Below are 288358 nucleotides of genomic sequence, written 5' to 3' on the forward strand. Positions count from 1 at the left end.
TTTGTCCGTGCTGACAGGCGACATGAGAGGGCCACTCCTGTTTTATTAATTAGTCCCTTTGAAAGTGAAGCCACGCTGCTTAATACATTAACGCTTTTGTGTTGCTGCTCTTTGCATATGCTCCCTCTCTCTCTTCCTCTCTCCCTGCCTGTCTTTCTTTTATAGCGTGACCTTTGTCTGACTGCTTACACGAAGCATCGCTGCTCCTTGCACAACCGTCTACAGAGGATTTTTGGCCTTAATTAAACACAAATGAAAACAACTGTTTTGAAAAGAAGAGAAAAGAAAAGAAAACACACCATCACATTCAGAACATTTTGTCCTCGGCTTCGGCAAACTAATCGCGCTTTTTTTCCACACATGGAGGAAGATCCTGGGGTTTTTTTTGTTTGTTTGTTTGTTTTTTTCCACGACGTCTGTCTGTAGACGTGACTCCCAAATGATCGATGTAGCGCGCATATGAAAGCATATGAAAAGGACATTAGATTTGATGCATAAGATTAAAGTCCGCTTTAATCTATTTCCAAATACAATCTGATAGCGATTATTTTTATACTTGATGTGATGCTATAATAAAGACGTTCGCTTTGAACGAAGAACGACAAGATGTTCCAGTGGATCTCGCTCAAAATACACTAGCGGAATATTTAACTAAAATACTTTCCCCAGACTTTCTGAACATTTATTACTACCACCATGTCTCGACTAGTTAATAGTTTAAATGAAGTATCCCCTATAAAACACAAGGTACAAGCCATGATGTGACTGTGGATGGGCGTGGCTTAAAAAATGCATCTTTTGAAAAAGAAAAAAAAAGATCGACACTTTTTAATAAGAGAACAAAATGTGTATGTGTGTATATAAATATATATATTCAGTCACGAGATTCAGTCACGAGGACGGAGTAAAGACAGGTACTGGTGTAGATGAGGTGAGGAAAACTGGGGGTGCAGTCAGCATTCACATTCATCATGGTCAATAGGATTGAGGTCAGAGCTCTTATAGCAGAAGATCTTTCACTCCAAACCATGGAAAGCAGATGTTCATGGAGTTGACTTTGTGCACAGGAGCATTGTCATTTGGGTCTTCTAGTTCAAAATGTATTGCTGCCACATCCAAAGACATTCTGTTCATTTGTGTGCTTTCAACTTTGTAGTAAAGATTTTGGGGAGAAAAAAAACATGAACAGAAAAATCAGATGACTTTTGTCTCTGTAGTGTGTGTAGAACATTTAGTTGTCTCAGTGTCCAGATGTAGAGAACATCATGCAGAGGGATTTTCTTTAGGAGAAAAGGACACTAATGTTTATACCCATGATGCCACGCTGTTTGCTGTGCGTTCTTTAGGTACCCTGGCCGACTGTTTGCCTGAGCTCTGTCACATCGTTACAATTAAGGATGTCTCATTTTCAAGGGGAAAAACTGTAATGGAAGTCAACTCTGTTAGCATCGCTAGTTGCTATGGCAGCATGTGGCAAGTAAAGACACCTATGAAGCTGGAACTCGTTTACGCTGTCACAATCTCTGAACTCTGCACAGCAGGGAGAAAAAAAAGGATATGCTTTGTATATAACATCGACTAACAAAATGTTGACTGGATTTCAATCGTACGGTTTTAACGAATATGTTTTATTTGAGATGATGTCTTGATTATCGGTCGACATCGGTACTAATCTTCACATTTACATTCATAGCATTTGATAGATCCCCTTACATTTATCTCAAGTAAAAGGCCTTGTTCAGGGGCCCGGGAGTGGCAGCTTTGATGTCGGAAACAAGGTCCAATGCCTACAACCTACTGCAAATATACCACATACTGTATAATACAAATCAACCAGAATAAAAATGGTTCTAATACCGATCCTGCGGACCGCATCACGGCCATCTACTTGTTTAATTTTGATAAATCGGTTCCTGATGAACTTTTTTTTTTTATTTACACACCTTGCATAATAATTTATATGAATGTTTACATATGCTCTTAAACAAAAAAAAATATATCTACAAAATGTCAAAATGTTAATTATAAATTTTGTTATGTAAATATTGTTATGCTATTTTATGTTTCATACTGACACAAATAATATCTAATTACTGCAAAAAAGGATCACAAAAGGTTGCAAAAACATCTCAATGAGTCAATAATTAGCTGAATCGTGACAATGCTGTACAATGAAGAACTCATGCATCGGCTCCTTATACTGCGGCAGAACAACTTGCGCTCGCTCAGCATCTTATGCACATGTTAAAACTACAGCCTCCAAAGTCACATCATTCCGGTCATGAAGTAGATTTGATCTGGAAAAAAAAAAAAAAAAAAAAAAAAAAAGAACAGCTGCCATGATAAGATTACACTTAAACACCTAACGGAATTAGAAGTGGTTTGCATGGAACTGGCCACCCGTCGTAAAAAAAAACATTAAGAGAAACCCAAAAAGCAACAGTCTTGCGCTGGGAATATGGTGAAAGGTGTGGAAAACAAAACAGTGCACCGAGTGCCGTGTCCCTGAAGATTCGTCCCCTCCTCTTTCCGAACGCTGGAAAGCAGATGCATGGCGTGACCTCGAAAGAGGCTGGAATATCAGTGCTGGATATTGCAGAGGTGAGAAATCAAGGCAGAGAGAACGAGCCACCGTAGGTAGGAAATTGACTCGGAGGGGAAGCACACCTGCTGTTCATGTGAAGCCCAAAACCTCTTTGTTCGAGCTCTTACCGGCCCGCGATCACATCAGCAACAGCAGGACGCGAGCCATGCTGAGAGAAAAAAAAAAAAAAAAAAAAAAAAACTTGCATCACTGGCTGTTAGCAGGAAATATACAAATCTTTATGAAAATAGAACAGGCCGAGATCAACTAAAATCTACCTGTGCTGGATGTCATAGCTTTTACAAAAAGCGAGCTGAAGAACTCGTTCTCAGGGAGGTTTGGCTCCGTCACTAAAGGTCCATTTCAGAGCCAGCAGCAACAGCAAGGCCTTCATTATTCCGAGCAACTGTGGAAACTGAAATCCTGTCATATACCACACTCTGATTGATCACTGGCCAAGAGAAAACACCGCCTGCAATATACAGGGTGTATAATCATACAGGGGGAAAAAGAAACATGATTTTTTTTTTAATTCTTGGATATAAATTTTAAATATATATGCTGAAATGTAAAAAAAAAATTGATTGAGAATTCCATGAGGTATCGAAGGTTTACAATTACGAGTCGTTTTGTTGAAAAAGTTAATACCCTGCGCACAATAAAGGTAATTCGGAATAACAACCAAAAAGCTGGTTCATGTTCGTAATTTTCCAGGCGGTGGAAAAACGGTGTTTAAATCCAAGCCCCATGACAAACCAGTGGTTCGGTAAGTTTTGATTCATTGCTTCTGGAGTTGCGTTTGAATAATACATTAATACTTTCAGAATCATGGGAACCGAACAGGAAACTGATGACTATTTTAGAGCGCAAGATCTACAAACTGCTCATATCGTATAGCGGTTGATATATTAACCCCTTCACACCCTGGTTTACGATGATGTTATAGATACTTATCGTATGAGAATATCGTTACTAGTGTTATTAAATATGTTCATGAAACAATAAAATAGAGGCGGAGCCAGTGTATATTATAATATACAACGTAATGTAAATACACATAACGATAAACTTGTGCAATAAGTGAGATTTTTACTGCATAAAAATTACGGCTGCTCAATGAAGGCCAAATTTCTTCTGATCAAAGATGCTGTAATTAAGCACAGGTTTGTGTGAGCGGCTCAGATCGGATGACACGCACACAAGTCTAATCAGATCTGATCAATCTGCCTGGCAGGAGAAAGGTTTACTCAGCCTGTACGCCGCTGCGATAGTCTGCGGCTCGACTACAGCGAAGTAGAGAAACAAACAATGAACAACCATAATCTGGGGCTTGAATCGCAGGTCACTCGGGGCCGCTTGCGCTGCCTCCCAGTAAGTGCTGTGGTGTCAACTCCTTTACACACTCACCATTCATCTTAGCCAGGCAACCGGATTCTGCAGCAAAAACAGAAAGAAAGAGTGGAGGGAGCGAACAAAAAACAATGGCTTATCGCATGTTTAGGGAAATAAATGAAATCTCTTGACAAAGCGCTCCTCCCTCTGTGCCGAATTTTCTGACACCAAACAGGTAACAAACAAAGCAGGCGGGGCGGCTGGGGAGCGCAACGGTTCCTGATCCGAGGGCCCTGAGGACCTCGGCATCTAAAGCGCAGGTATTACGGTGAGTGTGGCCAGTCACAGGAGAGTGGCCCTAACACAGGACATTTTGCTGTTTTACCTGAGCAGGAAGGGATCGAGGGAGGAGAAAATGCGATTCGTCCTCGGCCCTTGAATCAGATCACGTACCGTTCCTTGCCCGAGGCCTTCTCCTGCTGCTGTCTGGGCTGAAGGTGCGAAGCTCCGCTGTGCCTCTCTCTAAGCCAATGTGTCTACCTCGGGAAAGCCGAGTTGAATTTTCCAAGCAAACGGCAACTGAATTCAAGTCCCACGATACTGGAGAAGTTTTCTTTCTGGTTAATTTCTTCTGTAGTTACATTAATATGAACTGAGAAACGACTGTTTCTCTTGAGAATAGCGAAAAGTTTTGCAAGAACTACTCCACAATATCCTACACACACACACACACAAACACACACACACACACACACACACACAACCCTGTTTCAGCATCAAACGTAAAACACGACGACACCCGTTAATTAACATTATTAACGGATTTTTTGCCTGTACTCGAGCTAAAAGTGATTTGTCAATTTCTAATTTAATCAGTGTGAAAACAACAAAAAACAAAATAAATATATACATATATACAAATATATACAGTACACACACTTTAGATGTGTTTTTTCCTACTTCCTCAGGTGCTAGCATTCTTTCAAGAGTGGTGCGGCTCGCGGTTTTTTCAAGGCAGCTGATTTTTATTGATAATCCCACTCTATCATTTCAAAGGTCCTTGACTCCTCCTGAGCCTCCTGACTTCATTTCTCTCAGCCCTCGTCTCTGGCCTCGTCGTCGCCGTCCTCCAGAATGCGTTCCCTTCTTCCCCCTGCCATCGTAAATTAAAGGCTAGCGCTAGCCGCCATGGCAGCTGGCATAATTAACCGTGTCCTCACACTTCTCTTACACACACTTCTCATTGTTCCACAACACTCTGGCCATGGCGCGTCTCGGCTTACGCTTAGTCACAACATGCATGAATGTTAATGGGAGTGAACCGGAGGTACATATATATGTGTGTGTGTGTGTGTGTGTGTGTGTGTGTGTGTGTGTGTGTGTGTGTGTGTGTGTAGGGTGCTCTGCTCTGGATCTTTAATGTGAAAATACATAGCATAAGAAACTGAATTATGACTTGCTTGTTTTTTTGTTTTTTTTCCTGTGTTATTGTATACAATGTAAATGGAATGAATTAATAAGGATCAGGTTAGTAAGATGTGTGATGCTAATTGTAATAGATGCTTAACATATCAGAAAGCCTTTATACATTATAAATAAAATTTATATAATGTGCTCTATTAGGTATTAGAAAGCCTTGTGGTATTAGAGCAGTGATAATAATAATAATAATAATAATAATAATAATAATAATAATAATAATAATAATAATAATAATAACACTAAGAATGGGAAACATACTGAAGTATTGGAATGTAATTGCTGTTAATTAAAACAGTTATAATAGTGATGCAAATGGCTATTTATCGAAATCTAACACGGCAGCAGGGCTTGAATTGCGTCGTGTTTGCTGTTCTGTGGGAACCAGAAGGTCGTCGTCTTGTTGAATTTCCAGCAGTTCTAATTTCCACGGTCTACCTATGCCTCCTATTGGTCTGTTGCATTCAGTTACCCGACATGTCTTGCTGAGCTCAATCTCACAGGGAAGAATAGAGCAAAAGACAGAGAGGTAGAAAATTGTAGAGAGGGAAAAAAAAAAAACAGTGAAAGAGAGAGAGAGAGAGAGAGAGAAAGAGAGAAAGAGAGAGAAGAGAGAGAGAGAGAGAGAGAGAGAGAGAGAGAGAGAGAGAGAGAGAGAGAGAGAGAGAGAGAGAGAGAGAGGGAGGGAGGGATGTAACCAATGTTGACCACAGTCTCGCTACATGAATCTGCACATTAAGTGGAATAAATGAGGCCATTGTGCTGCACAGAAATGTGACTGATTCTGTCACATTATTTTTTAAAGCATCGCCTCAAATGTAAGAAATCAACAGCGGAGCCTTAATAACACAATGACAATCGCCTTCACATCAACACATTTCATATCATATTTCATATCATAACATTCCCAGCCCTCTGGTGCTTTTAATTTATGTGTGTTTATTACCTTAAAAATATTACACAGCAAGTATAAGAAGACGAAAAAAAAACACCCTGCTGCGTGCTAATCATTAATCCTGAGAAAATATCTGGCTTTGACTATTATTACATTCGATCTCCATCCTAATCTCACGTCTGCGCTCTGCTCGAACGGATACGCGCATGCGTTACACTGACATTTTGTGTTACGGTGGATTAGCAGGCAAGACACAGAGAGGGATATAAACGCACGTGAGGAAGTAGAAAATATCTCATAAATATATGTAAACACGCATCAAGGCTTTGTAGGAAAGAGGAAGTACACACACACACACACACACACACACACACACACACACACACACACACACACAGAGGTAATGCAAACACAGGTGTGACAGGTGTTAATAATCGTGGGAGGGCGAGGGACTGGAGTGCAGCTCAGAGGTGGGTGATTATGCAAATACATCATACCAATGATACGAAGGCATTTTCGCATTATATATAGAGATCTGCATCATAGGATTCTGGTGGCAGAAAAACAGGAGCGATGCAAAATATATCATTTAATATCTACAGGGGAAAAAAAGGGTGGGAATAAACCATTTGGAATGTAAAGAAATGATCCATCTGATGAAATAAAAATGATCATTTATTTAGTGATATTATTAATTAGACGAATAACCATGTAGGATGACGCATTGCGATGAAAATAAAAGAAACAACACGTTTCTATACGGGAATTAAATATATACAAAAAACGCATGTTAAAACGAGACAAAGCTTCTGCTCGACATGCAAATAGAAACATATTGCTGTTTTAAACGTTTCTAATAAACAGCCTGTATAGAATGAATTCGCTCAGATCAACAAAAAAAAAAAACATATCCATCACGGGATGGCTGAGTGTAGCAAAGTAGGTCCGGTGTAATTTCACGAGCAATCTCCCAGATATTCCGTGTAATTTCCACATTAAGTAATACGGGACGTTAGAATCCTACCAGGAAATGAAAAAAGAATGACTGCAGCCTATGAACATAAGTGATAAGGACGTATGTACGTCCTGCGTTCTTGCCTGAACCTGCATGCATTAGCGTAGTTATAAATATTGACGTGTGCTCCGAATGGCACCGTAAATGTATATCTTCAGAGGGATTAGCATGTTTAAAGAAATGAAGAGTGTAATGACAGGTAGTTTCACCTCCATTACTGCACACTCATCACAATTCTTTCATTTCTGCTCGTACGAGGCTCACTGATGTTGTTTTTTTTCCCCCCTATGTATCGGAAAGTGAATAAAGCCCTTCTCTATAAAGCTTGACTCCGAGATCCCCACCAAAGTTCCAAGAGGCAAATGACCCTCCCATTAAGCGTCAGACACCAAAAAAAAAAAAAAAAGGAAAAAAGGGGGTCGGGCACCATTTCACATTTACAACACAAGCAACTTTTAGAAATTCCCCCACAATTCCCTCCTTCCCTCCCTCCTTCCTCCCACGATTTCCATTGGTAATGAGTGAAGTATTTGTCGCTCTCTGACAGGGCGGTAATTAATGTCCATGGTTTCAAAGGCAGTTCATTTTAAACACTCATCCCAGCCAAATCCCTCTTTCTCAGCTGAAGCGCAGCTTCTTTAAAGTGTAATCCCACTATTGTTGAACCTGAACAGAAGGTGAGAGCCACCGAAACAGAAAGAAAGAGAAATGAAGAGGCGAGAAAAGAGAAATTGGAAAGAAGGAGGGGGGGGGGTGCAATGGGATTTGAGTCATCAGAAATGAAGACAGGGATTCTGTGCGACAAATTTGATTCCCTTTTGTCGGTTCGTACCGGCGTCTCTGCATGAGCGTCTCTCTCTGAGCGATGGTCCGGACTGGACAGGAAACAGTGCTTTTAGCACTCAACCTAACTAAACTTACACTTAGCATATGACCAGCTGAAGTGTATTGGATTTGGAAAACAGTTAGTCAATTGTTTCTGGTCCCTGGGTGGCAGTTTATGGTAATGTTTGCATCAATACGAGACAAAAGCCACCGAGCTGTACGGAGCACATCAAGGAAATGAAAGACAAGGCTGCCTTTGTCACTTCAGTGCACTATAAAGGAGGGATTTGGAGGCAAGGGCCACCGATCGCTGGGGAGCAACAAAATGAATGAAGTGTAGAAACGCCTAGTCTTGATCCTCTCTACTGGAGGTTTAGAGACTAGCTAATAGGCCAGGTTGCACTCGGGACAGAAGATATATAACCCAGACACGTTTGGGCACCGCGAAAGGTCAGAAAAGGCCAACGCCGTAGAGGAGGGATGATAGGGAGCCTGTCATAAAAACCCCATCCAAGAGAGAATGACTGACAATCCATGTATGCTATTAGATAAAACATTTCTGATTAGCAGACCTTTCTACTCATCAGGTGAAAAATTTATAAAAAGGTCAAGTCCGAGGGTGAGATCGATAAACGCTGTCTGAATTCTGAGTCAACCGCAATTAAACCGTGTTCAAAATAAAACAGATAATATGGAATATGGAACATAACTGACCTCTTCGCATGCATAATGGGTGCATTTTTAATTAATCGATTGCACTTTGTTAGCATTTAATATGACATTATGTCAAATATTTATAGCATTTAATGCTCGCAGTTTTGACACGTACTGAAATCTATTTAAACATTAACGAGATGCAAAATCAACGTTTTAACGCAGACATAAAGTGATCACAGGAATATGTGTGAAAAAGGCAGCAGGTTGCACAGATCATTTGGAAAGGTTTGGGTTTTAGAGTGATGATGTGCCCTGATAAAGAAACTAAAAACATTTGATCCACATAAGCGATTTTACATGTCAAAGCCTTATCATTCGTGCAATGCATTTTTTTTCCCAGTTAAAAAAAGAAATACAAAATAAGAATAATAATTATACTGATGTTTTAATCTGATGCACAAAAAATAATCCTGCAGTGCTTCGTAAAATCTCATTGTAATAATGCTGCCGAACGTCGCATTACTTCCTCAAAGTGAAATCGACTGAAAAATGGTTCCCCGTGTCTCTGTCTATTTCCCTTCTTTTCTCTCTGTCCATCCGGCAGACGTATTCAGAAAATACTAATTGTGCCTAACAGCAACAAGAGGATCCAGCAATCATTTTTGGGGAAGAGAAAAGGAGAAAAAAGGGAAAGAGAGAGAGAATTGAAATGTGAATTTCAAGGACATCTGAGCACCGGGCTGTCATCATGGTCCAATTCACCGCTTATTTCTCTGATATGCATCTCCTGACCTGTATATAAAATTCATAGTTTCACAAGTGACATGAGCGAGGGTTGGGTGAGTGAAAAAAGGAGGGTAGAGGGAGGAAGGCTTCTTGACCCTGGTCACCATGGCAACCGCATCGCTGATGGGTAGCGAGCCATTTTCGCCACGGGAGGAGCGGCGTGAGGAGGCTGGAGCTTTCTTTCCATGCATAAGATTGATATGTTTACATGGAAACTCCAACGTCTCCTATGGGCCTCTTCTGTGTCCCTCATAATCAAGTTAATGAGAGGAGGAGGGACGGCCGCTAATTGATGGGGGTGGGGGGTGAAAACAAACAAGGTGAGGATGGAGAATTAAATTCAATTAAGGACATTTGTTTCTATAATTACGGGTTAATACTGAAGAACTCTTGCAAATTATAAAGCAGGCGAGAAATCGCAAAATATGACTATCGCGGCTCGTAATCCGGCTGCAACACACAATAGAAGAGCCTTTATTTCTCACATATACATTACAGCACAGTGAAAGTCTCTCTCTTCAGATATCACAGCTTGATCGGAAATAGGGGTCAAAGCGCAGGGTCAGCCATGATACAGTGCCCCTGGAGCACAGAGGGTTAAGGGCCTTGCTCAAGGGCCCGAGAGTGGCAACTTGGTTGCGTGAACCCTTGATATTATTAAATTATAAATAATTTTTAAAAAATACAATAATATTTTATCTGTTTAAAATTTTCCAAATGCACAGAAAACGAAATTTTAAATTAGATCTAAGATAAGGATTTTTTTTCTAAATCAACACAAGAACTAAAAATATGTGAAAATGCAAATCAGTTTACTCAAACCAGCTCACATCTATTAGAAATATACCGTTTAACTATATCTGATATTGTGCACAACCTTCATATGGAAAAAAAAAAAATCAGATTTTTTCAAAACCTATTTTACATAATCAGATCTTTTAGGTTATGACACACATTTGGCTTTAATTTCTTTAGTGTCTAGTGCATTAAACAGCGCACTAAAGTGTCTCTTAGGCAGCAACCCGCCTATGGAGAAGATTAGGACACTGGTGTGGCATTTTATTCACACCGTAATTTAGGCAGGGATTTGCTTAACCACACAGTGCTCATCTCAGAGCGGCCAGCTGCAAATTCCAGGTGGCAGGTCATAGGCAGTAATTTCAGATTTTAATAACAATCCCTCTCCTCCGGTCGCTGCCGGATTGAATGAAAGCATAAATTGCTATATCTGACCACTAGTACTTGTTAAAGCCTGTGGCAGCTCTCTCCTCTCATCTCGCCATCTCGCTCCACTCCTCCTCCTCCTCCTCCTTCCACCCCCCCCAGCTGTATTAATGATACCAGGGAAAGGTCACATGAAAAATGAGTGACAAACAAATCAAACCGTATTAGCTTGTGGCTTTGTTATCAGTAGATGGCAGAGATGACAGAAAAAATTTTGAATCCTGAATAATTCTCTGCTGCAATTTTTGCTGGCTCGGCAGGCTAGAGGGAGACACAGAGAGACAGAGAAGAAGAGAGAGAGAGAGGAAGAAAGAAAGAGTGAGGATGAGGGGAAGATTCACACTGTGACTGTTTGTCTCCTCTACTGACACTGGAGGAATCATAATACGCATTAATGATGGTGTGTGTGCAAGTCTGCAGCCAGGAGCAGTCAGTCACTTCAGCTCCCACGAGGTGCCGCTGATTTGAAACACACACACACACACACACACACACACACACACACACACACACACACACGCACACGCACACACCTCCCAAGGTCAGGCTTTAGCCCCCATGCTAAACCTCTGCCTAACAGCGTTTCATGAAAATAAATTACAAATTTAAGAATTCAGAAACAATCAGAGGGAACTTTTCAACGGATTTGTCCGACACCGACGGGTTTTGGTTCTCGACTTTCCGAGTCGCTGCAGCAGAACAGGCCGGCTCGAAATCACTCACGTCTACTACAAGATGAGAAAGGCAATATTAAAAAGCAAGAGCGATGGCCGCTTCCTGCACCACAGACGGATGTTTTCCTCTAAAATGAATTGCTCTAGATCTTTCCGTTACCCGGAGCCGTTTCCTCATTGTTGTTTACAGTATGCCGCAAAGTCCCGGCCGCTTAAACAGATTCATGAGAATGCAAAAGCGCACACATGTTTTCTCTGATCTCTGCAGCTTCACAGGTGATTGTATGCGACGTGTCCTTCCCAGGGTGCGTGGCGTTTTTCCCTATTCACGTTGGTCCTGATGTTTTTTTGGGGGGTTTTTTGTGGCCTGTTTTAGGTGTTTAGGATGCTCTACGGACATGGCCCGTGTGATTACAGTGAAACAGGAGCGGGAGAGGACGTTTACTGCTCCAGATCTCTGATATGAAACCTTCATTCCATAGGCATCCGTTTATAGAGAGTCATGTTTCATCGTGGGACAGAGGTAACTGCGCGGCAGACGAGTGCATCTCCTCAAACCGCTTCCTGAATCTTTATGAACGATGAGGGAAAAAAGAAGAGAGGGGAAGAGTGGAGATGATTTCACCAGGGTGATATGATTAATCCCTGGTTTTGGACTGCGTACTGTAATACGTGTGAAAAAATAGATACTCCAACTGATGAATATGAAACAACACAATGACAAACATGCCCACATTTTTCTTTATCTCTTACAGGTGTCCTTATAAACATGTTTATTGGTGAAATATAACAAAATTCTTATTGAAATGTGCCAAAACTTGCTTATTATGCAACATAAAGTGTAAGTGACTCATATACCTTATGGTTTATTCCTTTCCCTAATTACGGCTTGAATTAAAAAAACTAAATAAAGGCACTGCAAGGTGCATGGGCACATGAAGTCATCTCTAAATTACTCTCATTGTCCCTGCTCTGACTGTGCATAGTTAAAAAGATTTCTCTTTAACAGAAAATGCTTAATTAACTACACAAAAAAAAAGGTTAGAATATGCAAAGTAGCTCCTGAATTTTAGCCAAATAAGTCAAATCAAAGAAATAATAATCATATGTAAAATCTTACACGTGTATGCATGCATACGAGAGGAGCATATACATGGCAGCATATGCCAGAAAATACTGTATATTTATTCCATTACTACTAAATTATAGTCTGTTTTATTCACACACACGCACCCACACACACACACACACAGGCTACAGATGCAGTAAACAGAGATTAGGTTGTAAAACGCTGGCTCATTCCTTTAAAGCTGGTAATCAGTAGCAGACACTGGTGGGTACTCGGCGTAGACGCTAACGAGGCATGTGAGACCATGCATACTTGATGGATATTACACACAAAAAACCTCTTGTTGCATAATTACAGCATATAAAGCACTGATTGGCCTGAACATGACACTAAAAACAACCCCTGAATAAAGCAAGGCATTATAATATTACAGACTGCTGAAACTTATTCTTCTCAAATAACTCCTTCGTTCGCTCTAGTGCTAAAAATACGAACGTTCTCAGCGGGGGATGAATCATTAACCCTCTTATCAGCATACTGCTAAAGCTACAGAGTGAAAACTAAAGGTCTCTGTCCTTCTTCACAGTCAGATGTAACACCTCGTGGAAAATTAAGATCAGTCAAGGAGGCTCAGCGTGTTTGCTTTTGGACCGATCGCGTTATTAATTATAGCTAATGCACTAATTGGACTCGGTGGACTGAAGGGTAATTATTTGTTATAATTACTGACACGGTTTGTAATTTGTTAAGGTCAGAAATGAAAAGCTTTTTAATTAAACTAACAGCTGTCTTACCTGTGTCCTTAATTATGACAGGGATTGGATGCAAGGCCGTGTATAACGTGCAAAGTAACATAACAATATAACAATATAGCACACAAACACACACACAAACACAGTATACAGTATGATGCTATATATATATATATATATATATATATATATATATATATATATATATATATATATATATATATATATATATATACACACACACACACACATATACACACAAGCACACAAACACACACAGATACATTAGTCATTATTTTTGTGCACTCTAATCTTAGCAAGAGAAAATTAGAAAATATCAGACTGTCATTGTGAGTTGATACCAGGATTTAGAAAAAAAGGGAAAAAAAAAAAAAAAAAAGAAAGCCAAAAGCAGAGATGACAAATCAGTCGAGTGAAGAGAAGTGGCCCTCAGACAGGGGATGTCATTTGTCATGATTGCCATTTGGCTGCACTCCCCTCACCCCGGCTCGGCATCAGATGAATGGTACCTTGATAGCCATTAATTCTAAATTATCCAAATTTGCCAAAACTGCATCTCTGCATGTGAGTTAAAATTAAATTTATCTGTACTTTAGCCCCCTCCCCTACTTCTTTCCTCTCCTTCTGATCTGCACAGGCCGACTCTTTCAGAGAACGGAGGTGGAATTAGATTTGCCCCCTGCACAATACACACGGGCAGAGCATCAAAAGCCCTGAGCCTGGTGACATTTTGAAATGTTCATCTCTCCTCATTCCACTTTCATATTTGGAATGAATAAACTGGACAGTACTGAAAGAGTGGCGGCTCAACGGGTTTCGCTTCAGCCACGGCCTCCTCCTCATCCTCCTCCTCCTCCTTACCCTTATCCCCCTCCCAGGCCCCCCTGAATCCAACCTTTAGGCCATCCAGGGGCTTTGTTGCAGGAGGACGCAGCTGAGTTCACACACACACACACACACACACACACACACACACACACACACACAGACCCCCTGCATAATACTGGAGGTAATTAAGCCACAGCTTCAAGGTTCCATGGACACAAGACAATTCAGCCTAATGAAGTATCGATCGACTGCAGCCGAAGTAAAACAAGTTGACATTCATTTAGAGGATGTATTGAGAATATACCACAATGCCATCCAAGACATAAAGCCTCAATGACACAATTTAAATCATATGAAAACAATGAGGCCTCAATTATGTTACCTCTAGCAATCGACTGAACCGAAAGGACTGTAAAGGAGATGCATGTCATTAACCGAATCAGAGAATATCATATTAGAAATCATTTCCAAAAGGGTGGATCGCAAAAAAAAAAAAATCACCAATGTATATCCCAAAATATTGACTCCGCCCTGGTACCTGAACACATTCACCCTTATGATTTAAATAGAAATGCTCGTTACGCAAGTTCAACGGGAAGTAAACTTGAAGCGGCATAATGGCAAATTTCCTGAAAATATTCTCTGGTAGGCTTTTCTTCTAATTTTACTGCTATTGAGGTAATTTTGGGAGCTGTTTCTCATACTATCTTATGAAAAAAATTAACAATTGAATTTGCAAATTCTATGTGAAAATGTTTTGCAATTTGGAAAAAGTCCATCATTGTAAATGAAATACAGCTCCCTGAGACTATACTGTATTAACGAGTAAGAGTAGGGCTAAAGTGCACCCTAATTGTTGAATGAGCTGCATTCATGACCATATGCCTAAATATTAAAAGCAAACAAAGAACAATTTTTCAACATTAATGTCATTTAAAAAAAAAAAAAAACCAGATACTAAGATAATTATATTATAATAATAAAACAGGACTGAATAATCTACTGAAAGTGAATCCGTGGCTTTTCCTCCTCCGAATGTCCTGACCGATTTACGTGATCGTATCTGTCATGAGACGGTGCGTATAATATTATTGCTCTGATGAACAGTGATCAGGGAGCAATTTCTTTCTCACTCGAACACCTTTCTCGAATCGCACTAATCTCTCCGGTGAAAAAGATCTGTAAAAGTAGTAATTTCCTGCAGTTCACAGGGGACCCCCAGCCAACAAACTGCAAGTTAGAGGTTAGACTCATTAGAGCCGTGTGATTGGCAGATGCTAAGATTCGCATCAATTGCCCTACTTCTGTGATTGAGAGCTACAGATACGGTGTGCGAACGTCAAAGCCGAACTCCGCTCCAAACCCAAATAATGAGTCAATCAGAGCAAATGTTTTGGCCACCATTGTCTGTGAGCTGGATCTGTCAAAGAAGACCTTGATTGGTAAGGAGATAAGTACAGTTCCATTAAAGCAGGAACGGACTGACGTCGCTGTCTGAGACGCAAGTCATCACTGTCTGTCGTCGTCGTCATTAGATCAGTGTTTGCATCGCGGTACATACTCTTTCTGTGGAGTTTATTTCCTGGAAAGTTCAGACAGTGGGATGGTGCATAAGCCATTTGGTTCGAGCTCCAGTTAACAGGATAAAGATCACCTGGGTGTTTAATGCGCTACGATGAATAATCTTTCCAACCCAAAATAACACAAGCACACATTCCTGGGTGAGCACACCCACATTTTTTGAGCTCATTTATACAATCAGATGCAAATCTGCCTTTAAAGTAATCACATGTCTTATAATGGAGCGCACAAATGTCACTTGCAGATATGTTTTAACCCCAAACGAGATGCGAAGGATCCCCAAAATGACGGGCAACGCCGCCGAAACCAATGCATTTTTAAACACCGGCAATTACGCCAAATGGACAGTTCAGAGTAATATTAGCATTTTTGCGGAATACAGGATGAAAGCAGGCATCAAAGTCAATTTGGCTTGATCTCAGTGAGATATCAGACACAGTGGGGAGGAAATAAATAAATAAACTTAAAAAAAAAAAACAAAGGGAAGCAGAAATTTAAATATACTGCTATTAATGATAAAGCCAATAAAAAAAAAAAATTCAGCGAATGTTAAATCACACCTGCAGATATTCGAATAAAAACATTAGGGTGTAATGCGTAATTGTGAAAAGAAATGAAAGCCAGCTTATCGATATTAAGCTTTATGCTTGCTGTATGACAGCTTATAAACATGAGTGAAGATGGAGCAGCGGTAGTGGGAAAGCTGCTGAAGATAAACATCTTGCTAAACTAATCCAGATTGCATTCCTTCCGTGCCTCAGTCAGCAAAAAAAAAAAAAAAAAGCATAAAAAATATAAAAAATAACACAAAAATTCCTTTTTGCTCACATATCCATCAACGAGCAAGAATATTCCACCACAAAGATGGCAGCAGGTAAATCACCAGCCTGAGACATTATTAGCTTATAAAGGATCATGAATTAAAACCATGGCAAGCACAAAGTGCCGGCATGATCGCAACAAAGTTCTATGTAGAGAATTTTTAACCGTTTGTTCTACAATAAATCTTCTCAATTATATATATATATATATATATATATATATATATATATATATATATATATATATATATCACAGATTGCTTTGATGTGCCAGGGAGAAGAAAGGGAAAGGCACTATCTGGTTTATGGAGGAACTCAAGGCCTCAACAAATAAATATGAAAAAACAAATAAATATAAAATAAAATATATTAACAGGATAAAGCCAATGCATTTTTAAACATCAGCAATTAGTAAAAATGTGCATTTGTGTGTGTGTGGGTGTGTGTGGGTGATGGTCAATGTGGAAAAAGTAAGGTGTGTGTCATTATTAGTTAGTCAGTGTAAGGACTTGTTGTGCTGCAGGACGGCGCTGCACTTGTTGAGGTGCGAGTGTGACTGCTGCTTTCTCCTACCTGTCAGCTGTGAGGAGAAGTTCAACCTCGTCTCTGAAGAACTGGAGACCAACGCACTGCCTGCAGAAGCACTGCTTCTACTTAACTGAAAATACAAAAGGGGAAAAACATGAACATCTAAACATCATCAGTGCTTCAAAGCTTTTAATCTGAACAAATATAACGTATATATGAATTAATAAACATATACAGTGAACTGATCTGAAAAAAAAAAAGTTTCTTCACAAATTTCGTAAGGAAAAATCCACACCGTCATTCTGTTATCGGGAAATAATCGAATATTCCTCCTGTAATGAGGTGTTACTGTTACTTCACTGTATTGGATTACTGTTTTATTCTTTTTACACTGCAGCAACAACTAGCAATTACGTTACACAAACATACATTTACTCGATTATTAAAAAACATGTCAATTTTATCCCTTTATAGTTTCATTTAATATTAAGAAACGTCTTAATACAAAATATTTCCACTGTTAATTATACACTCCTTTGCTCACCAGCATTTCAGAGAGTCCTGACACTGGAGACTCCTTCCATGGATGTAAACAAACCGTAAACCTACTCTATTTATTTGTTAGCTTTAGTTCATCTGAAGCGTCTGAAATCTAAGCCATACAACTGGATCGCAACAAGCGAATTACCGTAATTTCCGGACTATAAAGCGCACCCATATATAAGCCGCACCCACTGAATTTTACAAATATTTGTATTTTTAACATAAATAAGCCGCACCTGTCTATAAGCCGCAGGTGTCTACACTAATGTACTTTACACAGGCTTTAACGAAAGACAGGGTGAAATATGTTGCGCTTCCTTTAGGAGCATAGCGGTATTTTGGGAATAGCATGCCAGAAGCGAGCTCTCCCTTCACCCAGACTCAACGCGTTACAACGGCTTGTATCTAAACAGTAGCCGACCAAGAAAGTCATTGTTCACTGTCTTCCTCCTTTCACAACTATTTCTCTCGGGAGTTTATTTTTTGGCATCGTTGTGCGTTTAAAAATCACCCGATGGAAGTTTTTTCTCCCGATGCCGTGCAGCTCAGAACACAGGTGAGGTGCGTTTTTTTATTTCCGTTCGGAAATTTCATTGGTCTAATGTTATGGGGTGCAGGTTTTTGGCTTGAATTTTGTGAAACCGGGAAAAACCCAGGAAAAATTTCATAAATTAGCCGCTTCGTTGTTTAAGCCACGGGGTTCAAAACGTGGGGGAAAAAGTAGCGGCTTATAGCCCGGTAATATAAATTATACGGTCAGAACTACTGTGTTGACCAATCAGACGTCAGAATTCAACAGAATTGTGGTATAACACCTGAAAGCCTTAAATGCAAACTCTATAGACGTTGCAGTAGCAGTGAACTGTATTATGCAAAAAAAATTTTAAAAAAGGACACAATCTTTAATTTACTGAAATCGCTTTCAGAATGTAATAGCATGGGGTTCGCTGAACAAACATACCATAAATCTGTGTGTAATATTAAAAAAGTAGGTCGGAGACTATGTATAATTCTCATCAGAACCAAATCTGATGACTCTTAAAAGTATATGATTAATTCTTTCATATTAATCATGTAATTCTTTCATATAAAACAAAGCCTAAGCCTCATTTGCAAAGATATCTGACCTTGTCGGAGAGTTAAGACGCGCCGGCTTGAAAAGAAAAAAACAAAAACAAAAACGCATCTAAAGATTAAAAATAATGAAAAAACTATTACAGAGGATTATAAACGAAGGAAAATTGCTTTTCGGTTTGATACGATGCTGATTTATAAGCAAATAAGGAGCAGGTGGTAGCCTACATTACAGGCTGCCATAGGAAACAAGAGTTATTCCACAGAAGATGGGTGAGGTTTTCATTTTGTGCCCCTTCCTTTCTCAAACACTGAAATTAAAGCAATACCTTGTAAGAGCAACACAATCTGTTCTCGATTCATGCTCCACAGCTCCAGGATACAAGACTGGAAAAGAAATGCAGAACGCTTTTGATCTTCGCACATTCATGAGAGGGAAGAAAAAAAAAAAAAAAAACTTTACGGCTATCAAGTATGTCTCACTTCGAGAGTGAATCTTGTTTCATCGAGCTGTGGCATGTGTTTATATGCGAGTAAGAATCGTTCCAGAGGGCGACATAACGTTCCTGTCAGGCCAAAGCTGCATACGCCTTACTTACTTTCATCAAAAATAACACGGTTAGTGTCAGGGACCAGAATTTCTTTTTCACATAGAGAGGCTTGTGAGATAAATTTCTTTCTTCAAAATGAGTTACTGTTATAAATCTTATTTATATGCCTTAGATTGTATGTGTAAAGTTTGAAAACCGGCATAAAAAGTAGGAACTTTTTTTAAAAAGTTAAAAGAAAAAAAAATGACAATACTAAGAATTAGCAAACCGAAATGCAAAACCAGCATAAGGTGTTCGTAAAGTCTTTATAAGCTGTCGGTGCAAACTTTATTGCACAAATTAAAATAATTATTTTGTATACATGATTATAAATGAGTCAAAATTATGCATGGAAACTTAAGATTTAAGGAGTTTGGTTATAAATTGTTGACTCTATTATGAAACTAAATAAACTAAGACTAACCGTTTCAAGAATAAATATTTGGCACAAACTTTGCATGTATTAAAGAGTTTATGGATTTGGTCATTTTTGTGCAAAAAGAACAATGGACACAACATTATAAAGGAAAAATAAAAAATTTTTAATGTGTTGAATAAATTTTATTTTTTTTATTTTTATTATTTTAAATGTTTACATTTTTTTAAAGCACTAAATCAAATATAACTGTGTATATATATATATATATATATATATATATATATATATATATATATATATATATATATATATATTAATGATGGGCAAAATTATAGAAAATATTATTAATTAAAAAATTGTGGACACTTGATCACAAAATTGGTGTATGATTTCATACTCAGTCCCCATTTGCTGTTAAAATGAGCTCCACTCTGCTGGGAAGATGTTCTACTAGATTTTGTGGAGATTTGTGTGAGATTCATTCAGCCACAAAGGTGTGAGTAAAGTCAGGTACTGATGTAGGTGAGAAGGTGAGGAGGCTTCTGGGGTGCAGTCAGCGTTCACATTTATCCCAGAGGTGTTCAATAGGGTTGACGCAAAAGCTCTATAGCAGGAGATCTTCCATTCCGACCCCATGCAAGTTATGCTTATTTTCATTTAATAAAATCCAGTTAATTGAATCCATTTTGTCAATCCTTTGGCAACATTCCAGCTAAATAATAGATAAACAAATAAATATTGTGTCCAGCCTGGGCATTGAGTTATACAGAACATTCACCTTTAAAATCCACTCTCAATAAATCTACAGTCGTATTTTACAGCTATATTTATTATGCATTATGAATCGTTAGCGTGATATATTACTAATATCATAGTAACCCAGCTGTGTTTTTGTATGATGTAATATAATTCTTGTTTAATACATTTATTTATAAATCTTGAACAATATCTACATGGAGAAATGACATGTAAATGGATTGACTCATTGTCTGGTGTTATGTTATAAACACTACCGATAATGCTTCTCTTGTCCTTGTAGCGTGTGTAAATGCTGAGAGTTGAAAGGTCACGAGATCAAATCCCAGCACCACCACCAAGAGGCTACTGCTGGGCCCTTGAGCATGGCCCTTGACTCTCAAACTCTGCTCAGTTGTATAAATAAGATAATTGTAAGTTGCGGTAGGTAAGGACATGCGGAAGAACTCATTAGAAGAAGCTGTATATTAAATTAGGCAGGTGAAATATGTGGAATATCTGTATGTACATTTAATAAAATAAAATGTCCTGCTTTAGCTGGTCTTGTTTTTTTCGACATGAGGAACAAACAACACGAGGAAGATTAGTGTTTGATGTGTTTGTCTTTACATGCGCAGAATCAATGATAGACAAATATAAAAAAATCTAATCACAATATGAGAAAAGGAATTTAATCCTACCATAAGTTTATCGAATTTTAACAGAGGACCGCGCATGTGTGTGTGTGTGTGTGTGTGTGTGTGTGTGTGTGTGTGTGTGTTTCTTTAAATCCCTTGATTAATTCTGATCTCTTAATCCACAATGACAGAGAATATCGAGGTTATGAGCTCCATTACTGTTATATCGGTTCAGCAACTAAAGTTATTCGTGCATGCTCAGTATTTCAACATCTTAAAAATTGCAACTCAAGTCAATACAGGAATTTAATATTGTAAGTATATTAGACAGACAAACATTCCAGGGCTGTGATCTGTGTGTGTGTGTGTGTGTGTGTGTGTGTGATTCATTTTCTTTCCTTTGTACAGGAAACTTTTAGATGAAACAATTAGAGAGCTCTTTTCAATCGACCTCCTGAACGAGCTGATGGGCATTATCAAATACGAGTGCAGAGTGGCAAACAGAATGAAATTTAGGGATGCTTTTTTTTATTTTTTTTTTTGGAGTAAACTACTTCTTTGAAGTACTTTGATTAGTTTACTACTTGAAAAGCTTCTAAAGCCATTAATGCTGTAAGGTTACACTCGTCTGATGTTCGGGGTGCATTTTTAATGTCTCTGCTTTTAAAGAAAGGACGTGCAAAAGCACTGGGCTACTTTTCTCCACATCGGTAGAGACCCTTTATAATATATATATACACACACACACACACACACATTTTTTTTCTAGAACAAATGTTGACCTTGCCGTTCAGAGCCAGAGGCCTTCGAGGTATATGCAAACACACCAACATGGACACCTCAAAAGAGAGCCCGCGTTTGATGTTGATGGCGGCCATTTTCAAAGCGAGAAAAAGATACCCATAGGCTTGAATTCCATCAAACACCTTTGATATATGTGTTTCTGCAGTGTTTATAATTACAAACAAGGCACATCATGATTAAAACATTAAGGGAGGAACATCGCCAGGCTTGGGTCTAACCAACAGTCATGAAGAGAGGTATGCATGTGTGTGCGCATGTGTGTGCACGTGTGTGTGTGTGTGTACACGTAGCTAATGCGTAGAAATCTCACACTGACATCACTATCTTACACAACACTAAACACACACAAAGGTGTGAAAAATATCACATCATGGTACTTGAAGGAGTGTGTTTTTTTTTAGAAACTACCAAGGAAAGAAACACATTAGTGTTTTCCAGGGAATTAATTAGATCAAAATATAAATAAACTGAAAAAGAGGAAAGTTTCCACATTCAGCATACAAACATCACATTAAATCTTCTATAAAAGCTTCTATTAATCGATATTATACTTTTAAAAAATACGTCAAAAAAATAATAAAAATATTCGACATACACACACTTCACCTATGGGGTTAATTAGAAACACAATGTGCACATATACATGATATTTTTTGTCACTTCCCGTCTATTACTTTGAATAAAAAAGGCAAATAATAATAATAATTACAATTATAATTTAGTATAAATGGCAGCCATCAAAAACCTGGGATCAGTAATTAACAAAAAAATATATTTATCAGCAAAAAATATGAATTAATTAAGAAAAAATATACATATATATTTTATCTTTTTTTTATTAGGATTAATTTTATTACATGTATATTTGATACTTTATTGTATGTATTCATACTTGTAATTCAGATGATTTTTTGTGTGCATAATTAAAAAATACCTTTTTTTTTTACTTTGGAGTTTTCTTTGTATTTTATAACAAAGAGCTTCTGTTAAAAAAAAAAATCACTTTGAAGCTTTTTTTATAAAAAAGTAAAAAACTATAGAACAGGTATCTATAATGTCGAGTTATTAGGATTCTGCACAGTGTGATGTATGTATGCGTATCAAAATGCATATTTAATTGCATGAAGGAAATTGCGCCATGGGAAGATTTTAATTGGTTTCCTGTCCACATTTGGTCCGTTGTCAGGTAAGTGACACCTTGGAATAGTAATAACGTCAGTCAATTTAACAGAAATCCACTTCAAAGTGTCGCCAATTCAGGTCATCTAAGCCATTTTGGAAACTTGGGAATAGTCTCCATCATCATGTGGCTGGCACAGTGGGTGATTTTGTCCAGAAGCCATGTTCTGCGGAAGTCACACGTACTGTCAAATGGTCAAGGGCTGTCGTGCCGAGATTAATGAGGAAGCTCAAGGCCCTCTAGGGGGTCGAAGGAGGGGGTTAGACGGATAGAAGAACGAACACACACACACACACACACACACACACTCACACACACACACACCACACACACACAAGCTAATTTAGTCTGGATGACTAGAATATGCTTCGTTTGACATTTAGGTAATTAGCAGGAATTATGATCCGATGAGTGTTTACATAATCTCATCTGCTATCAAATGGTCTGTCACAAATACGAACTGATTTAGAAACATGCGCCTTGTTCGGTCATGAATGCGCTTACATTTATGCCATTTGGCAGACTCCCTTATCCAGAGCAACTCAACTGCGAGGCTGCTGAGGGTTAAGAGCCTTGCTCAAGGGCCCCACAGTAGCAGCTTGGTGGTGCTGAAGTTTTAACACATGACCTTCCAATCAAAATCCAACATTTTATCCACTGAGCTGCCACTTCCCATTTTAAGGTAAATTGTTATTTATACAAGCGTGCAGTTGAGGGTTAAAGACTGGGCTTAAGTACGGTGCACGGAATTCAAACGTACAACCTCGTGATCAGAAGTCCAACATCATAACCATTGACTCCTATTACTTTCGGTGCATAATGTTTTAAGTAACAAACAAAACGCTTGATGTGGTGGTGTGATAGAAAAATAAATATTGCAGTATTGTTGCAACCTGTTACAACCTGTAGGTGAATCCTATAAAATACATGACTTCTGGGAAAACCGCAATTTTAATTTGTATTTATTGAAAAAAAAAAAAATCTTTTATCAAATCCTTGCTATATTTGTAGCACATGCATGAGACCAGCCTCCAGGCTCTTTACTGTCTCTGTTTCAGTTAATAAGAAAGTACTGGCACTGGAGACTCCTTAACGTTAAATAAACGCACCCATACTAGATGATTATATGCAATTCTATGGGTTTTTTGTGTCATTTGTGGAAAATGTGAACAGTCTGCCATGCAAGTCCCTGTGATCCAGCGATAACGTATTAGAATGAGATTATTAATAAAACATTAAATGGAAATGAATCAACATTTGAGATGAGAATTCAACAGCACCGTGGTCCGACATCCATTATGAAATGAACATCAGGCATTCTGGGTTGTTTTTACGGTGTAAAATAAAAGTCACACTAATCAGCATAAAGCCTTAAACATGTCATGAAAGAGTCTTTTTTTTTCTCCCAACTCCACAGGCAAATGCATTCGAGCAAAACGCCTTCACTTGTCTCTTTAGCACTCCACTCTTTTGATCCCTATGTGTGGTCTAAATGAAAACCCAAACAGATCCATTCCCCCAAGTTCCCTCACAGACATGAGGATCAATACACGGACATGTGGGTATTGATCAGCGTAATGGTGGCAATACTCACAAATTTGCCAAAACAAGACCTTTTTTTTTTTCTGGAGGTGTTGGCCCTGCAGCTTGAGTGCTCTAAGGGTAATGTTTTTACAATGTCCATAGATTTTATAGACTGCTGGATTATATAGTATTACGCCGTTCACCTTACAATCAAAGCTACTTGAAAACGGCACACGGCTTATCGAGCGTTTCAGGATAGCTGGAGAAGGAGGTCCTGCCTAGCTCAGGGTGTTTTAATATGGGAATAATTACAGTCACACCTAATTTGAATTTTGGCTTAAAAGGGTGTTCACTCGAATTAATATCTGGGCTATTTAAAAAATATGAGCTAATATGGTGTATTAAAGCAGAAAACCCACTTAGGAGCTAAACTACTGGTACTTGCAAAGCAGAATATAAAATCGTTACATGCCCCAAAGATCCGTTTAAAAAGTCCCATCTTATTATTAAAGCATAATAACCAGTACCTACTACAGAATATCTGCTAACTACATCGAAACTAATAAAAAGATTTCCGACAGCACCTCGGAGTTGAATATATATTGTCTGTTATTGCCATTTATTGTCATTTGTTATTTGGTTCGCTTTCATATGACACAAAAATGAATCCGGATTAGTTAAATAATCCAGATTTTCACATAGATCCAGATTTTGAATTTACTTTCTGTGTGTCCAATAAATAAATAAATGCATCAATAAATAGTACGATATTAATATTAATAGCATGTCCGTTGTAATTTGCACTTCCATGTTAATTGCCTTATATTGTACCTCATTCTCTCTAATGCCTCTTCGCATATTACTATAGAATTACTGCATGATCCCTGTATAGTCTGAAGACAGTTTTATCTCAATTCACTGCACATTGCACTTCTATATTTGCACACCATGACATTAGCAATAAGCTGGAATTTACCCACTACCTCAAACCTGCACTTATAGAACATAATACTCCACGTACACGTGTGTAGTAGAGGTCGACCGATAGCGGATTTTACCGATACTGATAACTAGGATGGATCGTATTTGCCGATAACCGATTTATCAACTGACATATAAAAATGATTAAAAAAACAAACATAAGACCAGTACTGAATCATGAAAATGTGCTAATGAAATAAATACGCATTAATAAATATATTAATAAATATTGAATTGATTAAAACCATCTAAAATAAAATAAAATAAACAGTACGTGGTGTCAGAGATTCGCCTCTAGAGGCCGCTCTCGTACAGTATAACTCAACCCAGAAAAACTATCTGTATGAATAGATGATAGTTCCAGCAATCGACTACTGACAAAACCGATTAATCGTTTGACCTGTTGTGTGTATTGCATACATATTAAACATATTGCTATATCCGGTTAGCTGCATTCCAACATCTCTGTACTATGACAAAGTGCAGGTAAATCTGATCATATTCATTGTTTATGTCACTTCCAATTCAGAGTCGTCTCGCAGCGATCGAACCACGCTAGCGTTCGCTTGAAAGCAGACTGAGACCGTAACAACTGCATAAAACCTCAGATTTATGTAAGTATTAAAAACTTGTGCTCTAATAACAAACCAAACAGAGCTGCAGATCATCAAAGCAGACACTCTGGAGATCAAAAAAAGAATTTGTTGTCTGCAGCTGCACAGTGGATCATGTTGTGCCGCCTGTGGAAAAAGACGACACGCTAAACAAAGTGTGCAGTGAAGTGTGCAGTCAGGCAAAGACAGGATTTATAACTCAAAGCGCACCATTGTTCTCGAAGCCTCATTAACATGGAGGTGCGTAATTGCAGTGCTTTAGTAGCATTGTGCGTTTAGCACTTGTCTCCGTGATAATTACTGCAGTTGCTGCAACGTTGCTCTAAACACTTCAAAGTTACGTGGATGATTTACATAATCCGCCAAAACGCCGTCCATTCAGAGGAAACTGGTGGTGCGGTTTACTCTGTAACACGTCTCTGAATGACCGTGTTGGACTTGCACTTAAACCTACACCAGAATATGATAAGTGAGCATTCGGTGCTGTTTATTTCTTCACAAATATTGTGTTGTCTGAAGATTTATACCGAAGTTATAATGCATCTGCTAAAGAAAATTTCGAATCAATATTATATTAATATTTGTAAAGCATACTTTTGAAAATACGCAGAAATTCAACACGTAAGAGGAAGAACCCAGACTAACGCCATATGCAGATAAATCATTAAAAGAAAGTTGGAGCTGAACATCTGTTGACGGTAAAAAAAGAATGAGGCCCACACACACACACACACACACACACACACACACACACACACACACACACACAGTATATTCCTCATATTTTATGCAAGAGTAAACAATTGATTTTTGCGAATCATTTTAATACATTGTGACTCCCTCACCCACTTTTCCCAGCAGACCCCTGGTGTGGAGTGGAACCATAGTACGTCTTTAGCAATAATGCAAAATCAATGAGCAGAAACTGAGCTATCATCGCCTTCAATGCAAGCTGCTACTTTTACTGATTTCTAATTAAATCCACAATATGTCCAAATGCAAAAAAAAAGAAAAAGAAAAAATGGGATCCTTGCTCGATGGGAACTGAAACACTTTTTTTTTTTTTTTGTGGGAAGAAAATAATAAAAAGAAAAAAAAAAAAAAAAAGATTCGAAATGAAAACACATTGATTCTTTTGGCTGCTCTAAATGCTAAACAAACCACTGTGTTTTGAAATAGATATATGTATGGTAATTCTTTCATTTATCTCCGAGATATGGCCAAAGACAGAAAGGGAGAGGGGGGGGAAAAAAAGAGAAAAAGAAAGAGAAAAGCCCTCTTCTATTTGCAGTTCCATTAATCTCCTGAAGCTTTAAATGCATAATCCAAAGGAAGACAAAGCAAAAGTCCAGCACCCGTCATCCGGGATTAAATATTTATGCTGTATGCCCCTCTCCGCTTTTACACCGACAGTGTCGATGCTCGCTACTCTTTGATATGGAGTCGGCTAAGGCGCTTACGTGACCACTGGCCCGTGAACGAGGAGGACAGCGCAATCAGAAAAAGTACCAGAATCAACATGAAATAGCCGGCAATTACTGACATTTTTTTTCTTCTCCCCCACGGTGGGTGGAAACAAGGAGAGCGTATATAAATGCAGTGTGTTCTGGAAGAGCTCACGTCCCTCACGCTGGGTGGAGGGCACAGGAAAGTAACTATGCCCATAAGTGATTATGTACTCATTCCAGTTCTGTCACTTTGTGTTTACACGTCTGTCAATGATGTGGCCATCACGTCCTTTATAATTTAAACAGCATATCATTTAAACTAATGCTTTTAGAGGTCGTTATTCAGACACTCATGCTGAGAAGACAAAAAAAAGAAAGAAAGAAAAGCCAGGCTTGTTTTGATCTGTGTATGTCCTGTCAAATCATTTATCATCCATAACTTCACGGTTGAAATTACCAGAAAAATATATGCAAAGTCTCATTTTAAAGTCTGAAATGACAAGCCTGACGTGAGTGGAAGCGCGATGGTACGTGCAGTATATTTACATTATTTTATAACTAAACATGCTAACATGCTAACATGCTAAGCTACTTATTATTTGTTAAATATGCGCTAATGCTATCCAGCAAGTTGGACTAAAATGCACAAACATTTGGTTCTGTATATGCAACACTGACATACTTCATTTTTCCTTTCGCAATACGTTTACAAAGCTGAGCGGCAAAAAGCGAGTGTTTATCCGCCATCCAAATATTACACGGTTGGTACCTACAGCCCGGGAAGTTATCGTCATCCTAACACGTTCTCAAACCCTGCAATTGTGTTTAACGATTTCAGAATTCCTCCTGTTTTTCCTTTTCTATTTATTTATTTTTTTATAAATGTAGCCGTCTGACTGCAATTTGAACGCTGGGATGAATTTTTGTTTACATCCAATCAATGTCATAATAACTACACCATAATGACTCTTAACAAAATAACTGCAGCCTTTCAGTTCTTGGAGAAATTCAGAAAAGGGAATTTGCTCTAGCTGGAAAACGTGCGAAAAGATTAGTGCGTAAATGCACAGAAACTTCGCAAGAATCGATCTTTACAAAACTAATAATAGGATGTACAATGATAGATTATATCTGATCATTTGAAATTATGTAACCTGATGACGAAGACGGTAAACGTGTTTTATTTCTCGGTAAAAAAAAAAAAAAAAAACGAGCTTGTGATCAAGATCGGATTTCAAAGCCAAGCTTGTGATTTTTTTCTTCTGCTGGCTGATTGCCAAACTGTGAAGATAAACAGCTCTCCAAGATATACATGGACTTTAATAATTGAATCTTATTCTCTCTGGAAAACATGCAGTAGTGATTTGATGACATCATTAATCAATATACAGTGCATTACACGTCTCACAAGTTCATTGTATTTGCACTATTTCGTGTCACGGTGAAAAAAAGGGAAAAAAAAAGGAATATATGCCCCATCAGGTCAGGATAATGTTAATGACTGGAACTCGCAGACTTGATCACCACTCCTTCACTTGAAGGCCTGTCATTCAGGATTTAACCGATTCTCTGAATCTGGCTCTTTTCAGCTGTAAATCCTGATATTACAGTCCTCCAGGCTGTTTTTTTTTTTACTGTTTTACAGAGCCATTTAAATAAGAGACCAGGGTGGAAAAGTGTGTCAAGGGTCTGTAACAGATGTCTAGTGGTCTATCCGCTCTCCCTTTGGCTAATTTAGCACTATATTGAGCCTTCAGGGAGGATTGATGGTCCAAAAGGAGGGGCCTTCTCTCCTCCACATGAACAAGTCCCAGGAGGAAGCGGCCACAACTTCCAACACTTTATTACTGGTCAATTTGGAGTCTTCTTTCACTTGGGTGACATGGCTTAGGAGATGTCACAGGCTGGCCAATCAATACTTGAAGCTTAGCGGGCTGAAGTGTCTGCCACCACGAATGGCAGCAGCTGCGGCCGCGCTCACTCTTGACCTGTTTATCGGACGGTAATTACTTGCGAAGTGCTCAACATTTGGCTCGGGCTGACCGGAGCACATTAATGAAGACAAAAGGAAGGAGAAAAGTCGCTTGATTGATCAATCCGTCCTTGAGCTTGGCCGTTGTACTTTAAATGCAATGATATTTAACAGAATTGAGGCAACGGTAAAAAAATGTTCAGCTTATTATGCTAATAATTGATAAGTAATCCGATTCTAAAATGGTGATCTTGATATCTCGCAAGGATTCGCGCTGTTATCCGTTTTTTAAAAAGGCAGCAATTGGTTCTTAAAAAAAAAAAAAAAAAGTGGAAAGTGCGCTTTCCTCCCACAGAATGTCTAATCGACCGGCGCTATCTCCTGATATTTCTTGCCTTATTTCCTCTGAATGAAGAGGACGAACAGGCAGCGGTTGTGTTAGGCTGCGGTTTGCCCGTGGCTCGATGTTCTTGACTTGTGGTGCAGCAAGCCGCGCAGCATGTAAGCAAGCCAAAGCCCGCTAGCTAGAGAATGTATTGATCTTATAGATTTCCTCCAAAAGATGCGATAATGATACATCATGGGCAGATTTAGCTGAGCAAACTGTTAGGGAAGTGTGAAACCAATTTTGAAACATAAAGACCGACGTGTTCCCTTGTAACTCCTCGACAACAAAGGAGGCGAAGACAAAAAAATCTATAAAAGAGATCTCGAAATGCCTTCAGCATTACTGCGTTTGTAACTAAATGAAGCTTGTGTGTTATTTAAACCTTATCAACACTTGGAGATTGCCATTATTTCTAAGCATATATGCAAATAATAATCATTTAGCAACACTTATTGAGGGAAAAAAATGGGGTGGAAAAAAGCTTATTATTATTATTATTATTATTATTATTATTATTATTAAATTCAGCAACATCATAGCAATTATCTTCAATACTAATCAAGATATATAAGGATGAAACCTTTTAAACGTGACCTTGGTTTTTCCACACTTTAAGACATGTGCTAATAATCCAGCATGAAACACATCAAACCCTTACATTTTTTTTTTAACCTAAATCAACACATCTGTGCTTTAAGCTTCTTACTACACTAAAGTATTGCGTTTATATAAAAAAAAATTCTTTTAATAAAATCCAGACTCTACATTTTCCAGCTGATTAAAATGTAATCACTGATTATTCTAAACCACAATCTTTTTTACATCAAGGGGAACGTTTATTTTAATCTCAATTTTAATTACTTGGCCAATTTCTGCTTTCATGAGAAAAATATTCATCTTTTTTTTCTTTATGCAAATTATAAGATGAAATAAAAAGATGAGTGATCCAAATAAGGGAAAAATATAAAGAAATAAATAAACGGAAACTACTCCGGGGTAAGTTCCTGGTGTCTATCGGAGAAAAACTTTCATTTTAATGACATAGCAGATGATAGGAACCGGGTGTCAGAAAGGGTATATTTCTACATCTGAATGTTTTAAGCTTAATATATAATATTACAGATAGTAAACCAGGAGAAGGGAATAACTATGTAACATAATGAACTTGATTGCAATTAATGTAACGGAAATACATTTTATTTAAACGTACGTCTTAAATCTTGAACTTATGTAGAATACAGTATAATAATAATTTTATATGCAGAGTTATACATTTCAGAACATTCCAATAGCTTGCAATCATTTTTATTTTAATAAAAATAAATAGCTTTTTGCTGTATTCTTTTCCAACCAGTTCAATGGCTGTAATTTTATATATCCCCCCCCTCTGCTTATCTAAATGCTGGAAGAAGCCAGCATGCTGAGTGGTCATTTTGGTGCTGTAATGGCCAAATCAAAATAACAACATGTCTCTCCACACAAAATGACCACAGCATGACGCTGCCAGCTGAAATTAATTCCACCTTTGAGTGAGGCGCAGAAACACTCCGAGTCCCTGCGATCTACTGTAAAAGTCTTGAATATGTAGGAGGCCTTATCTTTCGCTCGCCGTTTTTCTCGCCGCAATTCAATCTCCCAAAGTTCAGGATTACACTGATGGAAATGTACATCAAACAAAAACATTTTCTTTTTTTTTTTTTTTTTTTTCTTCGACCGCTGAAGCGCCTCCCCGAGCAATTTTGGGGGGGGAGAAAATGGATTTGCGGCGGTGTGACGAAAGGTAGACGTCTTTGTGTTGGGAAAGGAAATGAAGGGTCACAGCGAACTCATCGTTTTAGCTCATGATGCCTCATAACCGTTTTTTTTTTTTTGGTTCGGAAAGGAATGAGCAAAATCTTGATGCAAAAGCATGACCTAAATTCACTTTCCCCCCATACAGGATGCCATATTTTATTTAATAATCCTCAGCTAAACCTGCATGTGAAAAAAACAATCATCATCAAATTCAAGATGCAAAGCCGCCTGTAGTTTAATTAACAAAGAGGAACGCTTGAGTATAACCTTCTTAATATCATTCTGACACAAACGCATCCATTAATACTGTACAATCGGGTTGAAGTTTAGCATGTGTTCCCCATAACAGGGAGATCGCAAACACTCCCTTAGCCCTGGAAAGCGAAATCTTCACGCTTGATCGTTTTAGAGTTTAGAAAGTCATGCATGCCAGATTTTATTGCCTTCATGTGTGGAACAAAAGCTCGACCCACAACTACGAGTGCTGTATATGACAAAATTTGAAAAATATTAAATAATAATAAATCATAGCTGGGCATGACGAATTAACAGAATTTAACCAAACTGACAATGACTGATTGGTCTGACTGTACAAACTCAAATAATATCCAATATCTAAATCAGACAGATATAACAAATATTTAATACAAATGAAAGACTTATTGGTGAAATGATTTTTTTGAAAAAACAAAACAACATTAAAAAAAATTTAATAAATACCACAAACCATTAGAAAACAAATCGAATTTTGGCGCGTTCATCCTGAGCGTACGCAGGACCGCGGCGGTGACACGGCCACTTGACGTCTCTATTCAGCGTGTAATGTTGTAAATAATTGCAGACAATTAGCATCTTATTAATGAGGCTGAAACAAAAGGCCAGCTCCCCTGGCGCACTTCTGTTTTTTTTTTCTGCTCGACGGAAAACAAAACCTCGCCGCTGTTGACAATATGCCATCTGTCTCCAAATCCACAGGCAAAGAGCAGCCACGCTCGGCGCTAATATGACATGTTGAAACATTAATCGCCCCCTTGGGCCGACATAATTACTACTCCATGTTAATCACCTAACAATTAGCAGCCATCAGTTCCGAGGGGCAATCAACGAATTAGCTGGAGAGATTCTCGTGCACGCTCGCTGCCACTCCGCTCTTTCAGAAGCAGCCAAGGCCTTTAGACTGACACCTGTGTACGCGAGAACAACTCATTTGCACTTGTACCAATTAGGCGCTCTAATATTCCCCCAGTGAAATGGAAGGCCCTTTTACACATTTTGCAGCTTTTATTCTTTTTTTTTTTAGTGCTGTATTCTGAATCTATGGTTTTATTGTTGAACTATTCAAAGCATTTATATACAGTAAAAATGTAAAAAAGAAAAAAAAAAATACATGGACCAGGTGCTACATTTACAGCGTTGCTCCTTTCTTTCCATTATTCTTGCTATACAAAATAAAAATCACATTTGTACACAACTTTATTTTAAAACCTGTCATTTGTCCCGACACACAGAACAGTAATATGTATATAACGATTTAAAACGGCGTGACGTGGCTGTGTCGTGTCGAACTCGACGCTATTTTATATTTAAAAAACCTCCTGATCCGATCGCGCAGGATCGTCCATTTGCTAATCAAATCCTGTACTTCTTTGTAATTCTGTATATTGTGAGATACAACTGTGTAGACGGCCACGTGCCCGTATCAGTGGAAAATAAAACGCAAGGCGTATTATTATTAGAGTCTGAGGACTGGCGTGAGGTCTGTGATATACTCTGAATGCATGAGTGATGAATTCTCATTCAGGACGCCGACGCATACATATTTATGTCCGTACACCTTTTTTATTTTTTTTTTCCTCCAATCCGTCTGAATAATCAGGGGACGGCTGACAGTCAGGTGCTGGCTGGGGGGGGGGTGCCAGGGTCCGATTTAAATGTCAACCTCGGCATCACCAAAAACTACCTATGGCAATTACTAGGTGGTTAAATGGCTTTGCTGTCTTGTTCTTAATTTGCTAAAATGGCAAAATCAATAGCTGCAGTTGTAGTCACAGCTTCTTGTTTTACTGCTTTAAGATAAAGTCCAAAGAGAAGACAATCTTCACTTCCAATTTGCAATGTTCAGCATCAGGGCAGCTCTTATCAGCAGGGTTTAAAAAAGCAGCTGTCTGGCCTGATCGGCATGTCGCTCAAGCTGAGGTGTCCAACGTTCTGCTGCTGCTGTCACTCCAACACGCCCATAATGAAAAAAAAAAAAAAAACCACACGGAATAAACAGCGAGCGTATAATTATATTTATTATTATTCACCGTTTTAATCTAAAAAAAAAAACCGTTTACGTTGTGATCCGTCTACAAACTGCCTACATGCAAAAGGTTTGTTTTGAAAAATGGATGGCGCACAAACTGGCCAGTAGACACAGAAACCAACCAGAAAACAAAATATAAAGTCACGTATGACACAATAAATCCGTGTGTGTGTGAGTGTGTGTGAGTGTGTGTGTGTGTGTGTGTGTGTGTGTGTGTGTGTCCAACTCTGTCTCAGCTGTTTTCAGTTCGAACACAACCCAAAAGGTTACATATATAAAAAAAAAAAAAGAGCACAGAGACTTCAATTCCTTTAAAAAAAAAACAAGGCTGTGTTCATCCTCCAACTATTTAACACCAGTGTTTTGGGCATTATGCAAATGATGATGTTAAGTGCGTGTTCATTTGGCATGTATTTTTTTTGTTTTGTTTTGTTTTATTCCTTTTAAAAAAGAAACCCTCAGATGTATTGGCTCAGCATGTGGCCTGTTAATCCATCTTAAAGCCTCCATAATCTCCCTCTTTCATTAGCCAAGATGACCAAAGAATGCCACCTTTATTGCTTTTCACATTGTTGAACACACACACACACACACACACACACACACACACACACACACACACACACACACACATACACACATACACACACATACACACACACGAGATATTTAAAGAATCAAGACACTTTGTAATTAAAAAATAAGTGTACATGCTCCAACCATAATTAAAATTTAATGAAATCTAGATATTAAGAATATAAAATGTCAAGGTTTAGGGTCAGAAAGATTTTGCATTGGATTATTTTTTTATTGATTCTGTGACGTCCTGAAATTTCCTAATCATGCAATAAGCAGATTTGGCATTTTATATATATATATATATATATATATATATATATATATATATATATATATATATATATATATATATACAGTATATTTAAACTGAGCCATTTTTTTAATTCTTGCATTTGTGTTTTTATTTTTTTTATTTTTTTTATACACATTTCTGTGCAGCAAAAAAAGTGGGGGGAAAAAAATTACATTTTGCACACGCTTATCACAATGAACATTTACGGCCTTAAATCATGACTGCACTTCATGATAATGCAAATAGTTCAAAGAAGCGCATGAAACTTGTCTGGTACTCTTTAATCTTTTAGAAATGTGTATAAAAGAATGCCCTGTTTACAATTTCCAGATCTTAATATAACTGTTCAACAATAAGTCTCTTCCACGCCTTTTTTTTTTTTTCTACGCATCTTGGAATAATGCTTAGGCAAACACTGCCACCCACTGGCGGAGAAAAAAAACGCAAACTAAACAGAACTGCAAATTCAAAACATACAAGGAAACATGCAAATGGCCTGCGTGTTAAGTAACACATCCCTCCAGGCGCAGGCATTACATGCAGATGAAAAAAAAAAAAAACAGAAACAAGACAGAAAGCGACAGCTTTGGAGAGATTCGTTCTGCGAGGATCAAACGGAGATCGAACGAGACCCGTCCATTCCACATGAAGTGTGTTTATGAGCGGTTCATATTCGTTCTCAAAGACCGTGAAAGCCAAATACAAGTGTAAATGTATACTCCCCTGTCATATGGAAGCAGTCTGGGGATGAATGGGTGTTGTAATATTTTAGGAATAATCAAAGGATTATACCAAAAACTAGCAGACGAGTGCAAATGTGTCGCTCCACCCTGACTCCATGATTACACTTAAGCCCCTGTAGTTAGGTGTTTTGAATTTCCATATTAACACACACACACACACACACACACACACACACACACACACACACACACACACATTTAAAGAGGGAACGGTGGGGGAGACAGACAAAATTTTGGCTGCACCTTTTATTAAGGCGTATGAAAGACGCTAAAGGAAACCCACACCCTGTTTTCATTAGCCACATGTCATCCAGAAAGAGAGAGAGAGAGAGAGAGAGAGAGAGAGAGAGAGAGAGAGAGAGAGAGAGAGAGAGGACACCAGATTTCTTTCCTTTTTACCTTTGCATCTCATATTACCACATGCAGCTGGTCATCAAAGCCTAGTGTTGTTTTTATATATTTCTTTTTCCAAAGTGCATTTGTGCATTTACATCAAAATGTTCAAAAAAGAACGCAGCGCTTTAAAACACTACCATCTTGCATGCCTTGATATCAAAGAAACACTTCCTTTTATTTTACACTTGCATTGATTTCAGACGAACGCCGTTTCCCTATATTTCTATCGCAAATCTAATTAAGAGCCGATATTTTTTCACATTCCTGACTAATAATAAACAGTTATTTTGTATATTTTGGTGCCATCTGTTTTCATTTAGCCGATTTGCAAATGTCCCTCGGTATGGCTAAACAAAGACGCTTCTTGAATTTTTCGGTTCGTGCAAAAACAAATCCAGATGTTTTTTTTTCTTTTACCCTGAGAGTAAAAAAGAAAGAAATTTGTACATACATACATATATATTAAAAATCGTTTGGAACATGTGCATTAATACATGTGTATATTATTGAAATATGTCTTTAAAATCCTTAAAAAAGTCCAAAAAGAATGCATAGGAAAAAATACATAGGCAAAATTGACTTGCAAATATTCCCTTTAGATAAGTGCGTGCCTATATATTTTATATAAATATACGCATTATCATTCATGATCATCCCTGTTCAGTGTAAATCTATAACTCAACATATTACCATCAGTGGTACATTAAATGCAAGCACGGAGCGCAGTATAAAAAAAAGAAAGGGAATACAATCAGCTGCGAGTTTGTTAAAACCGATGTGAGCCGGGTTTATTACTATGCAGAAGCACCAGTTTAAAAGAGAAAAAAAAAAAGCTCTGCTGGAGATTTAAACCCACCACCGCCCTAACATGCGAGTCATCACGCCAATGGCGCCCCCGACTGCAAATTGCATCCCTTAATGATCACCGGACTGCATTTGTCTGGCGCATCACTCTTCCCCCTTATGCAAATACGAGTCCCGTTCCTGCCTGACCAATAGGCGTGCGTGATGAAGCAATCCTGCCCTGCACCTGATTAAAGATGATGGATCTCCTTGGCTGAAAAAAAAAAAAAAAAAAAAAAAAAAGCCCTTCGTAAATTTGCACACCTTAAAACGTCAGCCCGTATGACACGCTCGCACTTATAAAAGAGAGAGAGAGAGAGAGAATTAACGCGGCGGGATTAAGCCGAGGGGAATAACGGGGCGTCTCTTTAAAGCCTGCTCCGACTCCTGTATATTACAACAACCCCGCGTACCCCCCTCGAGAGCCGAATACTGTGCTAGAACAAGACATCCCTCATCAGGAACGGCGCAGAATTACAAGTGCGTGGAATTACCAGCCAGCACTCCCCTGTCATGTCACGCCACTGAGTTTAGGATAACCCGGGATGGAAAGATGAGGCGTGAATAAAAAAAATAAAAAAAAGAATAGCTGGAACTGCAAAAATGACGATGAGATTCGAGACAATGAGACTGATGCGTATGATATGATTCATGCAGCGATGGTCGGAACTCGACTGACAAATCATGACAAGACATTCAGAAATATATTTACCAGTGTTTCGGTCCTCTCAACCGCCCTATTCACTGGGTGTGTTGAGTGTGAGCGAGAGTGTGTGTGTGTGTGTATGTGTGTGTGTGCGAGAGTGAGGTTGAGCTAGCCTCCTCTTGGACCACTAAAGCAGAAGGGGGATAAGATGGTGGGGTGTGTGGAGTGTGTAGAGTGTGTGGGGTGTGTGTGTGTGTGTGTGTGTGTGTGTGTGTGTGTGTGTGTGTGTGTGTGAGTGTGTGTACACAGCCGTGGCCCCCGAGACGCGTGACCCACGGTGATAGTCGGGGGGCCGTTTGGTGACCTCCTGCCAGACGTTCCCTCCCCACACACACACACACACACACCACATGGTGATTAATTCCCCCAACCCTTCACACACTGCGGACTCAGAGACGTGTGCCTCCACACACTGAACCCCCCCCCCCCCACCTTTACAAACGTTTTCCACATACCCCTTCACTACAACACACACAGAATTAAGCACACAATTCCTCTCTACTGAAAAAAAAACTATTATTAAACATGCAACACACACTAACACACACACACACTAACACACACACACACTAACACAAGAGGCATGTAGATGAGAGATGACTATTCTGACTACACCAAACTGACCCTGATTGAAAAAGTGTTAAAGGTTACACAAATTATTCAACATTATTAACAGCACTAGTAAACATTACAATACTGCACGTTTAATGAACCCTTAATCGTGATCAAATATTTTTATTCCATCGCTGACTGAAAGGAAATTCAAGTCTGAACTCGAGTTGAAATTCATTCGCTGTTTTTGTTCTATTTTAAGTTATCGAAAAGTTATAAAAATCTAGTAACGAGCTATGATGCAATTTAGGCTCCTTGTTTACCAATTTTGCTTTTGAATGGAAATCGATGCATTACAAGCAAATTACAAGCAAAATGTAATAGTATTAAATTTAAGACCTAAAGACTGGCTGTTTTCTGGAGCTAAATTATGTTTCCGACGTGTCACAGCATTAAAAACCCCACATATACGTTTCTCATACACTTTCAGCATCAGTAGCAATAAAAATATTTTCTTATCCATTATTAGTTGCACAGAACTGTTTTTTTTTTTCTTTCCAAGACCTGTATTTTCTCCGAGCGAGAATAAAAGTGAAAAGTGAAGATCGTCTGAGCACAACATACTCCATCACTCAGGTGAAAAGGTTCTCCAACGCCATCATCACTGAAATACATTATAATTTTTTTTTTCCCCTCTACACATTTTCATGTATCTTTTCTTCTGATTTCTTTTCTCGCACAATCTCTGCTGTCTTCCTGACCACGAATCTTGCACCAATGTGGAGTTACCATTTCCATTTTCTGACAGAATGAATTACTGCTCGCCCGCTGATTATGTGAAGGACGGGAAAATTTGGAGTGTAAAATGTTTAAAAAAATAAAATAAAAAATCCCCCCCCAACCCTTGTCATCCTGACACTGTGACAGAAAACTGGTCGTCAGGAGGATGGAGTGAAGAGAGCAATCTAGTATCTGGGGATGTGAATTTCTGATCAGGGGTGAGGAGGCTTTACGGTAATCCCATTGGACGGCGTGCTCTGATGAACACTACGACTCAGGGGGGCCCTGTAAAGGTGGAGTCACACAATTGCAGGCGTTCTGACCACAATTTAAAGGCCCACGTGCCGAGGCTCAGCTGAGGACACCAGCCTGAACAGCAAGCAGCAATTTGACTGCCAGAGCGACTATGCAGATTATTGGAACCTGCATTACCCTTTCGACCCCCTTTTCCCTCGTGCTGTTTGTGTTATTTAAATTGCCGTGCTGTCGAACGTGTACGCAGGACAGACCGACGTGCTGTTTAACAAACATTTCTTAACACACTCCCTCTGGGACAGGACTTCTTAATGAAGTTAGATTTGTCATGCAACTCATAGTTGGGGCTGATGTGAGCCCAGAGGACGTGCAGAAAAATAGATTTTACATGCAGCAAAACCTCATTTAAACCCCCACGATTTTGATGTTGCATTGAGGAAAGCAAAAGTTTTCGATTGAATAGAAAAACCAATATTTTTTTATTATACCCAAGATATCTTTTCACGTTTTTTTATTTTATTAATATGGCTAATATTTATAAAAGTTGAACCCAAGAATCTTGTGCTTATATTCCCACTTCTCAATGCAGGTAGTAATGCAAAACAGAGATGGATGGAATGTTAAATATGGAAAAATACAATCACCTTTTTTCAACAACAAAAAATATGAGATATATATATATATACATACACACACACACACACACACACACACACACACACACACACACACACACGAAACCTCGAAACTCGCGACCTCCATAGTTCGCGACTTTTCATTTGGAACTGGACTGAGAGTAACTCAGTCCAGTTCAATAAATTACATACAATAGTTAGTAAATAAATATTTACAATTGTTTAGTAAATAAAATATTTAAAATGTCCTATTAAACATTCGCGTTTTTTGTTACTTGCCAGGGGTCAAAGAACGTAACCCCCGCGAGTATCAAGGTTGCACTGTATATTTTTATTCATACACACACACACACACACACACACACACACACACACACACACACACACACACACACACGTTATATAAATATATCATTTTTGAAAATAATATTTAAATGATAACTTTTTAATGATAATTTCTCAATGTTTAATAAAAATGTAAGCAAATGATTCATTTCAAACCCAAACCAGATTTAACCTGTAAATCTAAAAACACACGAATTACCCAAATTACTTAGCGCTGAGCTCTTCTAATTTATTTTAGCGTTGGAGTCCAGCTCGTGGTGGGAAGAGGCGGCTATAGTCGAGGGATTCGCTGAGTACACAACAGAGCAATGCAGTTGGATGTTAGCCCAAGGCAGACACAGCACATTCTTATAAAGGTCATGAATGTGGGCCATGTGGTCACATGGCCAAACGAACTTTGTAAATGTTATTGTACACGCTGACCTGGGAAAAGTGAGGTGCGCTCCGAGGACCTCGGGTGGTGCTAAGGTGTCTGGGATGGAGGTGGGTCGTAACGTTGACGCTCGCCTCAGAGGATATGTGGGTCAACTTGGCTGAGGTGAAATGCCAAGACCTAAAATCAGTTTAGATCTAATTGCAGTGTGTCAGGGGTTTTTTTTTCCCCCGTAAACTTAATGAAATTTCATTTTGAGAAAGTTTACTACAAGAAAGCAAAGCTCCATTGGCTTCTGTAATAGTGTAGGCTGTTCAGTTTAGAATTATTAATGAAAAGACATGCTCTTGTATCAATCTAGAAGTTCACATCTTTCTTGAAAACGTGTCAAATACAATCCGGAGACTTGCGAGAAATGAACCGTTCCGCAGTGCGCAATTTGTGGACTAACAACCATTTCTAGGAGTGCTACAAGCATCGCTGTGTATTTTAAAAATATAGTAATAAGAATGTGGTAGAACAGCGATAATATGTGAGTTGGGTTTTTGTGTATCTGTGATTGTAAACATACCATAAAATTTTATAAGCAACTCTAATAATCATAATATTAATAACAATAATAATTTATTAGTATTAGAGTTAAGTAAATGAAACATGCACTGCATGGAATCGGGCTAAAAAATGATGAGGTTGCATAATTTCGGGAATGATTATATATAATTTATCGTCAATATACCGTAATTTCCGGACTATAAAGCGCACCCATATATAAGCCGCACCCACTGAATTTGACAAAGATTTTTATTTTAAACATAAATAAGCCGCACCTGTCTATAAGCCGCATGTCTACATTGAAACTAATTAACTTCACACAGGCTTTAATAAAAGAGTGTCTGTTACACGGTGTAACGGGTGAAATATGTTGCGCTTCCTTTAGAAGCATAGCGGTATTTTGGGAATAGCCAGGCGCCGCATTTTTCCGGTATTACTGCATGTGTGGAGACCGAGGAATATGTCCTTATTATTTTCCGATGCTCATTTCTAAATTTCTTTTACAACCCGTAACGCTGTTGCCAAGAAAAATAAAAAAGCACGAGTTTTGGAAACCTGTCTGTGCTTATATGATTTCTGTATGAACTGGAGTTAGCGAGCTTTTCCTTCACCCAGACTCAACGCGCTACAACGGCTTGTATCTAAACAGTAGCCGACCAAGAAAGTCATTGTTCACAGTCTTCCTCCTTCCAACTACCACTATTTCTCTCGGGAGTTTTTCTTTTGCCATCGTCGTGCGTTTAAAAAAAATTTTTTTTCTCCCAATGCCGTGCAGCTCAGAACACAGGTGAGGTGCGTTTTTTACGTTTCTGTTCGGAAATTTAATTGGTCTAATGTTATGGGTTCAGTTTTTTGGCTTGAAGTTTGTGAAACCGGGAAAAACCCAGGAAAAATTCATAAATAAGCCGCTTCGTTGTTTAAGCCGCAGGATTCAAAACGTGGGAAAAACGTAGCGGCTAATAGTCACGTTACAGTCGTTCCCTTACCAGCATCTCTTTTTTCCCTCTGGTTTTTACCCGCAAACGCATAATCTCCCCAGTAGTGAAGATTTCAGAAATCAGACTCTGAAACTGTAGACTCCTTACATAAATGTTACATAAATATTTCTTACAGGATATTTTACTATAGTAATAACTGCACATGTTTTTATATCTGTTTATCTTTAGCTTTAGCTGTAAAAGTCCATGTGTTCAAGCTGTTACTACAGAACTTATTTAAATAAGTGCATTGATAAACTTGTCCTCAGCAGTTGCACCATTCATTCAAAGCATTCAACCTGTTCCGACCAATCAGATTGAAGGAAACTGCAGCTCTGGTCAACATTTGAGGTTAATTTAAAATGCCTCCTGGTCATTCAGCACGTTAAAGTTCATTTCTTTACAGGCAATCTGAATGATGCTATTTTACACACACAAAAAAAAAAAACGAACGTTTTTACATTTCGAAGATGTTTCTTGTGAGTTCATCGACAGCAGCATGTCGAGGCTTAATGAAAAAGGGGGACGGAAGGTGGGCAAATCAATGCAAGTGAATTTAATCACAGGAGTTATTCAGGCTTCTGAATATTAACAGCACTCTCATTGCAACTATGTGAATAAAGTCATCCTGGATTCCTTATGAAATAAAAATTTATGTATTCTTACAGACAGCTTTTAATCCAAACAGGGTGATGTTCGCATATTTATGTGTTTCTTGCAGGCCAGGTAAATAACTTGTCACGTTTCCAGGGGACAGGTATGGTGATGTCATTCATACAGAAGACACCAGGAGGTCCAATCAGACCAATCCCCTTCTGCGGCATCCACTTAAATACAAGTACGGTGATTTACTATATGGAAAAGAATTGCTTTAGATCTTCATGATGCAGAGGAAGCAATATTGAGGAGGTTAAGGAAATGAGATTAAGGAGAAGGCCGCATCAGCGTGAGCTCGGGACAGAACGATGCATTAGACTGATGAAAGTGTGGCTGCTGATCAGAGTTTGGGGATGAACACTTGTTAAAAAAAAAAAAAAAAAAAAAAAAGAAGAAGAAGAAGACTAGAAAGATAAAAATTGAGAAAACGAGAAATGACAGCATCCGTGGTATAATGAAAGCGCATTGTGTTGGGCTAGATTGTATGGAGGCACCTAATCAGATCTGGGAGGGTAGAAGGGTGCCGGTGTCATTTGGCGGGGCTCTTTCTGCTATTGTCATGATGGAGCGGCCTTCAGTCGGAGGCCCACGCTGGATGATGAGTGTCTCGCACGTGAGGGGTGAGGGGAAGTTCATGTGAACGAATGAAGTCCATTTCTGAAGTGTGCGATGAGAGAGGAACACTGCCAGTGTTTTCAATTTACAACTCAGCCTGAGGAACGCGTGTCTGGGAAAAGAAAAAGAGGGAGAGAAGGAAAAAAAAAAATAATAAAAATCATGCAGGCAACAAAGCTTCCTGCAGAGGTGGCCTGAAACACACAAAGAATGTGCTGGGATATCACCAGGAATGTGCCAAGATGAATTGTTGGTTTGGACTCTCTCAAATACATTAGTCAAATATTGTGGCCAAAAAGCTTTCTTTAAAAGTACTTGTGCTGCCTGGAAAAAACATCTCTGTGAAATGCTGGACACTGATTCCCTCCTGAAATCACAAGACTGGTAGCTTCACAGGACATACTATTTGGTTCCTATTTATTTGCTGATTTGAGTCTAGAGCCAAAGCCGGGTCATGCTGCAGCCTCGTCGTCCCGCCACACCACCACCTCAAATTACCACAGGCATCCATGCAGCCAAGTCTAAAATAACCAATATCACCTCATTATCCTGTAGGTGAGCAGAAATATGATTGGTGGCAAATTAAGCTGTTACATCTGCACCACCTTGAAATATGGGTCACAAATAAATGCAGCATTGAGAAAGTTACAGCAGACTTTGACTTTATCAGGGGGCCATGCTGGGCTTCCAATCTCCCACTGCCAGGTGGTTATTTACCTCCTTTGCACACACTGCAGCACTCAAGCAACGAGGGACATCTGTCCCAGAGACATGGCCCATGGTACGGCACGTCGAATACACAAACAGTTAAAAGTCGCCTTGCATTCTCCAAAACTCAGCCTGCATCTGAATGCTAAATTAGCATCACTGCTCATTTAAATAAAGAGAAAGTTACACTTGGTATGAATGCCACTCTCATCCTTCTCTAAATATGCAGAAATTAAAGGTTGTTTCAGGGTTCAGGCTGCACAGATGTTTAGAATGATAAAAAATTTTTAATATGACTTCCTAAATATCATCAGGTTTTTGGACCATAACTAAAAAGATACTAAAATAAATGACTATTTTTGTACTAAATATTGTAATTTTTGTAAAAGTCCAAAAAACCATGAATGTGTATAAATGTAAATCTTACACTATTAAATTTAATAGTTCAATTATATAATTCTTTATATAAGAATCAACCGATTTAATATTCCATATTATATATTTGGACATGGAAAACTCATCGATAAAATCAATGATAATCAATAATGATATCCGTTGTCCATCTTGACGGCAAGATGACACAGAAAAGGGAAAAAAAAAGAAAACACTGCTATCAGGGATGAAGGTGAAACTTCAGCAGGTTGAACGATCGTTTAAACGATTTACACCACGCAAACCCGTTTGCGTTTTTATTATTTTATTTATTTATTTATTTATTTATTTATTTTACTGAAAGAAACAACCCAGCATGAGTGAATTTGTTCAAACTCCTCAACAAGCAGCTACCATAAGTTTTAAATTGTCCAAAATTAAAGACTGTTCAACTCGTTATGTGGCGTTCGCGATTTTTTAAGCACACATTTATACAAAAATACCCTGAATTAAGGTTCTATATAGGTATAATAAGCAAAACAGCAAAACTAGAAAAATGTAAATGTTATTAATCTAAAAAAGGAAAAATGAATCGTCCGATTAATCGAGTATCAAAACAATTGATTTCAGTCTAATATATATATATATATATATATATATATATATATATATATATATATATATATATATATATATATATATATATATATATATATAAATAGACTGAAATCATTTAAAGGCATTGTAGCCTATAGGATGAGTGTATCGGCTCAGAATCGACGTACTGACGTACCTTTAATATCCCGTGCCAGATCTTAATAAACGGTTCACATTAAAGGGACAAACTATAAAAGCTGTTCATATAGAGGCCATAAACATATCCAATCAAAACATCATAAATCTAGTAAATGCTGTAAAGGAGGGTAGGTTTATGATAAAGCATCCCAACTAAGAGGACAGAATCCACACTCGAGTCCTACATGTCCTTTCTCTGGCCTTGTTTACCAGGAAGATAATGAGAGAGGTATTATTCCACATAGGCTACTAATAATTGAGATGTCCTCTGCAAATGTTATTTATTAGTGGCCATAATGAGACATCTATTATTTCAGCATGGCAGAAGCTAATGGGCTTAAATCCATTTACTCTAACTGCATAGGACAAAAAGCATACAGGAGGGCAATTTTTAAGGCATGTGAAACTATCGCCAACAAATGGCTTCCATCACTGAACCGGATGGAATATGACTGTAAGCTAATTATTAGAATAAACTGCCTGGTTTCTTTGGCTCTTTAGCTCCGCTCTTATTAACATGACAAGATTCAGGGGTGCAAATAATTTACCTTTAATTCCAAACACACACCAGATCAAATTTTTTACATGGCAACTTGCACAAGAGCTCCTTTCCTACTCTGACCATATAATTAAATTCATATTATTATTTATGTGTACATCATTTAAATCTCCGAAACGCTTCTTTTAGCAGAGAGTGATTTTCTACACTTGACTTCCTGTTATAATCAAGGTCTTTCTAACCTGATAACTGAAGGTCATGGCTCAGTGAATAATTCAGTAAGGCACTGAAACTGCAGCAGCCCAGAAAGCGCTAATCTTATATTGGGAGTCATAAAGGATATTAGGGAAGAATTTCAAAAAGTGACACATCTAATAGAAAAAGATTACTCCGGGCTACACCAATTTGATTTGAATTGAATACATTTTACAAGTGCTTTCTCCCGCGTCTGTTTCGGACAATGCAAGAACGCGAGGTGTCGACGAAGGCCGGACGCATTCTCTCCGCCGTCTGGCCTGCTTCTTTTTTCAGAGCCTTGCATGTATAAAACAAGTCAAAGGAAACGTGCCAGTCTGGAGCAGGAACATAAGCTTCTAGGCTTTACCTTTAAATGTTTTTTTTGTACCTTTTTTTCAAAAGCTGCAGAGGTTTAATCAAAAAAGACATGCCCCAGGTGAACAAAGGGTAGGAACCATAAAATAAAAAAATATATGGAAGAAAAATAAATAAATGATTCACAGATTGTGAGTGCTGCTCCAGTTTGCAAATAGAAATTTCTGTTAATATAGTAGGGCAATGAGTACATAAATCTGTATGAGAAAAATGATGGGGCATAATCTTTACCCTTAATCTCACACTGAATAGCAAAGTGGACTTCGGCCAGACAGACGCTATTAATTTTATACTCTGCTTTCATTACGAGTATATTGCGTGTGAGTGTCCTGAGAATGAACCTAATCTTCAATCCAAAATATGGGTCCCATTCGAGAATGTTAACCTTAATTCCAAATCTAATATCTTAGTAACCTGCATAAAAAAAAATTTAAAAAAAAGTATTAACATTTTCAAGATCTTTTTTTTTTTTTTTTTTACTTCCTGGAATATTATAAAAGGGAACAAATTTAGAGTAGGACCAAACTCCTACAGAGTCCTACGACACAACTGGTAAGAGATTCACTTTTGCATAACAAAAGATCAAGGCAGACTTATGAAGACCGACGGCTCAAATTCTCAGCCAACAAAGAGAATAATCCAAATCACCAAGTCACTATGGGCCTCTAGTGACACCTACAGGCAGCAGAGAAGCACAGCAAGAGCTAAACACAATGGAGGTAAAAAAAAAATTTTTTTAAAAAGAGCATAATATTTAATATTGCAACAATGGAAAATAAACCAGCTTTAATATGAAGAAAAATCCAAAACGTCATCCTTTGTGCCAAGAAAACTTCATCAAAGTCAAAATCAGCTCGCAATAGTTGCTTGTCAAATTCGGACATGAGAATGCTTTTTTAATAGTCACCCAAATGAACACAATCTGCTCAAGCTTGGCGTTTATGCCCTGTGCAAAAGGAGAAAATAAAAATCGCCCTATTCGCCTTCTAGATCATATAGTTTACAGTCACGGCGATGAAAGGTGAGGCGCAGAGGGTGCCAAGTCGGTACAAAAAGGGGAAGAAGAAGAAGGGATATGCTTATTTTACCCACTCCAGTTTGCTCACAGACAGCTTATCAAGGCTTAACACCACACCGTCACACGAAGCTGCATGCCTGAAATGAGATGTGTGCCTTGAATACTAAGACTACGTTTTGTGTACCAATAAGAGCCACGGTGCACTGGGCGGCTCTTCATTAAAAGAACACTGGATGCTCAGCTCTCTCCCATGTCGACCTTTGCAGTTTAACCCCACGCAAGCCTCTACTCCATTATGGAGTGATTGGTGGGGTTCGCCGTGTTTATTTTGCCCCTGCTATGTCTTCCTAGCGGCTTCGCGACACTGTAATAGCTACACTGTTCCTGAATCACTTTCATATTCGGTGATACAAGATTTGTTTTCCAGACGGGAAAAAAAAAAAAAAGCATCACACGCCAAAGTTAATTACAGATTTCCCGTAAATGCTGAGCTGATGTCAATCCAGATCTGGCCTGTTCATAACACAGCCCTGGTAATTTGACTGGGAGTGAATAAATAAGTCCTGTCAAAACAATAAAATAGAAATAAACTACAGCTTTATATATATATATATATATATATATATATATATATATATATATATATATATATATATATATATATATATATATATATATATATTCACCTATTTTGGGAAACCAATGGTTATTATTAAAGGCACAGGACGTAATTCTTACAGAGTCACTATTACTACTAATAGTGCTAGTAAAAAGTCATTTAAATTAGAAGTGACTGAAACTCTAGTTTAAGCAAGATTATAAGACATGCCATACATAACAACATGATGATGTATCTAATAATGAAAAGATTCTTATATCAAGGGATGCAACTAACGATTTTTTCGGTATTTATGGTAAAACCCTAATTCAGGGTATTTATGTATAAAATTGTACTTTAATTTATTTTGAATTTAAATGCAAAAGCCACAAATTAAACAATACTATATGTAATTTTGACATTTTATAAAGCTAATAGTGGCTGTTTGTTGAGAAATGCACGGGGGATTTCGCCAACAAATTCACTCATGCTGGGTTTTTCTTTCGGTAAAAAGTAAACAAATCAACATACGTATTGTTTTTAATGATAATTCCAGATGGCAAGTTGACAACCATGTAAAAAAAAAAAATCAATATGAAATAAAACAACATTGCTTTGGCGACGTTTGTGAAGATGTGCATCTAGAATATATAATAAATTATTTCTGTATAATAATTTAATGAAATATGCATAAATTAAATAACCAAAGATTGAAAACAAGCATTTGAACGCAGTAAAGTTGCATTAAATTGCGTGTGAAAACATTAGTTAATTGTAGTAGACAAATGCTATAACGGAACGGAGAAACGCAGCAAGATAACACACTTGATTGAAAAAGAAAAAAAATATGCATTGGTGTACAAATGCATAATCATTCTCTGAAAACCACAACAGTGACTAAAAATTTAATGTACTGCTGCTGTAATTTGGTGCCTTTAAATTTAGTTTGTTTGCACCGTTTTAATTTAATCCATCACGATGTCGTGAGCAAACAGACCTGATGCTCGCGAGTCATGACAGAACAGATCCGGTGCGACTGTCCTGAAGTTATAAACAAACAGTTTGAACTTCATTAAACTACCATTTTCACATGATGAGGATTAGAGAGTTTTTGCTCACCGTGCAGATGTTTCACTTTCATCTGTGACACATTTTTTCCTGCTGCCGGTTGACCCCGTACTCTCCGCCATTTCGCAAGCGGCTGTGTATCGTACCGTCACGCTAAGTCATATTTTGAGCAGCCCATCTAATCGATAACGGCATTTATTGATTTGATTATTAGTATTGATTTTATCAAATAATTGTTTATTAATAATTCATTAATGTCATGCAAATTAATACATTTTGCAATAAATTCGTCGCAAAGAACCTTTAAAGAACTTTCAAAGAATCCAGAAAGAGAGAGAGAGATAGAGAGAGAGAGAGAGAGAGAGAGAGAGAGAGAGAGAGAGAGAGAGAGAGAGAGAGAGACAGTTTCATTAGAACTCCTTTTTTGCATTAACCAACTTCTTAATAAAAGTATCATTGACGGGGGAAAAAAATGCAGACTACGGTTTTGCTGGAACTGTAATAAAGTCTGTGTATAGTCTTCCAAATAATTATTTCATTTTGCTGAGGTTTTGCTCTGGATATCACGTTTATCTTTTTATCTTTACGGCTGAAAGGGCATTTTGTGAATCATGTGTACTGTTATATGCTTATTTAATAGAAGAAAAAAAAAGATTTAAACGTGTTACTAGTGGCTAGTACTCCATTCGGTAGAATATAATTAGTGTTCAAACTAAATTATCTCTTTGAACAGAGGATAATCAGTGGGTTACGGTGAATACGATGTACTAGATTCAATTTATTTTCACTTAGCATTCTGCTTGTTCGAAGATCCTTTAAACCAAATCCAAGGCGCTTTAATATAATAACATGGATCCTTTCTAACAATAGCTCTCAATACCTGCTTTAGCGCCTTAAAGCATATTACACAGTTACTATATCGAATTACTCATTAACTACACTAAAACACAAAGTGTGTGCAAGAACAAGGGTGTGGAATCAGCAACCAATGAACTATGCTTAAAAGGTTATTCCTCTATATACACAGTACACATGCAAATCCTTGATAGAAATCAAACCTCCAAAACCTCATCTGCTCTCTTTATCCTTTAGTCTACTTCCCAACCTCACCTCTGAACCCCTCCCCAAAAACTAAATATCTATACCTATTTACGTTTATATCCCTGCTGGAAAATACAAGCTTAGATCAGCAGGAATTTCATGCTCGTCTAAGCTGTTTTTTTCAGCAGGGATATAAACATAAATAAGCAGGTTATTTGGATGTATGTATATACAGACAGGTGACAAATTAAAGGAAAAATGGCTGACTCTGTTATACTTCGAAGGACATTTACGTTCTGCTGTGAAGGTTTGGGTTGAGTTATCCCAGTAGACCTGGGACAGGGAAAGGTTAATGCAAAATAACACAAAAAATATATACTTCTCATCCGACGACAAAATATTTCTATCGCTTTCGGTGTGGTTTCTTTCAGGCTGACTCCACCCTCGTCCACAGGGCAGGAGGGTTTACTGATGAGGATGAAAATTGCCTTCATGGTCAACACATCTCAACCCATTAGAGGACCAAGGGGAGATTTCAGGGAGAAGCGTGTGAGACAGCGCTCAATACCACCACTACAACACGGGTCTTTTTGTATAAAGCCGCTCGTCACGTTCCAGGAAATTCCAGAAATTTGTCAAATCGATGAGAATGCGAACTGACGCTGTTCTGAACTGAACTGAAGCTTGTGGTGCCCCAACATTTTACTAAGACACTATAATCATAGGTTCTTCTTGCACTTTAAATAAAAACCATTTATCTGCATGCAGATTAGACAAGTTTACCTTCCACACCACTTTCTGTAAACTCTAGAGAAATACAAAGATCAGCTTTTTCTGAAACACAAACCCCTCTGACTCCATGGCGAGATGCCTACAGTGTCTGTCAACAGTTTGGAAACACCAAGTCTTTTATGGTTTTTAGGAGACGCATGCATTTCTATTTTTATATGCAATAAACCAAAGCATTTAACAGTATTAATTTTCACCCATCTTCAGTTAATAACAGTAGGTTCTGGATGAAATACATACAGCTGTGTCAAGTTTTTGTTTATATTTGGAGAACTCAATATCTACATGTAGGTTAAATGTTGAAAGGAATCCGAGCAACATGGCAACCAATTTCATCTGGACTGCGACTCATTGGAACTGAATTCACCATACAACAAGACGATGAGCCGAAGCGTACGTCTGAGTTCTGTAAGCGTTATTTTGAGAGAAAACAGAGTGATATCTATCGTAGAATGGCCTGCTTAGTCGCCGCATCTAAATCCTATTGAACTGCTCTGAGATGATCTGGATCACAAGGTCAGAAGGAAATCTCCAACTGGTGAAGAACAAGTTTTAGCGAGTTTTACAAGAGGCAAGGCAAAGTATTGAATGTTTGGAGGAACTAATTGTCCAGATGCAGAGAGTGTTTAAAGCTGTCATTCATGTTAAGAGAGGAATTTTCATTGTAAATAATGTGGAACATCTGGAAATGTATAGATTTATCGTTTCTCGAAAAAAAAACATAAAACTACCGAATATACAATACACACATTATTTTTATATTCTTATGCTTTTATAACATTTTCATTAACAGAAAAGTGTAGCTAATTAATTCACAAATAAATTGTAATCTAATAGCTATAGGTCTAATATATTTTATTAATTATTATTATTAAATTATATTATTTACATAGCAACACAATTGCATTTTATGTTTATGTTATGTTTATATTTAATTTCTATTTAATGTTCTAATGCTAATGCATTGTAGAAAATAAAAATATTTGTATATAATTCCTTATAATGTAGAAAATAATTGAATGCTATATATAATGCATTCCCTTTATTAAGCCCGTGTTTATGTTCTGGGCCACACTGAAAGACGGAACCTTCTGGAAAACGCGTTATAATTGTCATTTAATTTAATTGTCACTTGATTGTCATTACATTTATTTAATTGTCATATAAGACTATATAATACCAATATTCAAATGTATTACTGGAAAAGCTTTCAAGTCAAATTGTGAATATTTTGTTGTGTTATAATTTAATATTGTATACAAACTTACCTGAGAACTTCTGGACCGATCAGGCCGACTGTTAGCATGAAGCTCCTAATGTGGCACCAGGTGGCTTTAGTTAATTATCATTTGACATTTTAAAAAAGTTATACATTCGACAATATTGAAACAAAAAACCAAGCAATAAACATAAACTAAAGCGGTTTCTGTCCGCGTTCATCCAGAAAATAAGCAATTTTAACGCCATTAATCAGTTTCAGGTTTCGCTTCATCAATATCACAAACACGCATGCGCAATGGGCAAGCACAAACCTTATTGGTCAAGGTTGCCAGATTGCGCCAAAGTCAGTTTTTAATTCTGTTTTTAATTCTTTACTTTTTTTTTACTGTAAATCTTGAAATAAAACCTGCAGGAATCAGTTTGTAATATTTGGTATGAAAATCAACTGTTTTATTCCAAGACTACAACAATTTAAAAACCCAAAATGGAAACAAAACCACCCTATTCACTAAATCTAATTACTCTGTACACCCATGTTTATGCCCTTTCTCGAGAATACCATCAAATCAGAATGGTTTATTGTTTGGTTTATTAAAACAGAATCATTAATATAGCAAATTTTTTAAATTATCATGGTTACATAAATAATGTTAAATAATTTGCACACATTGCCTTTAACTGCCCTATTTTTCTTATTTATTTATTTTTACTGTTGTTGATAACCAAATTTACATCATTTCAAGATTTCAGACAGCATTTGTGATCAATAGCGCTAAAACAAATACATATTAAAATATTACAATTTATTATTTTATAATATAGACACATTTGTGTGTCTTCCATCTGCCCCCTCCCCAAGTCTAATGGTCTAAATGATTTTGAATAATACAATAATCTTGTTTTTTTTTTTTACCATATGATGCTATTTACAAACTTACAAACACACCCTGGGATAAAAATCTCCATTGAAGAAAAAAATTAAATTATAAACGATGCAAGGACGCGATGCTCTGCCTCAGAGTGGTGGCTCGGGAGAAGGTCTGTTGGAGATGGACTGTGTCGGCATTAAGAGCGTAGGACTAGACGAGGCCTTATAGATCTCCTGAGTCTGAACCTGAGGAGGCGATGGGATTGGGGTGTCTGGAGAAGCTGTAAAAACAATCCACAAAAAAGCATGAGCTTTAATGGGGTATTTACGTACAGGCATGTGGGTCAAGCATGGCACTACATCAATAATATTCAATGAGTGAAGTGTCTATAAATGATGATCTCACCTATTTGCTGTGCATGCAGAGGGGCAGAAATGGAGCTGATGACTAATGTCTGGCCCGTGATTGGATCCTGGGCGAGCTGGGGGTGGCCATGGTGGTGTAAGTAAGGCTGCTCTGTGGTCAGACCTGTGAGACCATCGACATATAGATTTAGGTATTGATTATGAATGACATCTTAAATTCTAAAGGGGTTATTTCTTTTCCTTTGGGGCCAAAGAATGCTCTGACATCATTAACTCGAAATAATATATCCTCCTCTGGGTCCTGATCATGTCATCTCTAATCTGCTTTTATAGAATTGTAGTTTTGTAGGATGGAGGTTATAAGATATTTTGCAGCCAAGGGCCCAATTAAGTGTAAATACAAACCACATTATAACCACAGAGAAAATTATGTACATTAGAAAAAAAATATATATATATATATGTATTTTTTTGATGCTGGAGCCTGGCATTTTTGATTAATTTTGATTTTAAACCATTTACATTACATAAAGAGATTTTTTTTTTCGATTGACATAAAATACTGATTATGTCAAAATATTTTCCAATGAAATTTGCCAATGCTAACCAGTTTTGATTGATTGATTACAACCATAATTATACACATTTTATCTATATATATTTACATTTAAAGTCATGGAACATGAGCAGATCAAGTTCCTCTTCCTGTTGTCACTTATATTAGTGTGGTTAAATTAGGAGAGCACTCTGACCAGCTGTATTACAGTCTGGAATGGAAATTGCTCAGCGTCAGACCGGAAAGCGATGCTGAGGGTGGTGAAAACCGTTGAACGTATTGTTGGAACTTCAAAAAACTGATGACATTTACAGGAAACACCGTTTCAGAAAAGCATACAATATCACAAAGGACTTCTTTCACCCTGCCCATAGACTGTTTGCCCTCCTGCCCTCTGGGAGGCACTACAGGAGCCTCCGGAACAAGACAAGCAGGTTTAAGAACAGCTTTTCCCCCACAGCTGTTTCCATGCTGAACTGAACCTATCCTCCACCCTTCACTACCACATCCTCCATCTCAGACACACACACACACACACATACACACACAAAACTAAATACTATACACTGCGTCACCTTACACTGTGTTGCTCTGCATATAATACACTTTATACTCACTGTAATCCTAAAGATTGCACAATAATAAATGTAACATATGTTGCACACACTTATATACATATATCATAAACACTGTAGGCAATACCTCCTTCATTGCATATAATTGCTTTTCCATGTACTGTTTATTTATATTCGTATTGTTCATTTCATATTGGTCATTAATCTGTCATCATTTATATCTATAATATATCATAGCCTCACCAATCTGTACATACTGTACGTAAATGTTTTGCTGCCAATGCACTTCTCGTTTAACTGCATTTCGTTGCCTTGTATAAAAACTTGTTGTTCCCTCAAAAGCCTGTCCTTATTTTTTTCTCGATCTAAACCAAACAGCTTTATCTCTGACTGTGACAATAAAGAACTCGAAGGGTGTACGTTTTTTCCTCCTTCTAAATAGATCAAAATGAATTCCCAATTTCTCTCATCTCACCTCCTAACAGCATCTCTTGTAGCAGGTTGTCGATTTTGACCAGACCAAAGAGTTTGATGAACTGAAGTTGCTCGATCATCTGCCAGGTGATGCTCTGCAGGGTGGGGAGAAGCAGCAGCAGCTCTCCAAAGCGTCCACGGGAGTCATACTGACGGTCATTAATGTAGTCTTCAAGACTCATTTGAACCTGGTACCTCATGCTTTTTATCTTCGAAGGATCTCTGAGGCTTTTGGCATCTGAAGGTTGTACACACACAAGCAAGAGTCGTTCAGATTGGTTTTTAAAAGATTTACTTTAAAGTTTTTTAAACTAAAATACTCTATGTTTGCAGTGCATGTGGCAAAAAAGTACAGCATCCATTCATTCTAATCCCACGTATTTAATGTCTAGTTGATAGACGTGAAAACTTTACTGGTGAACTTATGAGCGTTATCTGATCACCCATGATGGTGATTCTCTCATCTGCCTTATCCTCACACACACACACACACACACACAGGTGTAGTGATAGAGACTCATAATGCAATATTGTTCGAATTTGAAGCATATAAGACTGTACCAGGATCAAAAAAGACAATGGCTTTCAGTGCTGCATATTCATTGTCATCAATCTGTATGTCTTGGAAAGGTAAGACCAATTCGTCGAGGATGCGGTGAGCCACTCGGCTGATCTCTGCCTCGGGGCAATTCCGGTGAATAACACAGCCATTACCTAGAATAAGAAGAAAACAACACTTGTACTAATTTATGATTGAGACCTTCCACCATGTACACATGCATTTATAAAGCGCTGATGTAAATTCTGATCGATAGTTACCGAGCAGCAGGACGTTTTTGTATGCCATTGAACGCTTGGCCACTCCGAGCAGAAGATGTTCTCCTGCGTGCGCACGTAATAAACTGACCTGCAAATCCGGAACAGAGTCCTGAACATTTAGCTCATTTAAAAAGCATCAGCAGCCTACTATAAGCATACTCAATCAATACAATAACAAAGGACATGGCAGAGAAGATCAGAAAACCTGCACAAAACAGGAGAAGCAAAGAGCAAGGCTGAATAGAGGGATAAATTGAGTCAGTCATGTGAATAGCAAATATTGAGCTCAAGCGAATGGGCCTGCAATTTAAGCTAAGTGCCATCCCAATTAGCTCAGGCAGTTTGGCTTTCGAATAGCCATTACCTGGTCGTCAAGAGGCAATTCGCCGAAGGCCGGGATGTATTTAGCCCACTCTACCAGAACAAGCAGCTGTTGCTTCATAGACTCGCACACGTCCCCAACGGTGGCTGATTTCTTCTCCAAGATATCAATGGAGCCTGACGGACTGGCGACGCTGATCTACAAGGAGATGGAGTGAAGTTAGTACGTCCTCCAAACCATTTATTATTACACAAGCTGTTGCCTTGCAAAGTAAACTCACATAAGTCTTCATGCAGATGATTGGAAATGTTGATGACATTAACCGATGCTTAAGCGGCGACTAATGCAAATTACAAACGCAGCCTCTCATCATCATCATTAACCAAGCATATCTGAAACGTTCTTCAGAGTAACTCTAATGAGATATTCATATCGCTCTCTCTTCTGTATATTCCATCTTTAATCAGCTTTGTTAAGGACGATTGGAGTCTATGAAGAATGTCACATTGAGCGTCTTTTTGAATAAACTTAAGATATTAAGCCCGTAATTATCACGAGGTTAATTCCATTCGTGTGAAATGCTAGGTTAACGCCGGTGGAATACAAAGCGCGTACGTGTACACAATCAGCAGCCAACCTGTTGTGACAGGGACTCTGCCTGCGCTAGCACAGTGATAGGCGGAAGGTCATGCGAGTCTGGAGTGCTTCTCCTGGAGCTGATACGATCCCGTTCATTCTGCACAGCTGAATAACACACACACACACACACACACACACACACACACACACACAAAAAGAACCCACACAGCTGATTAGAATGCTAATAACAGCTCGCAAAGATTACTGATTAGCACCGATGATGGCGTTTGTCTGACTTCTCGTCAGGCTTGCATACCTTCGAGACTCATAAAGTGTAGTCACGATGAAATAACATGAATCTTTAACGTTTGTTCTAGTCATTTTAATTATTAAAGGCCAAGAGGTTCATCATTAGCATTTACAAATTAGTATGTCGTAATGCAGTCGAGTGCAAAAGTTTGTTTTTCTTTACAAAACGATAAAACCATCAAGATGTTAATTTGCAAATGATACGGGAGCACGGCTGAGACCTGGATTCTGATTGTTTGAAAGGTTTTAATTAATTTAATGCAGTCACTCGCATAGATTTTTTTAACATTATTGAATTATGATGAGGAAGTATAAAGAGGGGCTGATAAGAGAATGGCTTTTTATAGCGGCTATAACGTGAGAGATGATTTACAAATGTTCATAGAATTAATGGGGAAAAAATTACTCTATTATTTAATTAATAAACTAGAAAAACTAAAAAATATCATTATTAATTATAAAATGAAGTAAATTGTTAATACAGTACAGTACCGTATACATAAAGTAGCATTTTGGGGCGGCGTCTGTTTATCACGGTTTTTCGTTTATTGCGGGCGGTTTTGGAACATACCCACAGATAAACGGGGGGCTACTGTATATCAGACATTTGCCCTTGCTGTGACCTTGATCCTGTTGGGATCCTGCGATGGATAGATTCCGAAAATATATTTCTTTGCTGCGTTTAAATTTTTGTCTGTATTGAGGATTGCTGCCTTTTGGAATAATCCGTTATAGGAAAAGAACCAATGTAAGAATGGTAACAGAAACTCTAGTACACAGGTAGGAATCTGAGTTAAAGATTAAACCAGTGACTCCGGAACCATAGAAATACTTCCTGTGCTTCATTTATTAAAATTCACATCAGCAGGGGGTGCAAACCTGTTAATAATGATAAATTCTGACTGCTGTTATATTTCTACAGGATGGCTGAAATCTTTTTTTGTCCTGGTCAGGGTTACGCTCATCTGTGAGCAGCACAAAGAGTATGAAGAGCAAACACTTGCATGAGGAAATTGAGCAGTAGAGAATCCTGTTACTTCATAAACTTAATGTTGCATTTGGGTGCTTTTACTTTTAAAAGCAAAAAAAACCTGTCTGGGCAAGAAACAGATCGAGGTAAAAGTTTAACCCTGAATAACACGCGTACGCGCGGAAAGTGAGGCGGAGAGCACATGATCCGCTGTCATAAAACCCACAGCCAAGGTTATACATCCAATAAACTGCACATTCCTTGTGTATCCAGTGCGGGGTTTTATGGCGTACCTTATTTCAGTGCTAAGCGTTTTCTTATCCCTTTCTGCCTGTAAGTGTTTTTAAGGAATAACATGCAACCGGGCATTCTGTGATCAACAGTGACGTGGTGTTATGAAGTTCCTGCTACCTCTCAAAAAGAATGTAACAACATCTAGTATTTTATTCTGTATATTTCTGTGTAGAAATTATGACACATTAAAGCAAACACCTTCATTCAAGCATGTGATCTGCAGATGCACTACTGTCAGAGCTGCGGTTATAAGAAATTGGTCAAACCAAAAACACTTTCGAGAGAATTCGAGAGCACTGTGTTATAAATCAGTGTGTTTACCTTCTTTCTTCATTCCAGCTCGGAAGCATTTGTGTAGCCTGCAGAAGCGGCACTGATTCCTCTTGTCTTTGTCGATGACACACTGGCGACTGAACCTGATCGAGCGTGGAAGAAAAAAGTGCACATCTTGGTTACATGAATTTCTTCAGGAATAGGATTTGAGGCACTAGATCTACACGATGGGTAGGCGATGATGGGGTGAGGGGCGCCCCCGCTACCTGCAAGAGTAGACATGGTTCTTCCTGATGCTCCTGCGGAAAAAGCCCTTGCAGCCGTCACAGCTGGAGGCGCCGTAGTGCTTGCCAGTGGCCTTGTCCCCGCAGATGGCACAGTTGGAGTTCAGGCCATTATCCCCACTGCTGATGCTGGGATCTGTTGGCATGCTTTCTGTAGATCACACAGCAAACTGACACATCATTACCATTCAAACGGTTTAAGGTCTGGCACAGCTATCGATCTCTCGATTGATCACACTGGGGGTTAAAACGCAGTATGTGCATTTTACAGAAGCTAAAGATCTTATGGAATCACTTGCAAGAACACTTTACCAGGCTAATATTCATACCACGCCAACAAAACCAGACTGTCCGGTGGCAAAAGGTGCGTAGAGCTAGCATGAGGTTAGCATGAGCCACAAAGCAAACGTCTATTGAGATACATCTATGGCAAAACGGCTCGGCCTGCTGTCTCGCAATCAGCGCTGTTAATGAGGAGGCAGAGGATTTCAATAAAGAAGTTCCTGCATAAGTGAACAAAGAGAGCGTGCTCGACCCTCTCGTGAAATAGAGATCAGCATCCCTCTGTTCACCTTCACAGAGGAAGAGAATCAATCATTCTTTTGTGCATCCAAAATCATAACATTTCAACAAAAGAACTGCAGCAAGGGGGACCGGAGTCTTTCGCCCCGAGCTGATTGAAATCTTTAATGCAGAACAGACTTAATTAGGATTTAGCCTTCGTGTTTTATCTCACAGACACGTATTCGATGGAGATTGACATCTCATCATTGAATTTTAATGCGCTGAAAGCCATCTCTTTCGCATCAGGCCGTCTACCTATTCCCATTCTGATCCATCCTCATTTGAGAATTCAAAAAAAATAAAAGAAAGACGTTCACCCATTGTTGTAGAGAAGCAATTTTGCCTTGTCAGCTTCTGAGACACAGGATAATAGACTTCAGCACATGTTTTATGCTCTCAATTTAAAAAAAAAAACAAGTTATGCTTTCACTGCATCTAAAATCAAACAAGCGAAGAAAAAACCCCACAACGGGTAAATTATTTCCCCCAGAAACGGACTCAATTAAAGTGCACACTTCACTTTCAGAAAGGGTTCCTCAGATGTTCCTCAGATGTTCTTTGGATAGTTCAAGATTTCTGAAGGGGCTGAACTCAAAAACTCTTTCTTTTAGGCTTTTATTGTTATATGTTCTGACATAGTGAAAACTCAGAGACCCCATTGTGATGTGGAATAGGACCTTTTGTCCAAGTGTTTGTCCAGTGTTTCCATCTGAAGAGTGTCCCTGACTTGTCCCTCTTATAGGATCTTAAAGTTTCTATGGAGAACCTCTTTAGAACCTCGTTAGAAGGCAAAGACCTTTGGATTAACTTTAAGGAACCTTTTTCTTTAAGAGCGTATATGTCTGAATTTCTAGCAGCGGTCACAGCGCTGGTAAATGCGTCGTACTTACTGTCAGAATGTCTTCATTTAGACAATTAACAGCTCTGACAGTAGTCCAACAAATGCAAATCACAGGATTCTATCAATGCGCACGTTTTCATACTGTAGCGTTTCTATAGCAACAGCTCATTCACAGGGACAGCAAACACTCCACATAATCATAGCGTGGTTATAAACTCATAAACAATTTTATAGACTTTTAAGAGAGGGAAAATCATCAGTGATTTGAAGATGTTTTTTTGACTCTAAAAGAAGGAGTCTCCAGTGTCAGCTGTAAAAACCGGTAGTGTTTCTAAAGCAGGAACATCTTCAGGATGGGGGAGTTTCCATCTACACTGATTTCTCAGCTACGTGAAATTCAGGAATGTCTGTTTATATTCAACAAAGAAGATTCACAAACATATATAACAAGTGTAACTGCAAATTGCTGTTGTATAAGTGAAATAAAACATTAGACAACATGCTGTTGTTGTAAATTGATAAACTTCAGGTTGGCAAAGAAATTGTGTTTCACAACACCACATTTCTTGATGATTTTCCAGTAACAGCATGCGCCCATGTGTATTCAATAATCTTCAATTATTGTAAGCAAAAATATGTTTCATTAAGTAGGGACTATTTTTTTCCTGAGTGAAACGTGATGTGATGATTAGTTCTTGCAAGGCCAGACACCCTTTTACATGAACAACACAATCAGTGTGGAGATAAGAAGACTTGTTTGTGCTTGATAAAATATGCTTATAGCTTTGAATTTGAAGTTTTCCATTCGGGTTATTTTATGGCCTCTATCTCAGCAAGTTGATTCCCAGTACAGAACAGTAAAGATAAACTCACCTATCTTTGTCATCATTTAATCTTAAGCCAGGATCTAGTTAATGAAGAACAAGTCTTACAGATAAACCACTTCTTACAGCATCAGGCTGCAGCCTGCGTCTTTTGAATCTAAGCAATTAATACAGCATTAATTGTTATTATTTATAAAATCTGCACCAAGAATATTATATACTCTTATCAGAGCTCCTTTTTCTGTTCAGAGCTTTGCTTTTGAGACTCAACTTGGTTCAGAAGAAACTTTTGTTGAAATTTAATCCAGGTTGTTAGAAAGTTAGAAATCCATTGTTGCTAGCTAATAATTAGTTGATGAACCACAATCATTACATTTCTTGGTGTCTTCTCAGTCCTGATAGATAACAGATGAACCCTCAGAGGTCTCACAACGAACAAATCCATCGGTTCTGTTTTTTGACAAAACTTCAATAAGTAACTCATCATACTGTGACCTCCAAATGACCTCCAGAAATATCTAATAATTAGGCCTGACACTACTTAGTAGTGAAAATATTTAACAATGAAGAGTTTCAGCAGCTGTGATATCAGTCATGTTACTCACCCACTTGGTACAGCGTATCAGCGTTCTCAAAGCACAGAGTGCTATAGGTGGGGTCCAGACCTTCACAGTAATTAGCTACATCCATGTCCAGGAGAGATTTGGATACTGGAGTCAGAGAAAACTTCATTCCTGCTGAACTATTTCTGCTAAAACTTGAACAGGACAATGTCTATAGCATGGATTTCTCAAGAGTGGCCTTCTCATCAGAATGCTGATTTGTCAGCATTCTCCAGTAAGACAAGGGAGGAGCCTTTTTCCAAATCTCCTCAAGTTCTTGCACGAAACTTATCTCCTCCTTTTCCATGATTTATCATAAGGATGGGGTGATAAACGGAGTTATATTGGGCCTATTGAAAGTTCTTAATCTATAGAAAATGAGCATTAACTGTGTGAGAGATTACACAGAGGGGACGAATGGAACATAAAGATCTGGCAATTGTAGTGTATCTAATTTTGTCAGTCAGAAATCTTCTCAAAGTATTTTTCCAGTGTATCACAACTGTATCGTTTGAATCGTTTGATCTGATGTTCAATCTGAAATATCTGCCGAAACAAATGTACAAAATAACGGCATTCTGTGCATCGTACATCAAATCAGAGAGCAGTTCTTTCATAAAAATAAAAACATGTTGGTATTTAATCTTATAAACAAACATCAATGAAAAATTTTCACAGCAAAACTCAGGCGTCAATAATAATCTGTATTTAGATTCTTAAATACTTTATTTGTATTTAGAAGAGTCAGAGGGGTTCATGTCTGTTTTGTTATTTGGTCATCATAGTGTTACATCTGTGACCTTTATATATTGATAACTCACAACTGATAACTGATTCAGCGGTTGAACAAATATCCCCTGAATGGTAAACACAAAGATATGAAAAACGCATCTCGGACAGAAGTCTGGCTTTCATCCAGAGTCAAAGCGTTTAATATGTCTGTCGAGGACGTAGAAAAGGCAGCTGTTGTGCTCATATACAAGCCCTTAAGATCACTATGGACCACGAGGGAAATCCTAAAATCTTTTTTATGATTTGCTCTGACATTGAACCAGAATTAGGGAAATGTTCGCGTTTCAAATAAATCGCTCAGCTGCCATGTAAAAACGGAAATGACAAAACTAAGCATCTCATATAACAGATATAACACGTGCTTATTAAGCTGAAATGATCAGGACAAGAGAAGAAGCTTTGCATTACATCACCAAGTTTCAGAATAACTCACACATTATATGTTCTGAGTATGAGCTGTTGTAAACTTCTTGGTTGAGGATCTCAGCATCAGAGCAGTATTATCTATCAGCAGTACCATATTATTAATTTGTTTAGAGGTAGCTAAGTGGGTATGATGTTGAACTTTTAATCAGAAGGTTGTGAGTTCAAATCCCAGCACCACCATGATATCAGCAAGGCCCTTAACCACCAAGTCCTTGGACATTTGGTGCAACCCAGATGAGGATGGGTTCCCTCTTGAGTCTGGTTCCTCTCAAGGTTTCTTCCTTATGCCATCTCGGGGAGTTTTTCCTTGCCACAGTTGCTCATCAGAGACAAACATACTTACAAAGAACATATTTACGTTTAATCATCACATTATCTGTGTAAAGCTGCTTTGAGACAATGTTCATTGTTAAAAGCGCAATACAAATAAACATGAATTGATCTGAAAAATGCGGTAAATGAAAATCGATCGATGCATTCCTGCTGAAACGCATTAAAAACAAACGGAACGGATTCTCACTAAACTCATAGGATGTAAACTGACTTCGGATTTCTGAGTTTCATTTTGTGAAGGGAAAATGCTCTCGATTTTCACGACACTGTATTCAAGGTCACAGCCGCTATTTTCACACGAAACCTTTGAAAAATAAAAAATAATCGGTGCAATAGGTGGGATTTTTTTTATTGCCCAAAATTAACAGATGGATAAATGGACACTTTGGTCAAAACGATATAATATTATAACCATTAAATGAATATAAGGAATTTTTTTTCAAGGAATGATTCAGTTCTAATTCACATCAAAGACACATAAAACTCGAGTTTGGAAACCCTTCACTGCTCCCAAACTCCTGAATGGGACCCCAGATGGCCAAAGATGTACAGATACTAGAGGAATCTTCACCTAAATCGTAATAGTATCATGAAGAATCAACCAGTCACTCAGCGTTCTTCTCTCTACTTTACTTTTTTTTTTTAATAATTCACTCTGATCAGAAAACCATTCTGTCGTACTGTAATAGTAACACATTTACTAACCATTATGCAGTAAATCATTACAAATAGCAGTCATGAACAACCGTACAAGATTTTTTTTGTATGCATTGTTTGCAGATAAATTGTATGCAGATAAAAAAAATTTAAACACCCCCCCCCCCCCCAATAAAAGCTTATAAATCCTAAAAATCTAAATTAAACGCAAAGAAAATCAAAGGTCAAGTTTATACATGTAGCCTTTTTTTTTTTTTTTTTTTCACTGTAGAAGTACATTTTTAAAACCATCTCAAACCACGAAACTACATCGTGTTGTCAATATGAATGACAGGAACGAAGATTTATTTCTTTGACTTAACAGATTGCCTCATTATATCTCACAGTATCTCACAATATCTCTGTATTTCAACAAGCTAATTCCTTTCAATGAAAGTCGAGGCTGCTGACGTCATAAAGTCCAATGTACAAAAGGCTAACACAGAGCAGTCGACATACTAGCATACGGGCTAATCAAACCCGGAGTCCACAGGAAGGCATAAAAGCAGGGTACAACTTCTAAACATCATTGTTTCCACCGGCTCCACACGGCCTGGCTGGGGAAGAGGGGGAAACAAAACGTCTCTTACCTTTCGTCTGTCCTCAGATGACTTTTCATTGATAGCACTGAATCTAAAGGAGCTATTTTGTGATGGTACTGGTGTAGGGAAAATGGGGAAGTTTTTTAAAGCAGTTGGACATGTTGAATGTCCACAGGATAAAAAAAAACTCAGGGCAAAGCAGGGACACACTCAGGAGTGTCAGGCCAGTCTCATTACATCGATTTACTAAACAAACTGAAGCTGGGTGGAGATGTTAAACAGTAACCAGGCCCAATAAAAAAAGCACCAAAAGAAATGAATCAGTAGTGTGTGTGTGTGTGTGTGTGTGTGTGTGTGTGTGTGTGTGTGTGTGTGTGTTAACAGACATGTTACACAGCATTCACATGAATTCATAAAACTAAATCCTGCTTGTTCTTGTAGCCATAAACTACTATATACTACAGAAAAACATTATTAGATTACACGTGTTTACAAAATTATAAATCGTATTGTTGTTGTTCTTTCATGTTTATTACATTTACAACAAAAATTTTAATAAACATGAAATGCACTACAGATTTATTTATCATTGTGATTGCAACTGCCTTATAAGAAAGAAAGAAAGAAAGAAAGAAAGAAAGAAAGAAAGAAAGAAAGAAAGAAAGAAAGAAAGAAAGAAACGCTTGTTTTTTTTGTTCAATCTAAAAAACATAATTACATTAATACATATTCAAATACATAATAAAAAAAAAAAAAAAGTTAGGCGTCCCAATACTACATGTCCAAATAGTGAAAATCACAAACCACTATCGATTAAAATTAATTCAAATATGTAATCGCGATTAATCGCATGATATGTGCAGCAATGCACATTTATTCATGACATTATTTCATTATTCAGATAAAAAAAATAAAAAAAAACATCTAAGAAATTATTTTCAATCACTAAACACTTTTTACTGATGCGCCAAATCTCAAAACAAGCTAAATCCACCATGATGCACACATCCGGCGATCAAAACCGTCCGTGTGGAAACATAGCAAAAGTACTTTAAAAGGGCATCATTTAAAAAAAAAACTTGAACAAGAATATTTTTTCACGCTGATTTTATCTGAGCAGTAAATCGCCCAGTACAAAGAAAGAGAAGTGATGCGAACCGTATTTCTATGTTCTTTTGAAACATGTCTAGTTTTCATGCTTTATGTTTATTATTAGTGAAACCAAACTCAACATATATTCGCATAAAGCATCCATATTAAGTATTAAAAACTTGAAATGTATTAGTTTAAGGTACATTATATAAAAATGTGCGATTAATCACAAGCTAACTCATGACAATCATGCGAATAATCGCGATTAAATGTTTTAATGAACTGACAACCATAATATTATTCTATTAAATGTAAAACAATGTATTTATACAGTAAATATATATATAGGATCTTTAGTAAAAAAAAAAAAAAAAAAAAAAAAAATCAAGTGCCTTGGATTTAAAAAACACTTTCATGTTTGACAGAAACCAGTCAGTTTTTTCTTTACGAAGAACAACACATTATTTTTATTGTTTTTTTATTTATTCTGTACTGTTGTCTATTTTTATATTATTATTATTATCATTATTAATTGTTTTCTAATTATTCAAAATTTAAAAAATAACAATCATAATTTATTCACCTATTTGTTTCTCCACCCTACATAAATAAAGAAAAATTTTATTTGGGTTTTCGTTTGCAGTTATTATTTGCATTTCCCTGTGTTCAACAACAGAGGGCAGCAAATCCTAGATTTTAAGCTAGAGCTCCTTAAAATGAAAAACAAAACAAACAAACAAACAAACATCCTTTAAAAATAGTTGAAATTGTAGTTGCTTTATTCAAATGTATAGTTATACTAATACTATACAACTTTTATTTCATAAATATAATTTCTTCAGTAATTGTAGGTTTTGATTTCCACCATGGTAAAAGTAAAAGAAAATAAAAACCCAACAAACTATGCTTCACAGAATACACTTGGAGAACCTTTGCTCTAAAGGCTTTTTAAAAAGCCAATGAGACAAAGAGGAGTTAAGGCAAGTCTATAAAAAAGACCGACAGGATATACATGTAAACACAGACAAGCATTCTGAACCAGACGAGCCGCATTATATCATTGTACAGATGCCACTGATGAAAAATTGAAAATAAAATCTTGTTCTGCATACTTATAGAGCTCATTTGCGCTGGTAGGAAATGTAAAAATATTAAATTGCACATTTTTTTCCAGGCAGTTTCTGACAAATTAAAACAAAAAATGTAAGGGCACAGAATTTGAGATATTGTTTTCGCCTCTTAATACAGCATTTATAAAAAATGTCATGGCTTTAACACTTTATTGTACTTTAGCTTGAGGTCGCTCGGTTTGATCTCGGCAGTAAAGCATGACTGTCGTTCTCTTCCTTTCCTACAACAATTAGTCAGTAGGTTCCATCTGTTTTCTACATTCAACCCCAACACCTATGGCATATTCCCTTCCCTGTGAAAACAAGCATCATGTCGAAGCTGGTAAGGGATGTGATGGCCAAAAACACCTCGTTCTCAAGCTGTAGGTTATCAGCATTGTTTAGATAGTACAGCCGATACAGATGATACGGCGCCAGACAGAAGAGGATGATGAGCACGAGGCTGACGTTCTTCATCTGAGCCCAGAATTCCTGCTGAGCCCATGAAGAAGCACCGTGTTTTTTGATCATCGTGTACAGAATGGCTGCAAGGGTGCAGCTAATGATGCACGACACAATTACCGTGGAAACCGACAAAAACATGTTGCACTGAAACACCAGTCCTGACTTGAGCTCTGAAGCAAAATGGAAGCACTTGGTCTCATTTTTGTTCGCACTCATCCCATAGTGGAATAAGACCACGGGGCAGATGATGATCAAGATGGACCATATGCCGATGCTGAACCCGATGGCATGGAGACTCCGATTGAACTCTATCTGGCCAATTTTTTTAAAGTGCTGCAAAAACTGAATGGTGAGGATGACGACGTAGATGACGAAGACCACGTGCATGTGAATGTGGATCATGCCGCTGACCAATTTACAGAAAGGCATAGACAGACTCCAGTAGTTCGTCACATAGTAGTAGAGGCGGAAAGGGATGGTGAGCAAGAAGATGAAGTGGACCAAGATCAAGTTGAAGAAGGTGATGGTGGTCCAGGAGTGCAGGTTTGATTTTAGCACACTGATCATTAGGGTCACGCCGATGCTTCCCACCACCAGCACCACGGAGTAGATTAAAACCAGGGCAACATTGTATCCCTGCATCCCGCTTTCATCTTTTCCTGTAGTTTGATTGATGCTTTCTGAACAGAGAAAATAAACATCATTAAAACGAACCACAAAGCATCTGGTGTAAATGTACTGCTATGTTGTTTTTATTTATAATGCCAGGCACTCAGATGAGTAAATACACTTTCTATAAATATATGTGTGTTGTGCAGCAGGTTTATAAACAGCTCTGCTGTAAACTACAGTTTGAGGAGGTAGATGTGGGTAGAGAAGCCTCAGAAAAGTGTGAAAGTTTGCAGGCAAGTGAAAAAAAAATAACCTGCAGGAAAACTAAACTTAGTGAGCAAATATAAGATTTGCAGCAAAACACTGTTCATTTCTGAATCATTTTCCGTTTCGGCGGCTCTGACATCAGTGCAGGTGCAGGTCTAATAGGTTATCGTTTCTATAGCAACAGCTCGTTTACAAGGGTTTGTTTAGCGGATACTAAAAGTAAAAAAGAAAATAACGTGTATTTATTGATAAAGCGCAGTTTTTTTAATAAAGATTTTATATCAGATTGATGGAAGGAGTCTCCAGTGTCAACATTTTTGTGTAAAACGTGCACTAATAGAAGAATCATCTTTGGTGTGGGCACAGAAACTCGGCTACACATTCTATAACAGCATTCATCTTATTCTTTCTTATAATGCAAATGATGCAAAGAATTGAAATTTTGTTTAACGTCCACTAAATCTTTTTGCCACATTCGCTGGTCCGTGATGTTCGTGTGAAAAAAATACATGCGGGCAAACCCACATTTGAATATTTAATTATGTACATACTGTGTTTATAAGAAAGGACGTTGATAGTATATACATATATAACAATAATGTACATTATTTGTTATTGCATGTACATATTAGAAATACAAATAAAAATTACAACTATTTATAAAACCTACAATGGGGTGGCAATATAGTGTCGCTCTACACAGAATCTAGAAAACTAATCTCATTGGACACTTTTGTAGAAGACTTTAGCTTTCTGTAAACTTTTTCACTGTTAATGCACAATAAGGGACAACAGAAACCAAGAAGACAACATCTCCATGTATACTGTAGATGTACCCAAACTTCAGCTTGGAGCTGGTTTTGTTTTTAAAACAGTTCGAAAATAAAGCACGTTTGACCTGATCATATTTATGATTCACATTTTATGCAAAGTTTTATGAGTGTCAACACTTTCAACGCTCGTGCTGTGGAACCACCAGGTGAACTCTTACAAACAAGCACATCAAATACTCTTCAGATCTCAGCACTTTTCTTTTATACGAAATTAAAACGTGGTATCGTACGTGACATACCGTTAAAGCAGAAGCCGGAGTGTGCAGACAGCGCTAGAGGAAGTAGAGCAAAGTACCGGTGTCTCAGTTCTTCCATCTTCATTTAGATATGCACTGCAGTTTCTCTAAACTGTGGGCATGCGTCTTTCTGTGTGTGTGTGTGTGTGTGTGTGTGTGTGTGTGTGTGTGTGTGTGTGTGATGACACAGAAAATTTGGGAGGGTCTTACAACACTAGCTGCTTTGTCATTCACAGTTATTGCACATGTAACAGCTCTAGTTTCTCTGCAGCGTCCTCACAGCGTTCGAGCTTTCACTTAGCCCCTTTTTCTGCTTTAATCACTTTGTGTTCAAACTGTTTTTTGAAAACTTTAGAGAATCTGTGTGAAGTCGAAAACGTCTCCAGTCTCAATTGAGTAGCCACAGACAGAGGAAGGAAGTAATGGCATGACCTGAAATAAGACTAAAATTCAAATTAAGTACCAAAAAAAATAAAAAAAAATAAAAAGAAGAAGAAAAGCAAAAATACTATTGCATCATCCCAGAATGGATTCAATAAAAGATTATAACTGTTAGAAGTCGATCCTGTTTGATCTTCAAAAGCCCGAGCTGATGTTTCTGAGAGGTCTGAGAGGCCACCAAGGTCCTACAAATTGTATAGCATTAGTACACATATGGGTATAAATAAAATAAATAATCTAGAGTTATCTAGAAGGTGATCGGTTCAGTAATGCAAGTTAGTTATGTTGCAGAATTTAAGGTCATTTTCAGGACTGGGACTGAGCAAAGCTCAAACAAAATGAAACGAGATCAAAGGTAGACCACAGGAAGTGGTAGCTCAATGGTAAAAGGTTTCTTGGGTTTCTGATCAGACATTTAGGGTTCAAGCCCCTGTGCTGATACTGTTGAACCTTTGCATGAGGCTCTTAAGGGTCTTTGCTTCAAGGGCACTGGATCTTACAAGCTGGGATATGCAAAGAAAGAATTTCACAGTGCTGTAATGCATCTATCTCAGCCCAGGAGATCATTGATTCTTTGGGAAAATATATTGAATTTAGCCAAGTCCAGATAAAGCTCATCACTGGTCATCACTCCAATGACAAGTCTTTATTTACTCTTTTTTTTTTTTTACTCAACAATTCAACTTTCTGAACTAAAAAGGAATCCCAGAGAAAGACGGAAGAACCAGAACATTCTTTATTCAGCCCTGTACAAAGTTAATAAATAGCTAGCAGAAGCCAAAACAGATCAAGTCAAATAAAAGTCAGCAGTACAGCTTAAATCATTACAGTCGCATGTAAACAGTCCACATTTAGCACACTTAAAAAAAAAAAAAAAAAAAAAAAGTGATGAGTCTAGCGTTATAATACCCGTTTTTTTTTACGTTATCAGGTACACAGTATCTCATCAAACACTGCATCATTTTTGTTTTTTTTGTTCGGATCCCAACACCCCCCTTGTTGCCTAATAGTGTGTTTGTCAGCAATGTCTGATTTCCTCAAAAAGAAAATGTACTTGTGGTGTCAAACAGACCTCATTGTCACCACAACACCACCCAAACACAGAGCATTTTCTTTTTCTAACTACATCACTTAAAGTGCACTTTCACTTTTTGCCAAATCTGGAGTTTATTGGAAGTCAGGAAGTGCGTCATCAGGCTCAGCAGCATCAGAAAGATGGTCATGGACATGACAATGACGTAGTGACTAATGCTATAAACAAAGACAAAAACAAAATCATCAGGTGTGTCTATATAATGTTCTCTATTATGGAATAGATACGCAATGCAACTTCCTAAACTCCCAGTTTACTGTTTAGTTATTCACTATTATTATTATTATTTTATTATTATTACACTGCGCTCTTGAACTCTGGATTCTGATTGGTCAGAAGCTTTTTTTAATGTTCTATAAGTGCAGCTCTGGCAGTAGCGTATCTGCGAATCGAAGGATCGTATGAATGAGCTCGCTCGTTATCGAGACGAGTCTACAGTGTCAGCGCTTTGTCACGGCCAGAGGTAAAGCTTGTGAATACATATTCAGTACTGTGGAGTTTCTCTGTAACATCACAAAGAAAAAAAAAGGGGTGCTGGTGAGAAAACGAATGATTATGGGTTCTTGGACGCAAGTGAGAACAGGAACTAACTCGTTTCTTAGACATTTTGCAAAATGAAACGTGCGCTCGGGGGGATGAGGGTAACTGATGAGGGTTTCTGGGAGTTTAAGGGGTTGAAGGAGAAAAAGAATTGTTTAGAAATTACCTTGTGCCAATATCTAGCCAGCTTCCATAGTTTTTTACCAAGAAGAAGAAGTGCTGAGGAAAAGCAGGACACAATGAAAATGTGGGTTAGAGGTTTAAAAACTGAAAGTATAACTTCAAGTTTAAGGTCCTGCCTGAAAAAAAACCTACCAGCGCCATCAAATCAGAGATGACCAGCACGATGAGGAAAAGGCTGGAAAAGAGAAAGAAAAAACATGTAAATAATACAAATGTAAATACGGGCGTTACCAGAAAGCTGTTCAATCAATGTGATGAGGGGGAAAAAAGAACAACCACAAAAAATTGTTGGTCCAGAATGAAAGCTGAAACTTAATGGAATTTTTCACAGAGGAACAGAGCGATTTTGTGACGTGAAAACGTAAAACCCCCGTACCTTCGTGACGAAAGCCTCGTCGACACTTGAACACTTTCGAACGTGCACATTACAATTATGAATGGAACCAGGACCTGAAAAAAAAAAGACGCGAATATTGAAAACAGAGAGAGAGGAAAACATTGTGTTCTTCGGTCAACTTTCAAACAATCGTTATTTATTATTTACACACACATTTTTAAACATTTTCATGCAGAAAGGTTAAAACAAATCAAATTCTATTTGTCACTTATACGGAGTTCGAAATGCTTTTGTCCAATGCTGAAGAAATGTAATCAGAAATGTAATAAAAAAAATTTAAATAGTATAAAGAATTAACTATAATGTATAAAATAAGTATAAAAAAATATATACTATTTTAAAAATAAGACAGAAAGGCATGTGTATGGTTTTGACAGAGATATTAACAGTAGTCCAGATTAGTGTCACTGAGCTGCACCAGTCCAGTGTCAGTTGTGCAATTATGCAAAGAATTCGGTAAAAAGAAGGGAATGTGGTCAGAGAGAAGTCCAGGTATTAGGTTCTAGGTGTTTTCCTGGTTGAGTTTCCTGGTTTAGGTATTAGGATACATGTTTGTGTGCGAGTGCAGTACCTTCCACATCAGAAGGCCACCCATGATGAACGGATTAAAGACCGTGAGAAAGCAATATACAGAAGCTGGATCAAAACTGCGAGCGATAAAAGACAGAAAAGAGGAGTTTTTATTTCGATTTACTATTTCGAGTCACTTTTATAAACCGGACTTCCTGAAAAGGCCCTGATAATATAGAACTTACCTGTTGATGGAGGCGATGTTTCCTGTGCCAAAGAATGCGATTATTATAAAAAATACCTGGTGCACATTATTAAGGGAAATAATTATTATTATTTGAAAATCATGAATTATACTACATATAAACATTGTACAAGAATACAAGTGCAAGTACAAGGATACAAAGAAGTATGACCTTCTGATATCGTCCAAACTCAACTGCCTGATTCTGGATAAGTCGATATTTTCAGAGAAATCAATGCGTGAGAGCTGTGAAGACACGTGACATCTTATCTGAATGCGTCAAGTTTAAAAAAAATTAAGTGTCATGTTCCAGAGCTTACAAATTTAACAAAATTCTAACTGGTTGTGATGGACATGACCAGGAATCGTGGAAAACACAAACACAATGTTGTATGTAAACAATGAAATATCTATGTTTTTTGTAAAAACGTATAAATAAATAAATAGAAATTAATTAATTAATTTCCGTATATATACTAAGACATTTCAGACGTGTTACATGCGGTTAAATTCAGCTCCTGGTTCTGCTTTAGCAATTCGCTGTGCTAGATGTTCTTCCTTCCTGCACCTGATTCTAAGTAAAGAGGTTTTGCACAAACGGTTCTATCCAACGCGAGTCTAGGAGCTCCGAGTTTGCTTTGTGCTTTACTGCTATTTTGTGTAACCTAATAATAGGAACCACAGAATCCACAAAAATAAAAACTTGCAGCAGACGCAACACCTACAGGTCTCATTGCTCATTAATAGCAAAACCGGTGGTCAACTTTCCAGTTGATTGCAGATCTGCTCGGGTTTGCGTTAGATGAATAAAAAATTGCAAACTATTAAGACTGAACATTAATCACTGAATTCATTCACTCTCTCTGTGCAATTTATGGCATCGAGCCAATCTGTTTTTGAGCATCTCATTTACGTGATGGTGTTTAGATTTCCTGTTTCGAAAAGAAAATATTGAACCAGATTTCTAAACTAATCATAGATACATGTATTGAAAACATCATAAGAAATTCCCTCGTTTATTTCAGTACAGATCCAAAACGTTTAATACTCCAATTTGTATCCAGACCAGTCATGTGATGGTGACCTACTTAAAGAGGTTACTGAACCATGTCAACTTTTTATTATTTGTGAATTTATGAGAAATGCTACCAAAACCCACAAACCCAACACTTTTAAGCAGAAGCTACAGAATATGAAAATATAAGAAACTGTCATTCAGCCGAAGAAAGAATGCGAAAGAGAGAGAGTGTTACCTCATTCCTGTTGGACATTCCCTGTGTATCCACAGCTTCTTGCTCCATATGGATCCACACGAACATCAGCCATGACAGTACAGGGGGAAACAAGGCCTCGCACCTATACAAACCAAACACCTCCAAATGTTAGCAAACACAACCTTGCAGATGATGTCATCCATCTAGATATCCTGTAGAACTCGTATTAAAAAAACACTCGGCAGGATTTTGATGCTAGCGATATCCAAATCACATCTTCTAGGTTCGCTTGACCGAAAGTCTGAGAAAGTATACGGGACTTCAAAATCATGAAACATTATTTTTATGGATAAATAACAAAAATCATCTATCAAGTTCATTAAAACTTGATGGGACAGTATATTTCTCTATTGCATGAAAAACTTGGTGCAGCCAATAACCTCAAACTAATGACCTCTGACCTCATACCTTTAGAAGACCAAATAATCAGAACAGAAAATAAAAAATCACTAACTACAAACCAAGAATTAGATGAGATTAAACTCATTAACGCTAAAAATATATACGGATGGAATGAAGGACCGTGTCATTTTGTAGAGTTTGTTGCCATGTTTTAAACACAATGAACATTAGAACATTTGTAAATAAGCAAAATAACACCTACGATTCTTATTTTTGACCTGAATAAAGAGATATGACCTTTGACCCGGTTCCTGATAATGACTACAATGGCTCAGGACCACAGGTGGCATGAATAGTTCTGCATTTATGCACCTATTACTACACACCTCAAAAATAGCACTGTAATGAATGGACATTTGTTGCCACCCACATGAGGATGGGGTCCCTTTCGAGTCTGGTTCTTCTCAAGGTTTCATCCTTATATCATTTCAGTTTTTACTTGCCACAGTCACCATTGGCTCACTCTACTTCTTCTTCTTCTCCTCCTTTTTTCGGCTTCTCCCATTAAGGGTCGCAACAGTGGATCATCTATAACATCCATAAGCCTCCTACTTGGTCTTCACCGCTTCATTCTCAGCATCTTTTATCGTTCTTCTACCGATATACCCCATGTCCATCCTCTGCACATGTCTAAACCATCTCAGTTGCCATTTCACCAAACGTCTTACATGTCGCTCTAATAAACTAGTTTCTAAACCTGTTTATCTTCATCACTTCTAATGAAAATCTTCAGCTCTGCTACCTCCAGCTCCACCTCCTGTCTTTTACTCAATGCCACTGTCTCTAAACCATACAACATGTCCATTGTTAAATGCGCTATACAAATAAAATTCAATTGAATTGAATTCAAGTCAGAGGTGGCAATAGTAAGGAAAACCCCCCTGAGAAGATGAGGAAGGTAGCTTGAGAGGAACCAGACACAACATGGAGGCCAGTCCTCTGTCTTAAGAATTGTGTTGGTAGTTCATCAAAACACTGGTTTCCCTTCCTTATGAATAAACATTTTTACTTTCACATTTAATAATAATTAATTAAGCAGTGAAGGTTTAACCCAGAAATTGTGCACAAGATTTTTTAGACCTCAAAATGAAGATACAGGCTTCACAGAAGCAGGGTGGGGGTGGGGGTGGGGGTGGGTGCCTTTAGCGATTCCTGCCTCTGAACTTGAACTTTCATTTTTGTCTTGTATTTGTTGGTCAAAGAAGGTCCTAATGTGCACAGTGGGTCAATATTCCAGCTCTACTGTATGTATATGGAGGTACCAGCAGGCAACAAAAAGGCTTTGTTGGTGTAAATAAGGCTTTGCATACATTCCACTTCCTCCAAGTTCCACCACAGTGTATCAAAATAAGCTGCTGCAATCTTTGTGGTGAGTTAAACGAGAAAATAATTCAGAGAAGAACAAGACAGTGACTGTAAAAGTACCACAGTGAAGTCACCAGAGTAAAAGTTTTCGCTCCAAAAAAGTCTTCCAAAGTTAAACATGACTTCTTGGCTTTCTGAGTTTTACGATGCACTGCATTTTACACCTGTGCCCAATTAAAGTCATTCAAAAACTGAACTGGACGTATCGTAATCTTAAAATAAATAACGGTCGATTACCTAAAGTGTGACGCAACAATCTTACAGGTTAGAGTTTTTGACTTTTAGAAATCTCATCTTTAAGAATTAAGAGGGCAGACAACCAACCACTGTTAGCAATGCATCCGCAGAAATAGCTAGCTGTGCATTCAGAGCATCTGCTTCTTACCCAGTGCTCAGGAGAAGGTAGACACTGGTGAGAGACAGGAGAATACTCAGCAGCCTGTGGAAGAGTCGCGTCGAACTCAGCAGCGGCACCATAAATGATGAGACTAAACAAGAGAGCAGGATTCGTAAAACTGGAGGCAGAGGATCACAGCGAGACACATTTCCAATAACAGGTTCAATACTATCATAAGTCTGTTAAATTCTTCAATCTTATTGGTCTGTGCATATCACAGGTTTTTATTAATGCACTTGTTGTAACACTTTATATTGATATTAAGACGTTTTGAATACGATGTTTACAACATGAGTCTGGCAAAAAAGAGTTGAAAACCCCAAGTCTTCTGTGGTTTTTGAGGGACACATGCATGTTCCTTTTGTTTCTATGCAACAAACTCGGTCATTTAATGGTATGATGATGATTCACTTTACTTTCATTGAAAAATCCTCCCTTAGCAGGAAGAACAGCACAATCGACACTTCGTTGCTCCGAACATTCCGCTGAAATACTTCGCCGTGCCTCTTGTAAAACTCACCAAAGATGTTCTTCACTAGTTGGAGATTTCTTACTTTCGTGTGATCCAGTTCATCCCAGAGCAGTTCAACGGGATTTAGGTGCGATGACTGGGCAGGTCCATTCAAAAAAGGAATTGCATGGTGATGAGGTCTGGAATGGGAGCCATGTTGGTTCACTTTTACTTTTTGGAACCTTCCCTGCTCCAAAACAACCCCAAACCATTAAGCATCCACCTCCATGCTGGACTGTGAGGGATCACGACTTCTCTCCTGTTCTCCGTCTTGTACAAGTTCTTCTGTCCACAGAATTTTCTTCCACTCATTCACAGTCCAATTTTTGTGCTTTTGTGTAGACACAAAAGGAACATGCGTGTCTCAAGAACCATAAAACACTCTGTGTATCAGAACATCTGACAGGCTCTGAAGGAGCGCTGAGAATATGACAAGGGAGATAAATATAAAGCCGCCGAACCCAGAGTTGTCCAGCTGATGAGCTGATTGAGGAGCGGCAGGCCTCGTTTGAGTTGCAGACTGGAGTGAGTGCTGGAAAGCACATATGTGCACAGCGCCACCTGTAGCATCTACACACATTACAACACCGGTGTTACTACTCGAGCAGATGACGACACATTTGCACGAATTGCGAAATTAAGTGTGAACAAGGTGGAGCATTAATGCTAACGTGTTAGGGTTATTAACGATCATAAAATTACCTGGCAAATAAACAGCCAACGATCTCTTGAATGCAGGCCGGGCTGCCTACATAACAAGATGTAAATCAATGACGTGAGCAACGTTAGAGCTCCAGCACATATCCTGAATTAAAAGAAACACAAACATACAGTATAAGAAAAACGTATTAAATCATTTCCAGTTTGTGATTTTGAGAGTGGAGGATCTTACACGTAATTGGTGTTGGGTTCTCGCCCAACAACGGGCAGCAGAGGAAACACTGAAAGACACAAGCAGCTCAGCACCCATCTGAGTGACCTGGACTATAACACAGGACGGATATGTCAGGCAGTGGAACTATGTTTCAAACACATGATGTGTCATTCTATAATAAATACAAATGTATTTGCTGGCATCCTGATGTGGCATAAGAGAAATAAACACTCTGAAATAATCCACGCTGCTGATTCACACTACTTGCTCATGGATAACGTGACGATGACATGAATTTTTTTTATTCGTCACATAACATATAGAAATAGTTCAAATGCAAAATGTGTATAACTTACACACATCACTTTTGTAAAAAAAAAAATAAAAAATGGAAATGAAACTCCACAGTATAGTCATGTTGTATTTTTATACCACGTTGAACCTCATTTGCATAACGTTGGGAAAACCTCAATTCATATAATTTGCTTATTGTCACCGGAATAACAGCTCTGTGTTGCAAACTTACACAGGAAACAAATGCTCAGCTTTAAATTTGTCATTCGCTAAAGTGAAAACAGTCTACAGAGCATACTCTCATTTCTCACCTTGGTTTTTCTATAAAGCCCCGAAACAACAGGCCACAGCGACAGAGCCATCAGTCCCAAAGTCAACATCGCCCGATAGAAGAAACTCACAACCTGCAAACCAGTGGAGAAGAAACCATTTCACTGCTTATTTCTTATGCATGAAGAAAACCAGTATATTTGAGTGTATGTTCGGTATTAATGCACAATGTTCTCATCACTACTTACCAGTAGCTCGATCCCAAATGTTAAAAGAACTAAATATCCAAAGCATCTGCTCAGCGGAAGGGAAGGAACTGATCTCGCAAACTCGATAAGGATCCTGAATCTATAAATCATAGCATTGACCACACAAAATGTTCACTTTAACAATAGTGTTAGAACACAAAGCTGTAGATTTGGTTCATATAATAATATATATTTGTAAATTTAAGTACACAATAATGATTTAAAAAAATGTTCAATGCGTTAATAACCAAACACATAAACTCTACTCTGTCGTCCTGAAATATTATTCATGTTTTGTACTTTTAAACATGATCACACCGAAAAAACATGCAAACTGGTGTACTAACAGGCTCTGTTATTGTAGTATCTGTGGTGTATATATTAGGGGTGTAAGGGTGCACAAAATGTACGGTTCCCGTTTTTTTGTAAAGTCGCGATTTGGTTCAATTTGGGTACGGTATTGTTGGGGGGGGGGGCATTGGTTACACCTCATTTGCATAATACAGATGTGTATATAAGTGTGTGTGTTTTACATTTAATATCGAATTTTCTAAAGGTATGATCTACTTAACTGTTCTACTTCCTTCAGCAAACATTAACAAATGTCTTCATTCCTTCCATCCTTCATTTATTCACTCCCTCGATATGCAGAACTGTCCGCATTTTCGCAGTTTAAGAGAAATTCTTGAAGCTGGACATAAAAATTTTTGAAGCTGGATGTAAAAAATAAAAAAATAAAATGTACGGAAGATGGCAGAAAGCGGCAGCGATTTTGTGCATGCGCCAAACAAACCTTTTTCTATGCACTACATATCGTATTCCGACGCACTACAAATCGTATTTCCAGTAACGAATGAGTAAAAAGGATTGAATTCGGTGCACCGAAACGGAAACCCTGTACCGAAACTGTTCGGTAAGAATGCGTTTATCGTTACACCCCTAGTAGATATAACAAGCCTGAGGGACATCATCTCAAAAATTTGCATTTGCAGTAGAATCTCACCAAAAGACCAGGATTCAATATGAAGTCATTTAGACCAGTCAAAGACTTTCTCTAGTACAACAGAAAACAGGAAGTTGACACATAGTTGCTGTGGTAAATATTGTGTCATAAGAGGTATTGTCCTAATGTTCACATGACCGATACTAATCTCAGAGCCTTCGAAGCATTTTCACTTACATACATGTTATTAACACAACGCATTAACGAGGGTGGCTCACTCTTTCAGGACGCTGTACCACACAGGTACAGGCAGGAGGCAGTAGATGTAGTAGGTGTAGGAACTGGCCTGCAGAAACAAGAAGAGACACACAAGCAGGCCCACAAACAAAAACAACAGGCCCAGATGTCTTCCTGCGGTCTAACAAAAAAAAAAAAAAAAAAAAAAAAGTGTCAATGACATCACTTCGAGTACACATCATTTAAATAAACTACATGGATGGAAAGTACCAACGCACATTATTTAAAAAACAAAAAGAGCGTTTTTTTCTTTCTAAAAATAGATTTAAAGGTTGGGTTCTTTTGCATACACCCGGTCTATGTGAGGATACAGAAGTTATTACAATAGACACAAATTGTACATGTTAAAGTTTGACGCAGTGCGTTTTTTAAAACAAAGTGGCTCAAGTTTCATTTCATTCAATGTTTTAACTTTGTTTTTCAGTTCCTGTGAGCTATTATTGTATTGCACTTGTAGAATTGTGCCTGCATTTACAGTAATATTGTGAATAACTTTATGTTCAAGGATGAAAAACCAGAAAAGAAAAATGAAAGGAAAGAATTAGTGACACTTCGATTTCTTCATAAAAAAAAAGTAGAAACCACGTTATAATCTAGCATTTACATTTTTTCATTTTTAACTAACAATTAAGGCCAAATCCAACATTAGTTCATATTCACTGTAGAGGACAAAAGTTTTGGACACCTGAGCATAAGATTTGGTACATTATGTGCTTTTTAAAATGTCTTATTTTACATTTAGTTGCCATTAGCTGTTATAATAACCTCCACTCTTCTGGGAAGATGTTCCACTAGATTTTGTGGAGATTTGTGTGAGATTCATTTACACAAGGGTGTTTGTAAAGTCAGGTACTGATGTAGGTGAGGTAAAGAGGCCAGAGGTTTGGGAAAAATTCATCCCAAAGATGTTCAATAGGGGTTTATAGCAGGAGATCTTCCACTCCAACCCTTTTAACAGGAATAAACCTGGAACGGGTTCACGTCTCCTAGTTCAAGTGAAGGGATAATTTCATGCAACTGGATCCAAAGACGTCCTGTACAATCGTGTTCCTCCGACTTTGTGCTGGCAGATTGTGAAAGAACCATGTATGGCTGGAAAAGTCAGGTGTCCCAATACTTTTCATTATATAGTGTGAATAGCAGGGGGGGGGGGGGGGGGGGATACACTTTCTCAAATTGAAAATGTGACATTTATCGAAATAATGTACATGTTTTTAATGATTTTTCCAAAAACAGCAAGTTTTGTGTTTGTAAATCTCGGGGGGCTAAACGTTTTTTTTTTTTTTTTTTTTTTTTTTTTTTTTTTAGATTTGATCATTTTGTAAAGTTTACATAATTGCTGTCTCTCATCTCACCGCGTCTTTGCTTATGGGTGGTTTGCGGAGGCTGGCGTGAGTCTTCAGAATCACCAAAAGCACGTAAGACGTCCACCCGATGAAACCCAAGACGACGCTGCAGCCCAGAAAAAAACAGTCGTAGGTGTGGTAGTAAGATAATCCCTCCATGGCTCGATTAATCAGAACCTCACACTCGTGAATCTGAGACAATAAACGAAAGTTTAGATGCGTCAAATTGAGACAGAGGAAGTGACATTTTTGGTACTTTAAAAGTGTGGTGCTTACAGCTTCATCAAAGTGGCCTTTCTGGATTAGTGATCTTGTGTGACTCATAAACTCTAACATTTGAGAATCAGTCAGAGGTCTAAACAGGAAACAGTACTGAGATATAAATAAAATAAACAAGATTTTGGTGTATTGTTGAATTCCATTAAAAAACAGACCAACACTTACTGGTATGGTGTGAAGAGAAATGACAATGTGGTTTCCTTTTTCTGCATCATTTTTACCTAATAATAATAATAATAATAATAATAATAATAGAAGAAGAACAATAATGGCATGTAAGCATATCAAATAAACAATTATGATTATACTTATTTTTAAAGTGAAACTTGCCTTGAATTGTTCAAGGATTTGAATTGCATTTGCATACATGCTTTCAGCTTTAAAATGCTGGCTGTTATTGAGGTAATCCAGTGGCAGGACCCCCTGCAAATCAACACAACGAGAAACAAAGAAACACTTAAAACATCGCATAGCTATCATATAAAATGAATTTTATATCATTTAATTGTGCTATAACTATCATAAATATATGCATTAATCATCATCATCTTCACATGGATGTAAAACACTATGTCTAGTTCTCAATCTTACCACTGAGTTGAGTGGAATGGGAACCCCGATGAGAGAGGACATGAGCGGTGCAATATCAGCCTGCATCCATTAAAACATAAGGAATTACCTTTTTATTTCTTTTTTTCCTACACCAAACAATGTCAAATTTAGACAAACAGTATGTAAAAAAATCTACCTGGTTAACATCCATCCTCCTGTAGGTCTCCAGCCCCCAGTCTGAGATCATCACAATTCACAAACCATCCTGGTCAGTTCTCTCCAGTCTAATATCCTCTACTGCACATATTAACTAAACAATTGAATGTATGAAAACTCACCTCTGATGTAATCATCATCATAATTCTGAAAAGTGAAGGTTCTCTGAGCTCTCTGAATGCCGGCCCCCCAAGCCACCAAGGGAGTGAGAGTCTCTGATGGATGACTGGCTCCATGAGATCCTAAAACAAGATCCAAACAAGCAATCTTGGTTCTGCGTCCTCAATACTGTTATTAAAAATGCTAAAATAAAAGTACTTACAGAGGGTATTTCTAAGTTAGAGGCATGCAGAGTAGTATGCAGCAGGGACGGTAAGATAAATAAATGTATACATTTTATCAAAGTGTTAACATATTTTCATCGATTTCTTCTCACTAAACTGTTTCTCGAGTTCCCCTGGCACTTGGGGGTGGGAAGGGGGGGGGGGGGTTTGGCTGCACATTAATACAATAATGTGTTTTAAAAATGTTCTGAAATTTGTTAGTGAAAACGTCGCTTCAAATGTTATTCCTAAAGTTCCTGAACATTCAGTCCCACTACGGATTCCCGCACATTTTTCGAGAATCCGGAACTTTCTGTTAGTTAGGTTCCAAATGAGAACCAGCAAATTTTCCAGAGCGCCAAGTTCCGAAACGCAAATTATCGGGAGTTGACTGTATGACATGTCGCAACACTACGGAGGCCGAGGCGTGTCCTGAGAGTCAAATAGAATACAGATTAACATGGCAGAGGTAGAGCTGCATCTTCTTGCACACAGAACAGGAAAAGAATGTCTGGTTTTATTTGTTTTTTTTTCTGCACTACAAATGCCTGTTTTTAAAAGGGCCATGTTTAAAAAGTAAGAAGACACTAAAGTAAATGTATGATTTGCTGTCTATTGCATCGTATTGCAATAAATACTGCATCGTAATTAGGGTAAATTGTATCAGTAGCTGTTTCTTACATATCTTTAATGTATCATAGGCTATGAATTGAGATGCAAGGCCTCAGTTATAGAGATGCACTTTTTTAATATATAGAAGCACATTAACACATTGGGAATTCTAGAAATCTAGAGTTTTTTGTGGAATGGGAACTATTGTTGTAAAGCTTGCCCTACTTAATTTCACTAATTTGGCCATGAGTGGCAAACTGCTCTTATTGAACAATCTTTATACCATTAATAACGTTGGTTTCAAACTAAAATAAAAAATAAAAAAGATTTAAGAATGACTATCAACAATACAGGGTTTCCAAACAGTCAGACACAAACAGGAAAAAAATTATTATCTGAACATGTTGGAATCAATTTACATATATTTTTGCATGGCATATATTAAATTTCCTGATTTTTCACACGTCCTATTCATTTACACAACAAATAAACGTCAGTTTCAGCCTTCAGTATGTTTGTTTCTTACTGCTGATGTAATTATCAGGAACATATTCAGGAACTGTATAGTTCTCCTTCAGAGATGTTCAAGAGTTTTCATATCCGAGCAGGAACTCAGATGTAAACAGGTTAAAAAATAAAAAATTACCCCAGTTTGTCATGCCGTGATCAGCTGTGAAAACGTACGCTGTTCTCCCATCGTTCTCAAAAAACTCCTCGAACACAGAAACAATCTCAGCTACTCCATTGTCAACCAGTTCAATGTTTTCCAGATACTCCCTGGTCAAAGAGAACAATACAAAGAAAATGTTTCAGACAGACAGACCAGCAGATAGACAAACAGACAGGCAGGCAGGCAGGCAGGCAGACAGACGGACGGACGGACGGACGGACGGACAGACAGACAGACAGACAGACAGACAGACAGACAGACAAGCAGGCAGGCAGAAGGACAGACCAGCAGATAGACGAACAGACAGGCAGGCAGACATACAGACAGACAGACAGATAAGCAGGCAGACAGACAGACCAGCAGATAGACAAACAGACAGGCAGACAGACAGATAGACGGACGGACAGACAAACAGACAGACAGACAGACAGACAGACAGACAGACAGACAGACAGACAGACAGACAGATAGGCAGGCAGGCAGGCAGGCAGGCAGGCCAGCAGATAGACAAACAGACAGGTAGACAGGAGGAGAGAACAGGCTAATGCTTCAGGGTTTCATCTTACTTTGACATGGGCCGGTGGGCATGTCCGTTTGTGTCAATTCCCAGAAGATGAAGGAAAAACACGATCTTATCTTCATGCAGATGGGACATAAGGGTTTTATTTTCTTTTGCAGACCTCAGGAAATCCTGCATTAAAAAAAAGAGACAATATGTACCTGTAATACTGAATGGCTTCTTCTGAGACTCAGTACTTGTTTATTAAGTGTGTTATAGCTGAATAAGCACAAGCTCTTTCTATCATTATGGGAAGATACACACGTTTATGTCAGGCTGAGTGAAAATATTGTGTATATTATTTAAAAAACATTGAAGATGTTCAACATTAGCAGTAGAGACACACCTTCACCTGATCGAACACCCAGGTGTCCAGCCTGGAAGCGTCCCTTGAGGCAAAGTCCTCCATCGCAGGGGGATAAGTGTGTGTGTACACATGATCGCCACTTGCTCCTGCAACAAACCCAGAATTACACAAAGCTGCTGTATTTACTGCAACAATGACGTGCATGAGCTCCACTCATGATCTACCTTTAGCAAACATGGGCAGGATGTCAGGACTTCCCCAGCACCATGTGTACCTGCTTTCATTAAACACTGAGTCAAACTCCACTGGATTCTCCTTCCAGCCTGTACACACACACACACACACACACACACACACACACACACACACACACACATATATACAAATACACACACACACACACACACGTATTTCTTCTACATTATACATAAATGATATTGTAGATAATTGATATAATCACCTTTAGCCACAGCACTGACGTCCTCATAAAAGCCTGCTATAAGTGCAACGTGTCCAGGCCGGGATTCTGTCGGTACACGTGTGTGTGACACTCCCCATGAACCGCTCTCCGTAATTACACTCCTGACGGACACAATAATGAGACGATGACTTAGCAAATTTTTTACGATTGTAGAATGTGTGTGAGTCGACCTGCTGAAGGTCATTTAGAAAATATTCCATGTTCAGTTTTGTTCTTTGGAAATCTGTGATCAGGTGCTAATAGATCACATCAAACATCAACACCACAAGAGTACAGACATACAACATGTAGGAGCATTAAACAGACAGGATGGAGCTCAGGGAGGGAGGGAGAGAGAGAGAGAGAGAGAGAGAGAGAGAGAGAGAGAGAGAGAGAGAGAGAGAGAGAGAGAGAGAGAGGAAGGAGGTGGATGGATGGATGGATGGATGGATGGATGGATGGATGGATGGATGAAAAAAGGAAGGGAAAAAGGGTGGACTAATGGATTGGATGAAAGAAAGAAAAAAAGAAACAAACAAACAAACAAACAGAGGAGGAAGGAAGATGGGGCAAAGTGGAAAGGACGGAAAGAAGGAATATAAACAAGAAAGAGATAAGGAAGGAAAAGAAGAAAACGGGTGGGAAAAGTAATGTAAAGAGGTTAGGAATGTAAGTAAGGTAAGACTTCCTTCCCTTAAAGAAAGGTAAACAGAGAGAAAAGTAAGTGATTTAGGGGAGGGATGGAAGGAAGGGCTGAAAATGAGAGGGTATTGCAGAAAAGGAGGAATGAATAAAGGAAGAAAAGAGTGCAGACTGAAAAATAGAAGGTGGAATTATGTGGAAGTGGGAAATGCAGAAATAAGGAAGCATTAGAGGTAAGAAGGAAAGTAAGAGCAGTAACAAAAGTGAAGTAAGGAAAGTAATAAACGAATGGATTGACGGATGGATGAATAGATAGATGGACAGATGGATAGTACACACAGTTCACACCTTATAAAAGGCACCCTGATGGGGTCACTGGGGTCAAACTTAAAGATGCTGTCTGCTCTCAATCCGTCTGCCACAAACAGCACCAGGCGCTTGGCAGGTGACGGTAAAGGAACACGCTGAGGACTCATCCCATGGACCAGAGGTGATGTGAAGTAGATGTCAAATATGGAGATGAAGAAAACCACATGGACCAGGAGACCCACGATAAAGAACGTAATCATGTTCATCCTGTTACTCGACCTGATCCTGAGAAATACAAACAGCTGCTTAACAGAAGATAAAGTTATTTAGTTCACTTTGATCTTTCACCTGTTACTTATCATTCTCTTACTTTTCATTATGACTGCTTTCAAATGGGCTGAATCCATTATAACCCCTTAATCCCTCTATAAACACACTCCAAAGGGCAGATTAGGACGAACACTGCACCCTCAGTAGTGCACTAGATTTAACACAGGAAGTCATTTGGGATTTAACTCGTTAATCTTACCTTATCCAGCAAAATGTTCTTCAATAATAACTTCACTGTAAAGCACCTTGTGTGTTTCAGTGCTTCACTTCCTGGATGACGTCATACAAAACGCGACCGTCTTTCAAAGCATGATGGGTAATGAAGTTTGACTGCTAACTGGTGCTTTTTGTTATTTCTTTTTACGTTTTCCTTTATGTACATATCAGTTGTTATAGTTTATTTACATTGGTTTAATTTTTTATCATCCGTCTGATTGTACTTTATTAAAAAACAACAGGTTTTGTGTTTATTATTTAATAATGTTTTATACAAAACGATGAATTTTTCAAAGAACGAGTTTTACAATTTTAACCACTAGATGTCGCACTTTAACCAAAATAAATAACAACACGTATTAGATTGGCCATGTGAGCCTTCCTTCTTATAATTACAATACTACTACTACTACTAATAATAATAATAATAATAATAATAATAATAATAATAATAATAATAATAATAATATATTAAGAAAACTAAGAATATATAACTCATATACACTTATACACATTTGCTACACCCCTGACTGCATTTTCTGTCATTTTCTTTCTTTAGTTTCACGTTTTATTTTGCTTTTTTTAATCAGTGACAACTTTTTTTTTAATGTGTTACGTTGCAATGATACATGCACATGCTTTATTTTGTGTAGAAAATTTGAAACTTGCAGTATTAATAGATATTAATAGTAGTAATCGTATAGTATTATTATAGAGTTAATAGTGAGAATTTTCCCCAACAATAGTTTATACAACATAAACATCGCGTTTGATGTAGATTTTTAAACATTTGTGCTTTTTAAAGATTTATTTTCTTCTGCAGAACATTTTATTATATGGCCGCTTGGTGGCGCGATATACCCCATCAGGATGCTGAAAAGGTTGCCATTTTGGGTGAAATCACACCACTGGAAGGAACTTGGTTAAAAATTGGATATAATACACCAGGAAAATCAACAAGGTGATTGGTGTCATTAAACAAACTTCTCATCGATCATGATTTTTATTTGTGTATTCTCAGCATCACAGTGATAAATGATACAGAATGCCTGCGCGATCAATTGTTTCTTCTAATCTTGTTTATGTTACAGCAGCTTTCAACCAGGTCTTTACCAGAAAGTTTTAACTTATCTGTCCTAAAAAACGTTTATGAAGCTCGGGCACTTCTGGCATCTTCTCTACATGTTACATAAACAAACATGTTATGTTTCTGTTCTCACTCACATTGTTACTGCTATACAATATTCTCTTTTTACTCTCCCACTTGAAGTTATGGGTTAAAAAAAGGTTATTTGTCATGTTGACACATGAAACCACAAAATGCGTAAACTCTGTCTGGAAGTATCTGAAGCACTCTGATACAAAGTGCTCGGACTGGAGGCTCAGTGGTTAAAGCTCTGGGTTACTGATCAGAAGGTCAGGAGATCAAGCCCCAATATCACCCAGCTGACACTCTTGGGGCCCTTGAGCAAGGCCCTTAAACCTTAGTGCTCCAGGGGCACTGTAACATCCCTGACCTCAGCTCCAAACAGCACTTGAGTATGCAAAACAAGTATAAAGCACCTTTTTATTCATTTCTTTTCTTTACACCTTAAATCTACATTCTGTACCGTATAAAACGATTATTAGATATGGTTAAATCTCAAATCTTTTTTTATTAAAGCAGATGGAACACATATGTCCATCATCTGCCGTATAAGACCATGTGAATGAAATGTTACAGTAGAAACAATTGCTTTAATATACACTTTGTGCTATTGGCTAATATCAGAGGCAATTTTATAGACAATTAATCAACAGAAGTAGTAAAATTGTAAGTAACAGTAGTAGTAGTGGCAGTAATAGCAGTAGTAATAGCAATTGTAATAGCAGTAGTACTAGTAGAAGTGGTAATAGTAATAAAGTAGCAGTAATATTAGTAGTAATAGGAACAGGAGCAGTGGTAGAAATATTATTATTACTAGAAGTAGTATTAATATTGGATGTAGTAAAATTATAGCGTAATTTGTTACCGCACTTAAGTAGCTTTTTCGTGTGTCTGTACTTTAAAGTATTTCTATTTAAAAAGGCTTTTACTTTAACTTCACTGCATTTTAAAGTCAAATGTTTTACTTTTTACTCGACTACATTTTACGAAATTATCTTCGCTTTTTATTTATGAGGATAAAAAAAAACTTAACCGGTCGAACACGTAGCGAGCCACCGATCAGGTTTAAGCATAGGCTCTGTTTTAAACTCGTTCTGATCGTCGCTTGGTGTATCTACTGATCACCATCATACAGTTCAGCATCAGTTCAACATCAAGCAGAACATTGAGAGAGGAATAAATGATGAAGAAACTCCAGACTCGATTTCGACACGACACGACACACACGGCCTCATTTGGCAATTGAAAAAAGAAGGTTCGTGACTGTTCGTAATAGAAATCACTCAGTGTTTGACTCATTAATACCATTCTATTAATAAACTGGTGTGTTAAGGGGAACATTTTCACATAAACTGAGTTGATTGAGCGAAGAGTCTTATGATAATAATAAGAAACCGTTACAGTACATATATAATAAATCATAGTATTTGGATACTTAAGTACATTTGAAGGGAAATACTTTAAGTTTAAAGGGAGCACTTTTTTATTTTTCTGGAGTCATATTTTACAGAGTGAATCTCTGAACTCAACTACATGGTCAATCCGCCATTGGAATAAGAAAAAAAAAAAAAAACAGCAAGTCATCAAACGTGCATGTGTGAGGGATCCATTGGCGGGATCTGGCAACCTCCACCAGACAAGCCATTTTTTCCGTAGTAGAAGAAGAAGAAGAACCAGGTGCTGCTAACTAGCAGCTAGCAAACTCCACGCTTGAATAAATGCTAGAATAATAAATTCATTGCAGTTTATCCGCTTCTTCCTCCTGCTGTGATTTCTCTCAGAGTGTTTTATGTGCGTTGTGTAATTAAATCGAGCTACACAGACGCTGCATTAGACGGGGAGGGTTTTTTTTTTTTTTTAGCTTTAGCGCTTTAGCATTGAGCTAGCAATGGCCGTGGGCAGTATCGCTCAGAAGACCTGGGAGCTGTCGAACAGCATCCAAGAGGTTCAGAGCATCGACGAGATCTACAAATATGACAAGAAGCAGCAGCAGGAAATCCTGGCAGCCAAACCGTGGACGAAAGAGTTGAGTACCAGAGCAGAAGGTGGACTGAGGGTGTTTTGTTTACTGATGAGCAATTAGCATTCAAAACACTGCGTTTTTTAAGCAGAGTCCTGAACAAACACCACGAATTATAGTGCTTTATAAAGCATTGATGGCCTATTAATGTCTACCATGTTGTTAATTATATGGTATCTATTGTGTGTGATTTGTTTTGTGGATGTCCACAAACTTTTGGACGCTATTTGACATTAGTGGTGGATGAAGTACACAAACCATAGAGATTCACTTGAGTAGAAATGTTTTTGCCTTCAAATGTACTAAAGTATATTATGTGAAAAGACTCGAATGTGACTCTCAGCACACTGATCTATTAATACAATTATATTAATGAGTCAAACTCTGATTTCTATTGTAATTATCACGAGCCCAAAACCTTTTCATCCACTTAAAAAACAAAACAAAAACAAATGAGGTCACGAGTGTCGTGGTGTGTTCGAGTCTGGAGTTTCTTCATCATCCCTTTCCAAATGTTCTGCTTGCTTTTAAACGGATGCTAAACTGTTTATTGGTGATCAGTAGATACAAGTTCAAATCTCCTCATACTAAATGTCATGCAAAATAAAAATCTTTTCCTTTCTTAGTCAATTTTTTTGTGTTCGATTCCTGCGGCACACGTTAATAACAAACAATGTTTGTTTGTTTTTGCAGCCATCATTACTTTAAATACTGCAAGGTCTCCGCGCTGGCTTTGCTGAAGATGGTGATGCATGCACGCTCTGGTGGGAACCTGGAAGTGATGGGGCTCATGCTGGGGAAGGTGGACGGAGAAACCATGATGATCATGGACAGCTTTGCCCTGCCTGTGGAAGGCACCGAGACCAGAGTGAACGCCCAGGCTGCTGCGTACGAGTACATGGCTGCTTATATAGAGAATGCCAAACAGGTAGAGCAGCTCATCTCATCATTGAGGTCATCATCATCATCATCATCACACCACACTTGAGTCAAATGAGAGGTCTGTAATCTTATCCAGATAAAAGATCTCTGTTAACCAGCAATGACATTAGCAGGAGCGCTCGGACCTTCGACTGCTTGAAAGCAGAGTTGTGACTCTACAAGCAGTTTTTCCTCATAATTATTCATGAGGAACCCGAGGGAACATTGGGGACGTGTCTATAAATTTAAAAGCGCCCAGCCAACTACTTTGCAATACATGTTTTGACGACGTAAACCATGTTAAAATGTTTAATAAACCATGTACACTATTGTATATAATGTCTTTGGATGTGGTTGCATGGAATTTTCTGGCTCCATAAAGATATACTTGACATGGGATGGAGTGGAAGATCTCCTACTATAGAGCTCTTCAGCATGAATATCAGTGTTAAATGTTAGTAGGAAAGATGATGAAAAGACTGTAAGAATGTGCATGGTAATATTAGATTTTTTTTTTATCATTGTTGATGCCACATTCAGGCTCACCATCATCAGCTGAAATGACATGTTTCTTCAGGTGGGACGGTTGGAGAATGCAATCGGATGGTACCACAGTCACCCCGGATACGGCTGCTGGTTATCAGGGATCGATGTCAGCACTCAGATGCTTAATCAACAGTTCCAGGAGCCCTTTGTGGCAGTGGTGGTAAATATTATTATTCTTTTTAAATATTTCAATATCATGCGCATTTTTCTTCTTCTTTTTTTTTTTTTTTTTTGCTGATCGCATTTTCTCCTCCTGTACGGGAATTCAGGGGGTGGGGGGTGTTCACAAAAAAAAAAAACGAAACACCATTTTGCCGGAGCAGTGGCAATGATCCATGACCATTCCTGGGATACAAATAGCCTGAGTGACGTCCGTAGTAGCGTCTGATTAATGGCTGTTGCTTTTGTAACAGTATACAGTTATTTACACTTCAGGGGGATTGCATTAGGGACAGATCATAATTAGGAATTCGCCTCATAGCTTAGATATTCCGTTATATCAGGTGACTTTGATTGGTATGTTTTATGATTCAAATGCTGTTGACTTACTGAAATAGCTTTTCCCTCTCACTCTGTGCTCCTGTCTTCACTTTTCATCCCAGATCGATCCTACGCGTACCATATCTGCAGGAAAAGTCAATCTTGGAGCTTTTAGAACATATCCAAAGGTATTATAATATAGTATTATAATGATATAATAATAATAATATATTTCATACCAGAAAAGGAGAAACAGCGATAATGGTCATAATAATGCTTATTAATTTATATACACTGTATAAAAGTCTTAGAAAATTTCACGTATTTGTATTTATTTTTCAAAATAAGGGCTATAAACCTCCGGACGAGGGTCCATCAGAGTACCAGACCATACCTCTTAATAAAATTGAAGACTTTGGTGTGCACTGCAAACAGTAAGATTTATTTATTCATTGTAATTTACTATTTGAATTTTGTATAATACTATTATTTCGTCTGCATTGGTTATATTAAATTGTAATTTTTTTTTGCGTATTTCATTTGATTTTATTTGTTTACAACCAGGTACTATGCACTAGAGGTGACTTATTTTAAGTCCTCTCTGGATCGTAAACTTCTTGAGCTCCTGTGGAATAAATACTGGGTAAACACACTGAGTTCATCGAGTCTACTTACTGTAAGTCTCATTCTTATGTTCTTTATATAGATATATATGTACATGTTCTATTTAAATGAAATAGATATCTTTTAAAATAAGCCTGTACTGATAAGAGAACGCAGGAAAATGCTTTTGAGTGATGTATTTAGCTGCGCTTGTTGTTAACATGCTTTCATTTCTTCTGTAATGGAAAGCCTGTGAAATGAAGCCGATTTGTGTTGGGCTTTAGTCAACGACCTTTTTTGTATGGAACGTCGGTTTCTCCGGAAAACTTCCCCGCGAGTACGAAATGGCACGGCTGAGATTCACAACAGGATTGTAACTGTAGGGAGGAAAGTGTAAAGGCGTAACTGTGCAGATTTGCTGACCCGATGCTGTGATGTGTTCAGAACGCAGACTACACAACGGGGCAGGTGTTCGATCTGTCCGAGAAGCTGGAGCAGGCCGAGGCTCAGCTGGGACGAGGAAGCTTTATGCTCGGCTTAGACACCCACGACAGGAAGTCTGAGGACAAATTAGCCAAGGCCACACGAGACAGGTAAGGCGATATGTCTTGAGGGAGAAAGAGGACTGAAATGTATTTGTAGTCATTTAAAAAAAAAAAAATGCATACCAAAAATATAACGAGGGACGAATTATTGTTTTTTGATTATTAAAAAAGAATTAAGCCAAATGATATAAAAGCGGTAACGAGTACAAGATATGCAGCATTCTTCGATCCAAGCGAAGGATTTGATTGATTTGAAAAAGCTGTGTAAGTGTGTAGTATTACGTGCTAGTTTTCTAAAATGTCATCACTACTATGTTTGATACTTTGATGACTGACTCTTCAAAATTTCATCCTCAGCTGCAAAACAACCATTGAAGCAATTCACGGATTGATGTCCCAAGTCATCAAAGACAAGCTCTTCAATCAAGTGAACACATCCGCCAACTGAAAGTGACCCAACCTTAAATATGTGTAATATGGTGTATTCTCAGCAAGGACTTTACAGGCTCTCTGATCTGAATGACTTCACTTGTTAATAGATGAATAAATATTGTTAATGTGCGAGTGTTCTTTTAGTTTATATTCAGGTCTCTGTAGTCAGGAAACAAGTTATAAAAATTTTACGATTTGACCACAATACGTGTCTTTCCACATAATAAATTCACAGCAATGCATTTGTCTATTAGGTTCACTGAAACTGAGCCCTGACTCGTTCCACTCTCCTGCAGTTTTCCGTACAGCCTCAGCGTGTGAGTTTAACACTTTAACAAAGACCATGAATACACTGGCTCGCAACAAATCCAATCGAGCTGTCATTTAAGGTCTCACCAGTCATAGCATTACATAATGGAATAACAAACTCGACGGCAGCTTTGGCCCAAAGGTAAACACGAGCTGGGCTGCAGAAAACGTCTCGGCCAGGACAGATCTGAGCAGGTTGTCTTCACACGCTACACAATCCTTCAGGAGGTCGAGCTGGACGACTGTGGTACGTCAGTGATGCATCACAGAAACAGAAGCTCGACACACTGCGTCCATTCAGCCTCAGAGTCTGCTCTCTGTCTCTGCAGACACTCCCGACATCCTGTCTTTTCTTACAGACAACAGCTCTGGCACCGTTCTTGGCTAATGATTTTTTTTTTTTTCTCCCTCATTCCTAAAATCATAATGTAGGCTACGTACTGACATTTAAACAGTTAGCAAATACTATAAATGGAAGCATATTGTTAAAAACATTATATTCATACAACCTACTATATTTATATATAAGATTATATTTTGTTACAGTAATAAGTTTTAAAAGAGATGTATGGAGAATCATACAATCATATGATATGCTTTGTACAGAAATATAAAAAAACATCTTTTACACGTTTTATTAAAAAAAACTAAATATATTATATTTTACTGGTTGAATTGCACTTTTGGGGGAAAAAAATCCATAAATATTTTTTCATCCCACCAAGTCATAAAAAAACGACTATAATAATATAGAGCTAATTAACAATACATATTTCTTTGAGATTTTTATCAACGCATAAAACAATTTTAGTCGTGTTCAAGTCGAATCACATCATAGATAAGAAAATAACCTCATTATACCTGATCAAGGGTGTATGAAAGTGTCCAGACAGCTTCATGGCTTACAAACTGCTCTGAAACTTTACACCACTGCACATTGTGATTAGGAAAATGTTCTCTCGGTTGAAATTCGTATCTATTATACTTTTAAAAAGATTAATCCACACACTGAAATCCCAAATGAGGCTTGTGATCATCACCACATGAGTATTTATAAGCTTCACTTAAAGAGGAAACCATGTAAATGAAGAGGAATCCAGAACAAAGTGTTTTACATGTTATGTTTAACAAATGGACCTCAGAGTGGCCTGTATCAGACGCAGTGATGGCGTGCTTTGTATGAACGAAGGCCTCCTCAAATTACTGTGGATTTCTACTTCATTTGTGGAATTCAAAGAAAATGTAATAATAAATAGGCGGTGGGGGAAAAATGCCTATTTAAAAAAAAAAAAGCAGCTCATAAAGGACATCAGGGTGATAAGTATAACTAATTAAGAATGCCTATATATCACCAGGTTCCTATTAGACGGGCCCCTTCAGGACAAATGACCCTGTGTAGGTCCTCAGATATTTGTTAGCACCGATGTTTACTTTGGAGCTCAGAATATTCTGAGCCAATGTTGGTTGTAAAGGGGCTAAAACATGCTGGCTGCCCTGGAGGACCGCCTGAAAAGAGAGAGGGGGGAGAACTTCGACCAGCCGAGGAGCTCCATTTCCTCCCAGCCAAGCGTTCTGCATGCATAAATGGTGGCGAGTCACTCAGGCTCAGGAAGCTCATTCCCCACGTTATATAACAACACACGGGTCACTGCATCCACTCCCCCCATCTTACCATTAGGAATGATACGCATTATTACAGAATGCAATTTGAGCTTACTATAACAGAGAGGTGGGAAAGACTTAGAAATAATATCTGGGGTAGAAAGAAATTGAATGCAATTAAAAGTGATAAAGACATAGAAGGTAAGTGAAGGACAAAATACAAGTAAAAGGGATATTGAAAGAATGAATGAAAGTTTCATATATAGAATTAAAAAGGAGAGAGGAGAGGGTGATAGAGGTGACTTATAGAGGAATGAACAGGGTAAACCGAGAAGAAGAAAAATATGAAATAGAAGGGGAGATGAAGACAGAAGGTGCACAAAAATGAGCACAAAAGAGCAAAGAGATGAGTAAGAAAGGAAAAATAGAAATGAGAGAAATGGGAAAAAGGGAGAAGGAAAGTGAATGATACAGAAGACAGACAAGGAGAAATAGAGAGGAAGGAAGTCTTGAAAAGAAAGATGGGATGGGTGAATAAAGACAAAAATGAGAAAGCAAGAAATAATGAAAGAAAAGAGGGAGAAAGTGAGGGAGGGGAGATGAATGAAATGGAAAGACTAAGAAAAAAGTATAGAGTAGAATAAAGAGAAAAAATAAAGAGAAGTGAAATGAAAGGAAAAACTATAAATGAATAAGACATATGATGAATAAAGCCTAGAGAGTGGGAATAAAGAAAAGGGGAAAGTAATAATGGAAGAACAAGACAATGGAGATGGAAGAAAGAGAAACAAACCAGGAGGTAAGAGGAAGAAAGGGGGAAAATTAGCTCGAGATTTATTTATTAAATGATGAGGAAAAAATAAATAAGAGCAAAAGATGCACATGAAGGGAAACAAGACAGAAAGAAAAAGAAAGTAGGAAGCAGATAATGAAGGACAGATGAAGGACAAAGCGCTCATTAAAAAGTTAGAGAAGATGGATGATGAGAGGAAAGTGTGCGAAAGTGTTTAAATCAGTGTGGTGTTTTCTCCTTCATAAAAACATACATTTCTGACAAAATACACACTCTGATTGTTTTTCCACTTTCATGACAGTATTCAGATCCTCCTCCACTCCTGTATCTCATTAGCTTCAGGTATACAGGCTGCACCATGCCTCTGAAACTGAGGTCTCAGTCTGAAATGAAAACTCAGTCATTCTAGAAATATCAATCATGCAAGGACATGTCATGGCCAATCATGCAAGTGCATGTGCTAAAATAATGAGACTTTTTAAATGAACAGGAAATGGTTTGTTTTCATACCTCTAATATTGACTAAAGCAATAATCTAATGCACTGAATCAATTCATTTCTCCCCAAACATGCAATCCATCCACAGTCATGCTTGTTATAGATCCAGTTACCTAAATCTATTTAGTCATAACAACTGTATCAACACTGAAATTCCCAATTGTGTGTTGGTGTTTTTAATAAAACAACTTAAAAATACAACAAGCCAACTTTCATCTAACTGATAATTTAATACAAATGAAACATGCTTTTAGTTTCTCTTATGGAAAGAATACCCCTTATTACACACGAGGGTGTGCTTATAACACCTGATCATGTGGGCAATGCGTGATTATTATGACCTAAAAATTGCACGTGTGAACCTGAGTACACATATGACATCATATGAACGATATGTGACCATGTGGAAATGAATGAATAGGGATCTAAATTCATACAGTGGGGAACTAATGCACGTGAAAACAAATGTCATTTGGGGAAAATCACGTGGAAATGAAGCATGTGAAAATGGTGGGAGGATTAAATGTGCATAAGTGAATCATGTACCTTTAAAGAAATCGTGAAGGGGAGGATCACGTGTGAAAATAAATCATGTGCAACAAAAAGAAAATCATGTTATATTATAAAAAGATAATGCTAATGCATATGTAAATCTAAACGGAGGAAAATTACAGATAAAATGACATAACGTAAAAAAAAATCATGTGGAGGAGCACATGAGAAAATTAGAATTAATTGATCTAATTAATTAAATAATTATAAAAGGTTTGGGAAATAAATGAATTGGGGGAAATGATGATATCACGTGTAAAATCGTGAAAATAAACAACTCGTGAAAAGAATTACATTAATGATTGATTTATACTGATAATCATGACCTTATTATAAATCGCGTGAACGCCGACGCGCTCGTGCACGTGGTGGTGGTGGTGGGAGGGGGGGGGGTATCCATAGCAACAGCAGCTCTCACTTCCGTAAACAATTTGGTTTGGCGTGTAGGACCAACGAGCTCCTGGAGGATCTGGTTTATTTTTATTATTATTATCCGTTCTGCTTAAAGACTGAGGTAATCCTTTTTTCTAACAGTGTGTTGTGCTTTTCTCAAGCTTTCCCATGAGGAACCATTTTTATTGATTTCACATGGCTTCTCTTTGTAACCTCATACTCTAAGATCAAGTGTTGCAGAGACATGCTGTCACACTGTGATGGATATAATATCCACCTCTTTCTCTGGCTTGCCAAATCACATTGTAGAGAATTAGCAGCTCTTGGCCCTGAAGAATCAGTCGAGATTTTTTGCTTTATTTCCACAGACCTAAACTCTGTAAAAAAGACATCACAAGCACATGCCCCAGGGTCACAGGGATAAATAATGCAAAACCTCAAGGGAATTGAGCTAGTTTTTCTTTATATAGAGTACAGAGCTGCATTCAGGTCACATTTAGACCAAGTCTTTCATTCACCTTTAACCTTTAAGCTGTCTTTTTAAGCCTGACACTGATCTCAGGGTCAACATACGGTGTGTGCAATAAGTAATCTTACCACATAAAGCTTGGATTATTATTATGTTTTAATACATGAACCAATAACAGAATCACTTATTCACCCCAGCTGCCATGGTTCACCTGACCGTAGATCTGATTGCCAGATCTAACCATCGCCTGAAGACCAAAAGAAATTTCTCAACCCAACATTATCTCCAGAACTTGACACATCTCAACTTTCCAAATCGGAACATTGACAAAGTTGTAAGTTACAGTGTTTTACTCATTTTCTACAAATGTGATTCCTCCCTCCATCTAATTTCTTGTCTCATGCCGTCTCACAGGATGACCTGTCCGTGTGCAAAAACCTCACCGTTCTGTACTTGTATGACAATCAAATCTCACACATCTGCAACCTGAATTTTGCTTCCAAGCTCACACACTTGTACATGCAGAACAACAAGATCACTCACATAGAGAACTTGGCAGGTTTGCAGATGCTCTCCAAATTGTAAGTGTTTTCCTTAAATCTTTATCATACAATCGAGTGAAAAGTTGAATACTGATGTTTATGAACTAATGTGTGATGATGAATCTTACGATGAGCATTCGTTTATCTGTTTATCTTTGGCAGGTTTCTTGGGGGCAACAGCATTACACTGGTCGAGGGTTTGGAGCAAATGAGAGAACTGAAGGAGCTGCACATCGAAGGCCAGAGACTCCCACCAGGAGAGAAGCTTCTCTTTGACCCTCAGACTGTCCACAGCCTGTCGGTGAGGAGCTCAAAGTTGAACACTGCCCAAACACTGGAGACCTGGACCTCTCTCTCTCTCTCTCTCTCTCTCTCTCTCTCTCTCTCTCTCTCTCTCTCACTCTCTCTCTCTCACATATATATTTTGTATTAAATCTGTGTTGTGTACTGATAGTAAAATTGCTCTCTGTGGCCAGAAACTGTTTACAGTCTTAGCCTTCAGTAAACAAACTGCAAATACACCAATTTTGTTTATTTTGATAATTTTTACAAAATTGCTACCAAGTTGGACACAGAAGATCTTCTTCCAAAAGCCTCCCATGTAGTAGTCCTGCATGTTCATTGATTCATTACCTAACAATTTATTTTCAAATGTTCTATCTAAAGATGCTGATTCTAACTTTATGTTGTTGTTTTTTCCCCCAGAAGTCTTTATGTATTTTAAATATCAGCAACAACAACATTGATGAGGTACAGGATCTGGCCGTCCTTAACAAACTGACACATTTCTATGCTGCAGAAAACCAGCTAGAGGACATACAGGTAACACATTTCACTTTGTGTACAATTTCTTCTTAGTTCACACTTATTTTCAAACTCACAGATGATTTGTTTTTTAAAAGAAATCTTGTATGACACGTGAAAGAAAGAATACGATTACATTGAGTGTGTGCGTCTATCGTTTGTTTCATCATTATATCCACTATTACGTGTGAAATGATACTAAATGGGGTACTAAACACTAATCCTGCAAATCCTCCCAGCAGTTCCCAGTCTACAGACTTACACAGGGTTCAAATTATTCAACAAATCAGGGAACTAGGTCTCCAGAGACCACCTTTGCTGACAACTTAAACAAGCACAAGTTTTCCTCCTCCTCGCTAGACATATTTTATTCCACATCATTTGACACTCTAACTAGAGATTTGTATGAGAGAATAACTTTGCAAATATAGTTTCCTCTTCTAAGAGGCCCTAGTAAGGATGAAATGTAACCTTTTTTTTCCCCAAGGCTGATGGACTTGCTGTTGTAGATGTGTGAAATAAAGTAAAGAGTCTTGCAGTTTAGCTGTGCAGTAACTTCAGGCCAGGCCTCAGAGGCAGCACTTGAGATAATTGTGATACATGTGTCAAAGGAAGCTTTCATCCTTAGCAGATATCTCATTTAATTTATACAACCCCTTGGCCGGTATTGATTCAGAATAGACAGGGCCAAAGGATCGATTGCTGCTTTGCACAGTTCAGTGGGAATTCAGAGGTAACATTATGGATTTTTAAAAGAGATTATGACAAGCAGTCAGCCGAGTGACAAATGGGAATCTGCAGAGGCTGTTAGTGGCGCGTGGCCAGACGGGTGCAGATGGGGAATCGAAGCGCTGGTCAAATACAGGTTCATAACTGGCCATCATTAGTATAGTGTGGATCTGGAGAAGACTCGAGTCAGGGGTGCATTCAGCACTCATACGGCATGGGAGAGCAATTTAGTGCTGGGCAGTTCCCAGCCAAGCCCTCTGAGTGACGGCCCTGACACGATCATTTATCAAAGCCTGAGAGCCGCACCGTTCGCTGGGGTCCCACTAGACTTGATTGCATGCGGACTGAAAAGTGGAAGCACTTTGGTTCAAGCAGGAAGGCAACGAACAATCAAAGTGTGTCCAGAGAGTATTCATATTTCCATGTTGGATTAATGTGTCTTTAGATAAACATACTCCGTGGGCAACATGCTTGAGGGATACTGCCCCAGGGAACTTGTTAATCCGAGTGACAGTATTTATTAAAACAAGCCGGTGTCTTGCTTACACCTTTATTTTCATAAAGTAACTAAAGCGGCTAACTAAAGTTATTTTTTGTTGATAAAAAATCTGATTTTTTTTTAATCGCTGATGTACAGATTTTTCTTGCTGCCTCCCCCTGAAATAGTGAACAATGTCACTGAATTGGAGGCAATAACAAACATATACTTCATATTTTATATTCAGGAATTGGAGACGGTCTTTAGCCAGTGGCCTCAACTGCATCAAATGGATTTGCAGGGAAATCCTGTCTGTCGTAAACCCAAATACCGAGACAGAATAATAACTTCATGCACAAGACTGGGTAAAAGCATAGAACCTCAAACTCACTATTTGTTTGTGCACTGATGGATTATAACGTCTGTGATAATTTTATCATTCTCTAATCTATACAATTGTGCATACAATATTGAAAGTATTGTAATGTTCTGCTTATATATGTGCTATCACCCATAGGTTGTTTTAAAAACAATATTCTGTAATAAACTGTATTTATTTATATAGAGGAACTTGATGGGAAAGAGATTAGTGAGTTGTCTCGGCAATTCTTAATCAAATGGAAAGCCTCAAAAGATGGCAAGAAGAATATAACAGATGGAAGAAATAAAACAGGACAAATCACATATCCATTTTTTGGTATGAAAATTATTCTTCCCTTTTATTTATGACTGTTTTTTTTTTGTGGTTTTATGATAAAAAGTTTTGTTTTGTTTAGTTTTTTTTTAATGCACACATGTATTGACTGCAGAAATACATTTAATTAGTCTGTAGCATTTAAAATATATTTCTCAATTCTCTATTCTGAAACATTCGTATGATTAGTATTAAACATATGCGGTATGATCTGTGTTTTTAGATGTCATCAGCTTGTAACTAAACACATTCAAGTCCCTCTGTGTCGTGTGTATCGGTAACGTGACAAGACGTGACTCATTCTGTGTTCATTCCAGCTAATTTTCACATGGGCCCTCAACATCTCTTCGCCCACAATACTGCTGCCATTCTGGGGAAGAGGAAGCCGCTTCAGTTTAGGAGACCCAACATGAATACGAGGTCAAGCGCAGTGCGGACAGATTGCGGATGCGTGAGGTATGAACAGAATTTTTTCTTAATTTAGACTTAATAAAAAGACTTAATTCATTTATATGTATCTGTTTATGTATGCACTTTAAAACATTGCTAAGATCATAAACAGATTATATCGTCTATATTGTTTTTATTATCTCAGCAGAATATTTAGGCATAGTTAAAAAAAAAAAAAAGTGTATAAACAATATCGAGGTAAACACACTCCATTTATTGGCCGGTTTCCTTCCCTTCTCTTGGGTTGATAAATGACCTGCTATTTGTCATGTTACATTTCATATTTTTAACACTCCATGCAAATAAACAACTTTCCCTCCTGCAGCTAGCCTTAGGATATCGCTTGCTTTGCTTTGTTGCTGTATGTAAGGTCATGAGCTACAGTTTAACTTCAGGAAAAAGTATATGCCCCCCTGAGAGCATATCCATTAAAGTACTACTCCCAGAGGTGCACCAGAGTGCTGATTTGGACCGGCTTGCCCTAAAAACTCAGGTTTAGGACCACGTGCCATTTGTCCTTGCCATCCGCTAATGATTTAGTGACTGCATTCCTACTCTGCGTGAAGGATAGAAGTATCATACCCTAACTACTGCATGTCCAATAGTTTTAGAAAATGTGCTGACAAGATGCATAGAACATAGATAAGGGATGTGATTGGCTTTCACCATGCCTGGTGTGATAGATTTAATGAAAGAATGAATCTATCACTTAGCTGCCAAAGTAATCGAACAAGAATTCATTGTAAAACACATTTAAAGGTAAAATAGATTTAATCATTACCCTGTTTTAATAGAGATATTTTATGAATCCACCCATAAATATTTTAAAGGTACTTAATTCATTTTAATAGAAGAATTTTTGTGTAATAATTGATGTTCTTTGTGTGCAGTAACTAATGCTGAACAAATAATCCTAATAACCAGCAGGTTATGTATTTAATTAAGTGTATATTTTATAAATAATTTTTGTTTGATTTACAATAAATAAATAAAAAATGCACTTTTTCTTCCCCCTGATGTGATGGTTACACCATTTGTACGTTATGTGTGAATTTTTAGATTTAATGTTTTCTACTGTTATAACTGATTTTTATGGTTCAAACTGAACTTTAAGGATCTGATAATCATTTAAAGATTTACTCAAATGTGTTGAATCGATGAAAATATTCCTAAATGTTAGTGTTGACTTTTTTTGATGTATCTTATGTTTTGTGAACACTCCATTTTTTCGAGTATATTTTAATGTATATTAAATATTTGTCTTGGTTGCACAGAGAGCGATTTTACTGTCACATGTATAACCCACATCGAAGTGACTGTCATTTTTGCTTTCCACATGAGGACGAAGAATCATGAAGACCCCCTGAGCGCAGGACTAATTACAGATATTCAAGAGACTGAAGTTCAGACTCACATGGCTCTCTAAGCATCCTCTAGAAGAAACTTTGTGGACCTCTTAGATGTTTCCCATGGCCTGCCGCGGACACGCAGACAGTTCATGACGAGTGCATGTGGAGTGGATCTAAGCTTTCACAAAAGATCAACTCCACAGTAATTGTCTGTCATGATGTCAGAATGTCAGAATTCAGAGCTGTAACACTGACAGCAAGGACTATAAATCACATTTCACTCTATGTGCTCATACCCTGCCTGTCTTCGATCAGATTATTGACATCTACTTGATTAAACAATGGCAGTAAGAATTTCTGGGTTTAATCACAATTCAAGAGCTTTATTTATTTATTTTTTGTTGTTATTAATATAATATTTGTTGAAGATCAGGACTTCTTGAGACAGTGTTTGGAGAAAAATATATTTTTTAATACTCTTTCTCTTTGCTTTGTGTCTTTGTGTTCACTTAAATTCACAGCCAGTTTAGTGTTGTTGTTTTTTTTTTTTTTTTTGTCATAGTATTAAAAAGGATTTCTTACGTAGTTTTTTTTTTGCATTATCAATTGCATCTGAAATATTGTTCTGCTACTTGTAAAATTTTCGAAACACGTAACTGTGTACAAACCTTAAAATGCTCAATTTCTCACATCCCTTTTTTTTTTTTTTATTTCGTTTTAATCGATTTCACGTGTTTTTCCGTTGCACATTGAGCCATTGTGTGTAATGTAGGTTACCATAAATATATTCACTGTGGAGCAATGAAGAACACACTGCGATCAAACCTCTCATTTGATCACTGTAGCCTACAATAAAGCCCATGCTGTAATTGGTCTATTGAAGAAGTTTTCCTCCATAACCACGCTGCGGTTTACTGAGTAAGACGTGGAGTAATTAGGCAGAGGAGCTTACTTAACCTTATTTGCAGTGCTTCATAATTAGTGGCCTGGAGCAAATCTGTTACTTCATCCTTACAAAAACATTGTGTATTAAGAACAGTCTGAGATATAGAAGTTATGAATAATTCCATTCATTAATTCCCGACATCTCCGTGTTTGGACTCTGGAAAGCAGGGTGATTTATTTTAGGAGTCTCACAAGAATTTTCTCATTCTTGCCTGTTGATTGCAGTGTTTATAGTTTATTTATTGGCTGTGAATCAAAGTGCTGACTGCTGGGTAGAATATCAGGCTAAAATCCCACACCATCTAACTTTCTGAGTGACCACCAACATATCCAGCTGATATCATATTCTCCTACCAGCTCCCATAATATATATGAAAAAACACACATATATTTAAATATTATGAGATTATGCTATATATTGGAAATGATTAATAAAGTATATAAGGTGTACAGCTTAAGGTTAAAGTCCTTAATGTTTACGCGTAAAGCTTTCCAAGTGCATCTATAAACTAATGGTGCTTAAAAGTACAATATGAAACACTTATTTCTGTTTGTTATTCTGGGTTATTTATGTTTATATATGTCTCCTGTTCGGTTGTGGTTTGCACAAAAGTAAATGCGTGTGGCCGAAAGAAAAAGTGCTGCCTCTGGGGTTGGAGGTTGGTCTCCTCTCCCCTATAGCTGAAGGTTTGAGGAAAGGGGCGGAAAGGGGAAACAGGGAGAGCACGAGAGCCTCAAGCGCCGCCCGTGTATTTTAAAGCCTTGTGATTAATTGCACCGAAGTGAAGAACTTGTCAGCTCGTTGTTTTCCCAATAAATTAGAGGCTCCTGAGACCTGACGCGCTCAGGTGAAGGCTTGGCACAGACACGGCGACTTAAAAACGCACCATCTTCACTAACTGTGTCCGTTTCACAGCCTGCACCATATTTTTCTTGCCAACTGGAACTGATCATCTGTGCTGGTGTAGGAGATCTCCCCTGCCTTCATGCGTGCTTTTCCAAGAAAGCATTTCTACAGAAAAGTTAAGCAAAGGTATGTGTGCGTGTTGATATTCACTCATATCTACTTTTTTTTTTTATTAAAACATATTTTTTTCTAGTTAAAAAAAATAAAAATATTTAGACTTTACTCTGGTAATGGAGTCAATTATTTGGTGAAGTTTGACATTGTAAAGTTAAACGCTTTATTTGCCTGATGTTTGTGGCTCCTTAAAATTTTTAACTCAATGTATTTTTTTGCACAGAGGTTTTTGTATGGAAAATGAAGATAAAATGTTAAAGTCAATGAGGTCAGTGTTTTATTGTTTCTATGCATAGTGCAATTAACCGAGCAATTGTCTATTTTTGTGACGACTATGAAAGATAGAAGTTTCGTAAATTGAAATGTTTGTGAATTTATTTTGTGTTTTCTGTGTGTGGTTATTGGTATGATTAATATTCCTCTGATTTTGCTAGATAGTGGTTAATTCTAATACCAAGTAAGAGATCTTGAATCGGCTATTATTTCTTTTAAACGATAGAGGAAGCAGTGAGGTTCAGCTTGTGATCAGGCCAAACAGATAATCTTGCGAAGTAGAACAGAAAATCTATAGAAATGTAGAAAAGTATAAACTCACTTATGGCCGTTATTAGGAAAAATTATTATCTTTGTACTTTCTAGGTTCGGAATTGATTTCTGCTGGATGGAACTGGATGTGTGATAATTATGGATGACAGTCCCACATCCAGCCCGAGCTCCAGCCCGAGTCCCGACGCGTTACCTTCAGACAGGAGACGCGGGCGCGTGCTGTCTGGCGGCAGCGGTCTCGGGACCAGGGGGCGACCGGCGGCGGCGAACGCCGCGCGCGAGCGGAGTCGCGTTCAGACCCTCAGGCACGCGTTTCTGGAGCTCCAGAGGACCCTGCCATCAGTACCTCCAGACACCAAACTGTCCAAACTCGACGTGCTCATATTAGCCACTACGTACATCGCTCATCTCACCAAAACCCTGCAGGAAGAAGGCATGGAAGAAGGAGACAACACAAAACGGAGCGAAGCGTTAAATTCCCTCAAAGGCGGCGGTTACCTGCATCCCGTCAAAGTAAGACACGTGGAAATGCATGTTTGCATTCGTGTTATCCCTTCTTTTCCTTCACTCTTTACACAAGAGTTACGGGAAAAAGAGGTATAAAACGTTCACCAGAAATTTTTTTTGCTTGTAATTAATTAATTAATTAATAACAATGTAATTAAGTGTAACAGCTGCTTGTAATTAATCAGCACTCAATTACATTTTCGGCGCGCTAAAACCGCGTCTTTGATCGTGCAATAAAAACAAAAAGTCGAATAAAAATGAATCGCTTAACTATTAAACACTAAGCATGACATCTACAATGTTAGCTGATGTTTATCCGTGTTATAATTCATTTTAAATTTTTATGATTATATTTATTACTATATTTTTTACTATGTTTTTTTTCCAGAAATGGCCCATGCGCTCGAGGTTGTATATTGGTGCCAGTGGCCAGTTCCTGAGTAACTCCAGCCAGAATGAAAATCAAGGAGCATCTTCATCATCATCTCAGACATAATCCCTTTTGCACACAAGACTTTCTTTTGATTCAAATCAAGCTTTCAATGGTCATTTCAGGATGTTTGCAGAGCCAAACATGTGGACCACGTCCAGTTATAAACATTCTGTTATATCTACTATTATTTCCTTTTATTTTTTCCCCCACCAATTTCATATTGAAATGAGTACAAATGTTAACACACGACTGCATGATAATTGTGTCGCTGAATTGTTTAACTTACATGGTATTTGAACTAATTGTTTGTCATTTTGTAAATAATTTGTAGATATTATTTCCCAGTGATTTTTTATGTTTTACTGAACATATAAGCGACTCTACTCAATGTCTCAGAGTCTTTTAGAGGTTTTGTGTAGCTATGTCGGGATAATGAGCTGTCATGCTTGACTTGTCGGCTATGCACTTTCAGTTAAAGCATTTGCACTAAATGCATGTGTGAATGACGTAACATTTGTCAAATGAAGAGGTCTTTCAGGACCACAACAATGGTTTGGATTAAGTCTAGCAGAAACTTTGCTTTTCCTTTCATGGTGTCGGTGTGTTTGTGGATTGACTAATAAAAAATAATTTAAAACTGCTTTCTATTTTATGATATATACAAAAACAATTGTACTGCATTCCAATAGTTTAAAGTAAGACCTGGATGATGTAATGATTACACACCTTTTGTATGGAAATCAAGATACAAAAAAAAAAAAAAAAAAAAAAAGAAACCGCATCCACATTGTCTATTGCATTTTTTGTCTTAGTAATTTATATAGATCATCAAATACAAAAAAATAAAATACAGCATGAATTCACTTCACTTTGTTATATATTGTTTTCTTCATTCTATAAGTGTTGCCCACAACATGGAGATAATTAAATGTAGATCTTGATCATTTTAGGCGTTACATTACTATTGCTCATATGGTCAGAATAAATAACGCTTAGTATTTGTAAGATTTGAGTATAAATGTATACTATGAACTACATTAATCACTTTTCCAGCTATTGATGGTAAATTATCTAAAAGTTACATTGTTTTTACCATATCAATATTTTATATGCTTTATAGACTGAGCTGCTTAAATTAAAGCTGGAAAACATTTTCCCCTCACCTTGTCTAAGGTTTGTTCCCATCAATAAAACCAAAGACCACTTTTTTAAAATTCTCATCCTACTACATGCATGTAATGTATATTCTGCATCATTTAAATGAGCAAGTACAACACACCTTTTTCCAGAACTGACTTAGAACAATTGGGATATTGTGACACATTTATTTCCGCCTTCACGTCCTTGTTATTCTAAACAAAAATCCAAATATTTATATCAATTGCATCCCGACACTTAAATTCCAAAGTACTTTTATTCTAAGTCTGAACTTCGTCTGATGGCGGACATTCATTACAACGCTGCGCTTAGCAGTGCTCTAGTGCGCATGCGCACTTTCGTGTGGCCTGGAATAAAAAAACGCGCATGCGCAAGATTTCTTTCTTTGCAGAATGGGTTCTGCCACGGAGATTTTCAGGAGCTGCGGAATTGCTAAAGCAGTATGTTTTAACATGTTGAATTGCACCTGTTCAGGTAAAATACGAGTTCATTAGTTGCTCTGATATTATTGAAACACGTTGCGTTACAGTGAGAGAATGCGGTTTGTATTACTTTGTATCTCTTGTTCGTGGCCTAGCTTTCACACTGGAGAAATAGACAGACGATTTTTTTTTGTAGATTGCTGAATAATGTTTTATTTTGTTCAATATAACTAATATTTCTTTAACACAAGTATGCGTTCTCCGTGTTAAAGGAAGAACAAACAGAGTCTGACGAACTACTGAGTATTTGGGCTACTCTGTGTCGAGGTCTGACCACGTGGTGTTTTGACCACGTGATGTTCTTTCTTTCTTTTATACACTAATAAACGTTTTATTTGTGATTTATTTATATATATATATATAAGATCTGCAAGAGTGTATATTCGGAGAAAATACTTTCGAGAGGATATCATTAATTGAAACTGCACTCTTACATATTTAATTTCTATTAAAATAATTGCCATCACAAATTTAAGGTGTGCTATTTCTAAACTTTTACCAAGTGATTGTATCTTGAAAGTGTGTTCAACAGGCACCTTTACTCATCACTTACAGTAGTTATAAATCATGTTGGCAGTTGTCTCACTTGGGTTGATAAATTGCCCCTTTTGCTCTTCACATTGCTGTTGGTAGGATTGTCTGCTGGCTATGACTTCGTCTATTGTCCCATGTGACTCCTTATTGGCTTCACATGACCTACTCTGGGAAATTCTGAATTTCTAGTTCTCTCTGAGGACCTTTGGTCTTGGTAAAGGTCCTGACCTTGAGTTATACTAGCTGTGCCAAGACCTTTTGTGCTGGTGTGAGATGATGTGCTCTCAAGCTGTGTTACATGTGCCCTTTCACCTTTGGTTCATCATTCAAGTTTTAGAGTGGAATTGAACAACCTTATTGAATGTTCCCTCAGTACTGCTTATCTGAAGCAGTGTAAAATCAATAGTGCTGACAGAAAGACCTAATTAGGGAGTGGTTATTTGAGGTGTTGTGTGGGTGGTGGTCTTTTTCAAATCCCAGATGGACAGATACAACTCTATTGTAAGTTAAATTTGACTGGTCATTTTAAACAACTTGTGCATTTTTGTGTGTTCCAGGTAACCCAGATGAAAACCAAGGTCATGGGTGATCTAAAAAAGGTAATGCGACTTTTTTTTTTTTTTTCTCTCTTAAGGATATACTTTGATTCACTGCAAAAAAAGTGTTCTTGATTATGTTCTGCGATGATGATTTTTACATTTTTGCCGTTTACCCATCTGACCATTTTGGGTTGCTGATAATGTAACTACCTGAGCATTTGACATCAAAAATTTACTTATGAGTATTACGTGAATGGTATTTGAGCAAGATGTTTTCTCCTCAGATATGAACTACTGGAAAGAAGTAACCTGATCATGGCCGTCTCAAGACATAATCAAGGTATATTGTTGTTAGGCTTTTAAGTAGTTTTGGCTAAAATTGTTCTGGTGAGCTGCTGCATATGATGATTTCACATTTTCGCCGTTTACCCATCAGACCAGACTGGGTTGTTGATAATGTGACTCTCTGAAAAGCCAGCTTGTTTTTTTTTTTTTATATAACTGATCAGGCTACAGCTCTGACTTTACTATAGTTAAGTTAAACAGGGGAGGGCAGGATGAAAAAAAAAAATATCCTCTACATCTTCAACTAGAGCAGGTGATTGCAATTTTATCCCACAATTAAAGGACGGGTCTGAAATAAAATCTCAAAATACTCATAGGCTGTTTCTCTGTTTCGTCCTTAACGATTCATTTTGCATCGTTCTAGATATAAATCTGAGTGCTGCTGAACTTTTTATAATGAATATAATAGAAAATAGATGTAGATAATGGATAGCATGAAGAGTTCAAGATTCTAGAACAGCAGTCCTAACAACCCCCCCCCCCCCCCCCCTTGTTAAGCATTAGATGGAGAGTGAGGAGCATGGATCTGAATTGGCTGCAGTTTGTGTTATTGAGGTAAGAAGAAACATCTTTTCATGGACACAAAATGTGACTATGTACTGACTATGATGAGTTCCACCTTTCATTGCCGTTTACCCATCTGACCATTTTGGGTTGTTGATAATGTGATTATCTGAGAGGTCTTTATTAGGATAATTCACTGTAGAGTATTTTATGAGGGCTGCTGATAATTGAAATGCTTCTTTCTCCAGAAATAGAACATGGACGCTTTAGTATATGGTAAGACATTTATCATTACTACTGTTATTTAATTGTCCCCAAGATGCTGTGAATTCATGATGATTTCACATTTTTGCCGTTTACCCATCAGACCAGATTGGGTTGTTGATGATGTGACTATCTGAAAAGACAGCTATGGGGTAATGTACATGAACTGATAACGTAAGGCATGTGGCTGAATGTAGATTATATTTATTTTGTTCTATGTTCACGCCAGAGCATGTGTGATAATTTGACCACTTATATAATTGCATCAAATTGAGAGGATGCACTTATACCCAATTATCTTTACCGAGACTTCTGTGACCAATGTAGGAGCGAGTTAACATTTGAGTTTTGGAGAAGACTGGCGGCGGGGGGGACCATGAAAATGCATCTTAAAAAAAGGTAAGATTTTATAAATCCATTCATTAAAGATGTCAAATAATATTGCAGCAATGTAAAATAAATATACATAGCCCTAGCCTAAAAATAGATCAATGAGATTAAAGGTCTTATTCTTCCATTATGTAGTTCGCAGCTCCTGGTGCGTAGTTGTATACAAACTGCAAGATCTGCTGGTGGAACTCTTTCAAGGTCAAGTCTCGCCTGTGCAGGGACTCCAGGTCACACATATCAAAGGGAAACACTGCATCAGGTGGAATAACAAGCGTAGAGGCACCTATGTTCCCAAGACAGAGTCTTAAAAGCTTGTTCTTGACTCAGAAATAAATGTATTTAATAATGAGGTGATTAATGTTCAATTAAATCAAAATAAAGTGGTGAATAAAAGTTGTTGTTACAATGTAGTACATTATTCACTACATAATATATTTCAAAATGTACAACTGCAAGTTCTAATAACAGAGAAATTAAAGTGGTTTTAAAGAGCATGTTTTATTCTAGAAATTGACCAATAAATAATAAAATTGCTAATGCTAAACTTACCATGTCTTAGCGTAATGGAGTTCTCACACAGCAACACTGCAATAACCGCATCCTCTTCCAGAACAATAGACCTCAGGTTTAGTTTAGCGTGCGCCTGTGCAAGGGCTATCCTGCCAAAAGCAGCAAGTGAAATGTTTTATTTAAGTGAATTTGATACACAACAAATTGTATTGGTTTTCCTATTAGAGATGGAGATGATTTAGGAATTATAGAGGGCAAACATTTTAACGAGCAAGCCCAACGTTTGGGTAAACTTTATAAGGCTACCCTCTAGTGGTAAGTTATAGTATTGTGTAGCGTATTTTTATACTGATGCATTGCAATTGATCTGATGCAATCTTACTCCAGGCATATGATTTACATGATCAACATCACCATTAAACTACTGCCACTGTGCATTGCATTTTAATACAGAGGAGGAAATGTAGTATACCCCAGAACTGCCCTCTTACAAACTAGGGTTTAACAGCTTGCTTTCTCTTTAAGCCCCCATTTTCTTTATACATAGGTGTTTTGTAAAACATCCTTACAGCACTTTCATGGATGTGACGGAGCCTGAGGAGCGTACTCTCCTACTGGCCATGTAGTAACCATGAATCATCTTCTCAGCCTCAGTGCTCAAGCCTACGTTTAAATTCCGAGCATAGGCCAGGAGCTGTGAATAAAAAAAAAAAAAAAAAAAAGCTTTATTTTCAGTTGTACAATATTTACTAAATATTACCTATTTTAAAGAAATGTCTGTAGTCTTACTTCCTTGTAGTCCTGGGTGGTAAATTGCATGCAGGCAGGGTACATGGGCTCTCCTGGTGAAATGGCCTGCCTCAGCGTGTGTATTGTCATTGGATGGAGCAGGTGGTTATTTACTGGCTCTCGGCACTGGATCACAAGCCCAAATGCATCTACAAGTTGTGGTGGTACTGGACCTATCTCCTAAATACATGCATGTTATATTCTTTTTTCTTTTCAGATGTCAGGGTATCAACAGGTATACAAAATAGCACCAGATTAAGAATATAGCATAACAACCTTGCAAAGACCATGTAAATGATGGTATTATGTCATTTTAATTCAACATCATTAGATATAATTGTATACTATACAGGGAACTGTGGCAACCTAGATGACAGATATTAGTCAGGCTATTTGTAACTTCAAACTTCTCCAAACATGAATATATTGTCTCTCTGCTTCCTGTTACTAAATGTGGATTGAGTGCGTTTGTGCACCATTGTTTCAAGGCCACATCAAAACAAGGAACCTGCAATGAAGCTCAAAGACAGTTTACTGTTCAATGTCATTTCAACCAAGGTTTTTTTTTTAATTTTATTCAGGTACATTTTATTGTACCTGAATAGGCAAAGAATTTTAAATACAAATTTTTTTTTGTGGAAAATTGGATATTGATAAATGTATCATTTGTAAAGTAAATTTCAGTTAGGTAAAATTGATATAAAGGTGTAAGAATTCCAAAAGATACTCTGTAGTTTGAATATAATAAAAAAAACTATGGGGCATTATTTTAAGCAAATGCTCACAAGGAAATACATTTCATATTATAACAGGGTGTGGACTTACCACAGAACCCAGCAGTACACTGTCAGGCCTATTAGCTTTTTTAGAAGGAGTTAAGGCATCAGCCAAGGCCCAAAAGTTGCAGTTGATAGGGAAGGAAAGAAGCTGCTCAGCATCCTCACCATACTTCTTTCCGGGGATAAACACAGAGACTGCTCGGCTATCTAATGCTGCAGGGAATACAAGATAAACCATGGTCAACTGTGAAATAAGGAATTCTTACAATGGCATCTGTTGATAATGCTTCGATACTCAAACTGCACATCAATTACACATGGATGCTTTGCATTCAGCTTGTGCATGTAAAATACCCCTTTCACCCACGTTTTGTCTTCCAGTGATACCTGACTGGAGGGTGTCTATCTTGTCTTTCTTGTAGCATGTTAAGTCCCCTAGCAGACACACCCCTCCAGCAGCCAGGAAAGCAGAGCCTGCATGGATGTTAGCTGTTCCTGCCCCATGCTCATCCCTGGATAGGGAGGCAAATAGTTCTCTAGTAACTGTGTGGCGAATACCCCGTGCTGCCAGCCCCAGACTGTATGTCATTAACCTGGCGATGAATGTGCACAGATAATTATTGCCTAAGAATCTATATGGATTTGTTTTCTTTTATATAGCCAAATCAATATACATCTATTAATGAATACCTTATCACTATATATCTAATCCTGAAAGTGGCATTTCTAAAATCTAAAACATACATATCCGCATATCCATTTATTTTTTTATACCTCTCAACAGTAAGAGTATTGCCAGTGAGTGCGAGCACATCCAAATTATTATGTGCCTCTAAATTCTCCTCTTTAGTCTGCACCAGGCTAAGAAGAAGCACCAGTTTTAGTGTATTATACAGGCCTGGAGGGAGTACTGGAGAACCAAATGAGTTAGCAACAATGGCAGAAAATCTCCAAGGGGAACAGGCTGAGGCAGCATGCAAGGCCTGGAAGTTTTCACTTACACTGGATGGATCTGTAGGAAGCAGTCAAAAATCAGCTGTCATAGCAATCTTAAAACATGGAAATATCTTATCGTTTTAGTAAACTGAAACAAATTACTCACATTCAGGCATGAGATTTTGAATTCTGCAAGCCTCTATAGCCCAAGTAATATTGGCGCTCTGGTGCACATGTGCCGGTATTCCTACTACACGGTAGAGCTGGCCAATGTTCATAGCGTTACATAGTTCATCTAAAATCAGGGCACATTACAAAAATATTGTCGTTATGATTTTTATGTGTGTTATGTATATGGATTAATGTACTTTTTATGTATTAGCAACTGGTGTTTAAGCTTTTGTAAACCATTTGGTAAATAATGTTAAAAAATGAGTATATTGATAAATTTATGCATTAGACATTTATGCATTAGACATATAAATAAAGTTCATATCTCTTTCCAGTGTCTTTACTATGAACAGAAAATTTTAACATCCAGTTGCTCAGTATGAGAAAATTGCACCACGTTTAAACTGCTCTAATACAAGATACACAAATTTGTATGGTCCTTTCAAGCAGACAAAAGCATGAACATGATGAAAAGGATGTGTAGCTGTAGACATTTAGGGTGTATTTACTTTAGTTGCCAGCTATTTAGACAATAATGGCTGTATGTTGAGTTATTTTCAGAGGACCGTAAATCAGTACTTCTATACAATCTGCACATTGTCTACTCTAAAATACATCAGAGTTTCATTTCTATAGTATTGTCCCTTGAGAAGATACTAAAATGGTTGCTGAAATCTATTTATCATACCTCTCAAAAATAGAGTGACAGATTGATATCTCAGGGAGGAAGGCTCGTGAACTCCGAACACATCCAGTGCTTTCACGTGTGTAAGCTCAACCAGCTGCTTATCTAATCATAATTTAAAAGTGTCAATTAAAACACACACACACACACACACACACAAAACATCATATGCACCACATACACTTTCTAATATGAGATCAGATTAATGTTGAATGTTGGGTGCAACAATGAAAGTCTACTGCTTAATTTATTCCAGCTGCATAACATTGCTGAAACATTTCAGGAATGTACCAAGTACTGCTTCACAAAAATTATGCAGTGATATGTTCAGTTTTGTTTACTCTGTAATGTTGCTTGAGATATTGATATGTAGCTGAGGGACCTTTATTATGTTTCCTTTCATGTAATAGCAATATTAAAAAACTTTAGTTATTACGTTTCTGTCTTTTTGACATCAGTTTCCCAATGTTTTGTAATCTGTGCTAGCGGTTCAACCTTAGCATGAAAACCTTATGTGTGTAGAGGGTCAAGATGATTTATGGAAAGATTGTCCAACATTTTTGCAGTGAGTAACAATATTCAGGAAAGTGTCATGACCTCAAAATAGCAATATCACAGTCTTAATTCTTACCCCCTAAAACACGGGATTTCACATCCTCTTTGAGTGGCGAGGAACAAAGAAAGCAGATGAAGTCACTCCGGACAGTAGCTGACTCCGTAGCTCCTGGTGCATGTACTCTTATATGGTGAAAGCCTAGTGGACAACAGCTACAGTTGAAGACAACAAAGGCACTATACTGGTTTATTTTAAAGAGATCGGATTCAGTTACCTCTTGAGCAAGGACATTTTTCTTCTGTACAGATGAATCTGGCTCCTTGGGTGTATTTGGTCACACAAGTCATGGCGATTACAAGACCCTCCAATGCTACAGGCCTCATCAGATAATAGCCACGTGGAAACTCGGATAAGTCCAAAATGTAACTGGGAAACGGTGGCATGTGTGTTGGCAGTAAAACCACATTAACCTTTGGAAAATGAAAAAGAGACAATAAATACAATTTGACGAGACAGGTAAATAAGAGATCATAATATAATGACATACCTGGTTCTCTGTGTGTATGTGCTCAATTAGTGACAGGGTCTTTATTGAGAGAAAACAAACCTGTAAACCATAAATATCAATATACATATATAGTAAACATACTGTATAATCCCACCTGGATGTCTAAAATATACTAAAAAAAAACAAAACGTACAGACTGAAAAAGTGCAGTGGCTTTCAGGGGGTCGTGCAATACACAATCTCCCAGTTTGGCATCCAGTTCAACTATGTCAGAAGGGTTCACGTCAAAACTGAAACGATATACCTGCTGGGAATCTGAAATATAGTTATGAATGACTGAAATGTCAATTTTTTTTTTAAACAAATTACAAAAAAACAACAATATGGTATATGTTGATCTATGACCCATGTAGATAAAATCTCTAGAAAATCTAAAATAATACATATTATGGATAGTGTTTTTAGCAAGAAGGCCTTAAAATAAAAGAACGAAAGAAAACGTACCATTAATTAAGACTTCATTATTAATTTGTGTTTTGATTTAAAGGCACATCTTACATATGCTTTTAAATCTTATACATGGGGTTTGTTCTTGGTCGGTGCATCCAAGCAAGCTACATTTTAATAATTTATAATTGCATAAAAAAAAGGCTTGATGTAGGTTTTTAGATGATACATAATTATAATAATTACATAATTTGTAATAAAAAAAAATCGATGGCATTTAGTTAAAATAAATATGGTTTATAATGGGGCACTGTTAATATATTCACAAGCATAATATGAAACATGATTCATAGATCAGCTAACTAGTAAGTAAATAATATGTGTAAGTAAGTTTTAATATAAATATATATTTTATATATATACATTTAGACAATACATTTGTTTGGCATCAAAGCTAGAGATGTTTGTAGGCTAATTATCCAGGCTAATCACATACAAGCATCAAGCTAATTGTAAATCCAGATCAACTATAAGGTTATTTATTTGGAAATGAAATATACACCTTTAAATGACTGACAGGCTTCAACAAGCTTACGCAGACCTCCACTTCTGTCCAAGTAGGTAACTATGGATTCTTTCAGAGACAGGAGCTCCTCCATGTTGGATTCATCACCTACAACGTAGCAACTTTACCTCAGAACGAACCACGTGATTGCTGTCCGGCGCGCATTTTTTCCCGCCTTTAAAGTCTGACAACAGGACATGCGCACGTGGCATTTATTTTCCCTTCTTCATTATTATGCGTGTGAATATTAACCACATTTTCCCCTAAATGTCAGAGAACCTGCTTTCTGATTAAAGGCCAATATATAATTTCCAAACACATGCTTAAACCTATATCAAGATTTTTTTTAATGCAATTATAACAATGCATATATTATTATTATTATTATTATTATTATTATTATTATTATTATTATATAACCTTTATTACAATAAACAAGAATAAACCCCATGTAGATTTAAAAGCATATCTAAAAAAAAACGAATTTAAAAACTGATTTCAAATTGTGTCATATATATGAATCAGTTAATTTTTTTATATACATCTTTATATAATAAAATATATAATAAACTTGCTGAAAGTACTATTAACTCATAATACATCAGAGGTCTCAAAGAAACACTTCTGATAAAGTATACCTGAGAGAAAACTATTAGAAATTGATTAAAAATTTTATTTGCAATTAAAATGGTCCAAAAGCTTTTTTTTCTATTTAAATTCTTTGCGAGTATATATATATATATATATATATATATATATATATATATATATATATATATATATATATATATATGCATGCACAAAAACCTTTGGAAACAAAGTTGGTCAACACATCCACAATTTACTACATTTCAATCCTGCAGTTACACAATTTACGACATTTACATTTTTATGTTAGTTCAAAACATATCTTTGGTGGTAAAAAAAAAAAAAAAAAAAGATATCTTGCAAATACTCTGGGGAAAAAAAGGCCTTGTAATGTATTCTTCTGAGTCATTTTTCAAAGGAGGACAAACCAATAATCATATTTGCCATGGAAAATAAAGTTCATTATGTGGTATTTAAATGTGGAATGTACATATCTGGATTCAAAATACCTTACACGGTTTTCCCGACAAAAAAAAAACAAAACCTGCCACTGTAGAAAATATTAAAGGGAAGAGAAAACCTAATACCTGAGCTATAACAGTTTCTCGGGTTTATACACAATACAAAATAGAAATCTGTTGTTGAAATATAAAAAAAAATAATAAAAAAAAATGGTGAAAAAAACCCTGCATCATAAGATGTCTGTCCATCTGTCAAGTGCACAATGACTTTGTTTGGCCATTGAATTTTTGTTTTCCATAATGAAGGTGAACACCGAAGTCATTTCTGGTAGCATAAAGTAGCTGTAATACAGTTCTTTACAGGAAGAAGTCATCTGAAGGTGGAGCATATGAAAAACCCAGAAAAGCATCATCAGCCTCCATGACACTTGCATTGACAATGGAGTTGTCCCTGCAGATGCACACGGAGTTGGGTACAGTTTCTTCTGTGAACTCAGGATCAAAATTTGATATGTCATACTGGGACTCCTGTACAGAAAAACAAAGGTGTTGAAGTAATTTGAAGGTAGTTATTAGATGTTTTATTCCAAGTCATTTGTTTTTTTTGTATGCACTATAATACAGCAGACTGTTAAAAAGTAGAGAAATAAATATATATTTGAAGATATTTACCACACTGGGATTAAATGGAGGTGGGATTTTTTTCTGCACAAGGTCATCCCAGTTAATGGAAGAAAAAAATGCATGGCTTTTAACTTCATTCTGAAACAACAATTTGCAGATATTCAAGATTAAGCATGGCTGTTCATTCGACAAAAAATGATTATTTATACATAAATATAACAACATCAAAACTTGTCTGTTGTCTCATTAAGGAAAGTTCTACCCGGGATCTTGTTTAACTTGTGTAACCACGTTCTCTTGGTTAGAGTTGCTGAAGCTGGAATTTCTTCAGTCTTTGACCAGCATGTAGAACGACATACAGTCTACTACTTTTCATAAAACAGATATATTGTTTACCTAATGCTAATCTGGAATATGAACTATTACTGCCCTTCTTAAAAATGAAACAAGGCCATTCACATTGTAATCTATAAAGCCTCATGTACAGGAATTAAATGTAGACATTTACAAAAATATTACAACCTCATCCACCAGGGGGGGTTGTACATAAACAGCATTCACAGCCTGTGTGTGATTTAGCACCTCCTCCAAAAATACTCAATGTCTCGGATACTTTCCCCAGAAATCTTGCATAAATCAAATATTTATTTAAGTAAAAATCTTGCAAAATTTATATCCACCCAACCCAGCACTAATTTCCTTTGAAACGCTTTCCCTTGAAACGTGATTCACAACTCAAACAGTCAACCTGTGTGTTGAAATGATCCGACCTGCTGCTTATTGAGATTCCAAGCTTGTCAGTTCCTAGCGGAAACTAGCAGTCCTGGTAAACAAACAATACAACAATAAAGACTTACAAAGTCGTCTTTGTATCCCAGCCTCCTGGTGTTGTCTTTCTCCAGAAGGGCCTGCAAAATGGACCAGGCGATCATAGATGCCCCGGGGCGCATTGGCAGCTCCTTATGCAAGATGTTATCATACATTTCATGCGTGTCCCTACTGTAGAACGGAGGCTGTTGATAACACATACGTAATCCCAAATTCAGACAGAATACAAGAATTACGAATTTGCTTTTAAACATGAGCATAATGTTTTCTTACCAGGCCATACAACATCTCATATAGTACAGAACCAAGACACCACCAATCCACGGTGTTGTCGTAGGGCTGTTTTCTCAAAACTTCCGGAGCCAGATACTAGGGGGAAAACCAACAAATATATTTTAAGCTGATATAGGACACAAGAGTTTTATATATATATATATATATATATATATATATATATATATATATATATATATATATATATATATATATATATATATATATATATATATATATATATATAAATAATTCACTATTATAGGTTGATAGAACAACATGGATGCTACTCATCACAAAAATATTACCTCTGGTGTCCCACAGAATGTGGTTGTCGTGTCTGCTTGAGAAATTCCCTCTTTGCACAGTCCAAAATCCGTCAAGACCACATGTCCCTTAACAGACAGGAAACAGTTTTTTAAAAAGGGTTTCAAAGGAAGGCTATTTCTCCTCAGAGCTGAACAGAATTTTAATGCTACTGAGCAGAAACTAAGACATGAGTCCATTAGGCCACATTCTCAGCAAGATTAGCCCAAAAGCATAATCCATTTTTAGATGATCATATCAACAGTAATATACATTGATTGATGGATTGATAGACATACTTGGAAGTCCAACAGGATATTTTCCGGTTTCAAATCCCTAAAAAAAATAGAGTCATATTTGTTTAAACATCTAGGAAAGCTGAAATCTAGGTGTGGTACAATGTTATCTAAACAAATAATTCAGATAACGTGGTATTTACATAATTCTCTGGATATAAATGGCTGTGTTTTCAATTCTACATAAAAACATTAGTTTACATCATGTTGTTGGACTTGTTGAACCACTCTTTGTGGTTAGCGAGGAGGAGTCCATAATAAACAAAGCATTTTATTAGCATCATGCTGTTTAATCAATTCTTGCACACAAGATTCATAACATTGCTAAGGTAACTGAAAACCTTATAACATCAACATGTACATCACACTTGTCCGATATTATGCTTTGATGAAGCAAAACATTAGAGGAAAACCTACAATGTGAAATATAATCCGCAGTTGTTCTTTCTGAAAATTTCCGTAAATTAAACTGTTTTCATGGTATCAGATTTCTTTTTTTGTCAGAATGCCTTGAATGGCTGTGGCCAAAAGCTGTAAATAAGAGACTATATCAATAATCAGAGCTATATTGAGAAAGACCAGACTCCAGTTTACAGCAAATAAAAATGACAATTAAATGCAAAAAAACAAAAAAACAAAAAACAGTAATTAATATAAATTAATTATGGAAAAAGAAATTGCCAACATGACTTTTATCTAACATGAATTTTAATCATCTGAATAGAAAAAAAAGTTAATATTATGAATAAAAATATTAAAAAAAATAGACAAAATATTTATTTAATCTTACCACTGAAGGTTTCATAATATTTAAATCATTAAATATGTACTGTAGAGGTGAAATTTCTTTTTTTAAGTGACTTATGTATGTTAACTTTTTTCTTATTAAACAATACATAATATATATTCTAGGGCCACCAATTATTTACAATATTTAAGCGCGATTAATCGCATGATTGAATTTATATTTATATTTTTCAAGTTTTCACTACTCCAATCAACATGGCCATGGACAAATATGAATGCTTCATGCAAATGTTTATTATTAGTTAAACAAACTAAACAGTGAGCATTAAGACAAAATATACTTGTAAATGTTTTAAAGTAATTATGGCATTTTAAATTACGTAAATCATCAGGACACCAAACAGAACTTTTGCTATGTTTCCACACGGACGGTTTTTATTGCCGGATGTGTGCAACATGGTGGATTTTGATACTTGATTTGAGATCAATTTTAACAGCCCAAATATACTTACAGGTAAATATATTTGTCACATTATTTAGCTCAATTTTACTCACTTTAACTCATTTTTGTAATGTACGTATAGTGCATTATATAAGCACCAACCTGTAAACAATGTTAAGAGAGTGTAGATAGCCCAGTGCACTCGCCATCTCAGCTATGTAGAACCTCGCCCTGAACTCAGGAAACGTTCGCTCTTTTTGTAGGTGAAAGAATAGCTAAAACAAACAGAAGTTAAAACATTATTTAGGATTTTATTCAAGGATCATACAAATACAACAAAAACAAATCTTCAATGGCCTTTGATTTCATACTCCCACGTTACTCAGGCCCTACTAAGTGGTCAGGTCAGGATCACGTTATTCTTTCATCTCAAATGTTTACATTTCATAGGCCAGTGCAGTTTTTCAGTTATAGAGGTAACGAGGTAATAAATGTCTGCTAAATTTCTGTACACATACATATAATGAGTAAGTCCTTTATATATATATTTTTATGAAAGCATATAAAAACTACCAGCATTTCATCACTTCCTTGATTTTTTTTTCTCTTTCCTTGTCTATTTTAAAAACTGTGTCTTTATCGCCTAGATAATGGTTTGTGACTATTGGTAGAAGTTCCTAAGAACACTCCATTTGCCCCACTTCCTATGTTGGACTACTCCCACTTTCCATCTATCAAAGGACATTCCACGCATGCCTTTTGCACGAAAGAGAGTACTCACTTCCCCACCGTTGACGAAATCCAAGACAAAGTATAACTTATCCGTTGTCTGGAAGGAATAGTGCAATCCGACTAGGAAAGGGTGCTTCACGTTTTTTAGCAACACATTGCGCTCTGCCATGATGTGCCTTTGCTGTTTATCAGTATATAAAATAAAGAAAGGGGAATAAAATATGGACACTATAAGAAGAATGATATGTGATGCATATTAATTCAAATATTCACAATAATAGCAGTGCAGTTTGAGTTTTGACTTTTCAAAACACTTACCTCCCTTCTTTTTAAAATGACTTTTTTCTGAAGCACTTTGATTGCATAACACTTCCCGTCTCGTTTCCTCTTTGCGAGGAGGACCTTTTGGTGTAAAAAGAATCATGTTTGGTTAAGAGCTCCAACCTAAACAGAAACACGGTATGAATCTTGGAGAACTTGGAAGCTCTCGATTCTCAGAGGGGAAAACACGTTGTTTATTAGCCGTTACCACAAACCTAACGAATAAAACACTTCATGGAAAAAAAGCGGTTTCAGTACCTGGAGAACTGATACCACCACACTTTATGTAGTGGTGACTGCATTAAATCTTTAAATACAATTATACCCTCAATGTCCATTTCATTAGAAGCACCTTCACGCAGTTATCTAAATCAGTCACACATGTGACAGCAGTACAATGCAGATAAAGTACAAGCACTTTATTGGCTGCTTACATCCAAATTTAGAATGAAAAAAATGTGTGTTCTACGTGACTTTAAATGTGGGAACAGATTTACCCAAACTGTACAGTTGAAAATTGGACAAAGAGTAAACTATTTTCTTTTTATAATCTTCAACTGTACAGCATTGATGACCCTGTGCCCATGACAGCCTCAAATACTGAAATGCTTTTCTGCTCACCATGGTTGTAAAGAGTGATAATTTTATTTAATTTATGCTTCCTAGTAGCTCAAACTATTTTTTTTTTTTTATTCTCTTGAACTAATCAATGAAGTCTCTGACCTCTTTAATCAACAAAGTGTCCACACCCATAGAATTCTTGCTAACTGGGTTTTTTTTGCTTTTCACACCACTCTAAAGGCTGCTGTGTGTGAAATTTCCACAAGATAAGCGTTTTTGCACTTCTGCCACATAAATACATAATAGATAAATAGATAACCATGTTCTTTATTAAGTGTATAGAGAGTTTACATACACATTTTCACAACAAATTATTCACACAGATGAACAGAATACATTAGGCACAAACATACCTTTCCAAAGCTCCCTTTACCAATCACTTTTAGGAAGTCAAAGTCGGTGGGTTTTGCTCTGGAAGTAAAAGAAAAAAAAAAAAAAAAGTTTTTTTAGTTTCACTTCATTATATATAGTATAAGAGCAAGATAAACAAGTAGCAGTGCTGGCAATGTACATACTGAGGGTTTGCAGAAGGTCCCAGGTTAATATTTCTGGAGGTAGAGGTATTCTGTAAGAGTAATTCAAAAAGCATTTAAAGTATTTAAAGAACATGGTACATATTAGATAAAATAATTGTACATATCACCTGTTTATGATAAAACCTGAGTGTGTGTAGGTATCTTAAATTCATAAGATAATGACATGCACTCTTTCTTTGTATTCTAAAAACAAGATGAATGTAAACCTTTTTGATTGATTCATCTGCTATTTAATTGGAGGAAAATTTAAGGAAAAGTTCTCTCTTTTTAGGCATATTTTTCCAAAAGATAAATTCTCTTTAATATCTTATATGGCCATCATTTATCTTTATAACTTCAACAACATTAATTCATGTTCTTATGAAATAAAAAGAAGTAATTTCACCTCATAACCCAAAAGGCTTTCGAAATTCAATCGTTAACAAAAAAAAACAAAAACAAAAAAATGAACAGTGTAGATTGTGACAAACCTTCTCATCTTCATCTTCTGAGATATCTGAGACATTTTGGGTTTTGTCCATTTGAAGAAAGTCTCGAACATCAGAGCTGTGACAAATGGTAAACTTTTTTTTACTAAGATCATACAAAGCGAAAAAAAAAAGAAAAGTCACAAAAGTAATGCATATAAAAATATATACAGCTGCAGCTGATAAACTAGAAAGATATTAAAAATATATATATATTTTTTGCTATATTTGCATGGTTAGGACATTTTGATCTCCCAGAAGATCAGAAATTTGCATAAGTCTGGTGGACTTGTCAGGACGACTGTTCATGAATAATAATGTTCATGAAGCACTGAATAAATAATTGATTGATGTACTTACTGACTGCTGAGCTGTGGAAGGGACACGATTTTCTGAATGAACTCATGTAACCCTGTTCTTCTCTGCTTTATAAACTCTGAGGAAAATAATAATAAAAAAAAAATATGCATGTTTGTATTCATTATAGTTAGGATGTAAGCAGGTTGATCAGCTATTCAAGAACCACGCAGGAAATAAAGGTATGCAGTGCTTTTGGAGTAAACAGTCAATCCCCTACTATGCAGATTATGTAATCTCCTATAATATTGCATAGTAGACAGGGTTCAAGCCGTCAATGTTGGATTGAAAACCTTCTCCGAATGCGAGTGACAGTGAGAGGATAGTATGTACTTAATTCAAGCCTTTGTCACATGTTGAAATTGTAAACGCATGCATTCGATTACTTGAGCAGTGAGTGACTTCCGCATTTGTCATTTAACTGGTTGAAAAACACGAGTTACAATTAAAAATGCACGGTTTTATGACACTAATACCTCAAACCATTAAAAGACTAAGATCCACAATTGCACACCTTCTCGATTTAATTTACATTTCAAAGCACATAAAAAAAAGGCACTAAGATAATTAAAGTTCTGTGAAGAAAGTCATTAAATAATTGTTATTTTGTTAAATGGAACTAAGGCTGTAAAATACTTCGTATGTGTACAATATTAACTGCAGTGCATGTTTAATACATACAAATACCTGGGTCAAAGTTGTCACCAAATATTCTCTTAGCAGGGATCTTCAGATTCAGAGCAGGATACTGTTTTCTCAACTGTAGTAAAATACATTGGGTTTTACATCATGCCAGATGCCAGGAAAAATCATCACTGTTTCATTTGTTATTCTGAAACCTCAGTATTTTAACATGTCCGATTGTAAAATATACACATGAATGTCAATACATGTAGCATGTAGCGTCTTCACTTACTGTATTATACAGTTTATCAAATTCTGTATATCTCCTGAAGACAAACCACTCATGCCTTCCAACTCTGACCATCACTTTGTAAACCTAAGACCAGAGCAATGTAGTGTATAAAGAGATCTTGCATCAAGGGCACAACTTTTACTTATTTTTTCCAGGAGCAATCAATGAGGTAAAACGTACTTACAGTATAACGTTTTTTCTTGTCTCTCTGCTCATTGTGGCAGGGGATGCTGACATTAGGGCAGTTTGAACTAGCGTCCATCCTCGTGGTTCTTCCAGACCGGACTCAATGAAGGCAGCTCTGTATAACAGCGGTTCCTTAGTGCCCCGCTTTGGAGCACAGTTCAAAGACTCAACTTGCTGTCCATTCTAGTATTGTATGAATAAAAAGGAAAAACATGATCAGAGTAAGAAAAAAGGGCTGCAACCGTTCACCAATCCTGTTGCCTGACCACAGTGCATTATAGCTCTTTAATACTGCTTGAGAGGGCTGCGTGAATGGAAAAGCTTGGCATGACAGCAGCGGGACTCCATTAGGGTCACTAATTAAGTCACACAGTGCACACAGTGTGAAGCATTGAGCTGCCAGACTGACTCCTCCTCTATTTCCTTCAGCTTGATTTTGCTACTCCCACTGTCTCAGTGCCACAGCAAACAGCCCAACTGTGAATGCAATCTTATTTGTCTCATATATTTACCAAATTTAAGGTTCTAAAAAACTGGTAAAAAAAAATAATAAAAATGCTAAATGTGTTGGGTTTCTGAATATTAAAATATTTTTACTGATTTGACATTGATAGAAAAAAGAAGACGCAATATAAAAAAGAATGTTGAAGGATATAAAAATGATAGAATACAGACTATATGTAGGGAAAAGGCCAAATACTCAAAATATTATATATTGAATTGTATAAATTTGCATGTTAAAAAAACCCAAAATTAGTCAAAACTAATATTCTATCCACTTGCAAACATTTCTTTGTGTCTTCTTCTTCTTCCTCTTCTTTCGGCTTCTTCCATTAGGGTTTGCCACAGCGGATCATCCGTCTCCATAACCCCCTGTCCTCTAAATCTGCCTATTTTAATCCAACAACCTGCATGTCTTCCTCACCACAACCCTCCTCCTTGGCCTTCCTCTTTTCCTCCTTCCTGGTGGCTCCATCCTCAGCATTCTCCTACCGATATACCCCATGTCCCTCCTCTGCACATGTCCAAACCATCTCAATCTCACCTCCTTCGCTTTGTCTCCAAAACGTCTTACATGCGCGGTCCCTCTAATAAAAGAAAACCTTTTAAACCTCAACATCTTCAGCTCTGCTACCTCCAACTCAACCTCCTGTCTTTTACTCAATGCCACTGTCTCTAAACCATACATCACAGGTCTCACCACACGTAAACAGAGTAAATGTGCACTACAGGTAAGTGTAAATTAGGATTCATTTTAATGTTATAGATTAAATCAAGGCTTTACAAATAAATCCTTGCAGCTTTAATTGTAGAAAAACCTTGATCATCCTTTCTTGCCCTCCAAATAGTTAAATACAAAAGCTTCAACGTAATGGTGGTACTCTGGTACTCTTCCAAATGGTATAAAACAAAAAAGAGGAACCACTTGTTAACATTCCGTACATATTTCTGTCTCCCTGAAGGGAAAGTAAAAAAAAAACTCAGCTACCTTTTACACCGAATGCAAATAACTACAGATTACACACCAACTTCACAACACAACCATATGACACTGTAGTACCGCAAAAAAAAAAAAAAGACTAAAGACTAGTAGTAGGAATATTACCAAGAATTATGTCTGATAATCTCTACACACTGCATCTGTAGCATGTCATGGACCATGAAATTGAGCCGATTTTGAGAGCCGATTTTTTTCAACACATAACTTCTTTAGAATGGAAGTCTAAGGACAGTTTGTGAACACAAACCTGTATTTTGCTGGGACAATTTCATGAAGTCAAATCAATGCTTTCAGAAGCAGGATGAACCTATTCTCAGAAGTTAGCATTTGTGGTTATGGCCTCAGCATAATTCTGATGAGACAGGAATACCACAAGAACATCCAGAAAAGTGTAATCAGAACCATATTGCTTATTTGTCAAAAAATCCCCAACAAAATATTCCAAATAGCAACTTTGCTAAAACTTTCTCTAATGTTGTATTTTCATCCCTTTGAAGTTCCAGTGGGATTAATTGAATATTATATTGAGAATGACAGAATTCATCAACTGCCCTTAGATTGCTATTATACATGTGTTTTGACTGAATATTTATAAAAAGTACTTATTAAACCCCCCCCCCCCCAAAAAAAAAAAAAGATGTAAATGTACTTAAGCGTATTTCAGCTCATGACTCGCAGTGCAACTTTCAATTCCACTCTATTTGTTTTGTGTGTCCAACAATAGACATTGTTACAAAGCAGCTTTACAAAAATCCGGAGGCAGATTTAGATCCCTAACGAGCAAACCAGACACTGGGTGACAATGGATAGTGCAATTTTAGTGCATTACAGTATATGGGTCTAAACAGAAGAATGAAGATAGACAATAGTTCATGTGAAAGTATGTTCAGTATGGAGCAGATTGAAGAGTCCTGGTATGCACACAAGGACAGGCTTCATGATTATAGCAGCGGCAGCAGATCTTGAGTACAAATCTATCTTGGTCATTGGTTTCTGCTTAGTAGGTGAAAAAAAAGTTGTTGTCAATTGCGACAATAGATACGAGCAACATCATTTTCAACATACACTTACATTTTAATGCTTCCAATTTATACACATAATGAGGTCTGCACTCAGGCCTGGATCTTGTTTTGAACATATGAGCAGTGTACATTTTCCCACCACTTCAGTGGTCTTTATAACACATTTTAGCTTTAACCAAGAACACATACACCTACATATCTGACCCAATTGCTATCTAAGGTAGAAGGATTCTCAGGTCCTTATTGTCCAGACCTCCCTAGAAGGAAGCAGAGCACACAATTCAAGGTCTGTTTTAAGACTAGCAACTGAAATACAGTCTGACATTTAATTCCGAAAGTAAAAGTAGGAACTGAGAATAGTCCACTACTGGGCAAACACCATGAAAAAGAGGAAAAGTTCCACCCAGGCATTCAAAGATATTAGGCAATATAAAAATAACCTACAGAGGTTAATGTACCAAAATATAACAATTTGGGATTAATCACTCTTAAAGTCACTTGATGTTCTTCCAAATCAACGCACATACGTGAAGTAACATGCTATACAGGATCTCATACACCTGAACAGGAGGCAATGACAAAAGTGTGTTTGGACGGGTTTCATAGTGTCGACTATTGTTGATGTCTGATTTAAAGACATTACAAAACATTCACAGTTTAGTGAATGTTTAACTTCGAAGTTATAGAATGTCAAGTTTGAGCTGCAAAAATGAAAAGTATATGATACTCTATGTTTACCAGGGGTTCTCGAACCTTTTGCACCTTTTTTTACCTGCGACATCTTGGGCTATAATGTTGGACCCCACATTTAAAAACCAGGGACATAGACAACTGAAATATTCATTTATATAACCAATCATCCACCCATGCAAGAAATACCATAGAAAATCAAATCAATCAATCCATTAATCAATCAATAATTATGACAAGTTTTTGAAAATATTTCCGAAGCCTTGCACACACGGAAAATAGCTTCCAAATCTTTTTTATTTCAGATATTTCCGGGAAGTTTTTCAGTCCCATCTTCAAAGTAGCCATGCAAGCAAACATGCAAGCAAAACAAACAAACAAACAAAACTGAAAGCACCAAAAATTGTTACTTAATTTCATGAGATGTCTCAAAGCAAAGAAGAGACAAAATAAGCAAAACAAACCAACTTATTCTGTGATCTTTTTCTCCCACTGTTGCCTCTACAAACAGATTGTTAGAAAGTTTCCATGACTGCTGGGTTTATCACTTGCCTTTTAACCAAGTTTCCCCAAAACGCACAGCACAATCCAGAGGAAGTCCAAACCAGAAATCCCAACCGTAGGTGTGTGGAACCTCTTAAACTTTTCCACAGATAAACGAGCAGAAGCTAAATTTTCCGGTATCCATAATGTTTGCTTGTGAAGGAACTGCCAACTAAAGCTGTCCCGAAAGTTTACTGACGTTTTTCCTGAAGCTATTTGTCACGGGACCGACTTCAAATAATGATATTCTATGTAGACGCAACACAACAGCGCCACCTTTCGGGGAAATGGAGTACATCACTTCCTCCAAGCCACAGGGGGAAAAATGTAAAAAATAAATAGCGTTTCTTTCTTTCTTTCTTTCTTTCTTTCTTTCTTTCTTTCTTTCTTTCTTTCTTTCTTTCTTTCTTTCTTTCTTTCTTTCTTTCTTTCTTTCTTTCTTTCTTTCTTTCTTTTTTTCTCTTATTCCTATTTTCCATTCTTTATTTAAATACATGTGGGATATTTGAAAATTATGAAAATATTTTGTAATAGGGCTCTAGTATTAGGACTGAAACATTGTTTCAAAAACCATAATGTAATTGTTATATGACCTTGAATGTGAATGTGCATAGAGGGTTTGTGTGGTTTTTCAACTTTTATTTCCCAAGAAATGTGAATGTTTATGTTCATACAGTAGAGAATGTATGTGTGTGTGTGTGTGTGTGTGTGTGTGTGTGTGTGTGTGTGTGTGTGTGTGTGTGTGTATGTGGCTCCTGCACATAAACATGTGAACATGTGGGCATACACAACATCTCTACAACTTCTTTAAAATAATATGTTATTATTTTCATTCTTCTTTTTCTTCCTCTTCTTTTTGTTCTTCTTCTTTTATGTACTAAATTTATTAAAACCTAATAAAAAAAAGGCTCTTTAACAGAAGATGATATTCAGGTGTGAATTTTGATGTATTTGTGGCAGCAAAAACACAGCAGCAACCCATTATTTTCCTATTTTTGTCCTATGCTACATAAATCATATAACATGTTAGGAAATAGAGTAATGACCTTAAAGTATTTTCTTTTTCAGATTTTCACTTATACGTGTATGGAAATTGAAAGCGATATATATAGAAGTCTATACACCTGTCAGAATTTACAGACCTTCGAGACTTTGTTTATTTTTAAGATATAAGAGCAATTTAGAAAAAATTCTAAATACGTGAGTGCGTTAAATACACCATTAAACTACATTTAATTAAACATTATTAATCAAGTAAATACTATTTAATAATGCTTTGAAAAGTACTGTCTATTTGATCATTTTATTTTTAATGACGATGATGATGATGATGATGAAGAAGAAAACAGTTCAGCCACTAGAGGGCGATATACTACAATTTAGAAATTAAACCAGTCTCGCATATACTTTAAAGTTTCCTGCCTTCTTTACTATACTAACAAATTAGGGTTATCAGTTGATTAAAGTATTTTATCTCGAGTAATCGCATGATTGTAATGAGTTAACTCAGGATTAATCGCAACATAATCACACATTTTATTTGTTCTAAATGTACCTTAAATGAATACTTTTCAAGTTTTCAATACTTTAATCACCATGGGCATGGACAAATATGGATGCTTTATGCAAATGTTTGTTTATTATAAGCAAAGCCATGCTCAACATGGAGCATAAAGACAAAATATTCTTGTGAACGTTTTAAAGTAATTATGGTGTTTTTAAATTGGGTAAATCATTAGGACACCAAAAATAACTTTTGCTATTTTTCCACACGGACAGTTTTATTTGCCGGATGTGTGCATCATGGCGGATTTTGGTGCTTGATTTGAGACTTAAACTGTAAAACAGATAGTTTAATGATTAAAATCCTTTTTTTTTTGGTGGAGTTTTTTATTTTATATATAAATGTATGAATAAATGTGTTGCTATCTTTTATAAAAATGGTCAAACAGCAACGCTGCGTTAAGCGCGTAATAATAAAATGAGTTCTGCTAAAACGAATTTGCGTTTACGAGTTTATAATTAATTTTGACAGCCCTAATATATATATATATATATATATATATATATATATATATATATATATATATATATATATATATATATATATATATATATATATACTCTGGGTTATAGCTGTCTATAATGGTAAGTCTGTTCAAAAGTATGTGGACACCACATGAAACCAAAACCTAAGAAGAAGAGTGACATTTATTGTGAGGGCAAGGGGAAATCCATAGAGTGAGACGCTCAAATAAAGTAAATATGAGTATGTTAGTGAAGTTCATTTTGTCCAAACAAGTGCATGATCTGCGTGGTGTAATCATGTAGTGTGTGTGTGTGTGTGTGTGTGTGTGTGTGTGAGGTTCTATGTAGAAGTCAGGGCAGTGCGCTACTGTTGTTATTGGTGGTGGATTTGTGAATGGAGCATTGTGTCAGAGCACGCCGCCTATCCTTTTTAGCCAATCACATTCGAGGATTCAAACGCAGCAGGAGTAAGGCTGCGCGCGAGATTCGGCGGGACGGACAAATCAGCCGAAGAAGAAGTAGTAGTAGTAGGAGTAGTAGAAGAAGAAGAAGAAGAAGAAGAAGAAGAAAAAGGGGGAGGAGGAGGAAGAAAAAGAGGAATCGGAGGAATAGGAGGAGGAGGGCGTGAGCTCCGGACACGGCGGGCAAACATACATAGAGAAAACGGCATGTTCCTCTTCTTCTTGACTTGCTTTTAGCTGCGTCTTGAATAGTTTTGTGTTTTGTTGGTGTTGTTGCCTGGAAGAATTTTGACCCTCATCGTTGTACTGGAAGTCGTTCGGACACCTGTCTGACAGGTCATAAACGGAAGTGGGTTTGATTTCTGGTGTGTGTGTGTGTGTTTGTGTGTGTGTGTTTGTGTGTGTGTGTGTTTGTGTGTGTGTGTGTGTGTGTGTTTGTGTGTGTGTTTGTGTGTGTGTTTGTGTGTGTGTGTGTGTGTGTGTGTGTGTGTGTGTGTGTGTGTGTGTGTGTGTGTGTGTGTGTGTGTGTGTGCGCGCGCGGATTTCCAGGCGCATATACAACTGTGGATTTCTCTGACTGTTGCTTTGGAGAAGAATCCTGTCACTGGGGTGACGCTCCACAATCCGCATGGCCAACATGAAGCCACGCAGGTGAGACACCTTCAACAATTAATCATATAAATAGGCAACAAATGTAACTGTTAATCTGCTTCTGATGAATGATCTGTTGTGTATGATCTACTGATGTATGATCTACTGACGCATGATCTGTTGTGTATGATCTACTGACGCATGATCTGTTGTGTATGATCCACTGATGTATGATCCACTGATGCATGATCTGTTGTTTATGATCCACTGATGCATGATCTGTTGTGTATGATCCACTGATGCATGATCTGTTGTGTATGATCCACTGATGCATGATCTGTTGTGTATGATCCACTGATGCATGATCTGTTGTGTATGATCCACTGATGCATGATCTGTTGTGTATGATCCACTGATGCATGATCTGTTGTGTATGGAGTCTGATATTAGCGCGAAGGAAGCACTTTGCATAAACGGATTTTCACTTGTTGACAGCTGCTCCACAGATCAAAGCATATTTTCCGCCAAGTTTCCCTGCTGTATTTATAAAAATGTAAAACACATAACAGATAGACATGGCGTACTGCATGTATATACATTTTAACTGCGTTTCAATATAACAATATGCACTAAAACACCAGGGTTACTATAGTTACTATAGTTGTTAGCGTTACAAAGTAGCTGTGTGTGTGTGTGTGTGTGTGTGTGTGTGTGTGTGTGTGTGTGTGTGTGTGTGTGTATATAAAATTATATTTAAATAAATTATTTTTTAATCAAATTTATTTTCTTGATTAAAACTAGCATGCAATTTGTGTCTTATATACAGATATAATACCGATTTTAGAGGTAATCCATAATCCAATGTACACAAATAAGCAAGCACATATAGCTAAATCACCTGCTACTTGATTAGCCAGATAGTGTTGAGGTAATTTATCTTATCTTTGTTTTACACATGAAACTGTCAGTATAAACTGCTTACACCTTTCAAAGGGATTTTATATATATTTATTTTCATATCCAATTGATAAAGCTTTATAAGCTTGATTAGAGCTACTTTTTCATGCCATATTCCATGGAGTTATTATGTAAGTACATGGTGCCTTATGGCAATTGTGTCTTTATTCACCATTTAATGGATTTATGTAAATATATAGTAAATACAGTGACTTTTTAGTTACAGAAAACGTATGATGCATGCCCATTTATATGCCAAGTGACCTAAACCCTTGAGAAAAAAAAGTGAGCTTTTTCACCGGGTTGCTAATAGAAACTTATTTAACGATTCATAACATGCTGTGCAAAGGATGTGCAAGATTTTAACAGCAAGCAAAAAGTGAGCTCATTTCCAGATTTCGCTGTAATTTCAGACCAAAGATGAAGGGACTTTACCACTTAACTGACATATATACAGCACTGAATAGTGAAGTATATACAGAATTGAGTACAAAATTAATATCTACCTATAAATTCATTATATGTCTATTCAGACATGATTTCACAGGTTAATAAATTTGAAAATGCCCAAAAATGTGCGAAACGGTTGGGATGATCTCAACACTCGCAAAAGCCGGGCTTAGGTATTTCCAGACTATGAAGTCATTATGTAACTACTTAGTCATTATGAGGCTATGTGCAAAGACTTTGCTCTCATTTAGGGAGAGAAAAGAAGGACCTAAATAAAGTACTCAAAAACAACTAGCTGTCTTTATAAAGAAAGAAAGATCCATTTTTTGTAAATGAGAACAGATTGGGTCAAGCAGTCGAATAATGTATAGCTTTATGTTTGCACGTGTGTTTGTGTGTTGTTTTTTTTCGCCCCTTTTTCGGTGCCCCTTAAAAAGGGTGTGGGTGTGTTTTGGGAGTGGGTTGATTTTTTAACCACAGTACTTCACTTGTACGTGTTGTTTTTTTATTTTTAAAGCGACTGCTGATCAGAACTCAGCTCACATTCAATCATGCATCAATTTATTTACAGGATTGTTTATAAGCCATCTAAATGCTGATGCTAACATCTGATTACACTTTGTTTTGGTTGAGACTGTTTATATATATTTTTTTTTTTGTGGAACTTTAGGTTATAGATTTGAAACCTCAAATATACTGGGCTGACAGATTATGTGCTGCCATTGGCTGAAAGTGACTTTGGCCTGCCTCCTGAATAAGTGATGTGAGCAGTTTACCTCAGAAAGTAAAAGAGGCCGTTTATTTAGAGTCCATTAGAGACTTTCTCAGAGGGGGAGCTTCATGCTGAACTCCAGTTGCCATGTTTCTTGGCTGAAATAGCTCTTTCATCACAGTTATAACATTTTACAACCAACAGGAGGCCGCTTTTGGCCCGTAAACATGCCTAGATTTCATGAAGAGACAGAGCTGGACTACAGTTTACCCTTAAACACCATGCAGCTCTGAGGAGTGTGTACAAGTGCACAAAGTCTTGTTATTTTCAGATTATGTCACTGCTATTATGTCTTATACAGTGTTTTCTTCCAGTTATGATTTAGTGATAATGCGACTTACTTTGGTGAGACATTTTTACTTCAGTATCTTAAGACACAGTGTCGTGATTAAACCTTCAGATCCCTGCATGTGGGGAAATGTTACCAAGCAACAAGGAATTCCTGTGAATGGATTTCAACTGGGTTTCTGTGGTCATTTGCAAAAAAAAATTGCACTTGCTTACCTTTTAGGGGTTCATTAGTATCATTTTTTTTCTTTTTGAAACCATGGTTTAAACAAGGTGGTGGTCACTTTAATATCTTTCATTCCTTCCTTCCTTTTTTTTTTTAGTGAGGATGAGGATGATGAGCGTCAGTCTAAAGAGACTGACACCGAACCCAAGAACTCAAAAAAGTTGCTCAGCAAAGTGAAGTGGTCGAGAGAAGAGGTAATGGTTTTTCTCTGTTTTATGGGTCAGCTAAGATTTTAGCACTGACTGATGAAACCCTGTTGATGCAATATTTTAAGAGTGTAAATTTAGGCTGATTGGAAACTCCCTGAGAATCAAAAGATAAATGTAAAAATGCATGAACCATCTCATGCTTTCTGAATCACTAATGAATAGACATTGATTATTTTTTTAAAACTTTGTTTAGGACGAGAGGCTCAAGAAGCTTGTCGAGCAGCACGGTACAGATGCATGGAGATTGATCGCTAATTATTTCCCAGTAAGTAATAAAAATCAATGAGAAAATTATTATTTATAAACCTTAATGCAATTTAAATAGTAAATACATTTGACGGTTAAATGCAATTCTTTTGTATTACCTCAAACCCAGTTTTTATGGAATGATATAAATAAAGAATTTTATATACATATTTACAGAGCAGAGAGTAGGAAAATGGTTAAAGAGTGCTGTGATCGGTCAAATCTTTGAAAAATGAATGAAACCTTTAACTCTATATATTCTTATTAGCTAACTATTTGCTCTTACAGAGAATAACGTTTAACAACTTAAAAAAAAAAAAAAAAAAAGAAAAAAGGCAAATCACAGTGTAAGCAAATTTAAATACATTTAGTTTTAGCAGCTTCAGGTTCTATTGCAGGTGTAGGGTACCTGCAGGTGCTAAACTGGGATTTTGTTGGTTCTCCACAGACAAGGACAGATGGCCAGTGTCAACACCGCTGGCAGAAAGTTCTAAACCCAGAACTGGTGAAAGGGCCCTGGACAAAAGAGGAGGATCATAGGGTAAGACGAGCTGGGTGTTCTGATCCCTGATGGGATGACATGGGAGGTGGGCGCTACGAAATAATGCCATTTCAGGGTAGCAGAAATCCCTTGTGTAAGAGCCCACCCTGAAGTATATGTTGAAGCATTACCATAGTTCTAGAGGTTTTTAGTAAACTGCAAAATAAGAGAAGAGATTGTAATAAGATCTGCATACTTTACCACATTTATTTGTGTAATGTTGAACGTTTTAGGTTAAGACACACTTTCTCTAATAATCATTTTCTGTGAGGACGTTTCAAGCCAGGTCTGCACAAAGCTCAATTGGGAACAAATAGCTAAGAGGTGGAGTAATGCATTCCCTGAATAATAATAGCTTCAGTGACCTCAGCACCAGAGGAATGCAGTAAATGCTGTCTCACTATGCAAATATGATTCCCGCTCTCCCTGTAAATGGGAAAAAAAAAAAAGACAAAGCAACAGCAAGCATTTGTGGAAAACTTCAGCTTGCATACATTAGTCCATTTTTGTGTTCAAATTCAAACAAGCCAGAACAACTTATATTACAGTGAGACATTTGTTTTTAGAAGTATAAATGAGATTAAAAAAGAAAAGAAAAAAGCTATGAATTTTTTACTTCAGTTTTTTTTCTCAAATGAATATACTGTATCATCACAGGTAATAGAACTGGTGCACAAATACGGGCCGAAGCGCTGGTCCGTCATCGCTAAGCACCTACAGGGTCGTATAGGCAAGCAATGTCGAGAGCGCTGGCACAACCATCTCAACCCTGACGTGAAGAAGTCCTCTTGGACTCAGGAAGAGGATCGCATTATCTACGAGGCACACAAACGGCTTGGTAACCGCTGGGCTGAGATCTCAAAGTTGTTGCCTGGAAGGTATAATGTTTTGTGTTTGTAATCTTAAATCAGTAGCCTTGGATTCAAATCGACTCAGTAGACATCTACAGAGAGAAGAAAGCCTTACATTCTATTGACTTTTGTTAAAAAAAAACAAAAAAGAGAAAATGTGCTTTAAAAGTAACTGAATTCTTGCACCTATATACTTTATTACATTCTTTTATTTACCCCTAGATTTAACCAGTAGAACAAAAAATTGGTCTCAGCAGCAGTTTGTTGTTTCACCTGCTTGGTTTACTTACTATTTAAATAACTAATGAGTTCTTCAACCCTGTATTAGCAAAACGTTCGTGTAACTGTATTTTATTTTCAGGACAGACAACTCTATCAAAAACCACTGGAACTCCACCATGCGCAGGAAGGTGGAGCAGGAAGGTTACCTGCAGGACGGCAACAGGAGCTTCAGTGCTGAACAGCCACAGAAGAGACGCCATAAAGGCTGTCAGTCAGTGGAGCAATCGCATGTCGATAGCCATCTGCTAGTCAGCAGTCAGTCACAGGTGACAACCGCTATAGTGCCAAGCATGAGGTGCTATAGCTAAACTTAGAATGTTAAAAATGTTTATATTTATTTAATTATAATGTGCATTTTTAATATTTTCTGACATAATATTACAACGGTGAGTAAGCATTTAGTTATTTAAAAAAAAAAGTATTAATTTGTTTTCTTTTTGGCTGTGTAGGTAGCAGGATATATGTATGGGTCTGCAAATGGACAGGGTATGGACAGCATGACAGAGAGTTCGAGCTTCATGTCGGTAAGCGCCACTTTCATGCTTTTTTTTGTGTTGTTTTTTTCTTCCCTGTTTTTTCCCCTTCCTCCAATACTTTTCTCTCGAATCAAAAAAATTGGCTCAACTGTCAGTGTTGTGTTCTGCATGCTGGTGTTATAAATTCTGATTCTGAATTTCTCTTATTCTAAATAACATCATGGGTATTCTGCAAATCGTATCTTACATTCTGGCCTTGTGGAAAAAAAGAAAGAAAAGAAAAAGCAATTTCAAAACCTCAGTGGAATTTGGGATCAGAACCTTCGTTGAAATGTTTTGTGTTTTTGACAGTAAAATCGTTGTCTCCGTCTCTCCTTCTGTCTTTTCCTTCATTTCCTCCCGGTTCATCATCTCACAGCCGTGCCATGACGATCCCGACAAAGAGCAGCGGATTAAGGAGCTAGAGCTGCTCCTTATGTCCGCTGAGAATGAAGTCAGAAGACAGTCCGGTCCTTGTGTAAGAACCACTGTGTGTGCGCGTAGAGTAGTGCGCTTAGGCTTCCCTACCCCTTCCATACTTCCCTTATCCCCCTTTTTGCCCCTCACAACATCTGCGCTTGGTGACCCTTGCTTACCCTCATTGCTACTCCACCTGATAGTGGCCTGCTGTCAGTAACTAGATCCTTTAGCACACAGCATGAGAGCGCCTGGCGAAGAAAACCTGCTTGAAAGTCATTGCTTTCATTGTAGTTCAAACTTTGTCCTTTTTTTTTCTTTTCTCTTTTTGTGCTCTACAACTTGGCAGCAGTGATTTTTTTTTTTTGTTGTTGTTGTTGTTCTATCCAGACCTTTGAGATATTCTGAAATATGAGTAGCTTGTTAGGAACTGTTAAAGTATAATTGAACTCGTTACTCAGGTAAATAATGGCCTTATTAATGTTTACCATTTACACCAGTTAAATAAAAGTAACTCATTTCGAGAGCAGGAATGGGTTTCTGATTAGCCTGCTGTCTCTCTGTTAGTGTTTTTTTTTTATTTTATTCACCAGTCTGGAAACTACATTATTTTTCAACATAACTATCATCAATCAGTCATCAATCTCATTCTATTGGCTGTAGTACTTACCTGTCTGACTCTGATTGGTTCTTGTTTAGAACCCAGAGAGCTACTCAACCTGGTCAGAGAGTTTGGCGGATGATACCATAAGTACCACAGGGACTTCCGAAGAGTCAGGTGTTGAGGTGGGACGAGCAGAGAAGAGCCGTGCTACTCCTGTACCACTGCATGTTTCTCCCAGCAAGTTTCTAGCAGTGGAGGCTAGCGCTGTGCTCTCTAGTCTGCAGACCATTCCTGAGTTTGCAGAAACGATAGATCTCATCGACTCGGTGAGCAGGAGGCACTCATTTACACCAAAATCACTTACGTTTATTTTTATTTCTTTTTCTCTCTATTTTCAAAATTTTACAACAAAAATGCTTCTCTATTTATCAAATTATTAACAAACCTGTTACACGCTTTGGATCCAATGCAGGATCCTATGGCATGGAGCGAGGTGGGAAGTTTTGACCTATCCGTCAGTCCTCTGAAACCCCCTGTCCTTGATGACGCATACTCAGCTCAAGATGAGGACACAGAGGATCTTGGGTACCCTACTCCTGCCCCTGCTCTGTGCAGGCCCCGTGATGGAATGATCCAGGAGAAACACGTTCCTCATAGCACTCGCACTGCGGGCAAATTCAACTCTTCTCCACTTGGCCTATCAAGGAAGAAGACGAGAGAGAGAGCAGACCAGTCACCTAGTGATGAGGCAAACTGTGGCTCTTTCACAGACAACAGGAGTTCTCTGAAAAGCACGCCAGTTAAAGGACTTCCGTTCTCACCCTCTCAGGTATGAAGTGTGAACCAGAATATAACCACAAAAGCGTATTTGTTCATATACAGTTTCTCTGTTTCACCCAGAGTGTTTCTCATATCTCTTTCTAATTTTAATACCATTTACAGTTCTTCAACATATCTGGAGCTGAGCATATAAACCTGGACAATCCTGCACTAACTTCCACTCCGGTGTGCGCACAGAAAAACTTCTCCAGCACTCCGCAGCAGAGAGAAACCACACCCAAACATCAGAAGGAGAATGCTGGGTAAGATATGATACGATTGGCAGTATTACTAACTAACACTAAAACCACACTATTTATCTGTTTATATCTGGTTCCTGTTATCACATACTCTCTTTTTCTTTCAATTGAAGTTGCATAAGAAACACTCTCCCTTGTATAAGATCTATAAAAACCTGGCTTGTCATGTTAGCAAGAAATCACAAGGCATAAAACAGTACTTCTTGCGCATGAGAATTCAGCAGCGTATAAATACATCTTTGTTTGTGCAGTTTCAGGACACCCAAAGTCCGCAAGTCTATAATGGTTCACACTCCAAGGACACCCACTCCATTCAAAAATGCCTTGGCTGCCCAGGAAAAGATGCACGGGCCCTTAAAAATGGTGGTCAGTATCATAACTTGATTGAATGTTTAATACTGTGCATGTGTGTGAGACAAGCGTACAATATGTGCATTTGTAATTTTTTTTTCTGTGCACAGCCTCAGCCACTGGCTTTTCTAGAGGAAGACATTAGGGAAGTGTTGAAGGAGGAGACAGGGACGGATATTTTTATTCATGGACAGCCTGAACAAAGAGCGTATGAGGTACACAGGACTTTCACGCTGCTCATTTTTCTTTATGAACTGTACAGTGTAGTGTTTACCTCAACAAATACTTTTTTTTCTGACATTGTTTGTCTGATGTATAGGTGGAGGCTCCAGCCAGGAAGGTGAGGAAGTCTTTGCTGTTGGACAGTTGGGGAAAAGACTGTCTCAGTGTGCAACTGTTTCCTCAGCAGCAGATTAGCAGTAGCACACAGGTAAGAGCAAAAATGTAACCAGTACATGATTTTATTGTCTGAAATTTCAAATCTAATACTTTTTAATCTAGTAGATTAATGGTAGTTTGGTGGCAATACAATACAATACAAGCCCTAGGTTCACATGAATTATATGTTAATTTTATAATACTATGAACACACTCATTCTAATATAGTACATTCCATGACAGTTTCTACTGTAACATCTTGCATGGTAGACATTCCACACAATCTGATTGGATTAAAGTAATTTTTGCTACATATAACATATTCCATCATGCGAGAATCGTCTGAGCCGCCGACAGATTCCGATTTCTCAGCAACAAAACAAGCAGCATTTTTTTTTCTCCAAGAGAGAAAAAAGGACCCCTGCCACATATTTGCTTAATGTAGACTATGTTTGTGAAGTAAGTGTAGTCATAAGATTCTTTTTTCCAACAGTCTCATAACGATGGCATGTTGAGCAGCACAATTCTGATGACCCCACTGACAGAAGGAGAGGAGGAGCTCGTCTGCTCCCCAGGCTCACTGAAAATGGACTCCCAACTTCCCATCTGCCCTCTCAGCCCTCAGGCAAAAAAGGAGCTCCTTACACAGCGAAGCCCAGTCTACCAGGCCTCCACGCAGGTAAGACACTTTACAGGTGTGACATCTTGAGCCTAAAGGAGGAGCTTAAGGTTGTTAAGGCTCTGGGTTGCTGATCGGAAGGTTGAGGGTTCAAGCCCCAGTATCGCCAAGCTGCCACACTTGGGCCCCTGAGCAAGGCCCTTAACCCTCTGTGCTCCATGGGTGCTATATCATAGCTGACTCTTCTTTCTGACCCCAGGTTCCGAACAAACTGGGATATGTAAGGAAAGAATTTAACTGTGCTGACATGTATATGTGACTAATAAAGGCTTTTCTAATCTGGTGATATGTATTGTGTACCTAAACCGGATGCTCTATCTTGTTAGGTGAGCAGTGAGTGGGAGACAGTGGTGTTTGGGAAGACACAGGACCAGCTAATCATGACTGAGCAAGCAAGACACTACCTGAGTTCCTCCCAGCTGCCATCATGCACCTCCAGAGCTCTGGTTCTGTGAGCTCCGGAGCTCCTTTCTGCTCCCTACAGCAGCCCCCTCATTCCTGGCACTTCACTTTTAGACAATCTGGTGTAGGAAACTAAACATTCACCTTTTTTTGTACGTGTGCTTAAGACTTACAGCGTATTGCAAAGTATTTTAAACTAAAAAAAAAGGCGCGTTAATGACTCGATTTTGTCACTAAAAGAACGCAACCAGTCTTCCTGTTAAGATTACACTTTTGTGATGAACATTCTAGATTTGTTAATCTAGCCTAAGGTGATTCGTTGGCCGTCTTGTGTAACTTTTAGTGTGGAGTATTAGGAGAAGCCAAGAAGATCTTTTTTTGCCTCAGCTGTTTGTTACTGGAGTGTAGAGAATTTCACATTAATGACCTTTTTATTATTATTATTATTATTATTATTATTATTATTATTTTGCCTCTTGTCATGTCAGGTCCAGAAAAATTAGGAAATTCCAAAGAAAAAGATTTCTGGTGGAGGTCATCACTGGAAGAAAACGGGAAAAAAGGCATGCGCATACCAGTTAGTCCTTTTGGGATTTTTAACATTTTACTTTACTAGAGTTTTTTTTTTTAAAGCAAAAATAGTGTCTTAAGGATCGAAGAGCACTAGCAGTGTTGCACTACTGATTGTGGGTAACGGTAAAGGGGAGGGGCTCTAAGTGTGTAGAGAGGAACTGGATAGCACTTGCAATGTGACTGTTTCAGCTCGACCCATAAGGGTTCTGCTCCATGTTTTTTGCTGAGTTTGACACTCACTGAATGTAATGTACAGCGTTTAACTTCTAAAGTAGCGTCGAACGGAAGGGTATTTTAGAAAGGGTAATAAAGTTTTTTTTTTTTTTTTCTAATTTATTCGGTTGATATAATTCGAGTTGTTGAGATGTTTATTGAGCACCTGGATTGTCCAGTTTTTGAAACAGACCTACCTTTTGCTGACAGACACAGCAGTGACTGCAGCCTAAAAGCAAAACCAACAACTTGCATCCTAGCTGCTTTAGTTTTCAAACTGAAGTCGTATTCGGTACCGATTTTTAATATGCAGTCTCTCACAAGTAACACGTTCCAAGATTAGATGGATTTATCCATCATTTAGGGCTGTAGGATCTATTTATTAAATCTTTACTAATTTATTTATTTCAAAAATATAAAGAGAATTTTATTTCTGTTATTTACAATATTTGGCTACCTTCCATCAGAAGTTTTAACAACATACACTGCCAGTTATCATTCTTCACTAATTGCTATCAATCTAGCATCAGTCTAGTCATCTCCAAAGTTCAAACAAGTTGAATTATACTACAGGTAGAAACATTCAGCTTCTAAATGCTTGTGTAGGCAAATTGCACTTTTTAAATGTTGTCTGTTTTTTTAGTCTTTTTCTTCTTCTTATTTTTTCTTTTTTTTTTTTTTTTTTTTTTTTACAAAATCCCCTAAAGTGTTTACATTTTCAGTCTTTTTGTGATGGTGATTGAAGTGGCCGAGTTCTTTTATTTTTCTTCTTGTACAAATGAAACACTGATATTTTTAATGGACTAAAATAAGAGTTCCTTTCTCTCACTAAGTAATTCTTCAGGTGAAACCGAAGGCTGTGCTGTAGCTGAGATTCAGAAAAGAAGTGAACGAAACACAAGCACAGTCCTTTGGAGATGTAGAACATTTGTACTGCTTGAATCTAACTTTGGTGTTGAAGGTTATTGAGAATGTTTTTTTTTATTTTTTTTTTATACTGGTCAATGTGAAATTATTCAGTAGGTTTTTAAAGGGTCTACATTAAGGCATTATAATTAAAGCAAGGCTCTGTGATGTGCTAAGAGCTTTTTTAAAAATCAGTTGGTTAGTCCAACACTGACACCCTGTCATCTGGTAGCATTTTTGCGATTTTATTTGTACAAAAAAAAATATTGCGAATCCCAGAGTTCATTTAAATATTCACCGCATTTAATAGCATTCGATTCAATATTATTTAAAGTAACAGTGCAGGTAACAGCGGAGTTGTGAGGCATATGTGTATATTTCTGTCTTGTTTTTAATGTAGCTATAAGTTTGTGTATAAAATTTTATTTAACACTCAACCACCTAATCGTATGCTTTGAAGGAAAGTAGATATATGTTTGCATGACAAACCGTACATTCATCTTATCTGACACATTTTCACAAGCAAGACATTTTACTTCCAACACTATTTTGCTCAGCATATTATCGCCTGCCTCTCTGAATCCTGCCAATAAACATTGTGACCCTTGTATTTATTGAGGGGGGAAAAAAATAAAATGCTTTGTTCAATGTATTATGATTTCAGTGTCTTTTTTTTTTATCAGCTACCAAACTCATTCCAGTCATCCATGAGTCTCGCAGGTGCATATTACACTGAAGCTGATTGCAAACCTTAATTTCTGGTGAAAGGTAGTGGGGGATTGCTGACATTTTTGAATTTGGGGTCATCATAAATATGCCCCTATTGAACAAGAGGCCTCTCTGCAGGTCAGCTGCTCCAGCTAAAGGGGCCCACTCGGCCATGAAATAATGTCTTTTGGCTCCATTGTTCGCTGAGTCTGTTAGTTTTACAGACCCATTCACTCAATTGCCCCCAAATGGAGGAGTGTGTAGGCCCCACTGACATGCCTTCTGCTGCCTAAAACCATTACAAGCCATGGCACACGCACTCTAAATCATTTCTCCTTCTGACTCATGTTATTGTGTCTTTTAGTGGCCAAACATTGGCTTGAGAGATGTCAAAGGCTCCATTGACCTCAACTTGGGTTGGCGCTTTTGTACAGTATGTGCTTGAATGCAGCTGGAGTCCTGCTGGTTGATCCCAAAACACCTGTTGTATGATCTGGCAGTGATGCGCATACTTCAGAGTTGCTCACTAAGCTGATTATTTAGCACATAAGAGTGGCTAAATGCAACATTATTGCATTTTCCATGTGCATGAACAGAAGGGAGATTGGCAGGTACTCTCAGCCAGTGAGACATAACTAAAAGCACAAAGATGGAAGAATGTAAAAAGATTCATAGACATTCGACCGCTGCAGCTGATCCAGAATTGTTTTTTATTTTCAACCTCTATAGGTTCCCCCACACCAGCCCACTGATACACTACCTCCACTGGCTTCCTGTAGCTTTTTGCAACAGATTTAAAACACTAGTGCTTGCCTAAAAAACCAAAACTGGACCAGAACCCCTCCAACTCTTATCTTACACGACACTGCACTACACTCACTCCAATCTTCAACCATTGCTTGACTGGGTATACCATCTCACAAGGTACAAGGAAGACATGCTTCTAGACTTCACTGTTCTGGCATCCAAATGGTGGAACTTCCACTTGATGTCTAAAAAGCTGAGTCACTAGCAGTCTTTAAATGACCTTCTAAGGTTCTTAAATTAACACTTCTTGAAATAAAAAAAACTTCCCCAACAGAGTTTTAGATGAATGCTGTTCTTAGCCCTTGTCCTAATGAACCAGTATTAGAATGTATTTATTGATAGAGACTTTAAATCACTTTTGAAAGCTTTACAAATGAACAAAATAAAGAAACCATTTTTGTAGTTAATATTTTAGTTATTTTACAGTGCTACACATGCTTGTGATTGACAGATGGAGCTCAGTTCTTAAGGTTCTCTCTAAACGATTGAAAGATTGTTGGTTCTCGGTCAAATTTGCTGAATTAATAATTTTTTTGGAGGAAGTCATCAATGATTTATACACAATAACAATTGCATAAACAGCCAAGCATCACCCCCTTGCTTAGTAATATATGGGTGTTTAGAGGTGTCCCTGAACGGCATGTGGCAGGGTGCAAACTCATCAGCACGAAGCCCCTCCCCCTCGCCTGTGTGCATACTGCCAGCTTTTGTGCGTGCCAGACAGCAGATGGTCGGCCATTATAGCAGTGACAGCCCCAGTCATCTGGCAGGCACCCTCAAATCGGGCGGGAAATCCACGCGAGGAGCTGGAGCTTTAGCCAGGCCTGCCTGTGCGTTTATTTAGGTCAGAATTTCCACTGGCCTGCACATGGCTCCTGCTGAGAACTTGGACACTAGACAGACCACGCGCATAACTATAGTGTTTAAACTTGGAGGAGGAAGCTATGAATAAACAGCAAGCCAAGAAGTTGTGTTGCTGCATGACAGGCTTTGTGTAGAAATAAGGAAGGTGAGACATTGTCAGTAGGTGTAGGTTAAGGAGCAGGTATTTACCATTTGTGATTTTCCTGCATCTGGACATTGTAGTTAGTTGATTGAAGGGTGTAACCAGAGATGGAATAGTTTCTTTCATGCAGAATGGGTCCGATTCTGCAGGAGAAGCACCTGGTGAATGAGTGGGACACCGCGGGTGACCATGGTGTTCTCTGGGTGTGGCATGAGTGAACGCTCTCGCTGTCCAGCTTAACAGCTGCTCTGCAGGTTATCTCCAGGTACCAGCTGCCATAGATGTGAAAAAAAAGGCCTTGCAGTACGTGGGTTCCCCTACTCTGGCCCCCAAACCAGGACATCAATGTGACATCAGCAGTTGCTGAGTTTGCTCTAGGATTAAGACTAATTAAAGCATTCAGCAAGCCCTCCATCAGAAGCCAAGAGAGAAAGCTCCCAGCTTTTAGGCTGGTTAATCTCAATCGAGCAGATGGCCAAGGCACCTTAGCCTAAAAACCTCTAGAAAAATCATTTACTTGAAAATAGAGATGAGTGATTTAGAAATGTTAGACATATAAACATATGACGCACAATGCTGTGTAGTCTTATGCACTATATATAGAGAGAGCAAGTTACAGATGGTGTGTAAACAGATACCCCAGAGATAACAGTGTGCATGCATGTAAGAGTGTCTCAGCCCAAAATAAGTTATAGGTAATTATTAGGTTTGACTAAGGGCTCTGCTTTATAGAAACAAAAGAAAAGAGTAGAATGCAAAGCAAGATTTAGTGCATGTTGTCTTCATTAAAGTGATCTTAAACGCTTGCGACCAATAACGAGGTCCCTCATTAGTGGTTTGATATGTGTCAGGAGCTGAATCTCATTATATTATGAGGTGACCGGCTCAAAGCTGTTCATTTGACAGTTTTGCAGAGCATGATTAATATGCATACATACAGTATTACATCATCTCTCAGCATACAGTAAATACATATAAACTTCTTTTAGTTTTTAAACAAATGATTAGTCCCTATTATGTTTAATGAGCTTATATTTATTTATAATAATAATAATAATAATAATAATAATAATACAAAAATAATATTATGATAATAAGAAATATTTGATAATTTTTCTTCACTTGCTACGTCATATTTGAAGTGTTTCATGGGTTCTCTTAAATTTATTTAAAAGTACCTTGAATATTTCCTTTGAATTTTTACATCAAAAATGGCATTGAATACCTTCGATACATGAGTTACATTCTCTTAATTTCAAATAAAGAAGAATAATGGTCTGAATTACAGTTATGGCACAAAACATTTGAACATACAGATTATTTTTTGTGGATTAAAAAAATTACTCTTTTTCATATCTTTATTTCATCTGTGATACAAGACAAAAAAATTCACAGATAAAAAATAGAACAAGGAATACACTGAGAAACATAGTGAAGTATAGAAATACATGAGAGCAAACTGGAAATAAATTGGCCTATACAGTACAGGTAGCCTAATAACATTTTGCAAAATTTCCTGCATCTGGCATATAAATCTGCTGTTTTATGGCTTATTTCAACACGTCCCAAATTGACCGCAAATACACTGATATTCCATTTGGTCATATTAGCCGAGTTGCCACTGGACTGTAGTCATTTTCTTCGTATAAAGTACACTTATAGTACTTTTCCACTTGACATTGCAGTACGACATGGAAATAAATCAACTTTCCCACATTTTGTAGATATTTCATATGAATTTGTATACTTGTATTTGTTCCAAAATTCAGCCCCGATTCCGATTAGCCCAAAGTTCTTCCAACCTCCTACTACCTACCTCCTTCCTATTCCAAGATACCACTCTTGGGTCCCTGAGCAAGGCCCTTAACCCTCTGTGCTCCAGGGGCGCCGTAACATTGCCCTGCGCTCTGACCCCAGTTTTTAAGCAAGCAGGGATATGCGAAGAAAGAATTTTACTGTGCTCTGTGTGACAAATAAAGTCTATTCTATTCACGATTCTCTTACCATTCACTTTAATAGAGACCCCTGTATTCATTAGAACCTCTTGCAATGCAATTATCCAACAGCCAATCGTATGGCAGTAGCAAAACATACAATTATGCAGGTTTTATTTTGCTTTGTAGATTGCGTGTATTCCTCAGATTTTTAAAGCCTTAAACCAGTCTATTTACTACCAACAACCACTGGCACGGTCAAAGATCACTTGATTGACACTTTACCTTATTATGGTGTTTAAATTAAACATCAGCTAAAGCTCTCAAACTGCATGATTTTGTGCATTGTCCCAATACCAAATCATAATTATTAAATAATTGTTTTACAGCTAGTCTCTAGACAAATATTTTTTATTTAATTTAATTTTGCTATTATTATTATTGTTGTAGTCTTGGCTGGTGTTTTTGGATACTTCAGTATATTTCTTATTGTAAAGCACTAAAGGTTGACTTGACTTCAATTGACATTACTATTTTTGGTATGATTTATGTATTGGCACGCTTGGGTGCAATTGCCACCATTATTGCAGCCCAGCGATGCCTCATGCTCATTAATGCACCCTGTGAGGCAGACAAGGAACAGTGCCATCCACCGTATAATTTAATGGAATAAAAACTGTGTACTTTTTTCCAATTTTATGTTAAAGAAAATAACCACTTTGAATGACTAATCGTGATTATTATTTTTTGTCTAGACACACATACTCAACCTGAATGCAAACAGTTCTGGAATATTATACCACACTGCTTGGAGGAAATGCACTAAACAGATAGAGCAGACCTTCAGCAACAGCAGTGTTTGTTTACTGTATCTATGTAACAATCAGCACATTGTGATGGGTCGGGCATCTCAAAACAGATACAGTTCTCACTTTGTGGGCTGCAGATCGGTGCCAATCACACATGTTCAATTGCCCTGTTACTGGCCCCCTGGCACTGGCTCTTTTTGCGATGTTTGGACAGGATCCTGTGTGGCAGGCAGGGCGAGCTGTGGGCCGAGGATGGGGGCCTAATCGCTGTGCTTCAAAGTCAGGAAAGGTCCCTCCTCCCTTCCTCCGCCCCTAGAGGCCTGCAGCCTGCCTCCACTGGGCCACACAAAGAGGAAACAACAAGCACAAAGACGCTGTTTATTCCCGCTGACCCAGATTCCAGTACTTTGAGAGAGAAGGAGGGGAGAGCAGCCCTTGCATTGGTCACTGCCACCACTTTAGGCTATTAGGATACTTCCCAAATCTCATGAGGCCTAAGTCACCTCCGTGTGGTCTCATAACAGCTACACAAGCACAGAATGTTTGCTTATGGATATTTTCAAAAGTACTGCAAATAAATACAGTACAATAATGATGACATTTGTACACCTTTAACAAACATTTTGGTTACTTTTTTAATCCATATTGGAAAAATACATATCTCAAAAACAGACTTCTTTCCCTTTCATGGATGCAGAGGGACACCACTTACAAGCCAAGTGCCAATTGATCAGATCTGGCATGCTGTTTGTGTGCATTGTTAACTAATGAGCTATGGGATGAGCCACCTGTTTGGGGTGTGCTGGCTTGGGAGGGGGAGCAGCTGCTTTGGAGTGGGTGAATGGGTGGATTTGGCAGGATGGGCGGTGAAGACGAGAGCAGTGACGTTGGAGGAGGCAACAGGGCGGAAAGACACACTCACCCGGCACGTTCCCAGAGGATCACCACAGATTCAACCTGAACTGAGCTGTGTCTCCCTAAACCTTGACCATTTTTAGTTGCTCTGCCACTCTATGAAAAAAACATGCATAATTCCACAGTTCTTTACATGACTACACTGTGTTTGATCCTGATTGCGAAAGTTGGAATAGCCTTAGAATATAGGCTTCCACCAATAGATCTGGAGCACCTTATTGTCTTTCAGATTCGAGTGGTTAATAAACCACATTCCTAAAACATTAAAAATGTGCAAGACAGGGGGTTCTTCAGGATTACAGTCGGTGTTGAACTAACTGTTAACAATAACAAGCCTTTTTACTATAGAGATACATAAAAGTTTTATTTAGCCCTAAATTGTCTTCTCATAAATAGTGTGTGTTACGACTCATCTCGATGACACATGAGGCAGGAAAGTAGCCCTGGAGCTGCCCAAACCACCTCGATTCCTCCTGTTTGCATGGATTTGTACCATATCACCATGAGTCACTTTACCTTCATCTGGCCACTGAGGGACGTAATTGTGTGCTACCGCCGCCTAGTGGACACAGCGCACAATGCATGTAGATGCATATTTCTGGCCTAATACAATGTCTGCGCCTTTTTCTTATTAAACATGGCAGTATTCTTATATATAGTACACACACACACACACACACACACACACACACACACACACACATATATATATATATATATATATATATATATATATATATATATATATATATATATATATATATATATATATATATATATATATATATATAATTTTAAAACACACCCTGAAATGTCCTTAATATATAATCAATACCTTATCAGGCTCTTCAAATCTGTCCCTGTATCTTCTCCTTCTTACTGCCAAATCAGAGGTGCAGAACAGTATATATGTTTTATAGATAAATGATTATTAGCAATCAGATTGTGCTAGAACAGAATCTCTATCCTCTCTCTAGCTGTGCCTCAAAATATCCATGCAACAAAATGGCTTTTTGCGAGACATTCAACATGCAGTAAACCCCGATGAACGTCAGATTTTACACAATCACGTTCTAATTGTCTATTATTAGCACCTTGATGTTTTTAACCCTGAGGCTCGAGGACAGTGGAGAAGACTTGAAAGTGTTCAACACTTTCCAAATAAATGTTCTGCATTCTGTAAGAACATACTTACTGTGCTGTACTTTCTATCCAAAAATAAACTCCACTCACTAATCACCAATCGGAGGGGACAGAGGGGAAACGGGGACACAGGCAGGTGAATAAACAAGTTCAACATCAACAATGATTTCTATTGCATCGCTCCAGATAACTTCATATATTTCTTTGTGTTTTCTTTGTCTGACACAGCTGATTCATATGAGCCGATATGCACAATAAAATCCCCTTCTGAAATTCACAAATTCAGACCACATATATACAGGAGTGAGAAAAAACATCAGGTTTAAAATATTAATACATGATATACACGTAAACATGTCATTCACACCGATTATATTATACCATTTAGCTTTTCTTTGAGTTCATTTCATCATTGGACGAATCCAGTATAAAAAGCCCCAGCTCTGATATCTGTTTGACCTTTGCCCTTTCTCCGTCTGGCTCAGTGCACATTAGAGAAGCTCAAATGTGCACTGCTGTCAACCCAGTGAGTCTGATTGATTTTGATTGTGAGTGTCCCTGAATATTCTTGTGCTTTGAGGTGGGATGGTAATGTTTTGATTGTTTTTACAGCAGTCAACAGATGGTTCGGGCCACTCTGAGCCCCCCAGCCTCCACTTGTGTGAGTGGTCAAACAACATCCATCAACTAAATGAAGAATGGATTTATGCTGTCATCAAGAAAAAAAAAAAAAAACTGTAGCTCCAGACGATTCATGCAGACGTCTTTATAACAGGGCAAATAGATTAGGATTAGGAATGGATTAGGAATAAAAAATGGTCTGAGTAATGAATTACACAGGAGTAATTAAAGGTTTATTATCTATGTGACAATATTTTAGACAGTTTCTACCTGTCAAAAATAAATATTAATTATTTTCCATTTATTCATAAACAAAATCACTAAATTCTGATATAGTCACAATAATTTCTGTATTTGTCAGTTTTACAGTAATACCCCTGACTAGACAATTTGTTGCCTGATATAAATATAAAATGTACTAAAGGTGCTTAATTAATATTATTATGTGACTACATTTTTTGTCACAGCACATTTTTTTGCATGGGAAAAAAAATGCAAGTACTGTTTTAGTTTATTGATCAAACTTACATTTAACTTATTGCATTGCATTTTTTAAAAGTTAAAAATAAACGGATACAAATGTATAAGCACAACAAACATGAGAAACCAGAAAGAAAATATAAAAGCTAAATAACGTATAATAATAAATATTATTTTGTGGCTTTGAGGCCAAGTAGTTCAAAATTTTCAATTTTAAGCAGCTTTGGCTAAAACCATATGCTAAATAAATGCAAAGGTTAACTGTGTAATATTAATTCTTAAAAAATAATATATACTCTCTCTCTCTCCATATATATCAGTAATTAACTTTTTTTTATGTAATGTGGGAAAAAAGAGAAAACTATCTGTTCTCAATCTCTATTTTGTCCTTAACAATGCACTATAACAGAATAACCACAAGGGGGCACCAAAGCCTTACATTATTTACTTAGCAATTATGCAAAATGCTTTGCAATTATATCTAGGAACGCATGTGATTAAAACAAAATGTAAAAGTGAAACATTAGGTAATTAATAAAAGGTAACAATTATGGTGCTGTGTGAAGCCTTTTGCAGTTAGAAAGAAGCCTGTGGTATTAAATAGTTCCATTAGCTCAGAGTTTATCATGGTTTTTTTTTTATTTAAACACCTTTATGAAAAGCAAAATCATTGTCCAGAAAGCTGACAGAATCAGAGATACTGATTGAGTACAATCATGACAAAGAGAAAAGTTTCATATATACACATTTTGGTATTTTCTTTTTTTTTTTTTTTATGTGAATACATTCTGATCTTTTCCGATTTTAGATTTTCATTTAAAAAAAACTGGGCCGGTTGATATGATGCTAAAACTATAAAACTTTAAAAGTAAAAATGGACCTTTTCTAAATGTAAGCAAATATTGTAATACATACAAAGTATTCTGATAGCACCTTCACATAACTATTTGTGCCAAAACAGCAAATACCTACAAAAAACCCCCCCACAAGGCACTTCCAGGTAATAAATGCACATCCAATACTCAAGTACCAAATTAACTTGGTATTTAGGGCAAGAATGCACAGTTTCTGCATCGAGTTTTAATATACAGATGGTAACAGTCTGGACAGTGAAATATTGAAATAACTCAATGGACTGCATTCTGCAGGACAAAATATTTTTTCTCTCTCCAGTCCGCGATTTTTTTATTCTGCTGCATCTTTTAATTAGACCAGATCTAAAATATTTATATCATTAGATTCTTGATATACATTATAATATTTCAGAATGCTATGACTTGCTGACAAACAGGTTCATAAGATTATTACATTCACAAAACATGAAAAAAAAATAATCGTTACAAAATTCCTAGAAATGTTATTACAATATTTATCATAGCGTGTACATTTTTCAAAAACAATGCCATTAAATGTTGCTGTTCCTCGTCTCTGGAGTATTTTCATCTTTCACTAATAATATACCTTTGCACTAATTACAGGTATTCTGCATGGACCTTTCTGCTGCATGCACCTTTTCCCAGTAAAATCAACCAAATCAAAGCTCCCTAAGATGCATGCATGATGACGGCACTCCAGGGACAAGGAAACGTACTTTATTTCAGTGTGGGAAGTTTTCCAGCTTCAAATTCAATGTCACAGATTTCACTAAAGCTTTAAAAGTCCATTATTTATCGTTTGCCCTGCTTCATTGCAGGTTTTCGCCCTTTGCCTTTGGAAGCTCCCGCCTTGCCTTTTCCTTTTCCTTTCCCACTTGGAGCATTTCGCCTCCCTTTTCCAGGCGCGTTCCCTCTCCGTCCTTTCTTCCCTCTTTTCCTTTCTGAAGCTTCACTGTCTTCCTCCCTCATCTGCTTATTCACCGCTTTGGTGATGTCTAGACGAGGTCTCTTGCTGTCCATCACTTTGAGCATCTCCAGGTGCTTCTGCTTCTCTCCAGCGAAGTCACCGATCAGAGGTTGGAACTGTCGCTTCTTTCCCGTGTTTCTCTGCGGTTTCTCTTTAGGAAGTCGCTCCTGGAACTTTCCCACTGAAGCTGTGGAGCTCTTAGCCACACTTACTGCTTTAGCCAGCTCTGCTTTGGACTGGTGGCCGGTTGGAGCGAGTCCAACCCCGGGCACTTTCAGCTTCTGCGCCCTGGCAATGTTCTTCAGGCGGTTGAACTCGTTCTTGGCCACTCGCTCCTTCTTGGCCTGGTTCTTTTTGGCGAAGTGGTCCTCATTTGGATCAGCGTTTTCAGGCACCTCTATGAGCCACTCCTTCGTGTCATCTTTGGCTCGTTTGTAACCCCAGCGCCTTTTCCACTCCTTGTGCACTTCATCCCACACCAGGTTCGTCTTCTTCTTCTTCTGGATGCCTTTCAGTTTCGCGAACTGCTCCCATTTGGTCGGGGGTCTCGGCTTGGGAGCGGGTTTCTCTCGGGGTAACCGGGTGATTGGATCCGGCAGATTGACCACGACAACCTCCTCTACTTTCTCACTTGGATGTTTCCAGATTTCATTGATGAGAAGCTGAGTGTTGTCCCGGGCCAGTGAGCGAAGAAACTCGTCCTTATTCTGCTGTTTGAACCCCCGAGTATTTATCGCGTTCTTATCAAACGCCAACAAGTTTCCTATATCAAAATCAAGGTCTAATTCTTTATGTACCGTGATACTTTTCAGCCTTTCCGCTTCGTCTTTTTCGGCTTTAGCCAGCACGTCTTCAATACTGCACGCCGCCATCTTGGACACAAGAATCCCACGTGTTCCTTCTCTTCTTCTTTTTGACACGAGGGGTTGACAGCCAACTAGACGGCTTGTTGTTGCCCCCTACTGGACAACAATGCAAATGTCCGTTTTTTTATTTTTTTAATTAAAACGTTTTTAATGTATTTATTTATTTTTTCCTAACCAGTTCACAAGCAGGTTTTAAAAAGCAGGTGGAAAAAGATTATCTTAAGAATAAATACTCCCCAACAAGTTGAAATGCTCATCTTTTTAAAAATATTAGTTAAATATTGATTGCATATTGATATTGATAACAGTGATCGATTGTGTTATCCTTCCTTATTATTTGCGGCGTTAAATCGATCCGAATGTATAATATGTAACCAGATTCTCTCATCTAATAGTTTATCTACTGCAATTTTGAATATATCCGCTAGGTGGGGGTGTTGGATAGATTTTACATTTAAATCTTCGGCCAAGAAAATGGGATGGAGATCAGAAGAATAATTTCAAAAACTTGAAGGTAAATTAAATACCATTTCACAAGATAATCATAGCAACAAATCCAAGCTGAGCAATATATATTTAGACATTTATCTATAACAAAATGTGAAGCTGGTGTCTACAGTCCTACAGGTTAATTAAGGAATTCACATTGAGTAAATGTTAAATTAATATTCTATGTCAAAAATGGGAAATTAAATTGCAAAACTAGTAGCCACACTTTAATCCACCGTTACAGTCCTATCTATGGACAGATTGCCTGTATTTTGTAACTCCTGAATGGACAGAAAGCTCATCCACTGAATTTTTACTGTCTTCCTATTTTAAAACCAGGCCTACTCCTATTTTAAGTCTATGCCTAATTAATTCAGTCCCAGCCAAAGCACAGAGACACTTTGAAACCTCGCCCCTGTCCCTGAGGAGCACACAGAAGCAGAGGGACGTTTTGTGAACTTAGTGGTAGAAGGAAGCTGATCCTCCTTTGTTTCTCTGCAAGCTCCTTCTTTTCTTCTCCTTCATTAGTATAGGGTCCATTTCCCCCTAACCAGAATAGTAAACCTTTGACTGGTTTCTCCCCACAGACTCAGAGGGTCGAAGGAGGTTCCTCTAAATAATTTGTCCACTTATTTTAAACGATTAGAGCTGCAACGTTTTCAATTGTCATTGTCCAAAATCCCCACGTTGTACTGCAATCTGATAATTTAGATATTGACGATAATCCAAATGAATGAAAGCTTTAAAGAGAAGAAGGTCTCCCTGATTTGTAGATATGACAGCTGGAATGGTGTTACACCTGCACTCGAGGGAGTTGTAATGGTATCAAATCATGAAGAGATTTGTGTATCCGTAGAAATGATTTCTATGTGTGTGTTGAATATCTGAGTACTATAATTAGAACACATTTTACAAGATATACACACACTGCAGAAAAGCACAAAGAGTGCTTCAGTATGTCTGAAATCCAAGCACGTGCTGGTATTCAGAATTAATTGCAAATTGCATCCATGCTTTCCTGTGTTGTATAGGCATATTTACAGCAGGTTTGAGTTCACACAAGGATTGAAAAATAAACACATTGACAGGAATATCATGCTGGATGAGCTCCACTTAAGCAGATTTAAAGATATCTATTATGACCTTTCAGATCATTTAACCCAGGAACTCTTGCGATGTGATTTTTCCGGGTCAAAATGTTTGGCTCATTTCAGTTCATCACAATGCAAAACGTCAAATTGCTTGTCTACTTTGTATCGTGCATAAGGTAAATAAGACATCAATGTCGCGCGTTTCTTATATAAGGCCACTTGAGGGTTCATGGGGTTTCATTTGCATTGCAGAAAATAAGGCAAACATTCATTGACTCACAGCGAGGCCTAGAGGATAAGCCAAGCTGTGTTTAGGAAATGCCTACGTATTTGTGAATGACACTGTTTTATTTCGAGCCCTGCTAATTAAAGGCAATATTGAGGCTGCTGATGGTGGTGGAAATGAGTGCAGAAATGACGCTGTGCCACATGCCTGCAGGTATGGTGACGGTGAAAATCCTAATAAGAACTAAACAAGTGCATTTGCTCAAACAAAAGCTCCTTTGCCTCATTTTATCGTCTCGCAGAGCGACTGCTTTGCATGTTAACTGACACGTTTTTGCATGGCAGGAGGGCACATACCTACAGAATAAAAGACTAATAATGCCCTAAAGATGACAGCACCAAGCTCTAATGGTACAATGAATTCTCACATTTATGATTGCATTACCTTCTGATATGCACACAACTTTTCTTCCTGACATTGCATAATTGTCACTCCAGGCATGATATCAACTGTTTGTTATCTAACATCTCTCCTGCATATAAGCTCTAACATTGCCTAACAGTTGGTGAATCAGGATATCATGTGTCACACATCAGCCTTGGGAATACATGTATCCCTGCAAAGGTCACATTGTCAAAGTGTGGATTATGGGATAATCAGTCTTCCAGAGGATCTTACTGTGAGATCTTCGATGAGCATAGATTACCAATTGTGATCCGATAATCAGTAAAATCAGTGATGTCACAGCACCTGAAGGACAGCTCCCCCCTGAACAAACTTTACTTTTTAATTATATTGAAATATTCATGATATTAGTGCATTTGTTTGTTTCTGTGCCGAATTTACATAATTGCTGTAAATGGCAACAGTATCAAATCATCACAAATTAGTTCCCCAACTGAAAACTTATTTTCTCAGTCACCTTTTATTGTCAAACTGGAAAAGATCCTGGAATTGAAAGCATGATCTGTTTGAGCAGAGTGTACAGCTGGTGAAAAATTAAAAAATTTAAGCATTGCTGCATTGCCTTCTTTAAATAGTGATGAAGAAAAGACTAAATATCACGACATCACTTTTAGCAGGCAGATGATTAGCCGTGTTCATAAAGTAGGGAGTTGTTGAATGCAATGAGTTAAAATACATACATGCAGTTGCAAGAGTTCAAACTAATCATAAATTGTATTTTATACAATTACAATTAACTACCTTAATGTTAATATGCAAGTTGTTTGAGGTAAAACACAGTCCCTGGTCCCTCACCCTGACCCGTTCCAAGTCAAGGAAAAATGATTTCAACACGGATGATCAGACCGTATCAAAAACGACGTATTTGATAACAGATAAAATGCCTAAGTATATTTATATTGATGTATTGTATAAATGTGACAAGCCTCCAGGGAGCAAATGTTAACAAGTCCAAAGAGATGATGAGATAATGTTGATTTTTTATTTATTTTTTTGTCTAGTGGAGCATTTAACCATGAGAAATATACAATTTATAAAAATATTTCAGGACGGCAAGAAGAACAATCGTTGGAGAGAAGGTGAACTGAAGAAATGGAAGCAGATACCTTAAAATATGACATTGCATGTGATTAATTATGAATTTGAAATGCAAGGCTATATGAGTAAAGACATTCCATACATCAGGGTTTTATAGAACAAAATAAACACACACCTTTGACGAATGCTTACAAATTTAGTTCTCATTTCCATATGTTTTAAAGGAACAGTGCAGTTATATAGCAAGTTATAGGTTCAGATTCACTTTATACAGTCATCTGCTTTAAAAGGTTTTCACCGAGATCCAAAAGCCATCCCTAGAATTCTATTAGAAGTGAATTTGTAGGTAAACAGGATTTCTGTTCTTTTTTCATTACAAGGAATATTGTTGGCTCAACTTATCCCACACATGCTACAGATGCTGTGGTTAGAGATTAGGTTGGAAAATGCTGGAGTTTTCCTTTAAGTTCTTCCCATGGAAGAACGTGGAGTTAAATCTGGCTGGTGCCAATCAGCACAGTCATGCAATAATACCAAAAAACACCTGAACACATCCCACCGTTAAATCTTATTTTCTCTGATGTTCCTTTCATCCTGGAGAAATTCTGATGTAGTCAGACAAAGGTGGCTATATTTGGACAAAACCAAAGAGGGATGAGGTGTGTTTAGACTTTTCTCAGGAATGTCATTTGTACACACCCAATACAAGCACTTCTGACCTGAATTTGAACTGTGATTTTCTCCCTCCGAAAAAAAAAAAGGAAGGGCTGATGCAGGATTTGTAGTGAAGCTGATTTACATGATGCTGTGCTCTGTAGAAATGATTATAAACCATCAAAACCAGTGTGGTGGAGTGAAGGGTACTTTTCATCAAAGGGGTTGTACAATACATCTAAAGTGTGCTGGATGTTCTGGGAGATGTGGCAGACACTGAGGAGAGGACGTCAAGGCAGAGAGTGGGAGGAGAGCAGACACACTGGCTGGACACGTTCCTAGAAAAGGCCCAGCATGTGAGCCAGAGTCCTTGAAGTGATATTCCAAAGTAAGGTTTTTTTTTCACTACCTTTTTTTCTTTCATGCTTCGGCAGCAGCCGCGTGGTTCACGCTGTGGTCTGGAAAGAATAGAACAGAAATGGCAGTAAGCCCTAACGGAGGTCATCCCTCACCCGGGTAGCATGCAAGGCAATGCACCAAATCCAGTGCCACTACTTACTAAGGGAAGCCCCTTAGCCACGTTTTTCATCCCCTGCTGTTTAAAAACGACTCAAATTCAACACGAACTACAATCCACAGCGTCAGTAACGGTAACAAAACCGCCTGTAATTATCATTACCCAAGCAATTGCATTACATGCTTCTTACACCACATAAACTAAATCCAGAACAAAACAGGAAAACAACATGTAGGTAAATATACTGTGTGTCTGTGGAATTGCAGTCAACCTTGTAACCTCGGCAATGTAAATCTCAGGTATTGTTCACTTGTAGAACATGAACCAAGCCTATCTCCAATTAGATACAAACCTCAGAAACCTTAGAAACAAAAAATCTCTATTTGGGCCTATTCAGACCTTTATTAAACTACAAAAAATGATACAGTAAGAACAAGCATGCTGATCCTGATCTTCCTTAGTTGCTTTATTTAGCCTGTGGATACTGTTTGCAATTTGAAAAAAAAATTTCCTGCCAAGTTCAGCTAACCATTCTGTTGTGCTTTCTTTTTTTCCCTTTTTTTGCTGTCTTGGGGCAAGAGGTAAGATGTGTACATACAATATGTAATAATAATAATGAAAAAACAACAACTCCACACACACACACACACACACACACACACACACACACACACACACACACACACACACACACACACACACACACACACACACACAAGTTACCCATCATATTAGGCAATTTTCGATATACTGAATAGAAAATTGCCTAATATGATGGGTAACTTGTGTGTGTGTGTGTGTGTGTGTGTGTGTGTGTGTGTGTGTGTGTGTGTGTGTGTGTGGGGTTGTTGTTTTTTTGTTGTTTTTTTGTTGTTTAATAACTAATGAGTCACACTTTTTAAAAAGTGATTATGATTCAAACGATGTATTGTTACAACTTCCGCAAAATAAATGGCTTCCGTTATAGTGTGCGTTATAGCAGCTATAAACAACACTTATATATGAAAGACAATAAACCTACGCATTCTTTCATACAACCTTATAACTGCTTTATTTGTATAAATGCCCACTGAAAAAATCACTATACAGATCAAAATGAATTAAATTAAATGGAAAAGTTGACACACACATATATACATACATACATACAAACATATATAAGAACATATAGTAGGCATACAGTTTAATTGACCAGTAGTTACGTAATTACATAAATATCGCAACTCGTGCTTCATTGTACACATTTAGGACAGAGCCTAAAGTTGTAGAATTGTATTTTCAAAAATCAATTCTAATAAAACAGACATTATGCCAATAAATGTAAGAATGCATGCATAATGGAGCTGTCAAACTTTCAAATGTTATCTAATGCAACTGAATACTGATTTTCCAGCAGTCCAACACTAGTATACATATGTAAGTTAACAGGCTGTAATGTAGGTTTCTCGCTGACAGCGTTGTCCCATTAATGAGTGTTTATTAGGGCTGAGTGACAACGTCTTCAAGGTGACAGATCGAGAAGATGGGAGCTTTTAACATCAAATCAAACGCTCAGTCAGTAGTGACAGGGGTGGACCACAGGGAATCTGCCCAACTCAAACAAGTTGCTTTTCACCAGATCTGCATTTGACAAGTGACAAACCAGCCCTTTAGGGAAATATGCTGGGGCTATTATGAAAATTCAAACATCTCAAAGGGCCACTCCATCGCTGATGTTTAAAATCCCCTTTTACTGCGTATGCAGACGTTTAAACAGGGGGCAGAGCTGAATGAAACACTGGTGACAATCTTATTTTTGCTTGATTAAGTCATTTTTGTTTTGTTACAATCAGCTGTAGTTCATTTAAGAAGGTTTACAGTGCCAAGACAAGTCTGATAACTTTCAAACTTATTAATAAGAAATCTCCGTCAGAAGAATACACAGGTTACCTGCAGTAATGTACAGAAGAGAAAGAAATTCCAGAATTGGAGCACTTTTTAAATAAACCCTTTAATAGAGAGGAATATATGTTTCATCCTGGAGATAACAAAATGTATTTAGTTGGGGCATCATAATAGTGTAGCAGGTAGTATTTTCAAAGTCATGGGGGTACTGCCTTTGTGGAGTTTTACATATCCTGCCTGAGTCCATTTTGTTTCCTTGTGGTTTCTCCCACCTCCGAGAAACATGCTGATAGTGGACTGCCAACTCTAATCTGCCGTTGTTTGATTAAGTGTGCTCTGCGATGGATTGGCATCGAGGGCGTATTCTTCAGCTACAGACCCTGCACAGAATATAGCACTTACTGAAGATGAATGAATCATAAAACATTTTAATGGGTCACGTCTTCCAACTGGAGTTTGCTCTGAGATCAGGGTTTGAAAGTGGCAGTCGCTCAGGCCCAAGCCATTCAGCATAGCCACATGCAGTTTATGCCCCAGATATCAGCAGCGAGAGACCCCTCATTAAATAAATTTCTAAAAACATTTTAAAGATTAACTTACATACATTAACCCTAATACGCAATATAAAGTAACTCAAAGTGAATTTACACAATAAGTTCTGGCTTTTTTTTGGATGGAAAAATCCAGACAAAATTGGTGCTTGTTTGTTGTTTTTCCTTTCATTCCTACGATTTTATTCAAAGTGAACTTTTTTTTCAATTCCATGGCAGAGTGTTCTGATTTATAAATCACCAACGCAACAGGTTTAATAGCATGTAGAGCACCTTCCAAACGAAGAAGAAATCACTAAGACCTGACCTATATTGTATGTATATTTCTTCTGATCTGTGTCACAGTCAGCTGTAGACTCAAGACAAACTCTCAGAGTATTTAAACTCTCTAATGCACATATACACAGCAAGTGCAAAGATGGACATCAATTAGTATGAGTTGAAGCACAATCCAGAAGTAAGAGCACTCACAGAACAGGGCAATTATCTCCCCTGTGGATGCAGACAAGCTACATTGAATGAAAGTTCAGTTTATAGACCTACGTCACCTGGCCTTTGAATCTGGCACCCTGAGTATCGCTGATCAATGCCTGGCTATGATGGATGTGAGGCACGCTGGCCTCGGCTCTGACAGCTGCCACATTTGCTAATTGCGAGCCCCGCTCACTAAACTATCACTTGGTTGGACATGACAGATGCGTAACTGCGTAAAATTCCAGTGCCGCTCTGGGTGGCTATAAATAATTCGAATTTACATGTTTGCGCAAAATAACTATTCTTGCTGCCCAAAGCATGCTTGTCTTTGTTATCCAGAAGACTGACTGACTGCATTTCTGAGGTTACACGCATGATTGAAAGTACTTGGGCCGGCAGCTCGAGGATCATAAGAAGCACATAGAGGCCACTGCGGACACAAAAATTAGATGCTGCTTTTGGATGGGATTTATTAGTATTGTTGTTTTTTGTTTATTTGAGAACTTATGGCATAATGAAATCATGGAATCCTCTTTTGTGACCCTTTAGTTACCTTCCTTTATTTAAATGGATTCCGTTTTTTTTCCCCTCTCTCTCTCTCTCTCTCTCTCTCTCTCTCTCTCTCTCTCTCTCTCTCTCTCTCTCTCTCTCTCTCTCGCTTTCTCTTTCTCTAGCGCTCTTTATTTCTCTACCGGCATCTCACAAAACAAACGTGATGCTCCAGTGGTTCAAGCGCCATGCTGTCTGCCTCAAAACGTAGCTAACACCCCGACAATTACTGCAGAGGAATTTCCCTGGTTTCTTAACCTTCCTTCCAAAAAAACGGAGATGGACAATTATTTAACCATTGTTGCAGAAATGAGTGGGTTTTAATGTTTTTTAAATTTATTTTTTTCCTTCAGGGTAAAAGGAAGTTGAAGTGGACAAAACGAACACAAAAGACATCAGTTTTGCTTCTTCCTGTAACTTTTACTTTACTTAATTTTTTTCAATTGAAAAATAAAACAAGACTGTAAAAAAAAAAAATAGTGTGCATCTATATTTTCTGTCAAAAAGCTATCTCAACAATGTCATTAACCGTACACTGAAACTGACTATGCTATTGTCAATATAATTAGCCAGCATTTTTATTTAAGCATTCATGCTAACAATAATCTAAGTATTCAATTGTGCTAGCCAGGAGCAGGTTTGCTCGCAATTAAAATATCACTAAGCTATTATATTTGTGTAAAAAAAAATATACAGTATATATTTAAAGGTGTTAGTGCTCACAATTCCAGACAGGCACAAGAAAACTAAGCTAGCGAGGTAGTTAATGTTAGCGTAGTGGGGTTTATTTAGACAGCTAGCTCATCTCATAATTACATTAGTTAAATACAGCCAGAATTTTCATCCAGGTGCCACTAGACACCTTTATTATTATAGTATACATTCAATATCATTTTAGTCTTAAAGAGTCTTTCAAAAGAAATTAGCCTACAGATTTGAAGGAAATGTTGATATTCCTGATAACCCTGTCACATTTGTAATGTTACAGTGTTTAGCTTTGTCTACATATATAGAAGACTGTTCTATGCATTAGTTAGCTAAACCGACAACCTCAATCAGCATTTAGTTTAGCCTGGGGCCACATATTTCTGGTCCAGTGTTCAGCAATATTACAGGAACCTGTAAATTCAGTTATCAGCCAGAGCTAAGTGTAATTATAGTGTAATTTTTGTTGGGTGGCGTTTCTCTCCAACATATATGAGGGAAATATTGATTTTCCTGACAGCCCAGTCTCATTTTCACTCTCATTCTGCCTTTACTTTCTCTATATAGAAAACTTTAATATGTGTTAAATTGGTAGCTAAATCATAAGCCTCAGTCAGTAGTTAGTTTGGTTAGTTTTCATACTTCTAGTTGCCAGGAAACTTTTTCATGAATGTCACCAGAACAGTGATTTTATCATGTTCGAAAGCAAAAACCCACAAATCTTTAATTTGAACATCGTATAAGTGCTATGTCAAATTCTTACATCTCCGTCTTCATGGCTTTGCTCAAGAAGTTAAAATTCTTTCACAGGTGTCACCATGATAGAGCAATGAATTTCCCCACAGTCAACGTCAAGGGTGCAGCATAGATGTTGCGGATGGCTGAGGAACCTCATTTGCATTCTTCCTATAAATAAAAGCCTATGACTCATTGCTTTGAAGAGTGTTAAGAAACACTGCGTGCCAACTCTGTTTCCACTTTACAGTTGTCATTCCGAACCCTCAAGAGCAGATTTGAATTGGACATTGGCTTCCATTCTCAAAGCTCCTGAATTTCTTGGCAGAGATAGCAGTACGTGCGTTTAATCTTTTTTTCTGTGCAGTCTCTTTTTTTTGTGGGCAAAATGCCACCATCCATGAAACAAAAGAGTCCAAACAACAATACATAATACCAACCTGCAGTTTGTTCTGTCATTTTTATAAAAGATTTATTGCAACAAATGATGCCTGAATTAGACAGGATTAGAGGAAGGATGTAACAGTTGGTAAGTAGGTCTACCATATAAAATCTAAATATAAACCATATTTGTGTACATTGCAGTTTCACACAAAAATGAAAATAGGATAAGAAGTAAACAGCTTTTTAATTGTATTTGCATTATGCAGTGTGTGTGTGTGTGTGTGTGTGTGTGTGTGTGTGTGTGTGTGTGTGTGTGTGTGTGTGTGTCTGTGTGTGTGTGTGTGTGTGTGTGTGTGTGTGTAAATTATGTCATTGCTTTTTTCATACATTAATTTAAAATAGTGAATCATTGACATGTTTTTTAAGTGTTAAATGTTTTAATTTACCCTTAATTCAATGTGTAATCTGTATATTTCTCACAACAGGGTGCTGAATAAAGATGCCTATAGATCAGTGACCAAAGCACAAAAACGAAAAAACACCAGATATACTGACTAAACCCTATATACCAAAAAGTTTGGTGAAATAAGTGTGATAAATTTTCTTGGCAATGAGTCATGGCTTGGCCTTTTCGGACTGGTCAACCTTCATCACAATGGTGAAAGGAGTGAACAGCACAGCCCAATGAACTGCAGTAATGTGGTGAAATCGACAACCTGCACTTTAATTACTGCGGACCCTCAAACTTTATTCGCACCATACGAGAGAGCTTAATGTGGAACTTTAATATAGATAGTGAGCAAAAAAATGGGTAGAATAGATTTTATTTGGATAGGTGTGGACTTCTCTGTAAGTTCAGAGATGTCATTAGGGGAATATAATGAAGGACTTTAAGAAAATGAGAGAACACAGCAGTGGAGCTTCGATTGTGTTAAAAACTATAAGGATTTAGACTGCATGTAACTTTATTTATGTGTAAGAGAAAAAAAACGTAGCATTATTGAAATTTTAACTCTTTATTTTATTTATTTGTTCGCATTAGCTTTGCATTTTATATATATATATATATATATATATATATATATATATATATATATATATATATATATATATATATATATATATATATATTGTTTATTTATTTAAAACCCTAACCTATAGACAAAAAGATATACAGCTTCAAAACAGTGTTATATAAGGTAGATATAAGATGTCTAAGGATTCCATTCTTCATTAACATGAACATGTGGCAGACGACGGACATTAAATTGCAATGGAATTAATAGAAGGTTTTTTTTTTTTCATTCCAGATGGACCAGAGCCAGTTCTATTTAGGAGTACATCTAAGATGGATTCAATTCCAAGCTTCTATATATAGGTAGACATTGAAAATACACTTCTCACTAGGTTAGACGACAGATGGATACTTCACTGAAGATGTCTTTCTGAATAAATAGTTTGTAAAAAAAATAAATAAATAACAAGGAATTAATTAGAGGATATGGTAAAAATAAATAAATAAATAAATAAATAAATCACCATTTAAAACTGTTTGCTTTGTCATGTATAATGTAAAAAAAAAATACAAATAAAATAAAATTATATAAATATATAAAAGTACATATACTTAAGTCTGATTAAAAGTACAGTCAGGGTAGTAGTGGTCTGATTAATATTTTAAGAGAAGACTAATTTATACCAACACATAATGTGCAAACGTCTGACAAGGTAAAATTGCTTGTTAGTGTGTATTGTGACATGTTTATTGTACACTCAATAAAACACATTTGATTAACGGCTTCTAATGTATTACTAATGCATAGTGCGCAGCAACAGAAAATGAACCCATTGGCTGTAGTGGTGTTAACAACCGAACAGTCTCAGGTGGTACAAGCAATCCGTGTGTTGTGCAACAAAAAAAAAAATAAATAAAATAATAATACCAGAAAATATCAACTGCTAATATCGAGTGATTCTTTTTCATTTTTATTTTCAGGGAACATATGTGGCACAGAGAGAAAATTAAATCCTCAGTATTTATTTCTTTCATTTTCTCAGACTGAAGCGGTTTCTTGTAAGTGGAGCAGTCCTTCTTATTGACTCATGAGCGTATATACTGCTCTGTTTTTAAATAAAACTGTTTCGTGTTGTGGAGTTAAACGTGGAAAAAACAACCTCAAGGGAGAGATTCCCATAAGCTGTAAAGGTATGTGTCCAGCTCTGACTCATCTTATAAGTACAGAGGTCTTTAAATCATACATAAAACCTGACCAGGGCATGCTTTGACTTGAGCTTAGACATTTCCTTTAATTGATGGGTGTCTTGTGACAGCCAGAACAAGATGTCAGTCTAGTGTACGGTAGTCACTTACGCTGATGACTTCTTGCAAGTGAAAAATAAACAGTCCACTTAATTTGATAAGAGTATCACAAAATGTCCACCTGTCAAGGCGAGTGCAAGTTTTCTTTAGTCTGGAGTCATGTCATATTGTGTGTAGGAGTACCTTAGTTTAATTTTGCCAGTTTGCATGGCTCATTATCCCCATTCTCATTCATTAATTTATCTTCTGTAAACTCTGTATACTGCTCAGGTTTGTGGAAATACTGGGTGTGAGGAGGACACCATGAACACTCATCTTAACACTTACAGAAATTTGGCATTGGTGGGAAGAGGGTAAAAACTAGAGAATCCATGTGAAAATTTGGAGAACAAGCAAAACTATAACACACACACACACACACACACACACACACACACACACACACACACACACACACACACACACACACACATATACATACATAGATATACATAGATTTGCATCTCCAAAAAAGAAGAATAAAATAAAGAAATACGCAAGTTTACACCCAAATCTAAGACATGCTTCAGAGGAAAATCTCACCTAGATTGCTATAACTTAGAGTTACTGCAGTGATCATAAAGACCGTCCTGTGTTCATCTAGGACTCTTACTAACAATTTGTTCAGATTCCATTACATGAGCTGTTTTTTTTTTTTTTCGTTGACACCTGCATACTGTAATGATTTGCAATCTCACTATCTAGTGTCCAGCAGAACTTTGTTCAGAACTGGTTCTTCTTCTCCTTCTTCATGGGATCTTGATCTACATCCAGATTTCTGTGCAGCTTAAAAACAACTGTACAAACAAAATTCAGTAGAACTAAAGCGAATAGAGAAAGAATGTCCTTTGATGAAAAAAAAAACAAAACACCAACACTTATTACAATTCCTCAGGAGTATTGTGATGTATTTTGACATAACAGAATCATCTGACAAAAGACAAGATCTGAATAATCCTATTCCATTTAGCATGTCTGATCTTAAGCCATTAATCGTGTTAATCACACTCTTTCTTTGCCAAGATTCACTTGAGCGAGAAAGTACAAAAAAGTACCAAAGATATCCGTCCTGAAACTAATGAACTCCAATTAGAGTGGAAAATGAGACAGGAAGGCCTTTATTTAGCTTCACAATCAGCAGCACCTGATAAAGTATGACTAGTTGTCAAAGGAGCGGCGTAATGATGTGGATGGTGGAGACTAAGGGGACCCTTTTGCATTCCAATTATAAAAACTCTTTAATGGCACACTACTAAGAATAATTTCCATTGTTCTTCAAACATCCAGGAAGAGTGAAACTCGCACATCAACTAATTATACACTGCAGGGTTTGAATCACTATCGCTGTCCTGTGACTGCTTGCAAAATTCAACAGTGTTTTTAATTATTACTCCAGAGGAAGAATGTCAGGGTGTTTTCTCTGTCTCCTGTGATTTCCTCTTTTTCTCAGAAAGCAAATGAATTCAGTTAAATGGAATAATGGTGAAAAACTCATCCGAATCTGGTTGCCAGAACACAGCCACAACTCTATCTTGAAATCATGCCAGCAATGATACTAACATTACAGCTGGTCTGTTTTTACCACCAAATTAAAATGCTGTGCACGCATTAGATCCGGAAGGATTCATTTGATCAGGTTTTGGGCGATGGTCCAAATGCAGTGAAAGCTTTAAAGCCAGCAGGATAGTCAGAATACAAAAGTTAAGGTGTAGTGAGGTCAGGCTGCATCCACTTTTACCTCCAATGGGTTACCAAAAGGCTATTGACAAGAGCCACAACCGTCAGGGGGCCCACAGTATAAGAACATAAAAAATAAATACAGTGGATGGAATATGTTTTCAACTGAATAACAAGGTAAAATAACACACTGAAAAATTCTTTTTAATTGTAAATGAACTTCATATATGCTATTGTAGCTCATTTTCAATTACATTTTCATCTGTTAAACTTTAAACATGCATTTTTATGAGTTGAAAATTTCTCGAAGACAACTTGAAAGTTTGACACACAAGCAAAAAAGAAAAGTTCCTGAAAATCTTTAAAGGAAGAGTCAGCAGGACGAGCAAACAAGAGGTCGACCTTGAGGAAAATCAACCTCGCAGCGTGTCATTGGCATCCTTAGCCTCAGAATATGAAGCCATTAAATTCTTCTTAATCGGATATTCATTAAGCCCAGGCTGTGCGTTGTCTGCTGATATTATGTGCCCCCCTCTGAAATTTGCATTTCTGATCCTGCAGCAACTATTTAAATTGTTTAAAACATCAATAAGACATATTCAACTTTATCATGTATTATTCTATGCTGATTGAGCAGCCAAACTTGGCATCTCCTATGCCCTTACCATGCCCAACTGTTGTCTCTGCCTAAAAACCCCAGGTACTCAAAATCCATGATCTTTAAACATCCCATTCCACATTTGGTCGCCAGTTCTCTGTGATAATAATCTCCATTCTTCTGGGAAGATCTTTCACATGATTTGGAGTGTTTGGGAAGATTTGTGCTCATTTGTGCTCAACATTAGGTACTGATGTCTGTGAAGTGAGGAGGCCTGAGGTTCAGTCAGAGTTGTATATCAGGAGATCTTCCACTCCAACCTTTGAAAAAGCATATCTTCATGGAGCTGGCTGTGTGCTCAGGAGCATCGTCATGCTGGAACAGTTTTCCGGCCCCCTAGCTTTTCAGGTGCACCTCGCTAACTCTGTAATTAGGTTGGTTGGTACATGTTGAGATGAACATTCTTGTCGTAGTGTTTAGTATTGTTTTAAGTCATAATCAAGCAATCCTATTCAATAATAATATTATGTTAAATAATATTATATTAAATAATATCAATTATATTCGGCTGCACCCACTTAGAAAGTTCTCTGATGATTCTTATTCTCTGTGTTTGAAAAGTCGTTCTATCTTGTTTCCTTTTTTAAAAATCTATTTTGCTGTTTGGCATTATAAAAAAAAAAAAAAAACAAACAGTAAATTTTTTTACATTACATTATCTGGGAGATTGAAGCAGTCCTGCCAACAATTGAACCACTTCCTTTTGGCCAAACAATGCAGTTGTTGTTGCCACAAATTGTCTGCTGTTTGGATGCAGACTCAGAAAGAATGATTTCTGCCGACAGCAAAATTTCAAAATATGTTTGATGTTTCACACATTTCAATATTTTACTATAACTGATGTAACATGGTAACTCTTTTACTCTATATGTCATATTAAATATTCGTTTGGCTATATCGGTTTAACAAAAAAATTAATTATTAGAATTTCTGGACAGTGAAACAAACATACACCGCTAATTATAATCAGCAGAGTTTGAAGTCTACATACTAAGTGATCCATTACAGAAAGAAATCATAACAAATTTCATATTCAAATAATTATAATTTATTTATTTTCACCCCTTTTTTAAAATTAATCATTTAATAAAAAAAAAATATTTTTATTGTCATGTGGGATATAAGACACAATTTGTTTATTTTCCCACATTAGTATCTAACACATGATTCATTTATTTTCACACGTTGTAGGACATTTGGTATTATTTATCACATATTATTCATTAGATGTCATGTGCTTGTTTTTAGGGAGTAACATGTTGAAATGCACATTACTCACTTACAACCACATGTGAAATGTATGCAATTTTCCTGTAAGGGCTGTCTAGGTTGTCCAGTAACTCAGCCATGCTCATAATGAGAATTGATAGAGGACACGTAATTGTTTAAAACGGGGAGGCTGCACAAACTGATGAAATATGCAGGAGAACGAGAGAGCCAAGTGTATTTCATGCCCTTTATCACTCAGAGAGACACTGTGTGTGTGTTTGTGTGTGTGTGTGTGTGTGTGTGTGTGTGTGTGTTTATGTGTGTGTGGGAGGGTACAGCCGGTGACAGGACCCAGCTGCACGCTTGGTGCTTGCTCATGCTGCAAAAGGCCACAAAACATTGATTGCGTGTCACACAGACCTGATCAAGAAACAGCCAGATGACACATTCGCAAAGACGGTACACTGACTAGTTAGTTAGAGACTTTTTTTTTTACTATGCAGCTGTTTTTATAGCCAAATGCTGGCCTGGGGAATTCAGTCAATGCTAATTGTATTTACATTGTTTGTTTTTTTTCCTTGAGCAACATATACATGAAAAAATAATTTAATCCTGTTGTCTAAAGAAGTTGATTTAGCTGTAGTGTTTATTAAAGTATATATGATAGTGAAAAATCAGTGTTATTCACTCCCCAGGTCATAATGTCATAATGTCACAATATTATTCCTGATTGGTAAAGCTCGGTAAGCATTATTTAGAGAGCAAATAGTCGTCTGGAGTGATATCGATCATGGAATGGCCTGTTTAGTCACTGCACCTAAATCCTGTGGAGCTGCTCTGGGATGAACTGGATCACAAGGTTAGAAAGAAATCTCCAACTAGTGAAGAAAATTTTGCCAAAAAGAAATTACAAAAACATCCATTTCAACATTGTTTCTGTATTTATACATTTGTTTGGTCAAAGTAAATCTACATACCATTAAAACGTTTGGTTTGTTGCATAGAAACAAAAGGAGCATGCACACGTCTCTCAAAATCCAGTAAAAGACTCTGTGTTTCCAAACTTTTCACAAGCACTGTATATGTTATTGGTGTCTTTTTCTATGTCCATCATAACAAAAAAACTGAAATAGTTGTCTAGGCTATACAAAGTGTATGCCTGTGATATATTTGTTTTGTGTAAAGGTGAAATTTTAAGCTACAACTTTATTTCTGAATGACTTTCCTCAAGCATTTGCCACTAAATCTCGGTCACAATAATCTTTCTGATTCCGACAATATAAATGGCTCAGTCATCATTTGTTGTGGTGGAGTATTAAAAACGTTTACAGTGGGCACTCAAATACCCACACGTCTGTTGATGTAACATTTACTGAGCTATGATTGGCAAAGATTACAGTTCTGCACATTCATTCATATGTGGGTCAGTGCAAAATGATGAGCAGCTACAGCTGACCCATATACAGTATTAAGAAATGTGGTCTTGACGCCTGCTTTAAAGCAGGAAATACACAGTGTAAGCAGTGAAAATGCTGAAGGAGTTATATGGAAGAAAGAAATAGATAAATAAGTATATAAATAAAAAAGAAAGAAAGAAAAAGGGAAAGAAAAGTTGTTAAAGTTATAGTGTTTAATGAGCATGAGTCAAAGACAAAGAGACAGAAAAAAGTGAAAAGAAAAACTAATGTAAAAAATTTTTATATATAAATGAGTGCGAAATAGTTAATGAAAGAAGAATCAGAAAATCTGAGAAATACAGGTGGAAAATCTGAAGAAAAAAGAGAAAAAAAGTAAAATAAATCTAAACGACAGATTAAAAGACCAAAAAAGTTGGAAAGTAATAAAAAAAAAAAAATAAAAAAAAAAAACATAAGAAAGAAAGAAAGAAAGAAAGAAAGAAAGAAAGAAAGAGTTATATGTGAAAAAGAATGATATATTTGAATATATAAATGAAAATGAGAATGAGAGAGAAACTATTTTAGGAATGTAGAAAATAAAAAAGAACTAAATGTGACAGGAAACAAGAATGGGAGAGAAATTAATAAAAAACTATAACTTGCATGAAAAAGAAGAGCAGAAAGGAAAAAAGAAGTAGAAAAAGTATGTTTTAAATTAGGCTGTTGATTAGTCAACTCTGGTGTTACAAGGAAAATTTTATTCTAAATTTAAAAAGAAGAAAAAGAAGTACAAACATAAATTGTTTGTATTTTAATTGTTTTATTATTTCATACAACGGTTTACAAAAGCAAAAAAAAAAACAAAAAAAACATGCACATTGTTTCAAACAGCTGTTTGATAAGCCATTTCTTACACCGCATACAGTATACAGTATAGATAATGTAGAAAGGTAAAACTCTGGAATCTTCATTAGAGTAACAGCTAATTCCCTGACCATGTTTGGTGAAAAGATCATTTCCTGCCTTCTGTGTAAACTGATGATTATCTCTTCATCATGGCACCTTTTAGTGGGTGAGATATATCATGTAGCAAGTCAACATTTTGTCCTCAAAGTTGATGTCTTAGAAGCAGGAAAAATGGCCAAGCATAAGGATTTGTGCGAGTTTGACCAGGGCCAAATTATGATGTCTAGACGTCTGGGTCAGAGCATCTTCAAAATTGCAGCTCTTGTGGGATGTTCCTGGTCTGCAGTGGTCAGTGTCTTTTAAAAGTGCTCCAAGGAAGGAACAGGAACAGATGCACGTGGGGAGTGAAGGCTGGTCCGTGTGGTCCGATCCAACAGACGAGCTCCTGTAGCTCAAACTGCTGAAGAGGTTTATGCTGTTAATACTCTACTGGTCAGGAGTGTTTTGGCAGCAAAAAGGGGACCAACATAATATTAGGCAGGTGGTCATAATTTTATGCCAGATCTTTGGCCATAATATTATACCTGCTTGTTGTATGATTCGGCTCATTGTCTTGTTCTATGATAAAGTTGGATAATAGATTGAAAAAAGTGTGAAAGTGAGAAGTGGTGTGTAATAGTGTAAACGTTTATGGCCATGGGAAAGTATTTGAAAGAATAGACTTCTTGTTTTTAGCATGAACTGCATATTTTTGTTCAAGACTTGGCTTATTAATTAAATCTTTGCACATACACCTACAAAAATGCACGGTTTATTTTGGAGAACCGTTTGTAGAAATGTAATATTTTTGCTACTCAAATATACTGTCCCCAGGTTTATTTTCGGTACCTTTCTTTTTTTTTTTGGAGCAATCTTCAAAGCAACTGAGTCTAACAGGAAGTTGCAGGGCTGTGTTAACTAATGCATCTGCTGAGATGAAAATAGGATTTATGCTTGACGGGATGATGAATGATGGTGATGAATAAGGTCTGGGAAACAGTGCTCGTTATTCTCGTGTGTTTTTATGGTGCACAATGCATCAGCATCTTAGCAGGATCCAAACAGTTTGAGTGGCATCATGGCTTTATCGCTAACCTGAAATTAATTATTGTCTTTATGCATATGTATATAAACAGACACTTTTTTAGTGTAGCCCAAATATCTTTTTCATCCATTTCATCATATCATCTAAAGCCATATGATGCTTTCACAGACAAAGGAAAGAGGGGAGTGTTATTCTAAAATGCACTGAACAATAGGTCAATCCTGTGCATGTATTGGTTAACGAGTTTTGAGCAAATTCCTTCCAGGTAGAAGTCATTCCACAAAGTGGTACAGTGAAAGCATAGAAATTAGTCTAATTCCTAATTGGATTGGGGACAGTATCCGGAAGTTAAACTGGCGCTGATGTTTAACAATTTGCCGAATGATTTCCACATGAACGTTGTGACTGTAGACCCCAATCAGAAGCAATGCCCTCAGGTAATCCTTACAGTCTGAAAACATAATTAAATAGTGCTTCAGCTTCTTCTGAAGCAGCGAGTAATTTCAGGAGAGAAGGTTAGCATGTCTTAGAAAACTTGTTATCGCCAGTAAGACTGGTGATACCTAGAGAAGGGAAAACTTCAAAGTTAGGTTTAAAAGCAAGGTGTCACCAGTCCCTTAAGACCTTAAAAGCATCACAGAATATTTGTAGTGCCCCCTAGTTGTGAAAAAAGAAATCATTTTGAAATAAACTCACGTTTCCAGTAGCCATAGTGTTGGGCAAATGTTAGCTTGGTTGTTTGTTCCTGAGCATTTTTTTTATCTTTATAATAATTAATAAATGAATAAAGCATACAGTCCTGTGACTTTTACTGGTTTACTAAAAAAAATCTTTCCAAGTGTTTTTACATATATCATCATACCGTAGACTTTCATATTTTGGAGCTCGAGCAGACACCAGGTGTATAATAACTTCATTGTCATTATAGTAGATGAGCTGGAAAGCAGAAACTGACAGTTTTGGGCATAATGTGGAAGTGTTTGTGCGATGACAAAACAAAATATTTCCACCCCTAAATCATAAATTGGTTTTTTTTGTTTGTTTTTGTGCAGGTTTCTGTGCACCTTTAAAAACTTGGTTGAATGCAACCATAAATCCGTTTTTGTTAGTACAATAGGTTCAATTAGCTGCATCAGGCCATATGTCTTGGTACCTCCTTGAGCTGGCAGATGAGCCCTGCAGTTGAGTCAGAAAGTCATGTATAAGGACCAGAAAGATGAGCAGGACTTTAAAGTAATATTTATAATGTCAATTAGGTTTATTGATATTCACCCTCAGCTGACCAAAAGAAAGAGTGTTCTTTCACAATGCACCTACTTAATCCAATGCAATTACCTGAGAATAACGTGGCCAAGCTGGGAGTCGACTGAGAAAGTGAATGAAAGAAAAAAATAAAACAGTTTTGCATTGACTATCAATAGCTTTACCCTCTGCAGTTGTCAATTTGAATCAAGGTTCTTTTCTTTGTTTAAACCTGCGATGCTAGAGACTGGATGTACAATAAGCCATTTAGTGCCCCATCCTGGACCTTTAATGTAGTGTTTCCTGGTGCTGCATCCACATAAAGACATTGATTTGAAACCACTCTGACATAGATGACCAACAGCAAACTGACCTGATGATGTCGTGGTGTTGTGCATTTCTGTCACAAAGCTTCAGCGTCTCACGTCAGACCTGACGCTGAAGAAGAAAAAACTGTCACAGTTTTGTTTTGGAACACTTAAGCTTTGACCCTGGTGCTTGCTTTTTGAGCCTCCATGCAATAAATCAAAATGAACTCTCCCACACATGGCTAAAAGCAATAAATCTGACATATAAATATATTTCCGATGGAAGTGGAGGGGCATTAAATTTCCTTTTGTGCTCAAAAGGAAACAACGGGAGGCTGCATACTAGGCGTTGAAAAAAATTAATAATTAATTTACAAGAGTGAATCACTGGGGGTAGGCTTGAGCGAATTAACTCAAAACTTTTTTGACAGACTAGCTCTGCTAAAGCTCCATAAATAGAACTAAGATGGCTGCTGCCTTCTGCACCTGTCAGCTCTGGCTTGAGATGGATGCGGTCATTATCCTTAATAACATCATTCTGAAGATGAATTCACTTTTTTGCCTTGTTGTTTGGCTCCATTATCCCTAGGGTTCTTCCACACAACTAAAGAGTAATTACCTTTTACCTCTACCTTGCTTTTTACAGCAATAACTTTTTTCTATGCTACAGAACAATAAGAAATATATTGCATCAGACTTGTCTTGTGTTATTGTGAAGTTGAGAGAGGAAATGTGCATAGGAACAAAATTATCGTGGCATTTACTCACAATATGTTGTGTGTAGATTTCATGATTTATTCCTTTCATCAGCCGAATATGGAGAGGTGAATAGGGGCTCAGGAACACCCAGTTGACATTCATGGGGCATTTATGAAGCTGCTCAGGTCAAGGTGCTCCATCTTCATGTGTCCCTCCTGAACCAGGCTGAATGAAAGCGAGCGAGAAAGACAGCGGCGGTAGACAGCAATGACGTTGTCTTGCTCCTCTGCATCTGTAATGAATTTCAGCAGCCCAGTCTGTTCTTTCACTCAATGACTGACAAGATGCAAAGTTTGCCAAGACTTTCAATTCCAATGTTGATAAGTGCTGTTTCAGTATATTCAAGCCTTAAGTGACTTGAATAATTCATAACCTCCATCAGTGAACACTTGTACTAGAGTATTATTATAGCATGAATGAATTTGTTCTCAGGAATAACACGTCGATATTCTTATTCAAATCCTTTTAACCGTAACCTTAAACTCTGGCCTATAAACAAGTAACAAGCTTTTAATAGTAATCATGTAATTGATACAGGGTCAAAATTGAGGTCACTTAATTTTCCAGCAACACCATTAAAACCAAACACAATTTTACACAGCAAGATTTGGACTGACATAAATAGAGAGCAAGCAACTTCAGAATGTCTGGCACACAAAAAACAAACAAACAGGCAAAGGGTTTTGTATTAAATAAACAGTACACACAGTGATTTTAGTATTCACTATTAAAATCACTCACATTCATGTTAAAAGTTTGTAGATGGCTGTTGAACTGCACAAGTCTGGTAATGGACATAAAACAAGAATAAGCAGTGAAAAATACGATTAACTACAATCAGCATTATAATAAAAAAGTTTCACAATTCTGGAGCTCGATGATTAGAAGGGTAATGAGAAAGGCATAAAAACACACGAAACATCATTAATTCAGAATTGCAGTTTACTTTTAATTTCTACAAATCTATACCTATTAGGCATCACCTCCAGAAAGTAAAATTAAACGTTTGGAATGGTTGCAACATCCGTCCGACAGCAGCCTACAAATGTATTGCTGAACAGCTCCTGAACGTTGCTATACCTAATATAAATTACACTTTGAAGCATGTAATGAGGGCATGATTCAACATTTTAGTCATGAACACCATCAATAATTTTTATATAAACAAGCACAGTCCACAGCCAAACTGTGGACTCATAAGAATCAAGTGTTTAAGGTTTTTCTTTACAGTTGGTCATCCAGAGACTCTTTGGTGGCATCATGAAATTCCAGAATATTCAGGGTTGCCTCTGACAAAAGGTTAAGTCTAGACTGAGAATAATAATTTCAAACATACATTATATTAAAATCAATGCAGAAATCATTGCAGAACACTAAGCTATTTCAATAATAAGATTCATGAACGATTCTGATAATTAAAGTGTCCACTGTGGCATGCATATATATATATATATATATATATATATATATATATATATATATATATATATATATATACACACACACACACACACACACACACACACACACACGGAAATACTGTAAGTAATATTTCACATTTCACCAAAGCGCTATGGAAGTTCATTCATTTAGTCATATCCAGTGATGCTTTACTTGATTCAGGGTTGCTGTGGATCTAGGAATACTCATGGAAAGGCAGAAATCACCCTGGTTCCATGACCAGTCCATGCGCACACAAATATTCACACACCAATCCACATCTATGGGCAATTAATTTGTCTCTACTGACATATTTTTGAGTAGTTGGAGAAAACCCACATGGATACAGGGAAACCTTGCTCGAAAACTTTTAAAATTTTAGATGGCATGTCTCTTTACAACTTAACAAACATGGGGTTAAATCTAGAAGGCCACAATTAACAAGTGAGGTTTGCAATAGACGTATCCAGTTCTAGATTAATTCTATTAATCAAGCCAATTCAATCTGTAACGTAAGAAAATATGCTTATTAATTTGAAAAGACAAACAACGTACAGACAAAAACTTATTCCCAGAGGATGCTACTTATCTACAGTTTAACACAATTAATTAGGCTCCCTATGGTAGATTAGATGCTGCACACTCTTCCCTTTGTTGCAAGGAATTAATTATTCCAATTAAGTCCACTTAAATTTTGTTTAATAAACAGTTCTGCATGCTATGTCATGTTTGCACAAGGGTTTACAATTAAGATGTCAGATTATTGCACAAAGGTAAGGAAGTTTTGCAATAGATATTTTTTAATGCACACTTAGACTTGGTCCATATGCAGTCTTAAAAATGCAATCCAGAAATAGAGGATCGGAAAATAAACCATTTGCATGGTATCGTGTGATATTTAACAAGACATTAATTCTTACATGTACTTTTCTATACCAACCCTCACTTTATGAGAGATCGCGCACGCACGCGCACATCTCGATGACTCATTCAGATTGCAACCAAACTGCTCTCTTACGTTCATTCAGGTCCACTCGTTCTCCAGTGCGCATGCGCAAACACTATATAAACCCAAACTCCAGTCCCTCCTCTGAAGAAGTCACCAAACTCTATTCTTGAATATCTTGTCAGGAAACAGCTGGGAGTGAAGAGTAGAGTAGATCGCATAAAAAAAAGTCAACAAAAAAAAAAAACAGAGAAGAAAGAACTGTTCCTGCGGATATTCCATTTGCGCAAACCAGGTACGCATTTTTGCAATTCAGCAAAAAAATAATCTTTCTTTTATTTCTTTTTTTAAATAAATATTTCTAATTAATTATTCGTATACATATAAATGTATAAAGATAACAAGATGTCGTGATTTTGGTGCTTTTTTGAGTAATGCATAGTCTATACAGGTGCCGAAGCGTGCGTAAAACTGTGCGTAAAACTGTGCGTAAAACTCTCACGCACAATCTTAAGTATAAATCTTAAATGAATGCTATTAAAGTATGAACCTTCTAATAAAATGATGTCTAGCAGTTTATGTTCGTGTGACAATTAACTGAAGAATCGTTCATACTAACAAATATTACTAGTAACGAAGTTTTTATTCCATGATTGAGTTCCAAATGCTACTTTTACTTGTTATCTTATGTACCATTATGATGTTTATTCCACGTGCCAAACATAGATATATTGTACTGCTATAGAAGGTTGTAATGTAAACTGTTAATGGGAAAGTGTCTTTTTGGAGTAATGCGTTACACTCCATCCACCTTCTAAAGGTACAAAAGGTGTACGCGTAAATGTATCATCCCAAAGTTAAGGCACAAACTAGACCTATTATTTTCTCCAGCTATCTCCACTCATTAACTTTCTCAACTTTTTTTTTTTTTAAGAAAGTAAAAGTTCCAAACCGCAGCGCGCATTTTGACCAAGCGTGCGCGTAATTGTGATCATTTTCTGTCCTCCCGCAGAACCTCCTCAGAAATGAAGCTCCACTTTCTTGTCACTACCGCAGCAGCTCTGCTTGTTGCCTTCCCACCACGCATGAACGAGTGCCGGGCATTGGACGGTCCCGACCGGCGAGCCTCCCCTTCCTCCTTTTCCTCCCCCTCCCTCTCCGCGCTCGAAGAAGAGGAAGACCAGAGGCGCACACGGCCGGTTTGGGCACGTCTGGGAGAGGAGTATTTCATCCGGGTGGGCAACGGAAATCAGCGTGAGTCCGAGTCTGAGGCGCGCCCCGAACCGGCTTCATCAGTGTTCAAACGCGCTCTGCAGCTCAGGCTCACGCAGCACCTGCTCCGCGAAGAGGGCGAGGTCGCCGAGGCGGCCCGCGGGCTGCGCGACGCACCAGCAGAGAGACCGCGCCGTGCCGAGGAGCCGCCCATCTCCCTGGACCTGACCTTCCACCTGCTGCGGGAGGTGCTGGAGATGGCGAAGGCCGAGCAGCTGGCGCAGCAGGCGCACAGCAACCGGAAAATGATGGAGATTTTCGGCAAGTAGCCCAAAAGCTGACCAAGAGGATTTTTTTTTAATTTACATTTAGCACAAACCATAACATCCTGTACCACAGTGCTGCTTTTCCATCCCAATGTATTTATATATTGTATTATTTATTTGTAGAAGGAAATAGGAGAATGAACATGGACACTGGTGTCACTTTCCATAATTGCTGTGCAAATGCTAAATTGAAACTGTAGCATAAAAACGACGGTACATTACTATTTACAAAAAAATAAAAAATATTTTCAGAGTACTGTACTGAGAAGTTGATTTTATCCGGATAGATATCCAGTTTCATTGTACCTTATAAAATACACTGTAAGTTTGTTAATAAACTAATGAGCAAACAGTAATTTTCTGTTGTGCAAGAGAATGTTCTTATTTTTATATTTTTCAATAAAACATTAAAAGACATTTTTCACTTCTTGTCTAGATTTTTGATGTATGATCACAGTTATTAATAAATGTTAATACACTTGCAAAAAAATACCCCAGCTCTTTCTTTCTAGTGCTTCATAGACTTTATATTTATAATACTGAAATATTATAATATATTCTCTTGGTTGCTCTTGTCCAAAACATTACATGGGTGAAAAGAGCAAAACAACGTGACTCAGTCATGAGTGTGTGAATACACACTTGACACATCAGAGAGATAAGCAGATACACAACCCACATCATCGTATGCACTTTTTATTTGATGTTAAGCCAAGAAAAATTGACCAATAAATAGAATCATTTGCATGGAAATTGGATTTTTTTTTCACCTTTCTTCGCTTTATGGTTCATTTCAACACGTCACGTCGAAATAATCTTCTGAGAACAAATCCAAGCACAATACATTGAGGAGGAGAAAAAATCTGTAGGGAAAAAATTTAATTGCCCTAAAATGCAGCTACACAAAACATTGAATTTCAGTCCAGATAAATGACATCTGGATTTCGGTAACGACAAGTAACATTTCACAATTATATTTAATTTTAGGACATCCTGTTCCAGACAGAACTGTTAGAAGTGTAGAACCAAAATTCCTTACCTTTTTTGAAAAAAAAAAAAAAAACATCGTCTGAGTTCTTTATGACTACTAAATAAAGGTTTGTTGTGACTGGTATACGTTGACGCTGTGCTCCATGACCTGAGGTCAACACAATTTCGCTGTTGTGATTCATTGTGCCCTTCTGTGAGGACAAACATGGGCTTTTAGTTTGCATGAATTCTCTCGAATCTATTCCACGCCTGTTAGACAAACCACCACAAAGCATATCATCACACAAACATTGTATTCATACCAGGATTGACAAATGTGAGGAGCGCTAACAAACATCAGAAGGTTTTCCCAGATGTCTGGACTTCATTACAATCAACGTTAAAGTTCGCAGAAACCCCGTTCCCTCATTTCACCGATTTCATAAAGGGTAGATTATGCAACAGCATGAATATTTCAGCTCCTTCATCAAGCACACATCTGCCACATTAGCTATTACAAGGTAAATAAAGGTGAGTGAGAGATTACTTCCATTACAACCTATTGGAGTGTAACATTTCAGAAAAACATGATTAAAACATCCCTAGAGGGCACAGAGAGAAAATTATGGCTTAATTAACATGCATTACTGAAAAAAAAAAAAAAAAAGTCATCTTCTTCATTATTGGCATTGAAAATGAGGCCGAGCATGTGTTAAGAGGAGATCTTGTCACTTGTAAAGTAAACCGTCTAACGGTGCCAACCTGAGTAAAAATATCACACATAAAATCATCTTGGATGAGCTTTCCATAACCACAAACATTTATTTTTAGTCTTTTTTTCTGTTCACGAAAAACAAAGCGGAAAATCAGCCATTTGTGAAGCATTGAGACATGCTTACAAGAATAGGATAATAATTTTTTTTCATAAATATAAATATATTTTTATATGTTAGAGAACGAGATAAAATAAAAGTTTGGGGTTGGAAAGAAATCAGCACAAAAGTTCAAAATGAATGTGAGGCAAGAATAAGAGGCTCGTTCTTCTTTTCTTTAACCAACCGAACAGACCACTGTCCTTCTTTCCTAATTAAAACTTTCCTACAAGGCCAAAGCTTGTAAATTCACTGGTCAAGTTCACATCAGATCAAATCAGCCGTACAAAAATAATGTGGCTCAGGTCCTTTCCCCTTTATAAATGATCTTTTGTGTTGGGAGAATTCTTTATATATTTTTGCTCCTCTGTCAGGTTGCAAAACTTTAAAATGCTATAGCCAAATTAGCAAAAATCTATTCTGCATATTTTAAAGTTCGACACGGTTCATTTGTCATTAGGTTATAGGTGCCTAAACATTTAAACATGTACACCAAATGTGTTTGATACAAATATCTGTACAAGCAAAGAAGATGTAGGTGGATTGAATATGTTAAAAAAAACGTTAAGCTACCACTAATCATACAAATCCAGCTCCAAAAAAGTCTTCATTCTAAAGTCGCAGAGCTACGAGCTCTGATTGTGTTTTTCTGGACTGGGAGGCAGAAGAGGAGGAAGAGGATCAGACTGGGTGCCCAGGAACTCTTCTGAAGTAGCCTGTTCTTTTTGGATGTCCTTCTCTGCCCCCACTAAATCTCCCTCTTCCTCGTCCTCATCTGCAGAAAAATAGAACAACAACAACAAAAAAAAACAGAGCCGACTCTGATTTTAAAACTGCCACAATACTTTCCATCAGCTGATCCAAAGTAATGGGACCTAAGCTAAAGCTACAGGGCAACATGCTTTTACCTGTAATGAAGTTTATACTGCTTAGAACTCCACGTTCCTTCTTGAAGTTAGCGGAGTAATGGTCCATGTTCTCATAGCCATGCTCCACTTTTTCCAAGTGGGATGTATTTGTGGCCTCGCCCATCCTGGCCGATTGAGAAACAAACAAATCGTTTAGAATTTTTGAAGTGAAAATTAGTGAACACAAATTCTGCAGAAACAAAAAAATTTGTACGCCCTACAACACACCACTTTGGCAGATATCAACTTTCAAATGCCTTTTGTATCCAGTCAAAGGTATTCTTTTATTTATTAAACAATCTATACTTGTTTAATAAATTCTCACCCACTTTTCAATGCAGAATGCTTCTAGCTCTGAGATAATCTTAGGCCTGCACAGCACATACACAGCAGGTTTCAGATCTACCATATTTTTTTCATTGATGTTCAATTCAGGGTACTGTAAGCTTCATTCCAAAAACTCCACCCTGCATTTATTAGATTTTATAGTGCATTTTGGATCACTGTCTGATTGTAGTAGTGTTTTCCAGCTTAAGTTGCATTTGCTTCTAGAACATGAGATTAATAAAGTTACACCAATGTTAATAATTGTTCTTTTCATTAAATTTTTTTTTTTTATATACCTTTGATGATTGTGTTCCATTATTAATTTATTAGTCCACAGCATTTGTTTCCAGAACACCTCTGACTAAATGTTGCATTGCATGCATCTGATGGTCACATTTGCAAGGAGGTCACAGGTTTTCCATCCATGCAGATTTGCATAGTGTGATCGGTTTTTTTTGTGTCAGCTAAACCATCATGCAAGAGATTTTGCTTTGCCTTTCTGACTAGCATATGATTCGCTCTGGGTAGACATTTAAACAAATCTTCCATATCTTTCACATTGTCATTTTCAAAACCTCAGTCATTCATCTTAGAGGAGTACATGGTTCCAGACTTTTAAACATGCTGCGTTTTAGTTATTTATTTATTTGCATGCGACTGTGAATACATATTCCAATTAATAATAACTATAACAATATAAGTGTGGTGAAAGTGGATGAAAATGCATTAGATGTGGAGGGGTTTACTTACATTTGCAACAAAGGTTTTGCAGTCTGAAAAGACAAATACAGAAAAATATGAGGGATCAACAATTAATGATGAAATCATAATAATTCATTGTTAGGTATAAGTACAGGTTTACACATTTTTTTGTTTAGATCCCAAGGCTGTGCACATCTGTTGGGGGGAAATACTGTTTCTATACCCAGGTATGGTCCTGGTGAATCAATTTGAAATCTGGCCAGAATGAAAATCAGCATTACGTGTGTGTGATGGATGAAAATTAGAGTAAGAGTTTATGTAGTCGATCCTGCCAGATGAGGATGTGAGGATTATTTTGCCTTCAATATTTTCATTTTGTTCACAATATGTGGGTGTTGGAAGTCTTAAGTCCATCTTAACACCGGTCCGGGTTTAGAGTCAAGATGCTGGGCATTAAATCAGCATGTTTAACCGGGAAAAAGCAGTTACTAAAGATCAATGAATTAAAGAAGAAACTTGCAGAGAATTGTCTTTTGTGGAGGTCAAAAAATAAAGTAAGTAAAATATTCAATGTTTAAAAATGGCAGCTAAAAAATCCCCCAGAAAAACACTGAATGTTTTGTATTGAAATTAGCAGCACTGACTGAATAGCGGTCTCATTACTGGTTAATCAGAGACAAACCAAAGTACAGACACAGTCATTAACTCAATTAAATTAACATTAATAAGAACATTGTCTTGTGTTTTGTGTTGATGATGTTAAACTGTGAGCCAACCCTGAAAAATTATTTGTCTCTGTTTTTGTCTATGCAAAAGCAAAATTGGGATGAACACGTCCTCTGGAGACGATACCAATATTGTTCCTGGGTACATTCAGATCAGCGTGAAAACACTCTTAATTAGTCAGTGATCATTTAAAACATGAAAATGATCGAAAGTGTATTTCATGTACCTGTAAGAAAACAGCCATCTCAGGTTCTTCCATCGTTTGGATTCCTGACTCGACAATCTTGGCCATGTTCTCTAGGTGATCTTCATACTTCCTCTTAAGTCCACGGATATAGATGAGCTTCTCATCCTGCTCGGCTGACACTTTGAGACTCATCTCTCTTTTTCTGTCCTCCAAGATGGCATAGAGATTGTCAAATTTTTCACACAACTGGGACTTTTGCCTCCTGCCATTCTCCTGCAAAAAGAATGTTTAATGATGAAAAAGATCAAAACCACATACTAATTTATCCAAGATTTCATCGGAATTAATAAAGTTTTAAACCTACTTTTTTGTCATATACAAAAACCTTGTGCTTCTGCATTTCCACTGGCTGAGTTATCAAAAGTCTAATCAAGAAATACTGACCCCCCCCACCTAATTGCCAGTTACCTTCTCTTTCATCAAGAGAAAAAAACTATTTTTGGTTAGTCGTGTAAGTCATAATAAAACCTCCAAGGATACAGCAAGGAGTTCCTGGAAGTGCTCCAGCATCCTATCTGCCCAGCTCATTAGCTCCAGTGTGAGTAAGTCAGAGGGCCTGTTCTCATTTTCCCCATCAATAACTTGATAGTTTTGTCAGGACATTGGAACACACACAGTGCAGCTCACCTCTATGGCCCTGCAGGTCTCCTCCAACTGACTAATGATGCCTTGGATCCTGTCGTGGTTCCCCGCCATCATTGCTATGCTGTCTGTCAGTTCTGTCTGAAAATGATGGCACACGTGATGGCATCAATATTATCATTCAGTAGTTTTTCTGTATCTCTGTATCTCAAAAATCACTAACATGACAAGTTAATAAAATATCAAGAGATAAAAACACATACTGTATTTTTCGGGCTATAAGCCGCTACTTTTTCCCCACGTTTTGAACCCCGCGGCTTAAACAACAAAGCGGCTAATTTAATTTTTCCTGGGGATTTTCCCGGTTTCACAAACTTCAAGCCGAAAACCTGCACCCTAACTAACATTAGACCAATAAAATTTCTGAACGGAAACGAAAAAACGCACCTCACCTGTGTTCTGAGCTGCACGGCATCGGGAGAAAAAACTTCCATCGGGTGATTTTTAAACGCACAACGATGCCAAAAGATAAACTCCCGAAAGAAATAGTTGTGAAAGGAAGGAGGAAGACAGTGAACAATGACTTTCTTGGTCGGCTACTGTTTAGATACAAGCCGTTGTAACGCGTTGAGTCTGGGTGAAGGGAGAGCTCGCTTCTGGCATGCTATTCCCAAAATACCGCTATGCTCCTAAAGGAAGCGCAACATATTTCACCCGTTACACCGTGTAACATGTCTTTCGTTAAAGCCTGTGTAAAGTACATAAGTGTGTATAAGACGGCTTATAGACAAGTGCGGCTTGTTTATGTTAAAAATTAAAATATTTGTAAAATTCAGTGGGTGTGGCCTACATATGGGTGCACTTTATAGTCCGGAAATTACGGTAATCAGAATGATCAATAAATGCATTTTTTGCCACTGAAATATCATAAATCTAAAAATATCTATGTGATATCAAGCTGGCTTTTGAAGTCTCTCTCTATGTCTTGAATATTCGCTATATCCGCATGTCTAACCACAGACGCAAAACCCTTGCTCTGTCACAAAAATAGCAAAACTGAAAAAAAATGTAAGGAAAGCTTTACTTTATTAACCACTTGCTATATAGAACTGAAATTATGAAGTGCTTCGTTTTTATATATGTAGTCTGACCATGTCTAACACAAACTCTTTTACCTTCTGAACTTGATATACACTTTTGAGTGGCGACACTTCACAGTCCTTGTGAGAGCCGAACACCTTGCACATGGAGCATGTAGGGACGCTGCAGGTCAAGCAGTAGATGTTGATCTTCTCATCCTCATGCACCTCACACATAGGCTGGTCATCTGTCCTCTGTGGAGCGGGTTTGCTGCTATGGAATAGCACAGAGGCACTTATTGAATCTGTATGTCAAAAGGTGACCTGCTCTAATAAAAATGAAGAGTTTGGATGCTCTAGTGTGGAATCATCCAGAGTAGAATTCCCTCATCATCAGACAAGAACAGAAGCATTAGTCACGGAATAATTACAGGAATAATAGAGTGAGGAGTATGGGTTGCGTGATGCCAAGAAGCTCGTAGGTCTTGGCCACAGAAGGAAGCTCTTTAGACCTTTAGCCTTCTGACCCACTGGGAGAAAAAAAATTATTGATATTCTATCTGTAAAAAAATTATTTAATCTTAAAAGAAATATATGCATAATTTTAGTATGATATGCTGATATTGACAGTACAGGCCATGTGTAGAAGATAAAACATACACGTGTTATGTAAGTGTGTATAATTTTTCCTTCCTGATATACAGTGCATCCGAAAAGTATCCACTTTTTCCATATTTTGTTGTTACAGTCTTATTCCAAAATTAAATAAATTAATGATTTCCCGAAAAATTCTACAAACAATAAGCCGTAATGACAATGTGAATTTGAAAGAAGTGTAATTGAAATCTTTGCTAATTTATTACAAATAAAAAAACAAAAAGAATCTCATGTACATAAGTATTCACAGCCTTTTGCTCAATACAAGGTTAGCACACCTGGTTTTGGGCAGTTTCTCCCATTCTTCTTTGCATAAACTCTCAAGCTCCATCAGGTTGGATGGGGATCATCAGTGCACAGCCATTTTTAGATCTTTCCAGAGATGTTTAAACAGGTTCAAGTCTGGGCTCTGGCTGCGCCACTAAAGGACATTCACAGAGTTGTCCCGTAGCCACACCTTTGTTATCTAGGCTGTGTGCTTAGGGTCATTGTCCTGCTGGAAGATCCTAACCTTTGCCCCAGCCTGAGGTCCAGAGCTCTCTGGAGCAGGTTTTTATCAAGAATGTCTTTGTACATTGCTGCATTCACCTTTCCCTCGATCCTGACCAGTTCCTGCTGCTGAAACACATCCCTAAAGCATGATGCTGCCCCCACCATGCTTCACTGTAGGGATGGTAATGGACAGGTGATGAGTGGTGGCTGGTTTCCCCCAGACATGACGCTTGGCATTCAGGCCAGAGAGTTTAATCTTTGTTTCCCTAGTCTGAGTGTCCTTCAGGTGCCTTTAGGCAAACTCCAGGCAGGCTGTCATTTGTCTTTTACTGAGCAATGGCTTCTGTTTGACCACTCTACCATACAGGCCTGATTGGTAGAGTGCTGCAGAGATGGTTGTTCTTCTGGAACGTTCTCCTCTCTCCACCGAGGAATACTGGCGCTCTCTCAGAGTGACCATCGGGTTCACCAGGAAGAGTCCTGGTGGTTTAAAACTTCTTACATTCATGGATTATGGAGGTCACCGTGGTCATTGGGACTTTCAATGCTGCAGGAATTTTTTGTACCCTTCCCCAGATCTGTGCATCTATACAATCCTATCTCTGAGGTCCTTGGACTTCATGGCTTGGTTTGTGCTCTGACATGCACTGTTAACTGTGGGACCTTATATAGACAAGTGTGTGCCTTTCCAAATCATGTCCAATCAACTGAATTTACCACAGATGGACACTAATCAAGTTGTAGAAACATCTCGAAGATGATCAGTGGAAACAGAATGCCTCTGAGCTTTGAGTGTCATGGCAGAGACTGTGAATACTTATATACATGTGATTTTTGTTCCATTTCATATTTTTAATAAATTGTAAAAAAGTTTTAAAGAAACTACTTTCACATCATTATGGGGTATTGTTTGTAGAATCTTGAGGAAAACAAATAATTTAATCCATTTTGGAATAAGGCTGTAACATAATCTGGAAAAAGTGAAGCACTGTGAATACTTTCCGGATACACTGTAAAAAATCTTCGCTGAAGCTCTAAACAAGATTGTCAGGACTAAAATGTAAAACGGGAAATACTGGAAAACAGTAAAGAAAAGCACAGGAAAGCCTACCAAGTCCTAAAACAAATTAATTATAAAATATTTACTTAAGCTGTACTAAGCAAAAGTGGACAAATTGCGAGCAAATAGATTACATCTCAAGGTTAACACTTTTTTTTTACTCAGTTGCCCACTGGACAAACAAATTCATCACTAGATGGTGAAGACGTTATGTTTTTTAGTTGGCTGTGCATTTGGCAAAGATACACATTAGCATGATACCTCAAGAACAAGAGGTCAAATGTTTGTTCGATGTACATGGCGCTAAATGATTATCAAAAATGAAAATATTACATTTGATATTTTTGTTGAAACACAAGACCACCTGGTTCATACACACTATACAGACAAAACTATGTGGACACCAACTGAACCCCAGTCATCCACACCCAACGTCAATGCCTGGCCTTACAACTGCTCTTTTAGCTGAACAAAATAAATAATAAACACAAATCTTGTGTCAAAATGTCCAAAATGTGAACAAATTCCCAAATCCCAGTATAATGAAGGTTATTAAATCAGCTCAGAATTAATGACCCATGGTTTTGGAAAGTAATGTTCAATACTCAGATGTCCACATACTTTGGGCTATTCTTCTGTGCCAGGAATGACCTTGAAGATGGCCTTCGACCTGACTGGTCATAATCAGAATGTCAAGCTTTGCCTTTTATGCATGTGAGGGTGCATACATAATGCTTCATCAACACATTTTCAGGACTAAAGCCAGGGATTCAAGCTAATTTTCTAGAGACTGCATAATTTGCTCATCACACTTTACGTGAGCTGCTGCTTTCTAGTCTATTTAGCTATTAACTATTTGGTGACATATGTAAGCACTAGAGCTTACATTAACCCAAGGGACTAGATAATGAATTTCTGATTACTCAACCCCTGCCAATGACAGTAGAAGAGAGAATACACACCACCTTTGGCTAAATTGCCCATATCACCTTTCCAGTGTCTCAAATAAAAAAGAAATTTAAAAGAGGCACCAATTCAGATGCAAAAATATTCTCTGTTCATACCTGGAAAGAGGTTTGACTCAGAAATAAAAGGAAAACGGACGGAAGAAAGCAAGCTTAAGTGACAGGGAGCTAAAATGTATAGCTCATGGGGATTTTGTTCTTAAAAGCAAAGCGTTTCAAATGACAGTAGGAAATACGTCACATCTTCTTTTAAAAATTGCATTAACAATGCGTCGAATGAGAATACAAATTGAAAGCTAGTCGGTCCAATTTATAAAAAAAAAAAAAAAAAAAAAAAAAAACCAGAAATCTGCAAACCGTACACCAATGCATTAGAATGCATGAGTTTGTTCATATTGATTGTAATTTATAGATTTTAAGATCTCACTGATTCCTGCTCACCTGGTGGAGCCCTGTTTGTACATATCAATGATGTTTTCCACCAAAAGATTTCTCTGCAGTCCGTAAACCCCATGGCGGTCCAGAACAACCTCGTGCCTGCAGGATGGGCATCTAAAACGACCCCCTGAAGACACTGATCCTCCTCTGATGGGAAGGTATGGATTTGATGCCTGTTTACATGGTGAGGAGTCAGGTCAGTAAATAAGTATTACACAATCTCACATACTTCATGTCAAAAACACATTCTTGCACTAGAACAGAAGTTCTCTGCTCTCCTGCTCTCTACTTTCAACACAGGGGAACGGATCCAACTGCAGGGATTTAGAAATAATTAAAAGTTCATTAATAATGAGTTGTATCAGGATTAGATATTGATTACTTCACTCTTTGATCTATGATTACAGAAATGAATGGAAAATGAAAAACATGGTGCTTTCGTTTACACTTCAGTTCCTTTAGTGTGCAAAAAAAAAATTCACAGGGTGATATTGCAACTGGCATCAGACTGATGCTCAATTTATATGATGTGTGGTGTAATCATTTGTGCCAAAAATATAGTTATTTTAATTAGGACACGTGGAAACTCTTCGTGTCTGTAGCCTGTATACATAAACAGTGATTTTTCTTCTTCGGAAAAAGAAGGTGGCTAAATTCTATATTTTATATAGATCTATGTTTAATGTGACCTTCTCAGGTGTGAAATAAATTAGGTTTTAAGGGTATATAAGTGACTACAACAAAAACTGTTTATAGTCCACTAGAATCCTGCTGTTGAAGGATGAATCATGGTCTGTAAATAACTAATTAATTTCACAGAGACAGACACACAGACACAGACAGACACGTAGACAGACAGACAGACGGACAGACGACAGACAGACAGACAGACAGATAGACAGATAGATAGATAGATAGATAGATAGATAGATAGATAGATAGATAGATAGATAGACAGACAGACAGACAGACAGACAGACAGACAGACAGATAGATAGATAGATAGATAGATAGATAGATAGATAGATAGATAGATAGATAGATAGATAGATAGATAGATAGATAGATAGATAGATAGATAGATAGATAGATAGATAGTAAGTAAGTAAGTAAGTACCTGAAATATGTCGTTTGCACATTTCCGACAGAGGTTGTGCTGGCATGGCAGAATCACTACAGGTTTTGTAAAGATTTCCAGGCAAATTGGACAAATCAGCTGCTTTTCCAAAATGTCCATGGTTATAAAAAATAAAAGACGAGAATTAAACTATACACAGTGATCTTTCTTCCACACTGTGACTTTATAATTACTCATATAGTATATGGCAGCGTGGTTTCCTCACTCTGTATTTTTGACCCCGAACACACACACACACAGACACAGACCTGTGACCGAAACCTCGGAGCCGTTTTTAGAAACAGTCACGTCAGTTGCCAGGTTTACTTTACCATATATGCCTGCCAAGCGAAGTTGGGCTGTTGAGCAAAGACATCGGAATTAGAAAGATAGGACATGGAGGTAATGCATAATGTCGCAAATGACAAACAGACTCGTAGATTTATTATAATTTATTATCAGTGCATCGTTTCTAAACTCTTTAACAAAATATTAACACAATTGCAATAATAGAACACATCAAATAGGAAAAAGCTCTTTTGGAGAATGCGGGCATCGATCCCGCTACCTCTCGCATGCTAAGCGAGCGCTCTACCATTTGAGCTAATTCCCCTTAACGCTGATTTTAGAACTTCTACCACTTATAATATAATACAACCTTCTATCGTTTTTTTTTCTTTATTTATTTTCACCTTTAAACGTTAATTTTAATGGCGATTACGTTGTAAATCCGCAAGTCTCTTCCAGAACACTTTATTATTATTATACTTTATAAAGTTTTCTTTAGTGAGGTGCGCGTTTGACCCTTCGATAGCTCAGTTGGTAGAGCGGAGGACTGTAGAAGTTACATAGTAATCCTTAGGTCGCTGGTTCGAATCCGGCTCGAAGGAGGCAATTTTGTTTGTCAATTTTTCTTGCAGCGTTCCAACCACAAGTGGTGAATCTTCAACTGCAGGACGATTACGCCGAAAACCAGTTCACACTTTTGTGCCAACAATTTTTTATTCTTGATATATTAGAGTCACATTTCATTACAATAATTCTTATGATCTGCTTATAAGTTATGTACAGACAGAATTGGTGCTGAAATTATTCTGTCGATATTCAAAATTTTTCTTGCAGTAATCTTACTTAAGTCTTCCTCTTCCGGCTGCTCCCATTAGGGGGCGCTACAGCGGATCATCCGTCTCCATACCCCCCTGTCCTCTACATGTGCCTCTTTCAAACCAACTACCTGCATGTTTTTTCTCACCACATCCATGAACCAGTTATCTTGCTTAAGTGATCCAACCACAAGTGGAGACGCTAATCGTTGTCTGAATGCGCTGGCGATTATGCAGCAAACTGGGGAAGAAAATATAACCGTTGGAGAATGCGAGAACCAATACCGCAATTCGACGGATCGCCGGATGATTAAGCGAACATTCTAAAGCCCATATGCGAGTGCCATGGGTATTATATATTGGTATAGTAAATGATAATCTTTGCCAGTACCCTTCGATAGCTCAGTTGGTAGAGCGGAGGACTGTAGCGGTTACACGGAGATCCTTAGGTCGCTGGTTCGAATCCGGCTCGAAGGAGTCAATAACTTTTACCATTTTTTAAATAATTTAATTAAATGAATATATAAATTGGTGTTTATAATAGAAGAACTATTTTAAGATTTCCTGATTCTTCCTGATGACCCATCTCTGGGAGATATTATATATATTATCATATTTTATAACCTGTTTATTTCTGTAAAGCTGCGCTGGGACAAGTCTACAGTTAAAACCGATGAAAATTTGTACTAACCATACTTTTGCCAAATTTTTCAGTTTCTTACTTTGTATTGTCCATCAGTAGAAAAGGATTACAACAGAACCACCACTGATCAGATATTCATTTGGGTGGTGTTTCTTCCCAGTAGCCTGATGCTTACAAAGTAGTGTTTTGGTGTGTATGATGACGATATAGGAAAATGAGATATAGCAGTGACCTAGTATGTGTTAAAAAAGATTAAAAAATCTTCTCAGTAAATATGGCCACTTTGTCATTAGTTTTAAACAATCGTGTCTATGTCCTCTTTTTGTGAAAACATTCTTTTATTCTTTATATATTAGGCATCAGGGTCACATTCCATTATAATAATTCTTATGATCTGCTTATAAGTTATGTACAGACAGCATTGGTAGGAAAATATCCATAATTAATAGACATAAATGTATACCGTGCATTGTGTGTGCATCACCATTAAATTACTGTGTCAGCGTTATGAGATGTGTGTTATATTTGTACGTTACACACAACAGTTATTGAAAACAAAAGCATATCAGACAATATTTTAAAGACATTCTCTCTCTCAGGTATATGTCCGGTGTCCGTCCCCAATCAGCTGGGTCTTCTCACTCGCATTAGTTGGCTGATGCATTACAGGAGTGTCACCATCTGGCCAAACACACACAAACACACACAGGTAAGTGATGACAATCATCATCAAGCAAAATGAGTACTGCTTCTCACATAGGGCCAGCTCACATTAGAACATGGCATGTGATTGGGCTTCCTGCTGAAATAAATACATTTTTCCTCCAGTTCAAGGACGCCAGAGCACTTGTTCCATTATCCCAGTTTGAAGTGCGGCCTGGTGAGATTATTAAATCCTTATAGGCTGAAGTTTTGAGTCTCGACACAAGTTTTTTAAGTAAATCAAGAAGTATATGTGATATTTTTTTATTATGTTCTTTTTAAATATATTTATTAGCAGTGCCAACCTGTTTCTACAGACTTGCCTGTTCTTACCAGACTTGAACTCAGCATACATTAAAGGTTTCGTGTCTACTGATACTCTTGATATTTTCCCAAAGGCCAGAAACAAACACATTGCCTCTTATTATTGTGTAATAAGTAAAAATAACCGGTATGCAAACTCGCTCAGAGAAATGACTCAGAAGCAGTAATTATCAGCTTTGTGAGGGCCTTAAAAAACCTCCTACTGAGAACTGGCGCAAAGACAACGGTTTAGATCCAAACATCTGGCTCAGAAGTATGTAGTCTATTTGTTGTCAGTAACAGGGTGGGTGTTGGATAAATTGTGTATTTTAAGCTCAATGCTTCGGCCCCTGATATAAAAGGCTTCTGCGGAAAACACACACCAAAAAGGAATCCATGGGTAAGATTTGTTTTTCTTCAGCGTAATGTGAATGACACTTAATTCCTGGAATCAAGCTAATATGTGAGAATATGAACAAATGAGTCATTGACTAGAACATTTTCATCTATATAGGTTACGATGATGACTTAAAACTACAAAAATATCTACAATAAACATATGCACTGTATTAAATTGACAGATGTTTGATGGTTAACTAACTACTAGTTAACAATTTCAGGGGGGTATTTTTTAAATCTGAGTCTTGATTTTGTATTGCAATTTCTCACAAATGTATACAAACACATGCTTGAAAGCTTTGTGGATGATTCAAGACACTAAAAGGGACAAAAGTTTTGGGACAACTGACTTTTTCAGACATATGAAGATATATGAATTACATGAACGCTGACTGCACCCCAGGCGACTTACATCAGTACTTGACTTTACTAACAACCATGTGGCTGAATAAATCTCACACAAATCTCCACAAGAGCACTCCAACATCTAGGGGAACATATTCCCAGAAGATTGGAGTATATTCTAAGTATATTCTGGAGTATATTCAGCAAATGGGGTCTAAATGTGAAATGAGATACCAATCATAAGCCAAGGTGTCCACAAACTTTTGTCCATAAAGTGTAATTTCAAAACTATATGCTGTTCTTTAATTTAAAACATGTAATTACTGTGTTATTAAAGGAGTGTAACACATAAGGAAGTGCTACTTTAGGAAAAAAGGTCAGGGTGAAACTTCATTTCATTACATCTGACCATGCAAATATAGAATAATCTGAAATTCAGTATCAATAAATTGTAGAATAAAAGTGCACATGGCGATGCATGGATTGGTTTAGTGACTCTTCGTGAATTAAAACGATTAAGATATTGGTTTGTCTTGGTCAGTGTGTGTGTATATGTGTGTGTGTATGCTCACCCTTTTCGGTGTCAGTGCGAATTTGCTCTTCGAGGTCTTCAGGAGACACGTAGCACTCTTGGTCTTCCTCTCCAGGAGTGCGGGGCTTACACTTCCCACAGCAGCAGTTGAAGCAGCAACACAGACAGCAGCAGAAATAGCAGCCTGTCAGCACGCCACAAATGGCAAACAGACCCTGTAGACAAATGTAGGCACACACAAACATACACAGGTTTTATTTATTTGAATCTAGCGAGAAGTAAAAAATTAAAGTCCATGTGCTCATAGGATTATCAGCGAGCACTAGTTGAAATCCTCTCACCTTGGCCCACCAACTGGAGAGCATAAAATAAGTGTTCACATTCTCCTCTCCAAACTGCTGGGCCACATAGAGTCCCAACGAGCCATACTTGTCATAAATGTTCCGTTTTGTGACGTCCGAGAGGACAGAGTGAGCATTGTTGAGTTCTTTAAACTTCTCAGCAGCATCAGGGTTCTCCGGGTTCTTGTCCGGGTGATATTTCAAAGCGAGCTTCCTGTCCAAAAAAATATATTTACATGAGCTGGACCTGTACAGATTCTTCAAAAGGAGGCAATTACATAAATATCCAAGTGATACAGTTTAGTGCAAATGTTTGCAACTCCGAAACGTTGTGGGAGAAAAGGCTTCTTTTGGTTTGTCAGATAGAAAAGATTTCCAGGAAATTAGCAATGAATCAACAATCCAACACTCATAGAAAAACAGCAACAGAAAAAAAATTGAAAAGGACCAAAAGAAAGAGGATGGTTTTGCCATGACCCTTTCAGCCTCCAGACTTAATTCAAAGGAGTGTTTCTATGAGATCTGGCAGGGTTACAATTGGAAAAGTTCTGTCTGGAAAAGTTCTGAGGTGAATTCTGCAGCCTTTAGATTCAAAAGCTGCTCACAGAACACAGAATCAGTAATCAGTTAGAGGGTGTTATAAAAGCAAAGCAAGTTGTTTAAAAAATAATAATAATAATAATAATAATTATATATATATATATTTTAAATAAATATATATATATATATTGTAAAAATTACAATATATTGTGTTATATATATATATATATATATATATATATATATATATATATATATATATATATATATATATATATATATATATATATATATATATATATTTTTTTTTTTACATTTAGGAAGGAAGAGGTACTGACAACTGGAAATGAGAGATTCTTCGCTTTTTTAAAATACCTGGATAATAAAGGAACATTTGAGAAACTTCGAGGCCTTGGAGTAAATTATTTGTCATTGTCATCCTCACTGTGTTAAGGGAATGCAAACTTTTGCACACTTTGCTTTTCATTCTTATATGACAAAGAAGGAAAAGTTCAACTGAATGAGAAGTATTTGTGTTTTATCATGTGATGTCAGCATTAAACAGATGTTTGCTTGGGAATAGATGTTTTCTCCTTCTTCTTTTTTTTTTTTTTTACACCTGTCTCTTACACACGCCAGTTTGGTGTGTGTGTAAACTGAGCTCACGCTGTGTTCACACTGCGTCACCAAACTTTCCCCGGTTAGAATCGTCATGTGCTGTTCTTAATAAGATTACACACCTTTTATAAGGGCATGCAAGCTTATTACCTTTCTTCTGTATTTTTGAGTTTCCCTGTTGGGAACTGATCTTGATTGATATGGGCCTCATGTAGCTGGTATGAAATAAATGCATCCAGTTCATCAGCATATAAAAGGATCTAAAAAAAACTAAAGTTCACCCATTGTCCATTCATTAAGCTCTATAAAAGCTTTAAATATACATAGCTCGGTTTGTATAATTTATATCTTTTAAGTAAAGGTAAAGTAGTTCCCTAAGATTTTGTCATTTCTCATCAACATTTTATAACGCTTCAAGCACACATGCTCATTAATTCTTCATTAAGCTGACGGATTTAGAACGACTTGCTTCGATGACATATTCATTAACTTTAAGCAAGTGCTGTTAAAAAACGCTTTTACAACTAAATGGGTCTTAAAGGCAACGCGAATTAGCGCACTTAAGTCTCTGTAATTGTTGGAACACCACTCAGACATGAACTATTTTTAGATGAAGTAAGTGCAGAGTAGCTGAGTGCTTGATTTGAAGCGAAAATGAAGTATAATACCCAATACATGAGTCTGCATGAATTTACAACTACTTTTTTTTATCTTTTATAAAACTACCCTATTTTTTTAACTGCATAAAAAACAGTGATTCTAGAGTCATTGTTGTCATTATGATGTTCGTGACCGTATACAGATAGTGTTTCCGCACTGCAAGCATCAACAGTACAACACTAGTTTCACATTGTCTATCCAATTTAATCCTGAAATCTGAAACAAATTTAGTAGGCCATCAATTTCAATTGTCTAAAAGCAACACAGCTAGTCAGAAAGCTTAAAATAGATCAAATTGCAGATTTTTCTGCTTCCCTTCCACTGGCTTAACAGACTAAACCCTGTTTACACAAGTACATCCAGGAACAAACAATCATTTAAGTTGCTAGATGTTTTCCACCAGGGACAGCGGAAGATCCCATTTTGAATTTAGTGATTTAGAAAGATCTACAGCAAGCAGGAGACCTTCGAACCCACCTGTACGATTTCTTGATGTCATCGTGAGTGGAGTTCTTGTCAAGGCCGAGCACCTGGTAGAGAGCCTCGCCTGACGTGGACAGGGCTCGCTGTCTTTGTTCAGTCATGTTCCCTGAGCATTACCTTCATATCACATACACTATAAATAAAATGTCTGCAGAGGGACAGGATTTCATCAAGGCAGAAAGAGTCAACTTTCCATTTTAAATATATTTTAGAAAGCCGGAATGTGTAGGCCTTTAATATGTTCTCGCTGACCTGGTGAAAAATAAACATTTACTTCCTGTAGTCTGGAAAATTATGTTTACAAATAACATAGATTCAACACACACCTGTATATTGTTTGATCTCCTCTACCTGAATAATTCCATCCCTGACATTGAGCCGGTACTGAATATTTAATAGCCTGCAAATTTACACAACTGTGATGTTTCTCAAGACATTTTAAATGCTAGAATCCTGAACAAATGACCAACACCTAATAAATAACTGTAAGCACGGTATCAGAAATAATCCAGAAAGAATGCAGTTAGTTCACCTACCTGTTGAACCGACTTTGTGACGCTGCAAGAGCCGATCCTCTGCGAGGTGTTGCAGACGGGTCACTGGAGTCAGGTTGCTCCTCTACATGTGAGTGGATCACTAGGCAAATGAATTATCCATGGACTGAGTCATGAGTTCAGGTAACTGCAACAAACCTGATTAGGTTTCAGCATGTGTGTGTTTGGTGAACTCTAAGAGGAGACTAGAATGGATGGATTAATGTATAGATAGATAAATGGATTGACAGATATATGGATGGATCCAAAGATGTGAAATGATGATGAAATTAAAGAGTTTATTATATAGAACACATACAGATTCCCTTCATGTACTTATATCTAAAAACATACAGGTGTGTCTGAATTCATTAATATTTAGCTTTAAGTAAAAGCGTGTCGTAGCGCCATCTTGTGGATTTATTTTACCATTACATTAATAAATAAACTAAAAATCACTGGGAGTGACGACGATAGACAGGATTAGAAACGAGTTTATTAGAGAAACAGCGAATGTATGTATGCATGTGACGTTTTGGAGACAAGGTGAGGGAGGTGAGATTGAGATGGTTTGGACATGTGCAGAGGAGGGACATGGGGTATATCAGTAGGAGAATGCTGAGGATGGAGCCACCAGGAAGGAGGAAAAGAGGAAGACCAAGGAGGAGGTTTATGGATGTGGTGATAGAAGACATGCAGGTAGTTGGGTTGAAAGAGGCAGATGTAGAGGACAGAGTAGTGTGGAGACAGATTATCCGCTGTGGCGACCCCTAATGGCAGAAGCCAGAAGAGGAAGAAATACGCTAAAAATCCTGGATTCATTATCAAATTTAATATTCTTACCTGTAATATTATATTTTGTACTTATACAAAACAACAAAACCTTATTCGAATAACTAAATACTATGTAAAAAAGGCTGACATCCATATATTCAAAATAATCTAATAAACAGAACCCTTAATTTTCAAGTGTATATAGTTTTTTTTTTTTTTTTTTTACAATAGAATTGTCTGGAAGAAATTCTGTAATTAATAGTATATCATAAGCACTAATAAGGTACAGCTATATCTGTACATCTTATAACACAAATAAATGTAAATACACACAGCATATGTATACATCCAAAGTCTGTTTAGTGTTTTTTTCAAGTGTCTGTAGATTTTTAATGATCAAACTATTTTCCATATAGCACAAAACATGTTTTCCCTGAAATGACCTCTGTCCCATGTCAAACACAGCTACATTTAGGCCTACAGAAAAAAGAGCAGGTTGGGATACATTTTTCATTGCAGTTTACTTCACAGGCAGCAGGGGGCTCCAAACATTACAAATCGCTCCTTTAATGTGTTAATAAATACCAAATAGAATTATTTAATCTTTTAAAGAAAGTGTTAGGATAAATTTCTGTATTTAGGATAAATATGTAATTATTGTATATATAGTTGATTTATAGATAATTCTGCTTTCTTTTTAAAACGGGTGCCAGTCTCAAAGCTGAAAACACAATTTCACCACTACTTATTTCATATTTGTCATTAGTAAACTAGTCATTTGTAAATGAATAAACTGATTTTATATTAGAGGACAATTGATTAGATATAACATATTGAATTGTGCTATTGTCCAAGTAAGACCAGAAATGTCCATCATTTTTCATAATTTCACATTTATGCCATTTGCTCTTATCCACATTGTTTTTATTAACCTCACACAATAGAGCAGTTTAGGGTTAAGGGCCTTTGTTTAATTTGCCCTTTGTTTTGGAAGTGCTGGGATTTGAACTCACAACCTTCTGATCAGAAAACCAACAGCTTAACCACTGAATGACCATCTCCTACTATAAAAGTGTAGATTAAAAAAAACTGAACAGAGTGATACCAAATAAATATTTTATTAGGGTAGAAAAATTTTATGTGTAATAGTAAACATATAATGTTCTTACTTCCTTTTTTCCTAAATGTTTTACAGACAAGAGGCTTGAAAACTGGAAATGACTGTAAAATCCTGTGTACAATCACAATCAGAACCAAAATGGGTTTAATTGGCAAGTGTGTTCACACACAATAATTGTCTTATTAACATTTGCTTCTAGGCACAGTATATAAACGTACAATATATCAATTGAAGACAAAAAAGAAAAGAATAAATACATTTAGAGAAGTTAAAAACACGGTTAGTTAATGTTAAATTTGGTCAATCTTTTGTCTTTGGTCAAAACCATTTGCGTGTGTTTTACTGATACAGCCACCAGATGGCGACAGAGCACATTGCAATGGCACACTCATGGAGGCTATAGAATGATATTTGGAATTGTAAATGAAATACAACGTCAAACAGAACAACAACAGTAACTAATTCATTTGGAGTCAAATTCCTTTTGTTTATGTAGTTTATTAGAAATCGCTTGTGTTTTTTGAATGCTGTATATAACACGAGCGCCTCACAGTAATGCCGCTATTTGGTTCGAGTCAAGTTGGACGAGTCCAACACGCAGGGGTTTTCTGTTTGTTCATGTATATACATACATATTACATATACATACAAAAGTTATGGAAAGGCGATAAGGTTAAATAGAATACGTTTTGAAGAGGCTTTAAGAAAACTACGCATGAGCAAGAGAACCGAGTTTTTTAGGGAAATATTTGGAGTGACACCACCTCCCCCCCTGCGATTGCGTCACGGATCTTCCCGAGTGGAAGTGTTGAAGGGAAGTGAATAGAAGTGGGATTAGGACAGGGCCCTGCGCCATGCCTGATTTACACAAGCGCCGTCAATTATGCAGAGACTAAAAGTGCGTGTGATATGACTGGGGGCAAAGCATACACCGGATTCAGAGACTCTCAGGCGGCGTCTCAGGAGGAATTAACAGGTGCGCCGCGTCCCTCCTCTCATCACACCACACTTCCCCTAGGGCCCTCGGTGAAGCTGATGCAGGCGCATGAACACTGTGTACTGCAAACAGTGCTTCAGAAACAAATCATTGCTAAATGGTTTCCTCCTAGTTAGGGAGTGAGGAGAGTCCCTGATGAGCAGTGCATGGAGACTGTAGCACATTGCATGCTGTCCATCACTGATCCTGGTTATGCAACTCCATGCATTCAAGTGTTCATGCACACCAAACCCATAAGCACTGAATCATCATTACATTTCATCATTACATCATAAATTATCAAGCCAAATAATCACGGAAAAAGTGTTAAACAACCAAATCCACTACAGAGTGAAATACTGATCAAATAAATATCGTTTCCTGTATATGCAATCCTTTATAGAGATCTGACTGGTTTATATACATTATATATATATATATATATATATATATATATATATATATATATATATATATATATATATATATATATGGGTGTGTGTGTGTATTGTAAAGTGTAAATTGTAAAATAAACCCTTGCAGATGCAAACTTTTTCCCATTATTAATTTTCAGGCAAAAACAATTGTGCACACAAAAGACTCATAAAAATCACATTCATTGCCAAGTACTATGAGTTGCATGTGCAAGGAATTTTCATGGTGTGAAAACAAGGAAAATAAAGTCATCAAGAAATAAATGATTCTTTGATTAGGAAACTGATTATAATTTTTTTTTTAAAGGATTTTACATTCTCAGGGTCATCTAAATGTACACAAGAAATCACACTCACAAGGGTATTTATTTTATTTATATATATTAATGATATTTCTAACTAGGTTTTGTAATTTCACAAAATAATTATCATATGTTACTTCTGATCCTGATATATATATATATATATATATATATATATATATATATATATATATATATATATATATATATATATATATATTCAAGGCAGAGGTGTCCTACTGAAAAGCATAACTGTAAAAAACACATTTCACACTTCTAGTGAATGATTTTGAGTAATAATTATATTAATCGTGCTTGGTCTAAAGGAATTGGTCTAAAAGCAATACTTTTTTCCACATATCCAGAATGCATACTTTTTTATGATCATATATTCAGGTCCAGGTTTAAAGCTTCAGGAGGGTGCAACTGATCTCGGCGGAAGAGGCTCAGGGCCGCATGGCAGGGGGTTGGGCTGTGCTGAATTGTATTCTAAGCTGCTAGGGAGGAGGTGGGAGCGAGTCATTGTACCCTCCGTTGGCATACGGCCTGATTGTTGCCATGGCACAGCGTGCTATTGTCCCCTCGGCCTCCTGCAATTCAAGTTAATACATTCAAACACTCTAAAACGAAAACATCTTATGTTTAATTCTTTTACAGTCACAGGTTTGGCCTTTCATCCAAAATGAATTGGGCATTAAAGTGCTGAGTTTTCTAATAGGGTCGAATGTAAAGTGCAATCCTGCACTGTTGATGCACTGTAAAGGTGCAGCATTATTGGTTATTTACTATTATTCTGGGAATTTCAATAGATAAAAGGCTTTCACATCATACAATTTACACTAATACAAGAAGCCAAGCATAAAAAAAAAAGTAGAGGCGAATTAATCCAATCAATAGATCTGATTATTATATGTACTGAATGTATAGTGTGTTTTTATCTATTGTTTCTCTAAATAGATAAATAGATGTGCAGGGAAATGTATGTCAGTCCAGAATGTGCAGTCAAAATGGTGTACAGTCTCAGCTCTCATTAATCGTCCATTTATTGAAATTTGCACAAATCTTAACAAGCAAAAAGGGTGTGATTTGATTTATAATGGAAAATCACAAGAGCTAGGCAAATGGATAAACACTAACTGAACCCTCTGCTTGAACATTTGTGTCTTTTTGTTAAATGTGAGTTTGTTGTTGTAATTTGTCCTGTATAATAACTTGATTATGAAAAGTATTTGGCACATCAGCTGAATATCATAAAAGACTCTTCTCAGTAAGGAGATCTGTATTTTATACAGTATTTATGGAAGGAGTTGCACCACCATAATTATTTAACTATACGATAACCCCTTCTCCTTCCAGAGATTATTTTTTCCCCCTACTTTCTACATACCATTATGTATTTGATATATCTCGGAAAAAATATCAACCCCAAGAGATCATGGTAGGAAAATGCTCATTTTTAATAGGAAATCATTGTAATGCTTTTTAACAATCTGAAACCTGACAGGTTCATAAAAAAAGGCTTCCTCAGCCCACTCCTGGTGGTCCTTTGGGGAGCTCTTTGCCTTCTGATAGCCCTTGAAGTCATTCCTGACTCCCCCCTGCTGAACAGCATTCCTGTCATCAAGGTTGAGTTGTGGTCGTGTTCTGGCACTCAGATTTGGATGAGTTCATCGCTGTCATTCCATGATGGTATATGAGCCATATGAAGTGCTCGGTCCGGATCAACATTTGCCTTTGACTCATTTTCTCTCAGGGATGCTAAGTATGTGAGGTATACAGAGGCTGTTTTTCATGCTTGTTTATTTTAAGGTTTAATTTAAGGTTAAATTCAAAGTGATATGGTGTGGAATGACGTTTTGTGTGCACTGCTAGTTAAAGCCACAATGCTTATGAACAGTGATTAGATTCTGTATACCCATGTACTTCCTTTTGTAAGAGGAAGTCAGAGTGACAGCCTTTTGAAATGCTTGACTGATTTGCATAGCAGCCAATAGCATTACAGACAAACCCAACAGACTTTCCAGTGGCTTAGTGGCAAACTACTGAAATATAGTGACCACTGCCTGTCCATTCAGACGAAATTCTGGACAACGTGATGCCACATGTTTATGCTGCAGAAAACTGAGCTGAGGTTGATTGGCAGTTTTGCCAGTCACCAGAGGTGATAAAAGAAATTCTTACTTCCTGCTAGTGATAGAGAAGCCCTGAGGGCGTATAAAGTCAAAATCGCTTAGGGAGCTTCCTTCTGACATTGAACAGAGTGCCAAAACACTCCACTTCCAAACATTCTGTTTCCTGTACATAACCTATGGAGATTTTGATGCTTTGTTTATACGTGTCCAGTAGAAACTATCACTCTTTGAGACTGCTCATTTTTCTGAGTCATATTAAAGACTCAAATTGAACAAATTATTCATGAACGAGCCGTCACTAAGGTAGAGCAAGACCTTCCCGTAGGCCTGAGGATATAAGACATCGATGGGCTCCTTAAACAGACTTGTCTACATTCTAAACAAAAACTACACTTCTCCTTCCCAACTCTTATACTTCAATATTAACGTCGGGTCTGCAGGACTTCCCAAAATGAACGTCAGCTATGTATATCGTACTTGTAAAAAGTAGTCATTTGGAAAAAGACACCAGACTCTATGCTTTGTAACCGATGAACAACTATGGAAAAAAAAAACATATTAGTACAAATCACCACCAAGCTGACGTTAGCACAACACTGTGACATCATTGGAAGGATGAAACATCACATTAGATGACAACATCTCGCTATGGTGTGCAGCACATTGACTAGATGATGTAGTACATGTTGAGTCTTTGAAGATTTACTAAATAGTGTTGCCATGTCACAATTTGAGGGATCAGTTCCAATCTTTGTGTTTTGTGCCAACATGGGTTCCCTCTGGGTTCTCTAGTGTCCTCCATACTTCCAGAAAGTGGATTGAGTAGAGGACAAGATTCCTTGGAAAAATCTCATTGAGAGTGTATTCCCAGTGTTCCCAGGATAGGCCAAAAACCCTGAGCAGAATAAAGCCTTGACTGATGAATGAAATTTCCCCCAAACTATTTTTTTGCTTTCTTTTGAGATTTGCAATTCCACTGGTGTCCATAACAGTAAAGTGTAAAACATTCATTTTGATTCCAGGGGCACTTTAAGTAAGAACGTGTGTTCTCTGAGTGACTCATGCCAGTGAGGGCAATCACAGGCGGTGATGTAGGGCAAACCCCTGCGTGTGGAATACCCTCGCTGAGGTCCATACAGTCGGCACACGACTGCATATCAATCAGTCTCGGAGTCGCCCTGGGCGTCTGGCCAATCATATGGCTAGAATTGAAATCGAGTTTCGGTTTCGTCCAATCAAATCCGGGTTTACACGAACAGTCAAGCAGGTATTGGTTGGAATTTCTTTTCTAAGCGGCGCTTTTCGTTCAGCCTCCTTGTCTGCATGTTCGGAAGCTGCTTGCAGTGTTTTGGGGAAAAGCAAAGCAAAGCAAAGGAGAAGGAAAAAAAAAAAAAAAAAAAAAAAAAAAAACACAGCCTGTGGAGTGAACGCGTGTTTCTTCTTTTTTTTTTTTTTTTTTTTTCAATTATTTGAAGAGCGTCAAATGAACGAAGGGACAATAATACCTGCGTCGGAAATGCTTTATTATTCTTATTTTTCTTATGTTTTTATTTATTTATTTTTGTCCAAGCCACACACTGGTGCATTGAGTGAGCTGTGTGGTCTGCTCTCTCTTATCTGTCTGCATTGAGAGGAGGGGGGAAAAAAAGAAGAAAAGGAAAAAAGAAGAGCGTTGAATAAAAAAAATGCGGCGCTGATCTTGAATGAAATCGGTCGGAACCCCCTCATGAAAATGAATCAATGCTCATTTCCTGCTGGATTCCTTTCTTTCTTTCCTTTTTGACCGCTCGTGCATTCTTCCTCTTCGTGTTACACTGTTGCATTTTTTTTTTCTTGAAGTGGTCATGCCTTTTGTCTTTTTATTCGGAAACGTTGCGCGGAGCCATTTCACGATGAGGCTCGACTAACACACACACACACACGTTGACTCACACTCACACGTTGACACACACACACACACACACACACACAACGGAGTTTAAAAATGAGGAAGCATTTTTTTAAAGATACTAAAAAGATCGAGGCCTCGTCGTCAGAAGGGCCCGGTTTGCCCGAGGAAAGGAGAAGAGGGAGAGACACCGAATAAAGAAAGAGAAAAGGAAAGAAGGGAAAAAATGGACCACGCGTACGAGCAAACACGGACAGCACCAACGACGGAGGTGTGTGCGTGCGCGCGCGCGACTTTCCCCATCGAGCCGAACAAAATTAAGCACTTCGACTCGTGAACGTCAGTTTAATTGTGTTTCAAGAATAAAACAACAGCAACAATAATATTATTAATAAAACCGATTTTTTTTCTTACTTTGTTCTTTTTTTTTTTTTTTTTTTTTTTTTTTTTTTTTGCAAGACGTCGTTCCATTGCATTGAGTTTTCTTTTAAATGGTTGCGCTTTTTTTTATTTAATATTTTTTTATCCGGATCCTGCTTTCATATTGTTCAATGGAAGTATGTTATCAGTTACCGGTGTTGCCTCTGGACAGGCCGGTTCCCAAGCATGTGCTAAGCCGGAGAGGAGCGATCAGCTTCAGCTCCAGCTCCTCTCTGTTCGGGGCTCCGGACCCGCGGCAGCTGGCGCAGGTAAAATCCCATGAAATCTAATCCAGACTCATTCATTTCACTTGTGCGTTCACATTAGCCCACAATTCAGTTCGTATGCATGTGACAGGTTTAACCCTGCTGCATTATTATTCTTTGTGCTTCATGCAGTTGAGGTGTTGGACATCTTTTGTTTTTGTACTTAATTCCTAGAATGTGTTTTGTTCCTCATTGCGTTCACACTGCAGTTTAATAACTGAACTAATATTCGGTTTGTATGTTATATTAGAAAAAGTTACACTCTTTTGTTATACACTGTTGAGTGTACAGCTACTACAGGGTTTTCACATTTTCACTCATACACTTGTACATTTTTAGAGACACACATTGTGTGTATTCTAAAAGTTCACGTATATCAAGTGGTTTTTACATCTTAAACTGCGTCATGTTTTTGTTTTATGCTCAATATTTATGCTTCTATTGGTTCTAAAGGTTACTTTTGTATTTACAATAAACTCTGGATGCATTCTGGCGTAGTAGAATGCGATTTGTTTTATTCTTCGGTTTATACTTCACTAAGAGTGATGCTTTAAGTTTATATCAAGTTTGTAGGTTACATAAACAAGGTTATACTTTAGTGTTATACACCGTAAAGCGTATAGCTACTATAGAGTTTATTCTTGATTTGTACAAGAATGCACATTTGTACATTAAAAAATTGGGTTTTTACAGCTAGGGTTTTAAGGATTTTACTACATTTTTGTGCTCAGTGTTTGTCTCCAGGTTTACACACCACTCATGTACCTACTGTAAAATCTAGATGTACTCTACCACAGTTCAATACCAGAATTGTTTGATACTTCTCTTTATGTTTTTAGGGTTCACACTGATATCTATTCACAGATTTGTAGTTTATATAAAGAAGGTTATATTCTAGTGTTACACATAGTTTTTTAGGAGCTGGAGTTTGTCCCTAATTTGTATTCTGGAGTTTCCTTTGGGGTTTACACAGTTATGCTAGGCCTTTCGTGTTCAGTTAATTCTGCACTTCCACCACAAGAGTTCTAAAACTCTGAGAGTAAACTTTTGTACTTCATTTAGTGTTCACACTTGCGCATATGCAAACGAATTTGGTTGGTATTCTAGATTTTGGACTAATCAATGAAGAATACACTTCCTCATTCATTGATGACTGTAACATACAGGGGTTTAATACTAATATGGCTTTATATTCCTAATGGTTTTTACCCCACCATTACAATAGGTACTTTTTGGGCTCACACATGCATATTGGGCATATGTACAGTTAGAAATGTTAGTATTGTGGAATTCAGTTTTTACTCCTGGGGTTCAGACCGCACTACCGTTTCTGCTTTGGGCTTCGTGTTGTGGTTATGCTCTGTATATAGAATTTGGGAACATGCTGGTAGGGTTTAATATCATGTGTTTTATGCTTTTTTTTGTTTGTTTTTGGGTTCATGCTCTGATCTTCATAATTTATGGTTTACACTCCTCTGTTTATACTCTCTGGTCTGAATTGCAGTTTTGTCTTCTATCTTTCAGCTAGGCGCACTTTTTTTCGTAATCTTTAGCGTCTGCCTGGCCTCTTATCTTCCTCTGCAAGTTTATAAATAATATAAATTGAGTGGCGTCACAGAAGCGTTTACTTTGCAGTCTGTTTCTATTGGAGCTGGAAAAACAAATGCAGTGCTCTTAAAGATGTGAAGTTATATGGCCTATAAAATAACAGTAGTTTGTCGCTCGCTTGCAGAATTGCTCTTTAAGTCCTGAACTATGTAAAGGTGTCAACTACAAGGTGTGAGCTGATGGGCTGTAAGAAACATAACAGAATTTATTTACTGATACACTACACATGCTTAAATATTTAGTTTTTTTCATACAATGTCTAACTGGGTTGAGTGAACATGTCTTGCAGTTCCGGATTGAACTCAAACAGTTAGTTCAAGCGACAAAACAACCTATTTATCACGCGTCAGCGTGGGATTATGGGTCTTATCCCTTCATCCAAATAATCCCAAATGGAACTTAAAAGCAAAAAACGATCAAAACGTCAGCTTTTATACTCTTTGAGAATTGATCGAAATATTGGATAAAAGTGTGTCATGATTCTTTCTGGCATTTAAACGGAACTGCCTCCGGGACATTTGGCTGGAATTTCATGTGTGTGTGGAATGTAAGACATAGCCCAGACTCCTGGCTGAGACTTGCCCGAGCTTTTGTGCTCCTGTCATTTGTAAACGGGCATGGGAGGGAATTGTTGTGATGAAGAAGCTGGTGACTGTGTGTTTTTCTCAAGCACGTTGTGGTTGCCTTCATGTTTCATCGATGAAACAAGAACGTCATGGTGAGGCGGAATGGACAAATGTTTCTAGTGGATATGATCAGCGGTAAAACTGGCATAAACTCCTGCACTTAATTTCAAGGTTGTCAGTTGTCTCTGTCACATGGTGACAGCAGCTTAAGAGTCAGGGTAGTCAGGCTATTTCACCAGGCTTATGAAAGAATGGACAAAAATGTGGCCTGAAACTGACATCTGTCCAATTTCTCCTCTATATTCTTACAGGAGTCACAGTTTTTCTGTGGCTGACTAAATCTGAAATAGCGTTTTATACAGAGCACTATATTACTTAATTTTATTCACATATATTCACATAGTTAAAAGGACGTCAATATGAAGTAAGTTTTCAGAGTGGAATGACACAAGCGTCTCGATGTGCACTTGGACGTTTATTGGCAGTAATGTGTGTAAACTTCACAGTTAGATAAGGAAAATTTGTACTTGAGCATTTCTGTCTAAACGAAGTCTGTGCTGAATATTTCACAAGCTGTGGAGAGACAGTTAGCGTTTTGCAAACATTGTTTCTGTGCTGTCATAAAACGTGAGTGACTCGTGTAACGCTGTGTGTGTAAGCAGTTGTAAAGTGGTGAGACTGTTTTATTGTGTGTGTGGGGTTGCTCCATGCTGCCATGTTTATCAGGTCTAAGGTGGTCTATGTTACATAGTGAGGTGGTTAAACATGTGCTTGGGTTTTAGGGGCAGGGGTTTTTGGCCACTTTTCAACTCCACAGATGGCCACTTTCTCCTCTCTCTTGCGCTTGTTCTTTTTTTTTAATTCTTTTTTTATTTTATTTTCTCACACCTTCTCTCGGCATTCTTTGCACTATTTCACTGCCATCACTTCATCTCCTATCAGTCCCATTTTCCCTCTCTTCGTTGTTTTTTTTGTTGTTGAAAGAAGTCATCTTACATGTGATCGGACGTTTCAGATTATTAAGATTTCCACGAAGAGGGTGAGGGTGTACGCTAAATCTAACGTTTGTCATCATGCCTGTGCAAAGCTCACACTTCCCACTAGAATGGGACTGAAGTGTTGCTTCGAGGAATGCACAGCGTAATGATGGTAAAGGGTCACCGAGTCATGGCGATTTTATCGTTCATGAGATATTCAGTAGGATTTGTGCTCTATTGCAGGCCACTCCACATCTCCCACTCCAACCCATGTAAAGATGGAGCTGGCTTTGTGTAAATAGAACAGGTCTGGGGCTCCAAGTTAAAGTATAGGATAAAATGTCATGCTACAATTGTGTACCTTCAACTTTGTGGTAAAAGTTTGGCGAACAACCACATCAAAATCAGGTATTTTCACTTGTAGATTCTTGTACAAAAAAAAAAATCATTTATTGCTGTGTGACGGATGATGTACAGTAATCTGATATCAGTGACTGGTAAAACATGATCTTTGTTAATCCTTCTAATACAATGACAGGAAAGTGAATAAAATAGGCAACCAAACTGTTACTAAATTTACATATCTCAGCTGCAAATTATTTTTTTAATGATTAGGCTAGTGATTAAAATCGATTAATAATTTGCATTAGTGACTTTAATCAATTCCTTATAACCTGATACCAACTCAGAATGAAAAGATGTTAGCTGTGTATGAAAGTGTTATTTTAATTAGAATAAATAGAAGCAGTTTTATCCTATAAACTGATTAAATATGAAAACGTGAAGTAGCAGCATTTAAAAATTACCCCAAATATATAAACACAACACATTTTTTTTTCGATTATGACAAAAACGTAGCCAGTAATCGTGCCAGTCGCTTTTTTTTAGCTATAAAATTATTAATTTTATTATATATATTTTTTTCAACCAGACATTTATGCCTAAAGTTCTGCAAAACTTTGAAATTATAACAAGTCATCACTGTATTGTTACTTTCTGGCTTGGAAAAAGCCATTAATCTAATCCAGTTACAGCAGCACCGGTACAAATGCGCTGGTGTTACAAGATTGTTACAAGATGTCAAAAATAGGCCTGTTTGAGAGACGCGTGGTAACAATACTGGTCTGTAATATTGCTATTTATTAATAAATATATATATGCTGCTGTAATTGAAACAGTTGTTACCAGAACTGAAGAGGATTGCTGCAAAAATTCAGTCGGATTTCTAGAAATTATGAAAAACTTGCAAGTAACAAAACAAATAACCTATGACAAAAATTGCTAAAGCTAATTGCTAATGAAGGTAAAAGATTAATGGCTTTTTTCAAGCCAGAAATTAACAGTACAGTGACGACTTGTTATGATGTAAAAGTTTTGCAGAACTTTTACAGAAAATTTTTTTTTCTCTTGACTACTATACATACAAATCTAGAAAGAAAAAGATGTCGTTTTTTTGTTGGACTTTCAGTAGATTTTCACTATTAGTCGTACAGACACTCGAGTTGTTCATCAGTGTGATGTAAGCTCACCCAGGAAGTTTTCATTGCTAGCACCGGTGCTCTGGTAAAGCTGCTATGTCTCATTAGTGTTAGTAACAGTTTCAGATGCTGTGCTCTCGAATCATAGTTTTTAGCAAGAGGACTCTTTCTGCAGCTTCCCTTTTGGCTTACTGAAAATGTATAGGTCAAACCTCATTCTATTTCATAACGATAGCAATATGTGTGAAATATAAAAGAGGCAAGCGTGTTCATCATACAAGAAGTGAGAATTGAGTTAACTGGATTTAATTAAAAATTTTGACATGATCCAGAATCTTTCCATTCTTTGAATCTGTGGCCGAACTTCTTGCCAAGACCACAAACGATGTTAACGATTAAGCAGTGAAAGGGCGCCCCATAAGAGTGGCTTGTACTACATTTTCCAGTAAGGCAGCTCAGCCATTGCAGCTCAGAAATTGCAGCTACATCAGGTACAGCGCTATTACCTTTTTGTATTTGGAAAGACATAATCATTAGTTACATTTTCAATATTTTGATGCGAATCTGATGACTGGAACTCTCAGACATCTCCATGTGCTAAGTTTCTGCCCAGGTGATATCTGGCAGATATTTTACTCTGGTTCTCATTACTTCCTGCTGGTTCTTGGGCAAAATTGCCTTCAGTTTTGCCTTTAGCAAGTAAAATACATTCTTAGTTCGATTGAGGTCAAGCGACTGACCTGTCCATAGCATTTACATTAGCAAAAAATACTAGACACAAAGTCCCATTGGTGGCCATACATGCCCATGTTGTTAGATGAGGTGCTAACCTTCAGATCATGAACAGCTCCTTTCCTTCTCTATACTTTCCAATTTGTTTTAATCTGGTACAAGTTGATGTTTGTCTGTTCTGTCTATAGGACAGAGCTGTACAGGATTTTTCAGATGTTTTTTTGCCAAAGTCTTCCTGTTTTTGAGATTTACCCATTGTTTACATTTTGTGGTAAACCCTTGCGATTCACTTTGCTGAAGCTTTCTTTTGATTGCTGATCTGTTTTGCTTTTGCATGTTTTTCGCATTTTGCTACACATAAAATAAAGACTCCTTACAATGACAGAGAAACAATTTACCCCTTTTGGAAGTATCCTCTTTAGTAAATCTGGCTTCTATAGGAAACGGGGGTCTTGATTACAATTTATATTGCATTTGTTTTATAAAACGTTTGTGGTGTAAACTACAGGGAAGCTTCCAACTTCATTTAAAATGCAACCGAAATTCAATTCAGTTCATTAGCATCCTTGACTGTATTACTTTCACAATACTACTAGCGTTTTATAAAGGCAAGTTGTCAGTGCTACACCCCTGCTACACGTGAAGCTCTACACAGTCTGCCTCAGTGTATTCATTCTTCCAGTTTCCACCATTAATGTTATCATGTGTAAACTGAGACCCAAAACCAGCCTGTATCACAGTATTGGTAGGAAGTCTGAAATACGAGAGATTAGTCGTCGGCTGTGCTGCGGGAGTCTGTTGGAGGGAGGCCTCCTCGCTCGTGTTTGGAGGCTGTTTCTTCTTGAATTTGTTTATCTTCAGTGAGGCGATAAGGGTTTCATGCAGAGCCGTTGGATTGACGTAGTTTCAGGATGTGGTAAGAATGCTGAATGAGCTGTTCAGTGTTTCACGAGCTGTTGTTTTTGAGGTGTGTGTATGTGTGGCTCTGTGCAACCTCTAGATCTAAGTCTGACACTTTCTAATCTCTCGGACATTAGTCTTTTTTTGTTGTATTTGTTATTTCTGTAGTACCCGATAATCACCTTTTTAACTTATTGAGTGTTTGCAACATTTTAATGCTAGCTGTGAATGTAGTATTTGTTAGACTTGCAGTTGATTTGTGTATGCAAAATTCTGCTCGCAAATTGCCTGAGAAATTTAGTGTGAAGCAAAGAAAGAAATTACTCGGACCTATAATATAAGTTTTCTATAATTCATGACACAAATGTTGATATTTCTGCTATAAATGTTCCTGACAGTCAGCTACCTTATGATGGTCATTGGGTATTATTGGGATGAGCATCTTAATCAATATGCAAATAATTATTTGAATATTCAGTTTTCCACCTACACATGCATGCATGAAATGGCATGTATGACACAAAACGTTATCCTTTTATAGGTGTGTGTGTGTGTGTGTGTGTGTGTGTGTGTTTGGCTTTGTGCTAGTTGCAGAAAAACACACAGTATACCAAGTGACAGTTTAAACTTTAGGCAACTGGCTCTCAATCACATTTTACAATTAAACGTCTACTTTTCGCACTGCCGGGCCAAATGACATCACTGATGATTTGCTTATAGCAGCATGCACTCAAGTGTTTTATTCATTTTCCTGATTGTTCATACGGTTTCTTTTAATTTTCTTGGAAAACTGCAAGAAAGTGCAAAAATTGGGTTTTTATTTCCTTTTAAGCTCCAAATGAGAAAACAAAGCAGATGGAACCAAGTGCTTATAGCAGAACTTGTTTTCCTGCATGTTCCACAACATTAAATATCTAAATTGATGAACAATATCATGTATATTTACTTACATTTGTTGGAAAATTGCTGTGGTATGAGAGAAATAACACACTTCGGGATGTGCTGTTAAAGGTAAATCATTAACTTCAGGGTGGTAACAGTAACTCTGCTTTGCAACACCACCCCATTGTTGATTTTGTTTTTTCCTACAAAAATGTCATTCCTTAGTATACACCTTACACTTAAGAGTTTATACATTTTAAAATGCTGCTTGTGTTTTTAGCAGTATTTCATGATATTCATCTTATACTCTCTTTCTGAGGTGTTACAAGCCTCGGTCTCGGGAAAGGCATCACAGATTGAGTAAAGGCACTGGGGTGTGTATGTAAATTAGATGTGGTTCTTCTCCAAATTGTTTCCACAAAGCTGGAGGCACACAATTTTTCTCTGGATGTGGTAGAATTAAATTTTCTATTCGCTTGAATTAGAAGACCCAAACCTGTTCCCCGGTGCACAAAGCCAGCTCCATGAAGATATGCTTTACATGGTTTGGAATGGAAAATCTTGAGTGACCTACTCTAGAGCTCTAAACCCTGTTGAACACCTTTGGCCCCCCCTCCAGGCCTCCTCACCTCACCTACATCAGTACCTGACTTCTCGAACACCATGAATATGGCTGAATGAAACGTACAAAATCTCCACAAACACACTCCGAAATCTAGTGGAACAATTTTTTAGAAGAGTGGAGGTTATTATAACAGCAAATGGCGACTGATTGGGATGGAATGGGATGATCAAAAAGCACATCAATCTTATGCTAATGTGTCAACAGTCTTTCTCCATGTCATGGCTTCGACATGGAGATAATATAATTAATTATAAGACAGAAAGACGGAGAAAATTAAAAGACTGTGTGTTTGTTTACAATCTACCGAACAAAGCACAGGTCAATCTCAACGTAAGTCTGGGCACGGATCAAAACCAGGATATTAGGGAAATATAGATCATAAATATTCAGTACACCAGTTAGTGAAGATTTTCCGCTTCCGTCATAATGCCATGGTGTGATGTGTATAAATAAAACCAGCCCACAATGCGAATTTAAGTGCTGAATAAAGTGAAATCACAGGATACTTTTTTTTTAAATAAAAAGGTATTTTGCTTGGGGTCAGGAAACACGTGCCAAACTCGTGACCTGCTGGTTTTTCTGACCTTTTTTCTGACGGAAATATTTTTTTTCTCCCCCACATGAAATTAGCACTTGATGAGGATAATGTAAGTTATTCATTCATGATGCTTTGGTGCGATTTGGACCCTGTGTTTGTTCGCCTGGTTGTTTATTTGCTTCTCATTGTGCTTGTTCTTCCTATAATTGTGTAATTGCTCACAGTGGATAAATGCATTGTATATGTTGGTATATTTATTTATTTTTCTGTTCGAAAGCAGACTGTACCTGAAAAACGGGATTGCTTTGCCGAAATGAAAAGAATAAATAATACACGTTAATACAAGCAAACATGTTTAAAAACATTGGTTCTATAGTTATTACATGGAACTCTCAGAAAGCATTAGGATATCTCTGTTACATTCATTTCTAAAAAATCAGCAACACCAGATTTATTTATTTAGCTGATTGTGAATTTAGCCTCTTCTCTGTTTGTATTGGCCGCCATACTTTGCGTCAATCTTTTCTGTGTAATGATTAAGGCTAGTAAAATGGCAGCAACATTATTTATTTCTAGTAGAATGTGTTATATTATTCCTATCATTTTTGAGAGACATTGGCATGTTCCTTTTGTTTTATATTTAGCAAACTAGAATTTTTTTTGATTTTATTTATTTAGAAAAAAAATATCTGTGGACAAAGGAGTGTACATGTAAGATCTTTTGGCTCTAAAAGAATAACTTGTTTAAGTTAAAGAACAGGAGAGAAGATGTTAAAGGTCTGCCTCACCCCCACAGTTACACATGGAGGTGGAAGCTTAATGGTTTGGGGTTGTTTTGGAGCAGGGAAAGTTCTGGAAAGTGAAAGGAATCCAGAACCAACATACGTCAACACCATGCAATTCCGTCTGGACTGCGGCTTATTGGAACCGACTTCTCCATACAACAAGACAAGGAGCTGAGCTGTGTTAGCGTTATTAAGAGAGAAAACAATCGTCCGGCGTGATCTCTATCATGGAGTGACCTGCTCAGTCACCGCACCTAAATCCTATTAAACTGCTCTGGGATGAACTGGAGTGCAAAAAAGAAAGTAAGTTTTAGAAGAGACATGGCAAAGTATTTCAGCTGAATGTTTGGAGAAACAGGCTGTTCTAATGCTGAGAGAGAGAAAAGCTGCTATTCACGCTGAAGGGAGGATTTTTCAAAGGAAATGGGAATGAAAGGGATTTTTCATGCAGTTTCATTACTGAGTTTGTTGCATAGAAACGAAAGGAACATGGATGTGTCTTTCAAAAACCATAAAAGACTAGGAGTTTTTAAACTATTCACAGACGTATGACCAAGCCATGTGCCATATTCAAAGACTTGAAATAATTTATTAGTGAATTTCATTGCTCATATTGTGTGTGATTACTTAATATCCATCATTTAGAAGAGAAAATCCCAGTTTCTCTAACCATTTTATAATCTGTAAAGAACTCAATAAAATGTTATTTCTATATTAAGTAGAGCTTTTTTTTCAAGGTAAGAGTTTATGATATCTGTAGCTTATTTTAAATGCAAAAAATGTCTTTTTAGAGACAAAATCTGCACCAAAAAATTCAGCAAAAAGTTTCAGGAACGTCTAAAAACTCGTATGTGCTTCATGTGGCCTTATCACAGTATGGTGCTAAACTGTATCTCATAAAAAAAATAAAAAAATAAAACGTTTCAGTTTCAGCTCCATCAGCCGTGCTGTAAAAGTCTTGTCTGGTTTATGGGTCGACTCTTACAGGAATGCACAGTGCAGCCGTGCAGAGTCTCACAGCCGCGTGCTATAACTCGTAAAGAAGCTCTGAATTTATGAACCCGAGCACTGTTCCTTTAAGTTGGGCTGATGGAACGGGAATCGTCACGGCTTCCTCTTTTTCTCCTGTACCCGCAGTTGATAGTAAGAGGAAGAATGAAGTGCTGGTAAAAATGACCGTTATTGCACGAAGGAGAAAGAAAACAGAAACGTGATCGTGTACGAGTTTTAAAGGAAGGGACATGACCTACTCGTGACCTTAGTATGACGCTACAACACTTTCTGAAGACGTGAATGTAACTTCCTGGAGACCACAGGGTGGCTTACGGAGTGAGGGGGAGAAGAAAAAAAAAGCCTGAGATCTTTAAAATAAAAACTTTGTAGAAATAAAATTTGTATTTTACCACCAGACATTTTAGTTTTTAATTCTTTTTAATTATTGGGAAATGTTTAGGAGGTTGCAATAGACGTAGCAGATGAGTCAGTTTTTCATAATAGTTTGAAAGGGGATTGGACGACATTGCAGTGACCTTCATAGATTAATTTTTTATTTTTGGTAATTTTGAAAATGTGCTTTACTTTTACAATAATTGCGCTACTTTTATTGCACTTAATAATGAATTGGTTTGAAAGGAAAACTATTTTTCACCGAGAGTAAAGAAGTACTTCTAGACTCATTTTTTACAAAATAAAAAAATTAATTTTTTAAAATATTTATGTCCGACTTAGAAATAGTATTTTATTCGCCTTTTTTTTTTAACCCAATAATAGCACTTAAAAAAGGTTTAAATGGTTGCATTGGATAAGAATTAATTAAGGAACGTCGTACATTTTTCCATTTATAGTTGAATCAATTATTGAGGAACATCCATTAAAGTTAGTTCCCGTCATCGCTTACATCATAGCAGTTACGTACTGACAGGGTGTTGCTGCAATTTCTCTTCAAAAAGGGGAAAAGGGAAACAAAACCACCTCTGACTTTTGATGAAGCAAAACTAAAAGTTACAGCTTAACCTTTTTTTAACAAAGCGCCGATACTGGAGACACCACCTATAAATACAGGTGAAATAAACATCTCCCTGCAGCAACAATGATCAACAATTATACATATTTATTAAATGAGAAATGTAAATTAGTAAAAAAAAATTTTGATATTTATTGTTTATTACCTTCGTGGTCTGTTTCGTTTGAAATCGTATCGTATTTTTTCTAATTAATTACCTCCTCATTTCCAAAGCACCAGAAGTTGATTGCTTTCCTGTAAAAGCACATTATCAAGTGTTTTATTCGTTAATTACCACCTCTACCGTGTTTAGATTGACGTTCTTCTAATTGCAGTGGGCGTGGCCAGTGACACAGCTGAAATCCGTTCTAGCGATTGACACATCAAGCAGCTCACAGATAACTTATGACCGATAAAATGCTCATAAAGAAAGTGTGTCTCCTTTGTGACTGTTGTCTTCATTTCCTGCCTGTCCCCAGACCTTAGGGAGATGGAAGGCACCCAACATCTTCACATTTTCTGTGTTTGGTTTGGGAATCAACAGTTGCATGCTTCATCTGTCGATCCTCTCGCACACCCACGTCTTCGGTAGCCCTGTGTGTGTGTGTGTGTGTGTGTGTGTGTGTGTGTGTGTGTACGCGTGTGTGTACGTTTCAGTACATGACACTATGAACGTACAGAGATGAGTTTGCAGTCAGAGTAGGAGCTCACGTGGGTGTGTGTTCAAGCTCAGGACTCGTGTGTAGAAGATTATTTCCAGACAGTAGAAGTCACAGTTAAAATCGCACCCTTTAAATAAGTCTGCATCGTGCGGAAAGTCATGTGAGAAACAGCGAGAAGTCTTGTGTGTGTCGTAGCGCCCGCGGTGCGGTGTTCAGTTCGCCTAACGTGCTGCGAGGCTATTTGTGGAAACTCTCCTCCACAGACATATGTGGTGATGTCAATGCTACGACGGGCCTAATTTGGGCTGCGGGAGAGCATTTGATTGCACACCTGTTCTCAAAACGAGGTGTTTGCAAGGCCAAGGCTGTGCCTGGGAAATGGATTCAAACATGACGCATGCCTGGTTAACAATGGACAATTTTTTGTTCTTCTTTTCAGTGAAAAATCACGGCTGTCGCGATTACATATCAAAAACCAAATCCAAAATGATTTAAAGAAAAAAAAAAAAACTCTAATGGTTGAGTCTTTGACCAAAAGTATACAGCACACAGAACATCATATTAATTTCTAGAATAAGTTCAATTTTTGCTCTTATAATGGATGCCACTCTACTGGGAAGGGTTTTTTTCTAGATTCTTTGGAGATTTGTGTTCTTGTAACCACCAGAGATCATTATAACATTAGAAGGTCTCTGGGGTGTGTTGGTGTTCCAGTTCATATTCAAGCTGTTCATTCAGGTTGAGGAGGTCAGAGGTATGATCATGTCCCTCGTGGAGCTCGCGTACAAATACGTTCTAGACAATTCTATGCTTCAGAATTTATGGTAAAGGTTTACAGAGGAAGGGTGACACGTCCTTGTGACATTTATGTGTGATCAGGTGTATGTACATACTTATTGCTACACGGTAAACATCTTAATATAGGCAAATATTTGAATTTGCCTTGTTGATGATTTTTACTCAAGAATAGATTACAGTAAATAATTACATAGTGTATTTGTTTTAGGTAGTGGATATATTTTCTTTTGTAATTATGTACATCACATGCATGTTTCATATCTTTTTATAAAACAGTAAAACATTATTTATAATGCAAAGTGTATTCCCATAAGGATAAATCTGTCTTTATCTATTAAAAACATGCGAGTCACGTAGGAGAGTCTTAACTATTTTTGTTGGCTTTCCATAACTATTAAGTGTATCTATAAATGGATAAAAAGTACATGTCCTTTAGCAAAAAAATAAAAAATTTCTCATCATTAATTTTCTTTACACACCGTTTTTTTATTTATTTATTTATTTCAATACTTATTTCACCGAAAAATATGGTGAAGCAACAAATGTCTCATCGAATCATATATAAAAAAGGTGGATATTAACACAACCATTGGAATTCTCAGATTCAAGTTTATAGAGCACCCATGTTTTACTTATCGCTAATGTTAGCTTATTTAGCTAGCAAACTAGCGTAGCAAACTGGTTCTGTGGTGAAAAGTACCACATTGTCACCCTAGAAGTATCTTATTTTATTTTTTTTAATAAACTGAACTCTTGTCTTTTTCCGGTAAGCAATATTTCAAAGGTGTGAAATTTGTTTCGTGGTTCTGAGTGGAAACAGCTTCACCATATGATAACCATGATTTCACATGTAACACAGCTGTCTTAGTGAAATATTCAAAATGATGTGGAAAAAGAGCTTGGAGAAGAAGAAGAAGCAGCAGCTAGACGTCTAGTCATGTCTACATTCCTTCTACAAAGCAACCCTTGATAAAGATTGTTCAACCTTCAACAGCTCATGAAAAAAAAACATGAACATCACTTCCTGACATTTCCTTGACCAACAAACTCCAGTCAGATGTTCCAAAATACTGATTTCAAGGAAGACATACGAAATGTTCATGGCTTTGTTGTTGAAAAGACGGTCGGCAAAGTAATGAATATTAATGGGGTGAAAGGTGTTTTTTTTTTTTTTATATATATATATATATATATATATATATATATATATATATATATATATATATATAAAATGGATGTGTGTGTGTGTGTGTGTGTGTGTGTATGTGTGCTGGGGGGGTTAAGCACTGGGTTATATAATGTACAGTATGTATCTAAACATCCTGAACTCTTTAATTTTATAGAGCCCTATCTTTTATTAGGGTGGTGGAGTTTCGGGTAGTGTTTTATTTAGTAAATGGAGTGCACAGTGTGCACTCGAGCTGTGCTGATAAGGAGACAGGAGCATGCTTGTTCCCGCCAAGTCCCTCCTGCTGCATGCGTCAATGAACCTGCTGCTCTGATTTGTTGTCGCTTGGATGCTACGTGGGAATTGGGAGTGAGTGGGATGTATTGGGGGGGCTTTTGTGTGAGGGAGGTGGGGTTTACGTGAGGCGTTCATGGACAGCTGGTTTGTGTATGTCTGTGTCTCTCTATGGCGCCTGTCCCATGATTGTGTGATCAGGTGACGGCAGCACGACTAAGACAGCTGCACTAAGCTCAGCACTCAGCAGTCAGCACACTGTCTAGGCCTTAAGCTTGGGTCTCTAACACCTCTCTCTCTCTCACACACACACACACACGTACACGTATGGCTACGTTCTGACACACTCAGTAACACACACCCACACTTGGAGACCGAGACTATGATCATCGGTGTCCTCGAGGTCCAATGGGAATAGCTTTAATGTGGTCTGTAATTGCTTTTCTCATCAGATGGATTTTCTCCAAGGTAGGTTTTGGAGTGAATTCTGGCTTTTTTGGGAAAAAAAAAAGTATATGTGTGTGTGTGTGTGTGTGTGTGTGTGTGTATATATATATATATATATATATATATATATATATATATATATATATATATATTAGAAATTATATAAACATTTAACAAATCCTTAGAGTTCGTTTAACATCTTCATGTTGAACTTTTCTACTCAGAGATTCACTCACTGCATGGCACAGCGAATGCCGACACAGGTTGTGTGTATGTTTGTGTGTGTTTGCATTCTGCTCTTCCTGGATACATCTCAGTCCCCTTGGTTGAGTGTTTTGTCCAAATTCGGCCTGAAGGGTCCGTCCCAGAGTCGTACCTGCAGACGGGGTTGGGGGGGTGCGGTGCTATATAGCCAGAGTCTGATCCCGGCTCCTCGATTACCACAAAGAAATGCGTCCTGTCCTGTCTGAAGAAAACAGCATAGAGGTCGGATAGAATCATGTTTTATTAGAATAGATTAAACGTGTATAACAGTTAGCTGGCAAACTAGGCGACAAAGAAACTAAATGCAGTTATTAGCTGTAGAACTGCTGCAAATCAGGCGTATATTAATATGTTACGGGTTCTGTGGTTTCGGCTCATTCTGGGGGACTTCATATTGGTATTTTTATAAGAAAAAAATACACGCCATTGCAGTCAGAAGAGCAGAAACTTCACTTCGTCAACAAAAGGTCGTTCCTGTATCTAGTTTTTCTCTAATGTCATACCAAAACATAATACTACTTCATAATATTGTGAATTGCTACCTTTAATTTAACCGCATATATCCACTTGGATCATAAATGTCTTGTAGGTAGATTTGATCTAAATTAGACTTTGACCAATCGGATTGCCGTATCGTGTGTATCCAGCAAATAGGCTTGTCACGATTAAACACCATTTTCATGTTGTGTTCCTTGTTATCAGTGTTTATGCATCCAAAACAACATCGTTTCTTCCCGTCCTTTTTTTTTAAAGACGGTTTATCGACCCTTGTGTGCCTACTCATCTAATTGTAACATATTAGGAGTTTAAAAAAAAAAAAGGTGTGGTAACATTTGAACTCTGCTTCATCAAACAAAGCCATCACTGATTATGATCTTGTACAAGCATGACACTGAGTGTTTTATACTTTATTTGCGGAGCGTAATGTAGCAGATGTGCGGGCTTTGCGTCTGCGCTTCATCTTTCAGCTCCGGCGCGTCCATGCAAACTCGCAAAAGCCTTTAACTTTTTTTGCAGCAGTTGGCACGCGGCTCTGCAATTCAGTGTCGCGTTAATGTGGCCAAATAGAGTCCTCGGAGCAGAGCTGAGATTCCTCATGCATGTTCTAAATCGTCCTTTTCTTTTTTGTATTATATTATAATGTACACCCCAAAGCGTCTCAGAGAAGACCAAGGTTCGTATATTTGCAATCAAAAATAGGATGTATTTTTGCCCCCCCCCAAAAAAAAAATCCCCTGAAAGTCATAGGTGTGTCCTGGCGAGTCGATTGCGAGCTGAAGCAGGTGACGTGATTCTGCTCAGCGCTGGGTTATACCAGGCCTCGGTAACACCCGTGCCATATGGGCACACTCCTCTCAGCACCCCCTGCTTGTGATTACTCACACGCCGAACGCTGCGTGATGTGTGTAAACACGGTGCTTGCGGACGGCGAAATGACTCAACAGCGAGCATCGTGCTTGTCGCTTCAAGTCTGCCCCGTCGCAGGCGTGTTGTTCGTGTCCCTGAGCAAGTCACATGCCGTTATTGCAGGGTGGCTGCTTCGAATCCTGGAGTGGACACACCTCAAACACTCATCATGGGTTTATCTTTCATAGCGGTAATTACACCAGAGATGCAGACAAACACGCTGAAATCACGCTACAAGCCTCACTCTTGATTCCTGCTTCGTTCCCTGGTACACAATGCACACGTTCTTTCCCCTCATATTGTGCTAAAATCCTCTTTGTACATACTTTCGTATAATTTTTTTTGTACGCCTTACTTGAAATAAATTTTTTAATTGCATTTGAGGAGTCTGAAAGGAAAAGCAGGACTGATAATGGCTAAAAATCAAGTATGCAAATTGGTTGTCCATTGACGTCAAACTCTGAATTGTGTGCCATCTGGGGACACTACGTCCAGCCATCTAAAAGCTGTACTGAAGAGCGTGTGTGTGTGTGTGTGTGTGTGTGAGAGTGTGTGAGTGTTAGAAGAGAAGCCAGCACAAATTCGAGCCAGGTCTTTAGCTTTTCAGCTTTGTCTCCTTCTCTCCTGTGCCATCGCGCATAAAGATTTCTGAATAGTTTGTAGTTTTTATTTTGTGTTTTTATTTATTTATTTATTTTTTTCAACAGTTCTTTTAAATGACTCTTGCATTTACACTTAGTCATTTCTGTCAGATGGTTTCAGACACAGCAAATTATGCAAAGCGTAAAAGACGAATTGCTAAAATGCTGGAGAATGTATCATTTAATGAACGTCTGCATCACTTGATAACGCTCAAATAGCAGTTTGTAACATCATCTCTACACATGCAGTTTGGGACACGAGGCAGTTCTTTTTGACTGATGCTTTATTTCAGTTCAGGGTGCCTTTTTTTTTTTTTTTTTTTTTTACTTTTTCACGTAAACATTTCTTGATTATTATTTTTTTTTATTAAATAAATGTACCTTGATTATTAGATTATTATTTGCTTGAATTTGTATGTTATATGGGTTATTTATTTATTTTTAATAAATAATTTTAACCAATAAAAATTCTGCATGCAATGTTTATTTTTTCTCAATAGAGGAAGGATGCATCGCATTTTTGTCATTATTATTATTATTATTATTACTATTATTACTGTATGATTATTATTATATAATATTACTCAATATCATAAAATATTAATCAGAAATATTAAGAAAAAATGAAATATATATATTTATTATAATGTATAATAATAATAATAATAATAATAATAATAAATATGAATGATTGTTTAAAATAATTTTTACTTTAATTTTATATTAACTTTTCTTATACTTACATGCTTAAAATTATGATTTAGTAATTAGTGTTATGTTTTAATGGATATGAATACAAGAGAATTGTTCATGGTCATTGCCATTCATCTCTCTATTATTATTATTATTATTATTATTATTATTACTATTATTACTATTATTATTATTTTGCCTGACTCAGCAGAGAAGACTTAGAGTCCAGCTGCATCCTGGAATTGTTTTTAACGTGATCTAGACACAAGTAACTTTTTCAAGGATGATCGACAGCGCGTATCGAAATGTTTTCAGTTTTTCCATTTGTTTGTTCATCAGTTCAAGAGCGAAATGTTCAAGCGAGAGATATAGATATGATCCGTTCCATAATTTATTGTTTGTCTTACAATATTTATTCTGGGTTTGACATGTCGCTGATCTTAGTATTATAAGTTTATCCCTTGGGGAACATTTAGAATGTGGAGGTTTGCGGTTCTTTTTTCACTTTGCTGCTGAATGACCAGTCTTTTTGTAACACACACACACACACACACACACACACACACACAAACACTTCACGAGACTAGGTGTGAGTTTGTGTTTGTGTGATAATCACCCAGTGGCTTAGCGTAGCACGGCAGGAAATGGACGAGAAGATTAAATAGGGGAGATGAGGCAGGCTTAATTCAGAACCTTGTGTCCTCCTGTAAAGCTGAAGTTTGTGGAGGCTGGATCAGTGTTAGTGAGATGGTCCAGTCCCTGGCTGTTAAACACCTCTCTATAGACGTACGGCTGTATTAGAAACACACACATGCTGTCACACACAAAAAAAAACCCCGGCGTCTCAGACATACTCGATGAAAACGTTTTTGTTTACATTCTGGCGTCTGGCTGAGTCGGTCACATGACTCATGACGTCTGATCACATGGCGGTCAGCATCGATCATGTACTGATTATATAGATGTTGTCGTTTCCAAATCACAGGCTTTGCTTGTGTGTGTTTTTTATTTATAGTGGTCTTTATTGATTAAATGAGCAGTCTTTTTTTTTTTTATGCAAATATTACAAAACTTTTGTCTGATAGTGTCTTTTGCATTAAGGAAAGAAAGAAAAATACTTGATAAGGACCACCAACATCAAACCAATTAGGACAAGTCTTTATTTACTTGTTTACTAGTTTGGAGGCGTGGCTTTCCAATGGGAGGGGCTTTATTTGTTTAACCTTTGAGCTGTAAAACCGCAAACTACATCCAAACACTTAATGTTTGAACGTTAACTTGCCCTGGCTGTTCATATAATACAACGTAAAAATTAGATTTTTCTATGGATTAAAGTGTATTTTTATTTCAATTTTTTTTCATTATTCAATTACATTTTTTATTGTAATTTTTATTTTATTATCGCAGCCATATTTTTTTTATTATATTGTGAATTCTATTTCCCCCAGTCGTAAAAATCTGTATCACTGCATGTCGCACTACGTATGGTTATGCATGTCGCAAATAACATTTGAATTTATAAGGGCAAAATTTTTACATAATAGCAGCGAATTTTATATGAAAATGTTGGGTGACAGATTCTACATGCTAAGCTAGCTACACCATATCATCTGAGCATAAGATTGATATATACAATGTTACACATTTAGTCCCCATTTGCTGTTATAATAAGCACCACTCTGCTGGGAAGATGCTCCACTAGATTTTGGAGTGTGCTTATGGACATTAGTGCGAGATTCATTCAACCACAATGGGGGTAGTAGGTCAGGTACTCAAGAAGGTAAGGTAGAAGAGGCCTGGGGTGCAGTCAGCATGAAGAGTTCATTCCAAAAATGTTCAATACCCATATAAAGCATTTTTTTCATGGAGCTGGAACAGGTTTGGGTCTCCTAGTTCAAGTGAAGGGACAATTTCATTCTACAGCATCCAGAGACGTCATATACGTTTGTGCACCTCCAATTTTCTTCTTGAAGTCTTTGGAAGAGCCACATATAGCTGGAAAAGTCAGGTGTCCCAATACTTTTGTTTTTATCGCATATGTTATTGATCATCACTCAGAATTAACCATGCAATTCTTTTTTTTAGGAACAGTAAAAAGACATTGTTTTGTTGTTGTTTTTTTTATTTTATTTGAGAAGAGCTCCAGCTATATTTATGAAATTCTGACTCTGATTTATTTTTTCTTCCCACAGAGACGCGGCGCAATCTCTTACGACAGTTCTGATCAAACTGCTCTGTATATTCGTATGCTAGGTAAGCAGCATTTGTACCAACACACGCACACGCAAACGTGAACACAAAATCAAACCAGCAGACCCTGTAGCTCCACCCATTGATCAGACTAATGGGCGTGCCCTGTCAATCACACAGATAACCTCATTAGGAGAAGGGTTTCAAGGACCTCAAGATCTAGCGTTTGAAATTTGATGTGATTTTGATTACAGTAAAGTTTCTTTTCGGCTTCTCCCGTTAGGGGTCGCCACAGCGGATCCTCCGCACGTTTGATTTGGCACATGTTTTACAGTAAATCTGATAAATGTAGATACTCCCCTGATTTCCAGCGACCTTTTGACCTCTAAGAACGGTTTCACTGTGATAAATCCATGACTTGTTTTTGGTGATGCAACACAACACTGACGTTAAAGGGACATTTCTGCAGGTCCACAGGCGGGGGGGGGGTCTAGAAAATTTGACTATACGTGTGTTAGCATGCGTTTTACTAATAAGAAAATGTTCCCTGCATTTTTTTGACCAGTCCCAGAAAATAGGAAATAAATCAATGGAGTGGGTGTGGCCTAAATTATATAGGGTTTGAATAAAAATGAGTATTTCTCAATGATTGATTCATAATTCATCTGAGCTACAGTCATGTAGAGATTAAAAAAAAATAAAAAAATTTTTATCATTACAATATTGTTATTTTATACCAGAATTTTCTACTGAATTATCCAGATTTATTTTCCAAAACATTAAGAAACTAGTAGCCGAATCAAAACTAAGCATGAATAAAATGCTGCATGCTCACTTAATTTTCTTTTTCTTTTTTTTGGCTCATGAGCTTCGTATCTGATCGCTCGCTTACTTCAGCGTAAGCTTTAAAAACGCTCATATGACATTTACGTAGTTTCCTACAGCATCCGGGTCCCGATGCACATCACACACACACACACACACACACACACACACACACACACACACACACACTCTTCATTTATATTTATATATTTATTTATATATAAATATATATATATATAGTTACGCTGTATGGACAAAAGTTTGTGGACATGCAACCATTAGATCGGTATGTGCATTTTAAACATCCCATTTTACATTTAGTCCCCGTTTGCTGTGTTATAACCTCCACTATTTTAAGAAATTCTTCTAGATTTTCTAGCGATACATTTAGACATGAGCATGTTAGTAAAGTCAGGTACTAGTGTAGGTGAGGTGAGGAGGCCTGGGGTGCAGTCATTGTGAAACATTCATCCCAAAGGTGTTGAATAGGGTTGGAGCTCAATAGCAGGGGATCTTCCACTTCAACCCATGGAAAGCAGATCTTCATGGAGCTGGCTTTGTGCACAGCAGCATCGTCATTCTGGAACAGGTTTAGCTCACCTAGTTCAAGTGAAGGAAAAATTTCCACAACACATCTAACAACGTCCTAAACAAATTGTGTGCCTCTTAACAGTTTTGGGGAACAACCAAATATGGCTGGAAAAGTCAGGTGTCCCAATACTTTTGTCCATATAGTGTATATTTTTCTAGATTTGAGATGCAGTTTTTTTCCTCTTCTTTCCTGTTTTCTGAATGTATTTAAATCGAGCACACGCAGTTTTTGTTTTTGTCCTGCCGTTTAATTTACGAGCAGTAATTCTCAGAAGGTTGTGTAAATGTGCAGTGAAATTTTTAAAAGCTTTGATAAATGGTACTTTCCAAAGTCCCGAGCCAAAAAAAACAACAGCCTCACCCCGACCTGCTACTTTTATTTCGAGCCGTGACCGATAAAACAGTCCAAACAGTCTTGCCCTGAGAGTAAACAAGAGCGTCCACCATTTTTCGTTTTTTTTTCTTTTTTTTCGCCCTTCCCCAATCTGAAGATCCGACTCTCCTGTACAGCTGAAGCATGCGGCGGGTGTCGACGCTCGAGAAGCAGCCGGTGACATTCTCACATAACGCTGCTAATAATCAGCGATGCGCGTAAAGGCTTACAGAGCTGAGCCGCAGAGGTCAAAGGTCATGCTGCTAACAAAACCGGGGAGTTTTGATGGGGAGATAAAGCTACTGTGGTTGTGTAAAGGGGGATGCACGTCAGTTTCCCTTACTCACCTTCCTTCCCACCCCCCTTTGCTTCACCTCCTTTAGCGGCTTCCCCCTGTCCTCCTGCATGCTCGAGGAGTCTTCAGTCTGTTTTTTTTTTCTCATGCGTGGTACTTCCCATTTGTTTGCATGTGTGACGTGTGGCACTACATTTAATTTATACATTGATTTTTTTTCTGCCAGATCTTTTAAATATTTATTTATTTATTTTTTTTTTTTTTAAATGTCTGCCTATTATTTATTTGATTGATGATTTCAGTTCTTTGACTTTTTTTTTCCTTTTTCTTCTTAATTTTATTTATTTATTTATTTATTTATTTATTTATTTATTTATTTATTTATTTATTTATTTTTAAAACATGCTGTTTTGTATCTAATTGTAATTCACAGTTTTGGTATTTTGCTAGGGGCTTGTGTAATATTCAAACAGCTGTTTTCAAGTAAGTAAATGTACTGCTGGGAGGCTGTCCTGTTTATTTTACTTGTTTACTTTATTGAATTATTGATATATATTCACTTATTTAATGCACATGTACACCAATCACTAGTGACTTGACCTGTCAAAGGCTGCATTACTCTGTAGAAGTCTATGCAAGCTTTTTATTTATTTATTTATTTATATTTATTTATTATAATTACATTTTCTTTTTGTTTTCCCCCTTCCTCTTGTCTCATGAAAAGCCCTATTAAATAAGAATTTAACAGATGTAACTTGAGAGCTTGGGCCAACCTCATTTGAGTCCCTCTGACACCCACCCACCCCCCACCCCTTCATTCTGACTTGGGCTGAGGCACAGACTTGCCTTTCTTTCCTGGCGTTTACTTTGCTTGTGCCAGTCTGAATACTAATGCCTCTCTCCTCCCAGCATGGAGCTGCATGCTCTCGTCTTCTTCTTCTTCTCTTTCTCTCTCTCTCTTCCTCTCTTCTCTCTCTCACACTCACTTTCTTTCTGTCCTCACTATCCTTCCCACGTTTTGGCTACGCGAGCGTGCGTGCACGTGTGTGTGCATGTGTTTTGTGTGTGTGTGTGTGTTCAGCACCGGGCTAGGCCTTGCTCTGTGCGTTAACAAACCTCTTGAGGGAGTTTCTGTTGATGCCTTCTAGGAGATGTGAGAGTGAGGAGCCAGGTAGGATTTGAACCCGAACGGAGAGGCTCACACCCGTACCTGGGTGTCGATTTCCGCACCTTGCACTGTAAGTACCAGAAGGAGAAGTGGCATTTTATATCATGCTGCATGAATACATATACACTCGCAAATATTCCACAAATGAGTGAACATCGTGTCTACGGGTTGCAGTTTTTATATATTCTGTATTTATATATATTTCATGCATTTCATTTCAACATTTCATTGATAATAGACTGCGAATTTCTAAGCAAATTATACACATTAATTCCCAAGCAACCTGCTTCAATCATGTGGTTCAATCCAGCGTTTCTTCAGTTTTTTCACTATTTGACTTGCAAAAACGGGGGAAAAAAATCCCTTTCCAGTTTACACTGTCATATAGGACCTCTCATTAAACGTGCATAGAGACAGTTACAGAGAAAAATAAAGCTTGGAAGGAGCAGATGGTTGTTGCTTCTGGCAAATGTGCTGACGTAGTTTGTGGGTAATCAATTAGCTTGAGAAATCTTCCGATTTTTCCGGAAGGTGCACGCTGCTGGACAAAAACATTTTCAAGAATGAAACTTGCATTTAGGGGAAAATCAGAGGAAAACACTAGTTCCTGCTCCAGAGGCTGAATTATTATTATTATTTTTTTTGGACACAACTGATTTGGTCAAACAACGTGATTAGCAACTTTATATTGGAGAAGAAACACATACTTAAAGCACTAATAACAGAATAGATATAATAACTTTAATTAGAGGCATTTGGTGTCCACATATACATTGATGCACAGTGGAATTCTTACTTTGCATAACTCAGCTTGTTAGGAAGCTGGGGTCAGAGCTCAGGGTCAGCTATGTTACAGCACCCCTGGAGCAGAGAAGACTCGTCAGTGCTGGGGCTTAAAACTCTAAACTTCTGATCAGTAATCCAGAGTCTTAGCACAGGGCCACACAATGGCCACATAATGCTTACAGGTGATGGGAAATTCTGTTATTTTCCCTGATGGTTTTAGTGTGGTCAAAATGCAAATCTCTATGGGAGGTTATAAAATGTTTCTGTGGGAGGTTATAAGAGGTATCTGTAGGAGGGCATAGGCGGTTTCTATGTGAGGTTATAAGAGGTATCTATGGTAGGTTATAAGAGGTATCTATAGGAGGTTATAGGCGGTTTCTATGTGAGGTTATAAGAGGTATCTATTGTGGGTTATAAGAGGTATCTATGAGAGGTTATAAGAGGTATCTATGGGAGGTTATAAGAGGTATTTATAGGAGGTTATAGGCGGTTTCTATGGGAGGTTATAGGCGGTTTCTATGGGAGGTTATAGGCGGTTTCTATGGGAAGTTATGAGAGGTTTCTATGGGAGGTTATGAGAGGTTTCTATGCTTTCAACAGGTATTTTTTTATAATTTCTTATCCAAGATGCTCCAGATTGTATCTACGCCGGGAAGGAGTTGAACTTTTCGTGCCTTGCAGCGGCGGTTTTGAGCATGTCGCTGCGTCAGCACTCGGCCCCTTCATGTCCTCTGCCAACGGCAAACCCATTTTAGTCTGCATAACAATGCAGTGTTAATCAATCACCTTCCTCATTCACTTTAATTCACAAAGCACACTGGGCCACCTCAGGTTATTTACCGTAACGGTGGTTTATGACCTGCCGTCTCTCTTCGTGAGAAACTTTATGCCTTGGGCCTCTGAGTGACATCAGATTTGTCACGGTGGAATGAAAGGAAGCTGAAACATGAGAGAAAAGCATTTCCCCAAGGGTCGCTAACATTTTTAGATTGCTGTGTGAGACAATAGTTTCGTTTCTCTTCAAATTAAAGAAATAGTTCAGTGGTTTTACTTCAGTTTCGTCTCGAATGCTTGTATGTTCATATTCTGGACACAGCACACTTCCTGTTTTTTTTTTTTTTTTTTTTTTTTTTTTTTTGGAAGAAAACTTTACCCGGTATAAGCTTTAATAAACTTTAATAAGTAATAATAACTGTGACTTTACAAGGCAAAAACCGAAACCTTTACATGCTGTTTCATGACATTGTAGGACAAGACAGACATGACATGAGTAAAAGTTACCAAAAAGAATCTCCCAGGGTTTAATCTGATCCAAATCCACTAAAGCAATTGAGTAAAGTCTGAGCTTTAAGTTTTAAAACATGTGCTGTGCAATGTTTCATCTTGAAAGAGCCGATGCAGGTCAGAGGGAATGACTGATAAAGAATTAGAGATACTGAGCAGTTTATGAAAGGGTGCTGGTGAAATAAAAACTTCAGCAGAATTTAACACACACACTTACTGTACTCTAACTTATTAAACGCATGCAAGATTGTATGCATGGTGCACTAGTGATTTCATTACCCTGTGTGTATGTGTGTGTGTGTGTGTGTGTGTTCGTTCAGCCCGTGCCGAGTCAGCGGGATCGATTCCAGCTCGAAGGATCCGCAGGTTTTTCAGTTTCCAGCGTCACCTCCTGTCGTCTCGGTTACTGCGGGGAGCTCCGCACCTGAACCCTCTGCACATCTTGGATGAAGATTACTGTGGACAGGCCAAGGTGTGTGTTCATTTCTAAAATACACACATCATGGTTCTCTCACACACATACACACACACACACGCACGAAAGTGTGATTAATAATGAAACAGTGGCATGGCTTGTGACCATGATGGCCCAGTACGCACAAGTACACAGAAGACTTATGGACTTGTTCTATGAGTGTAAATGTAAATGTCATGCAAATCTGGGGCTCATCCGTGTATTCAAAGTGACTCTTTGCATGGGAAGAGATAACGAGTCGGTGCTGCATGACTGCTTCTGTTCTTTACTGGGCTGTAAAACAAAACCAAATATTTTTTCTGTTTTTTATTTTTTATTTTTTGTATTAATTATTAACTCCAGCCATCGTTAAATGTTGGAGGTAAACCGTAATGGATAAATAAAATAAAATAAAATAGATCAGAATGAAGTGTGTAGATTAGTGATGTAGATGATGCAGTTTTATGTAATGCATTGATGTAAATGATGTTCCAGTGATGTAGATGATGCAGTGTGTGTAGATGATGCAGTGATAATGATGCAGTGATGTGGATGATGCATTGATGATGCAGTGATGTAGATGATGCAGTGATAATGATGCAGTGATGTAGTTTTGCAGTTATGTGGATGATGCAGTGATGTAGATGATGCGGTGATGTAGTTTTGCAGTGATGATGATGCAGTGGTGTCGATGATGCAGTGATGATGATGCAGTGTTGTAGACGATGCAGTGTTGTAGACGATGCAGTGATGATGTAGTTTTGCAGTGATGATGATGCAGTGATTTAGTTTTGAAGTGATGATGATGCAGTAATGTGGATGATGCAGTGTGTGTAGATGATATACTGGTGTGGATTTTGCAGTGATGTAGATGATGCAGTGGTGTAGTTTTGCAGTGATGATGATGTGATGATGTCCATGAGGCATTTATGACGGTTATGCCTGTTTTCTGCTTTTTTTTGTTGTTGTGTTTTAATTTATTGCTTGTATTTTTCGCAGTGTATGCTGGAAAAGGTTGGAAGCTGGAATTTTGATATTTTCCTCTTCGACAGACTGACAAATGGTAAGTGCTTTAAAAGCATTCAGGCCCATGGTGCTTGCATGTGTCTCTATGTTGGTGTCAGTGTGTGTTTGTCTTTGTGTGTGAATTTTTGTGCATCATACTGGTATTCGCCTATTTAGAGCCTCAGTGGTGTGACGGGTCTGTGTTTTTGATCAACACTTCCATCTGCTGGCCAGAAACCACATGTGAATAATGAACCTGTGTGAATGTTGTATTTGATAGAAATGAAGCTGGCAGTACAACACTTATTACTACACGTTGTACATTAAAAGTAAGACGTATCGGAGAAACCTTTTTACACATTATTTTCTGAATCCTGAGTGAATATTCTTTTATCAAATGATAAACGCACCTGATGCGTAATGTTGCTTTCTGTACATCGGGTTAAGCGGCTTGTTTCTCTTTTCTTCTTCTTTTCTTCTTTTCAGGAAGCAGTCTCATCTACTTGACCTTATATCTTCTTAACCATTACGGCTTAATTGAGCTCTTCCAGTTAGACATGGTTAAAGTACGACGTTTTTTAGGTAAGTAAAAAAAAAGGTTTGACACACACACACACACACACACACACACATGTACATGTCAGATTACAACCTCACACGCAAATGTAATATTGAAATTAATACATTTTACTGCAACAAATGCAAAAGGAATACCGAACTTTACAATCCTTACAAAACCTTTTTACAAATAGACTTTTATATATATATAATTAATTATTATTACATTTTATTATATTTGGAGCTGAGACTTCAAGAGACCAGCAGCAATAAGAAAAGTAAAAATAAATAAAAAAAGATAATAAATATAATCTGACAATATGTACAGTGAAATATATCTGCAGTGGAACTTGGATCTTGGTGCAAACAGTAGAGTGCAAAACAGATTTTTAGAATAAGGAAATATTACACAATTTGAACCAATAACTAATACTAATGATAATAGTTATGATAAATATTACAGTCCTGGGTGTAAAGTGTTTGGTGTGTTAGCAGCAACATGGGAAAGAGGGGGAAGAAAGCCATAAAGTGTAGACGGGTAGCAATCAATAGAACAGAATCAGCAGAACAAAGATCACACCTAGGAGTGTAAACGGTTAAAAGTTGTGACAGATAATGCAAGGTCATACCATGTAGTGCCTTATACGAGAGCCTTATCAGAATTTCGAAATCTTGACAGGGAGCCAGTGCAAGGATTTAAAACCTGTAGAAAATGTGTTCAGCTGTCCTGGACATTGTCCGAATTCGAGCCGCAGAATTTTAAACTACCTGCATTTTGTTTAAAGTGGATTTAGAAACTGCCGCCAACAAAGAATTACAATAACAAATCAGAAACAAAACATAAAACAGAACAGAAATGTTGATCAATTTCGCAGCAACATATAAGCAGCAACGTATAAGTGCTCCGGTACTGCAGGTGGCACAGTTTTCACTTCTACAAAAAGTTTCAATCCTCTATCTTGAAATGAATCCGCATGGTTTGACTTCACCTTATTTCTGCTCCTCTCAGTATTGGTTCAGGAGGATTACCACAATCACAACCCGTACCATAACTCTGTCCACGCTGCTGACGTGACCCAGGCCATGCACTGTTACCTGAAGGAGCCCAAGGTACACGATCGCTTTGAGGAGCTAATATGACTTCACAAATGTGTCCTGGATGATTTTGTAATGTGTGTTGTGTGTGTGTGTGTGGGGGGGGGGGGTGTGTGGGTGGGTGTGTCCTCTCTGCAGCTTGCCAAGTCTCTCACTTCCTGTGATATCCTCTTGGGCCTGCTGGCAGCAGCCACTCATGACCTGGACCACCCTGGGGTCAATCAGCCTTTCCTCATCAAAACCAACCATTACCTAGCCTCTCTGTACAGGGTGAGAGCCTACATCTTCTGTGTGTGTGTGTGTGTGTGTGTGTGTGTGTGTGTGTGTGTGTGTGTGTGTGTGTGTGAGACAAACATTTCCCTGGTTTGAGAAAAGAACAAAAGACTTGCTTACTAATTGAGGTCTAAGGGCAGCTGTTATTCTGTCAGTAAAACTTGGAAGCATCTTAGCTGGATGACTTTTTAATGCAAATTCAAAACTATGCATATAACAGGAAACACATTGGAGTGAGACAGACACTAGTGAAGGTCTGAGTAAATCGTTTTACGTTTCGACGCTGGCCGGAGTGATTTTGTATCCTGAATCCTGTTGAACAGATTTCGAGCTTTTTCATAGCTACAGGGTGGCGCAGGGAAACTAATATTTTGGAGTTTTTGACCCTGGGGCGTGGCCAATTGTGTGGAAATTGTGTCAGTGTGAACTCGTTTTAAACCCTAAAAAACTCCAGAAATTCCCATATACTTGCAACACCTTGAATTTATTGATTCATGAACTGCCCTGAGACTTCTGTTAGAAGCTAAAACCAGCTGTAGCACACACATTAATTAGCACATATTTGATACTGAACCATGTGTTTTCTTTCCATGAGAAAATGGCTGTTTTTACATTTACATTTACAACATTTAGTCAACGCCCTACTCCAGAGCGACGTACAAAAGTGCTTTGAGTCTCTATTGATGAATAAATCAATACTGGTTTGCTAGATTACAAACTTAATATACCATCAGCCTACAACAAAGGCAAAGCGAGGAAAGCTAGTTTGAGTGTTTCAGGAAGAGGTGGGTCTTCACTATTCTTGAGCCTGAACTGGCACAAGGAGATGTTTTTAAAACTACAGACTAATGAAAGATCTCCAGATGGAAAATTGTAATCGAACACAGACATTGCAGATGCATTGATGCAGTGTATTCCACTGGTGAAGTGCATTCTAACAGCTGCCTCGTATCCTAAGTCTTAATCCAGTGCTCTTTACCACATGTGTGTTCATGTTTATATCTAGTGCGCTTTTCACAATGGACATTGTCTCAAAGCAGCTTTACAGAACTTAAGAATAAAAGTGACTGATGTATGTTTATCCCTGATGATGAAGCCTGGGGTGACTGTGGCAGGGAAAAACTCCCTTAGATGTTATGAGGAAAAAACCTTGAGAGGAACCAGACTCAAAAGGGAACCTCATCTTCATTTGGGTGATATCAAGAGTGTAATTATAAATCTTTAAAGCAATAAAAAACACCGGAGAGTGAGAACTAACATGAGCAATGGGGTGTGTGTGATTATGAGTGATGTCCTTTCTACAGTTTTCTACAGTCAGTTGACGTTGTGGAACCAGGAGCTACTGAGCAACTCATAAAGTAGCTTAACATTTGAGATCATCATCGATCCAACACCAACTCCTCCATGCCAGAGCCTTAAAAAAATTTTAAGAGGTCCAATGTTCAAACTCTACATGAATGTGTGTATGTGTGTGGTTGTGGTTGTATAGAATACCTCAGTTCTGGAGAACCATCATTGGAGGTCCGCAGTGGGTTTGCTACGAGAGACCGAGCTCTTCTCCCATCTTCCCGCAGAGGACAGGTCGGTATTCCCACATGCGTTACGCTGCCGAGCTCCAGAAGCGGTAAAACCCATGTCTTTGTCTGACATTGTGATCTCTATGTGCGCAGTGTGAACATGGAGAGACAATTGGGGTCTCTGATTCTGGCTACAGATATCAGCAGGCAGAACGAATACCTGTCCAGGTTCAGGACACACCTGGACCAAGAGGAGCTGTGTCTGGGAAACGCCTCTCACCGCCACTTCATCCTGCAGGTGAGCAAGTACCAAAGTGCAATGAAAGACAGGAAGCTGTGAGGTGGGATGTGGAATAAAGGGGTAGTTTATTTATTGAAGTGCTTGTGTGTGTATGTGTGTGTGTGTGTGTGTGTGTGTGTGTGTGTACACAGATGGCCCTGAAGTGTGCAGACATCTGTAACCCATGTAGGCCTTGGGAACTCAGCAAGCAGTGGAGTGAAAAGGTGACTGAGGAATTCTTTCACCAAGGTACCTCCCCACACCTCCACACGCTTTCACTACTGTCTGTTTGCTCGACCTTGATCACGTGACGCCTTTGCTTCCCCGCTCTGTTTAGGAGACATTGAGAAAAAGCACAAACTGGAAGTGAGCCCCCTGTGTGACAGCGACACCAACTCCATAGCGGATGTTCAGATCGGTAAGTGCCTCGACGACGGCGCGGCCACACAGGGACTTGTTTATATGTGTGGCGAAGTCTTTTGTGCCAATCAAGGCCATCTTTTTTTTTGTCTGACCCAGACAAACCGCAGGCAACTGACACGAAATATTTAAGAGCAGGACGAGCAGATAGTGTGTCATTGTCTTTACGTTATCAGGAGATGGCACTCGGTCAATCGCTCCGATTGAAATCTAATGCGATTATCTTAATAGCAGTCACCTTGAGCTCAGACGCCGTGAAGGACGCGAACGAAGGACTTGTTGCACGAACAGGCTCTTTATTTTATTTATTTATTTATTTTTGGTCACACACATTAAAGCCAAAAAAAAGGAAGTCTAGACCTCTTATCAAGAACGACACGCCGATCTTATCACCTGTTTGTGCCACTAACATTTCTGAAAAGTGTTAACGTCTTTTTGACTGGCGACCCAAACGAATGATACTGAGTAGGTTAACATGCATTCTTTTAACTGCTGCACCTCACGTTTTGGAATTAGATTGCATGGCAGAAATAGTTTTCTGAACATGATGTAAAAGGAAGGGAATATGGAGATCAGACTGTAGTACATGTAGCAAGGAAAAGAAGTGACAAAGCACCAGTGTGATGGACAGATTTAACGTTTGATGTTCGTTTATTCATCAAATTTCATGGAATTTCCTTCGTCTGTCTGAACAACAAGGACTGATTTGGTACATCATTTTTGAGTTTGAGTAAAAGTATTAATCCCCTTTTTTAAAAATATGACTCCAGTAAAACTCCTCCTTTACATTTCTGTCTGAGTACAAAAGGTAATGCCTATGAATTGACTTGAGTATGAAAAATATACATATAAGTAGTAATGTACACCGACCAGGCATAACATTGACATTATAACATTATGAGCAGTGAAGTGAAGAACACTTATAATCTCTTCATCATGGCTCCTGTTAGCAGGTGGATTTATTTATTAGGCAGCAAGTGAACATTTTGTCCTTATGTTAGAAGCAGGAAAAATGGACGAGCGTAAGTATTTGAGCGATTTTGACAAATTGACATCTGGGTCAGAGCATCTCCAAAACTGCAGATCTTGTGGGATGTTCCTGGTCTGCAGTGGTCAGTATCTATCAAAAGTGTTTCAAGGAAGGAACAGTGGTGAACCGGCGACAGGGTCGTGGTGGCCGAGGATCATTGATGCACGTGAGGAGTGAAGGCTGGTCCGTGTGGTCCGATCCAACAGACGATCTCCTGTAGCTCAAACTGCTGAAGAAGTTCAAGTTGTTAATGATCGAGGGGTCACGACTGTTTTAGCACCAAAAGGGGACCAGCACAATATTAGGCAGGTGGTCATAATGTTATGTGTTCCATTCTCCTCCACATCAGACCATTTTAAGGGAAAGAGCTCTTTATATTTTTCAAGACACACAACAGCGAGAGCACTTACTCCTGTGGTGGTGATCTTGCCATTAGGATCTCATTTAATGCGCTTTGTTTTCACTTCCGAGTCATGAGGGACCACAAGTGTTACTGAAATGTAGTGGAGTACAGAGCGGTGTTAGACGTAAAATTGAATGAAGTCAAGGTTTTCAGTACGGTTCAAGTTCTAAAGATCTTGACCCCGTTTTTTTTTTTTCCGACCTTGCAGGTTTCATGACTTACGTCGTGGAGCCGCTGTTTGCCGAGTGGGCTCGTTTTTCAGACACGCGGCTCTCTCAGACCATGCTGGGTCACCTGTGCCTGAACAAAGCCAGCTGGAAGGCCTTGCAGCCCGAGGAGGCCGAATTCGAGCAGGACAGCGGCTCCAGAGCCTTACCTCAGGGAAGCGTCGAGTCCTGACACTGCCTCGCCCCACCCCGTCCAACCTCAAGCTTCAATCACTTCGATTTGCTCACCTCCCATTTCAAACCAACCACTGATTTATTTAATTTATTTAATTTTAACACCCTTTTTTAAAATTAAATTTTTTTTTCCTTTGACATAGAGCAATACATGGATACCTCATTCAGCTACTGCTGCGATTTTCATTCTTACTCTTACACCCATTTTATTATTTTTTTAAAGTCATTTTATTTATTACATTTTTTGAGGGTTTTTGGTCCCTTTTCATCCTTCGGTGTGCGGAACGTCGTCGAACCATTTCGGCTCGGGACCGGGGAACGCTAAACCCGACGGATCCCTTTTACTGGGTCAAAAGTGCCATTTCCCCCCCATCCCCCCAAAACCCCACCCCTTACGGACTTGCTCAAACACCAAGAGTATTCCCGTGATATGTTTTTAAACAACTGCACCAAGAGACGGTGAGTGTGTGCATGCGCGCACGTGTGTGTGTGTGTGTGTGTGTGTGTGTGTGTGTGTGTGTGTTGGTGCATTTTGCAAACAAATCTTCTTCCTTCTTGTGTACAAAACTGAAAGAGAAAAAAAAAGACAAATGTGAAGAGCCCAGTCATTTGCTGCCTCTACGAAGACTGTTTACAGATTGTCTTTTTTTTGTTGTCGTCATTATAAATGAATCATGTTGGTTCTGTTCGTTGTTATTTTTTTATTTTATTTTTTTTGCCTTGAAGCACAGATGTGAAGAACCACTTTTACATGTTTTGAACTGTTGTGTTACTGCTGATGTACTGAACAAAAAAAAAAAAAAAAAAAAAAAAAAAAAAAAAGAAAGAAAAAGAAAAAAAATTAACCAAGGGACTGCACTCGAGTCAGTCAGAAATGCCAGATGCCATACAAGCGCCATTTTGTGCTCCGTTGTGAAATGTTCTCCCTGCACTCCAGATTCTGGTGCCACATGATTCGAACATGCAGCTGCTTCTGCTGTGAAAAGACCAGGGCCCGGCTTTCCTCCCTCCCCTCCTGATCTTCTCCATAACGTCACACAATCATCCTCCCCTCATCCCTGATCTTCTCTTTCTCCTCGATCACTTAACAAATTCATCCTTACTTTATTACTGATCTTCTCCACCTGACCCTCTATTTCTCCTCCATCACTCCACTCCACACACTCATCCTCCTTTCCCTTCTGATCTTCTCCACTTGAACCTCACGTTCTCCTCCATCCCCTCTACTCACTCATCTTTCTTTCCCTCTTGATCTTCTCCATCAATCCAAACACACATTCCCCCTACATTCCTGATCTTTTTCCTCCATCACTCCACACACTCATCCTCCCTTCATTACTTATCTTTTCCACCTGATCCTAATTTTCTCCTCCATCACTACACATATTCATCCTCTCTTCATTACTTATCTTCTCCACCCAATCCTCTCTTTCTCCTCCATCCTGCCACCCACTCATCCTCCCTTTCCTCACCATAACTCCACCTGTTGCTTCTCCTTTCTCATTTTATCTCCACCATTTCATCCTCTCATTCTCCTCCATCTTCTTTCTTCTTTTTTTCCCCCAACTATTATTTCCCACTTTCCCATCAGTCACTCCTTGCAGATTTTCTCTCCTCTTTTCTCACTCCACCTATTTTCTTCTGAGCCCTGGATCGAGCCTTCGTGCCACACAGGACATGTAGCTGACCGGAATCTCCACGGATCTCGCTCAGGGTCTCACAAACCTGCTCATCACTCCGCTGGAAGAAAAGAGGAAGAGAAAGGTGCCTTTTATAGGTAGCTGTCCCCTCCCCTGTCGTCTGGTAAGCGCAGACGTCAGATGTAGATCTAGACTCCCTTTTAGAATGTGTCTCGACCGCAGTCGAGCTCCACCCGGAAGAACGCTTCAAAAACGATGCCTTAAAACTATGCACAAAGCTAAGTGACCAAACCAGCTTGTATTTTCATTAAAGCGCATCATCACCTCTGTTTGATTCTCGTCCAGCCCTTAGTCTTCTGTCATGGGAGAAATTTCTTTTAAATATTAATATATGGCTGATGAATTGATTTAATAATTAGTTGGAGGGTTTTTTTTCTTTTTTTTTTTTAACTTTGAGCATTCCATTTTCTTGTTTTGTTTTGTTTTACTCTGTACAGATGTGCAGTTGTGATTATTTTTTTTTGCGCATCTCTTTCTAGTTCGAAAGAGAGCAGGTGCTTCCCCCCCCCCTCTTTATTTTAGCTGATTTGTATTTTCGTTGTAAGTGCTGTAAGACTGTTGATAATTAAAAAAAAACAAAAAACAACAACAACAACAAAAAAACCTGTTTACAATTTGTTGTAACAGCCATTTTGGGGAGAAGACTTACATGTCAAGCCATTTTGTAAAGGCTTTGTCGTACAGACTTTTTGATACATGCTTGTTGCAGTTGCATTTTTGATGAATAAAAATGTTTGACATGATGTTTCATGGTACAGAATCACAAGATTCAGCTGTGTTGGGTTTTTCCTGTCTGTCTAGCTGTGTCTATTGTTGGATGTCTCCCCCTGCTGGCTGATGAAGGGAATTGAGGAGAGCCGCTACTCAGAAAGGAGTTTCTTTAATAAGATAAAATAATAAGCTTCCGGTTTATTCTCATTTAACTCAAGTGCGTATATTCTGTATTTCAACATTTATATTCAGATAACCTGCATTCCAAGATTACTGATAACCGAGTAATCAACTGAAAATGGATACTGGACAAAAATAAACACTCCCTGTAAAATAGTACTGAACTTTATTCCTTTATTACTGAATATATTAATTATATAAATATTAAGGAAAATAAAATACATGCATTTAAACAAACAAAAAGTCACTCCAAATAAATAAAAACTGTTACATCCAAAATGACTTTACACATCTTATTGACACAACTGAGCAGCAGGGGTTAAGAGCCTTGCTCAAGGGCCCAGGAATAGGATTTCAATTCGTTACCTTCTATTCAGAAGTCCAAATATATATCACTAAACTACCCCTGACAGTGGTCTCTGTATGTGCCAGTCTCAGCGATTGACATTTATCCAGAACGACATACAACTAAGCAACAGGGGTTAAGGGCCTTGCTCAGGGGCCCAAAAGTGGCAGCTTGGTGTGGATGAGATTTGAACTCTAGGCATTCAATGCTTTAAACATTAAGCTGCCACCTCCCCCCCCAGGCTCTGGGTTACTGATTAGGATATTGGGATCCCAGCAGTGAATCCTTTGCACTGCCAAGCTGACACAGCTGGGCTCTTGAGAAAGGCCCCTAACCTTTCTGCTCCAGGGGCGCTGTATCATGGCTGACCCTGTGCTCCGGCTCCAGGTTCCTAACAATTCTGGCATATGTGGAAAAAGTAGCATCTATGTAGCAGATGGAGGCATTACAGTGTAATAAAAGCTTTCAGACCCCTAAATATTGCTGCAGCCCACAAATGAGAATTGAACCAATTTACTGATGAAATTCTTTATTCCAGTTTTTTTTTTTTTTACATCACAACCGTGTGAGAGGATGTTCGAGCTCTGAGTGTAAAGTCCTTCGTGCTGAACATCTTACTTCAAAGTGCTTGTCGGTGTGTATTACAGCTGTATTATAGTGTTATAAACCCTGGAATATGGATGGAACAAAATACTCAAAACGGCTAATGCTATAAAAAAAAAAAAAAAAAGAAGGAATGGGTGTGAAAATATAAACACGAGAAAAAAACTGTTCTGTGTGAATAAATGTATTGTTTTTGAACAACACTTCTAACTGGGATTGTTCCTTAAAGCTCCACCATGAACTTATACGAATCATGGACGCTGTTTCTCATTATGAGAAAAGCATTTGAATAATAATAATAATAATAATGACTGACTATAGGAGGAAAAAATATATGAATTTGTTGTCATGGCAACAAGTCAGACAAATCCATATCATATAAATCATGTAAAACTACAAACGAAGAGAACGGTCACTCTGACTGAGGAATGATTTCTAATAAGGTATGGTCATATTATTAAAAACAGAAATACGGACGAAAGTACTGGGACACGTGATTTTTCCAGCCATATGCGGTTCTTCCACAAACTATCAATCAGTACATTTTCCCCTCACTTGAACAAGGAGACCTTAACCTGTTCCAGCTCCATCAAGATCTGCTTTCCATTGTTTGGAGTGAAAGATCTCCTGCTATGGATCTTCAACCCTATTGAACACCTTTGGGATGAATGTGAACGCTGACTGCACCCCAGAAGCGTCCTCACCTTCTCACCTACATCAGCACCTGACTTTAACACCCTTGTGGTTGAATAAATCTCCCCAGACACACTCCAAAATCTAGTGGAACATCTTTCCAGAAGAGTGGAGATTATAATAACAGCAAATGGAGTCTAAATGTGGAATGGGATGTTCATAAAGCACATGGTGTCCATATAGTACATAATCAGCGGATGGTTCTATTATATAATAAAACTTTTTTTTTCAAAATCTAATAAGTAAAACCTGAACCTTAATCAATCAATGAGGAGAAAAAAAAAATAAATCTCATTAAAAGAATCCTGATTTGTAGTGTATTTATAACCAGCAGCAACGTCATCATACAAATTATAGCCTATAAACAAGACGAAATGATTAACGTCTAAAAGCAGACGTAAATAAACTCCCGACTTTATAAATTAACTCCGACACGAGTTTAGGAGAATCTGTAAAAAGTGCTCATGTACCCGATTGTAACAGAGTGGAAATAGGGTTGGATTCATTTCTGGGCACTTTTACATGCCACACTTTTAGAAAGCCCTCAGTGTGATTTTATAAAAGGAAAGAATACTAAAAGACCACATAAAAAAAAATCACATCAAACCAGAGCTGGAAAATTACATCTTGTTCTCGTACGTTTTGACTTCACGGTCACTCACGATGACGTGTAAAAATGCGCAGCTGTAGAATGTAGCTTTAGTGTTCATTTATTATTTAGTAAACCGTAAAAAACTAATTCGGGCCATTTCCTAGCGGTTAGCGCTGTTGTGCAAACTCGAGGAAACAAATTTAGACTTGTCGAATTTGCACGACCGCGATTCAGACACGCGTTTCTTTTTTTTTTTTTTGGTCCTTTACAAAAACGAGACATAAAAACAAACAGCTTTCTGCTGCATTGTGCAACTTTGTGATTAAAGAGATCAATAATGCTGCTGGTGCAGAAAACCAGACTAAGCGCTTAGAGTCCTGGAGATGTCTACGTGTCTGTTCCTGTGTGTACACACACTCGACGTTCAGCTCACATGTGCTTTCTCATTCCTGTTGATTTCAGCATGTGCTGTCCGAACTGCAATGTCCCGAGAAGACAAACAAACGTCATTATATACCACTCCCACATGTAAACACATAAGATATATATCACACACACACACACACACACACACACACACACACACACACACACACACACACACACACACACACACACACACACACACACACACACACACACACACACTATATATAGACAAACAAATTGGATTAGATGTTGTAGCATGAAATTTTCCCTTGACTTGAACTAGGAGACCCAAACCTTTTCCAGCATGGCGATGCCCCTGTGTACAAAGCCACCTCCATGAAGATCTGCTTTACATGGGTTTGGAGTGAAAGAACTCCTGCTAGAGAGCTCGGGTCTCCTCACCTCACCTACATCAGTGACGTTAATAACGCCCATGTGACTGAATGAATCTCCACAAAATCTTCACAAGTACACGACAAAATCTAATGGAACATCTTTCTAGAATAGTGGAGATTATCATCATAGGAGATGATGACAAAATGTGGAATATATAAATACATACACACACATCAGTGCTGCTGTGAGTCACAGGTTTATTCTAAAATGTAAAAATTGTCCCAAAGTAGTTTTATTCCTCCCTCAATCAGTGACTGGAATGAATTCAGCTCTTTCTACTCAACTCGTCTTATTTCTGGTTGAAAGAAAAAAAGCCGAGATTATACAGGATAAAAATCTGGATCTTACCCCAGGCGTCTCTGAGGGCGGTTTGGGTTCTCGAGCAGGGAGACTGAAGTTGCTCTCGCATTCGCTGTCGTTGCGGTAGCGATGGGCGAACTTGCGCTTCAGAGCCTCGGCGATGAGAGCAGTGGGGTCTGTGGGTTCACTGGCCTTCGTCTTGGTGTGATCTTCCTCAGGACGACTGCAGAGGGAAAGATCGAGGGTTTATTGCGTTGCGTTAAACAGGAAGATGCGACTAAAGCCAGTCATTCTTTAGCTTATGCTGCTCCTGCTGAATTTGAATATTAAACAGTGGTTCATGGAGCATAACCATAAAACTCCAAACACCTAAACGAGCGCGGTACTTTATTTATTTTTTTTTTTATGAACTTTCACTTCATGGCCAGGAATGTTATCTGGCTTTAGGGTAACTTCAACACGTTATCTCCTAGTAAATTATTTATAAAAACTGGTAGTATAAATATATATCATAAATACTAATTAAAGTGTTTTGTAACAACCATACGCACTTTTTAACGGAGCGTAACTTGACTTTTCCAATGTCTTTCAACACGTCTAACATGTTGGGCATCTCGGGCTGTTTAGGCCCCGATTCCAACACCGCGTCCCGATCAGACTTTTTATTCCGCCGCTCTCTGATGAGGTCGATAGCAGAAACACTCCTCTGCATTCCTGGACCTGGAGGAGGAGGAGGAGGAGGAGGTGGTGGTGGTGGTGGTGGTGGAGGTGCTGAAAGTGGGGGAGGACCACCTGGAGCAGGAACTGATTTAAAAAAAACAACAACCTATATTAAACATTGGAGATTTGAGAGACATTTTAGTCTCTTGAGAGAATCTGAGCGTGCTCCGTGTGTTTACCTGCAGACTGTGCGTTCCGCTCCTGGGCCTGCACGATCTGAGCGATCTGAGCTCTCAGTTTAGCCAGCTCATTCTCCAGAGCACTGATCTTCTGAATGGCCTGATCGTTGACGACTGTCTGGCTCTGCGGCGCGGGAACGGCACGGTGGATGCTGGGCAAAGAGCGCTGGCATCTGAGAGGCGGGCACTGCTGAGCGCGAAACGCCAGCCCCGAGTCCGCCTCCACCCTGGAGACCCGTCAGAGCAGGAAATGCTTTTAATAATACTATATTACCTGCTGTTATTAATTGGGGATAAACTAAAATTTCAACTAATTTTTTTTTTTAAAGATTTTATTTGCATGCATGACCCCAAAATGGCCACCCGCTCAAAAACCAACGTCATTCCGCTGGCATGAACCTTACATTTGTGCTTTCGAAAATGACTGCTCAGAATAACATGCTTCATCAAGTTTATTTCAAAGCGTTAACCGTAGATTTACCTTCTGCCTGGGACATCACTGTCCTCTTGCTCGATCCACCCTACATCAGCTAGCGATGCTATAAGCCCACAGTGTCCTCCTAAACCACCCAGGACTCCTGCTCCTGCCCTGACAGTGAACGTCTGGAGCTACACATGCAGGGGAAAAAAATCGGTTAGTTTATATGATGAAAAGAAAACATACGAACACACACCAGATTGAAAATATAAAAGCGAAGCATGCTGTTAATTAAATCCTGAGTTAGCAAGATGATTTTAACAGTGTGAAGTTAATAAGGATTTGGGTTCGGTGACTGGGCAGGTCATTTCATGATAGATATCAGTCCAGACGACTGTTTGCTCTCTTAATAGCGCTTATTACTCGGATTTGCACTTCCCTGCTCCTAATCAACACCAAACCATTAAACTTTCACCTCCGTGTTGGACTGTGATGGAGTCTGATCACATCTCTCCTGTTCTCCGTCGAACACAAGTTCTTCTGTTAGAGATAAAAATGTCCCAGTTGAACTTTTTTTCCACTCACTGTCCAATTCGTGTGCGTTTTTGCCTTTTACAGGGTTTATTGAATAGGAACAAAAGGAATATGCATTTGTCTCAAAAAACTCCTAGGTGCTACAATCTGTATACACATCATCATTAACATCCTTCAATTCTGGAACATTCCAGCTATGTGATAAATATCTACGGAAAACTTTAATTCTGCAGACTGGGGTTCATTTTCTTTGTAAACTTAATTGCCCATTAGAAAAAAGTGAGTCCTTCTGTTCTCCCCGGAGTTATGGAACAGCTGTATTTGCAACATATTTGCGGTTATGAGAAAAACAGACTCATGTCAGGATGTGCTCAGGACAGGAATGATGTTCTCCACCCCAAACGCAGAGGTTCCGGGTGGAGACCCAAGGTGCTCTTGCGCAACACTGTTAGAGGAACTCACCTGTTAGGAATGTGTTGAAGATCTCCAGGAGCTCAATGTTTTTCTGTCAGATTAGTGACTGAGGGCTTTTAGAAGTTGTTTCATTCACATGAAATGGGTTAAACTTCAGCATTAATAAAATCATAAGTGATGATGAATGAAAAACAATAGAACATGCTGGAAAATAACTGAAACTGGAGACTCCTTCCATAAACAACATTCTCCTAACCAAAATCTCTTAAGCATGTGAACTCTTAAGTTCACACATGCAGTGATTTGATGGCTACAGGTCACAGGGAGGTGCTCCTACTTCTTCTTCTTCTTCTTTCGGCTGCTCCCATTAGGGGTCGCCACAGCGGATCATCCGTCTCCATACCCCCCTGTCCTCTATATCTGCCTCTTTCACACCAACTACCTGCATGTCTTCCCTCACCACATCCATGAACCTCCTCCTTGGCCTTCCTCTTTTCCTCCTACCTGGTGGCTCCATCTTCAGCATTTTTCTACCAATATAATTCATGTCCCTTCTCTGCACATGTCCAAACAATCTCAATCTCACCTCCCTCACCTTGTCACCAAAACATCCTACATGTGCTGTCCCTCTAATAAACTCATTTCTAAACTTGTCCATCGTCGTCACTCCCAACGAAAACCTCAACATCTTCAGCTCTGCTACCTCCAGCTCCACCTCCTGTCTTTTACTCAATGCCACTGTCTCTAATTCATACAACATCGCAGGTCTCATCACCACTCACTCACCAGGGAGGTGCTCCTACTACTGGTTGCTATATTTCCACCCACTAACAGGTGCCATAATAAAGAAATAATCTGTGTTCTTCACTTCACCGCTCATGTTTCCCTGGTCGGTGTATGATTTATTATTATAACGTTTCTGATGGTGTATTAATGCTGAAGTTCATCATTTGTTCTGAATGGATTACAAAGTGTTTCCATTAAGTGGTTCTTAAGAATGACCAGGTTTTATACAATGGAAACTCAACGTCTCATTACCCTGTTCACTAACGCTGCTTCTTATATTCAGATCTCATTTTAGTGTTTAAGCCTTTAGAAAATTGTAAACACCTGCCCAAAAGTGTGGTTGGTATGTGCTTTCTGAACATCCCATTCCACACTCGTTCTCCATTTTTGTTTATAAAAAGCTCCACTCTTCTAGGAAGATGTTTCACTAGATTTTGGAGTGTGCTTCTGGAGATCTGTGACATTCATTCAGACACAAGGGTGTAAAGTCAGGTACTGATGTAGGTGAGGTGAGGTGAGGAGGCCTTTTGTTCATATGTGTTGGAGCTCTATAGCAGGAGATCTTCCACTCCAACCCTTGTAAAAAGCATATCTTCATGGAACTGGCTTTGTGCACAGGAGTATTGTCATACAGGAACATTTTGGGTCTCCTAGTTCAAGTGAAGGGAAGATTTCATGCTACAGGAACCAAAGACATTCTATACAATTGTGTGCCTTTGACTTTATGGTAACAGTTTGAGGAAGAGCCACATATGAAAAAATTTAAAAACAAATAATCAGGTGTCCTAATATTTCTGTCCATATCATGGTAGATAAATATAGGGTCTTTGATTTACATGGGGAATTGTTTCAGAGAGGTCGAACAATAAACTAACCTAAAGCAGATAAGATGTACTCCTTACAAAGGGACAGCTGGGAAAGCAGGAAGGAGAAAAAAAAAAGACAGGAGAGAGAAAAATATGTGAGTGCTAATATACATGTGGTCTAAAATGAAATATTAGAGATCACAGAGATTTGGTTAGAGTCATGCAAATCCTGGAATGTTATACAGTTATACACATTTTTCATTTTCAAAATCCCAGACTCATCTGTGAAGACTTTCCTAAAGAATTTTAAGACCATATTTAACATCTGAAAAAATGATTTAAAAGCTTTAAAATGTGTTACGTTACAATCTCAGATGTGTGTCAGAGTCTCTGATGTTCTTTGATGTATATTACCAATATATTATTTAATTTTATTTAATCATTTCAATTTGCGCCTATTTAAATTACTACTCAATTTAATCAATATTATAAATAATAATAATAATTTAATAATAAATAATATAAAATATAATATAATAAATAATTATTGCATTAATTTGATTTATTCTATTTTTTTTACATTTTATATATTTTATATATTATTCAAGGAAAAAAACCAACAACACCATTTCTGTACTGTTTGCTGGAATTCCTGTACAACTTCTTCAGGACACTGTAGAGGGTGGAAATGTGTGTGTCCACTCTTTCCCTGTGCCTCGTACACATGACAACAGGAATACTCATAAAGGGTTATGTTAGTGTGACTCACGTCTGCCTACGTCCTGAACGCCAAAATAAAATCAGCAGCTCAAGCAACCCAAAACAACCTGCTTACTCGGACACACACACACACACACACACACACACACACACACACACACACACACACACACACACACACACACACACACACACACACACACACACACACACACACACACGATCATACGAATGTAAAAGGGGAAAATTTTATTTTGAAACAATCTACAGTAACATCAAGAGCCATTGGGTCATTGATGGTAGGACAAATGAGCACAAGCACGTTGAAAACAAAAGTTTGCAGGCACCTGCTTTTTGAACATCCCATTCAGTTCCAATTTGCCCTTATAATGAGCTCCACTCTTCTGGGAAGATGTTCCACTAGATTTTTGTGGAGATTCATTCAGCCACAAGGGTGTTAGTAAAGCCAGGTACTGATGTAGGTGAGGTGAGGAGACCTGGGGTGCAGTCAGTGTTCACATTCATCTCACACCAAAGGTGTTTCCACTCCAAAAACAGGAGCTGGCTTTGTTCAGAGGGGCATGGTCATGCTGGAGCAGGTTTGGGTCTCCTAGTTCAAGTGGAGGAACATTTCTTGGTCCTCCAAAGACACCATAAACAGATGTGTGCCTTTGACTTTGTGGTAACAGTTTGGGGATGAACCACTTATAGGTGGAAAAGTCAGGTGTACCAATGCTTTTGTCCATATCGCGAATTTCACATTTAAACGTCACAAAAGTTAACGATGTGATCAATTTTAAAAAGTGTTACCGGATCAAAGTTGGCAATTGAATCGTGGCACATCGTTTTCAACATTTTTGCATCGGTAAAGAAACTGACCAATATTTGATATGTAGAATTGATTTCTTCTTGCTAAACTTTTTCCTCCAGATTGTCAAATTAATCATTCTTAAAGCAAATAATGCGTCTGTGGTGCTCTTCTTCTGCATGAAATCATACTGTTGCTCACAGATGGTCACCTCTTCTCTCAGTCTGGCTTCCACTACTCTTTCCCATAACTTCATGGTGTGACTGATCAACTTTATTCCCCTGTAGTTACTGCAGGTCTGCACATCTCCCTTATGCTTAAAGATCAGGTCCAGCACACTCCTTCTCCATTCCTCAGGCATCCTCTCACCTTCCAAAATCCTGTTGAACAATCTGGTTAAAAACTCCACTGCATCTCTCCTAAACATCTTCACGCTTCTACTGGTATGTCATCTGGTCCAACGGACTTTCCACTCTTCATCTTGTTAATCGCCGCTCTCACTTCCTCCGTACTAATCCTATCTACATCCTGCTTCACCATCTCCAGATCATCTAACCCTCTCTCTCTCTCTCTCTCTCTCTCTCTCTCTCTCTCTCTCTCTCTCTCTCTCTCTCTCTCTTCTCATTTTACTCATTCATCAAAACCTTTAACAAATTACTGTAATAAATACTGTAAAAAATAAGTTATATATATTTATACTTTTTTATTAATAAATATATTTTTTAAGGTTCTTAATCAGTACGATTTGAGCTTCATTTTTATCTGATTTTGAAGTTAAAAGAGTACGACCTTGTACAAATCACACACACACACACACACACACACACACACACACACACACACACACACACACACACACACACAGCAATAACAAACCCGTTTATTTACAGTGTAAACACACTCACAGTAAAGGGAAAACTGAAAGTCACAGGACAGACACACACACACACACACACACACACACACGCTTACCTGAAAGTGCACCCGTGGACATGGTGAGAGAGGAAGGGTCGAACCGATCCTTCTGACGATACTCCGAGACGAACCGAACGACTTTGTTGATCCAAAAGCCTGGAGAATGAAGTCATGAGTAACGAAACGAACACAAATGAACAGGATGTGAAACGAGTCCCATCACAGATACACTGATGAGATGAACACACCTGGTCCATTCCTTTTCTCACATCGCTGCTGTTCATCATCAGACCGAGTCGAATACAACTGTGTGAGGATGTTCTGCCATGTTGAGTACCTCACCTGCAACACAAACACCATCATCACACACACAATATATATATATATATAAATAAATGTATGCATGTGTGTAAATTAAATATGGAGGAGAAAAAAAATTAAGGAAAGATGACTGGAGACATGAAAGGAATATTCAAGATGGACAACGTAAAGGAAATAAGGAAATGAAAAAGGATGGAGGGAATGGAAATGAAAGGAAGGGTAAAAAGATTGAAAAAACAAACAAACAAAGAATCAAGGGAGAACAGATGAAAAGAATGAAAAGGACAGATGATGGGAATGGATGAAGGACAAATGAATGGAATGTGAAGAGCTAAAGAAGAGAAGATGAAGGAAAACGAAAATGAACAAAGGAAGATAAAGGTGTGGAATGTAACCTGAAGGAGTGAGCGAGAGAGAGAGAGAGAGAGAGAGAGAGAGAGAGAGAGAGAGAGAGAGAGAGAGAGAGAGAGGACAAGGTGAAGGTGAAGAAAAGGGAGTGAAGGGAAGGCAAATAAAGGGCAAATAATAAAAAGTAAAAAGAGTAATAAAGAGTAAAAACACACACACACACACACACACACACACACACACACACACACACACACGAGAAAGAAAGTAAATTAGGAAGTTGTAAAGAAGTTATAAAGAATGAAAGAAAGTTCAGTTTTTGAACTAACCACAACTAAAAACAACTTCTTACCAAACTATTATCTCAGTCTCAGTTAAAACTCCTCTGAATTCACTGTAATACTTTTTACATTGTTTACATTTAATTTTTATTTCTCCACCAGCCGCCTGAAGTCGAGACCCCTCACTACTGACACATTTCTCCTTCTTTCCCAATCCAACTCTGACTCGATCCCAAACGCCTCCCTGTAAGATTCATAGTGCACTACTTCAGCCTTGTGTTCTCACAGCAGCAAAGTGCACCTAGGTAGGGCGCACATATCGTTTTGAAACACTTCACCGCGGGTTACCTACAATTTATCCGGGTGGCTAAGCTAAATGGAAAAGTTAGAATTTTGCGGCGCATGAATGGTATTAAAGTTGACTTACAGACGCGGCTTGGTTTCGAATGGACCCTCTGCTACACCGGGTCGAGCTCCATGTATACCGAACAGCTGATTTTATTCCCAGTTCGTTCACTCGAGAACGAAGTTTCCCAACGTTTACTTAAACGTCACCTAAGAGCCAATAGATTTCGAATTTAGGGCGGGAACTAATACATACTCTTTAACTATTGGTGGAAAAAGATTGATTGACAGCTTAATCTAATCATTTGTGTATATCTCCTCCGCCGTGTTGGGAATGACCGGAAATGCAGAAACGTTTATTTTAAATATAATAAATATTTTTAAAATCTCTATATGTATTATGGTGTCTATTATGTTGCTTTTCAAATGGCGCGTTTCCGATCCAGTAAGAGCCGCTTTGATTGGGTGGACGGTCGGGCATATTGTCCAATCAGCATTAGGAATTCCAGGGCGTGCTTTGTGTTTCATGGAAAATGGTCAAGTGAGTCTTTTCCCCGGCGCTGTTAGTCATCAGTGTGACAAGCTTATAATGCGCATTTGATTGCTGTTATAACCCCACTCACTCGTATAAGAAGATCGCTTGCATTTCTGGAGAACGTGAAGACACGAGGTAACGATCCAATTAGTTGTCAAGAGGCAATAGTTAGCGTAGCTTAGCGGTAGCTTAGCATTAGCTTAGCGACCCTGCCTGTGTTTTGTAAGGTTATGCGTGGACAGCAGTGCAGCACACCACAGAGGGCAAGGTTACCTGTCCTACATCAGTATCATGCCCAAAAAGGTGCCCGTTAACGCTAATAACCGGGTTGATGACGTCTAATTATCGCGACGTTCTTCTTCCTGCTTAGCAAAAAACTGATAACAAAGACAACAACACAATCAATAAGAGCAGCTAGCTGGCAATTTGGACAACCAGCTTGAAAGCCAAAGACACTTATGAGGACACGTAAACTGAACTCAAACTTATGGGTCTTTTTGTCTCTATGTCTGTATAATATAATTTTCAAGTCTAATTGCTTGAGGTAGTCATAGATAGCAGACTGCAGGGGTGTAACGGTACACGTATTCGTACCGAACCGTTTCGGTACAGGGTTTTCGGTTCGGTCGATGTGTACCGAATGAAATTCTTTTCACGTGTGGAATTTAGTTACAGAACAGTGACAGAACACTAGTTTGTATAGTCTCTTCCTCACACTGTTGTGCAGTGTTACTGTTTATTATTATTATTATTATTATTATTAAACTTGAAAATATACACAACAATTCCCAGGTAATAAAAAAATAAATAAAATAAAGTTAGTGTAGTGTCACTGTGGCGACTCACTCGGCACCGGAAATACGATTTGTCGTGTGTTGTAAACTCGTGTTTTGTTTTGTGCATACACAAAATCGCACGACTTTCCGTTTTTTTACAACAGTCCCGCATTATAGATTCTTTCTTTCTTTCTTTCTTTCTTTCTTTCTTTCTTTCTTTCTTTCTTTCTTCAGGAATTCTTTAAAAAAGAAGAGAAAAGCCTGACAATTCTACTTTTAATTTTAATTTAGTTAATTTAATTTGTACCAATCGATTACTCAAATTAATCAATGCAGTTTTGTATGATTAATTTGAGTAATATAATACAAGTGTATTGCATGAATTTGATTTGTTCTTTTTTTTATATATATATATATTTTCTTATTTTGTAAAATATTATAACATTAATTTATATATCATTTAACCACGCAGGTATTTTATTAAACATTTTTTTAAAAGTCATTTTCTACACACACACACACACACACACACACACACAACTGTACCGAAATTCAACATAAAATCCGAGGTATGTAACGAACCATGAATTTTGTGTGTGTGTGTGTGTTTCCTCCAGAGCTCAGGAAGGTCTCCTGGAGTACATGGCACTACATGCGGCTGCACCATGAGCGGCGAGCCGGACGCCTTGGCTGTGGTCAACCAGCTCCGAGATTTAGCTGCTGACCCGCTAAACAGGCGCGCAATTGTCGAAGATCAGGGCTGCCTGCCGGGTCTTATCCTCTTCCTCGATCACCACAACCCACAAGTCGTCTACTCGGCACTTCTGGTGAGCTCCTCATGTACCACACAGACACGCTGCAGGATTTCTGCAGGATCTTAACAAGCTAAAATAAAAGTTAATAATTTAAAAATCAAAATTTTAGGCCTTAAAAATTCGCTGTTCTCAGTTTTAAATAATATTTTTCTTAGTTTTTTATGTCCATTTAACTCTATTGCCAATGTTTTTTTAAATGCTTCCACAGCGCTTTAGAATGTTTTTGTTTGTTTCCTTTTTGTTGTCGTTTTTTTTCTTTCGCTGGTCCAAATATAATTTGCTTACGACTACAAATGAGACCAACATGCAACAGCCAATCAGCTTTCTGTTATTGGTGAGAATCTCTAAAACAGATTCAGTTTTTCAGCTGTCGTGATGCAGGCCTTAACTTTCATTTCCTTAAAAATGAAACAGTCTTAAATCTGACTTTGTGCCACCTGCAGAAACTCTGTTATTAACTCAAAAAAATCCCCAATCACAATTCAAAAGTGTGTCTGTGCCACATGAGCGTCTCGTAACGGTGACGTTAGATCTCTCGCACACACAGTGCCTCGAGCCAGACACAAGCCTTCACCCGTCTACTGTGGCATTTACGCCGCTTCTATAATATCACGTTTCCACCAGCTGTTTTAATACAACAGTTAATATTTTATTAATGGGGTCTGGTTTTCTTTTAAAAGCTTCCGATGCATTTTCATAAAATATTAAAATATTTGTGTTTTTTCCTTGAAAAACAAGAGACCAATCTGTCTTGGTAACATTAATAATGGATAGGTTTTAATAGTGTACACGAGTGTATAGCAAACAAACTGGAATCAAGGACGGTTAAGGGGTGCCAATACTTTTTTCTTGCCCCCCTTCATTGCCTTTTCATTAAGTGTTATACAAAAACGTGTGTGTACAGTAGCAGTCAAAAGTCTGGACACTCCCTCATGCTTTATTTTTGTGTTCCGCACTGTTCGCTCTAGTCGGACGGCATCAGCTGTTTTTCCGGCCGATTCTGTCTGCATGTTTGTCATGTGTATATATAATATAGTGTGGTGTTAACTGGGTGTGTGGTGACGCGAGTGCTTCACAAGTAAACACATGGCAGACATCAGTCTAAACCTTTAAGTGCTTGGGCGCGTGTGTGTGTGTATGTGTGTGTGTGCGCACGTGCACGTTATCAGGCCGTGCGTTACCTGGCAGAATGTCGAGCCAACAGAGAGAAGCTGAAGGGTGTTCTGGGAATGATGCTGAGTCTGCAGAACGTCATGCAGAAGTAAGTCTCTGAAATCAACCACTAAACACACTGTGGGCACCAGGGGGCGCCAATTACTTACAGATGTATGTATTTTTTAGCAAAAACACAGGTGTGGGGTTGTGGAGGATCACAGATGCTTAAATTTATTTATTTATTTTTTATGAAATTCCAAACTATTACATGGCTAAAGGTGCTGATATTTTTGACCATTTCTTTTCAGGAGCACATCCCCAGGGGAGACCAAACTGTTGGCTTCAGAAATTTATGAGATCCTGCAGAACTCGAGCAACACTGAGGCCGAACAGGCCGAAGAAGCCGCATCGTGCCGCCGTAAGGCTCAGTTCTTCTTGGGTTCAACCAACAAGCGGGCCAAGACCGTGGTGCTGCAGATTGATGGTCTGGATGACCCGGTGAGGAAGGAATGAGCCTCTTAGTGTCTCCACATCACTAGGATCGTGCACGTCAATGAAACCTATGAGGATGTGCTTGAGATTTATACTTTTTCTTGTTTTGTTCTCTGTGTGTTCCAGACCAGGAGGAGTCTGTGTGAGGAGGCTTTGCTAAAGATCCGTGGAGTCATCAGCTTCACTTTCCAGATGGCTGTTAAGAGGTGTGTGGTCAGGATCCGCTCTGACCTGAAGGCCGAGGTGAGGATAGTGCTGATTTCACATAAAAAAAAGCCATTTTTATATAAACAACTAATTTATTAATTTATTTTTTTTTTTTATCTGCAGGCTCTGGGAACAGCTATCGCATCAACCAAAGTGATGAAAGCTCAGCAGGTGATGAAAGGAGAGGACGGTAATGAGGTGAGCAAACACTTGGCATGTACCAAATACGCTGCAGGATCGAGAAACAAGAACATGTCACGACAGACAGACAGACAGACAGACAGACAGACAGACAGACAGACAGACAGACAGACAGACAGACAGACAGACAGACAGACAGACAGATGTGACAACATGTAGTTATACAACCAAAAAGATTGTTGGGTGTGTGTGTGTGTGTGTCTTTTATATATATATATATATTATTTATTTATATATATATTTGAACTTGTGGCCTTAAGATCAGATGCTTAGTGTCTACAACTTCCCTGAGTAAGTGAATGGGTGTGTCCCTTCTCTCTCTCTCTCTCTCTCTCTCTACCCCCCCTCTCCATCGCTCTGTCTCTCTCTCTCTCTCTCTCTACCCCCCCTCTCCATCGCTCTGTCTCTCTCTCTCTCTCTCTAAACCCCCCCCTCCGCTCTGTCTCTCTCCCTCTCGCTCCACCCCACTTCTCTGTCGCTCTGTCTCTCTCTGTCTCTCTCTCTCTCTCTCTCTCTCTCTCTCACACACACATTCTCCTCACCTCTGTGACTGTTAGACATTTTATGAACAGAAAAGGTCCTAAAGTTTTTCCCCTGATTTAAATTAGAATTTTTGTTATAGAAATCTCAGAATGACTGCTACTAATACTACTACTACAAATACTACTACTTGTACTACTACTAATACTACTACATAAATACTACTGTATGATTCTCGGCCGTGTCTCTGCTCCTCTTCCTCTGTTGTGAGTCCTCGCTGCAGTAACACCACTGAGCTTTATGTAGGATGACACTGAGAGCTGATGATGCCTTTCTGACTGGAGGGTTAAACACCACACACACACAGATTTAACACACACCCCTTTCCCAGACCTGCCTAATTCTGCCCAAGACACAAGTGTTTTCATGTTAGGGGGTCTACACACACACACACACCCAGCGTATGGTTAAACAGGTCAAGTCAAGTCAAGTCAAGTTTATTTGTATAGCGCTTTTCACAACAGACATTGTCTCAAAGCAGCTTTACAGAAAACAACAGTGAAGGTGAATGGTGTGCGTTTGTCCCTGATGAGCAAGCCGTGGCGACAGTGGCAAGGAAAAACTCCCTTAGATGATATGAGGAGGAACCAGACTCAAAGGGGAACCCATCCTCATATGGGTGACATCAAGAGTTTGGTCATAAATCTTTCAACAATACAGAACAATTTGTGATCATCATAGATCCAGCATCAGCTTCTCCATGCCAGGGCCTTTAAACACTCGGCATCTATTTCTCCATGATCATCCATAGGTCCATAATCTTCACGAGGTGGGACGTGACTGGAGCTGGCCAAACCTCAGGATGCCTCGGGATGGGGAGAGAAAGAGAAGCAGTGGAGAGGAATTAGCGTAGCTGCTGTTCATGATATTAACAGCACAAGTTGATAATGTGCATGTGATCATATATTCTGGAGCAGTCGTGTGCTGATTATTAGACGTGACCTCGCCGCATTGGAAGGATGTTTTTAACTTGCAGCGACACACTCGTGACCTGTAGTAACATTTATTGTGGTGATGGAGGCTTCCGTTTTCATCGCTCTGTTCCTCTGATGTACACTAGGTGGCGTCTAGATTCACATTAGAGTATATCCTTTACCTCATGAGTGGATTTCAGGATTCACAGCATATTCGAATTTAACGCAGGTCCCTGTAGCACTTTTCCATCTATCTGGCCTACCCTTAATTCCAGCTTGGAGTCTAATTATTATTATTACAGTGTGTAGGGTTTATGCTCGCTCCCTGCTTCCTTACTTTAACACTGTAAAATTGTATGGATAAAATTTGCAGGTGGAAAAAAAATTTGAATCCAAATTTTTATTCAGCTTTTGATATTTTTCCCCGTTTGTCTGTATATTTATTTATTAGGGGTGTAACGCTACACAAAAGGTTCGGTTCAGTTCAGTTCCGGTACAGTTACGGAAATTATTAACATCGTTTATTATCATTATTATTTGCGAACATCAAAAGTAAATTTTTAAAAACAAGTTTAAATAATGCCTGCTTGATAAAAATTTTTTTTTATATTTTAAAATAAAATAGAAAAAAAAATCTAATTAATGCAATGCACTTTTTAAAACCTTTAGATAAAATTGAGTAATGGAATAAATAGGCTTAAATTAAATTGTTTGAATAAAATAAAGTAAATGGAAAAATTTTATTAAATAGTTTACATTTGTTAGACCCAAATTGGGTTTTGTGTGTGTGTGTGTGTGTGTGTGTGTGTGTGTGTGTGTGTGTGTGTGTGTGTGTGTGTGTGTGTGTGTGTGTGTGTGTGTGTGTGTGTTTTATTTAAGGGTGTCTGCTGAATGGCATAAATGTGAGAAGATTATTATTATTATATTATTATAAAAAAAAATTCTTGTTGAACAGAAACTGTGACATGGTTTATATGTTCTTTTATAATTTATGTAATTTAAAACACGTGTGAAATGCGCGTGTCCCTGGCGTCTGCTGCGGCGTCTTGTCCCGGTGAATCACGTTCTTGTTTAAATTTCATCTCTTGTGTAGGTGATGGTTCCTCTGCAGGAGGACTCGGGCGTGGAGGTGGAGCAGAACCTGGACTTGCCCGATTACCTTCCCGAGGACGAGAGTCCGGCTCAGGAGCAGCACAAAGCCGTGTCTCGCCTGGGCTCCATGCAGGACGGTATTGGCTGGCTGAGCACAGCCACCAACTTCCTGTCCCGCTCGTTCTACTGGTGACCCTCGGTGCCGGAACCTTCTGTCACAACGAGTCCAGAAACACTGCTGCAAACGAACTCGACCGCTCCTCAAGCTCACGTTAGCGCCCATGCCACAAGAGACACCGAGCCATAGAACAACAACTGCGGCTTTTCACGACGTGTCCTCCGTAGCTGCGCTTCATTTCTCTCTCTTTCTCTCTCACACATTCGCTCACTCGCTCAGCTTTCCCTTCATCCAGAAGATGTTTTTTTTTTAAAGACGGTTTGGTCCAGTTTCTCCTCAAGGGTCCATGTATGATACCAAACAGCATTAAATATTATTACAGTTTTGTTTTTTTATTTTAAGTTTTTCGGGACACTCAGTGCTCTGCCAGGTGACGTAACTTCCCTGGAACCGATTTTCAGTTTTGTACGAAGGAGTTTTGATTCTTGTGCATGAAATGATGAAGTTTGACTAGTCGTCACTTCCTGTGGGTTTTACTGCCTTGTGCTTTCTCTTTCTCTCACTTGCTCTCTATCTCTTTGCTAATTTGAAGAAAACTGACGATCTGTTTTAAAGTTCCCTCTCCATTTTCTGCTTTACTCGATGCCTTCCTCCTCTTTGTGTGTGTGTGTGTGTGTGTGTGTGTGTGTGTGTGTGTGTGTGTGTGATATTTTGCCATGCGTTTTCTTGTTCTCATCTTCAGATTTACAGTTTAAACCACGCCCTCGTTTCGCGTGGAATCGTTTTCGAAGGTACTCACGGTTAAAAGAACGGGAGAAACACCGGCTGCTGTCGAGTCATCGAGCAAAAAGCTGTATATTCTAACAACAACTTAATGCATGCACACAAAAAAAAGGTAAAAAACACACGTGCGCTATCGCTACTAAGATTACTAACGGGTTCTCGAGCTACGTGCCAACCTCCGTAGGAACCACTGTAGGAACCTTACTAGGAACCACTCTAAAGATTTACACCGGAGAGCAGATGACTCATAAATAATTCGGTTTGTTTTGGGAGATTTTTGTTGCTTTATCGTTGTCTGCCTACAACACGAGTATTAGTGTTTGGTTTTGTTGGTCAGATGAAATTGGTAGAGATGGGATTTATTTTTAAATCAGGCCTCGTTGAGCCCGATTAAAACAAACGCACAGTCAGACAACGCACAAACATCTGGTTATGACTAAATATTTATATGAACAAAGAGAAAAGGAAAATGCACCAACAGTGTTAAACAGGTGCGACACCAGACTGACTAATCCCTAAATATCTCCTGTACTGTTGAGTGGTTACATTTTTAGTTCATCATTTAGTTTCCCATTGGTCATCTTTTAGACTCACCTCCCTAAAACACACCAGGCACATGTTTAGATGTAGAAGCTTCTCCTGTACAGAGTACGTCTGCTGTTACATGTGTAAAGATTTTCCGACCATGGAGTTATCGCCTGCTCACAGTAACGTCATTATTAAATATATTAAACAATACAGTGTGTTTGTGTGTCGTGTTTTTTCGGAGCTCAGAAATGTCACATTCCTGATCAACCTGAGTAAATGATGAGGATGGGTTTCACCACTTCCTGTAATTTGAGTGGTTTTGGAAACCAAAAGCTACATGAGAAACTGACAAAATTACTCATCGGACTACATTAACGGCGTTTAGCAGACGCCTTTATCCAAAGGGACTAACGTTTATCTTATTCATACACCCGAGAAGGTACGAGGTTAAGGGTCTTGCTCAGAGTCTTGTTCCAGGAGTGACAGGCTTGTGTGGCTGGAATAGAACTCATGACCTTTAGCTTCAAAGTCCAATGCCTTAACCAATAAGCTACCACTATTCTGTTTTTGCTGCAGCTCGTCTCCTCGATGGAACAAGAATGTCTGAGTGCCGCGAGACCCCCCCGCTGTACATTATATGGACAAACCTACAGGGACACCTGACTTTTCCAGCCATATGTGGTTCTTTCCCAAACTGTTAGCGCAAAGCTGGACGCCAACAGTTCTATTGGAAGATTTTTGGTTGTGGTAGCATGAAATATTCCTCTTCACTTGAACTAAGAGACCCAAACCTGTTCCAGCATGACAATGCCCCTGTGCACAAAGCAGTTCTCTATTTGGCAGACGCCTTTATCCACAGCAACTTACATTTATTTCATTCTTACAACTGAGTTGCTTTTGGTTTGAGGGCCCTGCCCAAGAGCCCTTGCTCAAGGGCCCAGGAGTGGAAGCTTGGTATGGCTGGGATTTAAGATTCAGATCCAAAGTCCAATGCCGTTAAGTTACCACCTCTCCACATGTGAACGCTGACTACACCCCAGGCCTCCTCACCTCGCCTACATCAGTACCTGACTTTACCACCACCCTTGTGGCTGAATGAGCTCAAATCTCCACAAAATCTAGTGAAACATCTTCCCAGAAGAGTGGAGCTCATTATTGTAACAGCAAATGGGAACTAAATGTGGAATGGGATGTTCACATACCAACCTTATGCTCAAACGTTTGTCCATATGTGTCAGGTATGGACAAGATATATTGATTAAGAGTCAACAGCAACATCATTTTGGAGAAATAACTCTCGTTTCTTGAAAGTGTTTATAAAACGGTTCTGCCTAAGACGTGCTCCACAGGTCGGCCTCGTGTGAAAACGTAGAAGGTGTGCTGCACTTGAATCTCTCCAAATTTGTTCAGGGAAATGTATTAATTAACGTCGACAGACTTGAGCACGTTGGCTCGGCTGTCATTGTAAACAGCAGGGGTGCTGGGGAGAGATTTTGGCTTCGCCGAGTATGAAAGACCCGTTTCAACCCGAATGTTCTGAGGAACGCTGAAGTCAGAGATGTGATTATTCGCTCAGCTGAAGTTTCATTTGGAGTAACAATCACTCGAGATGGAAAACTGTGGTAAATCACTGACAGGGTTATACCTTAATGGCCCACATTTTCCGTCTGGATAGGGTTTGACCCCTATAGCGTCCCATATATGACCAATTGTCTCAGGATTTGTGGTGTTACTGGTTGAGCCAATCATGTTGGATAGATGCTTTTGTGATGGTACATATTTTTTATATAAATTCTGAAGGAGAAAATTACTCCTGTCCTTGTGGTTTGCTTGGTAACTCTTTCTAAAGCTTTGAGCAGGAAGTGTGTGACATAGCGAAGGCTCCTATTCAATAGAACTAAAAGGAATCAGAGAAAGAAATCTAACAAGCGCCGAAGATCCGTGGAGAATCCTTTTTATATTGAATCTAGTTTATAACTAGTGTAGAGAGAAGGATCACACTTTTCCAAATAGGTTTAAGTTTCCAGTAGAATGAGCTTTCTAAAGCAGTGTTAATAAACTTTTTAAAAAAGAATTTCATTATTATTTTTATTTTTTTAATTTATATATATTTATTTTTTTATTTTTATCAAAATGGGATCATTAAAGTGCTGACAGGATTATATAATGTAATTAATATTATTATTATTATTATTTTTTTAAATGACATTATATTATATTACAGTTCCAGGCATCACAATTTGAATTGAAACTTATTCTTAACCTAATTTAACTTTATGTTTTTTAATAATGCATTTATTTTATCCTTGAAATTGATTAGATTGCAATCCAAAAACCTCAACTCTCAAAATCTCAAAATTCGATCAAATATAAATTGGATCTAAAGTTTTCTTTTAAAGGAAAATTCTAGAATAAAAAAAAAAAGCTATGGACAGTCAGAGAATCACTGTACATTATTATTAACATTTATGTTAGAATAAATTTTATAATTGTTAAAGACTTTTAATGTTTACAAGATAAATTGTGTAACTGTTGCCTATCATGATGGAATTTTTATACTGTGATCAAGTGTGTGTTATATAAAAACTAGTTTTTTTTTTTATTTATTTTAAATTATTTACAAATACATTTGTATGATTTACTTAATTTATTATTATACATAATAATAATAAATAATAATAATTGTTTTTATAATAATAAATAAAATCTGACAGGTCTGTAATATATATATATATATATATATATATATATATATATATTTTTTTTTTTTACAAATGCATTTTATTCTTAAATATAAAATATAAAGAAATATATTTTTAAAGACATTAAATCGTTGATGTTTTTCAGTGTAACATTGATCTTTTGCTTTCAATTTCTTACAAAACCTAAATATTGTACATATGAAGTATCATAATAAGTGCATAGTAAGTATGAAGTATCACAAAAATTCGGTCGAGAATCGCGATTTGATATTTTTGTCGTATCGCTCGGCACTAATCTGTAGTGGAAAATTACATTTCTTTTTTCTCTTCTTTCTAGGATTTGCATTACAAACCGAAATGTATCATTCATGTCTGTAGAAGTGTGTTTTCTGTTTGTATAGCACACACACTCCTGGAGCCACATCCTGACCAAACCACCACTTTACCATTTCCTCATGATGATGAGGATGATGAGGATGAGTGTAAACAGCAGTAGACAACTCTACTCCCACATCAGTGCTGTTTATAGACTATATCATCAGCCAGACTGTGTATGTGTGTGTGTGTGTGTGTGTGTGTGTGTGTGTGTGTGTGTGTGTGTGCTCCTTATGGCATGTCACTGGAGGACACATTTAGCCAAATTACACAGTTACAGAAGGACCGAACCATTTTTAAAGCTCACCAGGTGACGTTTGAAGGGCAGGCGATTAAAAAATCCTAAAACTAAGCAAATCCTCTGTGCTGTAGGTTGTACTTCACGTTTACTAACCGTCAACCAGGATTACAGTATATGATAGAACTCTCTAGAAGATTCTGTCACTGCACTGATTATTGACATTTAATGGTGTACTATGAATCATATTCTTATTATAAAAAGGATAAACCAACCCAAAGACCAGAGAGCTGTTAGGATGTAGATAAAGGGACATTGAGAAACGTTAAAAAAAAAAAAAAAAAGTCTAATCATTTGAAATGAAATTATATTATTGACAATATTAATAAACATTTTGGTGGGTGGGGCTTATGTGCAGAAATAAAAAAAATTCAACTGTCCTACAATGAAATGGTGATCCTGATTCATTGAATTTCATTGAATTTCAGCTTCATCTTTAATTTGACTTTTAAATGGCATCAATTAATAAATAACATTTTCTCTCCAAATTGTTATTCTTATAGTAAAGAATACATTTCAATTGTACATATTTGCATATTTGCAAATTTCTAAAAAATTGAGTCTGAGAGTTGAGTCTGAGAGTTGAGTCTGAGAGTTGAGTCTGAGAGAGTTCGCCCGACCCCAGCCTCTCGCGCTGACGTTGAATAATGACTTTATTAATTTAATATCACATTTTCCCCTTCTGTCTTTGACAAATCTCCAGCTGCACTTGTCTCATCACCTCACCACTCCACTGGCAGCATGCAGGAGGGAATCCTTCCAAGCCCAGGCCGAGTACAGACAGCTGGAGGGAAATCCATCCATCTTCCCAACGTGCTTGAGCAGCGTGGTGTCCAGCAGAGATGCTCCTTCACCTCCACCCCTCCGGCAGCCGGTGAAGTAGGTCAGACTCTTCAGTAGGGCTTTGCTCCTGGAAGACCCTTCGCTCGTGGCCTGAGCATCGTGCCCATATGGAGTCAGGGGTCCATATGCCCACTACAGTAGGAGAGGTGTGTGTGTGTGTGTGTGTGTGTGTGTGTGTGTGTGTGTGTGTGTGTGAATGGCTTTTAGTTTCAAAGGTGCCAACAGTGCCGAGGGGAACACAGGGCCAGACTGAGGCCTGGACTCTTCCACAGAGAGACCTCTAGGGGGCGTGGGTCAGCTATGATATACCTGAACCTGCCAAAAATAATAATTAATAATAATAATAATTATAATAATAATAATAATAATAACCATCATTATCAATCATCATCATCATCATTATTATTATTAGTATTATTTTTATAAATGTAAACATTTAATGAATTCATTCAAATAAAATTAAACCATGAGACACTTCGCTTTATTAAAATTATATAAAATTATATGTATGTAAAAGATATGGTATGCCAGTTTTATGTCCTGTTTCATAACAGCATTTACTGACATAAATTATATTTTATAATATTTTATAAAAATAAAATATAATACATCAAATGAATGCAATGCATTGTTTTTACTATATTGATCAAATTGAGTCAATAAAATTGGCACAAATTAAACTGGTTAAATAAAAATAACTAAATGGAAAAATGTAGTTATGTTATGTTGTTAGACCCCATTTGGGAAATACAGATGTGTATGTAAGTGTGTGTGTGTTTTACATTTCATTTGTATTTTTTTTATAATCTACTTAACTGTTCTACTTATTTCAGCATAATTTAACAAATATCTTCATTCCTACCATCCTTCATTTATTCACTAACTCGATATGTGGAATTTTCAGGATTTTCTTTTTTTTAAGAGAAATTCTTGAAGCTGGACATAAAACGCTAAAGAATCCATAGCGCTAGTATTATCTGCTAACCAGGAAGTGGCTAGCGACTGATGTTAGCTCTATAAATTCTTTAGCGATTTCATGCATGCGCAAAACAAATCTTGAAGAATAATAATAATGAGAAATCATAAAAAGATATATATATATATATATATATATATATATATATATATATATATATATATATATATATATATATATTCAGACAGACAGATAGACAGTTTTTACATAGATATTTAAATATTAATATCTTTTGTAAAATTTATACTTAAAATCTTCTCCTGAAGAATCTTTTGGATCCCTGGTTCCGTGGACCCCCCACTTCACCACACTATCATCCTAAAATCTTTGTGAAAGCTGCCGAAAATCACACTGTCCTTTTCAGATTATTTCCAGTGACCCATTGACTCATGACATAATAAGGCCTTTTTAATAAATATATTTCTGTTCATTCTGTCCTCATTTATTGTCTTTTCATTCTGCCTTTTTCAATCCTGACACTTTGGAATTTTTTTTGTTGATTTCCATTGAAAAACTCATGGGGGAAATTAAAAGTTTCACAGAACTGCGTCAATACTACAGAGTGATAACAAGAGGGAATATATTGTTAAAATATATCTGAACAATACGCTTACAACAGCTCTGACAACGGAGCCGGTGTTCTTACGACTCGCTCGTTAGATAATTCCCTGTCCTCCAGTTACACTCCTCTATTCACAGTCCTCCTCAGAACACCACGTAGAAACAATCCATCGTCTGAATCCAACAACTCCAGTGTAGCTGCGAGGTTTCGTAATATGTTTCTATAGTAACCGCTCATTCACTTGGACTTGGAAGGAATAATTTAGATGTGTAAAGAGAGGTGTATGTTTTCTGTCAAATAAAAGTTGTATTTGAGAAATTTAGGGAAGGAGTCTCCAGTATTAGTGCTTTCACTTCGCACACATACATTACAGCCCCTTAAAATTATTTTGGCGCATATCCTAACTTGTAAGATAACCGGAGGTACAGCGTTAGACATGGTACAGCTTTCATCAGCCCATCAGTGGCAGTTTGATGGTGCTGGGGCTTGAATTTCTGACCTTATGATCAGTAATCTCCTGAACCACCACCACCCTTATAGATGGAGGCTCCAGTGTCAGTCCTCTTCTTTCATCCTTTTTTGTAGCTAACATCAAACCTAACAAAATATTAACTTCTCAAGAAAGAAAGAAAAGAGAGGCTCATGGACTGATACGAGAGTTTATAGCTGCTATAACATACGTGAGTTCTTTCACATTCAAAGTTACCATGAATGGATATTCTTTTTTTTTTTAAATAGATAGAATTGTGGTAAAATAGGAATAAAACACTTCAGGATGTGTTTATTACAGGAATAGATTCAAACATTTTCCTATAATGGATATCTTGTGCATATCTCATTTATAAAATGGCCATATCCCAGACCGGCTCTCGGAGATATCACTGCGGCCTCACGTGTTTGTGTACGTGAATGTGTCATGTGTATTTGCATAGTTAATCTGCAGAGCTGATAGAAGAGATAAAGAGATACAGAGAGAGAGTGAGAGAGAGAGAGAGAAAGAGAGAGAGAGAGATAGAGGTACGTCCCTGCGAGAGGGTGTTTACACGATTTTATTCGAGCTGTGACTCTCAGCCAGTGGAATCAGCAGTAAATTATATCCAGTGTGCGCCAGAGAAATGATGTGACACCTGTAATTTACGTCAAATAACTTTCGAGGACGTAAAAGTGGCGAGATCGGATGCAATCAGTCTTGGGCACCGGAGTCGGGTCGAGATTTAATTGAAACATTTTTCTTTATCGTGGGAGATGATGGAGCGGTGGGGAGGGGTGGAGGTTCGTCGAGAGCGACGGGGTCTTTAAGTCACTCTAAATGTGGGGTCGAAAAACCCGGGATGGGAGAAAAACATGCCATGGAGGCTAAATCTGAGGCAGATCTATAGAGCAGTGGCTGCCAACCTTTTTTTGCGCCACGGACCGGTTTAATGTCAAACAATATTTTCACGGACGGGCCTTTAAGGTGTGGTGGATAAATACAACAAAATAAAATGATTCAACCGGCATAAAAACTGGAATTTTCTAAATATAATAATAAACGTGAATCCACTGTGTTGTTTTTTGTTCATTTTGGTTGCTTGGGGGTTTGAATTTAGGGGTAATGTATTATGTGTTAGCGGCTGGAGCCCCTTTAAGAAGGTAGCAGCCTAACCCTAACCCTAACCCATGCATCAAGAGTAAATCATAGACAAATGTGGAGGAGAGAATCCGGTCATTTTCCAAAATAAAACGAAAATAATGTTAGTATTCTTTCTGTGCGGCCTGGTACCAATTGACAAACGGACCGGTGCCGGTCCACGGCCCGGGGGTTGGGGACCACTGCTATAAAGGACTCGAGACATGGCTAAATCAAAACTAGATAAATACACGTAAATATTTTGTGCTATGGTGCATGTGCAATGTTATAACTCATATACACTAGTGACGGGAAGATCGGATCATTTCCATGACTTGATTCTTTGAATCTGGTTCATCAAAATTACCAAATCTTTTTTAGTTCATTTCGTTCCTTTAATCCTTTAATTGCCTTCATAGAGTCTATGGGAGTCACGTGAAAAAAGAATGAACGACTCGGGAAGAAGATTTGAGAGGTGAACTACTCAATTCTGTTTCCTGTACATAAGCTATGGAGATTTTGCGATGCTTTGCTCGTACGCATCCAGTAGAATATGAACAAATCACTCTTTGAGATGACTCGTTCTTCTCAGTCACGTTAAAGTTTCATCCAAAATGAACCATTCGTTCATGAACGACTCGTCACTACTATACAAATATGCAGTATGCACAGAATTACATCACATTCTGCCCCTAGAAAACCAGTTTTGATTCATCAGGGTCTGCACTTCACGGAATCTATGAAGGTGTGTGGTACCTGGCACCATGTCTTGTAAATTGCATGGTGAATCAAATTAGTATTCAAAATGAACAGCAGGACCCAAGGTTTCCTAGCATGACATCACCCAGAGCATCACAGTCTCTGTTAGCTCACCTTTTCCCCATAGTTTATCAATTACAAGGAAATCAATGCACCCACACCTGATGTTTAAGATATTATGAGTTATAAGACCAGGCCACCTTCTCACCTTCTTCCATTGCATCCGGTTCTAATGCTCACTGCCCATTGTAGGTGCTTTGGGTGGTGGACAGGGGTTATCATGGGCACTTTCTGAAGCTACATAGCTCCATACCTCTCTGCATAGCTCCATAGCTGACCTCTCTAAAGCTACATAGCTCCATACTCTGATGCACTGTGTTACTGATTTGTTTCTATCATATCGCAGCTTCTGTTACAGTGGGTCTTTCGTGGGATCTGACAAGAGGATCTAACCCTTGCTCCTCAAATAAATCAATAAGACAAGAGCGCCCATGACCGTGCCGCTGGTCCACCGATTGTCCTTACTTGGACCACTTTTGGTAGCTACTAACAGAAGGTGAAAAAAAGGGCTATTTTACTTAAGTATAATAATATGTTACGTGTCTAAAAATCTACTCTATCTATCTGGCTCATTTCAAATTATACTCAGAGTTAAATTTACCAAGTTACTGTTTTTAACAGCAACAAAAGTGTAGATCAAAAAAGTACAATGTAGTTAAGTACAATACTTCAAACAAATTATGCTTATGTAAAAGTACAATTACAGATTTTAAAAATTACTTTAAAAAGTAGGAGTACACAAAAAACTATTCAATTACAGTAACGTGAGTAAATGTAATTCGTTACTTTTCACTCCTGGGTATGAACCACTGCATTCTGGGAACATCCTACAAAACCTGACCTGGTCGTCTAGACACAATATGGCCCTTGTCAGAGACACTCAGATCTTTTTTCCGCACCCCTCGACGAGTGATACTGAAAAAATCAGCGGTATTTTTTTCATCTGTCAGTGGTTTTATTGTTATGGCTGATCAGTGTGTAGTAGGAAGGTGTGTATTTAAGTGCTTTCTATAATTATTGGCACCCTTTATAATCGACCATATAAAATACACCATTGTATTACATACAAAATGAAAAGAAAATCTTTTTGTGGACTGAATTTGTGAACCGTTTCGCCAAAAAGAAACCATTAAATCTTTTTATAGTGCTTGATGATGGACTATATTCTTGCTGAATGTGCTGATGCTGACATGGAAAACTGCTTCAAGTTCAATCATCGTGTGGAAACTGTTTTTTTTTTCCAGAAGAAACGTGCACATTTTTTACCGACAAGTAATCATACAGTTCAATATGAATTAGGGTCATTTTTTCATTTCCAGTAAGTGTCTGATTAATTAAATTAATTGTGTGTTTTAATGGGTTCGAGATAAAATAATGTCAGGGGTGTGTGTACAATATAGTTAATGAACATCCATTCATTTATCAGAAGTGATGTAATTAGTTGAATGGAGCCGATATGTGCGTAATTTAAATAAAAAATAAAAAAATTCGGTTTTCTTGAGCTTGTTAGAGATCGTACCTAAACAAGCATCATCATGGAGATCGAGCTCTTTAGGTATTAAATATATTTAAGATTTTGGACATGCAGATTGTCCACCAAGGGTGCCATGTAAAGCCTGGATTATGCAGTTCCAGGTAGTAGCTCCAGAAAATGTGGAGAGTTCAAGAAGGGTGAATACTTATGCAAGAAGGTGTGTGTGTGTGTGTGTGTGTGTGTGTGTGTGTGTGTGTGTGTGTGTGTGTGTGTGTGTGTGTGTGTGTGTGTGTGTTGCAGTCAATATTAATGAAATGTGTGAGCACACGAGCTTATAGTAATTGTGGCTTTAGCTCATTACAGCTCCCAGATGATTTGAAGGCATGGTGCTATGGATTGGGGGTGGGGTGGTAGATGTTTCAAAGGTGGTGGTGGTGATGAAGGTGGTGCTATTTATTCTGACACCGCCACCTCATCGCTGCAGCATCTCCGAGCCTGATTGGTGAGATGAAATATCGGCGGCGAAAATTAAAAGGTCCCGGTGTCAAAATAATTCATGATATGCATATCTTCCACCGCTGATGAAATATCTGGTGTGTGGATTAGGGAGGATAATAAAAACGATCAGGCCGGAGTTAAAACTGTTTCTGTGAACGGGGACGTTTATTCCATCAACGTCGAGTACGAGGTCAAGATGTGCGAGTGAGAGAGAGAGGGAGATGTGAGAAGGAGGAAATGGGAGAGAGGGAGCTCAATATCCCACCTGCGATTTGAATATTCTGCTATAATTGTCCTAAAATGTCCCATCAGCGGATCTGCCGGACACCATTATGCCTCTACAATATGGTGTGACATTCAAATTCGCCCCAAATGACAGGTTATTAGAAGGCGAGCGCAGCCGGCATGTAATTAAGCACCATAACTTTGACCTGGAATGGGAAGTGATGGCAGGATTGTAATAGAGGGGAATGAAACAGGCGCTGGAGTTCAAGCAGCAGGGGCCGACAGGAGTCCCTTTTGCGAATGGGCCGGGATTATTTTACACACACAGCTCTCGTAGGGTTTATCTTTATAACGGCCTGTCATAAAGATGTTCAGTGCGCTGCTGAGATTTCTGACTGCCTCGTTCTTAGGTTACGGGGATCACCGTGCTGCTCGGCTGAGCGCAGTGGACACAGCGACTGTCTGAGGGGAACTGAGACTCGGTGTGTGTGCGATCTCTGACAAATCTGATTGGGAGGAATTTGCACAGGAATAGGAAAAAAAAAATGGAGACATCTACGAAAAGGTCATAATCACACAAGGTATATTTCATCACGTCCACTATTTTATGGTCTAAAATTGTACCTGAATTCATGGGGAAAAACAATGCATGCCATACATTTACTAATGTCAAAATACATGAATTATGTGTAATAATCACATGTGAAAATCAACAAATCAACTAAGAACCATGTGGGTTCATCAAAAAAGATCTGATGAAAATGAAATACAATCCAAATGTGGAAATAAAGTAAAAAAAAAAAATGAACCCTACATTCCACTAAACAAATTACATTTAGGGGCATGTGCAAAGGTTTGAAGCCCCTTTAAACAAAATACTAAAACTAATTTCCCCCTTTTCCTGCATTAGCATCCTCTCAAACAGCTTACAGATCCTCTCAGGTGTAATATTTGCAGATATTCACACACTGCTTTGATTAGGGTTTCCTTGATACTTGGTATATCTGAATCGTCTTGTTGCTGAATGCTGTTGTTTTGTGTACAGTTGATAAAATTAATTTGAAATATTCCTCACACACATACTGTACAATCTACAGTAAGTGGACACCTGAGGATTTGATTAAACATCACATTCATTCTATATTTAGTCCCCATTTGCAGTAGAACTTCCACTCTTCCGGGAAGATGTTCCACTAGATTTTGTGATACAAATACATTCAACCACAAGGGTGTATGTACAGTTAGGTACTGATGAAGGTGAGATCAGGAGGCCTGGGGGTGCAGTCAGCATGACATTTTTATCCTAAAGGTGTTTCAAGGGTTGGCGCTCTATAGCAGATGTTCCACTCCAACCCATGTAAAGCAGATCTTCATAGCGTTGGCTTTGTGCACAGGGGCATCATCATGCTGGAAGAGGTTTGGGTCTCCTAGTTTAAGTTAAGGGAATGTTTCATGCTACCGCATCCAAATACAATCGTGTGCCTCCAAGGACCACATGTTGGTGGAAGTCAGGAAAAACAAAACAAAAGTAAAAGTGTCCCTTTAAACTTTCACTTGAGTAAAAATACAAAAGTATTTGCCTTCAAATGTACTTAAGTACTATGATTTATTATGGCTATAATGTTCCTATTATCCTTTTTGTCACAAGACTGTTTGTAGTAGTTTGGTGCCAGTAGATCCCATCGAGCAGTAATCTCAAATACAGTAATGAATCAAAAATGTCCACCACTGTAAAGCTCGTTAGTATTATGCTAAGTAGATAAGACCCGTCTAAAAAGAAAGCCTTTCTAAACGTTTTTCACGTTCCCTGTGATAGAATTAATCCTTGTGTATGATGAATCTCTTTTGGCCTGAGCTTCCCGATGCAACCAAGCAACCTAACTCCCACCTACACAAAGCATCGTGTGGGGAAAACAACTTTGGATATTTGCACATGGTGCTGAAGTCCGTGTCGAGAGAACATCGGCTCCATTTCCGGCTTCTTCGATTTTTTTTTAAAGACAACTGGACACGTTGATGAGCAACGGCACCCATCTGCTGCCGACGTTCCTCCAGCTGATGTGTGAACATGATGTATAGTAGGTTATATCTGTGTAAACCATTTCAATCAAAGCAATGCGAGTCTGAAGTGAAGTAAAGAGAAGTGAAGAAGCCCGACAGGTCGGTGTGTATCTATAGTATATGTTTAAATATGTATAGTCCATCCATCCTGGAGTTTATTTCGAGGCTGGTTTGTTAATTCTGCATGTCCATTGTGTTCCAGTGGCATTGCTGCTGAACAGAAGGTTTGCTGTCTCTGTGCGCTCTCTCGACTAACCCATCCTCACCCCCCCATCCTTTCATAACGATGGCAGATGGCTCCCGATGAATCCTTCATAATCATGTCAGGACAGCTCCTCCGATCCCAATTCATCTTTTTAAGCACATTTCATCAGACGGAGAATTTACACAAAGATTGAAGGCGGCCACCAGACCACAAAGTCGTCCTGGAGATGTGAAGCGAGCATTTTCCTCATCTGTAATCCCCCCCCCCCCCCCCCCCCGACTACCAGTACCCGCTTTTTTCAGCTATAGATGTCTGTTGTAGAAGAAATATTCAAAGATTTACCACATCGTATTTTATACACATGCGTCGATCACAACAATCCCTCTATCCTCCTCTGCTCTCTGCGTGTAACATCGTTAATTGTGGATCAGGTGAAGTTTGTTTCACCTCATTTCAAGGTCATGCACCACTAGGACTATTTTCCAGACTCGAAAGGGCACGTAATTTCACACCAGCGTACTCCTCATTAATCCCTCCTGAGTGGGTGCTTAGGAAGTTCCAGATCACAGGTTTGTTTAGTTCCCTGTTTTCTGACTCGGTGCCTCTATGCCCCCTCCGTCGGGACGTTAAACCCCTGATCTCGAGCCCCATCCTCAGCCGTTTAGAAGTGAGTTACTGCCTCCGGTCATCTGGCATCGATCTGTCTTTTAATCTGGAAGATATCGCCTGTATTACTTTCAAAAATTCACAGACATTAACAACAATAACTTTACATTCTACAGCTGTATGTTGTATGTTGCATTTACAGTAAAAAAAAAGTGAAAAAGTTTGTGCACCCTTTTCAACAAAAAATATAGAGCAGAGATTTAGAGCAAAAAGATACTCATATCATTTGATACTAAATGTTTTAGTAGAAAAAACACTTTTTTTATTCGAATCAAATTTTTTTTTTGCCACATACACATTCATACAGAGTACGACAGAGTGCTTTTTTATGACGGTTCAACATGTAAATAAAAATAGAATATAAAAAATATCTCAAATAAATACAGATAAAAACAAATTATATGTTAATATAATAAGTTAAATTATTTAATGAATTTCCCAAATGCAAATATGAGTCCAGAAAGGAGGCTGCAGATAAACGTACACGTGACTGCGTTTGTATTTAAACCCATCCTCTTCACTCGCTCCACTTTTCCCACTACTTTTCAGTCGATTCTTTTTTTTCTGCTTCTGTTGTCGTTTGAATAATTCATGAGGCAAAACTGAGCCTCTTTCATTAACATGAAATAACAATTTGCAAATTTATGGAAACCACTAATTACACCCCTTATTTGCCATGACTATGATATTAAATATTCATAAACGTGTGATTATTTTCTCTGATTTGTCTGGGGTTTGGTCTCAGCCACTGCGTTCATTAAAGGGAAGTGGAGCTGCGCTGTGCGAGGCGGCAAAAAACAACGGCCTCGTGAAAAAGTTTGTGCACCTCGAGATCGAGCGAGAGGGTCCAATAAAGGAGGAATTTGTGATGAATTTGCAATCAAATCTACTTAGAGGAACGCTAACCGATTTTGATCAGCGTTGTGGATGTACGCTGTGTTATTTTGGTGTTTTCCAGGCGCTTAAATGAAGTTGACAGTGGATACAGCACTTGTCGTGTCTCTGTGTCGCTAAAATCGCCGAAGAGTTCGGTCCCAGCTGGGACTCGGCGATGAGATCGTCCCCCTTTTCCCCACCCGCAAGGTTTAACACACGCGTTTAACCTTAGATTTACGGCTTTGTTATATCAGAATTAATTACGGATACCTCCCCCAAACTGAAACGACGCTGACGAAAACACTGCGCGCTGGCAATTTAGCTCTATTTGCACATTAATTTGGGCCCACCTGTGATGCTCGATGTGCTAAGTAGCTACATCAGTTTTCATTACGGCTCTCACCGACTGGATTTACTCGAATTACAGCATTAATTATCGAATTCGCTTGGTATCTGAGTGACAAACGCTCCGGCGCAGTCGCCTGCAACAACCAAAAAAACCTTTGAAAAGCTCTTTGCATGTCTCCTTGGTTTGACCCTGAAAAATCTGGAGAAGAAGTTTCGATCAAGTCTTCAGAGATTTGACACACACACACACACAAACAGTATAAGGACAAATTTATTGACTTTTCCAAACATATGTTCTTCTTTGCCAGAGTTGGAGGCACACGATTGCTTTGGATGTCTTTGGATGAAATTTGCCTTCTACATCAGTACCTGACTTTAATAACACCACTGTAGCTAAAAGAATCCCATCCTAATCTCCACAAGCAAACTTGTGTTCTAGAAGAACATCTAACCTAAAGAATGGAGGTTACTATAACAGGAAATAGGCATCAAGTGTAGAATGGGATGTATGAAAGGAAGCACATAAAAATCCTATGGTTAAGTGTTCACAAACTTTTGCCCATATAGTGCACTCACACACACACACACACACACACACACACACACACACACACACACACACACACACACACACACACACACACACACACACACACACACGTGGGAAGGATAGAAAGCTCTGGAGGTTTTCCTATTGCACAGCAGTGTATTAATCATAATCAGGACACCACCATTAGTCGATGTCGTTCTGTCATTGTATTAAAGAAATCGCATTATCATACATGCCATTAATTATGTTTCTAACCCAGTCCATCCAATCCTGAAGAAGAGCCGACTCGAGAGCGCCGAGGGATGAGTGGAGAGATGAGGGAGAAGAAGAGCCTCTCCAAAGTGAAAAAAAAAATGACAAAGAGGAATTTTGCACATGTGAGGTTTTTGAGGCTTTGGTGGGGGGTTTAGGGGTTTTATATGGGTTTCAGGGGTCGACCATCATCACATAAGAGTCCTCTCATCATGAGTGCAGGAAGGACAAAATCCTTCGATTCGATTCCAGGTCAGGGGTATCAGACTTTTGGTGTGTGGACGTGAAGAGTTCTTGTGACATGAACACCTCTGATATGAATCAAAAATTTGAAGGACTAGAAGCCATCGGTGTGGTGCATCAACCAGACACCAATACAGCAATTATACTCAGCTAACATCAAGTCTCATCACACCACAAGTTCAGTTTTAAATCACGTGCATTTCATAGGATTCTCCATATCCATGGTTACATCAATGTTAGAAAGTGGTAGAGCAGTGGGTAAAGCTGTGGGTCACTGATCAGAAGGTCCACACTTGGGCCCGTAACCCAGTGGTAGCTGTACCATGGCTGATCCCTGCTTCCTAACATCATTGCGATCTGAATGTAAGAATTACACTGTGCTGTAATGTACATCTGACGTGTGAGGAACACTTACCTTATTACACAAAAGACGTGATTGAGTGTACAGTACATGAGAATTCAAATAATCTTGTAAGACTCACGTGTTCAAAGAAACAAATCACTTGAGATCACGTGCGAAAATGTTGTAAGAATCAAATGACCTTAAATTATGTGAACATGCAAAAAATAAAATCATGAATTATACGTCAAAATCACACGTAAGGAAACGTAAATGAATGTAAGAGCGTAAATAAATAGATAATAATATCATAATAATCTTATAATAATAAGATAATACATGAAGTATCAATACCATGTGCAAATTTTATGTATCTTAAGGCTCTGTTTATACGTACGTGTGTATGTGTATGGTGTGTGTGTGTGTGTGTGTGTGTGTGTGTGTGTGTGTGTGTGTGTGTGTGTGTGTGTGTGTGTGTATGTGTGTGTGTATCTGTGTGAGTGTGTGTGTATATGTATGTGCGTCTGTTTATGAGTGTGTGAATATGTCTATGTGTGTGTGTGTGTGTGTGTGTGTGTGTGTGTGTGTGTGTGTGTGTGTGTGTGTGTGTGTGTGTGTGTGTGTGTGAGTGAGTGAAAAGTGCAGTTCATCACAGTGCTGAGTGTTTGGCCTGTTTGGAGTTCTGTGTGGTTTTGGTATAAAACTTGCTCCAGAGATAAGTGTTTAATGATATTTGGCAGCAGTTCTGTGTTTTTTTCATTCCAAGAATCTATAAACCCAAAAGGCACCATGTTAAAATCTAAATATAACAAACGTCGATCTGAACACTGACGAGCGTCAGGCCTGCACACTGCGGGCAAAATTCCTCCAGCAACTCACACCTCACCCACTTTTACAGCAATGTCTTCAATAAACAGACAGACAGACAAACAAGTAATAAATAAACACCACAACAAACAGACAGAAAAAGGTAGAGACAGTGAGACAGACATGAATAAACTGAGAGACACAGACAGGCAGGTAGTATGACAGATCGAAATGAGACAAGCAGACAAACTGACAGATAGACAGGAAGGCAGACAATATAATAGACACTGAAACAAATAGACAAACAAAACAGAGAGAGACAAAGATAGACAGAGAGAAAAACAGACAGACAGACTAAGACAGAAGAGAGAGAGAGAGAGAGAGAGAGAGAGAGAGAGAGAGAGGGAGAAAGAGAGAGAGAGAGAGAGAGAGAGAGAGAGAGAGAGAGAGAGACAAACAGGCAGGCAGACAGACAGACAATATAATAGACACTGAAATAGACAGACAAACATAAAAACAGTCAAAGAGACAGACAGAAAAACAGAGGCAGGCAGGCAGGCAGGCAGGCAGGCAGGCAGGCAGGCAGGCAGGCAGGCAGGCAGGCAGACAGACAGACAGACAGACAGACAGACAGACAGACAGACAGACAGACAGATAGATATGGAGAACAGGCTAAAAGCACACAGACTAAGAGACAAAAGGAGAGAAGAATATGCAGAAAGTTGTGTTCTCTTCCACTCTCGCTCTCAGTCTGCGTGTGTGTGTGTGTGTGTGTGTGTGTGTGTGTGTGTGTGGCACAGTGTTGACCCTCACTGGCAGCTCTCTGATTACCCCCTGTTTCACTCTCTGTGTTTGTTAACGTGCAATCAATCATAATCAATTAGCCAAAATGTTGAATCATTAAATCCATTATCATTAATTAAAATAATGATCACTTTCCGCCAGCGATTCACTGCTGCTGTCTACGTGTAACGTGTGTGTGGCCGAGCACACGTGTCTCACTGAGGTTTGGGTGTCTCCAACCAAACCTCACCAGGTAACCACATCACCCTCTCCACTTCCTGTTCACAAAATACACAAATAATATCACAAATCCATCCACAAAAAGAACAAACCCACCAAAGAGTATGTTTTCACTTCACTTTCTACACAATTTCTTCTAGATTTATATTTTTATATATAAATATATACATTTTATATAAAACTGGCTTCTACATATTTATAAAAAAATATTATAATAACATTTTATTACTTTTTTATAATTTAATTATACATTCAACTTTATTACACATTATAGAGACAAATGTTTGTAGACACCTGAGAACATCCAATTCCACATTTAGTCTCAATTTGCTTTTATAATAAGCTCCATTCCTCTGGAATGATGTTCCACTAGATTTTATGGGGATTCATTTAGCCACAATTCAGTACTGAGATCTTCCACTCCAACCAATGTAAAGCGGATCTTCATGAAGCTGGCTTTGTGCACAGGAGCATCGTCATGCTGGAACAGGTTTGGGGCTCCTAGCTCAAGTAAAGGAAAAATGTTATGCTCCCAAATGTATCCAAAGATGTAAAATTGTATGCCTTTATGTTTGTGGGAAAAAACATAAGTCAGGTGTCCAAATACTTTCTTCCTTATAGTGTGTATAAAAATATCTTTCAGAAATAATACTGATAAAAATTTCTGTAATTTCTGAATATTTTATTTATTTATGATGACCTAAAAATAGAGAGCAAAATATCTCTTACTCACTCTCTCTCTCTCTCTCTCTCTCTCTCTCTCTCTCTCTCTCTCTCTCCCTCCATCTTTCTCTGTCCCTTTGTCTCATTGTCCTTCGCTCACGCTTCAGTGCCACTGTCTATGTCTCCCTTCTGATGCACATCAATATTTCCTAAAGAGTGTCGTGAAGAGGCCAGTAATGATGTGTAAACATCCACAGAGCAACACGCTCAACATGCCTCAGGGGAGAGAGAGAGAGAGAGAGAGAGAGAGAGAGAGAGAGAGAGACAGACAGACAGAGAAAGACAAACAGACCGTGAATGCAGTGAGAGACAGTGAAAGAGAGAATAATCAAGAGATGCAGAGAGACAGAGTGAAGAACGAAAGAGAGATTTTTTTATTTGAACTACTGTTTGTTCATTTTGATTTAATTTCGATTTAATTTCTTTACTCTTTTTTTTTTTTTTTTTTTTATTGATTTACTTTTTGCAATACAAATGTACAATTATTTATCATTTCAATTAAACACCTGAAACTAATCAGAGAGAGAGAAAGAAAGAGAGAGTTGGAACAGACCTGTCATTATGAAGTTTTAATAATTGCTCATGTCAAATTTTACTAAAAGCCCAAAGGTGTGTGTGTGTGTGTGTGTGTGTGTCTTTTGCTCATATAGGGAATAGAAGTGTTTCCACGAGTCTGATTACTGCCTCAGGGGTGAGGCAAGTGTCTTGTTGGGGCCATGATATACGTTTCAGATAAAATGAGTGCACACAATGCAGGAGTTTTGGTTAAACCTTCACACCTCCAACACTCACATCTCCAACCTTCACACCTCCAACTTTAACACCTCCAACCTTCACACCTCCAACACTTACACCTCCAACCATCCCACCACCCAAAGTTCACACCCCCCAAATTTCACATCCCAACCTGCACACATCCAATCTTAACACCCCAAACCTTCACACCTCCAACCTTAACACCCCAAACCCTCACACCACAAACCTTCACATCCCCAAATTTCACACCACCAATCACACCCCAACCTTCACACTCTAAAACTTGTCACCTTTAAATTCACACCCCAACTTCACACCATCAACATTCACACCCTCACACCCGGGTTCTTCTCCTCTCAGTCCCACCAGCAGGTGTGTGAAGGTGTTTGGAGTCGCTGTGGCTGTGTTCCCGAGCCGGCTAAAGTAGCAGGAGGGGCAAAGTGAGACGGCTGGATTTCTCCACCAACCCCGACTCTTGAACGCCATGAAGGAGCCCATCATGCGCACCTGATTACATTACTGCCAAGCGTTCTGCGGGAACGAATGTAATTGCAGCTCATTACGAGCTCTGGAGTGTGACGACGCCTAAAACAGAGATTGCCTTTTCCCCGCCTCAAAACTATAAAGAGGCCACGCATTCCGGTTTTCGCAAGCTATCGGGATCAACAGATAAAAATCGCATTGTGAAAAAGAAATATTTTAATTTTCAAATTGAAAAACCAAAAAAACCCCACAAAAGTGATGCTACAGAACAAAATAAAAAAGGAGAATATTTCATAAAGTAAAGAAGGTCAAATGTGCCCATGGCCTGTAATGAAGAAAGCTCTCGTAGGCGTGGGGCCGAAAACGCCGTACTGTCACGCCATAAAAAAAGGGATGCAGTCGGAGAGCGCAGACGTGATTTCATGGCTAATGATTCTCACGCTAATATCACCATGGGCCACGCTGAGGATAACCAAGTTGAGCTGTCTTAGCTCAAATGATTCAATTAGGCCAGCTGTCCCCATTTGTCATGGCTCAACTCGCTTTTAAATTACCTTTCCAGAGTGCTTACGTGTCTCAGAGTCAGACATGGAGACGTTCTTTATAAAGAGAAAGAAAAAAAAGGAAACAGGGATAGTAAGAGTAAAAAAAAGAGGAACAAGACAATAACAAGTGCATCATCGACCGAGATTCTGCGACGCCGGCAATTATGGAGATGAATGTGACTTTTGTTCCTGATCAGCTGTGTTTGCTGGAGGATCTTCGGTGTAAAATAAGGGAAATCCTTGAGGCGTACCGAGCTGATTGGCACAGCGGAGACAATCCTGCCATGCATGAACGTCTCAGCTTTATCTCCAATAAAGCAGCAAGATGCCAGAGTGGTCAAAGAGGAACACGGAGTACGAGCACGACTTTGGGATCTTTCTCACCTGTTTTCTGTCAATAACAGGAATTAAATCTTGTTTAAAAACAATTACTCAGGATATTAATTTAGATATTACAGCATGACAAAAAAAAGTGTCTATGATGAATATAAAATTGATAGCAACTGATGACTTAATCATTGCTAATTCGAATAAATGTGTAAAAAACAAACGACTTCTGATGTCAAAGTGTGATGTCATAAGGAAATAACGGATGCATGTTCTTAAATAACAGCATTTTAAAAACATATTATTCAATTTTATTGATGAAAGAACAATCGATAGAAATTTGGAACTGATCTCTGCTGTAAACATTTCATCACCAGCTTCTTGTTTTCTCACTATCGTAAAGTAGTCAACCCACAAGGTGCAACAATTTCTCCCAAAGATTTTTAGGTGTCGGAAAATTCTAAGGTAATCAATAAGATCTGTGCAAATAGTCCCCAAGTTACTATGGGTGGACGATTTTTTAATCTTACAATGCCAATAGCAATAAAATTTTACAAACAATTTTTTCGAACTATACGCTGGGATTCTGTCAGGATGTCCACGTCTCCTGCCTTGTAAGATGCCTTACTCTCACCAGTGGTCAACAACGTTCAGTTGTCTTGGTGGTGGAGTGTGTTTTTTTTCTGTGATTTTGGTGTTTCAAAGCCCACTTTTAGCTCTTGTTTGTCTTGTTCTTGTCGCCGTAGGTGGACACTGAAAAAAAAGAGCGTCCAGCTCCGTCCTCCACTCGCGAACCAGTGCTCGTCTATTTACCTGCTGCCACATACATATACTATATATACACACTGTAAAGTTTATACAGTACCGTACTGTAAATTGATGTTTTGCTAAATTATGTACTATAATGTGTTAAATTATTAACAAATTACAGTATTCTACCCCATACTGATCACTAGGCCATGTCTCGACTTACAATTTTTTCAACTTACTGTGGTGTCATTGTAACGCATCTCCATAGTAACTCGAGGAACTACCTGTATACAATGAAAATATGTAGAAATAAAGACACCCCCCCCCCTCTCTCCCAAATTGTGTTGCATTGGTGTCTTATAGACTTTGAATCTATAACAATAGACTTCGAAACTAAAACACACTCCGATAACAAATAACATACAAAATGCTTTTGTTGGTCAGAATTTGTAAAAAAAAAAAAAAACTCGGATGTGGTTTTAAATACAAGAAAACACCTGACTATTCCAGCCTTATATGGCTGAAGAAACAAAATTACATATCACATCTCTGGGTGCAGTCGCATGAAATGTATCTTTCTAAAATGTAATCAAAAAAGAGCATCTTGAAAACCAAACATTTCTGAAGTCATTCAGCCTTTAGGATGTACAAACTTTTGCATTGTGGTGCCTGCAGGATTTGTTGGTATTAGTATGCTGTGGTGTTGATTCCTTGCAGCCAGCAATGAAATCGTCTTCCTCGTTACCACCTTGTCATTGTCGAGAACTTCAAGCAGTGATGACTTCTGCTGTGGGTCTGGCTGCCAGCGGCAGGCTGCCAAGAGTACGCTAACTGCCACTCACTGCCACGCGCTGCAGGGCGGCTTGTAATGTTTGCTGTGGCTCTGTAGTAATAAAGACGAGCTCGAATAGTAACAGCAAAGACTTTCAACGGAAACCTACAGAACCTGACACTAATGAAACACTCATCACTGATATAATGTACTTTGTGTATGAACAGAGACTTGTAAAGTACATGGCATTGTTGCCATGGCGATAAAGGTCTCTTAAGCAATAACAGTAGTACATCCAGTGAAGAACATCCTAAGTGTAATGACAGTTCATGTAAATGTTACCCACCTGACAGATTCTATTTAATATAAAGTAAAAACCTACCTAAGCTAAGTAAGCTAATCTAACCACAACAACAACAACAACAACAACAACAACATATTTTTAAGGTTACACTGGGTCATTGTTAGTTTCTAGGTCGTACTTTAAATGTTTTTTTGATAGAAAAGTTGTAGAAAGACCTTCCATTATTCCACCAAAGGGGGCTAGCTAGTGCAGTGCTAGCTAGCATACACAATATGCTAGCACAGTGAGATATTTTGCAGCAATTTCCACAATACATCACCAGTAAGAACATAATATCTAACTTTTCATTTCAGCAAAAAATGTTAGTTCCTGTTTTCACTTTTGTTCTAGCAGCACTAACGGCTCGCTGCTTCACCAGGCTCTCTGTTTTCTCTCTCTTGAGGTTAGAAAGAGAAAATATAGCAGCTTCTCCGTCCTGAAGTCTTTCCAGTGGTGGAAAACTCACTGACACTGGAGACTCCTTCCATAAATGGCAAATGTTCTCGTATTGAAGATTGTGCTTTGAAATGCCATTGAATTTGTTATTGGTTTGTCTGATATCAGTGGTTGCTATAGCAACCGGATAAAGCAGACAGTCTATAATATCTGATGGCGTTCCCTCAATCGATCCATTTGATAAACTGTCAGTGAGTGTGAGTGGTTTGTGGTCATTAGCATTTTTTATTTTTTTTTGCCTCTTTACCCTATCCCCATTGCCTCTCCACACCGACAGTGTGCTTTGTTTGTGCCTGGCTTTCCGTGTGCTCCGGCGTACCTGCAGCATCCAGCCGAGTGCATTACGGGTACCGAGGCCATGCCAAAACACAATTTGGACCAGCTCCAGCACTTCATTGGAAAGTAATGGTTTTCACTGAACTGAGTTATGACCAGCTGTTTGCAGACAGTCTGTGACATACTGATAGAGCAGAACACCGTATGTTGCTTTCCAAATCAAATGATACAAGGAGTGTGACAGAGTGGAGAAACATCTGTCATTAGCAATTTCCAGCACGCTCCACTAATTCTGGACAAAATACGGGTAATGAAGTTACCACAGGAAACTTCAAATACTGTCAGCGCAACAAGGCATCTACCACGCCGGCGCTCACGAAAGCCTATAATCGAATTCATTTGTTGTAAGAAACACGCAGGAGGGGCGGTAATTGTTTTTGATCATCGAGGTTTAAAAATGCAAATCGCAAATGTTCTCCTTTAATCAAAGAACACAAATCAAGGACAGGAGGGAGGGAGTGAGCATGGGAAGGAGGTTTGTTCCTTTTATTGACGCCACCTTCTTTTTACTTCCTGCCATCAACCCAGTGGGGGAGAAATCTAACGTGTGCACGTGAGTACGATGTGTGATCTATTAAAAAAAACTTCATGGCCCGAATTACAACCGCCATTCTGTTTATAAGCGTAGGAACAACAGATCAGAACTCATTTCTTCTTCAAATGGTCTGATAAATCCAACAAGAAAAATAAGTAACAGGAAATGTATGTACATTTTCATATAATTTCACTTACACACACCGATGTAATAAATTCTGACATTTAAATCCACTGTATTGACTAAAAAGTCCAAAAATAGTGCTAGAAGCAGTCTAGGCCCAAGCACCTTTTCGAAAACAGTAGTCATCCAGAGGTGGAAAGTAACGAATTACATTTACTCACGTTATTGTAATTGAGTAGTTTTTTTTGTGTAGTTCTACTTTTTAAATTTGTTTTAGAAATCTGTACTTTAACTTTTTTTTACATAAGCATGTTTTGTTTGAAGTATTGTACTTAACTACAATTTCAATCATATCCATTACGGAGTAAAAATGCACAGCATGTTGATAGAACATTTGCGTTAAACTCATCAAAAAAAGCTCACGAGAAAGCGATCCCAGAGTATCCAGACAACACAGAAATAAAAAAAAAAAAGTTTTTAATTTCAGCATAAATCAGGATGCGATTTTGCACCCGGACTGAGAAACAACAGGGTGTAAATAATGAAAATAAAAAAACAGCTGGACACAATCAGGAGGCTGGACACCTGCTCTGAGGAGTTTCGTAACAATAGTGTTGAGTTTTTCTCACAATGCTGCATCTGTGAAATGCCTGCTGAGAGCTGATTGGCTGATCTTGTTGCCTATGCAATCAGGTCACCATCATACTTTAACTAATTTATTCTCTTTTGAAGAGAAATTTTCTAAGCTGTACATAAGACGCAAAACAATCCATATCGCTAGTCGTAAAAAACGTTGGCGATGGAAAGAAGTGGCAGGGATTTCACGCTTGTGCAGTACAAAACGTGTTTCCAGTATGACTCGGAGTGTACTAGGTGTAAAGAACTAAAGCAGGAAATGGCACAGACAATAAAAGAAGAAATGTAAAATATGCGAGTCTGCCCCCTGATGGTCTGGAGGGGTATTTTCCAAGGTTGCCATCTATATCTATAAAGTAAAAAAATAAAAAGTTATTTTAGAATTGGGTGATATGTGTGCCATAGAATTAGGACAAAATTAATGGCACCCTTTAAAAGAAGAAGGCATTAGTGTGTGCCTGTGGTAGATGCAGTGGCTGAGCTGCATTATTAGGGCACTACCTCATTGTTTAGTCTTTATATGGTTATTTAAAACACACTGAGTTTTTCCTTATATGGCGTTTGTGGGCGTGGCTAAAAAGGGAATCCAAAATGTGTCTGGAGTTGAGTTTAGTTTGACTGGGGAAAATATTTTACACAGAATGTCTATCATCCCACTATTGCCCCTTAATCTTGTGGGTGTAGATTAGGATTCAAAAACAATAACAACAAGAAGAAGACGGGTTTAATATATATTTTTATATGTTTTCACTGCAGCATTCTCTGGCACAGCTCAAGACTGGACTCGGAACACTTCCTGTGGACGAATCCAAAGAGGACAAATCTCACAACAGTTGTTGGAGAAGGACATGCTAAAGAAGAGTGGGCGTAATGAAACGTTTCAGAGTCTGTTGTACAAACACGAAGGCCATTGTTGGCAGTCACAAGTAGCAGAAGGACGATCAAATTCTATGTGTTCGCTCTTTTTGTGCGTTATTATGGGGGCCACATGTTAAACGGAACGCCGGACTGTTGGACGGTAAGAAACTCTCCGTGCTGATGATTACGGGTGAGTGACTGCAGCGGGGAACAGTTGGACTCAGTGATTAGAAAAGACTGCTGCTGGAGTCCTGCCCTGCCTCTGATTCCCCCTGTTTCTTTCTGTAATAATGTGCCTCACGTGGAGAGTGTGGGTGAATAAACTGGCAGGACTAAATTGACAATAATCACCCAGAATGCTCCTGGGAGGCTCCTGGGATGAAGCGGCGCCTCCTGGGGACACCGGCCATTAATATGCAGACTCCCACAATTCCAATCTGCTGTCCTCTGAGCTTTTGTAAGTGAAACAAGCTGTCACTTCCCTTCAGTACAGGAGTCTTATGATTAGCGACGGAATGAAATGATATCCAAGCCGTAATCAGTGATCAATCGATGTATTGTATAGAAATTCTGACTGAATTTGAAGCAGATCATTAGCTTTTTGACAGACGTATATATTTTAGTACGTGTTGTGTATTACCAAAAATCCTTTAAATAGCATCATATTTTCGTCATATCAAGACATTTACTTAAAATTTCGTGAGGAATAAATACTAAGAATAAAACAGTGTCATGCTGAAATTGATGCAAGGAAGTGGGTTGCCTTGCCAACATCTTTCCCTTTTTTATATCATGGAAGTTTGAAAACCATTACAATCTTTAAATCCTTAAAAAAAAGTCCTACCATCTCTATTTACATTTACACTCTAGAACACCATATACTATTTTGGCAAAAGTTTGCAGACACCTGGTCATAAGTACGGTATGTGCGTGTCGAGCATCGCATTCCACATTTAGTTCCAATTTGCTCTTATAATTCCCTCCACTCTTCTGGGAAGATGTTCTTCTAGATTCTGTGGGAAGTTGTGCTCATCCAGACACAAGGGTAAAGTCGGGTACTGATATAGGTGAGGTGAGGAGGCCTGGGGTGCAGTTGGTGTTCCAATTTATTCCAAAGGTGTTCTGTAGGTTTGAGATCAGAGCTCTAAAACAGGCTGCCCAAGATCTTCCACTCCAAAGCAAATCTTCATGGAGGTATAGTTTTGTGCACAGGGGCATTGTCATGCTGGAACAGGTTTGGGTGGGTCTCAAATTCAAATGAGGGATAAAGTTAATGGTACTGCATCCAAAGACATCATATAGAATTGTGTGTCTCCAACTTTGTCGTAACAGTTTGAGGAACAACCACATAAGGCTGGAAAAGTCGGGTGTCCCAATACTTTTGTCCATATAGTACAAGTTCCTGTTGTCACTTACGTTATGGCAGCTATAAATTTATTTTTTTTCTCTCTTTGGAGGTTGGTAAGACAAGGACGCAGCATGTCATTTGGTTTTCTGGACTTTTCCTTGGTGGAAAACAGTGTAATGAAGCACTGACACTGGAGACGCCATTTAACAAGTTTGATGGAAACCATAAAGTATTTGAATGAGAGCATTAATATCATGTATTTACTCATATAAAGCAAATAAACACCATGTAGCGTGTATCTGAAAATTGATCTGGATGTGTGATACATGGCACATTAGATCCAAATATTTCCTGAAAATAATAATAATAATAATAATAATAATAATAATAATAATAATAATAATAATAATAATAATAATAATATTAAGTTAGGTTGTTCCCGTGAAGCGTGTATGTGACCTAATTTTCCACCAAGAAAATGGAGCTTTTTGGTGTGAGGAAAGCGACGCGGCGCATCAGCACTCTCGAAACTGCAGGGTGTTTACCCGGTCGACTTGCCGATGCAGCGTTTCTGAGTTAATTTCCCAGGATTCGGGCCGTAACAAGAGCTATCCATTACTCTCGCTCGGCCTGTTTCTTGTCGCAGTGGATGATAGCTGATTGCGTTAAGTGCTCGTCCTTCTCGTCTCCTCGCCGGGGTTCCACGTGCCCCCTCGAGCATGCCATCATTGATAACTGCTACAGGCTCGACAACGCTTTGGCTGAGACGCTCTTGGCATCCGCTTAGAGATATCACACTCCGTCATGCGGCACGAGAAAGGCTTTGTTTTTCTCCTCTTGACCTTCACCCACTCGTCTGCCTCCGCCGTCCATCTGTCCCTGTATGGAAGTGGACAGTGGACGGACTTGTCATGTCCCCCGCAAAAACTGGACACTTGTGGCTGGTGTGTGTTGCGTGGCTGTGCAGCTGCTCGCTCAGTGCTTGAGCTTGATAAGGTTTCCGTTTCTTTTGAACTGAAAGTGTTGCCAAATCGGTGGACCACAACATTTAAAAATATTACAATAAATATGTCATTTGCAGACAAGGTGCAGTCTGTAAGCCACTGTAAATCATTCAAATATTGAATCGCAACTTAATCACACATTTTTATCTGATCTAAAGGCACCTTAAAATGAATGCTTTTCAAATTTGTAATACTCCAATCAACATGGGCATGAACAAAGACAGATGCTTTGTGTAAATGTATGTTTATTATTAGTGAAACCAAACTCAACATAGAGCATAAAGACTAAATATTCATGTAAATGTTTTTTAATAATTATGGTGTTTTAAATTACGTAAATCGTCAGAACACACAACGGGACATTTGTTTCCAAACAGTTTTAATTGCCAGATGTGCACATCATGGTGGATTTTGGAGCTTGATTTGAGACTTGGGGCATCGGTAAAACGAATGTTTAGTGATTAAACATGCTTTAACGGTTTATTTATTTTTTTATATCTAAGTAAAGAAAGGATATTGTGAATAAATGTGTTGCGTTAAAGATTTAAATTTCGCCTTTTTATATATATTTTTTTTATATTTTTAATAAAATGTTAAGTAACAGAAATGAGTGCTGCATTAATCTCCATATATATATATATATATGGATTCCAAAAGGAATCTTCAGTGATCTTACAGAAAAAAACCAAATATTATATAAAAATTTGAATCAAATTGTTATATATTATTTTTCTATATAATAAGGTTGTAGCGGCACACAAAATTCATGGTTCGTTCCGTACTTCCAGTGGCGGGCCGTGCATTTGGTACCTGGGCATCTTAATACCACC

General features: G+C 37.9%; 16 protein-coding genes and 6 long non-coding RNA genes across 41 annotated transcripts; 11 read left to right on the plus strand and 11 right to left on the minus strand.

Moving 5' to 3' along the window:
- Window positions 1-1607: 1607 nt before the first annotated feature.
- Window positions 1608-52263, minus strand: LOC310719571. Its single transcript, XR_014531508.1, has 5 exons — window positions 52109-52263; window positions 19018-19075; window positions 17117-17201; window positions 2863-4018; window positions 1608-2753 (listed from the first exon to the last, which is right to left on the minus strand). It is a non-coding gene; the product is annotated as an uncharacterized lncRNA (long non-coding RNA).
- Window positions 52264-52485: 222 nt separating this feature from the next.
- On the minus strand, window positions 52486-64591 carry hnf4g (hepatocyte nuclear factor 4, gamma). Of its 2 annotated transcripts, none has more exons than XM_083529094.1 (10): window positions 64419-64591; window positions 58733-58901; window positions 58515-58609; window positions 56679-56785; window positions 56084-56239; window positions 55720-55807; window positions 55462-55614; window positions 54902-55138; window positions 53336-53458; window positions 52486-53210 (listed from the first exon to the last, which is right to left on the minus strand). In XM_083529094.1, the coding sequence occupies exons 2-10, from the start codon at window positions 58894-58896 to the stop codon at window positions 53077-53079; spliced, it is 1257 nt and encodes a 418-aa protein (XP_083385220.1). In that variant the 5' UTR covers window positions 58897-58901; window positions 64419-64591; the 3' UTR covers window positions 52486-53076. The 2 variants fall into 2 exon arrangements, with proteins under 2 accessions (XP_083385220.1, XP_083385219.1); XM_083529093.1 differs by lacking the exon at window positions 64419-64591 and adding an exon at window positions 61585-61838.
- Window positions 64592-66220: 1629 nt separating this feature from the next.
- Window positions 66221-69139, minus strand: gpr141 (G protein-coupled receptor 141). Its single transcript, XM_083530343.1, has 2 exons — window positions 68988-69139; window positions 66221-67716 (listed from the first exon to the last, which is right to left on the minus strand). The coding sequence occupies exons 1-2, from the start codon at window positions 69067-69069 to the stop codon at window positions 66854-66856; spliced, it is 945 nt and encodes a 314-aa protein (XP_083386469.1). The 5' UTR covers window positions 69070-69139; the 3' UTR covers window positions 66221-66853.
- A 1008-nt stretch (window positions 69140-70147) lies between these two features.
- Window positions 70148-86180, minus strand: pign (phosphatidylinositol glycan anchor biosynthesis, class N). 2 transcript variants are annotated; one of them, XM_083529374.1, is made up of 29 exons: window positions 86072-86180; window positions 85582-85827; window positions 84592-84713; window positions 84356-84454; window positions 84171-84277; window positions 83832-83956; window positions 83242-83372; window positions 81783-81902; window positions 81641-81681; window positions 81484-81543; window positions 81223-81315; window positions 81058-81113; window positions 80890-80968; window positions 80623-80805; window positions 79249-79388; window positions 78028-78127; window positions 77821-77913; window positions 77234-77325; window positions 77044-77146; window positions 76803-76911; window positions 75819-75921; window positions 73646-73748; window positions 72552-72638; window positions 72394-72449; window positions 72210-72285; window positions 71618-71691; window positions 71374-71416; window positions 71225-71277; window positions 70148-70676 (listed from the first exon to the last, which is right to left on the minus strand). In XM_083529374.1, exons 2-29 carry the CDS (start codon window positions 85806-85808, stop codon window positions 70553-70555), a joined length of 2799 nt encoding a protein of 932 aa, XP_083385500.1. In that variant the 5' UTR covers window positions 85809-85827; window positions 86072-86180; the 3' UTR covers window positions 70148-70552. The 2 variants fall into 2 exon arrangements, with proteins under 2 accessions (XP_083385500.1, XP_083385499.1); XM_083529373.1 differs by having other exon boundaries at window positions 72552-72662.
- A 2690-nt stretch (window positions 86181-88870) lies between these two features.
- Window positions 88871-92911, plus strand: cops5 (COP9 signalosome subunit 5). Its single transcript, XM_083529419.1, has 8 exons — window positions 88871-89260; window positions 89949-90183; window positions 90754-90882; window positions 91325-91390; window positions 91551-91636; window positions 91767-91878; window positions 92250-92398; window positions 92708-92911. The coding sequence occupies exons 1-8, from the start codon at window positions 89124-89126 to the stop codon at window positions 92796-92798; spliced, it is 1005 nt and encodes a 334-aa protein (XP_083385545.1). The 5' UTR covers window positions 88871-89123; the 3' UTR covers window positions 92799-92911.
- Window positions 92912-96941: 4030 nt separating this feature from the next.
- On the plus strand, window positions 96942-102892 carry ppp1r42 (protein phosphatase 1, regulatory subunit 42). 2 transcript variants are annotated; one of them, XM_083529337.1, is made up of 9 exons: window positions 96942-97050; window positions 97596-97732; window positions 97813-97979; window positions 98103-98241; window positions 98646-98762; window positions 100199-100316; window positions 100517-100648; window positions 100963-101101; window positions 102437-102892. In XM_083529337.1, exons 2-9 carry the CDS (start codon window positions 97601-97603, stop codon window positions 102519-102521), a joined length of 1029 nt encoding a protein of 342 aa, XP_083385463.1. In that variant the 5' UTR covers window positions 96942-97050; window positions 97596-97600; the 3' UTR covers window positions 102522-102892. The 2 variants fall into 2 exon arrangements, with proteins under 2 accessions (XP_083385463.1, XP_083385464.1); XM_083529338.1 differs by having other exon boundaries at window positions 96950-97050; window positions 97577-97732.
- A 2124-nt stretch (window positions 102893-105016) lies between these two features.
- tcf24 (transcription factor 24) lies at window positions 105017-106533 on the plus strand. Its single transcript, XM_083529763.1, has 2 exons — window positions 105017-105469; window positions 105852-106533. Exons 1-2 carry the CDS (start codon window positions 105095-105097, stop codon window positions 105957-105959), a joined length of 483 nt encoding a protein of 160 aa, XP_083385889.1. The 5' UTR covers window positions 105017-105094; the 3' UTR covers window positions 105960-106533.
- Window positions 106534-107904: 1371 nt separating this feature from the next.
- On the plus strand, window positions 107905-110503 carry LOC310720153. The gene is made up of 5 exons (XR_014531664.1): window positions 107905-108669; window positions 108894-108949; window positions 109453-109509; window positions 109707-110121; window positions 110248-110503. It is a non-coding gene; the product is annotated as an uncharacterized lncRNA (long non-coding RNA).
- Window positions 110134-116418, minus strand: mcmdc2 (minichromosome maintenance domain containing 2). 4 transcript variants are annotated; one of them, XM_083530506.1, is made up of 14 exons: window positions 116056-116409; window positions 115240-115361; window positions 115086-115145; window positions 114813-115008; window positions 114614-114736; window positions 113986-114087; window positions 113293-113421; window positions 112965-113202; window positions 112578-112783; window positions 112237-112403; window positions 111412-111591; window positions 111192-111316; window positions 110662-110771; window positions 110134-110395 (listed from the first exon to the last, which is right to left on the minus strand). In XM_083530506.1, exons 1-14 carry the CDS (start codon window positions 116150-116152, stop codon window positions 110229-110231), a joined length of 2022 nt encoding a protein of 673 aa, XP_083386632.1. In that variant the 5' UTR covers window positions 116153-116409; the 3' UTR covers window positions 110134-110228. The 4 variants fall into 4 exon arrangements, with proteins under 4 accessions (XP_083386632.1, XP_083386629.1, XP_083386630.1 ...); XM_083530503.1 differs by lacking the exon at window positions 110134-110395 and having other exon boundaries at window positions 110509-110771; window positions 112578-112702; window positions 116056-116418; XM_083530504.1 differs by lacking the exons at window positions 110134-110395; window positions 113986-114087 and having other exon boundaries at window positions 110509-110771; window positions 116056-116418.
- A 461-nt stretch (window positions 116419-116879) lies between these two features.
- Window positions 116880-128754, minus strand: sgk3 (serum/glucocorticoid regulated kinase family member 3). 3 transcript variants are annotated; one of them, XM_083529407.1, is made up of 17 exons: window positions 126466-128754; window positions 124758-125530; window positions 124574-124657; window positions 124345-124417; window positions 123661-123736; window positions 123304-123379; window positions 122813-122862; window positions 122651-122708; window positions 121674-121757; window positions 121405-121536; window positions 120786-120898; window positions 119438-119474; window positions 119141-119227; window positions 118833-118928; window positions 118589-118744; window positions 117780-117869; window positions 116880-117635 (listed from the first exon to the last, which is right to left on the minus strand). In XM_083529407.1, the coding sequence occupies exons 2-17, from the start codon at window positions 124833-124835 to the stop codon at window positions 117465-117467; spliced, it is 1461 nt and encodes a 486-aa protein (XP_083385533.1). In that variant the 5' UTR covers window positions 124836-125530; window positions 126466-128754; the 3' UTR covers window positions 116880-117464. The 3 variants fall into 3 exon arrangements, with proteins under 3 accessions (XP_083385533.1, XP_083385532.1, XP_083385534.1); XM_083529406.1 differs by having other exon boundaries at window positions 124758-124942; window positions 128525-128753; XM_083529408.1 differs by having other exon boundaries at window positions 124758-124942; window positions 128441-128465.
- Window positions 128755-131046: 2292 nt separating this feature from the next.
- Window positions 131047-143186, plus strand: mybl1 (v-myb avian myeloblastosis viral oncogene homolog-like 1). Of its 2 annotated transcripts, XM_083529388.1 has the most exons (17): window positions 131047-131210; window positions 131566-131655; window positions 134386-134482; window positions 134691-134762; window positions 135192-135284; window positions 135942-136162; window positions 136497-136683; window positions 136867-136941; window positions 137312-137410; window positions 138049-138279; window positions 138426-138782; window positions 138896-139035; window positions 139284-139398; window positions 139494-139598; window positions 139703-139813; window positions 140255-140440; window positions 140767-143186. In XM_083529388.1, exons 2-17 carry the CDS (start codon window positions 131633-131635, stop codon window positions 140893-140895), a joined length of 2241 nt encoding a protein of 746 aa, XP_083385514.1. In that variant the 5' UTR covers window positions 131047-131210; window positions 131566-131632; the 3' UTR covers window positions 140896-143186. The 2 variants fall into 2 exon arrangements, with proteins under 2 accessions (XP_083385514.1, XP_083385515.1); XM_083529389.1 differs by lacking the exon at window positions 137312-137410 and having other exon boundaries at window positions 131047-131655.
- Window positions 143187-151571: 8385 nt separating this feature from the next.
- On the minus strand, window positions 151572-153715 carry rrs1 (ribosome biogenesis regulator 1 homolog). The gene has a single exon (XM_083529416.1). It carries the CDS (start codon window positions 153669-153671, stop codon window positions 152625-152627), a length of 1047 nt encoding a protein of 348 aa, XP_083385542.1. The 5' UTR covers window positions 153672-153715; the 3' UTR covers window positions 151572-152624.
- Window positions 153716-163305: 9590 nt separating this feature from the next.
- On the plus strand, window positions 163306-164952 carry LOC310720124. Its single transcript, XR_014531659.1, has 3 exons — window positions 163306-163383; window positions 163514-163572; window positions 164738-164952. It is a non-coding gene; the product is annotated as an uncharacterized lncRNA (long non-coding RNA).
- Window positions 164953-177558: 12606 nt separating this feature from the next.
- crhb (corticotropin releasing hormone b) lies at window positions 177559-179367 on the plus strand. The gene is made up of 2 exons (XM_083530486.1): window positions 177559-177707; window positions 178425-179367. The coding sequence occupies exon 2, from the start codon at window positions 178438-178440 to the stop codon at window positions 178951-178953; it is 516 nt and encodes a 171-aa protein (XP_083386612.1). The 5' UTR covers window positions 177559-177707; window positions 178425-178437; the 3' UTR covers window positions 178954-179367.
- A 634-nt stretch (window positions 179368-180001) lies between these two features.
- On the minus strand, window positions 180002-190354 carry trim55b (tripartite motif containing 55b). Of its 2 annotated transcripts, none has more exons than XM_083529415.1 (8): window positions 190092-190354; window positions 188978-189147; window positions 185459-185633; window positions 184329-184424; window positions 183681-183914; window positions 182777-182799; window positions 181700-181824; window positions 180002-181566 (listed from the first exon to the last, which is right to left on the minus strand). In XM_083529415.1, the coding sequence occupies exons 1-8, from the start codon at window positions 190209-190211 to the stop codon at window positions 181418-181420; spliced, it is 1092 nt and encodes a 363-aa protein (XP_083385541.1). In that variant the 5' UTR covers window positions 190212-190354; the 3' UTR covers window positions 180002-181417. The 2 variants fall into 2 exon arrangements, with proteins under 2 accessions (XP_083385541.1, XP_083385540.1); XM_083529414.1 differs by having other exon boundaries at window positions 185459-185636.
- A 1866-nt stretch (window positions 190355-192220) lies between these two features.
- Window positions 192221-197410, minus strand: dnajc5b (DnaJ (Hsp40) homolog, subfamily C, member 5 beta). Of its 2 annotated transcripts, none has more exons than XM_083529765.1 (5): window positions 197297-197410; window positions 196755-196877; window positions 194460-194673; window positions 194159-194333; window positions 192221-192518 (listed from the first exon to the last, which is right to left on the minus strand). In XM_083529765.1, the coding sequence occupies exons 2-5, from the start codon at window positions 196859-196861 to the stop codon at window positions 192433-192435; spliced, it is 582 nt and encodes a 193-aa protein (XP_083385891.1). In that variant the 5' UTR covers window positions 196862-196877; window positions 197297-197410; the 3' UTR covers window positions 192221-192432. The 2 variants fall into 2 exon arrangements, with proteins under 2 accessions (XP_083385891.1, XP_083385892.1); XM_083529766.1 differs by having other exon boundaries at window positions 197293-197368.
- A 6749-nt stretch (window positions 197411-204159) lies between these two features.
- On the plus strand, window positions 204160-240540 carry pde7a (phosphodiesterase 7A). 7 transcript variants are annotated; one of them, XM_083529399.1, is made up of 14 exons: window positions 204160-205608; window positions 225325-225385; window positions 227857-227889; window positions 228555-228644; window positions 230965-231116; window positions 232098-232161; window positions 232590-232685; window positions 233671-233771; window positions 233895-234026; window positions 235519-235610; window positions 235700-235844; window positions 235979-236075; window positions 236164-236244; window positions 237888-240540. In XM_083529399.1, the coding sequence occupies exons 1-14, from the start codon at window positions 205471-205473 to the stop codon at window positions 238076-238078; spliced, it is 1473 nt and encodes a 490-aa protein (XP_083385525.1). In that variant the 5' UTR covers window positions 204160-205470; the 3' UTR covers window positions 238079-240540. The 7 variants fall into 7 exon arrangements, with proteins under 7 accessions (XP_083385525.1, XP_083385526.1, XP_083385527.1 ...); XM_083529400.1 differs by having other exon boundaries at window positions 228558-228644; XM_083529403.1 differs by lacking the exon at window positions 204160-205608 and adding an exon at window positions 219892-220148.
- Window positions 240541-240820: 280 nt separating this feature from the next.
- Window positions 240821-251839, minus strand: mtfr1 (mitochondrial fission regulator 1). Of its 2 annotated transcripts, none has more exons than XM_083529421.1 (8): window positions 251708-251839; window positions 250579-250672; window positions 250388-250486; window positions 245411-245538; window positions 244930-245156; window positions 244582-244834; window positions 244079-244253; window positions 240821-243382 (listed from the first exon to the last, which is right to left on the minus strand). In XM_083529421.1, the coding sequence occupies exons 2-8, from the start codon at window positions 250615-250617 to the stop codon at window positions 243335-243337; spliced, it is 969 nt and encodes a 322-aa protein (XP_083385547.1). In that variant the 5' UTR covers window positions 250618-250672; window positions 251708-251839; the 3' UTR covers window positions 240821-243334. The 2 variants fall into 2 exon arrangements, with proteins under 2 accessions (XP_083385547.1, XP_083385548.1); XM_083529422.1 differs by lacking the exon at window positions 251708-251839 and adding an exon at window positions 251352-251519 and having other exon boundaries at window positions 241530-243382.
- Window positions 245537-247858, plus strand: LOC310719574. The gene is made up of 2 exons (XR_014531511.1): window positions 245537-246622; window positions 247089-247858. It is a non-coding gene; the product is annotated as an uncharacterized lncRNA (long non-coding RNA).
- An 85-nt stretch (window positions 251840-251924) lies between the features above and the next one.
- Window positions 251925-259991, plus strand: armc1 (armadillo repeat containing 1). Of its 2 annotated transcripts, none has more exons than XM_083529424.1 (7): window positions 251925-252295; window positions 253554-253763; window positions 254921-255012; window positions 255215-255404; window positions 255525-255641; window positions 255729-255803; window positions 258354-259991. In XM_083529424.1, exons 2-7 carry the CDS (start codon window positions 253602-253604, stop codon window positions 258543-258545), a joined length of 828 nt encoding a protein of 275 aa, XP_083385550.1. In that variant the 5' UTR covers window positions 251925-252295; window positions 253554-253601; the 3' UTR covers window positions 258546-259991. The 2 variants fall into 2 exon arrangements, with proteins under 2 accessions (XP_083385550.1, XP_083385551.1); XM_083529425.1 differs by having other exon boundaries at window positions 252111-252628.
- On the minus strand, window positions 256400-256739 carry LOC310719579. The gene is made up of 2 exons (XR_014531516.1): window positions 256509-256739; window positions 256400-256457 (listed from the first exon to the last, which is right to left on the minus strand). It is a non-coding gene; the product is annotated as an uncharacterized lncRNA (long non-coding RNA).
- A 12100-nt stretch (window positions 259992-272091) lies between the features above and the next one.
- LOC310719575 lies at window positions 272092-279005 on the plus strand. Its single transcript, XR_014531512.1, has 3 exons — window positions 272092-272322; window positions 272426-272997; window positions 278364-279005. It is a non-coding gene; the product is annotated as an uncharacterized lncRNA (long non-coding RNA).
- The last annotated feature ends 9353 nt before the right edge of the window (window positions 279006-288358 follow it).

This window comes from Silurus aristotelis, assembly GCF_946808225.1.
Source record: "Silurus aristotelis genome assembly, chromosome: 25".
NCBI lineage: Eukaryota > Metazoa > Chordata > Actinopteri > Siluriformes > Siluridae > Silurus > Silurus aristotelis.

Excerpts from the sequence above, each read along its gene's own strand:
- ppp1r42 (XM_083529337.1), top strand. The coding sequence starts at position 97,601 with ATGGTTCACCTGACCGTAGATCTGATTGCCAGATCTAACCATCGCCTG. Across the intron at positions 97,733-97,812 it reads ATCGGAACATTGACAAAGTT|GATGACCTGTCCGTGTGCAA; the intron begins GTAAGTTACAGT and ends GCCGTCTCACAG. Across the intron at positions 101,102-102,436 it reads ACAGATTGCGGATGCGTGAG|GACGAAGAATCATGAAGACC; the intron begins GTATGAACAGAA and ends TTTCCACATGAG.
- armc1 (XM_083529424.1), top strand. The coding sequence starts at position 253,602 with ATGAGCGGCGAGCCGGACGCCTTGGCTGTGGTCAACCAGCTCCGAGAT. Across the intron at positions 255,013-255,214 it reads CTGCAGAACGTCATGCAGAA|GAGCACATCCCCAGGGGAGA; the intron begins GTAAGTCTCTGA and ends ATTTCTTTTCAG. Across the intron at positions 255,804-258,353 it reads AAGGAGAGGACGGTAATGAG|GTGATGGTTCCTCTGCAGGA; the intron begins GTGAGCAAACAC and ends TCTCTTGTGTAG.
- cops5 (XM_083529419.1), top strand. The coding sequence starts at position 89,124 with ATGGCCGTGGGCAGTATCGCTCAGAAGACCTGGGAGCTGTCGAACAGC. Across the intron at positions 90,184-90,753 it reads ATATAGAGAATGCCAAACAG|GTGGGACGGTTGGAGAATGC; the intron begins GTAGAGCAGCTC and ends ATGTTTCTTCAG. Across the intron at positions 90,883-91,324 it reads AGCCCTTTGTGGCAGTGGTG|ATCGATCCTACGCGTACCAT; the intron begins GTAAATATTATT and ends TTTTCATCCCAG.
- hnf4g (XM_083529093.1), bottom strand. The coding sequence starts at position 61,711 with ATGAAGTTTTCTCTGACTCCAGTATCCAAATCTCTCCTGGACATGGAT. Across the intron at positions 56,240-56,678 it reads CAGAGTCCCTGTCACAACAG|ATCAGCGTCGCCAGTCCGTC; the intron begins GTTGGCTGCTGA and ends ATCTCCTTGTAG. Across the intron at positions 53,459-54,901 it reads ACAAGAGATGCTGTTAGGAG|GTCTGACCACAGAGCAGCCT; the intron begins GTGAGATGAGAG and ends ATGGTCTCACAG.
- pign (XM_083529373.1), bottom strand. The coding sequence starts at position 85,808 with ATGAACATGATTACGTTCTTTATCGTGGGTCTCCTGGTCCATGTGGTT. Across the intron at positions 77,147-77,233 it reads GAACCCAACACCAATTACGT|GATATGTGCTGGAGCTCTAA; the intron begins GTAAGATCCTCC and ends CTTTTAATTCAG. Across the intron at positions 73,749-75,818 it reads TACCTTCTCCTGAGCACTGG|GTGCGAGGCCTTGTTTCCCC; the intron begins GTAAGAAGCAGA and ends TGGTTTGTATAG.
- mtfr1 (XM_083529421.1), bottom strand. The coding sequence starts at position 250,617 with ATGATGAACAGCAGCGATGTGAGAAAAGGAATGGACCAG. Across the intron at positions 250,487-250,578 it reads TGAGAAAAGGAATGGACCAG|GCTTTTGGATCAACAAAGTC; the intron begins GTGTGTTCATCT and ends TTCATTCTCCAG. Across the intron at positions 245,157-245,410 it reads AGTGATGTCCCAGGCAGAAG|GGTGGAGGCGGACTCGGGGC; the intron begins GTAAATCTACGG and ends ACGGGTCTCCAG.
- crhb (XM_083530486.1), top strand. The coding sequence starts at position 178,438 with ATGAAGCTCCACTTTCTTGTCACTACCGCAGCAGCTCTGCTTGTTGCC.
- gpr141 (XM_083530343.1), bottom strand. The coding sequence starts at position 69,069 with ATGAAGATGGAAGAACTGAGACACCGGTACTTTGCTCTACTTCCTCTA. Across the intron at positions 67,717-68,987 it reads CTCCGGCTTCTGCTTTAACG|AAAGCATCAATCAAACTACA; the intron begins GTATGTCACGTA and ends TTCTCTGTTCAG.
- mybl1 (XM_083529388.1), top strand. The coding sequence starts at position 131,633 with ATGGCCAACATGAAGCCACGCAG. Across the intron at positions 137,411-138,048 it reads GAAGACAGTCCGGTCCTTGT|AACCCAGAGAGCTACTCAAC; the intron begins GTAAGAACCACT and ends GTTCTTGTTTAG. Across the intron at positions 140,441-140,766 it reads TCTACCAGGCCTCCACGCAG|GTGAGCAGTGAGTGGGAGAC; the intron begins GTAAGACACTTT and ends CTATCTTGTTAG.
- mcmdc2 (XM_083530506.1), bottom strand. The coding sequence starts at position 116,152 with ATGGAGGAGCTCCTGTCTCTGAAAGAATCCATAGTTACCTACTTGGAC. Across the intron at positions 114,088-114,613 it reads GAAATCCCGTGTTTTAGGGG|ATAAGCAGCTGGTTGAGCTT; the intron begins GTAAGAATTAAG and ends AATTATGATTAG. Across the intron at positions 113,203-113,292 it reads TCAAAATCTCATGCCTGAAT|ATCCATCCAGTGTAAGTGAA; the intron begins GTGAGTAATTTG and ends TGCTTCCTACAG.
- tcf24 (XM_083529763.1), top strand. The coding sequence starts at position 105,095 with ATGGATGACAGTCCCACATCCAGCCCGAGCTCCAGCCCGAGTCCCGAC. Across the intron at positions 105,470-105,851 it reads GTTACCTGCATCCCGTCAAA|AAATGGCCCATGCGCTCGAG; the intron begins GTAAGACACGTG and ends TTTTTTTTCCAG.
- sgk3 (XM_083529407.1), bottom strand. The coding sequence starts at position 124,835 with ATGGACGCTAGTTCAAACTGCCCTAATGTCAGCATCCCCTGCCACAAT. Across the intron at positions 124,658-124,757 it reads ACAAGAAAAAACGTTATACT|GTTTACAAAGTGATGGTCAG; the intron begins GTAAGTACGTTT and ends CTCTGGTCTTAG. Across the intron at positions 121,758-122,650 it reads GTAAAGGGAGCTTTGGAAAG|GTCCTCCTCGCAAAGAGGAA; the intron begins GTATGTTTGTGC and ends TTACACCAAAAG.
- pde7a (XM_083529399.1), top strand. The coding sequence starts at position 205,471 with ATGGAAGTATGTTATCAGTTACCGGTGTTGCCTCTGGACAGGCCGGTT. Across the intron at positions 231,117-232,097 it reads ATTACTGTGGACAGGCCAAG|TGTATGCTGGAAAAGGTTGG; the intron begins GTGTGTGTTCAT and ends TATTTTTCGCAG. Across the intron at positions 235,611-235,699 it reads CATCTTCCCGCAGAGGACAG|TGTGAACATGGAGAGACAAT; the intron begins GTCGGTATTCCC and ends CTATGTGCGCAG.
- rrs1 (XM_083529416.1), bottom strand. The coding sequence starts at position 153,671 with ATGGCGGCGTGCAGTATTGAAGACGTGCTGGCTAAAGCCGAAAAAGAC.
- dnajc5b (XM_083529765.1), bottom strand. The coding sequence starts at position 196,861 with ATGACTGAACAAAGACAGCGAGCCCTGTCCACGTCAGGCGAGGCTCTC. Across the intron at positions 194,674-196,754 it reads GACATCAAGAAATCGTACAG|GAAGCTCGCTTTGAAATATC; the intron begins GTGGGTTCGAAG and ends TTTTTTGGACAG. Across the intron at positions 194,334-194,459 it reads TCTCCAGTTGGTGGGCCAAG|GGTCTGTTTGCCATTTGTGG; the intron begins GTGAGAGGATTT and ends ATTTGTCTACAG.
- trim55b (XM_083529414.1), bottom strand. The coding sequence starts at position 190,211 with ATGGACATTTTGGAAAAGCAGCTGATTTGTCCAATTTGCCTGGAAATC. Across the intron at positions 189,148-190,091 it reads GTGCAAACGACATATTTCAG|GCATCAAATCCATACCTTCC; the intron begins GTACTTACTTAC and ends CCATGTAAACAG. Across the intron at positions 185,637-188,977 it reads TACAAACAGGGCTCCACCAG|CAGCAAACCCGCTCCACAGA; the intron begins GTGAGCAGGAAT and ends GCTATTCCATAG.